The 244954-nt window shown below is 47.7% G+C and overlaps 1 protein-coding gene across 14 annotated transcripts; it reads left to right on the forward strand.

The window, feature by feature from the left end:
• Positions 1–14879: 14879 nt before the first annotated feature.
• On the forward strand, positions 14880–239289 carry ptprfa (protein tyrosine phosphatase receptor type Fa). 14 transcript variants are annotated; one of them, XM_064330628.1, is made up of 35 exons: positions 14880–15166; positions 95607–95779; positions 115243–115388; positions 117912–118053; positions 145693–145881; positions 148868–148885; positions 152054–152164; positions 163179–163448; positions 165828–166409; positions 166887–167020; positions 169006–169150; positions 171654–171959; positions 175662–175855; positions 186516–186542; positions 191131–191248; positions 191478–192059; positions 194490–194587; positions 196122–196378; positions 197968–198043; positions 200127–200348; positions 204924–205084; positions 209078–209190; positions 212362–212394; positions 214192–214289; positions 223665–223788; positions 224028–224203; positions 226619–226738; positions 227276–227430; positions 228422–228707; positions 230429–230607; positions 232444–232570; positions 232995–233120; positions 235222–235376; positions 236802–236937; positions 237417–239289. In XM_064330628.1, exons 2-35 carry the CDS (start codon positions 95617–95619, stop codon positions 237483–237485), a joined length of 5838 nt encoding a protein of 1945 aa, XP_064186698.1. In that variant the 5' UTR covers positions 14880–15166; positions 95607–95616; the 3' UTR covers positions 237486–239289. The 14 variants fall into 14 exon arrangements, with proteins under 14 accessions (XP_064186698.1, XP_064186696.1, XP_064186700.1 ...); XM_064330626.1 differs by lacking the exon at positions 14880–15166 and adding an exon at positions 15985–16159; XM_064330629.1 differs by lacking the exon at positions 14880–15166 and adding an exon at positions 75256–75574.
• Positions 239290–244954: the final 5665 nt, after the last annotated feature.

Here is a 244954-nt window from a genome sequence, read left to right on the forward strand (position 1 = left end):
AGAATTAAGCACATTCCGAACTGAACACAAACAGTGTGTTTGTTAATGATGGTAATAAAAAATAGAATTTTTGCTCCTAAAAGAGTGCAGCGAGCTAGATTTGAAAAAAAGTTTTATAATCCCCAACATATTATAAGTAATGTTGCATTTATAATACTTAACACTTTAAATAATATTACATTACATTACATTTATTTGGCAGACACTTTTATCCAAAACGACATACAAAAAGTGCATTTCATGGTCATGGACAACTACAAAACACAGGTTCAATAAGATACAATACTTATTTTTTACAGCTATTTCTAGCCAAGAACACAGTTTAGTTCTCACAGTGAACACTATTCTGACCTAACCTCTGCAAAGCTAACTAGGCAGAAGAATAAGCTACAGTATTAGGACAAATACAAATTACCAAAAAGTGCTGGGATGTGGGAACAAGTGTCATGAAAAGGGGGGGGGGGGTGGATTTAGAGTGAAATATACAGAGTGGTGGCAGTTAGTCCAGGTATAGTCTGAAGAGATGAGTCTTCAGGCCACGGCGGAAGATGGGTAGTGAGGGAGAGGGACTGGAAGTTTATTCCACCACTGGGGAGCTAGGGTGGAGAAGCTCTGTGATCCCTTTGGTCGGGTGGGAGGGGGTACAAGGCGCCCTGCTGCTGCAGAGCGGAGTGATCGAGCAGGCATATAGGGTCGAATCATGTCCTGCAAGTAGATGGGGGCTGTCCTGTTGGCTGCAGTGTAGGCAAGGGTCAGCGCTTCGAACCAGATCCTGGCAGCGACCGGTAGCCAGTGGAGTGATCGTAGCAGAGGAGTGATGTGGGAATATATTTATGGGAATATGTGACGTGACGTGGGAATATAAATAATATATTTATATTATAATGTAATATATATATTTTCTTTATGAAAGTTGACATAGATAAATATTTATAAAGCCCTTATGACCTTTTAATAAAGCTGTTATACATGCTACATGAAGGCTATAAGACAATATACTTTCTGCGCTTTGCTAAGTGGGACAATGTCTTTAAACATCCATAGAAAACAAATTTTAAGTAAACATTTAGATAGGGAATGACAAATCATAACATCAGGAAATTTCACAAAAGTTTTGGTAAATTAGTTTTTACTATGGATTTATGTGCTATTTGTGAGACATTGACAGATGTAGCTTGCCGTGTATTCAAAATGCTTCTATGACCAAAATTTGATTCCCCCTGGCAGTTTTCAAGACAAGCTCCAAAGGAAAATTAATTTGACTTCATGCCATGTTGCATATGTATGTAATATAATGCCCCATAATTCAAGATATTCCTGATATCCAGGATTTCAGTCCATCGTAGTAACATTTGAACTATTACTTTTCTCTGTGTCTTGAGTCAGAAACATTTTCACCATCTGCCAGTGAAACTTCCTTCAGAAATGCTCAGATGTGACTAACAGTACCCAGGTTTGTTTTCCTCTCTCAATGTATATGTCTTTGGTGGCAATGTCCTGTGGGAAACAGACCATCTGGATATGAAATTTCCCTTGTCATCACTTGCTACTCCTGGCCTATAGAGTTACCTTGATTGTGATTATTCTCTGTAGTATCTACATAGGTAGATGTTGTGTGTGTGTGTGTGTGTGTGTGTGGTGGGTGTGTGCGTGAGTGTACGTGTGCGTATTGGGAATAAACAAATTAGCATCAAGTGCTTCAGAATGTCATAAGTTTGAGTATGAAATGAAAACATAAAACTGACATTAGTCTCACAGTTCTCGTGGCTGTATAGTTACTGTATATTCTTGATCTGTTGACCGGCAGTCTTGTGTAATCACAGTGATCTCCAAACTTGTCAGTGGTGGGAGTGAGATGAAGATCAGCTACCAACAGGCACCAAAGTCTGGTATTAATTCCAGTGATTGAGTCCATATTTACATATTTTGTTGAAGTAGTTCTGGCACCACAAGTGAAAATTATAGTCTCTGCTTTGTTGCTTGGATTTGTTTCCCCAAGTTAGAAAATTCAACTGCATTCTGATACCTGAGAAATACAGTCATTTAACATCCAGCATTACTTCAGATTCACCTGAAAGGGAAAAAAAGCGTATGACAGGGGTATGACTCGACTGGCTTTTCTGACAGCTCTGACATCTTCTGACTGAGCACCCTGTGAACTGCATGGTAATTTCTGGAAAAAATGGGAGCCCACAGCAGCCCTGTTTCTTAGGTTCTTAGCAGATCTGCCATGCTCAGATATTCATTAAATAAACCAAATGCTTCTGATGAACTTCACAAACCTTATATGTTTAGGCTCAGTAATTTGTGAGGCAGAGACCTACGCACAAAAGTAAAATATATATTAGCATTTCTACTACACTTATTTAATTTTAAATTCATACATAAATAGTGGAGAATATTGGATTTTGTTTGCTAGAGGCAATAAATAAAAATGCAAATAGAATGTGAACTCCAAATTAACTCCAAAAACTTAATTTAACTTGTAGCTCTGATATGTTAACCTTGTACTGACCAGTTGTCCATTTTTCAGCAATTCTATTTTTTTAGGTCTCTGGAGTAGCTAAAACATTGACATTTGAATGATTCATTGATAACTCAGCAAGATGCCTAATGTGGAGTAAAATATTTTGTTAAATACTGGAAGACAGATGTTGTGTTCTCAAAATCTCAAGATCTGAACACATAAATCCATGATTTTACTTTCACAATGCCCCCAAGAAGCCCTGATCTGTATCTCCTGTTTATCCTTGTCTGCTTATTTCAGGAAATCTGCAGAGGAAACATAGTTTCTGGCTGCTTATTTGTCACTGTCAGGGGAATGTGAGCTGGACTTGGTAATGTATGCTCATTAATGACCTTGGAACAGGGTTTGGGACAAAAACACTTAATTCACAGCACTGCTGTCACTAGTCATTTCACATACCTGATAACCACAGTAATGGAACATCTGAGTAAATAATAACAATCATCCTTTTCACTCTTTTGGAAAACTCACAATGATTTACAAGTCTACAACAACATACCTTGGGCACATTAATCTTTATATGTGGATAGGCACTAGCCTTTGTACAGAAAGGTATCATGCATTTGTGCATGACTGGGGCCATACCAACACTTGCTTTTCCCCCTTTTGCCAAAAACTCAGTATGGGTTATAACTTGTTTTCTCAGTACCATTAGTGTGAATAGACCTGCAGTCTGGCATCACAGAGGCATGAACCATACTGTTTATTTGCAGTTAAACTGTGCTATTTGGAGAAAACAATATACCAATAAATTACAATGGATTACAAATAAGAGCAATGTTAAACTGTGCTAACTAGGTTTCCACACAAACACACTAAATGATGAGGAAATTACCTCCTGCCATTCTCAAGTGCACTGCACTTGATTTGCATACTGAAGCTACTCAGTAAGAGCTCCAGTTAGTCAATAGGTGGACAGTGTGTCTCCAAGTGGCTCGTTTTTATGCTTTAATGGTGTTCGGTGGATCGGAAGATCCTTCCCAAGGTTCTCCAGAGATATCTGTAAGATACCTAATCCGTGGCCATTAGTGCTTGGCCCACGAAAACACAGCTTTGCATTCAAGAAATTAAAAATTAACCAGCTATTATCCCTTTCTGGAGTCTCCCTAGGAACACAGGAAAAACAGATTCCCTAAGAGCTCTGCTATAGAGAAGAAATGACATTAGAAACCCAATCTACCAAAGAAATGCTGACTGAGGAGCTGGAATAAAATTTCTGGATGCGCCTAATTACTTAGTCCAGCTGAAAAATAACTGGTACCTATCAGACTACACAGATATGTGTATTCCTTTATTTTATATGCTTCAATATTGTATTGTCTGTGTGTGCCTATGCATATATAATGTATAGCTTTTCAGGATTTGTCACAGACTCTGACAGTGAAACACTGAGAGTTTCAATGCAGAGATTCTCTTTTTACTAGCATTGATTTTCTATGCAAACCAAGGCATGAAACTGAATCCTGACCTTGCCAGTACTGACTGTGGTTGAAATTCCTGTAGTATGGCACATACTGTAGGTGACCATGGTGATTCTACAAGTTGCTCGTGCCTGTGGTCTGCCTGCAATGGCAGTGTATGAATTGCAGTCTTCCAGCACAGCTAAAGTAATGGTCTGCAGAAAGGAAGGGGGCGCTAGTTGACTGAGAACATGCATTAAATTGACAGAGGGCTCAGTGTGATGGGAAGGGATGTTGATGAGAGCCAGTACAAATGTAACAGTTTTTGGATTTTGTTCATTTACTCTGAAAATATTTAGTCTCACACTATGAAATTTTACTTCAGACAGCTTTGACACGTCAGTAGTCATTGCCTGTTTCAGTTACGTTCATTACTTAATTGAGTCAGATACAACTTACACCGAAGTACAAGCGGTCCCATCTTACATTCATACAACCTATTTGGGATAACTGTAACAGAGGAGCGGAATAATTGTAACAGTAAATGAAAATGCCCTATAATGCAGTATGGAGTTTTGGGAGATAACTTCATGCCAAGACCCATTTCAGAATTTAAAAATGAATTGTGCTCAAACAGCTGAGACCAGACACAGCCTCAAGATAAAGCGTGGCGTGACCCTTTTTCATCAAGAATCTTACGAAGGCTGATCTAATGGATGAAAAGTTATGTTTTGCAACTGAAAGCAAGAAATATTATGTAACTTGTGAGCTGTGATCACAAACTATTTGGGTGTGATTTCTTGACTTCTTAATTTGCATCAATATTTTAATGAATCAGTCTTTGATATGGTGCGGATGGTGTTCACAGCTGTTGTGCAACAAGGAGCACAAACTGCATTTTTTTACGAGTATGTCTACTCCTTATTATAGTACATTATAGTGAGTTTTGAGCACATTGTTTTCAAAGAATTGCTACAAGTCTATTTTTATGGGTAGGAGTGTATTGTATAGGTGGGAGATGTTGTCTACATGGTGTAAGATACAAAATACTATGAGTTTTGTCAGTATGTCTGTGCAGACAGAAAAGTAGATATACATATAAGCCCCCTGTCCCTTCGGTGCTTCATAAATGCAACAGTGTGCATAAATGCTCTTATCATCAAAGAAAGCAGCACTTAGAAGTCAGAAAATGTAAGAATAGTGGGTGTTTTTCAACCAATTCTAAGAATCTGGCTGAAAGTGATTACACTGGCTGAAGTGCTGAAGCTTCAAAAGCTATTTTTTCTCCCATCCACCATTAAGTTGGACTGTTTCCTGACTGCAAATCCATGAAAGGATGTGATTGGGATCTATTAATCCCTCGACTCCAGTTTTGGGTTCACGTGTTACTGATAATTACTTCAATGAGCGAGTATGAGGAATGTCTTCCCTGCAAATGCATTATACTCATACATTGATTTCGCATTAGTTTTGAATTACAAACACCTTTTTAACATCCAGAGATCTTTACCTTAAGCGTGTGAGATGCATATAGTCGCTCCATTTTCTTTTTTTGACTGCCGTGCCAAAGATGCTGTATCACAGCATGTTTTCTTCGGCAGCCTTCTCATCAATGGATTTAAGCTTGGGTGTCGAGTCGTGTTAAAAGCTATTTACTCTCCTGCTAGGCAGCTCATTTCTTGACTCTGGAATGTGTTTTCGGGAGGAACTGTTGGCAGTTCACTGTCTAACAAGATAACTTGCCATCACCTGGAGAGGGAAACTTTAATTTGGCTAGGTTGTGCCTGTCTCGTTGCACAGGAGAAACTGCCTGCACCAGCTGTGGACGAGGTGGTCTTCTCCCATGCAGTGACTGTTCAGCTTACTGCTGTGGTGGGGGGAAAAGAAGCAGTTCCAGCAAATGCAGCTGTTGTTCCATTGCAGAAATGAGATGTTGTGCTTGTGATTCCCAGATTGGGAAGAAAAAAAAATCCAAGAAAATAGAATAATTTTTGATAACAAAATGAATTTGTGATAGTAGGTGTGTGGTCAGTTAAGTTCCTTCTCATGCAGGATTAATGTGGAGTTTTGTTTTGAGCCACAGCAGTGTGTGGTGCAGCAGAGCATCTCTGCTTTTGGTAGCCAGGTAGACATGGCCAAGAGGAAATGTGTGCGACCTGCCATCTTAATCCACCCAAAGCTGGTCGAACAGTGAGGGGCACCACAAAGCAGCTGCAATACTAGCACTGGCACTGCCTTTCTGCCTCCCAAACCAGGAAGCGGGAGGGCAAAAATTTCCCATTAGTCTCATCAAGCACAGGCTATGCAGGAGGTTCATTCGCTTTTAAACTCGCATTTTGGATAATTTTCAGAGGCAGTTGTCAGCAAACCGATTTTGATGTTTTATGTTAACATTTCAGACCCCATCTAAGCATTCCTACGTTTCCTCCTAAGGAGGGCGATAGATACTTGCTGAACACAGTGTTCAGAAATGCTTGTTTTCTATCAAATTCCAAACATTTTTAATCCCTGTGTGCAGGGGAATCATGACCTTTTGGAAGGTTTTATCTATCACCCTCCTCACATAATGGCTGCTTCAACCATTAGCAATCCTAACACCCCTCTCCCTGGCTGGGTGTATTCAGGCTCATTCTTTCAAATTGAATACGGCCATGACCTGAAGTGCTCTGTCAGTCTCATTAGAACACAAACCCTGGAACTCTGTTTGGTGATATTATGCTGTTTTCAGAAAAAAAAAAAAATCTTTTCAAGTTTTGTATTACTGTATGTGGGGATATACTTAAGTGCAGTCTTGAGGGCACAGCTGAGACACTGAATCTGAACTCAAATTGAATAAGTAATACTGCTCATAGTATGCAGAAAAAGAGTTATTTTTTCAAGATGGGTGAAGCTGTCCAGAAGACGATGGCCATAGAATTCATTATGCGTTGTTCTTACTCATGGAGTCCCTAAACACTGTGATTACAATTTAGCTCAACAAATGATTAAACTCCTCTACTCTCTTCTCGTGGACTTAAGTTTAGGTTAGTTAAGGATGTATCATTCGCATATGTGCTATTCTGCACTTCAGTGCTGCAATATATGCCAAATTGATGTTCGAATCATATTCGAACATTGTCGAATATGAATTCTAGAGTATATAACTTAAGGCAATATGAATACATAATTATAAAATCTATTCATTTTTTCTGTTTTCACATTCTTGAGTATGCTTTACATATTGTGTATAAAATATGTAAATATCTTCTACAACAAGTACTTCATTATATGTGCATCTGTTTAATATGTAACAACAATTAAATTGAAATTTAGTATGAGTTACTTGTCATGCAAACTTCTCAACATATAAAATACTAGAAAGACTTTTGGTACCCTCATATCCCTACCACTGACCCTCACATAGGCTGCTATATCTGTTGACCCATTAAAGTTATTGGATTTACTAGGCTTTAATATGTTCAACGTGTTTAAACTTTTTATAGTAATATCTCTAAAACCCATTTTCCTCTTCCACTCAGCTGCAAAATGAAGGGGTGGAGCTATTAATCACTAATCAATATGTTTACCTTCTGAGAAAAGCACAATTATTTTTTCAAATCAGCATATGGTAGATCTACTCATTTTTTTATTTAATGCAACTTTCATCCCTTCACTGTTTTGAAATATTCAGTCCTAACTGGCAGTCTGACAAACTGCAAGCTCAGGGTCTGTTTTCTTGCAAGCACTTTTTAATGTTGCTGGGAAACTGGGCTTTTGGTCCTTCACCCTTTTCCAATTTCGCTCACTCATTTAATTCCTGAAACACAACATTGCTTGGACTCAGGAGCACTGTAGGACATTTGGATTCATGTGTTTTTGACAACACAACATGCTAAAAACATACAATGTAGCAATGCTCTATCAAGCTATGGTATTTAAATCTTCACCCGACTCATTTCAAATCAATCTTCAAAATAAGAGTTACAGAAGGAGTATAAAAGGTTCATTTACGTTTAGCATTGTACTGTAGAGAAGAGTGGTACTTTTCATAGGGATGGGCAATTCTATTCTTGCATGGCCAAAATATGCTAAATATTTTGAAAAATATAAAATTTTAGCTGAACAAAAAGCATAAAAGATCCTGCAAATGATTGAGAATGACACTTCATACCTGACCCACAGAGATTCCACATCAATGTTATAATCACGTGCACACTGTATAGCTTTAAGCCACTTTGGCACAAACATAAAGATGTAGGACATATAGTATTAATTCAGGAGACCTACTAAATAGTTTTCTCTCAAAAAAAACAGAATGTGTGCTTCTTCAGATGGACTTTGCAGTCTGTCAATCCCTATTGGCGTTGATCATCTTTTTAAGATGGACAGGAAGAAAAAAAATACATTCTCTTCAGTAATTAGGACTGCAATGAAATTTCACACCCCTATGTCACAATTCCTGACTGCACTGCTGTGAAGGATTTCTACATAATAGGCCCACATAATTATACCAATTGTCCTCTACAGACCTCTGTTCCTCACAAAGAATTTCAGAAAATGACCTTGTGACAGAGCTCAGGGAAGAGGTTGTCAATCTGAAGGGGTTATCAATCTGTTGATAATTTTAAGATTTGTGGGAATATTACAATGTGTAATCAGCCTTTATTAAACAATATCATGTATGCAAAGGTTATTATGAGATGTTTAATAAAGGGACATGAAGAATTACGTTCTACAAAATACCATTTCTTACCCAAGGTTTAATCTCGAATAAATCATAAATGATTGCTTTGAAATCTACATTTAGAGGGAAGCACTGAATACCCCCTAAATTAATTTTTATCTGGTTGACAGAAAGCATCTCTTTGTAATTTAAATCTAAATAGGATGTTACACAATATTCTTTAAAGGAAATAATTAAGATGGTATAAAAATAAATAATCTTTAATCATTATATGATGAGTAAATCAAAGTATATTCTTTTTCATGAATATAACTACTATATGTTTTTTTCAGAAAACTTTGTCACATTCATTTATCTACAAAATAGTTGGTTTATTGCCCATGCTTTTTGTGATTTCTTAATCACTTATGCATTATTTATGCATTATGCCTACTTTCCAGGTAAACATTTAATGAGTCAAAGAGAGGGTAGTTTAGTTAAATAGAAATTAATACACCACATTTTTTACATAAAGAGGGATGATTCTATCTGTGCAATGCTTTCACATTGAGGAACTTATACTACATATCCTGCAGCCAGATGAAGGATTGGTATCCAGAATTTGACCCAACTCTTGATCCCAAATCTGAAAGCCATCTGAAAAATCTGTTAGAAAAGTATATGTGATGCAGTTTATCACTGTGCATTATGTTGTATTATTGTAAAATTACCCAAAATCTGTAAAAATTTCTTTGTCTTATATCTATTATTATACTTCCGAATGCAATGTGAATCTTTTCATTGCTGGAGAAAATTACACACTAAAAATAAGAACCATAAACTTCTCATGTTATGGAAAACTCAGTACACAACACTCTTATGGTATCAATGGGAACATAAATACTATTGTAGACAATACAATAATGTACATTGTATAGTATACACTATAAATACTGGTAATCAGAATGTGTAAGTCAAATGCAGTAATATAATGTAGAAAATTACATTTTTTATGTAGTTTCTGCTGTAGGAATTACTGACTACTTAACAACAAAATTCACAAGACAGTGAGAAACTAAACATACATTACAGCTTCTTGGCAGCTCTCCTGTCATCTATTTACTGTTTCAGAGCAATAGTTTACTGTGCAGTGCAATATAACAGATTAAATTTGACATGGAATGAAAGTTTTCAGAAGATTAAACCAAGGCATCAAGTTTGAAACTAGTGGCGGAGTCAGTATTAGTGAATTAAGTATATCATTTAATTCCAGCCTCAAACATAGCCTAGTGCTTTCAACGTAATGGGCTGGAATATCTGCATTCTAGCATGAGCTAGAGATAAGAAAGCCAGGTTCCCATGGTATCGTGAAAATTAGTCTATTGCCACAGTACTAGCTGCACACAAATCGGCAGCCATTTCAAACTCTCATTTAACTGTCAGTAAACTATAAGATGGAAAATGACCTTTGGCACTTCTTTCCATTTGAATAATTTCTGTCAGCTGTTTGGAAGACATCAGCAGAGACAGGAGCAGTGTATCGCGGTTTATAACCTTAATACTATTATTAATATTAATGTGAAGGGGAGGGGGGGGGCAATTAGGCTGTCTTTCCATAGACATTGTCAAGAGCGCATTTAAGAATATAATGGTTTTTTATGCGTGCTGTTTTCTGTAAGCATGCTCTCCAAAATAACGCATCCCAATCATTCACAGATAAACAAAAACAATTTGAACAAAATTTATCAATGAAGTTATGCTTCCCAAAAGTATCATAGTCAGCATAATGAGCATATAATTAGCATGCTGAAAATAAATTTGTTGTAGCTTGTCGCACTATGTACCGTATGCAAATCTTGTACAAAGGAAGTGAATTCTGTTTTTAGTCCTTTGGCTGAAAATAAAATATTTGCGTCAATGGAATACAATGTTTAGACCAAGACTATTCCAGCCTTTCAGTTGAATTGCATTCAATATTAATGTATTTGATATGACAAGCACCCAGCTCTCTTGTAAGCAATGTCTCCAAATAGTGGTGTGTCAACTTTTTCCATGTTAAAAAATTCAAGGCAATTTCAAAGGAATGAAATAAACAACCTGCCTCAGAAGTTTGCAGTTCTCTTCTTCTGGAAGTGATAGGGGCTGACATTAACATCACTATCCTGTGGAACTATTCAGGAGGGTGGTGGAGATGTCTTGTATCTCTATAGTTTAACAATGGGAAATATATATATATATATGTATATATAAATACTTTTTTTCAACAAAAAGGCTACTAGCTGCATACAACATTGCTGGCATCAGAATGATTGAATTTCAAAGCAATGCTACCCTTGTTATGTTATAGGTCAGTGGGAAAGATGGATGTATGATTACGTAATGAGCAGGTAAATTTCTGAAGAGGAAGATGAGGAAGGAGTGATAACCCAATTTTGGAGCTAATACGTGTGCCCATACCTAACTCTGTGTGTTCACAAGTGGTTAGAAGGTACAGTTAAAAGTTCATTTTTATGTAGACAAAGAGTTTGTGGTCATTGTAATTATTTCTGTGGGAAAATCTAAAAAGCACCAAAGCTCAGCTGATTCAGCAAAGGTTATTCCCCACTGATGCATGACACTGCAAGCCAGCTATTCCAATCTGTGGAAAATATAGGTCATAAGTCATTTTCCTCAAGAAGCTAAGTGGCTGCTGCCTGTAAGTGTAGTGTCAACATTATATTTATTAATTTATTATTTATTTTTCTTCTTCCTATTATTATTATTATTAGTAGTAGTAGTAATAGTAGTATTCAGAATGCATGTACAGTAATCTAAGAATAAAAATGGTGACTTAAAATATTTAATATAAACCGATTAAGGTAAAGGTAAACATTCAGTATGTATACATATGTAAGAAAAATTGTATTATTCTTGCAATTCTAATTTGATTAACGAAAATGACAACGTAAATATTTCTGTTCTCAGTTTTCTAAGTTCTTGGACTTAATAAATATGAACAAAACAATTTCAGTGTCCCAAAGTTTAGAAAATGGGCAAGTATGTAAATAATGCATTGAAGTTGCATTTAATGCAAAGCAATTTCATTGTAATAGAATATGCATATCTAAAGTAAATGTTGATAAAGGCATGACAATGATTTGGTATCAATCACATTCATGTAATATTTAAAATTGTACTTCTACAAACTTCATCTTATACACTTTTTCATTGTGTATGAGTTAAAATTTCATCATAAGAACTGGGATAGGGTGCGGTGGGTTAGGTTTTTTTTTTTTACTAATAGGAGTTGAGCAAATAAAAGATTTATGTTCAATAACAGCAGCACTCAGTGCTCATAATCATTCATGTCATTTTTTTCCAAAGGATCAAATTCCTGAGTCACTTATATTCGGATGAGGTCAACATTAAAAGGCTATCCATTGCACTGCCAGTCCAAGAATCATCCAGAATGTGGTCTCATTTGACCTTGGAAGATTTATCCCACTTGTCAAATTATGGATGATCTTGGATGAGCCCTCATCAACCCTGAGGGTGGCACAGGCAAAACATGGGAATTGCAGCAGTAGCTACTTAAACAATGCAGAATGCAACAGGATGGGATAAAAGATTTACCTGACTGACCAGGAATTCCCCTGAAGACACACAGCGTCCAGAATCAGCTGTAGCCAGCCATATTATTACCAAAATCAGTGCTTCTAATAATGCTCATTATGTACCTGTCGAGTACATAATAAACACTGTTTATTCAGTCATTTGGGACAGACACGTAAACAGATCATTTTAAATCTCATTACTTGATTTGACTGCAATACACGTATTCTAAATATAATTAAAAAATCACAACTAATTTGGTAAACTATCCTGATCTTTGCATATGGTATATTTGTTACCAAATGAGTCCTAATATAGCCCTGTCCTAATTATGTGCCATGATTTTGCCTAAGAACATTGTGTGTTACTACATATAACTGTTAACTTTGGCAGCAAACTGTTATCAGATTAGTAATGCACCCATTATATCTAAAGTATATATCACAAAATCAAATTTATATGAAACAGTTGTACCTTAAATCCTTTGTGTTTATACTTGGTGAAGGGCACATTCCTGTCTCCTGAACATAGTCATTGGCCAGAGCTAAACAGTCAATGCTTTACATAATTTCTCTTGTCAGAAGAAATTGATCGGCAACCATCTATCAGAGATGCAAAAAGAATGATTGTTACTGATGAAATAAAATGTTTAATTCTGGTCAGTAGTCTGACTTGTTTTGCTTGTGACAAATCATGATGCCAAGAGGGATGCAAGAAAGGATTGTATAGTAGTGGTGAAGGCTGCTGGGAACTCACTTGGGTGATCCTGTAGTCAGACTGAAAACCAGATTGGTAATTGGATAGCCGAGTGAGATTAACATACTTTCTCTATCTGTGTTGTAATTTTAATAATGCACAGTGAATCAGGACCTTAGTTCATCACCTAATCTGGAATACACTCTTTCTACACAGGGTCCCTGTCACCTCCCTGGTGCTCTTAATTTGCTTCACTCAGAGGGGTGAATGCCCCCTATTGGCTCATTAACACTATTGCTAGGAACAACCTGCCAGGAGTTTTCTTATCCAAGTATAATCAACTTCACTACCACCAGTCAGTTGGCACACAAGGGCTATGGGTTGTAAGCCTTCCAGCTGCCATTAAACATTCATGAAATATTAAATATCGCTCCCATTAACAAAACCTTTTCAATCCACAATTAAATTCACCATGAAGAAGGTATACAGATGAAAGAAAATATCTAAATTAAAACAAAATAAACACTGATTATATGAATTATACAGTCTCCAAATAGATGAAACAATCTCTTAACCTTTATGAGCTAACTTTGGGTGCACATAAAAAAAGTACAAGGGATGTACAGTGCCTCAAAATATATTCATATCCTTGACATGAACCTGGATAAAAATAAACAGACCATGAGCAGGTTTGAACAGTCAATAAGCAACATGCAATGAATAGGCAATACAGGTTCTTGCTCAAAGGGGAAAATTACTATATTTTATTTTGCACTAATACAGTTCCTCAGAGAAAAGGATTTCAATTTGCAAGGAACATTTTCCCCCAAAAAAAGATTCAAACCAATTATTCGCACCCCTGTTTTCAGCACTTCACAAGGGTAACAATACTGAGTTGTCTTCTATTGCATTTTATGAGTTTAGTGATTATATCCATCGTCATACACACAACCCTACGAGCCTCTTCAAAACACACTAAACATAAATCACATCAAAAACCTAATTTGGGCTAATTTTAAAGTTATGTTAGTTTGTCTAGCTACTTATTTTTTGACAAAAAAATAAATTTGAATTAATTAATTTTAGGATACGTGCGTACACACAGGGAAGTTTGTGGAATTTCCTCAGTTGTGGGGCTCAATATGTTCCTGTAATTATTTAATGATGCATTTGGCAGACACTAGCCAGCCACCAAGGGGAACAATATTTATTTGTATGTTTAAAGACAGAAAAGACAGGATCTTCTGCCAGCCAATTTTTGTTAGGCCTATAAAATCTTTATTTTTTAAGTTAAACGATCACAACGAAGATAACGTATACAAAACTTTAATGCAGTAGGCCTATTAAATCCTATAAAATGTAGGCGTAGGCTACTAAACCTATAGGCCTAGTTTCGTATTATCACATTTAGCGGAGGGGATGGTCAATGCTCCGGGAAATCCCACTGCTTTAGCCTATGTATCATTTGCAAGTTATTTGATTAGTAAATGGTAAATGGTAAATGGATTAGTAATCACGGTGTCTTGGCGTTGTAGGCCTATTAGACTGGAATATATAGGCTAATGAGGAATATATAAGCCTTGCTTATTCTGCCATTGTAGCCTAACGTGGCGTAATATGATTTGTTTTGATTGCCGTACAATATTATAGTAGGTTATAGTAAATCAGTAATGGACCTCGTGAAGGTCTACTGTCTAATTTCTTTGTAGTTTAATGGTTTTCTCTTGATCTCTAAGTGGCTCTTGTCCTGTGGTATCTTTATTCTGGGGGAATTTACTTATATCTGACGTTAGACTAGGCTACTTTTTTGTAACATTGATTTATTCCATTAAAGAGGAATATCGTTCTGGTGTTTATCTAACGTTGCAGGTATCACAGATTCGTGCAGGATCGAGTGCGTCCGAGCAAATCCGAAAACCTGCGTGGGCAACCCGTCTGTGTGTGTGTGTGTGTGTGTGTGTGTGTGAGAGAGAGAGTGCGTGAGTGAGTGAGAGAGAGAGAGAGAGACCAAAGAGCTTCGGCGTGACGCTGCGCGAGGGACAGCGGGCGAGCAAGTGAGTGGGAGAAACTCAGACACGCCGGTTCTAGGGGAAAATAAATATCATCAAAACAGAAACAGCTATCCATCCCGGGATTATACTTCAGATTCTTCGTGGTATACATTACGGACGGCTTTCAATTTATTTGGAATCGAAGGCGGTTCACTGATTTAAAAGAGGATTTATAGTTTCGTTTGTAAACTACCGGGAGAACGAAGTGGTTGCTGAATTGCTAAGAGAGAAATGCAAACGGCAGAGGAACGGAGAGACCGTGAGTTTTCTTTTAATCAGATTTCTTAAACCTTGGATATTTTGCATGAAATTGCACAAAGGCGGAGACTAGGGCTAAATCAGCGTCAGTATGTTGATTATATGCTAAAGATGTTTAAGAGATTCAAAATTGGGTAACTTATAGCTACGTGACTGAAGATCCAACGTGTTGTATTATGTGGCATATATTTCTAACCACCGATCAATTTTCTGTTCTAGACTAAGAAGTATTGTTTTCTTGCTGGCTTGATTTGTTTGGTGTGTACTTAACTGTGGATGCAACACAGTTTTTTCCCCACAGAAACAAAAGCTAGCAGAACTAACGTTAACGTTAGCTATCAATAGCAATGCCACTAGCACTAGCGCACAAACTCAAACAGCGCTCGCCTGTTGAACCTGTTTCGTCGTTGAGCAGGTTGTTTGAAATTAGAAAAATAAATACGCTGCACAAAAAACATTAACAACTGATTTCTTTGTTTTTCCTGGATTTGATACACTCGTGACGTGCATTGTCAAAGAACTAGCTATGCAGCTAAGTAATTTGTTTTGCAACATGCCGACGTTATTTAAAACGTGTTGTCCGCTAGCATCCGTTACATATCCAAAGTGCAGTAGTAGCCTAGCTGTAATCAACGAACTATAAGACTAACTCAGTTAACTTATTGAGTGATTTTGCGTTTATGTCATGATCTATTTGATTTTACCTTAGCATATGATTAGCTATTGCTTGCTGCCAATTTGTGCTGTGTGATAAACAGAAGTTACTGAGAATATGTCGTTGTCCAAGTGAAATAACGTTGTGTGTCACTGCATAGTCAAATAACAATGTCATTAGATGTAATGACATTATTAAGGCGTTTAACTAGCCGAAGGGTGTTAACGTTACGTGTAGGGTAGACGCAAGTTAGATGGTCATTGAAGAAGACTTCACGGTTTAGCTTGAGCCATCATCAGTTGCACAGATGCTTGCTACGTAGCAGATGTTTCCTAAAGGGTAGGTAACATTGTGTAACGTCAACTGGTTAATAAGCTGACGTGCCGAATGTATACATTTGAAAGTTAATTATTTTCGCAAGCTTATATAGACATTTTTTAATGCATGGCATTCAAAGCCGTTTTCTATTGAATTCGTAACGTTACATAATTTTGCCAAAGCCTGCAGGCAATGAGTATTTTGCTAGGCTAATCTAAAGCAACTATTGTGGTTAGTTGTAACTAATTTATACCAGTTGACGTTGATTGTCCGTGTTAGCTAGCTATCCTTGCCGTGCCAAGTCTGGACGCGAATAATAAACGACGACTAGTAAACGATTAACTTTGTTCAAATTGTTTGCTTTTTAAATACAGAAAGGCGTGGAACATATTTGGAATGAATACGAAGTCAGCATTCAATTCCATATTTTCACATGGCTAACCGTGCAATGTTAGAATAAAACTTGAAATGTTATAGAGCACGCATTTCCTGATAAGCACACCGCCAGCTTTCGAAAACATTGCAGTTGCGTTGGTTCATAGGTTTAAATGAACAGTTTTTCTGAATATTGTGTTTCTTCAGTATATTCCATAAATCACAACATGTAATACTAATGGACATGATTAAGCAACCTAATCATGTTTTCGTGTAGCTAACCCATTGATACTGCATGCATATTAGTATTGCTGGGTCTGTATCACTGGCTGGATATTTTACCCGTAGTCTATTTAAGTATTTTCAGACGGCTAGCTAAATCATTTTGCTTTTTTAGAAAAATGGGTTGACAATCCAAGTCTTACCTTTTGGTATTAAACAGGAAGCTCTCGGATATAACGTTAGTGTGTTAAATAAATCACTTTTCAATTTTTGTCACATTAATCAGTGGACGTGCCAGCCAGCAGTTTAAAATCGGCCTGCCGAGATTACGCAGTTTGTTCTGGGGTCTGGGTGTGAAGTAGGCTATCAAGGTTCTATGAACATATGATCGATTTCAAGTTTTATTTCCAAATACTTACCTAAAATACTGAATAATATAATAATTATTCAAACGAAGACGACAAATGAGAGATTTGTCCAAAGAGATGAGCTCCGAAGAAACTGATTGTAAACTAAGCGGTAAGCTATTTAGTGGAGATCATGCACGCCATACGTTTAAGTAGAATGATTGATTTAATTACTTTTTTAGTTTGTACTGTCATAGTGGATGCTACAGACGCAATGCTGGAGACTTCACTGAGAACAAACCCGACCAGGGTTAGTGTCGTTTCCCGATATACAGTTTCACACGGGGAATGCTTAGGAACAAATACAAGCAATTGTATCAGACAGCATGAACAACGGAAGCCGTTTAGCCCCTTTGTCCTAGGTTTTTTTTTGTGCAAAGTATAACATCACATTCTTTCTTTCTTGGTAAAATGGAAGTGACTGAATCGGGACTGTAACCGTGCGATTTGCCTGCCCACCCCGCGAGTAGGAACCGTTAAAATGTCTTGTCGAATTTTCTTTCCTTTTCTTTTCTGGGAGGTTTAATATAACCTCTTTGGAGTTTGTTGTCAATTTTAGTATCGAATTATACGTTTGTGACCAAAATTTTAAGAGCGTTTCCTCTGGCGTGGCTCACCCCATCAAGCTATTTTAAGCGACTCGCTTCTGGAGTGCAGGGGCGTTCACTGGCATTGGGTATAGTGCTTCGATCACTTGCGTCGACAGAAATAAAGAAAGACATTTTGTACATTAATATGACGAATATCAAACAATTTAACCTTAAAAGTGATAATCGTGGTAATGCAAGTGTAGTTCATTACGCTGGCCCTGATTCGTAGACCAGGGTTATAGCATATTTTTACTCTACATTTAACTAGCTGGCTTGGTCCAAAGTTGCAGTTCAATTTTATAATCACTGCGTTTCCGCAAATCTACTTTATTCTTAGATTTCAGTGTTGTGATTTTACCATCTGATTCATTGGGTAGAGAGCTTAAACTGCCACACAGTGCTTTCATCCAACATGTCTGTTCCTTCTGTCCCCCTTTCAAGCAATATGATATCAAGCTGTTTTTGTGTCTTTAGACCATGTGTCACATACAGAATATGAATATTTTTCATAATCTGCTGTTTGATGTGAATTTGTGGATCCTTCAAACGTGTTTGTGAACATATTCTGTGCAATGTTTTTCAGGGACATTTCAGAGACTTCACTGTTAGCAGAGTATTAACTGAAGCGATTTTCAAGGTTTCTGCCTTGGGTGGGTGTGCCTGTGGGAGTTCGCGTTTGGCGCTGTGCGCGTGTGTGTCTGTCTGTGCGTGTGCATGTGTGCACGTGTCCTCGTAGGCCAGAGACGGCTGTAGCCAGTGCATCTGTCTCTGCTTCTGCCCTTCGTAATATATTCCCGGTCCTCTTGGCGGCAGAGCCCTCTGTGGTAAACAAAAGATAAACATTGCTGCCACTAATTAGCACTGTTGCCGCACTCTGGTCCTCCCGTTACCACTGTTTCTGCTGAAGAGCCACTCGGCACTGGCCCCGCTCAGCTGCTCTGATGATGCTTGCTCATGCTTTCCGTGTTGATAAATTATGTGCAATTTCAGGCGTGAGTGGGAGTATAAACATATTTTAGAGGAGGGCTGGCTTATTTTGTGATTATTTATTGGTACACAGTGTTTTTTTTTTCTCCTTTTTTTTTAGTAACAGCCAGGGTATTATGATGGAACAGGTTGCTGCAGCATGACTGTCAGGTGGAAAAAAAATTGTAGAGTAGCAGCCTGCAGCCAGGAGAAGTAATTTGACTGCATATTGAAACCAGGTTTCTTAATGGGGAGGCTGCTGATGGAAATATGAAGTATTTACGCTGATGTTTCACAGGGTGTGGTCGTATAACTGAAAGTGGAAACAGAAGTCCAGCTTAGAAAGGTTCACTTTATAAGCTCTTTTAATGTGTGTCCTTTACAACTCCCTTGGCAAGACTGTTAAAGTGCACCGAAGTGTGCATTTAATTTTGCCGACATCATAATATCACTGCCCAACTATAATAATAAGTCATTATTGTAATGATGGTTCATTTGATGGAGGTCTTGAACAGGCTGTCCTTACAGAGAAAAGGAAGCTGGACTGAACCTTGATGGTAACTAAGGGTAATATAAAAAAAAATGTATATATGTTTTATGGCTTTTTCAGCTTTATTGGACAGGAAAGTGTAGAGAGACGGGATGAATGGGGAGTGAGAGAGAGGGAGAGACATGCAACAAAGGTCAGGTGGACGGATTTGACTCGCTGATGTCGCAGCTCGGTGTTAGCTCACATGGATAGTGGACAGTGCTCTACAGGCTACGCTACGAGACACCTAAGTAAGAGTAATATTGACTGTAATGCCCCCATCCCCCCATTTCAGAGCACCATAATGTTTGAGACATATTAATGTTATGTAAATTAAAGTAGTAATGTCTAGTACTTTTTCACATATCCTTTGCGAGCAATGACAGATTTAAGTCTGTGATCTATAGACATACCCAGGTGCTGCCACACTCATGCTCGACAGACAAAAATGTTTCTACTGCCTCTGATACTAGGTCAGGTACTGGAAAACTTAATGCCTCAAACAGAAAAGGTAATTGAAAGATGGAAGCACTAAGCAACAAGTCAGGAGTAGGTAAATGCCTGGTGCTACAAGGTGCTCTTGAAGAGTAAGCTGCCTAAACATGAAAACTTGAGTGAATTCACTTCCAATAAAAGTTTTTCACTTATTTCTGCTCTGCGCTAGAGTGCCTACAGTTTTCTAATGTTCAAAAAGGTAATTGAGCCTGAACGTTGACCATGACTCAAGTGTAATGAGGAAAGCCTAAGTCTACTGGTAGAATGACTGGGCTATGCAGATACTAGCTAGCATTTTAAAGTAGGAAAAGCCTGGTAGTTATGATAGCATTGTTGGGAAAAATAACTTTGCCTTAGTCACCCAAATTGTTGCCAATGGAGTGTGAGCTACTCTGGCTATTTGGCTAGATAACCAATTTGGGGGGCCATCTTTTTATATGCACTTTATTGTCAAGCCCTTGCTTGGTGGTGTGCTGATTTGTTTTATGAATAGTAAATGGACTGAATTTATATAGCGCCTTTATCCAAAGCGCTTTACAATTGATTCTTCTCATTCACCCATTCACACACACACTCACACACCAACGGTGAAAGGCTGCCACGCAAGGTACCAGTCAGCTCGTTGGGAGAAATTAGGGGTTAGGTGTCTTTCTCAGGGACACTTCGACACGCACAGGGTGGGGGATCGAATCAGCAACTAAGTCGCCCCTATGAGGCTTATGAGAAGTTGTGGAGCCTGTCTCAACTTGGACATAAATCTGTAAGTAGCCATCCTCTCATATATCAGATGAAAAACTGTAGCTCAGACTGTCTCTGGTGAAATGAGTGTATTGTGGCCCAAGCCCTATGAATTCCAAAACGCCTCCTCTGGCTCTTTAAGGAAACTTTGGCTGGAACACCTTTTCCATTACCGCATGAAAAAACTGTGCGTAATTTGGTTGTCACTGGGAGATTCTGTGCATTTTATCTGTCCGGGTGAGTGTTAAGCCAATTTGATAATTTATGGAATGCAGTGTTCCTAAGAGAAGGAGCTTATTGAAATGGTGTGTATAATAAAAGGCAGAGAAGCATGCAGAACAAATTATTTTGGGGTTTGGGTGAGAGGGGTTAGGAATTAAAGGTTATGACGGCACCTTGTCCTGGCTTGACCTCCTCCTTTGTTGTCAGATTGCTAGAGGGAGATGACATGCAAAATTGCTGACAAAGCCTGAAGAGGAGAGATCTGGCTATGTACCTGGCCAGCTAACAATAACATGTAACACCATATAAATCAGTGGTTTGAGAAGAAGGGAATTAAATCAGTCCATTGTCACTTTGCTGCTCCAGTAACTGACATTCAGCTGCCAAAAATGCTGTTAAAGCAGTTTTTCCATTGTGGGATCCCTCCAGAAGAATTCATTGCTGTTAAAACCCATTGTGTACTTCAAAACCAAAATGAAGTCTTGTTAGGCTAAATCTCAGCCGAATAAACCTTGCTGTAAAAAGTACTGTGTTTACCTTTTCAGTATTTATATTGTCCTTGAACATCTAATAGTCTAATAAGGAAAACATTTGCAAGCTGTAGTGCTTATAGCTTAGGCAAATGCTGTGATCTAACATTCAATTGAATAAACATAAGGTAAAAATTGTAAGGTAAAATGTCTGTCCAACAAAATGGCTCTGTGAAGTTGTTCATGACTTTGTTGAAGGTTTGTGGAAATTTTCGGGGATAGTATAGCGTTTATGGAAAGTCATGTCACTCTCATGCCACTGAACTCTGAGTTCCACATCTTCTGTCTAGGTACACATTCAACATATAAATCAAAATAGGGTTAAAGCACTGTAAATATTTATTAATTTAACCTACACCCGTTTAGACAACAAGAGGCGGAATTTCATTAGAAATGGAGGTATTTGCGTGGTGCTCTGAAAAACAATGGCCACATGCTATGTAGCCAATGTTCTGCCACTCAAACATTCATAATATGATGTAGCATTAGTTTAGCTGAGCAAAAGTACAAGGCTAATTAGTAGGGATGGGTGTTTGGAGGATTCGTGCTGGAGTAGCCTACCTGAGGAGAATTTTGATAGAGTATTCAAGTGCTCTTTCGCTCATTATCTTGTGATTATCGCTATTTTTGGCAGTCCCGTTTTCACCACTTTAACAATTTCCTCAGTTTTTACTGCTTTGGCAGTTTTTGATGGGAACTGTCAGCCTCAGCTTAGCCTGCAGTGTGATTTATAGCCTATAGGCTTGGCCTATAGCATGTTGCCCATGTTGCCAAATGCTGGGAGAAACCAGGTGCGACAAAGTAGATTCTAGAATGTGCTGGGATCAAGATTCCAGTCCTTGTCAGTTGTTGTAATGAAATGTTTGACAGCCCCTGTCAACAGGGTTGTTGCTGTGCTCTCCTTCTCCCGTTATGGTAACGTGTCAGTGACAGTCTGCTTCATCAAAGACTCATATCTGACAATGAACACCATGTTGTACCAAAACAAAACTTTAAAGAAATGAAAACGGACTACGGCAGTCCTCGTCTTTCGATTGAATCAAGGTTTGACTTTGTCACGCGGTGGCAACTTTATTTAAAATGCAGATAGTAACAATGTGCAAATCAGTTAGAAATTAGACTTAAAGATGTTGCTTGGTGGCTCACCCTGTTAAGCGCATGGATAGGCCCACGGTCTGAGATCTAACTGCGTTTGTGCCAGTGCCGACTGTGCCTGGCAGCCTTGCAGGTACACACATAATTGGGTGCGGCATCGCCTAGAGTTAGACGGGGTTCATTCAGCTGGCATCTGCGTCTTGTCGCCCTCTAATGACCCCCACTGGTCGATTGGGTGCCCATGGTCCACTACCCTGTTACTCAAATCACGGTCCTTGGGAGCCAAGAACTGATTTACCACCCTCCTTTTACCTGGAAGTCCGGTATGAAGACAGTCGGTCAGTGAAGACAGGATTTGAGGGACAGATTTGACTGTTCGTAGTCTACAACAGGACTACAACTCCATTCCGGGAGATCTACTGCCTTGTAGGTAGTGGCCTAATAATTTAGGTTGATATTAAATCCTGTTTCTACTAAATAGCAGCTAAACAAGATCTCTAGCTGCTGAATGAGGTGCTTTGTTCAGGTTGGAGTGAAAACCTACAGGACTGTAGATCTCCAGGAACAGGGTTGGGCAGCCCTGGTCTACTTCAAGTGTCTTCCTCATGCACGCATACTCCGCATGCTTTGGAGGAGTACGTATGTTTGTTACTCATACATTGGAGCAGAGATTGCTACATGACTGCAGCAGTATGACTGGGCATTTCACATTGTGGAGGAAATAGAAGGAAAAGCATTAAAAATTGGATAAGTAAAACTCAAAGCAGTGCTGCATTAATTAATTCATTTAAAAAATGGAAACAGCTTGTTTTCATATTGCAGCCGCCAGCCATGAACACATACACAGCAGGGGTGGAGAAGACCCTATCATACATGTCTGGAGAGCAAGTCACGGGTGCCTGGATAGCCAAGAGGGGTCACTCAGTATTCCATACAAGACAGTGGTCTTCACTCATGCAACCCAATCAGCGTTTTTACCAAGTCAGCTACTCTGCAGCCCTGTACATTTTCTTTTTAAGACACTCCTCAGAAATGAAAGCCCAGGCAAACGGCTGGAGCTTGTGATGTCATTTTCATCACATAGGGTACAGATTGGCCACATCTACACATGTTTAGCCTATATACTGGTATATCAGCAGATGTGGGCTACCAAAAATTGGGCTGAGCTAAAAATAAATAAATAAATAAATAAATTTTAAAAAACAATATTGCCTTCTGGTAGCCAGGAGGACTACTACATGGGTTTAATATTTGCATACCCCCTCTACATTGTATTCTACTCTGTGTGTTCATGGGCAATCTGTTTGAGGTATTAAAATGTCTATAATTGTTCTGTGTCATTACAACAATACTGAAAAAGTTGAATTTGAAGTTGGAATGTTTTTTGTTTGATTGAATTGGTTGCAGAGAAACAAAAGCAGGCAGGTGAATACCACCTGTACTCCCAAGAAAGGACCGGAACAGACACACTGTCGCTGTGCTGCCGTTGTAATGACCATCAGCTGATTGACCGCTCTACAGAACAGTCGAGGTGTTTGCTCATTTCAGCAGAAGAATAAAAATGGTGTATCAGGGATTTTGGATTGCACTCACTATTGTTGTCTGTTGTTCAGCCAGAGTCTAGCAGGCCTTGTGTTATCTCCCTGACCAAATCTTTCATCCACTGGTACTAATGGTACAGTGAAGATTATGGAAATGTCAGGGTCTGTGGGTTATACCTTTGTGCACAAATTAGTATTCTTACCACGGTTGACACTGACTTCACAAAAACAAAAAAAGAAGATGAGATACAATATTCAGTGCTTTTATTAGACATAATCTTAGCACTTTAAAAATTCAGGTTTTCAGGAACAATACTTATTAGCCTCTCATTAAAATAAAAGCCTACCTTGTTGCTTGTGTTAAAGTGCCTGATTATATTCATGCATTTCAAAGCTTCTTCAAAACTGTCTGCTTAAAAATTAATTGGCTAAACTATAAAAATAAAAAAAAACACATTTTCAGAAATGGGATATTTTGTGCAACCCTTTCTGTCCATTAATGTCATTTTGACATGTACTGGAACTGAACTTTGGAGGTCACGAATGTACCTGACTGTCGGTTCAAAATGTACATTTAGGCGTATTGATTGAAAATACCTCATGAGCTTCAAAGACACGTGAATCCCTTTGTAGAGATATTTCAACTTTATTTTTATTGGCTTTGTCCTGGAGGTTACTAGTATACGCCATAAAATGCTTTTAACCACCTACACTAGATGCTCTGATCAATGGTCCTGGTACTGGTTGAAATGACAGTTCTGTCCAGACTGCATTTCAGTGATAAGCATTGTCTAGACTTTCTGAAATCTGAACAGAATTGCAGCTTTATTTGTTTGCAGTTTTGACATCATCTCTAAATTGTATAAGGATGAGATGTATCTATGACTGAATCCCAGACAAAAGGAGCTTCTTCTGTGAGTGGCTGACTTGAACATTAAAGTCATTAAATCATACCAATCTACATTTTTATGACCACTGGCATCAGACTGCGCCCAGGCAGACTAGGTTGTTATGATTAAGTGGATTTAAAAACAAACAAGCCAATGGAGCTAGTTCCATGATAATAAACTCCAAAACAAAAATTACAGGAAATCAATTTTAATATGTGGCTAGCTTGAGATGTTCATGTCTCTGTCTAAACTTGGGTGATTAGAATTTTCTGGCTGATAAACTGAGAATGGAAAACCCACTTTATGCCTAAATTGATTTATTAAATGATTAAAAATATTTCAAGATAAGAACTCCAATAAGAAGGGGATGCACAACTAATGAATAGGTTTGGAGTTATATCCTCTTCTCAGTCAATATATGTGACTAAGCATATCCTGACTGACCGTATCACCTCACAGTTCCATTAAAAAGTATTTGTCCCCTTTCTGATTGCAGATTTGTCAGACTGAAGATTTGTCCTAATTGCAAAGATGCTGGGCCCTGGGCCATCAGGCTGTGCTTATTGTCTAACCGCAGCCTTAGCAATACTGCTTCAGGAGTTCAAATAATGGCTCTATAGAGGGCATACGGAAAATGCTGGGGGACTGATTTTGATTATGCATGGAAGCTTAATGGTGAAGAGTGAAATACAATAATAAATGCAACTGTCAGTAGAACACCATGAACACATGATTGAAAATTTAAAAGGCATCGGAAAACTATTTTGATTTTAGATTGAAATGAACAAAAAAAAGGACAGTGTCCATACAGTACAGTATGTTTTCAGAGAACTTTTTTTTTGTAAAAGACATTTTTGTGATCACTGATGTGTGTAACATTCAATTCTTCTGAAGAAATTTAAGTTAAAATGACAGTTTGTGTTGCAAAATTGCAATTATAAAATGTAGTTGTGCTGGACGAAAACGTCTGGTAGGAGGAGAAACCGACCTCGTCAAAATTTGGCTGAGCTGTAAGCAGTAAGCCGGTGTTCTGCAGGGGACAGGAGGAGCTGCGGCAGCCAAACTCCGCCCACGGTGGTGACAGATGGACAGAAGGGGAGGCCTCACAGTGTGTGTGGAGCCCGAAACGTGCTCTGTAAACTATTCCCCTGTGTCTTGCTCGCATAGTTTCCTTTCTTTTTCTTGATTTGGACAGTAACGTAGCATGAGGTCACTTTTTGTCTGAATGGAGCCTTGTTGTCCAGTAAGCCTGTTTAGATTTAAAAAAAAAAAAAAAAAAAAGAATTTGACCACAGTTTTTACGATTTGCCCACGCTACACTGTGGAATATTATGGGATATTATGTGTCGCTACACGCTCTGAGGAAACTGGGCTCACAACGCTCAAACTCAGCATCACTGGCATGCTGTGAGCACTGGGTGGCTTGTTCCATTGCCCTGCGACTGTTTAAACACAATCTGTCCTTTTACGGAGTAGCCAGAATGCTGTTGTCTCATTAATTCTGAACACAAACCAGAAACAGCGGACTCTCACAAACCACGCACAGTCAAGCATTAATCCACTCATAATCTGTACGAAATGTGCTGTATCCAGTACAGGTATCACTGCATTACAATTTATTACAAGGCTACAAGTATGTGATTCAGCGCTTTGACACAAAAATGAGGCGTTTAAGGACAACAAAGAATGTAGCCATTATTTTTTGGCTAAATGATGATCCACACTGATTGATGGGATTGAGCGTGACTTCAGAAATAGGAAGCGGCTTGACAGTCAATTTTGGCACTTCACGTATGAAATGGCTGCAACCTAATTGCATAAGCAGTTCTTCAGTGCCTAATTAATTCTGAGAAATGGAGATGCCAGTGGTATAATTACTATTTACTTAAAGATTTAGAAAAGGGAATACACAACTTGGAATTTAAACTGTGTTATGGCATGAGCCAATAAACCTTAATTAAGTAAGTAATTTACTATTATTTTTAAGAATTCGGAAAGCAAATGTAAGGTTTTAATGGCTTCTGCCGTCACTTGCAATTTAAAGTTCTGTAACTGTGATTGCACATATACTTGCACCTGTGTTACTGTTGTGCTGCTTTGAGGCTGACTATCTGTGCTGGGTTCTTCTTGGGTTCTTCTCTGGGTTGCTATGATGCCAGCTAATGTTGCCAGGTTGTCCCTGCTTACCATGAGTCTGAGCTGGTGCTCCAGACTTTAATTAAATTTGAAATGGGATATTAGACATAAAATGTTAGTGGTGTGCCCAATAAGGTATTTTTAGACTGATCCTCATGTCCAACATTATCATTGGCATCTGACAATATTTTGAAGGGATTTATTCCAAAAAGAAAGGTTCACTGGTAGGCCTCCATGTAATTTATAATACCTTATCAACTACAAGCAATCTGGGAATTTTTTACATGCATTATATGCAAGTTATTTACATGTTCTTTACATGAGAACCATCTGTGATCAAATCAGGTGCGGTATAATGTAGCTACTGTGCTCAGTGCATGACTGAGTAACAGAACTATATGTTCTGTTACTCTTTGTTCAGTTATTCAGTTTCAAACAGATGTAGTTTATTCTTGGTGCTTTAGTAATGGTCCAGAACACAATAATCCCACATATCTGACCCCTGCATATCCAGTGTGCAGAATTATCTAATGCTGTTTGGAGGTCCGTGCGTTCTCTCTGCTACAGAACAACTGGCTAAATGGCAGTGCCTGCACAATAATGATGAAGTGCACTTCATCCTAAGTAAACAGTAAGAATAATGAACTTAATTTTTAAAGTTCTTTTCATACATAGATTACCTAGACCCCCTTTATCTCCCATCTACTGCTGATTTACGCTTCAGACTGAACCGCATTTCCCAGACTCCTCTGGATTAGTCAGGTTGTGCTTTACCTTGAGAGAGAATTGGCGATCACAACATTGCTTGATGAAAAGAGTTTCTGATTGCAATTAGAACACAACAAAACAAATGATCCAATGAACTGAGCTTCGCCGTCCTGTGTCCTGCTAATGGGAGGCCATCCGCCATTTCCACAGCAACCAATCTCCCATTGTACAATGGCCCTGCTGAGCTCGCTGTAATGAATGTGTGCGTAGACCAGAGCACCTTGAACTGACCCCCCCCCCCCCCCCCCCCCCAAGTCCGCTGCGAGGTGGTGAGTCCGGCTGGCTGTAAAACCCTGCGATAGATTCTGGGAGACGAGGAGGGGAGGGGGCGCGTTCTCGCTGAAACCTGGCGTTATTAAAGGAGCGAGCCCCCTCTGCGGAGGCTCATCTATAATGAATATGGGAGTGGGGGGGCCAGAGATAAAAACGCGCCTCTGTGGGCCCGCTGTGCCCTCGGCCCGGCGATCCAGGTGTGGCGAGCCGGCGGCACCGCTGTCACGGGGAAGCTCGGGCTGGTCCCCCTCTGACGAAAGGCCCCGTGATTCATGGTTCCGGCTCGTGGCGTCGCCAGGGCTTGGGGGAGTAGCGAGCATTATCAGTGGTAAATGAGTCTGAAAATGCGTCGAGCCAAGTTGGCGTGCGGGCATTGATATATTGCTTGCGACGCCGCGAACAGTTAGCCGTGTTTCCTGCAGGGGTATAAGCATTTTCATGGCCACAGTTCAAGTTTATTTCACCGATAAATTTTAAAAGGCATGGAAGAAAACAGCAACTGAATTTATGACATCGTAGATCTTGTTCCGAATTGCCAACAGGAAGCATTGTTTTAATGCTTCATGGACAAGGATGAGCAATTTTTGTTCTTTTATCTCTTTTTGTCAAGAAGTGTATTATGGATCTTCTCCTTGAGCTAAAAAAGTACAAGCAGCGTTGCACAATGGGGGAAGACTGCAGACTTCAATCTTCATGTGACTAGCTGTCCTTCGAGGGTTGTGCAGCTTCTCCTGTTTCAGCATAAGCAATAAAAAATGTTTTATATTTTATAAATATTCACGTTCTTGATCATATGACATGTATATTTGTTCGAATGGCATAATTGGGGGAAAAAGTACCCACGCAATAGTGTCGTTAAAAGGGCACATGTACATACTTTGTGGTGGCCTTTGTTTTCATCCATTTTGTCTTCCGTTTGAATCAAGAGCTTTTAATCGATTTGCGCAATTGATTAAACTTGGTGCGGTGTATCAGAGAAGCGATTGTACAATGTAAAACTTCAAGAATGCCAACGTGGCGTGTTACTTTCTGAATTGAATCATTTGGTCGGTGCTCGGTCTTCCTCTACTATCCTGCTATTTCCTCAGTCCTTGTTATGGTGCCTGCAACTGCAATCCATTTCTCAGATCAATAGTCCACCACACTGTATGCTTTATAAGATTAGACCGTTTTTAAAGCTGCCCTTAGAGGGGCAATACCTCGCTATCTGGAGATTTGACTCTTTGTCTAAATGTTTAGTCTAAGGGGCTTCAGTTTCAGCCCCTGGTGTGTTGCCCTGTATGTATTGCCATGTCTTATCCACACCCTGCTTTGAAGCCTCATTTTCAGTTGACCATGTTTGCACCAGCCACATTCATTTATGTGCTTTATGTGTATTATAGGGATTGACGCTAACCCCTTGTAGCTCGTCTTAGCAAACCCAAGTGACGTGTTAAAACATTGTGATAAAAATGAGTGCTATATGGATTCCAGATAATTAGGCTGCCAGGGTTAGCTGAAATAAAATTGGCACATCGCCAGCCCTTGCTGGTTTTCTATCTTGTTGGATATTTAGCTATTTAGTTTGCAACATCTAGTATTTAAAATAACCAACAGTTCAGAATGAGAACATTTGAATATGTGCAGTAATCAATTGTTTTACCAGCTTACGTCGTAAAACTGCCACTATCAGTTCTGTAGGTGAGCTTGAAGTATAATCATGTTTTAAAAAAAGATAAATATTTATGAATTCAGATTATCGTTAATGATAAATGACTTGAAACGTCAGGCAAATAAATGTGCAATCACCATAACATTGGACCTTTTTCCATTTCAGTCGTTTATGTCGTAATCTTTCGTGAAGCTGTAAACTCTTAGAAAACCGAAGGCTATGTTGTTACAATTAAGTACTGTAATTTCTATGTGCTGTACTCAAACGTGTTTGTTTCTCGGGAAATAACAACATGAAGTCCTTGTTAAATAATAGCACTTTCCCTGTTCAAACGACAACTTGTGACCCCACTATTTGCATGGATTTATTCAATTATATCTAAAGGCTGAAATAAAGTTGCTTTGTATGCGGTGCTGCCCTGTAATTTTGTTTGAGTCCTTGAAATCCTTTGACTGTGAAATCATCCATTTTCATGTCACATGTGGTACCATTTGAAAATGAATTTACAAATTATTAATTTTAAAGGCTGCTTGGTGGACAGATCTTGAATGTGAATGTGAACATCGATTACCCTGTTTTTTTGCATCCTGTTCCTGCTTTGTAATGCAGCCTACCGTTGCTCCTGATTTACTGTTAACATGTTTTAACCACCCATAACTCACAGAAAGTCAGACTCCTGGTAGAGTTGAGGAAATGTAAACACAGATTGTAAAATACAGCATCAGTCAGTCACCTTGTCATGTGACTGGATCAAAACCTTTTGTGGAATATTTTTATTTTTTATTTAATGCATTACATATTTTAAAAGTACCTACTAAAGTAATGTTACATTTTAAAAATGCCTGTCTCTGTATACGTCCAGCAGGGTTCCCACTCATCCTGGAAAACCTTGAAAACCTGGAAATTTATCGACTAGTTTCCAAGGCATGGGAAACACCTGGAAAATTAGAAGATTTACAAAATGTCCTGGAAATATTTGTGAGGTCCTTGTAGGCTAAGCTATAAGTCAAGCTATTAAACAGTAGCCTATATTTAGAGCTTGCATATATTCCTGTATTTTCTCTCTCCCCCCCCCCCCCCCCCCCGGCTTTGGGCTACCATTGTCCATGTTTCATGTCTGTAAGTCTAAGTCATGGAAATTGTCCTTGAAAAGTCCTGGTAAATGATATCCTAAAATCAGTGGGAACCCCGTCCAGGTAAATGGAAAAAGGCTAGTATACACAGATATGGTGGTAATACAAAAGATGCTTTACCAAAACTGTATAATAAGGCTATATATTGGTAGGTTATATTATCACCGGTATAATTTGTCTTCATAGTGAAGAACTTTGAAAACTTTGGCTTAGCCTGCATGACACTTCTTTTCAGGCCACTAGCTTTAGTGCTGGACTGTGCAAAGCCAGGTTTCCTAAGGTTTCAGTCAGATCTTATGTATTGTCCTATCCTTATCCAGACCATTCCCCAGCTGGACTGTTTCCCTGCATAAGCACAAAGATTGAAATCTCAATTTTGGAATACATCTTCTGTTTAATTTTGATCGATTGTAAACTTTGATAAATAGGATTGGTCAGCAGTATAACAGCTCTTCTTGTCACTGGTATGAGAGCAACAGGAAACTCAAGCCCCGCAGGACAGGGTTTCCCAAGCCAGCTTCTACAGAGGGCGGTCCTGTTCCATTCTCCTGGTCCCGTCAAACATCTCAGATTTTGCTTTCTTTCAAACTAACCGAAACAAAAATGGCTAGCGTGATAAATGTCGTACTGCTGTAACAAGACTGCTACCGAAGCAACTTCAGTGACTCCTTCTGCTGAAAGTGCTGTTCCCATTGCCACCACCCCCGGTAGCTTAGACATAACTGGAATATGTACCAAAGAGGTGATTTAATAGCCAACGGAACAAAGGGTATTAAATTATTTTGTGTACTAAATTGGCATGCATTCTTCATGCTGGGGTAAAAGATTTTGCAGCTCTTTGTAATTGTATCGTCGGTTTTAGCGCAAATTTTTAAGGGAGATGGCGCTGGGCCTTGACAGAAGAGTTTGTCCAATCCCTCAGATGTTCGGCAGAGAGATACAGCAGTCGTGCCAATGACATGCCATTTTGAGGGGAAAAAAAATACAATTCGTATAGGGGTTTTTTGTGTACAGCATCACTACCCGGTTGCTGGGACTGGCCTTTTGATGAGTACAAAAGGCTCCCTCTCTAACGTGTGCCTTTGGGGATGACTCGCATTGTCGGATATTTAACGCCAATGAATCTGCTGCCTGGCGACAATGAATTTGTGCCACCCTCAGGGATTTTTGGGGGACCACGCGTGCCTGACTCAGACGAGGAGCTGCCATGTTGCGCCCGATCGTGCCGAACCGTTCTCGCATCGATCGCGATCAAAAGGACGGGCACGCGGAGACAGAGCTGCGCACGATGCAATTTGTCCTCAAGGGAGTTAATGGGAAAGCAATTATGTGAAGACTGCACAATTTATTTGAGGAAACAAAAGCTAGAAGAGAAATGGAGTGTTTTATGCAAATGGTTCGCATCTAGAACAAAAGACCATATGTAGGCAGGTATTTTTCTAATTTTTTTAGACTGAGTCAATAACGGAGCAGTGTTCTCATTAGGGTTTTGTAAATGGCAGGATTCTCATTATATGACTCCAGCCAGTTTCCTTAAAATGTTTTCTTGAACCAAACGCATAATCAGTGTGAGTTTGTATTCTTAATCGGTGATGTTCACATGTTCTGTCATTGTTCACTGGCCTTTGATTAGCTTCCTATAACTCAGGGCTGATTGTATTGTTTGTGTGCTATTAATGCACACTGTTTACTGTTAGGCTATGTCTTGACAGCAGCAAATGAATGTTTTGGTGCTGAAGGCATGCCTGTGCACATTTAACCTGTGCCTCATTTTGTTATTATTCATATTTTTTTTGCGAAACATTTTTTAGTTAGTCTGTTTATACTTTAGGGCACGAAGACGGCATAAACATTTCATGTTTCATTTGGGATGTATGTGGTTCATCTTTCATCTGTCATGCTTATGCTTTTATTTTATTTAGCAAAATGGTGGCTATACGGAATACATGCTTCATATGCAATGGATATTTTGATTTCCCATAAAGCTTAGCAATAATGGAGTGATGAGCAGCAGAGTCTGAAACTCGCACCCCACCACTCACTTAACGCGGGTAGATTATGTCATTGTCGGGTAAACGAGACCAATTTAGCAGGCACATTACCATGTAAAAATGCTGAAAAAATAGCTGACACATACATGGAAGTTTACGCAGTTAGAGCAATCACCAGCACACCATCAGAATACAAGACTACAACTCCCACAAGTCCCTGCGTTCATTAGGCTACTCTGATTGGACGTGTCTGCGGTCTGCTTTTGAAAAAGATGTGGCAACACATCACTGGGGTAAAATAAAACCTGTTGAAAGTCAAATGATAGGCTAATGTTGAAGAAGAACCAACCCAGGTTAATAAAAGAAAATGTATTAATAAGAAGTGGAAGCTTGATGATATTAATGGTTATTGTCTTGGCTGGTATTTGAGGCTTAAGAGTAAGTAATGTTCTGTGCTGTCTGCTGTCTAGGCCTATATGACCCCAAAGTCAAAACAACACTCCTGAGTGACACACGTTCTTTTTTTTTATATATGTAGCACTATACTGTAGCCCTGTCTTACAGAAAAAAGACAAAATATTTTAATTGGGGCCTGCTGTTGTTTGTTAATTTAATCGCGTTATGAAATCTATTTTGTATTAATGATTTAAGAAACGTTTTACAAAGCATGCTTGTGCGTTTCTGCGATTTTCATTTTCATATTGTGGGGGGAAAAAATGGTGCCTGGTGAATTTTTTCATCCACCGGGCATAGTGGCTGGTTCGACAAAGAGTGAGCTTCAGACCCTGGATGAAGCACGAATCTTGGCCAGCTGAGCCCTGCCTAACCCTGTGTGATGTAACCAGGCAATTGTGTGTCGACCTGTGGAGCTGGCCACCGCAGTTGGCACTGGAAAAGTTGTGATTCAGTCCCTAGCTGTGGGGCCCATTCACACACTAGACCAGTGCTTTAACACATTGAGCCTCCCAGCAGCCCTAATGGGTGTTTTTTTTATATTTTTTGTTGCATGTTTGTCCTTTCTTTGGTGTCCTGTAGTGCTCATTCCTAACAACAGGGTAGAGATTTTGAGTTTGTCTCTGGTTATGCCACATACACACAGACCTAGAATGCCCCTGATTGCACAAAGCACATTTGTCGTTGTGAAGTAGCCTAATTGCTTCACTAATTGCTGTTTGAACACCCTTCACAGAGCCATTCATTGTGTCAAAATGTGTTATGCTTACCTGTTTATCTCTGCCACTACTGGCCATTGTCAACTGTACTGTATATAGCCTACCTGGCAGAGAACTTATGGAAAAGTTGGTTTATAGAAAATTCTCTATAAATAACTGCTTTTAGAGTAACCACTTCTCTTTAAAAGATACATTTAATGTAACTTTTAGAATATTTGGTCAATTCTTTTCAGTACTTTAAAGTGTGTCTGTACCTCTGTGTGCGTGTGCATGTGTGCGTGCGTTTTGTTCCCCACTTTGGATTGGCCGATTGAAGGCCTACTGCATTGCTGCAGCAAACGTCCTATAGTTTAGAAGTGTGTGTCTGCTGTAACCCTCCAGCCAGTAAGCTGCTTAGTTACCAGGCTGAAGAGTTGTGCAACCACCACTGGCACCCTATGAACCAGATGAGTTGCTTTGTGTAAGTGGGGAATACCCTTTTGGAACCCTCCTTCCTTGGACAATGCTGTGGCCAATTATGCATCACCCCATGTTAACTCCCTGAAACATTTGCCAGCCATTTTGTATTCAAACCGCGGATTGTATCTTTGACCTGAAAACGAGAACCATGATTTGGATTTACTGCGCAGAAATCCATTATACAGAACATCAGACAAGATATAGCAAAACAAAATAAAATAAACATAAAAGGTACGTGGTCTGAAGAATTACACACTGTATTTAGGCCTAGGACACCCACGTGTTCCAGCAGTGAATATTTACCTTTATTTGTGAGAAAAAGAAAGGCATTTATAAATACTTTTTATGTAGTAATAATTTGTTTTGTAGCAAACTGATGTTTGACACATCTTTGTTTTTTTTTTGGTTTTTGTAGGCCTTTAAGTACCAGAAAATAGACTGTATTAGATTAGCTAGTTGTTTACACAATGTATGAAATAAATATGGTTGTTGTTAATGCTATTTCAAATTGCCTTCCCACTTTGCTAATTGGATAAAATTAATTGACTACCAATGTAGGGTCTATTTTTTTCAAACCTAAAATGTTTGGTTTCTTTTTCATTGATTTGCTTGTTGACTCACTGAAACACGGCTGCATGAATGAAACTGTGTTAAATTAACATAATTATTAAATGAACAAACAATGAATACTGATGTGACTCATACAATTTTCCCATTTATGGCAACATTCAGTTCTCCCTCCATTGAGTATTTTTTAATTTTAATGTTTTTTTATTTAGAAAAGTCTCCAGGCATTCAAAACTTGACCCTAAAAACATTTTAAAGTAATTAATGCTGTTTTGAAATAAACTGGGTAGGAGGAATGAAGGCAGAACAAGTGATGGATTTATCTACTTCGTAGTTTGTAACTGCATTTCTTTGGTGTGACTCACAAATTAACTTGCTAAGTGGTTCAACGAGGGCAGTTAATTTGTCCTCGGGGGTTACTATTGCTGTTGCACATCAGTTAGTCCCCTAGTGCGCCGCTTGCTGCAATATATTTAAGACCATTCAACTGTCATCATTTCCGTCATAAGTTACATGCGTCTGGGAGCTGACCAGCATGCCCTCAGAATTTTGCAATGGAATCCATTGTCCTTTCCCGCTGAACGTAGCGCTCGGAACACTAGGAGGGCTGGTTTGGATCGGACCACAATTCAGCGTGACATTTTCCTCCCATAATTCAAATGCAAACTGTTTATGCAGCCCCCCAAACCAATTATTTGCAACATCTGTTCAGCAGCTGACCCATGCAGATGTTTCTCTTTATTGCAAAATGGAAGCGTACGGCTCCCTGTGCCACACACCATCCCGCACCCAGTTTCTATACCGCCATCAAGTTGCTGCAGCATTAATAGCCCTTTACTTTTCAAGGGGCCATTTAAAGATCAAATTACCTCACTGTTAGGTCTTTATAATTTAGCAGCTTCTACCATCTAGCACTTAGGCTAGAGATTTCACAATTGTTCTGCTATCACCCAGTTGAATTGAGAAAGCGAGTGGGCGACAGTGTGTCATAATTTAATCCACTTTGTATCATCATTGGCTGAAAAGTGTTTAAGCTGTTATTTTTTTCTTTATTTATTTTTTTTTTTCAGTGCTGCACTGACCCTGGAGAATGGAAGATATTTAAGAAAATCAAAGCGCTTTGGTTGGTGTTGGGAGCTGGAGATACGAATTCAAGATATAGTGGATTAAATACAGAGTTGCAAATTAGGACACCTGGGATATATGCAGAGTCACCATTATGTTCTTTCACACTAGAGTAGTTTAAATGCATAGTTAACCCTGGAAATGATTCATTTGCTATAAATTTATTTCTTACAATTGACAAATGTCACACCCTGACAATGATATCGCTGCAGCCGATTTTTCAATATTTGATTAGTTAATCAAAAAAGCTTCAGATCTCATTTCCAAATGAATGGAGGTCTATTGACAAGGAAGATCCAGCCAATTTTATGCTTTAAAATATCTTATAAATACCAAAAAATAATATAAAAATGAATTGTTGCCATCCAGGGGCTCTATATGGAGTTAATACCATGTCCATAATAATATCTTGAATAATTTTATTTTTATTTTAACTTGCTGATAGTTCTTTTTTAGGATGAACTATCCCTTTAAATGAACTTAAATGAAAGTTGGAAAGAGAACCCCCCATATATTTTTTGGTACATTTACAAACCTGTTCTTTTAATCAGCTATTTTCAGCATTATATTGCTGACATTTAAAATGCTGCTGATATTAATGATGAAGCTTTGATGTTCTACATGAAATTTGAATGTAGTTTCAAGTAATCTGAGAGTGAAATGACAACATGCCCCAATTTAAAATAAATTAACTGTAGCTGGAAGGGCTACGATATTGTAGAGCACCGCTGTTAGCCTGTCAGTGCTTTGCTGTTAAATTCAGAACAGAGTTTCATTGTACTGTATGGAGGTGCTAATGGGAGTTTATGTTTAGAGAAACAGTAAGGGGTTCCATGAAATATGGTCAGATTTATGGTTGTAAAAAAAATCCGCTACAAATGTTTTCAGCATTGCTTTCAACACAGGACTGTTTTGAATACATTATTCATTTTAAGAACAAAATCATATTTCTTCAAATCCTTCGGTTCCCAGATCACAAGCAACTGTACTGTCGTGGCTGTTTTTCCATCTTGAAAATGAGATATACCCAAGATTTCCTCTGAGATAATCTCAGAACTGGACATTGAGAGAACTCTTACAATGACATACTGTTTATGGTTACAAATACTACTTTGTGTGCAGTTGTACTAGGTAATCAGTATGAAAGTTTGTCATGAAACTTTTATACGTTTACATAATGTTATGCTTATGTTTTACAACTTGATGACTCACTAAAATAAGTATGGTAAAAAAACTGTAGCAAATGTACAAGCGGTAGCTCTGTTAAACGGTACTTGGACTAGTCAGCGTTCAGTTTTGTGCCGAAAATGTCATCTCCGAACACGATATGCTTATCAGCACGTTTTGCATTTGAAAGTGGCCTTTGGAGCATTAATGTGGAGGCAGGGAGATGTAGTCCCAGAGTGAAATAGTTTAAGTTTTTCATCCCTTTGGCTCATACTTCACAGAAACGTTGGTTTAAAAAAAAAAAAAAAAAAAGTCACCAGGTACTTGCGCTCAGTCGATAATGCAAATTTTGCGCCGAAGGTCTCCCGGCTCGAGCGGTGAGAATAAGCTCCTGTGTCCCCAGGTCGCCTCGCTCGACTCGTGATTGGAGCTCCTGTCAGCTGCAATCACCCTGCTCACACACTGCGGAGCCACGGGGGTGAGCGCGGAAAAGCCTCCAATCGCCTGACCTTAGCCGCTCGTATTTCAGAGACGTTTGCAACGACGGTTCATGCTTCCCCCTTCAATTTATTAATTTACATGAGAGCTACGAGGATTATAAACCCTCATTGCCAAAAATGCCAGACTTTTCCTTATCTCCCTCTTTCACCTTGTGGATAAAGCTGAACAGTCGATTTGGAACAAGCGTTTAAGTTCTTTTTTTTGCAGTCCCCGGGGAAAAAAATAAATAAAAAAGGAAATGGAATTTGAGACTTTGGTCCACTAAATACGATAATTTGAGATTATTTGCATTAAACTGATTAAATGAGCTTTCTGAAGTGGAAATTCGGGAAAAGGGATATTTCATATTGGGGGAATTCCGTCTGTGGAACCAGTGAGCCCGGCTCATCATGGTGGAAGCGGTCCAAGCTGAGGGAGAGAGGGCTCATTTCAGAAGTCCCTCAGTCATGGCAAGAGTTAGGCCCACTTACGCTGTAAAGCAGGTGGAAGAAAAGGGGAGGAGGGATGCAGGATGCCGCTTTTTGCACACGGTAGATCGGTAATTCCTCCGATTGGTGTGCCATGGCCTTGGCCGGGGGTCTGTGGTAATAGTTCTGGAGGCAGAGATCTGGTGCAGGCTGACGTCTCCGTCATGTTGCCAAACTGCGGATGCTCACCCACCACACTCATGAGCATTCGGCAGTCACAGCTACAAAACCCTCCATATTTTGCTCGTTGTCTAATTGAATGCCGTTGTGCTGCTCAAGATTGTATGCACGTACGTAATTTGCGAGTGTTCATTAGTGTTGTTAGATGGTAGCTAAATTGTTCTGGTGCTGTGCAGCAAAATTTGACAAAGCAAGCAAAAACAATATTGATCTGTTTAATTGTACCTTTTAGTGTAGGTCTTCTTTGTTTCAGTGTATCATGCATGCAAATATTGTCTTATTGTCAGACCACACCAGCACACGTTTTGGTTTTCATTGCAAATCATTTTCCACACAATTATTTTTCTAATTGTATGAAATTGCACAAGGTAAAATGTTAATAAAATAGAAGTTGTTAGTACTGGAGACTAAACTTCTGAAAATTGCATCTTAAAATGCTTTGAGATTTTGAGTGAAGTATTGGTGGCTGGTGAAAAACGTGTCTAGACAATGAATTTCAGGAACATACAAACTGTTGAAGATGCATACAAGTTGTTCTGTCTATTCTAGACCAAAAGAGAGTGTTGCTTAATCATCTCGAATAACATAGCACGTTAGGCAAACGACAAAAGGAACTTGTTATTCTTTTATGGCGTACTGAGCTATTCAAATACAGTCAGGTGATTAATCACAACTGATTTATTGCTTCTATCATGACTAATATGAGAGAGATTAATTAATTAGCAAAGAATTACCATATGAATTCTTGATAGATCGACGTGACATTACAAATTTGCAGATCCGCTTTCAGCCTTTTATCTTAATTCTTCTTGCTTTGTTTATGAAGGAAAATATTCCAAAAAAATATTTTGAGTAAGAAAAGGCATTTTCAGCCTTGATATGGTTGTGTTCCTTGGTAGGTAGTTGATTGTTATTATTTAGGCCTATGGATTTTTAGTGATCTTTATATCTTTATATAGTTGAGTGCTGTTCTGACATATGGATATTAGCACCAGAGAATGCTTCCAAGTTATATTGGTGCTGCACTACTTAGGCTACAGTATGAGGCTGTGTGGTCTAGAGGTAGGCTACTTCCAAGCAAGGCCTCCATGATAAGCCCTTGCTATTTGGCCATGGAGATCAGTTTAGTGTTTGAGTTCAGTCCCTATGACTCACGTAGAAGTGGGTGGGGCCATCTTACCCAGCCCTTTGATTTGCAGTCGTCTAGGACTGGGCGATAGGCCGCAACAATATTTATCGAATGCAGTAACTGTCATCACCACCATGTGGTGTATTGCCTTTCTGTTCCTTTTGTTTTTCTTTAATTATACCTAATGCACTAGTGAACATCTAATCTTCTGAGGGCACGTGAAATGCTTCCGGGGGGAAAGAAATGTCACCTCTGTTATCTAATGGGTGTTTGTAACAGCAACAAGGTGGTACGATTATGTGATCATGTGATGCATTTTTGTCAATCACATGGAAGCTACAAGGCTTCGCTGCTGATTGGCTGACTTATCAAGACCGTACAGATTACTCGTGGTGACGTTTCTTCCCAAGGAAGCATTTCAGCCAGCCTCTGAAGATTGGATGTTTACTAGCGCCTCGCGTATAATTAAAGAGAAAAAGAAAAAAATGCACCACATGCTGGTGTCACTGCATTCTATAATTATCGTTACGGTATATTGCAAAGGTCTATGTGTCCAGTGAACAGCGCTCACACAGAGTCCGTGCCCTCCACATTCACCCAGGGGTACAGCTTCAAAAAAAAAATGGAGCTTCGCTCTCTGTTTCTCAGGGCATGCGTGTGATGGTACGACGGTACAGAGGAGAATGTCAGGGGGGGAGACGCGCGGTGACTTATGAGTCAGATGGAAAGATCAAGCCTGGCTCGTGGCTTTGGGCAGCTGAGCTCTGCGGAAGGGGCGAGCGCGCGGTCGTCGTTCACCCGAAGGAACGCGGCCGGAACTGCATCGGGATCTGTGAAATCACGTTCGGGCCCCCGGGGACTTTCCTGTCAGCTTCCATTTAGAAGCCAGTTATCTGCATTGCAGAGGGAAAAATATTTTTAAAAATGTATTATTGTGAAGTTTCTCAATAATTCAATTTTGAATTAGTATTATTATTTTTTACATCTCGTCTAATTTTACCTAAATGAATAATGTAGGCTAGTCTGTGTTCATCAACACTTCTCATTCCTTGCACAGATACTAATTGCTAACAAATGTTTGTCACTAATGAAGACTTTTAATGGCGCTGATTTGATGGATGCTGCTGCATAGGTTGTTTTTCCCATTTAGTTGCATTTCAGTTGTTCTGCTCAGGTTCCAGTGGTCATTCACTGATGGGACAGGTCATTTGTCCTTTCCGTAATGGGTGTTTGGGGGCTATTGGTGGAGAAACAGAAAGAATTTTACCGTTTAGGCTATTATTTTAATTGATAGAAATTATATTATTTCCTAAAAAATGAGTTTGAATATAGCCTACTTCTCTGGAGGAAACTGCATTTGTAGCTTTGGTTGATTCAGAAATCTTGTGTTCCCTTCTTTTGGATCCAAAGCATGGAACTCTTGTAGAATCATTGAGCATCGCTCGACACACACACTTTGCTGCTTTCCACACATGCACGCACGTAAGTATTTTACTAACATTTCTGATTACTTTAACTATAATGCAGTCATATCCAAGTCTATGAGAAAGCATAAGATGACAGATTCAGGCTAAAGTCATAATGCCTGAATGCCTCACCTGTGGTTTTGCATGAAGTAAGTTAAAGTTTACAAAATGAGTAAATGTTTGAACACGGTTTTGAAAGTGCTGTGGACAGTAATGAACACTGATTATGCGGCTCAGAAAATAAATTATGCAGTGTAAGTACAGATATATCCCCAGTGCAAGGCTTATTTATAACACCGTTCCCCTGGAGAGAATAAACAAGTCATTACATATATATTTTTAAATGTAAACGCATAATATGAATCATAATGTGTGTCAGAAACATGGCTGCTTCCAGCTTTGTTTTCCGAAGTCTGCACATTTACTTGTTAATCAATGTCATTTGCAATCCTCGGCAGAGTTTGAAATTCCAGTTTTAGGATGACTTCTACTAGTTAATGTTGGCCCTTGAATCTGGAGACAAGGCGCTGCAAGGTAGCCAACAGTACCAAGGTGTCCAAGTCATACAGCATCAGAAACCAGTTTAACTAAAAAACTGAAACTTTATTTAAAAAGCTTAAAAGAATGTGTCTAATGAACATTTGGCATTTACAGTAGCCTATGTTTAGTAAATTCTTATCATTTCAATGTTTATGCACACATGCCAAGTGGTTTAGCATAATTTGCATCATGAAATGCTCAGCTTTTGGCTCAGTTTACCAAAAGGGCTTTTGAACATGGCACATGGCATGTCACTACAATTCTGTTCTCCCTCTGGAATTTAGAATCTTGACAAAAGCCTTTTTAACAAAAAAAAAAAAAACAACACAACAAAGAAGCATGCAGTCTGTACACCTCTGCATTTATTTACAATGATGGCGAGTTAAAACTAAATTTTAGCAATGTTTCACTTACACTAATCAAGCCCTATTTCAAATCTGTGCTAATTGTGAATTTCTGCTGCCCACAAAAAGCTATTCTGGCGACATTCAGAATCACAGCACGGACCGAAATGTACATGCAGTTCACACAGGTTATTCCCAGTGCTTTCGCCTGCCAGTTGAAAATGGCTGCGCGTGATTGTTCGTGCCTTGCCAGTTCATAGCCCGTGCATTGTGTTCGGAACTTGCGGGGAAGTGTTCTTCCCCGTGGCTCGTAATGAGCTGTGCGGCTGAGGGCCGGCTCTTGAACTCAGCGGGTAGATGTCCTCAGGTACTCTTTGGCTCAAGCAGTGTGTACTACCTGAATGCCCTGGCACAGGGTGCGAACCTGACAGTTCAAAGAGTGCCACCCCGTAGGCACCCGCATCGCCAAAAGCGATGCAGTATTCATAAGTGTCGAATAACAAAAAGGGCACACAAGTGTTTAATGCGCATTCGCCCTCACAGGTTATGAGAGAGAACTACAAAGAGTGAAGAACTACAAATCACCTCACGCAACTGCATAATTTTCCCCCAAATAAATTGGTGTTCTAGAGTTAGTGGGATGCAGCAGCCTATATGTGGCAGTGGACAAAGCAGAACCTTGATGTTGGCGCTAGCCTACACGTAGCATCCCACCGCAGTAGCACAGCTTTTTTATTATTATTCTGCCTCCTTTGTTTGCAGCAGAAAATTACATCGGAGGCACATTCTGAAGGGTTTGCAACAAGTCTGGTTGCTCCACATCCAGGGTTTCTCTCCTTTTTTTTTTAATAAATGTGATGGATAAGACAAGATTGCTTTGTAGTTTAATTAAAGCTGTGATGTGTTGATCTCACGGGGGCTTCGTCCTGACCTATTTAGCTGTTGGCACAGCGGAGTGAGAAAGGGAGTTGCGGCTGGTGAGGCTTGAAAGTCCTTTTCGAATTTTTGTGGCGTTTACTGTTAATTTGAGGATTCGGAGGGGGAGCATCAGACCTTTAATTGAAAGCTCATTCAGCTCGGAAGCCGTACTCTCTCTCTCCGCCCCGACCAGATTCAGCGTTCCGCTGATTTAATTTGCATTCTAATAAACAACACTCCGCCAACACCGCTATATAAGGAAACAGCCCCCGACTTTCTCAGATGCCTGTTTTTAGTCCTTTCGTCGCTTTCAAAGCCGAGAAACATTTGCATACAAAACCACGGAACGTGGCTGCGGCCAAGTGCCAGAGATCATTCGGGCATTTTTTCAAAGCGCCGGCCCGAACCCTCGACGAGGAGCCCCAATTAAATTGTTAATGCACAAATCACTTTCGATGCAATTTGGACGGTTCTGGCCATGCCTTCGGAGTCTTCCTGTCACAGATAATTGTAAGACTGTATTAAATGGCTGCCAACCTGCCCCCGCACAACTTCGTATGCGCTTCCAGCGGACCCATGTCAAATAAATTTGATTGCTCGTTTCCTCGGGGGTTGAAGTCTTTTTGTCATTTTGTGCATGGAAACGTAAGCCGGCTAATCTTACGTGTAGGATGCCCCGGGTGTCTTGTTAATATTTAGCTACTGTCACTGTCAGTGAGGATAATATCTTGCCTTTGACCGGCATTAAATATAAATGAAAAAATCTGTAATAATCTAACCCCCCGAAAGCTGTTGAATCTGTGGGAGTGGATTTCAACACAGCAGCGTCTCTCACTTTCTACCTGCCGTGTCTGTTAACGCTGACCACGTACACTGCGAGATTCAAAGGCTATTTCTAGTTGCCGCATATTTCCCTCTTTCATGGTGCCACATAGCAGTATAGCCTAATTCATGATCTAATAGCTAAGACAAATGTCTCAAATCACCCTCTCCATTGTACTGACAAACTAGTATACGCAGACTGGGCATTTCTCGCAGGAAAAGATGCCCCCCTCATAAATGTTGGGGAGCTGCCGAATGGAAAGTCAGTCTCGATTTTCTGGATTGCCAGTAACGGTGTTTGATGGTGTTGCGGATGTATAGACGATGCACGATAATACGAAATGAGTTGGTTGGCTGTGGGTATTGTCTGTGTGCATAATGTGAATTGACTGTAACGGTCTTGCTCCCCGTGGAAAAGAAAGGAAGTGTAGGCCTGTTTGCATACGGTACCGAGTGATGAGATTTGGTCCAACGCCTTAAGAGAACAAATAACCTTATTTATTAGGAGACAGGACAAGTGGATATGGAAATCCATTTTGTTTTGTATAAGATACAAAAGCTTGCGAAGTACTGTCTGCTAAATATCAGGGACTGATTGTCCATTGTCAAATGGTCAAAATGAAATATTCCCCCAGAACAGCCTGAATTTTTCACGACAAGGTGCTGGAAACATTCCTTGAGTAACTTGGTCCGTGCTGACTCAATGTCATCACACAGTTCCTGCAGGTTATTTGGCAACACATCCATGCTGTGAGCCTCCTGTTCCACCACCTTTCCCAAAGGTGCTCTTTTGGATTGAGATCTTGGGACTGCAGGCGATTGGAGTAAACAGAAGTCACTGTCATGTTCATGGAACTAGCTTGAGACGATGTGTGGCTTGTGACATGGCGCATCATCCTGCGGGAAATACCCATTTGAAATTGGGTAGGCTGTGGCCATGAAGTGATGCGCTTGGTCAGCAGCAATACCTGGGTATGTTGTGGCATTCAAATGATGCTAATTCGGTATGAAAGGGACTCGTTTGTGCCAAGAAAAACACCCCTATTGTGTTCCCCACACCGTTACACCACCACCACCGGCCTGCACTGTTGACACAAGGCAGGATGGATCCATGCTGTTTACACCAAATTCTGAGTTGAACGCGTGCTTTGAAGGAAGACTGATTGTTTGGTTTGCAGTGCATACTGAATGTCTCGTATTGAATGGTTTGTTAGGAATACATGTACCATATATGCTACTTACAAAGATGTTTCCAGTCAGCATTTTTCTTGCAATTTGTATGCTCTTACAGTAAATTTTCAAAGCCAAAATCAGTTATTTGTCAGCAGAGATTTTAAAGAAAATATGAACTGAAGTATGGTGCTTACATAAGTAATCAAGCCCCACATAGTAATATTTTGTAGAGCCATCTTTTTTTTTGTTGTTGTAATAATAGCATTTAGTCTAATAATAGTCTTTTGGGGTTATGGCTCTGCCAGTTTTGCACAATTGTTTGTAAGTGATTTTTGTCCGTTCTTCATGGTAGATTTGCTCCAGGTTGTTCAGGTTGGTAGGATGACCCTTTCGGATCAAACCTTTTAAGTAAGGCCACGGATTTTGAATGGGACTGAGATGGGGAATTTGAAGGGGCCGCTTTAGAACACTTACCCTTTTGTTCTTGAGCCGCTCCACTGATGCTTTGGACTTTGTGTTTGGGATCATTGTACATTCTCCCATGTCTCCCATTCTCCCAGGTTCTCTTGCGGTATTAGGCCTATTTCTTGAGGCATGGGCAGTGTTAGGTTAGCACCACGTATAGCGCTTAGAATTTTGTCCAAAAAACTCTATCCAAGGTCTCGTCTGGCCGCAAAACCTTTTCCCTCATCTTTGCTGGGTCACTCTCATGCTTTCCTGCAAACTTCAGATGTGCTTTGAGACTGTTTGTTTTGAGCAATGTCCTCTTTCTCTTCACCCTCCCATACTGGCCAGCTTTATGAAGAACTCTTGATATTGTTCACTGAGGCATCTTTACTCCACTTTTGGCCACTGAACCATGATTGTTTGTCTCTTCGTAGCTTCCCTCTCTTCTCCCTCTTGTTTGGATGCTGAGTTTTAAAGGACGACAACTAAGCAGTAACTGGGTAGTGTGATGCAGCTTCTACTTCCTGATGATTGATCCAACAGTGCACACTGGGATATTCAAACACCTGTAGCCTATATTGTTTTGTGCTCTTCCTAATTTATGCATTTGTATTTCATTATCTAACTTCCAATAGAATACTCTGTAGTCTTCATTTTCACACCTTCCCTTAAGATTCGCAGCCTCACCAATGATTAAACAGTGGGATTTTCATCCAGAAAATGTGGCTGTTGCTTCAATGGTTCACAGGTAGAGGCGTATAATAGAGCAATTGACTTTGTTAAAGGGAGCATTTTCATCAGTGTAGCCTGGGGTTGTATACTTATGCAAACAGCACATTTCAGTTTTTAATTTTTTGTAAAAATATTTTCTAACATAAGTATCACCTTAAAATAATAATTTTTTGTTTCAATGTTTAAAAAAAAATAAAATACCACACACAACTAAGTTTTAATGCATCATTTGTAATTCCGTAATGTAAGAACTGCTCATGGGTCTGAATACTTTTGCTAGGCCTAATGCAACTCAAAATCAGAGTCTGGAGGTTTTTGGCTTTTATAAATCATTTATAGATGCTATTTAAAAATAAAATCCTTCCAAATATTAATTTGATCTGTCCTGAATGTTTGACACTGCCTTTAGCCAAGGTAACTTAGGTTAACCTCTGTAGTACATTGTGACATTGTATAGCCTGTGTGCCTGGGGAATATGGTTCCTTTTGCGCAGTGATTCTGAGTGAATTTAAAATTCCTATGCTAGCTAATTTGCACATGGATATGCGAAAGGAGGCCTTTATTTTGACAGCAGCCTTCCTGCACACCTTACAGTATTTATTCCTGATTCCGGTCTTAGTATGAGGTGTCACATTACCATTGCAAAGGCTCATTTTGAACTGGAGTCGCTCTGGTTTGTGTGGGGGCTTTTCCTAAGCTTCAGGTGTTGTGTCAGTTATTGTAGACTGCCCTATCAAGCAGGCAGCAAAGAAAGCAGTTAGTTTGAGGTCTTGAGACAGTGAAGGAAGGATTTTGATACAAGGACCAGGGACATACAAAAATAATGTTACACCTAAATTAACATGTCATCAGTTTATTATACTGGAGCTGGTTAGGAATTTCAAATTGGTGTGAATATTCTAATGGCTAACCTGAGAGCACAAATGACGCATTCTTTTCTCTTTTTAATGCCCTGTAAAAAAAGAAAGGAAAAAAACAAAACAATTTTCCCATTTTATCACTAGTGAAGTCACCCCACACAGTTTATGAGTGATCAACTTTTGCCATGGCAGATTTAGGGTAAAATATTTGTTGTTATGGTTGTTATGAGTGTCTGCCAAATGCCTGTAATGTAATGTAAATGTAATGTAAAATATTTAAAATGTTTTAAAAAAAAATTTTTTATTAGCAGAGCATTGATTCTAGATACATTCTTAGGCACATTTTTGAGCAGGACATCAGATCTGAGTATTTACTTTCAAATGTATGTTGTTTTTATTTTTCTAGTCTGGGAGCTAGATATGAGAGCGAGCCTTGGTTAGAAACTGTGCCTAAATTGATCAGCAGGAAACTCCATATAGGCTAGGCTATATAAATCCATGTAAAAATGTTCTTTTCTGATGGAAGTCTTTTCTTCGTATAGACAGAAATGTAACTCTTGGGTGCAAAATGAGGCCACCATGTTTTCATAATAATTTCCTGAACTCAAGTATATGGAAAATTTGCATGTGTAGTGTAGGCCAATCAATAGAAATTCAACCATCTGTTCTCTGTTGTGCTGAAGTGCCAAATTATCCCAATCAATAGCATTTTAACCCTGCCTCCCACACTCCACCTCAGCCCAGTACAGTGGGCTGAATCACAATTCAGCACGAGCGTGGCTGAGGACAATTGCCTGATTATGTGGTACCTACCGAATGTAAATCTATTTTTTTTTAAACGTTTTTTGAGCACATTGAATTAAAAAAAAGGTACTGTATAGTTCAGTGCTGGCTACTTCCTGTTTTGAATGTAGTTCATGTATTATTCAGTGTTTCCCGAAGTCGGAAAACCATAATGTTATACGGCAGGCTGGCAGACGGTGGTTAATATTATGCTTCAGATGGGTATTTGTCTGGGAAAGCAACATTTCCATTCCCTTGGTTTGCTTCTGTGAAGGAGAACATAATATTCCCCCTATTGCTGAATTGATGGCTCCTGCTTGTGAGAGAAACCCAATTTGCAGGTTTTTCTTATATTTTTTTCCCCGCTTTGTGTCTTGGAATGAGAAGTTGGCTGGGCTGCAATATGTGCATAATCCCTTTTTATGTCTCCAATTCTGTGCATTTTGACTACTGCCAGTGAAGGCTTTAGAGACACCAGGCAATCGCTTTAGGCCAAATGTAGCTTGGTTCAGACCTCTGTGGCCATGCAGGTGAAGTCAGTGATGCATTGCAGCTGAGCTCATTGGGCCGTATGCAAGAAGCAGCTCTTGCCATCCGTCTCTCCGTCCTTCTTGTTCCAGTCGGACCGTCCGCCCCCCGTCTCTGTCTTGGCCATCTCTGCTTCTCTTTCATTAACTTTTGACAGGGACAAAATTTAAAAAAATCTTGCTCACTCTGTCCTGTCACCAAAAAAGGGAAAGTGATGGTGGGCCTCTTTGTTGAATTCTTCAGACTTAAACTGCTCTCAGCTGAAGGTGCCCTTTTTAAGTTATTGTCACCGCTTAGTGTTTTGTGTTAACTGTATATATACATGCACTGAGTTTTGAAAAGGCACTCACAAACTCTGAACTCAAAAATGAACATTAAAGGAGTTAAAAATTAACTCATTTCACATTTGCCATTTGAGGACTGGAGGTCAGGTTGGAGCCACCTGCATAGTAAGGAGGATGAAGGTACTTCTTTGACTGAATGATAGCCAGAGCAGGCCAATTCTCTTTCTAAAGCTCATTAACTACCCCGACATGCATGTAGATCAGCTGATCAGTTGGAGAGACGTAAAGTGCAGTACAAGTAATGTGGAGCCTGTGATACTGTAGGAACACCAGCTTTGACTTGATAACATTAGGAAAGAATTTTCTTTGTATGTTCTTTGTAATTCGAAACTTTACGTTTCTGAAGGACTAATAGATGGAAGCATGTTGGGCTCTTGAGCTCTCCCCCCAACCCCCCCCACCCCCCCCCCCACTATTAGAGATTTTTTGTATTTTGTAAAAGGTCCTCACTGACAAGCACATCCTCCGCAGTTAAGATTTGAGCTCCTTGCCAGGCAAGTGAAGGGTGGCGTAACCTGCTGAAACCGGTTTGAATGACTCCTGACACGAGCCGGAGGGTATGGAGCATTCTCCCCCGGTCTCCGGACTTCCGTCAAGTCAGACCGCCGCTTCAAAAGCCTGGGTCAGCTTGCCCTGCAAGCCTCACCCTATCCTCTGTGAACCGTGTGCAGAAAGCTGTCATCGCGTCATCTTAGTCACGTCTTCGCAGTCCTTGGCGGTAACTGACAACTCGAGGCCATTTTTATCTGAGAGATGCAGCAGGCGCCCCAGATTTCCTCCCCCCCCCCCTTTTCTCATCTCTTCAGTGTTGCGAGCGCTTTGTGTCCCGTCTCCGCGCGCGTTTCCATCGGAAAACCGTGTGGAAATAACCGGAGTGAATTTCATCATGCGCCACGGCTCTTCCATGCCGCATCATTAGGGAATGTGTGGCCAAATTGATTTTCTCTGCTCGGCGCAAAAGGGCAGTGGCAACAAGCCGAAAATGCAATTATGCATTTTTTTTTTCTTCTTTTTTTTTTTTGTCCGCGCATTCCTTTGTGGATCTCGGGACACGCCGGTCCTTGCACCTGCACATCTTCCTCCTTCATTATAACCCCCAAATTCCACAGAAGCTCCTTCACGGGCATCCCATTCCTCCCTCGCACGTCTCCTGGAGCAAGGTGAATATTTAGGTCATGTGTGGAATTGATTTTGAAAAAGCGTGTGCTCAGAAACGATCAGTCTACTTTAAAGGCGTCAGCCGTCGATGAAGCATTAAACCGGCAAGGATCAGAAGATTAGAGAAAGTGATATCCAGATCAATAACTGCAGGGGAGGGAGGGGGGGGGACTCCTTTCTTTTTTGAGATTTGTCTTGAGGCATCTTCTGCCTCCTGGTTGCTGGCGTGCTCGCGTTTGCTTCAGCTCACCCTGAGACGTGACACAGCGTGTGGTGACGCCGCAGGGGGCCTGGGGGCGGGGTTTTTCTGGGCAGCATTCGGACCGGAGCCGGCACCCCCATCAGCCGAGGGAGCCCTGTACAGAGCCAGCCAGGTGCATCATGGGTCGCACCAACTCACGAGCACCAGGTGAAAAAAAAAAAAAAAAAAAACATCAAACGCAGGTTGAGCGGTGTAGGCGATTGCTCCTACTGCACCATGAGATTTCTTTTACTGCACCACGAGATTGCTCCTGCTGCACCACGCAAAATATCGAGCCCTTTGTCTTCGACCGCCCGGATGGGCCACGCCCCCAAAAGGCCGAACCCGAGGAGCCCGAGGAGCCGCGGGTAGGCCAGGTTCGGGCTCTCGCCCGGTCTGGAGCGCGCTCCCTCTCGGGCGCTCGAGCCGTCGGCGATCGACGTCATCCTGAAGGCCCCCTCTCCGCTTTGACCTCGCGGCCGGCCCGGGAAGATCCGCAGAAGCGCTCCCCCGTCTTTTCATTTCAGAAAGCGGATTTTTATTTTCAGCGGGAGCGTTCGTCGCGGCGAAGCCGGTAGCCCTGGGACGGACGGCACCTCTGCCGGGAGACGGCTCGGCTCTCAGAACTCGTTCCCCCGGGGGTTGGGAGCGATGATCGACTCGCCCGGGAGCCTTTCTTTAACGCGAACGAGGCGAGCCGCGGTCCCGGAGACCCGCTTATTAACGCGCGCGTGTCTGGGAGCCCAGCCGTAGGGTCCTGTCAGCGCTGAGCGGCGGCTCAGAAACCGGCTCACCCAGGCCCCGCTCGGCTATGCTCCGGCGGCGTGGTACATCGCACACGCAGCGCTGGAGAATCTGACAGATTTGTGTTGTAGTTGCACAATACAGTCAGCGCTGAAGAATGTGCTCGGGAGTGAGGTCATCTCATGTGTGAAGGCCAGTCCATTGTTCTCACTAGATTGCCTTCGACGCTGCCTGTCCCTGCAATATGGGGTACAGGCCGGGGGAATGAAAACAGACATGCACCCTCCCTTCACCGAGTATGATTAATAAGCAGTGCCCCGTGCATTTTTATAGGCAGCCATGGTGTGTGGTCTCCTGCCATTACCTGGTCAGTCGTGGCCGCACACGGCAGAGTAGGTCCAGGTGTTAAACAGCCTCAAATCCCCCTCTGCTCCAGGCGGTGTGCACTGCCAAGATGTCTGACACAATTTATTGCATATAGGCCACTGCAGCCAGGCTTCACAGCCCAGCGTGTGCAGATAGAGCAAATGTTACAGCTAATAATTCACAAAACCGCGATGGTGTTTAAGCACCTTCGAGAATTTAATGGACAGTTTTAACTTGTCATCTCCTTTAATGCGTTTAGCGAGGCATGGGCACGTGCGAAGGTGCTCGGGGAACTTTTTTTGGCTGAGAATATTAGCAGAACCCTCTCAGCCAAGTGTTCCTTCTTGGGGGAGGGCATTCTGCCTAGCTGCTGTGAAGGTGTGCTCGTGTTTGGGCTGAAGGATTTGGGGAACGGATTTCGTTGGAGTTCTGTCTTCCAGTTTCACTGTAGTGGCTAAGCTTTATTGTTCTCCCTTGGGAATCATTAACAGAAGAAAAACATGCCTGTGGCGACTTCAAAAGTCCGTTCCAACACTCAATCTTTTTTTGAAGGCTTTTAAAAAGGCTTTCTAAGCTGTCAAGGATAACAAAGGTGATCTTTTATTTATTTCTGTATTATTTATACTTTTTTTTCAAATACATTTTTTTCTTTACAAAGTTCTCTAACGTTGCTGATTCTTGCGTACAAGGTAGGCTGTTTTTGCTATGCTATTGCTATGCTGCCAACAAAATTCAGCCTGATCGATTTGTTTATTCATCAAGTGAGACACCTCAAACGCAGCCGAGATTAGCATAGGCTTACAGATTGCTTTCGTTTTTTTGGACTCTAGAGTCTGCTTCAACAAGAAGAATGTCCTGTTCCAGTGCAATGTACATGCACATGTAATAAATATGAAATGATGGCGAATCGTGGATGTGTATTCACAAGGATGTATGCGCAGTATGTTATGATGCAGTGGGACTTTCAGTTCTCATTTGTCTATTTCGTGGTGATGCTGCTCCATGGCATGTGACTATCCTTGAAAGTTATCTCGCTGTCGTCAGGCTGCAGTATTACTGCAGAGAGGCTGACGGAGAGTCACAGGCTTTTGGAGCGTAGCACGAGGCCCCCTGGAGCCCCCGAGCTGAACCCAGCGTGACCCCCCCCCAACACCCCCCTCCCCTTTCGAGGAGCACTCGGTCCCTCACCTCCAGAGCTGAAACTCAACCTTGACACTGGACACCCCTCTCCCCTAACCCCCCCCCCCCCCCACCTGAATGTCTGTGCCCCGGCTGACCGCGAGGTCGCCCCCCAGCAAGGGGAGACAGGAGAGGAGCGATGGCTTTCCCAGCCGTACCCTGAGCTAATGGAGTCGGGAGCGTGACCAATGGCGGTGCCTGTCGCATTCTCCGCCTGTCAACAGGTGGTCCGCCCCGGACGTTTCGGGATCTTTGACCTCAACTGCTTCCCTGCTCGGCCCACAACCGGTTTGTTTGGGGCTTGAGTTACAGGCACTCTTTTTTCCCCCCCAGCTGTTCCACAGCCAGCCTTTGAAATTGACACTTTCTTGTGAGTTTCCCACACCATTGTGTCTTTGCTTCTCAGCCCAGTGAAAGACACCAAAATAGTTGCAATTTTTGGTAGTAATATTTAATGTAGGCATTATGTTTAGCATTGAATGAGCAGAATTTTTTGTCTACGTCATGTGTTTTTTTTTTTTTGTAGAGCAAACCTTATTGTGGCTTTGAAATCTCCACAACTGAATTAAATAATCCTTTCATCCAAATGGCAATGTATTGGAAAAGGAAAGTAGTTACAGTTTTGAAGAATAGTTATATGACATTACAAAAAAAAAAAACCTGATAAAGTTAATGTCACTTATGAACAATTAAAACACAATAGGTATTGGAGTTTCATGACAAAAAAAAAAAATGAAATAGGCCTTTAAAATAGTTTGCTTTCTGTGCTGGAGGTGGCCCTATACTGGAATGCCTTTTACAGGCAGGAAAGAAAACACACTGAAAGCTAATTATAATTCAAATTGTAGTCTTTGATGTCTTATAAATCGTTTTTTTCTCCCTTTGATCCATCTCACTTGACAAAGGGGTGCGCAGTAGTTTACCAAGGGCAGCTCCTCTAGGTTAATTGGCAATCTGCATGTTTTAATTTGGTGAGCACGTAGCATTCACGGGCTACTCCGCCGAAGCAGACGCGAGGTGTAAACACCGGTCGCGCAAAAAGGAAAATATTTCTCCTGAGCGGTGAGCAAACGTTGACTTTGCAGTGAATTGCAGACTCGAGCCTCTCCCGTGAGGAATTGCTAAATCCGCGCGGTTGCGTCATTTTTTTACCACTCAAACCGGTCTGGCGGGTTTTGAACTGGCGGGTCAGGGAAAGGGACGTGGAGGGGAGGGGTGGTTTGGTGAGGGTGAGGGTGAGGGTGAGGGGGAGGGGAAGGGGTGCACTGGGAGGGCTTCCGATTTTGCGTGGGCCGCCTCCACGGCTCCTCGAGGCGAAGGTGCGCGAAGTGGACGCGGGGTGTGTTATTGGGGGGCTTGTCGGCTCGCTCGTTCGCTCGGGGGGGATCGGGAGAGAGCTCTGCGCAGATTTCCTGCCCCTCTCCCGCTTCACCCCACTTCGCCCCGCTGATCCCGCTGATCCCGCTGATCCCTGAAGCCGTCCGGCCCGTGCGCGGAGCTCCTCTTTGTTATCCCGTCCCTTCCCGTTTCCTCGGATGTCAGTGTTAGCGACGGCCGCATGGTAACACTGGGGAGCGCCGTTATTTGACGCGCCCTCGCCGGCCCGCAGTTAGCCAATCAGGCTCCGGGGAGGGGAAAGTTGGCTCTGAGTTCTCTGTGGACCCGGAGCCTCATCCCCGCTCCCACGGCCCCCGGCTCATGCACACTAGTCACTGGCATTGTTGTTCAACAGGGTGTTTAGCGAGGGCAACGGAGGTTTGGAGACGGGGGGTGGGGGTAATGGGGGGGGGGGGGTCCGACGAAGTTCCACCACCCTCTCCTGCCCCATGTGCCCTGCGATCTAGGAGCGAGCTGGGGAGCTAGTGGTCCTGTTCCGTCCGTTGGGTATCTCCCGCTACTTGGCTGATCGCCATGGCAGGGTTTTTTTTTTTTGGCTCCATTTACACAAGGGAGGACGATCTTATAGATTCCTGTAACTGTCTGGCCTGCCTGTGTTACTGTAGACGTCAACACACCAAAGCCGTCATAGCTTGTTAGGACATTAGGGTGCAACCGTAGACATTTCAAGGTTTGAAGCAACTCTCATACATATAAAAAATATTTTTATTTATTTATTTCTTTCTTTCTTTATTTATATTTTTTGCCAGATTTCTGTAAATCGCTTGCTCTGTTGCAGCTGCCCGGTATGTGGGACTGCATATTTGTCTAGTAATGCCATCGCTTACATCGCAGAACGGAAGTGCGTGTATTACCGAAACTACGTGTAATGGAAGTTGTAATCCACTCGCATTACAAGAGCAAAAGAGATAATTCTCTCTTCCGTCGGTCTGAAACGGCTTACGCGTATTTGCGCGGGGTATCGGTTTCGCCATCTTTTTTTTGGAACGCACATAATTCGATTTGCACGGAGACTAATTCCAAATCTCTCATAAATAAACGCGGTAAACTCGGAGTGTGTTTTTTTGCGCTTCCTGTTTGAGGGAGATCACAATCACCGTTTATCTGGACAAATCCTCACGGCCGCTGGATTATAACGAAGCCTGTAATGTCTGAAGAAGGAGGCTTTATCTGTTCTGCCTCCTGGCAAAATGGAATATAATCACTTTCCCCCCTCTCTGCACTGTGTATAATTGAGGGCACCCCCCCCCTGTAAGAGAATACCAAGACTGAAGTGCCTGGGTTAATTGTCAATGGGTTTGTTTCTGCGGTTGATACCGAAGTAGAGATTCCCGGCTTTGCTGATGGAGAGGGGAATGCAAAAGAGGGAGGTCCTGTTCTGCTCCAGGATAAGGGTGGGATTGCACAGCCATAGTAATGTTATCCAAGCAGCATTATAGCATATAGAGAGACCGACCCGGCAAGGGACTGGGATAGTGCAGCCTGGTAGAGGAGAATATTTTGACATTGTTAAAAATGCTCTCCGGAGGAGAGGTGCGAGTGAAAATAAAGAAGCACCTGCATGCCTTTCCGCCGTGAGGCAAGAGAAGATTTTCTAGTTGTCAGTTTTCTCCAAATTCGGAATGCCTAATTTATTTGTACGCCGCCGGGCCCCTCTGCCAGATTTGGGGAGAGAGCACGCAGACATGAGCTTTCCCCCGAAACGCGCGGCGTCGAGGTCCTGCTCCCGCAGATGTCGAATCGGAGGAGCGCGCTCGCTGCTCAGCTCGCACTGGCAACTTTTCCGGATTCCTCCCACGTTACTCCGGTGTCACGGAAACTTTGTGAGAATGCTACATTATGTGTGTGTGCAGGGCAGCTGATCTTTGACACTCTATGTTCTGTCCACCGACCTCCACATTCACATTCATGCCCTGGATAATTATGTGGGCGGTAGGGTTTAGCTGATCCAGTCACACTTTCCAGACCCAGATGCTGAAGAAGCTAAAGCACCCGCCATACCCGTGTCAGAGGCTGTTCCTGGAAAAAATATTTGAGTCCTCTGCTGCAAGCAGTTCAGAAATGTGGAAATGCCTTTTTCAGCAGAGCTCTACAGTGATCCCATTACAGGAGCATTTACTCCTGAAAATTGATGCGCGCCTGAATCATCCCCCCCCCCCCCCCACACACATCTGCTAATTGGGATGCATTAGTGCGCGCCTGAATTTTTCAACTTAGGAGCAACTCGTGCTCCTTGGAGACCAGAAACTTCACGGGCATCGTTCACAGGCTCCTTTCTCAAACGTAAACAACGCAGCAGCTTACACAAAAGCACGGGGTGGACGTCCGAGGCAGGTGGGATTGCGAAGCCTCCGGAAACTCATTTCGGGTATCTGCTTCGAATTTCCACCGGCCTCTTCTGCGGCTCACCCTTTTCAGCTGGAGAGAACGATCAGCTTTGCGGCGTTGCGAGATGCATGCCTTTATTATTGCATACTGGGAGCAGACCTGTGACATTTATTTTATAACGATTTGTCCTGCTGAACATTTATTGACTAAATTTGTGAAAATGTCAGTTGGTAAGTGCAGCCGCACAAACGTTTTGTTATTCCCCATATTCTCAGGCACTGGAAATCTTGTGACAAACATGTCTGGTCAGTTTAGTTCAGTTTAATGGCTTTAAGTCTGCAAGCCATTCCTTTGCCTGTTTCTTGTTCTTATTTTAACTTAATGCTTGGGTACACACACATGATAAATAGTTACAAATAGGTAGTGAAGTAAAGTAGAGCCATATTCTGAGCTTGTTTCTGTGAAGTTTTCGGTGTTTTATTTTGCTATGTATAACCCCACTGCCAGTGGTACTGACATTGTGGTTTTGGGAATTCAGTTCGAGTTTGATGGAAAACTAAACTTTGTCAACAACTTTTAGTCTTTTTGTGAGAACATTTAATTTAGCATGTTTATATGATTAGCTTATTAAGCTTTAGCCACAAACACGATTAGCTTGGTAGCAAATTACTGTCATACGGTTTTAGCTGGGCCGACTAAGCTGGTTTGTTTGCTAACTTGGGATGAGTTGAAGCCGTGGCTTCTGTTCAGCTAAACAGTCTGTCGTTGTGACAACATCCTCACATTTAAGAAAAGGGTACCTTGTTATCCTTCACATTATGACTGTTTGTGCAATCAGCTTAATACATATGGCATCATGAGAAGTTTGAGCATCGTGAGAAGATCGAGCTAAGAATAAGTGGGGGATTTTTTGACATCACTCCTCATACTCAGCCTTAAAATTGGGCTACTTTCAGGGTATGCTTTCAGTTTGATCAACGCTGATTGTGCCTCTGTGATTTTGAAGGTGTCTAACTTGGGCACATCCAAGTATAGCTGCCTTGGTGAAGAATTGATACATTAATTACAACACTCTCTGTGTAGCCAAATGGTAAGGTAACTACTTCTTACTCTAAGGACAGCGTGTCTATACATGTTGTCTTTTGCTAGCTAATGTAAAAAAGTGATACTATGAAGCTTTTTTTTTGGCAGGGACTGTTCTTGTGTCGGACATGAAGAAGTGCGGTCGTCACCAAAGCAGATAGGGATTATCGATGAGATGCTTTGGAAGTGCTTGCATTTCAGCACATGAAGCGAGTGCTTTGCTTCCAGTTCAGCCTGTGATCAGTGTCGTCGGAGAGCCTACCCAGGCCGTGAGGTTATCAAAGGAATCCGTGTTCTCAGGAAACGGGAGCACGCAACGTTGTCGTGTGTTGCTTGTGCTGCAGAAGCTTAAGGAATTCGAACACTTGCGTTCCAAGGTGCTGATTGAAGGCCTTGAGAGAAGAATAATGGCAAAGTGAAATCCAATTATACCCAGAATTAGTCACGTGTGAATATCGCAGTTTCTGGGGGGGGGGGGGGGGGTAAAAATCACACGCCACGTGTTTAATGTCTATTGAGTCAGTACTGTCGAGTGCTAAACGGAACACTTTGCGATCTGTTTGTGACTGATGCAAAGGAACTGGCGAGAATCATTCAGTGACACCGAAGGACGACCTACACATTGCCATGCCTTTCCTGTATGCTGTAGTCCACAGAATCATCAGACCTGTGTAAGACTGTGTAGGGCTTCTTCAGGGAAATACTTTCATTTATGAAACGATTCTCTAACTCCCCCTCTGTTGTGTGCCTAAAACAAAATTAGGCCAAGCAAAGGAACAGGCCTAGTCTAGACAATAAGACTGTAAACACAGACTTGTTTATAATTAGGATTTTAAAAATTAATAGAACTTTTTAATGTTATCCTCATTGTTTTTCCCAGAACGGTTGCTGCAATAGATGTGAGCACAAAAGAGACTTTCCAATATCACCCTGCTAGTGTAGCACAGAAATGTGACAGTGCAGTTAAAACGGAAATTGTATTAGTATGCCGTTTTTCTTGCTGCACAGCCCGTGTGGTGCTGTGCTGTGTGAGAATGTTTGAGGCTTTTATGCAGATGATAGATGTGAATGTTGTATAGAATGTTCAGAAATTTTAAGTACTGGTTTATTGCCTAATAACAAGTCCTACCTCCAAGTTGGCATTCTTAACCTGCTTGTGTAAGTTCTTGAGAGCTTCTGCATCTCGTGATTCTTCAGCCTCGCACTTTCAAATGCACATGGCTGAAAGCTAGCAGAGGGAATAGTTCTCAAGGTACAGCTCTTTATGGAATTCAAACTCCATCAAACCCCCCCCCCACAGTGCAACCAGTAGATATTTTCTCAGTACGCAGGAGTGTCGTAACACTTAATATTTTTGCTAATAAAACCATCATGGCAGGAGTCACTATGCGGATGTGAGTTGATCAAAGGGTTTCTTCGTAGGTAGATGTTCGGTGGGGAGGGGGGTGGGGTTTTGGCCCAGGTTCACAGAAGCCACTGAAGCAAATTTCCCTCACGGTTCATCTCCCATTTTCCTGTGCTGTCTGTCGGGATCAGCCGCACCGCTGGGCCCCGTGTAGCACACCGATCCGCCCGGGCTGGGGAGAATGAATGGACACAGCGCCTTGTCCGAAGCCCTCAGCGCAGCTTTAGATCACCGCTAAATCCGGAGCGAAGAACGAAGAAGCCATCAAAGTGATAGAACCGCTCCTGGGCATAAAGGCACAGCCTACGTACATGTAGCCTATGCGTCTAACTGGCAACTTGAATGTGACATGCAAACAAAAAAGAAAAAAAAAAAACCCCCGTAGAAACATAAACCGCTCGAATCCAGAAAAAAACTGTAGTCTTCAGGTAAAATGGCAGTTTGATAAATGTCACAACTGAAAGGGTGCATCTAGGCTGGTTTCAGTTTGCAAGGGAGTGCCACTCTTCTTCCAGTTGGTGAAAACTGTCAGGGATCCTAAAGTTGAAACCGCGTACGTACGGCATCCCAGCCCAGACTTCTTTTGAGACTTTCGAGTCGTGACGCGGGCACAGGAATTGAGGCGGCTCTTGAGATTGGCGGAGAATTAGTTTTGTACTGTACATGAATTTTAAAAACATGAATGTCAACAGTTGTGTACTGTATTGGATTTTGTCAGTATTTTATATCGCACAAACAATGCGGCCTCTCGAGAGGGGTCCCTGAGGCTCCGAAGCTAGGAACTGTTTTGTTATTTCGGTAGTCAGTGGTCTTAATTCACTGCAGTAACGGCGCGAATGCGTGTGCAATACAAACGTTCACCTTCCGTAACCCCACTCGATGACTTGTTCGTATTCTACAGCTGCCATCTATCAGTGGCACAACTGCTGTTGTTGTTGTTTTGAAAATGTTCCAGCACTGGCAGAGAACAAGGGATACATTTCTGGCATCACGTTATAATAACAATACGATTGCCTGACATGACATGCCATAAGTGAACTGAGGACTGGCAGCATACAGTAAGGGAGTGTGTGTGTGCATGTGTGCGGGTAGTCTGTTCACGCTTGGCTCTTGGAGATGGGCATGGGCTGATGGGTACGGGGAATCTGGACCCCCCCCCCACCTTCTGTGCTAGCTTTTTGCGACTACAACTTTCTCTCCTCGCTTTCTCATCCTGTTTTCCAGGTATCCGTCAAGCCCCGCGGTCAGCGCTTCTGCCGCGATTCTGAGTTTTCCCTCAGTCAGCTCGCTGTGACAAGATGCTGTCAATTACACGGGTTTGTCTCGGGTGTTTTCAGCGCTGCTGGTTATCTCTCAACCCGAGCGCAGCCTGAAAATATACCGACTGGTGTTTTCTGCGCTCTTCAGAAAGTAGCCCTGCATTTGAAAGGCCTGCGAGTGTAGAGCTAAAACGAACGGCGATCTGCATAACTTTGGTGTTCTGTAAGGAATAGCAATCGTCTGCCGCACAGCTGAAATCAATCCCTTTCAGGCTTCAGCGACTCCACTGGAAAGCCTCAGTGTGACAGTGTGAGAATTGTTGGGTCGAGTCTGTTTCAGGCTGTAAGCCACAATAATAAAAACCTAGCTTCTGTTACCCCGAGTTGAGTTTCCACAAGTTCGTCACAATGGTATTAAAACAAACCAGCAGTTTAACATTTTTTTTTTTTTTAAAGATGTTGACATCCACACATCCCCCCAAATCATGTGGTACCAATCAAGCTTACTAATTTCTTGATTACCCCTGCTTTCTAATTTGTTTACAGTAGACACAGGTGCATAAATTGCAATGTTTGGTTATACGCAAATTTGTGGCCTAATTTAAAACAACCCATAATGAGCCTCTACTGTATTGTGCTACATTTAAAGAAACGGTTAATGAAAGTAATAGCCATCCATAATTGTACTGCATTGTCTTTCATTTGTACATACGTGAAATTTTGTTGTTTTTGTACTGATGCACTGTTTTGTCTGCTTTGCTATACTGTTGATCATGACCATTGATCCAAAATTTTGGACTGATAATATATATCAGAATAAAATACCGGGGGGTTGTTTTGGACCATAATTCATTTGTAAAAAGCGGCAGTTGACGGCTTTATTTTCTTAAAAAAAGCTTGCTTCTTTTTATGTTGGATGTGCCAGACTTAAAATGTTTCGCAGTGATTTTATTGAGAATGTTTTAACCTTTCGTATCTTCTGTAGGTTTGACAATGCAGCAGAAAAATACGATGATGAAAATCGGCAGTCTTTTTTCGCCGGGCTAAATGGATATTGCCAGTGACATCAGCTGCTCATATTGAACTGCGCGCATGACTACACTCGCACAGATGTATGGTGTGTGTAAATGGACCCGAATGGTTGTACGCAGCTTGGCAGTGCCACATAGCGGGTGGACAAGCTTGATTTTCCAGTGCTGTAGTGTTGTTTTGTGTACACGGTCTGAGTGCAGTTGTGAAACGGCTGGAGCGAATAAGGGATTCATTATGTTTGGAGGGACATTTCTGAGAGTTTCCAGAATCCCTCTCTTTTCACATTTTAGTCTAAATTTCCTGATAGTTATAACAATTAGCTGATGATGGGGGAGCTGCAGAAAGGTCTCATAATTGAAACGTGATTCCCAGGATTTACGCCCATGCTCATTTCAAGGCCTAGCGAGACGAGTTCCGGATTTTAAATATTGTAATAATTGTAAATTACTGCACGTGATTGAATGCAAGTCAGCCATTTTGAGGATTTCCTTGGGCCAGAGAGGGGGATTTATGATTGCATTCAGATGGCACGGCTTTAGACATGTTTCTGGGATGGAAGGTGCTGCGTATGCTTAATGCTAGCTACATGCTTTCTTGTTATCGTTCAGTGTTATGTCGGTTAATAGGGAAATCGCATGACTGCCCCAATGACTACTTCGAAGATTATTTGCCCCATTCATAAAAATGTACTTTCATAAAAACATACAACCTACTTTCAGAAAAATGTACCTGAAGAACTTTCAGAAAACTATCCTTAAAGTTCCACGGACGCATTTATTATGATGGTCATGTTTAGGCTATAGAATTGAATTGAATTTGGTAATTGGTAGAGGGAATTAATCTACCAATAGCCCTACGCATTAATGCAGATGTTTAAATAGCTGCCACGCCACCCTGTAGTTCACCTACCACGGAGGATGCACAGCTGGACTTTCACGGTGGCTGACCACTAAGCTAAGGAGAGGACATTGCAGAGTCTGTCACGATGGCTGGTGACGGTATTGCTCCCCTGTCATTGAGACGACCTGAATGGGTTGCATTCTCATCGAGACTACCTGAATGGGTTGCATTCTTGTCGCTCTGAACCTGTGCAGTCCCTCATTGATTGCAGCAGATAGTTACAGTCGATCTTGCGCAATCTTGTCTTTCAGATTGCTGGTTAAGTGGCCACGTGACACCAGCCCATACAGGCTCTGTGTGAGGAGCACGCTTAAAGGGCTGGTTGCTAGGATTCTGCAGGGACACCGATATCACACTTTCCCAAAGTATTTTAAATTGGTCTGGGGGGGGGGAGGAAGAGGAGAAGAGCGACACGGGGACGAAAGCAGTGTCTGGAGCAGTTGCTCATGCAATCAGAGTCAGATGGCTGGAGTGGTGTTGATTAGCGTATTATTCCGCTGCTCCGCTGAATTATGATTCAGAGCAGCATAAATCAGCGGCGTGCGTCGGGCTAAAAGAAAAAAAAAAAACCAGAACAGAATTTTCAGAGAGAAAAACTTTTTTAACTGAATGCATTGTTCTTGAGATGTGCGTCATAGAGCAGTTTGGGATCTGTCTGTTAATTTAAAAAAAAAGAAAAGATAATTGACGCAGAATGTGAGGTGTTTAGATGAGACTAAATATGTGGGAATTGCTGGAAGTCAAATGCAGGATTCAATGATGAATACGAAAAATAATTACATTTTTGATGAAAAATAATGAAGCGCACTTAAATGGCTGCCAAATTTTCTGGCCTCTTTACCTACAGTACACTTAGTTAACAAATGGCGAAAGCACCAATATAAAGTCACTTCAATAGTGCAGTGCGCCACCACGTACCAGCATGTGGAATAGAGACCAGTCATGCACTACACCACCCGATTTCACTAATGAGCTTGTTTCCTAAACCAAGGAGGTAAAATAATTCGGGAAATCGGGTGGTGTGGTGCGTGGTTGGAGGAGATACCTGCAGGCCCTGCGGCCCGCGGGACCTAGAGTGGAGGAACGCTGCTCTACTCCTTGCGTGAGGGAGAGAGCTGACCCTCGCATCACGAGGCCAAGGAAAGTGTCTACGAACCTCCAGCTCTCTACGAAGCGTTCTCCCGCAGCCACTGCCCCCATTACTAATTCATCCGTTCCTGCTCGCCTTCCCATGTCCACCCCTGCCAGAGGACAGAGCTCTCCCTCCCCCCCTCGCCTCGCCTCGCCATACATGTTTAATATGGCTGGCCTGTAGCGCGTAGCCAGGAGCGGCCACCTCTGGGAGTTTGGTTAGCGCGCGGTCGAACCCTTTTTCCTGTCGGAAGGCGGAAGGGGCGGAAGTGGCTCAGATGACTCTCGCGCGGGTCCTGGGAAGCGCGCGTCTTTCTTCGCCCAGACAGGGGCCCCTCGTCGTCGAGCGAGGCGCCGCGGACGGAAGTGCAGATGAATAATTGCGAGGGAAAATCGGGGGGAGCTCTCTCATTTGCCGAAGGGGGGCGCGGGGGTAAGCGGGGCAGGAGCAGACGCGTCGCGCCGTCCCGCGACGGGCCCGCGGCCCCCGCCGGCGTTCTGGGCTTCGCTGCTCGCCCGCCCCCCCGCGTCTGCTCGGACCGCGTCCGTTGGCCGCGTCCGCTTCTGGCCTCTGAAGGCGTACGGCTGTGGATGGAGAAGGCCACAGGTGGCTTCCTTCAGACAGGGCCAGTACTTGTGGCCGGTAGTAAAAATGGCAGACCTTTGGACTTCTCAGTGATTATTGCCACAGTGCTCAGAAGAGTGATAGGGCACAATTAGAATGTGGAAATGTTAATGCATTCGGCTGGAGATAAGGTTAGCCAGTGCATTTTGCAGCCCAGCCGTATCTCCTCATGCACCTTAATTTCATTGGTGTAGTGTGTGTATATAAGGGCTGTAATGATTAACTTATTAATCAGAGCGCTTAATCACCTGGTGTTTGTAAAGAAAACTGTTTTTGAATGGTTGGTTTTTATGCACATTAAATCCACAACAGGCTCTTCACAGAGCACTCCTGGCTTCAAAGCATCTTTAAAATTAAATCCTAAACTTCTAGGGCCTCATTTATTAAGACCTTCACCTCGATTGGTCATGGTATTTCTTTTGCATCAGTCATTGGTTGCGTTATTAGTTTTGCATGTGCTAATAGGTTCTGTAAATCAGGCCCATGATATGGTGATGCAATCATTGGCAGCCTGTTTGAGCTACACAAATGGCAGCACAGTTGAGTTACATACCTTATATGTTGACTTTGTTTTAAGGTAGATGTGGAAGGCATACTGTTTGCTTCGTAAATGGATCTTCATTTCATTTAAGGGAAGCGCGACTTGCTTGAACTGTCATGTAGTGGTAGCTTCTGCTCATTGGCTGGCTACAGTAACTGAAACAATAACTTTTGTCACCCTTTCAAGATTCAATAAAAATGTTGTTTTCTGTGAAACAAAAACCAGAATTCCATATTGAATGTTGTTTTCAATGCTGAATTCAATATTGCTTTTCAAGTAATGATTGGCCTTTTTGCTTTTTGTGATTGAATGTCAGACTTTGTGTGAGTGTGTGTGGTGTCTGTGTGTGTGTGTGTGTGTGTGTATTATATAAGATTATATATAAAAAACTGAACAAAGGTCACGGTAAACAAAAAACAAACTAGGAAAAATGTAACATAATTTTAATGAAGATCCATTTTTATGTTTACCTTCTTTTGTGGGAGAGTGTGCTCTTGAACAGGCCGGTCACTCAGGCATTTAAACAGGAACAATAGGGGAGAAGGGAAGGACCACCCTTGTCGGTCAGCAAGTGTGCATGTGCACACGGCCAGGGTGAAGTCACTCCCTTTGTAAAGACACAGAACTAGGGTTCAGAAGATCCCGGTGTCTCCTCTGTTGGCTTTAGGAAAAACAGGGAGGGAGGGAAAGATGGAGGGAGAGGACGATAAATAGCAAAGCACACGAGAGGAGGGTGGGAGGATGGCGAGGCACAGCCGGGGAGAGAGAGAGAGAGACGGAGAGACAGAGCGAGAGAGAGAGAGAGAGAGAGAAAGCAGGAAATAAAGACTGGCCACTCTGCGGTGCTGGCAAAGCCGCTCAGTTCCGTTTCACGCGGGGGCTGGTCAGCAGCAGGCTGGAGCCGACGGCGTCCTCTCCACAGCGTGCTGCACGGGCCGCGGGCTCGGCGGCGGAGTGAGTCACGCTCGCGAAGCTGCGGCCAAGCATACTGCTCGCTGTCAAGGGCGGCGTTAGCACGTATCATTAGCTCGTCCTTGATTCCTCTTTTTTTCGCCGCTACAAACTGAGGCGCGTAGCGTCTTCTCGCCTACGAGATTTTTACTTGCGATAACGCGGCTCATTTTTTCAGGGAGAGGCTCAAATTTGCCTGAAGCCTTATAGATGTGTGCGTGTGTCTGTGTTTTTTTCCCTCCAGTTTGCATTTTATTGTATTGTATTGTATTTATAGACGCTCTTATGATCCGGAGCGGCTTGGAAGTGATATGAATTTTTATCGTTTCTTTTCCCCCCCGTTTTTTAATCTTGTTTTCTGTCGCCTAAGAAGAGCACGCGCGTCTCCTCTGACGCGCTGCGAGGCGCCTCTGCTCCCAGCAGCCGTTCCGTTGGAGGAGCACGCGGTATGCGCAGCTGATTTAGACGGACTGCGGGCATCTGCTCGGCCAGAGGAGTTGCTGTTGCGCGACAAGATGGGGGGAAAACCCTTCCAGCAAATACTCGCCCCCCCATGCCCCCCCCCCCCCATTCCAAACAAACACTTCCCCCGGGTGATGCCAAGGCCAGCTGCGTGCCACGGCCATGGTCCTTAAAGGGACACTTCCCTTCTTTTTTTTTTTTTTTGCGCATTATTTCAGTTTTAGTCAATGTTTTTGATTAGCCCAGACAGTTTTGAGAAGTTTCTGAGGACCTGCAGGGTTTGTAGTCTAAAGCAAGGGAATGCACTTCATGTTACTCCAAAGCAGCTTGTTCAATGATATTATGTTTCCAGAGGCTGGACAGATTGATTTTATCGTGTTAATTTATAGTGTATCATTGTAAACATGAATATTAGTTTTCATCTAGTTTTGACCTGGTCTTTTCAGCACGTTTAAAATGATCGGGTTCAAAGTTGTCTCGTGTTGAAAATCTGCTGGCATCTTTAAAACTTCTGTATTAGAGCAGTACTATTTATCATGAGCTTCACAGATTTTTAGCTAAATGAATGTATGCTAATTTATGTTCATGTTCATTTAGATTCAGTTGATTTCATTTGCTCAGGCTTCGTTACTTCCAATTTCGTCACATGGCGACAAATAATTGGTGTCGCTGAGCTGGTGTTGGGATCCTGCGTGAATAAATGCGTTTGTGAGCCAACACGTTTTCTGCAAAACAGAAATATGCAAAAGGTAACGCACTGAAAACTAGACTTTTTATTATTTATTTTTTTACTTTGCTTTTTTTACTAATGCCCAGAATTGCAGTTTATGATACGTTTGGCATTCTTGAGAATGTCCTGTGGCTTAAAGCCGTTGACCCTTTGTTAGTTCCTTTCAAAGCGCATCCTTGACAGCAGGAATTAGTTACTATAAAACAATGCCCAGCGCTCTCAGTCTGTGTGAGTGCCCTTGCTGCCCTTCCTCATTTGTGTTTTTTTTTTTTTTTGGTAAAGCGTGCGTTCGAGTAACCAGCGTCTCACGGCAGCACCGGCCGTCCCCCCCGAGACCACAGGTGTCAGACCCTGGTCCTGGGGGGGGGCGCGGTGTCGGCTGGTTCTTCGGCGCGTTTCATTTAAGTCAGCGATTGGCTAAAGAATCCGCACGCCTTGTTCTCACGGCCCTAAATTGGCGGCTGATTGAAAGGAACACACGAAAACCCGCGGACACATTGACCCCCTCGAGATTCCGTTTGACCGCCCCCGCAGTCGTCGGTCACCCGCGGAGACGGAAATACTGGGCTGAGGTACGCTCGCCTCATCGCCCCCCCGACCCCCCCGGTCAAACCCGGCCTTCGTAGCGCGTGGAGCCCAAAGAGCGGACGCCGTTCTCTAAGTGGCTCCCGTTGGTTCGTTTCCTGTTTTAATTGGGCTATCTAAATGCATCTCCAGTTTGTCGATACCCGCTGGGATTCCGGATAAAAGGTGATTCGTTCCCCGCATTCTCCGGCACGCTCGGCCGTACCTGGGAGAATATCAGACTCTCGCCCAGATGAGCGTAAGAGAGAATGCATGTCGCTGTTAATTTTTAAAGGGCTCAGGCGTCACGTTTGCCCCCTGCTTCTCTGATGCTGACAAACGCGGTGTCTGTCTCTCTGCAGCTTTCTCTCTCTCTCTCTCTCTCTCTCTCTCTCTCAGTGTCACAACACACACACACGCACGAGTACGAACGTGTATCAACGTCTCTCGCAAACATTCCAATTTTTAGTTAGTTCAGCCATTTTTCAATATGTTTTTGATTTTGCTAATGCGATATTATTAGTTATAGGCTATTTTTGAAAGAGATCGTTTCGGAGATCTTTTAAGATGTTTCAGCGGGTCTGACTCTGGGCAGAGGCAGTTTCACTCACGAATGCTCAGTGCTGGTGGGATTCAGGATCAGCTTGCGCTAAGCGAGCCTGGAATTGAATAGCCTCTCTCTCTCTCTCTCTCCCTCTCTCACTTCCTCACTCACTCCCTCGACAGGATTGCCTGAGTTTTGGGCTCGTGTCAGTGTGACTGCTGTAATTTTAACAGTCCTGGGCAATTTTCGGCCCCCTCTCCCCACGGTGTGCCAGTCTCCGCGCTCCCCGTGAGTCTGATGCTGCCGTAATTTCAGCCGCAGGCTCCTGTTTCGGTTGAGCCCGGGAGCGGCTGAGGGTTCTGCCCGGGTCAGCCGAACTCTCGGCGAAGGCGGGCCTTGTACGCAGCGTACAGTTCATTTGTAGATGGGGCCCTTTTTTTCCCGCTCCCGCGGACGGCGCGGCTGGCGTATCGAAAACGTGCGGGAGGAGACCGGGAGTCTCTGTGGATAAATATTAAATATTAACTCTGAATCATGGGGAGCAGAGAGGGGCTCACCTTGTGGAGTGTTTGCGTTACGCACCAGAGCCTTGCTCCGTGCAGATGATTTCTCTCAGAAAAGCTTAAGACCTTATAAGAACATGTTCTAAACGTGAATAGACCTGGTTCCTTTGAAATCGGTGGTCATATTTAATACATGCAATAGCGCAGTTGCGGAATAATTAACCTCTCCACCTATGCAGTATTAATATTATTGCTGTTGTTATTTCTGGTATGTTTAGGCCTATAATGAAATAAGATTATTTATTATTCATGATAATATTGTTGTTATTTCTGCTACAGTGATTATGACAATTATTATCATGACTGGTTGTTGCTATGGTTCTGTCTCTAATTGTCAGTGTTGAAGCCTGTGTGTGTAGCCTGTGTGTAGCCTGTGTGTAGCCTGTGTGTGTGTGTAGCGTGTGTGTGTGTAGCCTGTGTGTGTGTGTGTGTGTGTAGCGTGTGTGTGTGTAGCGTGTGTGTGTGTAGCGTGTGTGTGTGTGGTGTGTGTGTAGCCTGTGCGTGTAGCCTGTGTGTGTGTGTGTAGCGGCGCAGTAGCTGCGGCAGGGTGCGGTAACGCGGAGCGTGTACACGCGTGAGTTTGGCCGCTCCGATGACGGGCCTGCGCGTGTGTGGCGGCGGTCCGAGGCAGCAGATGGGGCCCAGCTGCGGCCGGCTCGGGCCCCTGGAGCGCGCGGCCCGGAGCACCTGCCGCCGCAGCGGGACGGCCTGCGCGGTGAGGCCGTCCCACCCTCCGCCGCCCCACCGCCGCGGAGCCGCGCGCGCAGGGCGCGTCGTTCGCGGGAAAAACCGCTCGGTTCCGTCCGAGCCGCACGCCGCCGCGCCGATTCACCCGGCGGCCTTTATTTCAGGCGCTGTTGAAAAAAGGGGTGCAAATGGCCGCCTCTTCCAGCCTTTGAGCCGTTCTGGCATCTTTTTTCTTTTTTTTTTTTTCTCTCCCCCCGTCAGGTGAAATCACGGTCGCGGTTCTCTTTGTTGGAAACCGTACATCTCCGTGAGCGACCCGAGCCGGTCGGCTTTTGAAATCGAACGCTCTGATATTCTGTCAGAATTGATCTTTTCAGTTGCAACGGCGACAGTGTAATGCCCTTCTCCTGATATCAAGGCAATTACCGCTGCTCTGTGTTCTATTTAAGTGTGAGAAAGCAGGGGGCAAAAGATAAAGCCTTTTGTCTACTGGGGGGGCCCCCCACTGCAAATTGAAGTTCCATTTCTGTGCAATTACAGAGTTTTGCTTTTTTTTTTTTAGATGGCTGCATGAGACACCGAAACCCTCGTATGGGAGCTCACAAATGCGCGCACACCTACACACACACACACACACACACACACACAAGCATGCGCACAAAAACAAAATCTGCAGGCAGCCTACCCGCATGCACTGTGTGACACTGCATAAGAACCTGGAAGAACTGCTCATCTATTAAAAAAACACAAAAGAGGATCGAAATAAATATTTCAAATCCCCTGTGACGGTCTTTAACAGCATTTTCTGTCTTTTAAAACAACATTTCATATTCTTAAGGATATGAAGGTAAAAAAAATAAATTGGTATGGTGTGCAGTCATCTATCCTTTTGAAGGTAGCAAATAGGAAAATGGAATCAGGGTCAAATTACATTTTTCAGTTAGTTATGGACCTCTTTGGGGCAAGACTCCTTTCCATTGTTATTTGTGATGCAAACTGGCGCATGTAGGCCAGAGATCTCAAACTCAACTCCTGGAGGACTGCTTGTGTCTGCCGGTTTTTGGCTGCTGTGTCTGCCGGTTTTTGATGTGCTCATGCACTCAAGTGCTTAATTTAAGTCATTGCCCGGCTAAAGAGTCTGCACACCTTGTGGACTGAGGTTCGAGACCCTTGTGTGAGTAATAGGTTGCGAGCATCAGCCTGGCAGAACGCTGGTGTTTTGCTTTTTGTTGTCACTCAGGACCCTAGCCTAATGTGATACGAAGCTCTGACCGCTTTTTCGCAAATCCGTAAGTATGCGCTCTATGGTACACGATGTAGGCTACTGTGAAAATGAACGTCTGCTGGGGGATGCTCAGAAGCTGAGACGTGCATGTGAAATGGACTGCAGTTAGCTTTAAATAATACGTCATCCTGCAGCTTGAGTCAGCGGCCTTGTGCCGTTAACGATAAATGTCACAGAATTCTCCGGAAGTGCTCGTGATGCCTTTTGAAACTGCGTCAGAGTGTAGCCGAGGGCACTTAATTATGGTTCTGCAACAAAAAAAAAGTTGTCAGAGTTACGCACGTCCCATGAGTCTAGGCTGTCAGGATCACCAGTAATGCGTCGGAGGTGCTCTTGGCTACAAAACGGTTTTGATCGATACCTTTATCTTTCTGGGAGGCCACCTGGTGTTCAGCATGCCATCAAACAAAGGTTGGGGGTGATTGGGTTTGATTCCAAAACCTTTCCTTTTGCTTCTACAAAGAAGCGCTCAGCTTTTGATTCTGTTAATGTTTGAGCCTCTCTTTCTCTGTCCTTGAGTCTGAATTCTTTTAGATGTACTGGAGCGAAATAATATCAGGACGAGATTCTCCTCTGACTCATTTAGTGCTTCACCTAACAAAAAAAACTTTTCATTACCTTCTAAAGCTGGAGAAATAGCTGTAAAAGTATGTCAGATAAACAACAGGAGGGGCATAAGCACATTTTATATCATGATAAGCACAGCTGTGTTTTCCCTGTTTTAAAATACAAGGTTAAGGAAAGGGGAACAGGGTGGATTATGGGTATCGTTCGACACATAAAGCTGTCTTAGTCGCTCAGCTCACTCGTAGTTCAGTTCTGACGGACTCTAAATTCCTCTTGGAGCGCTAAGCTGCCTTTTCAAATTGCAGTGCGGTTTTGGTTCATCTTTGGATACCGGCAAGTTAAATGTTAACTATTTATTACCCCCCCCAGACATTGACTGCTGACTGTTCTTAATCAGTCAAAATATAATGCATGTAAACAGTAAACATTGAGTAGCTGGGGAATTCGGTGCAGAACTCAGTTTTTTTTTTCTTTTTGGCGCATTTGCGGTCACACAAACGATGCAATTTACTGCAGGGTACATTGTACGAAGGCCGTTCGCAGCTTCCTAAAGTGTGATGTTATCCATTAAATTTAAATCCTGTAAATATCAGCTGCGTCCCAGTGAATAGCTGCTTTAAAAAGGCTTTTCCCCCTTTCGCTTCCAATTCTGAACGTTTAGCCTACTCGTATTCATCAGTAGCACTCACTGCCGTAACCTCCACTATCCACTCAGGAGCCCGCAGTCAAACTTGCGCTGTCCTCTGGAGCACGCGTTGCAATATTTCCTGAGGAACACACTTTACATGCGGCTGAAAAGGCGGACCGCGGGCACCCGATTGACCAGCTGGGGTCGCTAGTGAGCCCTGAGACACTGTCATCCCTGCTGACTAAAAGCGGCAGTCGTGCATTGCTCTGCAGGGGCTGGCGGCCACGGTCAACGCTACCGCAGTCCCCATTCAAAACCAGGCCATGGGGCTGTCCGTGCACTGTAACAGTGCCTTAGCAGGGTGAACCTCCCACCAGTCTGTGGATGGGTATTTTACTCAATTTTTTACTCATTTATTCAATTTTTTTCAGACACCATTTTGTTGACAATTGCTGGAGTTTACATCCCAGTGCTTTTCTCAAAAAGGAAATGTAATCTGTTAAAGACAGGTTTAGAAGTACATTCACAAAGGACCAAAACTATTTCCAGGGGAAGAATGAGCTAAAATTTGATAAGAGCTGAATTTCTAACTTAGTTTTGCTTTTTCATAAATAGCCTCCTGTATTGTCATGGAAATTAAGTGTTTCAGAATTCCTAATCCCTTGCTCCTCCTAAATTATTTTTTGTATACTGTTTGAATATTTCTTTTTCTGTTTTGAAGACATTTTCACATGACTGTTATCTCTTATTTAACTAGTTTGAATTAATTGGGTAGATCAAGCACTTCAGTAAAGTGTATAACTGAAAAGCATTAATATAAACATATGCATTTACCAGAGGGGTGCAGTGCATTGAATGTGGAAAAATGACAGATTTGTGTTTGAAAATTCATATTTTATTCATCGGAAACAAATGCATTAGGGTGACCATACTTTAACTTACAACAGGTGTGCAGTTACAGCAGGTGTAAGTGGTGGTTATGAACATAATATTATGCTATTTGCTTATTTATGGATGGTCTATGGAACAAGAAAATGTTAATCCCAGACATTAGGCATTTATAAATCCTGCTTGGACGGGTATTTCCAGTCCCAAAAAGAGGATGTGTCTGTGGATAAAGAGGAATGGTCATCCTGAAATACTTCTGCTGGAGCGATTTTTTATCCATTATTTGTGATGTTTGTTAACTGGCTCCATATGTTATTGGATTGTGCTCTTGGGCAGTTTACAGTGGAGTATTGCCATATATTCAGTTAGTGTCAGCTGTGTACATAGCCAGACCTTAACCTAGTCGCTGTCTTTAATTTGATACAGTTTCGCATTGTCACTGAAGGTGAATTACCGAATCTAATAAGAGTCCAGTAGCCTCCGATAAAATAAAGGTCAAAATAAATGTCACCCACTGACTTCATAGAAACCTCCGGAAAGGATGACCCTCCCTTCCACAGAAAGCTCCTCAGAGAACCTGGGAGGACAGTGTTCCCTACATGGCCACTCGGAAGAGAGCTCTTGGCTCCCGGTTCCTGAATTCTTAAAACCCATGGAAGCCTTCCTGAGCATCTGCATAAAATGATTAGCTTTGGACTTGGAAGGCTTGGACCGGAGGGAATAATAATTTTTGGGAGCCTTTCCCCATGCATAATTTTTTCCCCCCTCTTGCACAGAAGAGGTCCAGTAAATCTGAGCGTCCGCATATGTTTCGAAATAGCCCTTCGAGGCTAGTCCAGCGGTTACTTTTGGCTTCGCCGTGCGTTGCATTGCTTTGACAGTATGTGACAAGTATGCAGCTATAAATTTATAAAAACAGACGCCAAAATTCTCAGCGCTGGAAAGAACGGTTGCGATGCGCAAATATCTGTCTTCGCGTTATAGTCGTATAATGTTATGACAGAGCGGCCTCCTCCCATCGTAAACCCCGTGGCCTGATGCCGTTTTCCTATTGTTGGTCTTTACAATGCTTCGTCTTTCCAGTGCTTTTTTTTTTGCGCCACCGAAATAACATGACATGCACTTAAGAGACGTGCCAGACTGTTCCCGATACCAGGAGCTTAAATAGTGGTGAGTGACTAATCTTTGTTGAGGCGTCTAATCCTGTGGTTGGTGAATAAGAGAAAATATAAACAAATACATTTGGTGAGTGCACGCTATGTGTGCCATTGGTTTACATGTTTTTTTTTTTATTTTTAAAGTGCCTAGATGTACTGTTACATTGAAGTGGTTTTGACCAAACTTCAGTTGAACCAAATCTTAAGTAAAAAATAAAAAAATCTATCTCTGCGCTAAAAATGTTATTGGTTGTTGTTTTGTCGTACAGTTGGCTATATCCTTTAACTAAGGATATAGGCAACTGTAAGAGTTTAATCTCTGTTTGTTTTACCATTCAAAACAGGTTTTTTTTGAGCTGTACGTAGAATTTGATTGGTTTAACATTGTGAAAGGAGCATGCCGCGCCCAGCTACCCTGTTCATTCATAGTCTGGGGAACGATCTCGGGTGGAGTGAGTCTAGTCTCATTTTGGAGGGTATTGTAGTCCTTATTTTTTTTGCAGTTTTTTGTGAAAAGAACTAATCTTGTATTTTTCGTGTGTGTGTTTTTTTTTATTTTTAATTGCCCATGCTGTGTTTCGATTAACCATTTTTGGAGGCGGTCGCTGCTGCTATATATAGCCTAGGCCCTCGACCCTGCTTTTGCCTGAGCTCGGGTTGTATGGAGGAATCTTTGCTTTGTTGAGACTTGACGGTGGGCTCTGTTTAAAGTAGAACAGGGATTAACTGACAAAAGCTATTTTGGTTGGTTACTCTTCCTGAGAGTGTTTGCTTTCTTTTTCTCATTGTTTTCATACAGTAAAACTGATTCCTTGCCTAGGAATTATGTAAGCGGAATTAAATTTAGACTTTTTCGGTACATAAAAGCAGTCTGTTTTTTGCAGCCAAATTTAGTCTGCGGGCTGTGGTTTGCTCCGTCTGAGAGCTACGTTGAACCTTGTTGGCGAACACCTTATCCGGGGAAAACCCCCTCCTGAAAACCACACTGCTTTGGCACTGGGACACACCGTGGCACATGTAATACTCTGCTTTGGAAGGTTTTTTTCTTTAACCTGTGGAGAGCATTAGGAAATTGTTTTTTTTTTTTTTTTTTTTTTCTGTGATGAATAAAGCCTTGATTATTACTTGCGATCAATTCATAACGGGACAGTTTTGGGGGTAGAATATTCCTCAAGGGACCACTTAAGCAAGGGACCCTCATTTTGCCCTTTGTGCGCCAGATGACGATATTGCCTGGTGTAAGATGATCGAGGAGGGAGAGTGGGAGAGAGAGAGAGGCGTCGGACGGCAGACAATGCAGATCAAAAGACTCCATATGGGCCGAAGAAGAAAAGATACATCTGTTCTAATCGTCTTCTGATGCTCACATTTCATGTTTTCGGCGAGAAACAGATCTAACGAATACTACCCGACACATCTATGCATCGTTACAATGTTTTTAAACGTTACAAAACAATATGTGTCCACCTGGAGATGTCTCAACCTTTTTGAAATATTTCAGAATTCCTTGTTTCCATAGTGATATTTGACGAATACAAAATATCAATATAGAATGGATTACAAGTGTTCCTATGTTATTTTCCTTTGTTAAGAGTTGAATGAGCTATCGTGCAAATTTGTCATATTCAGGAAGTGTTTTTCCGAGCCCATGGTTTACCAAAATACGTTTTTATTACGGATGTGTTTAAGAAGCTGTTGACTGCACTGTAGCTTTTCATTTTTTCATATCTCCAAGCTTAACAGACTTATTATAGCGCACCTGATCCTGTCTGAGCCACATCCCATTCCCATTTGTGCGTAAAGTAAGCCTGGAAGAAATTTAAACTGGCTAGTGAAATCATTGCTAAACTGCATAATTATATTTGAGAATCTATAATCATGCATCTGTACTTGAGCTGTGTCACAGTTTGATATGTGGACATGAAATGCGGTAATGATTAAAGGCTTTTTGTCGTAAACAGCCTTTTCTCCTGTGTGATGATAAATAGTGAGAGGAACTGTAAGTAGTTTTTCATTCGTAGGAGCACTTCTTCAAACTGCTGCGGTGTGCAGGTATAACCTTGGCAACACAAGGTTGGCGCCTATTTAAAACTGCTGGAGAGAAGTTGGAAAAAAAACGTGTTGCTTTTAATGAAGAAAGTGCCGGCTCGCTGAGATATCCCAATCCTCTAGCCGGTATTAATTTTTCAACACCAATTAGGTCTGCCGAGCAGTCCGCTGGTATTCAAACAAGCGAGTGTTCCGTCTGGAACGCCCCCTTGTGTTCCTCAGCCCGCGACCGCGCTGTGAGGGGCGGAACTCTACCTGCGCAGGTAATCGCAAACAAGCCAGCACCTCAGACCCCGCCCCCCCCCCCACTCCTCCTCCAAATGAAACTCAACACCTGTGACATCACAGGCAGGCGCTGTCTCCACCCAAGCCAGCCCTGCTCAGTGTGTGTTCAGCCTTTCCTCGAGAGACTCGCTGACCCCCTCGTCACAGAGGTTTCATTCGTCGCAATCCGACCGACCGCGATCGGCCCCGGCTTCGTACGGACGGATTAAGCAGGCGAAGCACACTGCCTTCTTTCATTTGTCTCCTCCACCTGAAGCAGCCCAGCGCCGATTAGCCACGCCAGACAGCAGCACGTGCGCCGCGCTCCTGGGAATAGCTGCGAGGCTTTCGAACGGGGCGCTCGAAGGCGGCTACGCCTCGGATTCTTTACCGCTCTTTACGCTGCTGACAGACCGTTCGCGCCGATATGGGTAAGTCCGGGGGTTTCGCCCGTTCGTAAAGGAATAGCCGAATATCTGTGTTCGTTTCGCCGCTCGGAGAAGTTTTGAATCGGTCACGCTGAGCGGACGCGTGCGAGCAATCGGTTATGTCTTGTGGTGAAAGTGCGGCAGAAGCGCGCTCAAGTTGAAGTTGTTAGGGCTTATCTGACGGTTTAGAAAATGGATGTGGTTTATAAAAGGGAAGGAGATTAGGATGTGTTAGTGTGTTGCCTTTTGCTCATTGCTTTTAATGTCTTGTATTTTCGATTGTTAGGCCCGCAGCGGTTCCATTCTTGTAGCCTTATCTTCCTCCTTTGTCCTTTTATTCAATCTTGTTTAGCCAACACAATGGTTAATTGCTTGTTTGGGTCTAAGTCCTTTCGACTCTTTAACCTGCTCTTTGGCAAATTGCCCCCATCTGGTTAGGGACCCCCCCCCTTTCTTCCCCCCTCCCCCAACCCACATTTCGGTTGTTAACGCTTTGAATAAAGCGCACGGTTTCTCTCGGGCGTACCCTAGCCGCCGCCGCCGCCGCGAAAGGTGAGGCGTCCTGCGAAGCGAGACACCATTGTTTTTTTTGTTTTTTTTCTCAGTCGTTTTCTCTCCGCGTCTCTCTCTCCCGTTCCCTCCGACCGCAGGCGGAGTTAGCAAAGGTCAGGCGGTCCGCTCCCCCTCCCCTCGCCTCCCCTCGCCTCCTCTGCGCTGCCCGTTAGCAGCGAAAGGCTCGCATTCCGCAGTTCGGTCCGCGTTGTTTACCCTGCCTAAACAGGTGCCTTAAGTCTCGCTTAAAAGGTCAACGCAACAATTGGGCTGCGGTCAGGCTTCTTTTGGCGCTGAGGAAAGCGTAATTTTTCAGCGGAATATAAACAAAAAGTACTCGTCTTGTTGAAGGCTTGCTTTTTGCCCCTCTTTCATTTTCCCTGAGGGTGTGAGAATAGCAGGTTTTTTATTAAAATTCCTTAACTTTCAGTTCACCTGCACCTGTAACTAATGACTAACTGAATAAGATCCTAGGCAGCAGTCGTGATCAGAACAGCTAACGGAAAGCACATTCAGCAAGCATTGGGTGGACCCGAACCCCGCGGTTCGTACAGTAATCTTCCCCCAGTCGCTCCCTCGAAAAGCAGTCACTTCTCCCTGCCTCGGCCTGGAATTCACGCAGTCTCGTTTCGGAGCGATTCCACAGGCAGCTTGAGCGCTAATGGACGGGCGTGCGTTGGCGGTAAGAGAGAACGAGAGAGAGGCCGAGCGTCTGCCTCCTTCACAGAACCCCCTGCTTCACAGTGCCGTGCTGTGCATCTTCGCACAGGTGCCGAGGAAACAGTGGCCGGAGACCTGCCGGAGCCGGACCCCCCACAAACCCCCAACCCCCACCCCCCACGCACACAAAATTGCCTCTGCTCCAGCACAGTCCCATTGACCCCTGCATTCTTTGTTTATGACTTGAGATTGGGAGCTTTTTTATTATCCCTGCCTTTGTCACGTCTCCCAAATCCCCCTCCGCGGCAGCCGGCCCCGCTCGGCGGTTCAGGGGGGAGTTTGGGGGGGGGTTTCGCTGACTCGCCGCAGGTTAATTGCCCCTGAGATTCCTGGGTTAATGTAGCTAATCCCGCCTTTGTGTTAGTGTTCAGTCTGCGTTCAGGCACCGGCCTCATTGTGTTGTCGCCGGCGTTAATTATTACCGCGAAAACTTCTCGGCTTTGTTTGGACGGGGGGGTCTCCCCTACGCGGTCGGAGCTGGTGCCGCAGGTTCGCGAGCGGCGGGATTAAACCCGGGGGGGTCGCCGGCGGCGTCCTGTCGCGCTCGGCGGGGCATCAAAACCCAGCTGCGGAACTTCTCCGTCCTGCCACGTATTCGCCGCCCTTTTAGAAACGGTGTTTCGCTTGAATTCCTCTTCCACTTGATGGGAACGCGCAAAGCCTTTATCTGCTGGGAATTTCAAAGACCGGCTCAGAGAAGATCAGATTTTTGAGCAGTAGCGTCCTACCGCCTATCTGAAGGTATTTATTGAGCAGTAGCAGGACAGCAGCAGTGCGTGTCGTGGAATCCTTTATCTCTCAAGTTTAGCCTAGTTAGGTGGGTATGGGTTTTCTGATGTTTGCATAAGGTGTATCCACTAAGGGTAAGAAACAGGAGCTCGCCCATATGGATTATTTTCAGGGATTGTTATAGTACATATAAATAATTTTTAAATGGCCTTTTCAGTATCCTGAAAAAAAGAGCGAACTTGGATTTGTGGATAATATTCACAGTGTAACACTGAAAGCGTCCAATCGTTTGAGGAGAGTAGGCAACTCGGTTGATAAAGTAGGGCAGTTTTGTGGTTATAGAACGTGGCAGTGTTCCTACTTTTTGGCCTCTGAGTACATTTGGCTCGAAGCGTTGCTTCTGTTCTGTTGTCGTGACGCAAGACAAAGGAGGTCCGTTTCGCGGTATTTCGAGAGCTGATTTATCTTCCCGTGGATTTGCCCCCCCCCCCCTCCCTACTTCGGCCACCACGGGCACCGTGACACACACTCACACACACAGCTCCCAAAGTCACTTTGGAGTCGTGACGGGGGAAGTGTGACGGTCCCGGGCCCGGTGCAGCTCGGGCCTAGCTGTTAGCGCTCGGCCGCGGCGGCCGGGAGACCCAGTTACACGCCCGGGGCGACGCTGATGAGCTCTGGCACTCGCTGCAGAAGGCCCGGTACGGAGGAACGCGCGCGTTTCGACAGGAGTTAATGTCCTGTGGCGGCCATTCCGAGGGTCGAGCGCGAAGCGTCTCACGCGCCGCGACAGCGGACGAAGCCGTAGAGGAGGTAGCCGCGCGGCAAGGTAACGTTTGGTTATCGCATCTTTTTCGTGTTGAGCGTGCACGGCGTACAGATCCTACGCTCGTGCGACTCACGGCCCATTGGTGGAGGGATTTTTTTTTCCTTCTCCTATCTCTTAGAAGAAAGTGTATTTAGGTAGAGCTCTTGTAGTAAAAGTAGGCCTTTGATACCCTAACGGGGCTCCCACACTTTCCCGCGCGAGCGGCATCCTCGGGAGAGCGGCTTGCGTGACTCACAAGCCTCCCGACAGAAAGGCATGCTGGGAATGCGTCAGCGAGTCCCTCGCCGTGCCCCTACATGTCGCGCGCACGCACTTCTACGAGTTTTGGCGGCCCGTTCAGGGGCTCAGCTTTGCTGGAACCGCTGCGTTAAAGGACACCTTCCCCCACCTTGGGGCGCGTGCAGCGAACGCGTCAGAATTGAACCGTTCGGTTCGCTTGTGGGGTCAGGCATCATTGTCCCCGTCAACTCCATTAAAAAAAAATCCAAAATGATACGTACTTCAAAAAAAAGGAGCTATGTTGTGTGTTTGCTAATGTTGCTTTACAGGCGCTGACTTGTCAGACCACCTAAAGAGCGTGACAAAATTCAGTAGTAGAGAGATGCAAATGAATCTCCTTGTTTTTACCCGTAAACGCTGACTGACGATTGGTGCATGCAAATTGTTACATATGGAGATATGGAGGCTTTTTTGAGTCTGACTACAAAAGAAGACCTTTTTTGGTCGGCGCGACTTTACGTTCGACGCTTTCAGAACGGCACTGTGACAATCACACGCCGCCGTCACGCTGGGAGAATCTGCCCCTTGGTATTCGACGAACGAGAAAAGATAAAACGAGAACGCGAAGCGATTCGACCGATTCAGCCATCTTTTCACCCGCGCTTCGGTTCCGCTTCCATGTTCCTCCGCGCTCGATGCTCTCTGATCTCCGGCGTGCTGGACGGCGAGCGGGGGGCGCCTCGGAGGACACGGGCCCGAGGTTCGCGGCGGCTGCTCGACAGCGCTCGGAGCCGAGGAGGAGGTGGGGGGAGCCTCTCCGGCCTTGACGTCTTCCGCGTGCGTTCAGCCGTTCTTCAGCAGAGCTGAAATTATCCGGGGGGAGGGGAGGGAAACAAAATGGAGGACATTCTGCGCGCGTCTCAGGTGGAGGCCCTCCATCCAGGCGAATCGGATACGGTGAAGGTAACCTTCCGGAATACGGCGGTTCCCCGGTGCGGTTACTCCGCCTCGCGGGGGGATCCCGTCCCGGCGCGGCTTTGCCGGATCTCCTGTCGAATTTCACGCTGCGTAAGGAGCTTATGTTAATTGGGGCACTTGAAAGTGTCGGTGTTTCGCTCGGTTTTGGTGTTAATCGTCAAAGTGGCCACGTTTCATGCCCAGTAATGCGGAATCAAATCATTCTCACGTGCAGCGTAACCTTACGCGACTCCTCCGTGCTGAATTGTGCCGGCTTTGGCTAATTCGGTTTTGCAACACATTTATGGCGCTTCATGGTGGGAAAGCGAAACCTGAGATCGTCTTGAGACTGTAAAATCTTTGATTGTCGCCCTCCCTCTCAAGCTGGGTTTCTTACGGAAGTGTGTGCATGCAGCCTGGACAACAAGCGGTCATAATCTACCTCTTAATCTGTCTCTTTCACAAAATAAATGGTTAGACAGAAAAGAAATGAGCTGACCCAATTACTAAAACCCACAGTTTTTATTCAAATATATAGTCAGTTGTCAATTCCCGTTCAGTTTTGCGTTAATGTATGGGACTGTTTGCAAAAATGCAAAAAAAATAATAATAATAATTTTTTAAATAACTTTTTTTTGGCTCAGATGAACTGTGGGCTGCATTACTGCAGACATCTCTAAAGCACACTACCATAATGTGCTCAATCACTTTTTTCATTTCTCCATTTCTTGGCAGGCAGTAGAGGCAGTCCTGTTGCCATGACAATCTTGATCCACCAGGTTACACTGGCTCTGTGGTCAAATGGGCTTTGCTAGACTCGTGGAGAATAACATTTGAAAGTTAACTTTGGAGACTTAGCGACCGTGCCTGCTAATTAGCACAGCAGGCCTTACACATTTTAGTCAAGGACAGCACAGCGTCCCTTTTAATTAGGTTCTTTGTTAAGGTGAATTACCACTTTCCATACAACCTCCGCTATCGTTCTGCCCGGTTTGACCTTGCAGACGGCGGTCGGTTCGAGTCAGGCGGTACGGAGGGCCTCGATTGGTTGGTAGGTCGATCCCGGTTCTGCTCCAATCCGAAGCGGGCCTGCTCCAATCCGAAGCGGGCCTGTGTGCCCAGAGAACCCTAGTCCGGCGCGGCGTTCCGGAAGACGCGGCTGGCCTCGAACCCCGCGGTGAAGCGCGCTGCGCGTTCGGAGCGTTGCCTTTTTGGGAGCCCGGGGGGGGTCACTGGGAGATCGGGGCCCGAGCAGCGACACTCCGCCCGTGATGAAGAACCGGGCACAGGGGCCCCATTAGTTATCGTCATGCCCGCGCCGGCCTTTGTTCCCCTCAAAGTCACCCTCCACACACGCGGCGGTGTCCCCCCCCCCCCCCCCCCCAACCCCTCCACCAGCCCCCAGCCTCCCCGGACGCAGAGCCAGGCTTGTTTGGGAAGATGAATTGAGATAAATTTCATTTCATTAGTGCGCTTTTATTATTTATAGCTCTGCTGCTCGGGGGTTGGGGGTTGGGGGGGGAGGTTGGAGGGGGGTGGCCCAAATTGGCTGCTTCTTGAGGAGGGTTGGGGGTGGGGGGCAGGGCACCATGCGACAAAGACATTCCAGCCGCCGCTCTACTCCCAGCGGGGACTGGAGGTACGCGGGAACAATGGCCGGGCGCTAAAATTGGGTTCCAGCTGGGCGGCGGAGACCCCGGGGTTCACATCCCGGAGCGCGAGCGCGGTCCCCTCTGACCCCGCCCCGCCCCGCCCCGCCGCAAATAGCCCGCGCCGCCTCAACTCCCGTTTCGAGGCACCGAATGAATTGGGTGTTTACCGTGACTTTTTTTTCGGTCAACGTTTGCTACGGGACAGATTATTCTTAAGGAGCTGGCTAAGCACGAGGACAGAATTATGTTTACACCCTGTGATAAAAAAAGAAGCTTTTCAGCTTTCAGCTTTTTCCGATGGCGCTCGGCCTCCGCGGCGCATCATCCAAACCCGCCATCTCGACAGGAGCGTCGCTCAAACCTCGGATGAATGCGGCTCGGGGGCCCGCTGACGCGTTCTCCCCGTTTACTAATTTGATTGCTAATCCTCGGCATTTTGCGCGAGTCTTCCGCTCGTAAAAGACGCCGCTCTGTTTAGTAAACAGGGGTGATTCATACCCTTTGGCTGTTGTCGCTGTAACGACACCGGGGACCACTGACAGAAAACAACTCAATTTTAGGGCCCCCCGTAAAGGGGGGAGGCTACCCTTTTGATGAAGTCAGCCTTTTCACAGTCGCCACTGTGTGCTTTTGAGGGGGGCTGTGTGGGTTAAAGACCACCCACTCTTCTGCTGCTGCCGCTGCTAATAATAATAATAATTATAATTTAAAAAATAAATAATAATAATAATAATGTAGTTAATTATTAAAATATTGTAATTATTATAATTTTTGTATTCAGAGTGTACATTAAATGCTTACAGTTCAATTTTTGAATAAATATAGAATAACACACACGCATAACGTGTGCTGAATATACAGTAAGCTCTGTGTGCACATTTTAATACAGCAACTTTGAATAATGCCATTATCAGAGTGGCACAGTTGTGATTTCTGTAGATCGGTGGAATACATAAACTGTAATGCAGTGGAACAGGAGTACTGTTGGGTGGAATTCATTGTATAGCAGAACATGCATATCAGCATCCCTCCGAAATCACAGTCCACTGATTAACTCAGTTGACCAGCTATGCATCTGAAATTGGCACTTCTATACCTGTAACATGCTACCTTTATTTATTTTTTTCTCTCTATTTTCTCTGAAATATTTTGAGGAAGTGCTTGTCTGTGTCATACGCGGGTTGCGTGGTAAGGAAGAGATGGGCTAGCAGCAGCCATCTGTGGTAGAATGCCTATTCTGTGTGCCCGGGGATAACCGATATGGCAAGTTTACTCTCAGGGAAAGAGAGAAGAGGAGGCAGTTGGCTGGAGGTACCGCGCGTCTCAGTTTCACGAAATCCCTCTCTCACCTGGTCTCACAGCCGTGCGAGAACGTCCGGCTTCCGCCCAACGCCGCTGTAATAGCAGCGTTATTACGACAGGCAGTAGTCCGTTTCAGTTCGCTTGATTATGGACTAACAAAGACCACGTTCTGTGAGGATTTTTCAAAGAATTAGCTGAATTTCCATTCATTTCCTGAACAGGCAGAATCACAGTGAAATTGACCCCGATTGTGTTGGTCTGTCTTTTTTTTAAAGCATGTGGCTTTTCATGAAATTCATCCTGGTTTTTTTTTTTTTTGGAAGGAAGACAGCTGGCTCCCTTCTCAAATAAGCCTTTGAGGAACGCGTTACATATTCATGCGTTAGCGTCGTCGAAGCGGGGGGGGGGCGGCGGCGCTGTTCTAGACGGAGACGACAAAGCACTTGTCGTGTCAGACCGTCGACCGAATCCGGGCTCGGGAAGCAGATGGCGGCGCTGAACGGGATTTGCCGTTTTTTAATACTCGGCGTACGTCTACGAATGACGGCTGACCTATTTCTGTCTCGCGTCGGAATGCAGTTGTCGAGCTCCCCCCCCTTTCCAAAATCCCCCCCCACCTCCCACTGAACTTATCTGCCGCACAGCGGACTGTGGAGCCGTGCGAAGCTGCGCGACCTTCGCGGAAAAAAACGGGGTACCCGTACGGGATGGAGCGGCGGGGGAGGGGGGAGCCGCTCGTCAGCGAGGACGCTGGTCGCTTTTCGGGCCGCGGTCCCGAGGACCCTTTCGATCGCCTCGCTCCCGACCCAGCGCCCCCGCGCCGCTCTCGACAGGCAGACGCCGGTCTCCCCCGGTGACAGCGGGAACGATCGGGGGTTAGCGCCGCCGTCGTCGCGGCGCGGCCCTCCGTGTCCCGGGGCACATCATCGCCAGCGTTAGCCCGACGTCGGGGGCGTCGAGCTCGACGACAGCGGGGAGCGTACGCGAAGCGCGGTGGCCGAGATCCGGCCTCGTTTCGGTTTCCCGCCTAAATTTTTCGTTTAGACACCGGGCCTTAGCGCTCGAATCGGATTAAGACTTTTCGGGCAAATGTCCGTGCGATAATTCTGGATTTGTATGCTTCGACAGGCGCTCATTCCTGTCGTGAAATTCTGATGTCAGTCAACGCTGTCCGGTGGGGAGCGATGGAAAAAATAAACGGAGACGGTCTGACCAGTCAGACACAAGCCACACGGCCGTGTTATCACATACGCTAGATCGGATTTAGGAGGCTACACGCACGTGGTCCAAATCTAAATCGAAAATTCCCTTTCAAGGAAAAAAGATGAAATATGCATCAGATATGCGATGTCGGATTTGTGTCACTTGAAGCTGCCCGTCTAAACAACCTGCGCGTATTCTGACTGTTAATTTCCAGATTCACGGTGTGTCATCCTCCCCACGCTTGTCTTTGCCTTCCCGAGAAACTTCTTTTTGATGCTCTTAATCAAATATCAAATTGGTCTTGCACTTCCATCTGTTGCCAAGAGCTAAACATCTAACACATCAAAAATTCAGAATTCTTAAATTAGAACAAAAAACTTCTCCAGTCATTTTTGGACCACTGATTACACGTGTTTGAAACACGTACATGCACTCTCTGTGCGTACACACACACACACACACACATACACACACACACTGCTACTTAGGCTTTGCTGTTGGGCTGTTTTGCAGCCAGAACATTCCAGAATTTTTCTACATATATACTGATACAGCTCTTTAATGCCCACTGTGAGGAATACAGGTTTTCAAAATCATTTTATTACCACTGTTTAAAAAAAAAAAACTTGAAAAACTACTTTACACTTACAGGAAAAAAAGTCCCCATCACTTATGGTGATAATAGGCCCCCTTTGTTTTCTCTAACAAAGCAGAGAGACCACACGTTATTGTTACTGTAGAAGTGGAATCAATGGTGGCATTTGAACGGCTCGCCTCCCGGAGCACCCCTGGGTAATTAATTCGCATCCCGGCCAGCCGGAGTGGCGCACAACGCGAGAATTGTCCCGCGGTCTCCGTCGCTCTCCGGGCTCCGCCGGCGCCGGTTTCTAGACCCCGTGGCCTCGTGTCAAAATGGCCGCCCCCTCTGCCTCTCTGCCGGGCTGACCGAAGCCTTCCTGGCCGCGGCGCGCCTCCCTCGAGGCGCGCGCGCGGGGTCCCAGCGGACGCTGGGCCGGTGGTGGGACCCGCCCCGAGCCGGCCGGGGCTCCAGCGGGGGGGGACCCTTGGCGCCGTCTCCGCCTAAACTGGCTCTCGTGAATTTTTTAAGAAAAGCGGTCCCCTGAAGCTACCCGCTAAGTAACCGCCTGCTGTCAGCGCCTGGTTTTCCAGCGCAACAGTGTGTGACAGCGTGAGTGTGTGTGACAGCGCGACAGTGTGTGACAGTGCAACAGTGTGTGTCAGCGTGAGTGTGACAGCGTGAGCGCGGGCTCGTGCTCCAGTTCATGCATGAGGGGATTTGGGTATTATGGTTAGTTGGTGTGACACTGTGCGACAGTATGTGGGAAAAGGCATCTGGGTGTGACTGAGTGTGTGTGTGGGTGGGAGTTTGTGAGCGGGCGTGCGCGTGTGACTCTGTGTGTCGGCATGTTCGTGTGTCTGTATGTGTGTGCATGTTTGTGTGTGTATGCGTATGTAATGCGTGCGTGTGCGTGTGGTGCCTGTGTGTGTGTGTTTGTGTGGGTATGCGTATGTGTGTGTGTGTGTGTGTATGTATGTATCTCTGTGTATGTGTTTGTGTGCTTACGTTTGTTTGTGTGTGTGTGCATGTATGTGTATATGTGGGCATGCGTGTGTATGAGCAGGTGACTGTACAGTATGTTGATATACTTGCATATTTACTGTATGCTGGAGAGATCTTGTGTAATAGTGCAGTGTGACAGGGGGCGTGCGGGTGAGGGAGATGCACATGGGCATCTCTCATCGTGACTGCAGTGCTCCCCCCCCCCCACCCCTGCCGAGCGTCTTCGCCAGCGGACGGAGAGCGGGACAGGCGTTTAGTTGTCCCCGACCCCGGCCCGGTCGCTCCCCTTGTTTCCGCACGTCGGCCGACTCTGTCCTCCCGGCCCTTTAAATTCCGGGTCCGGGAGGATCTGCGTTCGCCTCCGTCTCCGCTGCTGCCTCACGTCGGCATGGGGAGTGTGTCCCGTGAGCAGGTGAGCCGAGTGAGTCACGCATGGGGAGGTGTGTGTGTGCATGTGTACGTGTCTGTGTGTGTGTGTCTGTGTGAGTGTGTGTTTTTGTGAGTGTGTGTTTGTGTGTGTATGTGTGTCTGTGAGTGTGAGTGTGTGTCTGTGAGTGTGAGTGTGTGTCTGTGAGTGTGAGTCTGTGTCTGTGTGTGCGTGTCTGTGAGTGTGTCTGTCTGAGTGTGAGTCACAGATAGGGAGGTGTGTGTGCGTATGTGTGTGTCTGAGTGTGTGTGTGTGTGCGTATGTGCGTGCTTGTGAGTGTGTGTGTGCGTATGTGCGTGTCTGTGTGTGTGTGTGTGTGTCTGTGAGTGTGAGTGTGTGTCTGTGAGTGTGAGTGTGTGTCTGTGAGTGTGAGTCTGTGTCTGTGTGTGCGTGTCTGTGAGTGTGTGTGCGTGTCTGTGAGTGTGTGCTCACACGCACGCATCAGCAAGGTACTGCTGTGGTTCTGTCATTGTGGGCAGCCTTTCAGCAGGAGGAGGGGGTGCTTTTTATATCCCCAAGTAACTATTTTGAGGTACTTATGTAAACTCACTGATTAGTCAGTTTTACAATCTTTGTGAAAATATGACGTGTGGATATTGACCCTGAGTAATCATAAAGTGTAAGGTCTAAGCACTGAAATTTGAAAAATGTAGGGCCCTTTGCTGTATGCTTTACTGTGGTGTCTCATAATGAGGTAATGCGTGTGTGCTTGCGGCCGCGTGCGCGTGCGTGTGTGTGTGTGTGTGTGTGTGTGTGTGTGTGTGTGTGTGTGTGTGTGCGTGCGCAGTGGTGTTCTGCCCCACGGGACCTGGTGAGTGACATGGTCAGTTGCGAGTCCCGCCTCATTGCTTTAAGTCGGCAGCCATCTTGTGATTTTTGGCAGCCAACTTCTCTCCTGGTGGGAGATGATCGTGACTGCTTGGTCATGGGGAAATTTTGAAGTGTCCAAGAAAGCACATTTTCTTTAGGAAGTTAATTATGGATGTGGTCATCTTTTGCCATTCTCCTGAGAGTGGACAAAGCCCCCTAACTGTGCTGTGATAGCCTCAACCTTGATAGAAATCGCACCTCTCTGTCTACCACTCTCTCCCCCACACCAGTCTTTCCTGAAGGACTGTCTGTTAAGACAGGATAATCTTTCATCACTTCCATGTTTGAGGTGAGGCTAGACACCCCCCCCCCCCCCCCCCATGCCCTCCCCTCCCGTCCCCAAATCCATACGGTATCGGTTGAAACAGGACAAGTCAGGACATTACACCTAAAACAAACAGGGGATTGATTGACAGGCCTCTAGCTGGGAGCACAATGGGTGTGAGACCGCGCTGTCTGTTTAACAAGTGTGTCATCGGCGGCTAGCTAGCATTACCCTCGCAGATCCGCTGGAGCGCCTCCCTCCTCCATTTGTCTAGATTAATGGAGCCTAGGATTTCAGCTGGTTCTCCTAATGCATACAAATGGGAGAAGTGCATTAGGCCTCACAGCTTTCCTTGACGCCTCAGAATTTTTAAAAAGATATTTTAATACTGCGATATCTACCGAAAGAAAAGAGTCAGACTTTTTTTTTTTTCTTTTTTTTTTTTTTGAAGGCAGGCGCTCCTCATTTGAGAGTCTGCGCTGTCTGCTGTTTTTCCCATTAGAGATGTTTAAAGATATTGCTGCATTAATATTCCCTGTTATGCGGCATGAAACTTCCTTTGTTCAGCAAGATGGTACAGAATCTTTCCGCCTCTTCATCTGTAAACCTGGGAGAACGATCCGTTATGTGGCTTTTGCATGCTTGTAACAGGACTAGGCCGAGATCAAGTATCTTCAATTTGTATTATAAAGTACGACGTTGTGTTTATTAGTGCCAGTTAAAGGACCTGTTTAAAGACCTTGAATTGTCAATAAAACAATTGAGGTAAAAAGAGTAGGCGGTTGGACACCATGTGAAACCAACCAAAAAAATGATATAGGCCTACTACGTGTGGATCTGAGGGGAATTTGTGAAACCTAATTTAATAAAGATAAATAGCCTAGTGATTGATACCTGGCTCAATTACTCCCCCCTTCTTTCTGAAATGTAATTAAATCTAAGCCATTTTGAAATGAATATGTACAAAACTGGATTGGAATGCATTATGTAATGAATCCAGTATATTTCTGTCAATGGCTTTATTGTAAGATCAAAGTACGTTCGCTCTCGCACTGTCTGAGAATATTAATAGACTTTAGGAGGATTGAAGCGCCCATTAATTTTTCACCGTCCTTTTGATTTCGAGCGTGTTCGTCTGTGCCTGCGTGTAACGAACTCCAGTCTGGCCCATTCCTCTGTGTGCTATTGGGTCCTGAGGAAAGGTCTTAGACCACGTGTTGGAGTTTCGAATGACAAAGGTTGTCCTCTTCCAGGGGACATGTAGAAGGCAGAACCGGTGCGCTTTGATTTTTGTTTACCGAAATGCTGAAGTACTCCATTTGCCCCCCCCCCCACCCCCGCGCCCCCCTCGTGTTTCTTTCATGAGACCTCTGGTCGCCTTACGGACTGACTTGGCTATTGTGTCGCTGTCAGAAGTTGGGAAAGACAACATCCCGGCCGTTTTTCTCAGGGAGATCAAAGAGGCAGCGGGCCGTTTCGCAAGCCTCCGTCCGCCCAGCACTGGGGCAGTGGTCTTCGCACAGGGAGCGTCTCCGGGTGGAGAGGAGGGCGTCCGCCCGCCGTCGGACCGCCGCGGGCCACCCTCCGAACGTGGTGCGGCGAGGGCTCTCGGCATTACGCGGTCATCCTCGCCCCCCCACCCCCGACCGCGCATTTATCCGCCCTTATTGCGCCCCCGGATTTATCGCCCCTCATATCGCGGTAGCGCCAGCTGGCCCGCAGTCTTCTCGCAACGTTGGCGCGACGTTAACGGCCTCGCCGCGCGGGACAGAGCGCGGGATATTAAACGCCCGCCCCCCCCCAGCGGGAGCCCCGCCGTAAATCGCCGCTCCGTCCGCCTCCTCCGCCTTCCAGATCGCCGCCGCCGATTCGGACCCTTCATTAAAAACATGTTTCTTTCCCATTGTCGCCGAGAGCTTTTCAGCCGTGAAATATTATTCGCTCCCCGTCCCCCCCCCACCCCCACCCCCACCCGCAAATTGAACATTCTAATGGAGCTGTCTGCGCTGAAGGATATCTGTCGTCCGCTGAGGACTTATCTTACATCTCAGAACCGGTATCAGAAAACGCTTCACACCCTGACTGAAATATATGTATATAAGATTTATGCTCATCGTTGACATCCTTGAATGCTTATATGCTGCTGCCAGTTCAGTACATACATGCAATATTATATGAAATATAAGCGAAAATAATAATCTATAAGAAAAAATAATGTATGTATATTCGATGTGAAGCAAAAATAATAATGTATTTTTTTGTTCAGAAAGGAAAGTATCGCTAGACGCACAGATCCGTGAGCACTAATTCTCGCGAGGCGATTATTGAACTTTTAGTTAGCGGCACGGGTAATTTAAAGTGGCCTTCAATTTTTTTAAATTTTTTCTAATAGACCGTTCTAATTGCATTGCAATGATAGCGGATGACACTTTGATTTACTTTATCAAGCCGGGATGGCGGAGAGGCTAATTCTCGGGTAATTACGGAGTCCAGCGTGACTTGTCATGAATCAGACCCTCGGTACTGATGGGTATTTTACTCGCTGTGGAATCCCGTGCATAGTGAACTGAACCGGATCAGGAATATCCAGAACCACTGCCTGTGAGAAGCGACCGTTTCCTCTGACTTCTCACTGGTTCTGTTGACCTCCGTTATCTTGATGTTGTAGCTTGTCATGCCTCCTAGTTTGACTTGGCATAGGCTAGGTCAGAGAGTAATGTTTACCGTGTGCACTGTTACAAAATGAGTATTGTACCTTATCGGACCTGTGTTCTGCAGTTGTTCCAATGACCTTTGGTATGCACTTATTGTACGTCGCTTTGAATAAAAGCGCCTGCCAAATAAATGTGTTGTAATTGAATGTGACTTCACCACGCACACCTTATTTACATTTAGATTCTGCGCAAAAATTTTTGCTGCATTTCTTTAAATTTGAAAGTCTGAAAATTTGGCTCTCACGATCGTTTTTCTTTTTTTGTTTCTATTTTATTGATCCTTTGCATGGTAACTACCACACGACCTTCTCCAAATTTACCCAGGCTTTTTGCTTTTGATTCCAGAAACGTTCTTCCTCGTCCTCGATGTCTGCAGCGATTATTAAAACATTTAGGACTTATTGTCAGCCGCCGGATGAATGGCGTTAAGAAAACATCGGTTGCCTTGCGAGCGGTGGTGAGGGCGCCGTGCGTTCCGTGCCCGAGATTGCGCAGGAGTCAGCCTGGGGCCCCGCGGTATGCAGGTTCAGAGATTAGCTCGCTAAATCGCCCCTCCAGTGAAACGTGATTATGGCGCCCCGCCGCTGGCTCTCTCCGCGACTTTGCCCTTTTTGTGTGTGGATTTCGGAGGAACGCTCCACGGTGCGCGCGAGAGGCCTTCCTTTCGCGGACTCGGTCGGAAGACGGAGTAACCCTTTTACCTCCTCGAGCGGTTTAATTGGATTGGGATCAGCGCGCAGTCTTTCTGAGGGAACTTTTACGTGGGGGGGCGGGGGGGTGGGGAGGAGACGGGGAGTGCTCCCTCCTTTGGAGCCGCTGAGCACCGTTGCCTTGCGCTGTTGCTGAAGCCGCCCTGTTTGTTGCCGCCTGCCTTGTCGGCGGGGCTATTGGTGTGCAGGGGCCGCTTTATGACCTCGGAGGCCTCGTATCTATGCAGACCCCGTGCATCCCCCCCCCACCCCCCCCCCCCACCCGCCCACCTGCCTTTCCCTCCACCGGCTCCGGTCGTTAGGGCCGGAGCGAACGGAGCGGTTTTAACGGCGGTATCGATCCCCCGTGGCGCCTCGCGCCGGGGCACATAAAAAGACCGAGATCAGAAACCCCCCCCAAACCCCCCCACACCCGCCCGCGCGGACCGCCGGTCACATACAGCCTCTGCAGCAGACAGTGAATTACCTGTTAATTAAGCCCCGCCGTGCTCCTATGCTCCTAGCTAGCTGTTAGCCCGCTCTCTCCTTTATATAAATAGAGAGAGGAAAGGCGCTCGCCCTCGCTCTCTCTCTCTTCGTCCCTCTTTCCCATGCCCCGTTCATCCTTATTAGCCTTAACGCACCATTACCTTCAGTGCCCACACGTGCTTTTCACAAGCAGGGAAGTTGTTTTGCACTTCTTTTATGGCCCTCGGAAAGCGTGTGCCAATTTGGGTGGGGGGTGTAGGAATGGGGGGATGGGGGGGGGGTCCTGTGAGCTCGCTATTTCACATCCCATATCATTTTTAAGCTCCTCCCAGGGGTCCGCTCGCAGCCCTCCTCGCTCATAATTAGCCACACGACGTCCGGGGGGCTTGAATCGATCGTTATTCCCCCCACCACCCCTCTCGTGGGCGTGCGATCTGGCGAGCCGCGCCCCGGCGGTCACGGCGTCCCGCTACCTCGCGGCCGGCGGGAGTTGGGGAGCTTTGCGTTCGATTCCCCCCGTCCTCGCCGCGGTTTTTACGAGCGCAAGCACAATGGCTCCCTGGCCGGACGTGAAGCGGCACGCGGTTAAAAAGGGGGGCGCGGATCGCCTGGCAACGGGATGCCAGGGAGGGGCGGGGTTAGCGCAGTCGCTGGGCATGCCTCTGCCCGCGTCCCGTACCCGTGTCCCGTTGGCACGACGCCCCGCTCGTCAACTATTCGACAAAGCCGCCCTCCGCCGTCCCGCCCTCCCCCACTCTGCAGCGGCGGCAAATTTTGTCACGACCAATTAAGAGGAGCCGGAGATGGCGGCTGAGTGAGATTGATTACGGGGGACCCGCCTCCACACGCGTCCGAAACGTACGTTTTTTTCCGGGCGGGTGAATCTTTGGGCAGTTCCCCCGTCGCCGGGGCTCGTCGCCGGGGGGAGTCGTAGGTCGATAAGGTTATAAACGAGCTCGGCGGCGGCGGTGGCGGCGGCCGGCCCAGCTGATATTTTGCTTATTCGCCTGTCGGTTTCGGCGGGCGGCGCTCTCTCCGAAATGACACCTGCGCCCCCGCGTCTCAAAGTGATTGATGCGTATGCGGGGGGGACGTGCTGCGCGGGCAGAGTCCACGGCTGGCGGGTGAGGAAGGGGCGGGGGCAGGGGCGGGAGAGGGGGGGTATTTTTGTTAACCAACCGCCGAGGATATGAATTCGCCGATCCTGACCCAGTCCGTGGTCGCCGGTCGCTGCTAACGGCGGCAACGTAGCACCAGACCGCGCTTAGCGGCGTGCTTGAAACGGACTTTCGGTGCGCACGGCGGGATTCTTCCCTTCCCGTTTTTTCGGGAACGGGATGCGGCGTCCGCCCCCTTTCCAGATGAATCCTCCTGCAGTGGGCCCCGCTCTGGTTCCGCTCTCGTTTGTATAGAGAGAGCTGAGGAGTTTTAAGAATAAACACAGTAAAATGTCCTGGTCTTAATTCAACTCTAACAGAATTTCTACGAGTCCCAGTAGGGACCGTACATACACTGGAGGAGCTAATTTAACACTGAACATTTTACTGTGAATAAACGCGCGTGGCTCCTGGGCTGCTCCTCGCCGGAGACGGAACGCGCCCGCTTCTCCGTGGCGCCCGCTTCGAAAAGACGTCTCCGCCCCAAAGCGTGCCGCGCGCTAGCCGTCCTCGAGCGCCCGCCCGGAGGCTCGCGCCAACGCACTCCACCAGAGAGCGCTAAAAGGGACAGACGAACCGTCCCCGGAGCCCCCCCCCCCCCCACGCCCCCCAAATCCAGTGTGACCAACGGCGCGGGCCGGTGCGGCCATGATTTCGATTGGCCCGCTGCTCTCCCTAGAGCTAAGCGTGGCAGTTTGACCTTGAATGGGAAAGCGCTTCTTTTGCCCACGCCCTTTAGGAGGGGACAGCGCTCTGAGAGTCAGCACTGAGTCACCGCAGGCCCGTGGCCGTGGAATAATTCATTTTTTATTGGCCGTGTAGCACTGCAGGTGCTTTTTTTTGGATTAGCTTCTCAATACTATAAATAAAATAAATAAATGGAATTTTCCATCCCTGGTAGCTAGGCTAAGTCATGGGAGTTCACCTGACCTTAACCTCTGTAGAGAAATGACCCCTGCCATCCAGATCAGGCACTCGTATTCCTTAGTTTAAATGGATTGGATGAATAAAAATTGCAGTCGGTGAAGTAATATTGGCGGGATTACGATACCAGTTGCACAAAGGAGCTCTGGGGGGCATTCATGTAGGCTACTCTGTAATCAGGGATGCATTTCCTTTTTTAATTGAAAATCAGAGGTATCTTTGTGTTGGTATTAACTGGTCACACGGTCAGTTAAGTGTTTGGCGATAATGATATTCATGCTGCGGTAGCGTTTATTTCTCTAAATGTGACCGTTTCACAATAATGGCATTATGTTAATCTCAGAGCCTCCATTATGAATGCCATGTTTGGACAAAAGGCTAGTGGGTATCACAGGAGATGGAAATATTACCCTTCGTAACCATCTACGGTCATGTCAACTTAACCTCAGCAAGAACGTCTAGTTTGAAGTGGTAATATGAAGTTGTGTTTTAACATTGTCTTTGGCAGGTTGTAATTTCCGGAGAAAATGCTTTTGTGCAGGCAGTTTGTTCAAATATTTTTCCTGCCATAGTCTTAGAGAATTCCTGCATTTGGCAAAGATCTCGAAACAGACTAGACTGAGTTGAGCTTTTTAGTACCACAGAAGCTAATTTGTGACTAGGTGATCAAACCCAGAGCTTCCTGTGCATTGACAATTTTGCTTAAGTTTATTTCTAAAAAAAATACGGACAGTGCAGAGCTTGCAAACGTATCATCCAGACCTGACAGACGGTGGCCTAGCAGTTAGGAGGTTAGCCGTTTAGGACACCCATCAATGTACAAGTGCGCATTTAGTCTTCTTTTATTGTATCATTATTGCGTGAGTCACAGACAGAACAGCCCATTATTTCCTTCAGATTTTTGTCTCTTGGCTCATTTTCCCTGTCAGGACAGATTAGTGGCGATTTTGACAAAAGCACTCTTGAAATTTTGAGATCTTTATCCCATCCGTTCTTCGTTTTTTTTTCCTTCTCTCTCTCTCTCTCGCTTCATCTTCGCTCTGTCTCAGAGATTGCGTGTCAGGAAAGATGTGTGTGTCTCATAGTTTCAAAGTTTTCTTTGTTCTCCGGTACCGAACTTGACACATGAGCAAGGGGTTAGTCACAAAGTTATACAACGAGTGGGGGCTTCGCGGGCGAGACAATAGCGGTATTGTGTTTGCTAGCTTCCTCTGTCGCAGCCAGACCGTAATGAAACGTTGCTACTCAATTTGGTGAGATAGCAGGCAATGGAATTGAGGCTCGCAGTTATATTTTCCTCTGCTCACGTTCAACTGGGAGCACTTCAGTAAAGCTCGCTGTCTGTTGAGAACAAAAATATTTTGGCATGACAGCTCGGTTTTTTTTTGTGTTTTTTTTTTTGAGACCGCTGAGTTTTACAGTGCAGAGAGACGCTCTAATTACTGTGCATCTGTTGCAGGGGACGGTCTCTCTGTAAGTGTGAGAGAGAGTTGGCTGCGTAAATTGTAACTTTCGAGCGATTTTGTTTCCTCAAAAACATTTTCTTTTTTTTTTTTTCTTTTTTTTTTCCCGGGGAAAAAGCTTTTTGATCTTTGCAATTTTCCGGCGTAATGAAGTAGAAGGGAAGCCGCTGGGACGGCCGTCGGAGTGCGGAATCGCTGCCGTGTCCAAGTTCCACGGAAGAACTTGTGTACGTGGAACGGGGGCCAGTGATTCCTGGTGCACGATTTCCTGTAAAAAAAAAAAAAAAAAGGCTTTAATAAAACTAAGAGAGCCAATCGGGAGCCGTTCCCTCGCACCGCGGGACTGAACCCGACGGGGTCTCCGGAGGCCGCCTGCGAGAAGCGGTCTTCCGGGGCCGTGTTCGCGCGTCCTCTGCGCCCCCCCTCGCCCTGCCTCCGGCCCGGCGCCCCCCCATTTCGCTTTCCCTCTAACACGGCTCCGTCACGCCGCTGCTACCGACGGCGGGGCGCTCGGTGGAAATGAAGTTGCGGTGAGTACGCCCAGGGTGCCCTTTACTGAAGATAGGACCGTAACTGGGTGAGCTTCATCACGACGCCGCGGCTGGCTGGACGGAGTTCCCCCAGCCGGGCGATGCTCTATTGCGAAACGACGGCAGGCGGCTGGCGCGCGCCGCCGTACGGCTATCGGGTAAAAACTACGGGCTAGCGAGTGGTCCTGTTGTTAATATACACCGCCGTCCGTCCGAATCAGGCTTGACTGAGCTGTCGGCCGTAGCTCAGCCACATTCAGTCAGAGCTCTTGGTGCCCCGGCTCCGTCGTCAGAAAAGTCCTCTTTCTGCAAGTAATTACACCGAGGCAGCTCTCAGTCAATGAGTAATCCTGGTTAAGATGTAGGAAAACGCGGCCTTGTCATCAGCTCTCAGCTCCACTGGGAATTCCGGTGTGCGTCGTAATGATATGACAATCTGGCGTGCGGCCCTCTGGGGGAAGCAATTACCTAATGGGGCCGTTAGTGAACTCCAGTCCTCCGGGAGGCCCCCGCTGGGTCTCGGGTTGACGGCGCTCGGGGACGAGGAAAGAGGTCCCTCAGGGCCCCTCTCGAGGCCCGTTAATTTTTTCTCCGTCATCCCGTCGCTGTCGAGAGCACGGAGTGGTTCCTCGCCGCTGCCTTCGTTTCTGCTTTTCTTTTGAGAACCTCCATTCCAGCGTCGAGGCCACCCTGTAGTTGAACATCGGCGAGTTCAGCTGTGTGCGCCAAACCCCCCCCCCCCCCCCCCCCCCTGTCCCGCAGGTGTCAGCCTATGATCGCCCGAGCACGGAGTCTTGGAGCGGGAGCGTCAGGACCGAGGGGAGCAGCGCCGACCCTGAACATGGCGACCCGCCGCGGGCCCGCGCCCCCCCTCCTCGCCGTCGGGACCGCCGTGCTGCTGCTCGGCTGCCTGGTGCTGCCCTCGCACGCGGACAGTGAGTACCGCGCCTTCACTTTACTTAAAAGCGCTTCGTTGCATTCCCAGGCACATAACATGGTTTCAGTGTCTCACAAAGGCGATAAATAAGAGGAAATAAAACGCGTTGCATAAATCACATCATCATTAAAAGAATTACAAAGTTTTTTTTTTTTTTTTTTTGTTCAATCTTGAGTCTAGAATTTGTCATCTTCCATTATCACCCAGCAACCATTTCCCTCTCTCACAGAACCTCTGTCCCCACGCAGCTCCGTAATTACCTACGATCACGCTGTCTGCAAAACGTCTACCTTTTAACACGGCATTGAGGACGTCTTATATTACCATACCCCTTCGGTGAATACTTAGATAGACGGCTGCATTAATATCTCTGCTCCTTTTAATCTCTAAATTATAATCCCAGTGCAATTCGCAGGTTTAATTTTGAGCCAGAGCCAGAAGCTCGCTTTTTTTTTCTCGGGGCAACGCGTAAATTGGGTGAAATTCTCCCATAACGGTTAATTCAGCAAAATCGTAAAGCTCAGTGTTTCTGCTTTTAATGGTTTATCAGAAGCGGCGTACTACCGAAAACCTTAAATTCTTAACGTTTAAAGCAGCCCAAGAAAAACCAAGGTATTACTGCTCTTTCCCCCCCCCCCCCTTACCCCCTGTGGAAATTCACAGCGTAAAGGAAATTTTATACCTGCTGTAATGAAGGAGTGGAGCTTTATTATGACTTTTTCCCTTCTTTGAAGCCCAACTAAAATAACTTTCTTTGGAAGCTGATTCAGTTCGGCAAACATTGCCAGCTCCTGTGGCTTTGTCCCATGAAACGCAATTAAGATTTTCACCCGCCCACACGGAAAGTCTTTTCCGCACTGGCTTCGCCTTCATTGCGCCGAGAGACTGAGAACTCTTTTCTGCTCTCTCCTTCCAGGGGTATTTTAAGCCCGTCCAGGTCATGCGAATCTGCATAAACGTGAAGGCGAGTTCAAGCGTCGCGTATCCTCTTCAAAAGCGCGTAGGTCGTCCGTCAGCAGGTTTCCCCGGCTGCACGTGAGCGAAGCGCGGTGGCGGTTTTTTGAGCGGAGCGAGGCGGTCGGCGGCGAGGGGGGGAGGGGGGCGGTCGAGTCGAGTCCCCGGCGCTGCTCGTGACAGGGAACGACTCGACCCCTCTCTGCGACCCGGCCGCTGTCCTGACAGGGTGACCGTAATTCCATTAGACGTGGCCTGGACTACTTAAACCTGATTATTTCATTTTTTTTTATGGTCAAAGGAGAAGACCCTGTCTGTTTTAACCTGCCCGGCCTCTCCTGTGGTTTCCCCGGCTGCCGTCGGAGTAAAGACGACCTTGCCGTGTTCATTTGGGACGTGGGGGATGGAGGATTCTCGGAGACTCCGACATCCGGCAGACTCTGGAATCCCGCGGTTTTAAAGGCACTGAAGCGAGGCTAATCCCACCTCCTTTGAAAGGCCCTTCTGTTTTGTCAAAGGAAGGCGGAAAAAAATTTCCGGGCTGCTTCGGTCAGCGGTTTTTTTTTTTGGTAGTCGCGCGGGCGAGACGCGCCTTATCGGACCCGTCCCAGAAACCCCCCCGCCTTGCGCTCCTCGGTCCGCTCGCGCTCAAAGAGAGCTGGCGCCGGCGCCGCCGTGCGTGGGATCCGCTTGTTCCCGGGCCTCCCACCCAACCCCCCCGTGCGGCACCGCACCTGGCCCCGCCATGCTGAGCGTGCGGCGGGACAGCTTAGAGAAACCGGGCCAGCCTGCAGCGTCCAAGTATCCACACCTGGCTGTGGAGGGGTGGGGGGGGTGTTTTGGGAAGGGGGGGTCAGGGGTGGGGGCGGGGGTGCCGAGGAACGTTAGCGTCTTGCCATGATCGCTCTGGCGCTGCGACGGCGGGCAAAAACCCGTTTTCAGAAGGCGCGCCGCGAGCCGCCGGTGTCTCGCTGCCGCCCCCGCTAACGCCGTCCCTAACGAACGGCGACGGCGGCGGCTTCCGTCGCTGCAGAGTGGTTTCCCTGCGGAACCGCGCCCCGTGCCCGACTCGACCTCCGCACGGGCGGCGCTTCCGCGGGATCGCGAACGTGAGTCCAGGCCCCAGGTGTTCGGCGAGGAAAAACGAATTAACGACAACAGGAAGCCGTTAACCGGGCTTTGAGTTAACACTGTCGGTCCGATGCGGTTTGCAGGTTTACGTCCAGCTGGCGGTGCTGTGCTAGCGCTAGCACTCGTCCGTTAGTGCTCCCCTCAGGGAACGGGCGTTCTCCATTTAAGACACGACGTACCGTGTACCAAACCGAGGGGATTTTAGCCTGGCTTTAATTCGGTGGGAAAGCCCGGCCCTGCTCGTGAGAGGGAGGGGCTTTGTGAGGAGGAGAGCCGCGCACGCTTCTGTCTGAGGAATTTCGGATTTGCGGCCAAGCTGTGATGCTCATCCTCAGGTGTCGGGGCTTGAGATGCAAACGCTCCGGGCGTGTATCGTCACACAGCGACGTACAAAAAAAAAACATCAGAGGATATGCATGCTGAGGACTTTATCCCTTATTCTACTTGAGGGTATTGAGGTTATAATCCTGTTGTTTGATGTTTAAATGTTTTTTTTTTAAATATAGTTCAAGTTAATGTGCTGCTATTGTATTGTTGAGTTGAGTCCTTCACTCAAGAATTTCACGCACCTTTCATACTTGTGTAAACAGTGAATGTGCCAATAAAAAACTTGAAACGTTAAATTTTTGTTATGCTTAGTCACTTAAAAAAAAAATAAACCTTGCCTCATCGGAATGATGAGCACGTTGTTTGAGAGTGACTTTTTTTTTTTTTTTAATTAAAGAATTTGATTCCGTCTAGAAAGCGGCTAAAATGGCTGCCCATAATGAGAGAGAAGCATCAGGGCAGGCTGTACAGCGTGCGGCCCACCAGGCCCGGTGAAAGGTGAAGGAAGCGTGGAGCAGTAGATCGTGTGCTGGTTTGAGACTAAAGAGCTCAGCTGGCTTCCTTGCAGCATAGGACGCAGCGGGGGCTCTCCTGACTGAATGCCTGGGTTTGAGTAGGAGAGAGCTGTTCCCTCACCAGGGGGTCGAATTCAGTAGCTAGGCAGGAGGCCGGAACTCAGCCAGGACCCCCGGTGGTCCAAGTGCACATTTGTTTTGGAACAACGATCTTGGTTCTTCTTCGTGAACGATCACCCAAGCCGAAAGGCTTGACAGACGCGCCTCTTGTTTTTAAGTAATTTTAAGAATATTATTTTCCGCCTTTATCTGCGGAATGCAGAGGAGTCACGTGCGGATACCAGCGCGTAATCACCAATTCCAGCGCCTCGATCCAGCAGCTGGGAAGCCGTGCGAACAGCCTGAGTCACGCGAGGCCCACGGCGGTAACGCTGCTGGTTTTTCCAGCGGCCTTACCGCCGTGTGAAAATGGGAGAGGGGAATGACGGGAGCTCTCTCTCCGCCACACGCGGGCCCCCGGGCCGCCTGTGTCATAATCCCCAGCAGGTGCTGACGTTAGCGTGAAGACGCGACCCCCCCCCCCGCGCACCCTGCTACCCAGCTCCCCGGGATGGACCGTGCCAAGTTTCGGAGTGCGAAACAGAGACCGCCCCTGGCTGTTAACGCACCGCGTCATGCTGCTTTTACACTCACGGGTGACAGCGGGAGGCAGGGGGCGATGGGGGAGGGGTCTGGCGGACAGAGCAAGAGAATAAATTTATTATTCTCGCTAGAGAACGTTGAGCAGTAGCACTGAGGTTTCTGTAGTGATTTAACTTGGCACAGCTCTTGTGGTGCATTAAGAATCTGCCTTTCAGGCTTGTTGTCCTGCTGGACCATAGAACATCTAGGCAATAGATGTTAGCCAATGCAAACTTAACCTTAATCTCCATTTCGCAGGGAAGATAATTCGTGAGGAAAAGCATCTTAGCCTAATAATCAACACGGAGGAAAAAAGCGTTCTCTTCGAATCCCAGTTAGGGCCGCAGGTACATATATATTCCTCTCTGTCTCCCTTTGACTTGGTTGAGGTTCCTGGCAGCAGAGTTACCGAGATGCAAGATAAGATGTGGCTCTCGTCCACGCCCACCTCATCCTCGGCGTTACTTTTGAGCGATGGCCACTTTTCATCGCTGATGTGTGAGGTTCACACCTGTCAGCTGCGGCGAAATCAGACACAATCTGCCGTCTGCAATCAGGAACGCCTTCCAAATTTAAATTTGTCTGTAGTTCCCCGCAGACCTGTGGTAGTATAAGAGATGCTGGACGGGCATTTATTTGTTTATATATTTGTTTATCCGTCCATCTGTGCGCCTACATTATTTTTGCTTCTTCCAGAACTTTCTTCCTGTTCTCCTGTAACGATGTTCCCCGACAGCTTGTGTAGGTACTGCCTAACTCTAGCCTTAACCCTTTAAGGTGTGGTATCACAAATATGTGATTAGAATGTTCTTAACTGAACGTTTCGATGCTGGTGTAACTGTCACTACTGACAATTGAAAAAGTTCTAGAAGAACACTGACTTAGAATTTTGAAAAAAAAATCAAAAAATCTTCTCTTCAAAGGCTTAAACTTCCTTTTTTTTTTATCTGTAGACTAAACAGCCAGTTCTTCCTCTGAGCGACAGCAAACCCAGAACGCCTCTTCACAAGTCGCTTTAGATCCTCAAAAGTGGGAAAAAAAAGGAGAGATATTAGAACAATGGTTTCGGTCATATTAGTCAGCCGCATAACAGCCTCGAAGACGGCGTTCAATTAAAAGGGAAAAGGGTATAAAGAAAGAACACGAACGAGAACATAAACCTGAATAAAATGGCTTTGTGTCCTTGACTAAGTGCATTTTATGGGATTCTGCGATGAAAACAGAGCCCGTTCACATTGTGTGATGTTGAATACTGCAGGGGGAGGAGGCGGCCATGACGCTTGGCTTCGGTTGCTATCGACTCGGGCGCTCGAGGACCCGCGCGGCGTTGGCGAAGGGGGCGGCGTCCACAAATTGATTAGGCTCCATCAGAGTCGAGTGCGGCTCGATGCCGTAAAAGAGCGGCGGGATTAAAATTGGATTGTCTTTAAGTGCCCATATGGTTTTCGGAGGCCGGGAATTGATTATTTTAATTAAACGCGAGCGTATCGCAGGTCGGAGACGCTTGGAAGCGATACCCGGCAGTCAGCAGCTGCGATCGGAGGATTATGGGCCACTGGGCGAGACTGGCGGCGGAAGGGGGGGGTGGGGTGGGGCGGGGGGGGTGGGGGGGGGGGTCGACCGGGCGAGTGAGGATAGGTTAACGACGTTAGATTAATCGCTCAATTCATACACGCGGACCAGCGGCGCTTCAGGGTTTTTTCGACGTGTCCTGCACCAGAATCAGACTTATGGAGGGACGGGAAGGGGGGGGGGGGAGGAGGGCGCGTGTCCTTCCTGGAGGGAGAGGAGAGATAAAAACGCGGTGACGTAAAATAATAAAAATAATAAAATGAGCGCGCTTGTTCCTTGATTTTTTTCCCCCCCGTACGCACGAATCATTTGCATCCCTCCTTTGCCTGTCGGAGCAGCCCGTCAGATGAGAAATTCTGGGGCGCGGATGCATTTGAATATCGTGACAGCGGCGTACGGTTTCGGTGCTTGCGTGTGTGACGCGTGCGCGTGCGCCAGAGCGTAATTCCATAATTACTACACCGCGGCTCCATCAGACGCTGATTATGGTGATTACTTTCCTTTCCCCCAAACAAACAGCGCAGCATGCCCCCAATGCTCCGGTAATAGGCATCCTAACTGCCAGGTCCAGGGCCGCCGCGGCAGATGCGAAATGCTAATTGCGGAAGGAGACGAATTTCGAATCCGAGTGCGGGCGAATTCGTATCGCGCGGCGACGGCGGCAACGCGGCGGCTGTACCGGCGCCCTGCTTCGACCGCGAGGGTCCGAACGTCGCCCGTCAGAGTACCGAGGCGCATGCGGAGTTGGGGCCCGTCCTTCGCTGCCGTCCTAAATTATTCCTCCCTCCCTCCCGCTCGGGCTGGCTCTGTTTTTATCCCACTTCCCCGTAAGCACAGGCGCACGGTGAGATTCAGCTACTCTCTGACAATTTATGCCCTCTGCACCCTGTCAGGCAGCGCGGAGAAGAACATTCCGGCGCTGGCAGGTGTACAGTCATAGACAGCCTGGTGTGTGCCGGGAAACCAAATGAACCACACAGACACGCGTGCGTGCGTGCGCACACACACACACAGGCACACACACACACACGCAATCAGGCACACACACACACCACACACACACACACACACAGGACACACACACTACACACACAGGCACACACACACACACACATACACACACAGGCACACACACACACAGTCAGGCACACACACACACACACAGGCACACACACACAGTCAGGCGCACACACACACACAGTCAAGCGCACACGTACGCACACACAAACAGACACACACACACACACACACACAGACAGGCCGACACACACCACACACAGTCAGAGCACCACAACAGCACCACACACACACACAGTCAGGCACACACAAACACACACACACACAGGCACACACATACGCACACATGCGCACGCACAGACACAGACAGACACACACATGCGCACGCACACAGACACAAACATACTCATACAGACACACACACACACACACACACACACACACATACGCACACACAGACAGACACGCACAGACACTCACACACACATGCGCACGCACACAGACACAAACAGATACGCATACAGGCACACACACACAAACACGCACACAATCACACACACACACACGGACACAAAATCCCTTTGCTCTTGTGTTTTCACACCAGTCCCCTAACTTTAGGTGCTGGAAGTGGAATGAGCTCCACAGGCCATGTATCAAGCTAGGTTTGTTTTTTTTAGAAAATGTGCTGTTTAATTATTCATGACGGCTATATTATCACAGGAAATGAAGACATTAAGGAACAGGTAAAAAAAGAAAAAGAAAGAAATATGTGGGCAGCACGATAAACAGAAGCGGAAACATAAACAGAACAAGGAAAACGATTTCCACGAGGTTCAAAGTGGCAAAGCTTTTACCTCGCGTGTAATACTATCAAAGAAAACAAGCAAATCCAATTTCCTATTATTAGACATCTGCCCCCTCCCCCCCCTCCCCCCCAACGTCGCCCATTTAAAGCTGTTCTTAATATTTTACATACACGTTTCATGTTGGCAGCGACTGTTTTAGAGTGGCGAAGCCGCAGGTGTTGACATATAAGAAAGGAAATTGTATTTTTTCCGCCACAGCCGAACGGGCCTTGTTTGGACAGATTTCAGTGTTATTTATGCGCTGTCCTCCGAGACTCGATTTCCTTTCACAGTTTAATTAACCCTTCGCGAATTGACACCGTATGCCCCATAGGCATTTTTAGCGAGCGATTTTTTTTTTTTTTTCTGGTTGGGCCATCCAAGAGCACGTAAAAGAAAAAGTGCTTCACGAGGACTGATCTGCGAAACAGTGACGGGAAATCTTTCGGTGTCAGTATTACAGTACCTACTAAATGTCTAACGAGCGTGCATTATGCATTCATGTATAATGCATTGTTGCTTGCGTTCGCTCACAGTTACCACATATCCTGTGAAATATTTTTTGCCTGACAGTCATTCATGCTCTGTAATTTTCACTTTTTTTTTTTTAACACCTCAAGACTTTTGATGACTGCACTGCTCAAGAATCTCTTTATCTTTCATGCTTTTAGGAGGAACTTACTTTGGTTATCATAGTTCCGTTGAGGGCGAAAACTATTAAATCTGGATGTCACGCAGAGTCGATTCTATCCTGTGCACACCGTGAGCTCAAAGGTTACCTAAAATGCTTGGAGAAAAACTGATGGGGGTCTGTCCTGAGACGCATGCTGTTTGAGGCTATTTATCTGGAAATCGTTAGCCTAAATACTGGAAATATGGAAATTAGGGAAGATGACGCTAGAATTGCATGAACATCATATGTTTATTTTATGTAAATAAATAAATCTTGCGGCAGACACTTCCACTACAACGTGCATTGATCAGAGTAACATTTTTAAGGAGGCTGTACACATGTTAACGCAAGGCTACAAGGCAATTGGTTGTGACAGGGAGCTAATGTTATGCTAGCTCTGAACAAAGATAATCGAGGAATGTTTGACAGCATAAAAATGCATCGTTATTTCATACGAGGAATCGTTAGTCAGTCATTTCGTCCTCCAGCCTCTCAATTTGAATAGACAGGACTTCGGCGAGAGTTTGGAACCAAAGTGTTTCCTCATTTTAATGATACATCTTGCATTTAAACTGAATAAGCTTCATGGACATTGGATATCCTGAACAGGCCGTCCTTTTCTGATACAGCTCACTGAATTATAAAAGAAAACACCAAAGGGACGCTCTTCAAAGGGACCCTTTTTCAGTTTTTTTTTTTTTTTTTTCCTGAAAAAGAAGACGAGATATTTTTAAAATGCCATACCGCTGATCGTCGAGCCTCATTGATGTGAATTCTGGCATCGCAGTCAGTTGCTGTGTTGAGTAATTTGAGCATGATGGGCCATGGGCTGAGTTTCACTTGTGGACCTATTCAATTTGAAGTTGTTTATCCATGGATTTTCTTGTCAGTGCGGATGCAGTGCGTTTTAACGATGATGTCATTTTGTGTTTTTCACAGACAGGGTTTAGAAAAGGGTGAAGGGTAAAATATGGAACCGCAACAGAGGGAACATATATCTGACCGTAGTCTGCATGTGCCCGAAGAGGACCTGACACATGTACACACTAATGTTGCCATACTGAGATCTGAGAGACACGCACACACACACATGGGCACACATACACACTGACACACACATGTGGACACACACATACAGGCACACATACACAACAACACGCACATGCAGACACACACGTGCCCACACGCACTTGGAGGCATAGACACACACACACACACACACACACACACGGTTGGACCACTGTCCTTTGGGGCTACTTTCTCTTTGCCCTACAAGTGCATGTGAGCAATGTGGGCTGCACTAAGGTGAGGGGGTGGGGGGTGGCGGCGACTCCTCGTGGCGCCTCGTTCCAGTTCCAAGCGATTTGAATCGCAAAGAAAGAGGCGTTCGTGCCAGGGCCTGGCGCTGTGCCAGCGGAACAGCGTAAAGGGGGCACCTTGTGGCACGGCCTCTCTCCGTGATCAGCGACGCGAGCGCTCTACCCTGCTCACCTGTCCCTGCCCGATGCAGTCAGACCGCTGATTAATTTTTCCTCAGCCGAGACTTTTTCGGTTTCCCGTAGCAAAAAAACGTGCTTTCATTCCGCCAGGCTGTCACGGCGACGCTGGAGAACGGAAAGCGGAGAGCTCTTCCGAGACGCGGTCTCGTTTCAGCGGGCGGGCGGGCTGGCGGGCGGGACGGACGAGCGCGCACGTCGGCCGCGCGCGCACGTCGGCCGCGCGCGCACGTCGGCCGCGCGTTTCCCTCGTCCGCCGCCGTCCCTCCGAGGACGTCCGGGCCGATCCGGAGTGATGTAACGAGAGCGGAGCGCCCCCGCAGTCGTGTTGCGCTCACAACGTTCAGGCGAGTTCGGGAACGGATAACGGACGGCTCCCCCCCCCTTTCCGCGACGCGCTCCTTCGCGTCTCGACAAGCCGGACTTGGCTGAGTTGTTGTTAGGAGCGGACCCGCCGCGAATCGCTGATGGGAGCGAGCGGTTTGCGGTGCTGTCGGTTCCACGCATCCGCTCGCCAGCCCAAAAACAGCGCGGTGTCCTGGCTCCTGCCCTCAGGGTACGTGACGGGTTCCGACTCTTCGGCGGCGTCAAAGCGCTAGGGGACTTCCCCGGGGCCTGGTCGAGAGGCCGCAGCATGTCCTCGCCGGGCACTGGAGGACAGCTGCTCCGCCTTCCCTCCTTTGTCCGTTTGTCCGTCCGTCTGAGCTCTAACCTTCCCAAAACCTGACTGTAAACCCGACTTGGGCCGCGATCGTCTAGCCCGCAGGGCGTCAAGGCCGGACGGGAAGAGATGCCCGCCACCTTGCTGGTTTTCTCCGCGTTCATCCTCCGAGCAGAGGGCCTGGGTCTCCGTTTCAGCTGAACCCAAGGTTGCAGGCAGGTTCCCCAGGTGACTGCCGGGCCGACCTTTTCAAAGCTCTTGATAGAAACATAGCCCAACGAACCACTGTCTCTCTGGCTCGCGGCCCAGCGTCTGTGCCAAGTCCCCATTGTGCGAGTCTTTTGACTCCTCCAGTGCTCTCAAACTCTCCCCCCCCCCCCAAACTCCCCCCCCACCGTCCTCGGAGGCGGTCGGGGCGCATTTCCGAAGAACAACGTTGCCATTGTGCCAGGCTGCTGTTCTCAGTGTCTTCAGTGTAACAACATCCTTATGAGGGCAAAACAAGGGACTGGAATGCGCCGCTTTTGGACTGAGTGGGCTTCCTCTCTAGCGTTAGCGCGGAGAGAGCGGGAAAATGTTCTTATCTCGTAGCAAGAATGCGACTGAACGACTGGGGGAAGCAGGGAAGAAGTGGAGAGAAAGAATAACGCGCTACTGTCGGGCTTCCCTTCGCCTCTCTTTGATGCGCGCCAACATTAACGCTGGAAACCGCAGCTTGTGATTCACGGTTCAGAAATCGCTGGCGGGGCGCGTTGCGGATGCAGAGGCCTTTGACGGGAGACGCGCGCGCTTAAGGTTGCGACAACGTTAAGCTCCGAGTCTTCCTTTTCACGTAGCGACGTTCACCTCGATTACCGGTGAGAGCTTTTCCAAACGAGCGTTTGCAGCTAGTACGGATTCCCACACAGCGAAGTAAACGAATATATGTATTCGTCTTAACTGAATACATATTTACCTCAGCCGTGTTTGGGAACGCCTCCCAAACGTGAAAACAAGGAGATAAACTTGCGTGTCGTTCCGCCGTTTTCCGCTGCTGCCGTGGGGACCATTACTTTAATGCACTTCACTGTAGGAGAGTAGGGGGGGGTGGGGGGGGTGGGGGAAAAAAAAAACCATAATTGCACTTGGAGCTTATCTCTCAAACTCTTCTTAAATGATTCAGAGGGCCCATCACTCCCGAGTGCTGAGGTGGACAGAGTGCGTGGCGGTAGACCGCGGAGCCGGGCCCGAGTCGGGTTTTTTCAGTTTCCGTCGTCTGATGGAGTGCGGGAGGCTGCGTTAAATCTCCGTCGGTGTATTTATGGGAGCCCGCGCCGCGCCGGCGTTTGAGTCTCACCTCGGGTCGGTGCTCGGCTGCATTAGTCTGGACGGAGCGCGCCTCCTCTTGACAGTGGGGAATGCGTCTCTGTCTCCTGCCCCCCCCCTTTGGCCCCCTTCCGCCGGCGGGGCGCCTCCGTCCCTTCACCCTCCCGCGCCTCGATTTCGGAGAGGGGGGCCCATCCGTCAGGCGCCCGCTGAACCCCTTGAAGTTTCGGACGTTCAGTCGTCGTGGGAACCACTCGTATTCCGCGCTCGTGAGCTTTCTGGGGTTGGTTTCACGGTTAGCGGTTTTATTAAAAGTTTGCGCGCCGTTAGACGCGACGACAATGAAGGCCTAAGCCGCTTCCGGAAAACCCCTCGTCGAACCTTTGAGACGCTCGCTGTTCGGGACGGCCCGGCCGCAGGCCTCTCCGGCGCTGTTCGAGAGAGATTACAACAGAAGCCTTAAGAAGGGAAGCCAAAAAAATATGCTTATCTCTGCCAGTTTTTCTCCAATCCTGTCAGAGCTTCTTCAGCCTTGTCAACAGGGCACAATACCCTCGGCCCAGTTTTTTCACGCAGTGGCGGTTAAGGGGAGAACGCTCAATCACCGCGGAACGAAGACTGGATGTCTCGAACCGTGAGCTGAAGGGCATTGTTCTGCGTTTATTCTGCTGTCATTGAAAGCGACAATTTGAAGGAATAAAAATGCGCTCCATTCAAATGCACTTTTTAAAAAAATTTTAGCAAGCATTCGCTAGCAGAGGTATAGCGTAAGTGGTTTTGGTGTGTGGAATTCATGTGTACGTCATAAAATAAAAGTTGCAGAAATTTTTGCGCGCAAGTTAAAAGTTTAGGAGGACATGATTTGTGAGAAGGGAGAAAATACACCACAAGAGCATTACTGCTTCAAGAGGATAATGTTGCTCTTGATTGTTTTGGTGAAGTATCATGGCTTAGTTGGGTCCTCTAGTAAAAAAAGACAATTTTCTCTATTTTTTAATCAAAAAACTAAATTTTTGACTTTTCACTGACCATAGATATGTAACATAACACCTACAGTTATGGACGGAGTGTAGCACATTGAGGTAAGAACTGGCTATTAAACGAAAGGTTCGCAGTCGATTCGGTAGGGCACTGGTTGTACTGAGCAAGGTACTTAAAGCAGAAATTGCTTCAGTATAATTCAGCTGTATAATGGATAGAGTAAATACTATGTAAAAAAGTTGTGTAAGTCGCTCTGGATAAGAGCGTCTGCTAAATACCTGTAATGTAATGTAATGTACAGTAGTTTTTACATTCCAACAGGTATTGAACAGGCATATCAAAATTACTCTCTTGAAAACCTAGCCTATTATTTATGCATATTGAGACTTCAGACATGTCAATTAAACGAGAAGATAGTAAATCACCCTGTTAAGTGCAACAGCAAATGGTGGCTCCTGTTTTCCTCCCTTTTGTTGAGTTGTTTAATTAGACGAACTTGACAAAATGCATTAATGGTTGATTGCCACAATTAGCGTATTTTGTCGGCAATTAAGACAGCGTTTCGTTAAATTAGGCAGACAAGCTAAAAAGGCTTTTGAGGTTATCTGAGAAAAAAAAAAAAAAAACTTGACGTTGTGTTTTCTAATGCCGTAAAGAACGCAGTAATAGAACGCTCCTCCAAAAAAAAAAAAAAAAACTTTTTCCAGTACAATCTAACAAATGAATAATAAGCTCTTAAGTGGAAATGATAAGTTGCTAATGTATTATTAAAGAGAGTGAACGGTTTGCACTCTGATGTGTTTATTGATCACTAAAACTCATCTCAGAGTGCCTCTCAATAGCATTCTGCAGACTTAAAATGGAATTCTGGAGGAGTCTCTGATCGCTGGCAGTCTTGGTACGGCTTCACCTCCACTCACTCAGCGAAGACTACTTTCCTTCTGAAATCCAGTGTGGTAATTTATGTGCACTCAATTTAAGATGAAGAGGCACATAGAGAGTAGCCTATACGAGTAGAGACAACGGATTTGATGAACATTGTCCTCAACATTGAAGGGTCAGTTGGTGTTTTTTTTTTTTTTTTTCGGTCGGACAAATTCAGCAATCGGCAAAAGTAACTTGCCTCACTGTGTTTGAGGTAGGGTAACAAATAACGCTTGATTTATTTATGAGACGCTGTACAGCGAAGGACAAATATCGATTGAATCCTGGAAAAAGAGACTGAGAATGAGACCGAGAGAGAGAGAGAGAGAGAGAGAGAAAAGGGAGCCCAGCGTTGGTTTCTTTTTATAGTCTCGTTTCACTCTGTTGGTCAGCTGCAGGCAGCACAACACATGTCACTGAGGGCTGCTGGCTCCAGATGTTAGGACAGGTGCACAGCTGTTTTTCATTTTCAGCGGCCGCCCCGAAAGCTCTTCGGCCCCCGGGCCCCGCGCAGACGCTTCCTAATCGGCTCGGGGAGAGAGCTCTCTCTCCAAGCGAGCGTGGCAGGCGTGCCCTTTGACCCCTTACCGTGTCCGTGGACATGCTTCGAGTGGGCCCCCGTGCTCGGGCGCGAGCCTCCGGGCCTGTCCCTCGCCTCTCGTTCCCCGGTTTATGGCGTGTAGCCGTGCTAGTTATTGCCGGCCGGTAACGGTTTAGCCGTCCTGCTGGTCGGGGGGGGGCTCCTAAAGACCTTCGGTCTTCCCTCCAGTGCCCCCACGTGACTGAACTACGAAGGTTCTTCAGGGCGTCCGCGCCTGCTCAGAAGGCACAGTAATGCGGACGCGCGAGCCCAGCTTACGAAGAAAAGGGAACAAGCACCAGCAGAGAAGAAGAACAAACCCTTCCAGCTTAAGCAGCGGGAAAAAACGGTGCTTGAGGAAAGCGAGCGACGTGATTTGTTGACCCCAGCCTGCGAGGGATTCGATTGCGGCGCAGTCCAATCCCCGAGCTTTTACGGCGGGGCGTAAATCGAAGCGTTAGCGGGAGCAGGGGGGGGGACCCCGTCGTTTCCGAGCGGGGGAAAAGCTGCCACTCAGAGACGGCCAGCCAGCGCTGGAGGACTCTGCTGCCGGGGGGGTGGGGGGTGGGGGGTGGGGGGGAATAAACAAGATGTTTCCTTGGCTCATTTATTTTTATAATCAGCCTGCAAAGTCAGCGGCTGGCCATCCCAAGGACTAGACCGTGTTATTTGGGAGGCTGCCCGAACCGGTGCCTGCCGACAGGCGCGGAGGAGAGGAGGGCGGCTTGGACGCGATTGCCCGCCTCGGCCGATGATCGCTTCCGTCCGCGTCACTCGCCTTGTCGAAAACGGCCCTCCGACCGCTGCTGACCATGACCCATGGTCTCAAGGGCAAGGGCAAAACTCCACACACACACACACACAAAAAAAATGCATTTGTCCCCTCTGCCATTACCCTCAGACTGAGGTATAAACGATCGAGTTTCGATGCATAGTCATACATAGGCTCTGGCGCTTCGGAGCTGAACAGTAATCAAGCGAAGCGATGCTCAGCAATGTGTGTCGATACCTGAGAATTCAGTCGAGTGGGCCGATCTCAAGTCATTTCGTGGTCATAAAACTGAACAGCTTCAGTTCATGATCGCTCATCTCTCCCCCAAAATCAACTTGGAAAAAACGTGTATCTAAATGAACTGGTAACACATGAATTCGTTTTTTATGTTGTTTAAAGCATATTCTCCAGAATCCCAATCAAGGAACAGAGATGCAATGATAATTCAACAGATATTGCCAGTTTTATCAGATTTTATTTTCCTATGCAGGCCTTCTGGATGTGAGCAATGTTTTATGTACAAGCTGTAATGTAGGCCTTATGATGGGTTTGCTGAGCAGCTATGTTCTGGGCTGACTTGAAAAAAAATAATTTGTCCTGAGGCCAAATTTAGATGCCGACCCCTCCTTTAGGATGTTCGTGAGGAGCTCCTCTGCTAGTCTCCTCTGCTTTGTAAATGTCTTCATTTCTCTGTGATCTTTGCCCTTTCGCTGCGGTGCCAGGCTCCCAGGGCCTGCCTGGTGCTGTGCTCTCGCCTTTATGCACATCCATGCTTAGTCCCTCTGGTCTCTTTCCTGAAGGAAAAAAAGCCTCCGTATGCTTATGAAGTTTAACAGAACTACTGTGTGACAGATGCTACAAAAAGGCGGACTCGCCAGGGTCAGAGTGATGCTAATTAGGTTGGAAGTCTTTGAGAGTCGCGCGAGTCCTCTGCCGGGGAAGACGACGTGCTGTGCCCTAGCGTTGGAGCGAAGCGTCCTTTTGTTCTAAGGGTTTCTCTTCAGACGTGAAATTGCGCCGTTTGTGCGAAATGGCCGTGCTTTGTGGCCCGCTTCGTCTGAAGGAAAAGAACAGGAGAAATTGCCTATCTTCCAGACCTGGGTCAAATACTTTTATGCTTTTCTACACTTTACTGATCTTGTCTGGTGTACTGGAACCAAGGAAATACTCCCAAAAAGCACAAACCCTGCCCTTCTGGTCATATTGGCAAGCTTAATTACACCAGGCAAGATCAATAGAGCACAGAAAAGTATTTGAATCCCAAAAAATATATGGATTTGACCCAGGTCTGATTTCTTCATGTCAGACCACAGCAGTGAAACCTTCTGAATGTGGGTGGCATTCAGATACATCAGTCAAGGCAGAAGCAAGCGGCCGTCTAAAGACTGATCCAGGAGGGCAAGGGTCAAATCCATTCAGCAGGCTCAAAGGGTCACAGGTGTTTGTGTGTGTCTATGTTGCGGAGGTGTGATGAGTTTTGGGGGTCTACACAGACTAAAAGACTGATAAGGCAGTGATAACACACACACACACACACTCTCCTGAAGCAAATGCACAGACGCACACACACACACACTCGCACACCATCTATGTGGGGTCCATAGAGTCTAAACATTTTTTTAAAACAAAGCAGACAAAAACATTTTTAAGATAATCATAATATTTACCCGAGGTGACACACAAATATATGAAATTAGCCAAGTGGGGACCACACACACACCCGACAGTGTCAGGTGCAGGTCGAGGTCATAAACTCAGACACAGAGCCAGGTTACCAGTGTCTGCAGCCTTCTCTGAATGGCCTCTCTCTAACAACAGCTGAGATACTGCGGTCCCGAGGGCAAGGGTAACGGAACTGGCTACGCTTGCATCTCTCTTACCCCGAGCCCCGCGCAAGTGATTTGATATCGGCTGTTGCGAGGTAGACAGGTGTGTGTTTTTTGTTTTTCAGGAAGGTGCTACATTATGTTAACTAGATATTGATTTTGCTCTCCTTTTGCCCGCGGAGCCTTTATTGCCGGATAAATAAGGGAGCGGAAGGCGGGCGGCGGCAGCAGCGTTTTGATTGGACGCTCTTTGGAGACCGTGAGCTGTTTTCAGCCTCCGCTGCAGAACGGTTTGCGCCTTCCTTTATTCAGCGGGGGGAGCCTGAGATTTCGAACCGTGACGTAGACGTCAGGTACTCGCACATTCCCGGTAATGTCGCATTAACAGTTACTCCGGCATGATGCTCGCGGCGCATTAGTCAACCGCTGAGTATCGCGGGTTCCGCTGGTTCTGTGTGAATTTATAGTGCTTCCATTAGCACGAGCTGTAGCTGAGACTATACCGTGAACAGAAGTGTTGCGCGACGGTAACAAATGGCTTATTTAGCAGCGTTTGTCACTGGGTGTTCTTCTCGGGAGTTGCGATTTGCTTGCTAAACATTTGGCATCACCCTGACCTTAAAGCCATTGATCTTAGAAGTAAAATCTGGCAAGATTAAGATACGCACAAATTGAAGTGGCAATGAGGCTCGTTAAAAAGCAAGGAGGAAAAAAAATTCAAAGATGTTTTTTTGCATTATTCTGCCATAATCAAAGAAAAGAAGATTGCAAAAAAAACTAAACAAACAACAACGCTGAGATGCACCTACTGACAGGTGTGCTAAAAATAATTTGCAATACTTTAACCCTTTAGAAAGCTTGTCAATCTCCAATATTCACAACAAAATTATTCTCTATGTGATTGCGTTTCGCTTGGCAGTATTAACTGTAACAGATCAGGGATATTCATGAACGATTTTTTAATTCTACTAGCATCTAGCTACTAGCAAGGTGAAATTATTTTGAATGCTTATTTGACCCGGGTCTGCTAGCTGACATGAGGGCTACACTTGCTCCTTGTCCTTCTGTCAGGGGCCTTGTGGCTCAGACAGGGAGAGAAGACTCAGGGCATGCCCTCGACGTTGGCTGGTGGGAGGAGGAGGATTCTGGGTGGTGTGACTGCTCTCTGGTAAAGCAACAAGCTCCTTTCAAATGCTAAGATTTACACGCTTGGCGATTTGCTTTATTCCATTTCGTATCAATAATGAATGTTAATGTAGAATGGTTAAAAAGAAACAGCTCACATAACGCAATCACCAAAACCAAGTCATTTTCCGATGGTTAACATCTTGTCATCAGCCCGCCCACAACTAGAAAATATTAGGCCAGTAAAAAATCCTTTTCCATGGCAGTGGGGAAAAATGCACATGCATTAGTGTTCCTCATTATTGTGTTCCACAACAATATTTTAAAATATTAAGCTTACTGTGGCTTGAATGCCGTCCCTCCAGTTCGCAAAAATGAGCACTAATGTCTTCCCATGCAGCTAATGTTCCTGCCAGCGCAATGTGGATGAAGTCATGTTGTTATAATTTGCATGCGAGTGCATTCTGAACGAATTAACTTATGTTTTTTCCGAATATTATTGATGCCGGTAATATAATAACTCTGTCTGGCTGGTCCCAAACCAAATTCCTTGTCTTGAAATGAAGCCAGAATATGCCTTTGTGTCGTGTTGAGGTAGCCAGGCCATACACAGTGCAATATCCCATATTTGAACTTGAGTATTTTATTGTTTTGTTTAACCCTGTTAGGTTCAGTGGTTTTTTCCCCAAATTTAAATGAATTATACTTTGTATTTATATTGTTATGTGCTGTTAAGTTAAACTGACACACATACTACGTAGCCTATGCTCTGTAAAGTGTGTAGCCGTGAGTGTGTAGTATATGCACTGTATTTCCGATGCATGTGATTATAAATTATTTAAGTGTGTGTTTTGTTGGGCCGGGTTTGTTCATTGTGCGACTGTGTGAGTCCCTTTGTGTAGGCCTCCCTTAATGGAATACCATATGCCGTGCGGTCAGTCTCTCAACCACACCAGGCAAATGACTACAAATATGGAGGAACCAGCTTAGTCAAGAGAGGCACAAGGGCGACACAGTTTTTATTTCCTTTTACGACACCGAGCGCGTAAGAGAGCCCGGTTAGCCGCGAGCACGGACGAGAACGGGCGAAACGAGCACGGTTTTTATTTTAAAAGGGCAGAAAAGAGGATCTGGGGAACCCGAGACAGCGAGGCTCACCGCTTCAACGCCTCTCCTTTCGGCGTTACCGTTTCGCATTTTATTAACCCCCCCCCCACCCCCCTCCCAATTAACACCGCCGACGCGAAGACAAGCCGCCGCCAAGGGGCTCGGAGAAACACGGTCCGATCTGCCCTCAAACGCACTCTCTCGCATTATGCATTTTGAGCTAATAATCCAAGGGGGAATGGATCGTGTCGTGTGCGCTTCACCCTCAAGTGCGTGACGGGGGGGAATGTTTCGCGTCCTGTAATAATTCCGCAAATCATTACCGAGGGATAAGGGTCAGCGATTGCCGCCGTGGAGTTTGCTCTGTCGGAGCTGCAAATTGCGTCGCTGATCCCTTCTCTGGGAGAGTGAAGACCAGCAGACTCAGGCTGTGCGCTTACTCGGCCTTAGATTATTAGGTGAGAGCAACAGGGATGGTTTGGGCTCACATTAATAATGCGGCAGAGCGGGATCGCGGCAGCAGTGAGATATCATTGTGAGTGTACGAAAAATAAAAAAATAAAAAGCTTCCCCTTTTTTTGGCACCGGGTCACGTGGTACCAACATGTTGAAACTCACAGTGCTACAGTGTAAATGATACAAGCTGGGGAAAAAAGAGACTGGGAAAATCCTGTGATATCTGACACGGCATTAAAAGTGCCCTCTCTCTCCCTCTTTGTCTCTCTTCCACTTTCTCTGTCTCTCTCTCTGTCTCTGTCATTGTGTCTCCCTTTCTTTTTCACATCGTTCTATTTAATACTGTAATTGTAATATTTGCAAGTTAAACAGATTGTGCTGTATTATCTGTACAGTTGTTATACTGTATTTGTCGGGTGCCCTCTCACTGTCCCTCAGGTTGTGACAGGCTGGTACACATTGTGCTTTCTCTCTCTCTAACTCTCTCACTTTCTCTCTCTCTCTCTCTCTCAGGCTTGCCGAGCTTCATCAAATCCCCGGATGACCAAATCGGGATTTCTGGGGGCGTGGCGTCTTTTGTGTGCCAGGCGGTCGGCGAGCCCAAGCCTCGGATCACGTGGATGAAGAAGGGGAAGAAAGTCAGCTCTCAGCGATTCGAGGTGCGTTCGGGCCCTCGGGATGCCCCCCCCCCCCAACCCAACCCACCCCCCCCGCCCCCACCCCTACTCCTGCCCCACCCCCCGCTACCCGGCCCGCTTCCCCGCGTCCCATGTCTGCCAGTAGAGAATCCTTCAGTTATTTAACACACGCCCAGCCCCCTCAGCAACAAAACCTTTCCTCACTTCCAACGACCCCAAAGCTGTCGACACTCTTCAGGACGCGACACACACACCGGCGTTCTATTAGCTTCAGCAGTGGAGGGAACACCGCCGCCGGTGGCTTCCAGTAGGATAATCTCAACACGGGACGCCTGTGCCTCAGCCCACACGCGTGCTTCACAGCGGATCGCTATTATCCGTCCGCGCCACGTGCCTGAAACCCGCCGTTACCGGGCGCAGCGACGCGCCGGCTTCTGAGCGCCGGACGAGGGGCGGCCTCCTCGAAAAGGTGATGATTGGCTTTGCCCGGCGTCTGCGTTAGCGGTGGAGGGAGCTGCCGCTATTTTTATCGGTGTCTGTGTTTGTTCAACCAAAAAATTATTTGTATTTGTATTCAGATTTTTTTTTTAAAACGGAAGTGTGTGATGCTAAAACCGGAAGTATGTGGAGTTTAACCCAAAGTTTATGCCAAAGAAAATGGGTTTTACCATTATAATCACTGGCACTGTTGGTGAACTTAAGTATTAAAGTCATGGTTTCACAATGGCATCAATAAAAGTTAATTTGCTTTTTTAAGCTGTGTTTAACAAGCAATGAACAATAGGGCATGTTATATAGGCATAACAGCCTTTTATAACACTGAGGTAAACAGTCAAATCAAGTTTCAAATGTTCAAATGCAAATGTTTTTATAAATCAGAACATCGTTATTCATCCTTACTCTGAACTGCAAAAAACTACAGAATGTAAGGCTAACATGTTTTGTTGTTTTTTGTTTGTTAATACTTTTTCTCCCTTCTTTGTTGAAGCCCCACTTTACCTGTTGCCTGTGATTTGCATGAGCTTGGGTAAATTAAATAAAACATCAAAAAGCTTCCCTGGGTGGAATACATCTGTAGCTATTATGCTGTTACTCAAATTTCCCCAAGTTGTATTTTGTGAAGATAAGCTCCTACACATGAGCTGGCAGCGGCGTCAGACGTATCCAGCATTACAGCATCGATTTCTGCACCAGTAACAACCCAATTTGATAAAGATAATGAAATCATGTATTGCAAAACTCTTTTCTTGAAATAAAGGATACGACCCAATCAATTTGAGTTGCAAAACCTGCTTTGAACCTCTTTTTAGAGTCTGAAATAAAAAGCTGAAAAAAACCTCAATGTTATATTTATAAATTATAGCAATTTTGTTATGTAGACTAAGGGAGACATATCACAAAAATACTGAGAAAAGCGCAAAAATGTGCACGTCAAAACTGAATATGGAAATGGAATGGAAAGTAGTTCAAGAAATACAAAGTACAATATTTTTCGGTAATTTCGGTCATAACAAATTTAGCACATTTCTCCCTCCCTTCTCCTTAGAGCCTACGCACCGTCATTCATATCAGTTCCACAGACAACACGCAGCTCTGGTAGTTTTCTGGGGCCGTACACACACAAATCGGTTACATTTCACACAGTTGTCGTGCAGCAGCGGTCATAATTATTCATCCCCACCCTAAAGGCTTCATCAGCATCATCAGACGATTGCAGTGAATGAATATCGTGTGATTGTGTGCAAAGGAAGTTTCGGGAGCGCCTTGTTGGGAAGCTTGTATCAAAGCACTGGTTATTCAGTAGCTGAACAGCATGTTGGAGTAGATGGCAGCACGTTCGCCCCTGAGTTGAAGGACTTGTTGTCTATTGTTGGGGGGTTCTGACGAAAAACAGCTTGAACTGGCTGTATTTCTTGACTGATTCGATTTTTTTCTCATTTTAATACCGCAGTTAGTGTAAGTCCAAATATTTAGGAAAGTCGTGGAAGGGGGAGGATATGGCATTTGCAGCGTTGGAGTAATTTTAATTATGAAGTCCCCAAAGCGCGATAGCATCACTCTGACCTATCTAGTGTTAGGAAACTCTCACTTGCTGTCTCTCTGCTGGTGTGTGTGTGTCTAATTGAGAAACTTGGTGCTGATTTCTGAGCAAATCACATCAAAGAGATGGGATAAAAGATCAGAATATTGGACAAATTCAGGCGTCACATTCTTCCCACAGTCTTAAGACATGCAGGTAGGCTAATTGGAGACTCTAATTTGCGTAAGTGTTTGAGTGTGTGTCCTGTGATAGATTAGCAGCCTGTCCAGGGTGTATTCCTGCCTCTGGCCCAGTGCATGCTGGGATAGGCTTCAGCACCCCGCATGACCTTGACCCAGAATAAGCGGGTGTAGATAATGGATGAATGGAGGGATTCGCTTAATGGCACTGCCACACACACTCCGCAGTGCTCCCCCCAAACCCCACTTCCCCCCACCGCTCCCTTTTTAATATGGAAATCGGAGCCTGCGTGTCCTAAGATCGGACGTCTCTTTTCGGGGCAGGTGATCGAGTTTGACGACGGGTCGGGGTCCGTGCTCCGGATACAGCCCCTCCGAACGCACCGGGACGAGGCCATCTACGAGTGCACCGCCACCAACAGCGCGGGGGAGATCAACACCAGCGCCAAACTCACCGTCCTGGAAGGTAAGCCCCCCTCTACCTGCCAACTTCCCTACGTCTCAAAGCGGTTCAGCTCCGGCATGGGGAGATATTCGATTGAACCCTTTTAAGGTCCGAGATCACAAAATACGTGGTTAGAACGTTCTGAACGGAACATTCTGATACTGATGTCACAATGGATACTGGTAACTGCAAACGGCGGAGTTCTAGAACCCTGACTTCGAATTTTGAACAAAAGAACACATTCCAAAAAAAACTTGGAGGGTTTAGCTGGGAGTCCATAGCAACCAGCTCGCTCGTTGCGTTGCCTGACAGATCTACTGGATTAGGTTTTCAGCGCATGCATCTGAAGGAATTGATTTTGCTCTCTGCGCTTAAGTGCGTCGGTCCCTGGGAACATGTTGTACAGTTGTTGCCCGCGGGATAATTACAGACGATGTCCAAGAGCAATTATTTCAGTCTGATACATTCGGCCTCAGCAGACACATTCTGGGCCCCGTTTGCCCAGGATCTCCCCGGCACGCATTATCATCGAATCGGGAGATGATATCGCCGGTACCGCTGCCGGCTCCCGTCCTCTAAATGGAGGCTGGCAGGCGGAATGAGCGGGCCTTTTTTCTAGCGCTTTCTTTGGGTTACCGGAGGTCTTGCTGAGCACGTGGTTCAGAGCAGGGGGAAAACAGCTGCTTAACGGGATTCTGCCTGACGCACGCGAATTGGACCAATCGGGGAATTTACAGTCAGTCTGAACGCGGATGGTCGTGCGGAGCCACCGCCCTCATCCTGTCCTGCCGAGACCAGACCCACCGGATGATCGCGGGTTCGGCATTACGCCTCTGCCGTAATCCGCCGTTAATCTCGCGTTCCCGACCCCACCGCGGCGCGGAAAAGTCACGAAAATTCCCTCCCCCCCCGGCCGCACGCCGACTCTCGCGGTTCTGTAGGGGCACTAATTAGCGAAAAGCCGCGGGGGGGGCCCAGACCGCGCCCGCGCCGCGGGACTCGCCGAACGAGGGGCCCGGACGACGGGGGCGGGGCGCGCGGCGGAAGACGGATGAGCGCTATTTTTAGCGGGAGCCGCCGTTCGTTCCCGCGCGGCGCGTCTAGCTCGCGTCAGCCGAGAGAGGCGGGAAAAAAAAAACACAAAAAAGGCACGAGCGAGGCTGAAAGATGATAATGGGCTCTCTCCGGCAGCTCCAGGTACCGCCGTCCCGTGGCCCGCTTGGCGGGGGGTCGGACGGCGCCCAGGGGTCGGCGTGCGTCGCGGCTACCCTTCCGTCCGCGTCAAGCCCGGCTACAGGTGCGAACGCACCTTTTTTTTTTTTTACGGAGAAATAACAGCCAGAAAGCGGGCCCACCTGACGATCTTCTCGTCTTCACGAGCAACGGTTGTTGACGGATTAGTCACGAAGTGCATTGTGGGATATATATTTCGAGATGATCTCTTGGGTAATGTGTGGGAATAAAGGAAATCTTGCAGGCGGTGGGCTGAGTTTCTACATCACGCGCTCAATTATTACAAAAAGGCTTATTCTATGGAAGCATGATTCATTCCTGATTTGTACAGTTTTGCATTTTCTCCTGCTCCTCTGAATAAATCTTTGAGAGATGCGGGTCCTGTGAATGCGTTCCAGCTGAAAACAGCATGTTTTGCAATCTGGCCAATGAAAGCCATTAGTCATCTGCATGGGGTTCCTGTACAGCTGCACAGCCCCTATCCCGATGAACTTTTTTTTCTAATTGTAGTCCCTGATGACACATTATTCTTAGCAAATATGTAATGTAGCCACGGGGGGTAACATCTCACAGGGGTGCTTTAGTGTAATCCAGTACCCCCCCCGCCACAAGCAGGACTCTGAGCCCCCCCCTTCCCCTGGGAGGAACCGGGAGGGGCCGGGACAGCCTCAGCCCCTCCAGCCGGAACCTTCCAGATGCCTCTGGGAAACGTCGCGGCGGAACACCTGGCCTGGCCCCGAGGGGCCGTAAATCAGACGCGCGCGGCGGCGGGTCGAACGCCTGCGGAGAGGAGCGCTCGGGGGTCGAAGGAGGAGAGCAACCGGCCCGTTCCTCTCCTTTGCCCCATGACCCGAGAGGGCGAGGGCGGGGGCGGTGGCGGAGTCTTTCCTCGCGCTCGGCGCGCGGTCCCCGAGCCTGGCGTAATGGCCGCCCTGTCGCGCGGCGGCTGCCTCCCCCCAGAGCGCGCCGTCGGAGGAAAAATCGGAGAAACGTTCGACGCGTACGGCGTCTGAGAGACCAGCCTCGGCGCCAGGCTGCAGAACCAGGGTCTTTCCGCTCCCTGTGAAAATGCAACGCTCGTGAATAAATGATGGCGCTGCGGTCCGCGGCTCGGAACTTCTGAGGGGGTACGAAACGCTTGCGGCGGGACGGGAACGGGGCGGCTGCAGCGTCGCCGCGGGAAACGCTCGCTGGGCGGTCTTTCCCGTAGGAGCGCAACCTCTTTCGGAGCCGGGATCGATTCCGGGATCGCGTTCAGGCTCATTTGACACGCCGCGCGTGCGCACATCGATTATCCTTAAGCAATCATTCGCTGTATCCGCCTCTGTACGCCTTGCTGGGGGCTGGTTAAAAAAAAATATGAATCGAACCTGGGAAAGTTCCTTTTCTGTGGGCACTCGGTGTCTAGGCATTGACACAGCGAGCAGCTATCGGACAGCGAACGGGATTTGGCTCCGCAGAGAGAGAGAGGAGGAGCGGGAGAGCGGGTCAGAGAGGTTTGCGAGCTCTCGGTGGAAGCGAGCAGGAGTCGGGCTCTTTTCATTACCGCGTGACAAACGGACTCGTTTTCCCGCGTATGCGCTCGGGCGTCGCAGTAAAAGGCCCGCCCAGCGCTGTTGTGGAGCTTTGGCGGCTCGCCCTGAACGGCCGTCGCAAATACTCGTCAGGATACAGCCGAGGGAAAGCGTTACTGAAAGAGTGACTGAAAACTGGGATTAGCGCCGGTGAGAAGTCTGAAGTCGTATTGTGGCCGAGTAATTTAGGTTTTTTTCTTCCTGAAGTCAAATACTTTTCCCTGCGTAAAAAGTGACAAGGACGCAGACAAGGAGACTCCGTATTTATTTATTTATTTTTTCTTTTGGTGCTTTTCGGTATTATTTTATGGCAGGAGATTAAAGACCTTTTTCATGATGTTTCTTGGAGCTGGTCCGCTGTTATCGCAGCCCCCGGAGTGCACCTGGTCCACTTACTCTCGCGTTTATTCCGTTTTCCCTAATCAAAAAAATGCAATTTGCGAAAGGTCAGCTTGCTTGTGAAATAAAGAAATAAATAAGTAGAGATGGTGATAAATTCTCCCGTTTTTGAGTATGGTGGGGAAGGAGACAAGCGGGCGCCTCCACGGGGGGGCGGGAGAGTCTCCCAGTGCCCGATGAGCCAAACTGGCTCTGAATCATTTCCGGAATTTTCCGCCCTTTCCAATTACTCTGCCTTAGCTTCCCAGGCGGCGGTGCCAGTCAACCTTGTGCTAAATGGCGAGTAAAGCACGACGCGGAAAACTGTAATTGATGGACGTTCCCTGCGCGAAAGTAAAAGGAAGCGTTTAGCGTGCGCTCGGTGTCAACAAACAGACAAATGAGTCACCGAGTCGGAAACGTGTTTGTGAGCTTCCATTACCTCCGCTAGTCTGGAACGTTTCTGCAGTCACCGAGCGGCGTTGCGCGTTGAACACAATGCCGGGTGATATCTCACTTACCTGAGGACGGTGATGCATTCGGATAAATGACACATAATTGTCAGGGCCAGACATAGTCAAGTCCTGGCAAGATAAATACATATTTGGGCCTGAATCATTCGGTGCAGTTGCCTTTATTCCCATAGAATCGATCTGCCTGTTGCTCATCTCGTTTAAATCTCAGGTAACGAGATCCAAATTCGTTTAGCGTACTCTGACTTTAGTGCCTCTTTCTCTCACCTTCCCTCCCTTTGAAATAGTATGTTTTTTTTCTCATGGGTGGTCACCTAATGTTGTTCAGTGGCTCCTTTCTGCCTGTCCGGCCTTTTAACCCAGGCCGCCTACTGTAATTCTGTCCCTTTTTCAAACTTTGTGAGTAGGTAGTAGAAATGAAGTATGTATGTTGATGTTTTTTGATATGATCACGTGGTAAATGGCTGCTAAGTTCACCCTAGAGTAATGGGTGAAACAGTGCAAATCTGAGGTTGTGTAAGAAAAATATGCAGTTTTTTTTGCAATTCTTGTGGTTGCTACCCCCTCAGTCCCTTCAAATCTGAAGGCTGTAGAATGTAAAAATATTAACTGTAGTAACTGCCGCCACTAAAGGTTAATTTTATTCAAATTGTCCGAAAAAAAGAGAAAAGGCTACGTATTAATAAGATCATAAATGATCATAATCATGTTTCCAACGCCTTTATAGTTAAGAAAATTCTCCCTGTGCATACATAGAATTCATTTTAAGGTAATTGCAAGCATAACAGGGCATAATTGTTACCCATTTATAACATCTCATGTCCATGTTAATGGATGCCTAGTCTTGCAAGGTTAATGCAGAAATATCAAATTAATCTCATTTATTCAACACCCCACCGCAGTCTTCATTTTGCAGTTTTAAAGGAGAAGGTACTCTTTGCGAACTTGTTGATTTCTAGATATTGTAAATATTCGTCATCCAGTACCACTGCACCCCCCCACCCCCCCCCTAGCTCCATCTCTTCTTCCTCCTCCTTTCCCTGCATCTGATGCGAGGGCTGCTTCTTGCTACAAGTGTAATTTCTCCCTCTATCTGTTGGCAGAGATTCAGCCCAGCACCGAATGAGGCGGAGTACAGGGGAAGCAGATTAGAAACTTTGGCAGTTACAAACGGCGTCTGGGTGGCTGGGGGGGTGACACTCCTAAGCACCCCGCAAATGAGCAGAAGCAATCTGCCCTGCCCGCTGGCCATCCGCCTGCGCGCCCCAAAGTTTTTTGCCCGAGGCGGGGAGCTGATGGGGGGGTGTGGGGAAGGGGGACTCGTTTATAGATTTACCCACAATCGCTCACGCGTACGCAATTAGCATGCAGCTGCACTGGCGAAGGGCTGTTAGCAGATGAAGCGCAGTCAGGTTCCCTTTGTATTCGACAAGAGATCTGGGGGGGGGGGGGCGCTCCGCGGCAGCAGTCACATGGGGTGTGGCGGTGGCGGTGACTGCGTCCCTTAGGGCGGCTTCGTTAGCATGCGGCAGGTGAGCGCTGCCATTCGCCGGCAGTAAAACCCCCCCCCCCTCCAGTGCGCTCGGTGAGATGGCGGGACGCAATTACCGCTGTCACCTTCACTCTGTTTTTCTTATCGCAATGGAAACGTTTTCCGTCTGGCCGTCGGGAGGAGGGAGGGATCGGGCGGTGGGCGGAGGGGGGAGGAGGGAGGGAGGGGGTGGGGAGGGAGCGGGGCCCGAGGACTCCCCCGCCTCGCCTCACCTCGGTAATGAACGATTACGGCGTTTTTTAAATATGAATGATGGGATTCATTTAGCCGCCCCCCCGTTCGCCCGCCGTGCGAGGAGAGATCTTTACGAACGTCGGCGAATCACCTGGAGAACGTCTCGGCCGCGGTGACGCTCGCACCTCGGGCGACCGGCGACCACGCCCGGCCAGACCACACAGCTCTCAAACCGTCAGCCGTGTTCTTCAGATCACGCTCCGTTTCACGGTCCTGTTCGTACGACCGGAACGCAGCTGGTAGACGCACCGATTCATTAATTAAAGCTCGACTTGCGTTCATTCAGCAAGCAAGTTGTGAACGTGTAAGAAACGGGTCAAACACTTTCAATTTCTAATTATTTACAGACGCAGACCTTGTAAACTCTTATTCGTTGTTTTGAATTAGTGGAAGGTTTCAAGATTACAGTTTGAACACAATCCAAGTTATGCATGCCCGTATACAACAGCCTCCAAAAATGATTGAAACCGTTGATAAAGACTGAGCAAAATAAGGGTGGATAAAAACCACATAAAGATAATGAACTCTATGCTCAAAAAATGAACTCTTTGCAAGGGAGGGTGCACTAAGTATTTAAAACGCAGGCGCCAATAATGTCTTTTTGGGAAATGAGCTTACCTGCTAAACCTGACCTGTCATTGAATACAAGTTTGTATTAAAGACAAGTTTGATAAATAATTAGTCAGTAACAAGTTTTTCCCGATTGTACCCTCCCTTGCAATGCTGTGTAGTGTATAGAGGGCAAGTCTGAGTACAGTGAGTGACAGGTTCTCTAACATTACATTACATTACATTGCAGGCATTTAGCAGACGCTCTTATCCAGTACACAACATTTTAAATAGCATTTACGTTGCATCCATTTATATAGTTGGGTATATACTGAAGCAATGTAGGTTAAGTACCTTGCTCAAGGGCACAACAACAGTGTCCTCACCAGGAATCTGTGACCTTTAGGTTACACGACCAGCTCCTTACCCATTATACTACACCGTCGCCCAACTCTTAAGAGAGTTAGCTAGCATCCGTTGTGCTAACGCGCAACGCCGGCCCAGCCCTGCCGCAGCACAGAGCCGCAGAGAGCTGCTGTGGGCAGCCGCTTTCACGAAATGGAGCCGAAGGAAAAGCACGGGAAGACAAAGAGAGACGCGGAGATCAGGGCGGTCTGAGGGGATAGATGGGGATGATTGCAGGGGCGTGCTGAGGCAGGCAGAGAGTGTTTATACCTTAAGCTGGCTTCCAAAGGAAGATTCGGGGGTGCTCATAACATTGAAAAAGTTCTGCCCGAACACGTTGCCACCCAGGACTACACAGGCGCAACACATGTAAACAGAACAGGAGAAAGAAAAAAAATAAAACCCTACTACGATGCAGGGAACGTTCCTAGTTGCCAGGGTTACCACGCTGATTCTTTGTGGAGAATTCACCACGTTAGGCTTTCGCAACGCTGTATCGTTGTCATTGCAGGCAAAAACAATGAACGTTTTCAGCGCTGGCATATCACAATAAAGAAAAATAAATAAATAAACTCTGCCAAGAGAGAAACGAATCTTGGAGCGTGACTTGCTGCGTTTAGCATAGCAAGTGTTCCTCTCGTGTTTAAGACTGCATCTCCACGGAACAATAGGCCGCATTTTCCACTACCGCTCCTTCTAATGGGATAAAATGGTGGCAGAAAGAATTGACATCAAACGCTACTAGGATTATTTAATTGCTTGATGAATTTTTTCCTTTGTGTGTGTTGTGTGCGTTGGTGGTATGCCCGCTGCTGGTGCGCCTTTCAAGAGATGATTCTGATGAACCCTGTGTGTTCTCATGTCACAAGAATAGGAACGTGAAGCATACGCAGTCTATCACAGTCAGCTGCAGTTTTCATTTGGAGCGTGAAAACAAGTCATGGTGTCTCACATTCAAGACAGGCAATCCTTTACAGTACTTCTTGGATTTTCAACAGGGGGGTTTGAGGACCCCTGGAGGGTTTTTAACAGTACTGTAGGAGGTGCTTGGCCAGGCTTGATATGCAATGGAAAATGTTTCAGAATACAAAACCTTTTTTAGCTTATGGCGGAGGGTCCCCTAGATGCCTTTGTGCCTGTTTGGAGTCCCTAGGTCAGAAAAAAGGTTGAAAACTCCTGTCTTACGTGTGGTTAAAAGAGCAAATTTATTCTACTGCGATTGGTGGACTGCTTTCATTTGGTGTCGTGGATTTGTGTGTTTGTTTGTTTTTTATCTCTTACCTCAGATCTGTTTATGTACAGTAATAGCCAGCTGGAGGAATTGTATTATGGGTAATTCGATTTCCAGGAATTACTTTGCATAAGGACAGATGGTGATCTGTGTGAAGAAGGCTGTATGAAGAATTTTCGTTCCTGCTTAAACGTTAACAACATTCAGTCAGATTAAAATGAATACAGAACTATTATTTTTTTAATCTTAAATTAATAAAAATTTTCTGGCCATTTTTTTCACAGCTGTATGGAAATGTCAAGAGCATATGGTAACTGCATTTGCCTACTTGGGTGCAAAACAGCAAAAAGATCGTTCTCATTCATTTTCTTCACCGAGGACAAACGGTGGCAACATATTTGTCTTTCAAAAATGGCAAAAATTCCTGTATTTCAAACGGTACATACTTCAAATGAGTGATTCCGTTGAAATTCCTAATGCTTTTTTGATGGGAATATGACTTAAGGTTTATGGTATATGTTGCACAGCATCAGGTCAGGCCTATAGGCTGGAAAAAAAAAACAGGCAGTAGTATGTTAACATACTAACATAGAGGACTGGACTAATGTTTCTAAATAACACATTTTTAATGATGGTGTAATTACAGTCTAAATGAGTGTTTATTTTAAGCAGAAAGGGCTGTTCATATCAACCGTTCATTTTGCTGATACCTCTGCCCGTCATTATACCTACGGGCTCAATTAAGTGCGAATCATTGGAATTGGAAACGCATTGTTCTGCTCACCCCATAGTCCTCGAAATGCGGACAATTACAGCAATAATCATATTAGTTTCTGATTAATTAAACACCGCAGTGGAACTGGCGTGCCAATTACCGTAATCGAATGCCGTTTTTTTAGAACGGGGAACGGTGGAGGGGAACAGTTTCCCTAGATCGGTATACAGCGTTATGTGGCAGCAAGGCATTTTTTCCCCCTCAAAATATCCTAATTAATTCCCCTGTCCCCAAAGGCCAGCCAGTTTTTAAAAAGATGCCTTTGCCTGCCTTCTTCTCGACAGAGGTGAGAATGGAGCTAAAATGTATTTTCCTCTGACGAAGAGGAAAATACGTTTTTCTCAAAGGAGTTTTTACGTGCTCGCGATCTACTAACATAGAGAGAAACATGTCGGAGAGTAGTAATGTTTACCCATTAATTTGCCTCTGGCATGATATAAATACTCTGTAGATTATTCCTGTCTGGAAAGAGATCCATAGGACCGTAATGTAGGCTAAGTGTAAGTAAATGCATTAATAAGTAAATGTGAAATAATGTATAAATGTGTTAGAGGCTAATATTATTTTATTCAGGAAAGTAGTTGGTGTGATGATGTGCTGAGTGGATTGTTTCACTGGGTTCTCTAAAAGTTGGCTGTGAAATAAATATACCGCTTACATTTTGGGCTCGGTGCATGACAACAAGAACTTGAAAGCTGACAGCAGTACTTGGTGTTTGGCGTAACTTTTCTGTGAGTTTCACACGTTGGGCTATACTTGGCAGCGGCAGCGCATCCACCTCCTATTGCGGCAGACGTGTCACCAGTCAGTCAAGGCTCCTGAGTAATGATCGCTTTTGACAGGTGGGCTCAGAGGAGGGAAATCAGAGGCCTGAACTGAGAAGTGCTCGTTATGAATGCATGGCGGGGATGTTTCCCTTTGAATGCCAGTTGGCTGGAGGAGCAGTGAGTCCCTCCCTGGTTCCTCTTGGCCCCGATTTCCCGCAGATGGGTGGGATTGCACCAGGTTCCTAATACCTGGGCTCAGTGAACCAGAAAAATAACATCTGTAAACTTTGACCCTCCCTTTACATCTGTGACGGGGGCGGGCGAAAACTCCAGCCAGCGAGGAGGAGGCGACCGAGCAGCGGCGTTCAGACTTGCAGGAGCATCCCGTGCGAGGGCCGGTCCTCTCAGGGGGAAAGAAGGGCTTAGATTTTAAGCCCCGCTGCTTCTCCTCCTCCCCCCGTCCCTAGAAAGGCGGGGGGGGCTGGCGCACGCGTCAGAGCGCGGGGGCGAGCTGGGTTTCGAACCCTCCCCCCCCCCCCGCGCGCTCGATAGAGCCAGCGCCGAAGGCTCGGTCTCGGCCGCGCCATCGACCTTTCGCTCCTTTCTAAACGTGTTGATTAAACAGGCAGCCTGTCTGGCCTTGGTATAAATTGAAATGACAGTATATATCACAGGGGGGGAGGCTGGGCATGACTCATCGGAAGCCAAGGCTCCTCGGCGGCACCGCGGGAAAGGGCCGGTCCAAACGCTGATCCTCGTCGGTTAGTAATGAACACCCACCGCAATCATAAGTATTTACGGGCTTCATCAGATAATCGTGCATAATTGGAGGCGTTACGCAAGATTATCCGATAAAACCCGTAAATACTTCTGATTGAGTTTTTGCCCATGAGAAAAATGAAAGGCTTGGCTGTGGTAAAACAGGAGGAATTCTCTTCCTGTTGGGGGATTTGCTCTGGAGATGTTTTTGTGCCTAAAGAATCTTTGGGCACTGCACCTTTTTCTGCAGGCAGCGTCGTTCCAATGCCGAGCACTTGATTGTTCTCGATTGCAGTGCTAAAAATTCTCAGGAATGGTGTCGTGTTAATGGAAGGACAAAAGACTGTTGTTTACCAGCAAAGAGGGAGGGATTTTGAAAAGGAGGCATTGATTTCAGAAAAGGGGCATGTTTTCTTATTTGGCTGAAGTCATGAGTAGGCCTTTTGAACAACCTCAGGCATTAACACCCATCCCATGGTCCCGTAACGGAATACACCTGTCAGGTTCAACCACGTTCCTGATTTTTCACTGCCTCAGAGGTGACTTATTTGCTTTAATCGCTCGAAACGTATCCCTCCAAAAGGAAGCACTGACAGTGATTCATTATGGTGGCAGAGAGCTATCTTGCGTAAATTCTTGACAAATTTGCGGCGCCAAATGTTTTAATTAATCTCCGCTAAGCCTCTTGAAGTCTGATCAGACCCTCTCTCTCTCTCGGTGCAGAAGTGGAGCGATCCTTTTCTCACATCGCCAGTATAATTGAATTCACGTGGCGCGTTCATTATATTCTGCGGCTCAGGGGAGCCGCACTCTTAGGTGCAAATTGTAGCGGCGGCTGAAGTCACAAAGAAACCTCACAAGCAGGCGTTCGGTACCAGCACATACTGCGTATGATCACGGGTCTCCAGGTAAAATGTCAAAATAAAAGTCATATTTTTTTTTTTTTCTACCTGCTCTCTCTAATCAAAGCTCGAGGGCCCGGAGCGCTCCGAGGTCAGGCGGCACCGCGGGAGCCGTGGTCAGGCGGTGAGCCGTTGGTTAAGCAGCGTGGAGACGGGGAAGGGCCCAGGAGAGGCCCTGGATCCGCGCGCGCCTCGTTCAGCACCTCTCCAGAGCGGGATTAGACCCAGAGATCAGGGCCAAACGCCCCCGGGCTCTCACAGAAGCTCCGCTCTGACTGCCTCGCTCTTTCTGTCCAAACCGAAATTACTCCGCGTCGGTCTCTCTCTCGTTTTCCCCCCCCATCGTTTTATGTGACACGCGTAGTTTGGCTTCGTGGTATGAACTTTAGACTTGGGAGTAACCAAGCCCACTGTCGTCCCTGTGACCCCTGCTAAGCCAAACCCTTGGTTTGCCAGGACTTTTGCTAACCCAGGCGTGTATCCAATAATGATTGCCAGTGATGGAGTTTCCCTCACCCCGATTTGCACTCCCATTACAACCGCCTAGGTGCCTCTGCAGCCCTCTCCTCCCTCTTCCAGTCTTCTTGCCTGTGGTCCCAGCGCGGTGGATGGTTTCCTCTTCTGGGGGGGGAGGGGGTGGGGGTCATCGCATATACAGTCAGTGTTCTCTGAATAATCCATGAGCGGCTTCTTTGCATTATGTTAGCACTGTAGATTAATGTCGGTTAGGAGAAAGGGAAATGACCATTAGGGCTCCGCTGGTCCTGAGCGCCAGCCGTTGTCGATATCGGCGTTATCTACGGCCCCTTCGTGCTAATCGATCTCGAGGGGGCTTCAGGAGGGACGTCTCACGGCTGTCGTGGAGCGACGCGGCCGTTTACGGACTCACGCGCGTGGGTTCATCACGGTCGATTGATCAGCTTCTAAACGTCTGTGACAAACAAACAAGCCCAACAATAATTAATTGGACAACTAACAGTGTAACGGTTAACTGTACACCTGTGAAATTTCGTCCATATGACCCTCTGGTGACTAGATGAGTCTTAGTGTGTGAACATTACAAACCTGTTTTGCATTCCTAACAGTTCAGTTCCTGTTCAGTTTTTTAGGCCAAAGTATTGAACATGCACAACGCTTTGCCATAATTGGTGGGCGATAAATTGATTGCAGTTATTGAATGTTTTTTGTCTCCAAGGGAGCTGCATCACCATCATATAATTGGTGTGACACACTCAGTAGATGGATGTGTAATTGTTTTTTGTCCACCGCCCAAACCTCGGAGAGCATATAACACATAGATGCGTGGTAGTTTGTGATCTTTACGTGCCCTGGTTGGTATGTTAGAAGGGAAAAAAAAAAAAAGACAAAAGAAAGTCGATCCCGTTGCTTGGGGGCGATGATTGTTGTTGTGCTTAAAAAGCATTTGATTATTGTTGATGCGGGTTAGCGCCCAGCCCTGCCGTTAAGGCTTCATGTTTTCCAAGGCCTGGTACGCCATTTCGTGTTTTGCGTTCAACAGAAAAAGGGGCTGTGGAGTCTCCGCTGGGCTTTGTTGCAGCTTTAAAAAAAGAGGGGGGAACTGACGGGCGGCACTGCGAGCACTGGAAGGAAGAGACTCTCACGAGGAATGTGCATTTGAAAGTGGTACCTGACCTGTTTCTGGAGATGTATTGGATTTTGAATTGAGTTGTATGTGCTTACGAAGGTCAAGTGTACAACAGAGGATGCACAAGAGTATTCATTATTTGAGTGCAGCTTTTTTTTATTTTTCTTTACTCTTGCTGCTCTTTTTTTTCCAGTTTCTGACAGCGCGGTGTCCTTTCCCCTTAAGGTTGGGTTGCACTCCCCCACCCCTCCCTCAATGGTGGCTCACACACAGATCCCTTGGGTTCTAATATTGACCTTTTTGAAAATAACAGTCGGCATGTCAATGTGTTTTTTTTCCCACAACCCTCTTTTCCCTGATCTCTTTACTTTCTACACTTTTTGAGCCTACAAAGCGGCCTTTCCTCATTACAAATACAGTATTTTGATTATTTTTCTGCGTGTATTTTAAACATGTCTGTGTTCACAAAAGGAGCGGACTTTATTAGAATGCACAGCGCGGTAGCAGGCTATATTTAGAGACCTAACTCACTAGATTTATACAGTACGTATCATTCTGTGCGATTCAGTTGACCCATATTGAATTCACATTCTCTCTTGGCACATGGTAATTTGTATATAAAGCAATACAAATGGAAATAACAATATTTTCATGAGAATGCAGCTCACATTGTATAAATATTGATAGCAGTGTGACAGAAGAAACATCCCGGGCAAGTTTAAGTGATATTTTCAAATCTACCAGGTTTTATACCATGCTTGTGGAGACTTCAAAAACAGCATTGCTTCGAACACAAATGCACTGGGGAGAATCCATTAAAGGATTGTGATGCTTTCCGGCCCTAAACCGTTGCAAATACCTGAAAAAAAATTATACATGATTCACAAAGCACTCGCAATAGGTTGAAAGCGCATGCAACTGCACTAACAAGGACATAGCGACACAGCACGCCATCTGGATCATACATGAATTGCGGCATCTGTATAAATTTCAGCACCGGAATGGCATTTATTTATGCAAACAGGGCTCAATACAGGGCATGTCCAATTCACAAGTGATGGTTGCAAATTACTACTCACAAACAAGACCATGTCAAAACCTAGCATATGGCTGGACCGGCCGACCAATGGTGTGACGTCATAACTCGGCCGACCAATGGTGTAACTTCATCACTCACTCAGTCAGTCACAGACATTCGCGTTTGTAGGGCTGGCCCCGCTGTTGTTGATTTTTTAAATGCGAGATCTGGCAGCACAGTATACACGTGCAATGTGTGAACTTGCCAATGTCCGTGGCAGCTGTCATAGCTGCTAGACAAAGACACCACTAACATGCGAGCAAAACTCTCATAGATTATTTGTCATTACAGGCATACTAGATTTGCTTGACGACAGAGATGACATTAAGCATGTCCCCTGTTGTTAAGTGTGCTATTTCATTCTACTGAGACAAATATTTAGACAACTCCAATAACCATGTTACTTTAATAAAAATCATTCATTCGATGGTCTGATTCTATAATTGAGACAGTAAGTTGTTCCTAGAAATTATTTAATACTAAACAGGCCCATTTGTTGATCGTTCAACCAATGTAGTCTGTGACTTTTTAAGTCATTGTTATTCCTGCATCATGATTTTTCTGCCAAATTAAAATGTATCCCATGCAAAATGACGGCCAAGTTTCCAATTAATGTTATTGAATCAGCGCTTGGGTGTGAGAATAATCGGCCATTTTTCTTAATCAGTGTATTTGGACACCAACTTGAGCACTATTGTTCTCAGACAACTGAGACTAGGCGCAGCCTCAAACGTGAACTACTGCAGCACATAGAATGAAACTTGGAACAACTCTTGCTTAAATAAGAGGCCTGTCTCGTGAAGGCTGATCCGATAGCCAAAACAGAATGTTTTTCAGCTAAAAATGTGACCCATCTTTGTACTTGTGAACTGCCTTTACTGTTCAGGTGTGGTTTCCCAGTTGCTGTAGCGAATTGGTCAGTAATGTGGCGCGGATAGCGGTCGCAGCTGTCGTGAAAAAAGCAGCCGTAGCTATGCGTTTTTTTTCTTGGTGGATCTACCCCATGGAGTTTTATGGCAAAGTGTTTCAGAACAGCTGTTGTTACCCACCGGAAAAAGTGTCCAAGAGACTTGGTTACTTCGCTGAAATGCAGTCCTCTGGTAGGAAACCTGCTCCTTGGTGGTCTGTGACACGCCTGGTATGGAGGTGAAAAGGAGGCCTCTGGGCCCCCTCCCCTCGCTGTTCGGCTGATGTGTGTCAGTTGGGGGTCACTGCCTCATGACCAGCTGAATCAGAGAGCCTGTGGGCCACGCGATGCTGTTCACGCACTTGTCGGGGAGGAGAGGGTGGGGCCCCGCCTCATCTGCGGCCGCCCCCACCCCCGGTGCCCGTCGAGGCCTCCCGCGCGAGCGCTGCGGTACGCCCACATCGCTAGCGTAGCGCCCGCGGCGGCGTTTACAGTCGGCTGCCCTGTCTCCACGGCAACCGCACAAACACACAGACCGGGGCCCGAGCGGCAGGGTGGCCGGAGCCGTTCAGTCAGCTGTTTCCATTCGCTTCACATAAAAGACGCGGCGATTGTTTCCGATTTCAGGGCGGCTTTGCGAGACGTGGGAAAGAAGGCGCTCGCGGAACAGCTGACGGCACATTTAGCATTGACTGCCATATTTGTCAGGATTTCTCGTTTAATTTTTCGCAGCGTTCGAGCTGCTGATTTTCAGCTGGACAAAAGGCTGCTGAAGGAAAGCCTTGAAATGAGAGTGGCTGTGGCAGCCATTTTTATTTATTTATTTTTGGCCTGGGACCATTTACTTGCATCTGCGCTCATTTTTCAGATGTTTTATGTACATAACTTAGATTCTGCCTATTGTGTTTGTTGCTTTCACAACGAAATGGGTGTTTTCTTACATCAGGGTTACATAAATGCGCTGTACAATCCCTTCAGAAATATTGTCCAGGAACAACAGAGATGTGTAGCATTTCATATAAATGAAATACTACACATCTCTGAAACTTTAGCACGTGCTATTGTTGTTACGCATAAAGGTCACTGCACTTAGAGAGGTTCACCAAAAAGCATGAGAGAGCCTACAGTCACTCAGGTAACATTTCACAAAAAACCTGAACCCCTCCATGCCCCGCCCCCGTAAGGTTATGTAAGTGTTAGTCTAACTTGTTATAGCGTAGGTCTGCTCTCATTCCTCTCAGTGTGAGTGGGCATGTGCGGTCGTTACCGACCCTCCCCCACTGAGATTGCGAGGGTTTGGTGTCCCTGTTGTGCGCCTGCGCAAGGTTAGCATTGATGTGCCACCAACCTCTCCAAAGAAAAAGAAAAAATCCCAAAGGCGTGTTCCGTACTCCAGTAACTCACCTAATGGATTGTTTTCTTTTGAACTGTCGTGTTTTTAAACACTCTCTCTCTCCCTCTCCTTGTTGTTTTTTCCACAATCCTGCTTAACCATGAGAAAAGCTCGCCTGTTTGTTTTGGTATCTCTGCCTTAGCTGCTGGTGTTTTGTCTCGCTCTCACCTGCCCCCTGCCTGCCCCCTCTCCTGCAGCCAGGAGACGTAAACGTCTAGCGCTTCGGGGTTTTGCTTCAAAAAAAACCTGAAGGGGAACACTGCATCTGTGGGTGTTGTTTTTTTTCACAGTTCAGGGCTAGGGTCGACCTGGACTCGTCCGCTCACTCTATCTTGGAAGAACGGGCGGCAGGACGTTCGCGGGATGCAGAGATTGACGCCTGTCAGCGAGATTGCTTTTCGAACGGAATCCCGTTACGATAACCTCCTGAACGACGCTCAAAAGAAAAAAAATCCGACCCGGCTGTCTTTGGGAAGCCTGCGCTCGTTCTTTGTCTGTTCAGGTCAACGCAGCCCAAAAGGTAAACAGCGCTAAAACAAACACGCAAGCCAGTCGGTCGGGTTATAGGTTCCGTTATTATAACCAAAGGCCGCCGTTCTCGGACGAGGGCCTTCGCACGCGCGACCGATTCGCTGTCGGTCGTCGGCGGGTTTCGTTTCGCCAACACCGTGTTTGCGTTCACGCCGGTTTTTAAAAATTTTTGCCGAGGGACCAGGCGCGCGGAAGCGGGCCATACCCAGAACGGATGAGAGCGGTAAAGCACTTCCGGCCGGGCCCCGGAGTGGACGCACCCGGTTCAGCGTCGTGATATTTTCGCGGGATGGGGGCCCCCTCGTCGCAGTCTGGGCCCCTCTTTTTTTTTTTTTTGTAATTACAGCCATCCGTCATCCAACCCCGCGGCACGTGCTCGGAGAACACCTAGGCTCCTTTTTCCTTGTCAGAACCGAATCCGCCCAGAATTACGGGGCTGATTTTCAGTTCTGTACACGTAACGAGTCCTCCGTTCCATGTCAGAGACCTGGACCTGTGTAGTAATTGAAGTGCCGGGCTGATCGATCGCGGGTAATATCCCCAGCTGGCCCCTCGCACAAGTTAATTCTGCAGTTTGCCGGAGTCGAACACAGCTGTGCCCACGCTCTAACTTACACACGTCGTTTGAATATTCCTGTTTTTAATTTGCCTAACGTAAAAAAGTGTGTTTTTCTTTTCTTTTTTTTTAACGGGCTTTAATGTTAAACCGTCATGTCGCAAGTCACTATTCCAATGCAGTTCCTTGGTATATCTTGTTAAAACAAAATGGCAGGCTGAACGTTTCTTTGTTTCGGTTTCGTTAGCGATGTCTTACATCTTGCTTTGTTTTCCCGTGGGTGAGAGACTAACCGTGGCGCGGTGATGAGGCGCTGGCAGGTGTGTGTGAGATCGGAGGGGGTAGGCGGGTCAGCGTCAGCAGGGCCCTGATTAGACCCGTATCGCCGCTGTCGCGGGTCCCGTCTCTCTGCTAATTAGAGCTGACGGGAAGGCCGGCACGCGCGGCTCCAACCCAACCTCTCCTCTCCACCTCTCTCCTGCCCCTCTGCTCTCCACCCCTCTCTCCCCCTCTCTCTCCCGCCCAACACGGCCACTCTACCCTCCACCTCCCCTCCCCCTGCTCGCGGCTCCACCGAAGGCGGTGCCGGCGCAGCCTGCCCGTCTCCGTCTGGTCACGCGCCCTGCGCGATGACTCGCCACGGACCTGTACTGCGCGTCGGAAACGGAGCGGGGAGAGGAGAGGCGTTTTCGATCGGGCCCGGCCGGATGCCCTGCCCTCCCCCTCTGGCCCGCCCGTCACCGCGCCCGCGGTAATGAACACATCTCTGTTCGCCGGGAGGCTGGAAATGTCGGCTACCGACAGCCTCTCCCTCCCCCGCCCCCTTCCCCGCACGGCGCGTGTGAAAGGTGGATTCTGGCACGGGTGCGGTCGGAGGGGCCCCGGCTCCTGGCAGGGCGGGCCCCCCGTTAAAATCGGCCCTCGTATTTCACGAGCCTGTCAGAGCCCCCGCTTTGCGTCGCGCTGCCCGTTCGGCATTAAAGGAGACGTCGCGCTGAACTGTCAGCGTCGCCCGAGCCGCGATGATAAACTGTGAGGCTCCGGGACACGCAGCGCGTCTTAAGGAGACGAGATCCAGACCCCTCCGAAAGGAAAATGACAGCAATTACCCGTCCTCCTCCTCCTCCTCCTCCAGCCGAAGGTCTGCGCGAGGAGGTGCCGGGTTCTGGAACACCGAGCACCGTGGCCCCCCGGGGGGGGAAAAAAAAGGGGGGAAATGGCGCGGCGAATCCTAATAACCTGTCGCGCGGGAAACCAGAGCGAGATAGAGAGAGGGAGGGAGGGAAGGAGGGAGAGAGAGAGAGAAAGAGAGAGAGAGACGGTGGAGGGGGAGGGGGAGGAGGGGTCTTCGCTTCAGAAGGAGGGCTGGAGGTTAAAAGTTTAAAAACGAACGCTCCAGAAACGCGTCCCGCGATTGCGGAGCGGCGACGCTCGCCCGGGGGGGGACGGCGCGCGACCAGCTGTTTTCGGAAATCCCTTTCTCCGGGGAGGAGGGCGCGGGAGGATTCGCGTCGACTTTTTGACTTTTTTGTTTTCGTTTATTGTTTTCGGAGGCGCGCTCGGTCGAAGCCCGCGCTGCGTGCGCCGCGAAGGCTTCCGGAACGGAGAGATCCCAGATTTTAAGCTATCTGCCATCTGCGCCGGCGTTTATCTGCGGCGACAGGCCTGAAACCGCCTCGCGCCCGCCAGCGCTTTTCCCGCGGACGCCGCGGATGCGCCGGCCCGATAAAGAAGCAATTAAGCCGCTGCTTTTTAATAGCAATCTCTTATTTAAGATCCCCCGCTGTTCTTGGAGTGTCCCTGTGACATTGGGGAAAATCATTCTTTATTTCTTCCCGTTTCTCCGTCGTTGTTGCAGAAACTTTTATTTTCGTAGGTCGTCTTAAGTTTGTTTTGTTTGTCTTTCACTCTTTTTGTATGCCCGCGCCTCTCTTCATTTTGTCCCCGATTGCCCTCTCTCTATCACCACCCTCCCCCCGCCCACCCCCCACCCGCCATCCACCCACCCGCGGATGGCGCCCTGCGAGCCGTGCCTTACTTTTGACCCTCGCGCTTCTGTACCGTAAACACGTTCATCTGATAAGCCGCTCGTATTACGGCAAATAAGCCTCCTCTTGCATGATTTACCATCCCGGGGGAACAATGGCTTTATTGTTTTATATAGAGCAGGTTGGCTCCGACGCTCCCTCTCGGTCGCGGTGGTTGAGCGCGTACGCTCTTGGCGCCTGGCACCGCCGCCGCCGCGTCCTCGGCAGGTCTCCGCCTTCAGCAGGCCAGGCCGCGCCCATCCGCGCCCCCCCCCCCCCCCACCATCGTCACCGCCGCAGCTGCCCGCCAGCACTTAGCTCTGCGGTTAGCGTGGCTGTTCGGTCGGTCCTGGAGCTCATGTTGCCAATAAGGGACCCTCCTGAGGAAGGGCATTCCTGTCTCTGTTCAGGTATAACAAAACACCTGTCCTCGTGCCGTATGCGGGGGAACACCCTTAGCACAGCGAAGGCCCCCCCACTGTCGTATCCCCCCCCCCCCCCCCCTCGTCCGCGCATTGCTAAGAGAGCTGCCTGGGCCGTTTGTACCGCCTCTTAAAGGGAACACGTGTAGCTGGCGAAGGCTTTCTCCTGCGTTATGTGTAAACACCGACAAACAGAGCGGCACAAGGGAGACGTCTTCAAAGGCCGGGGATTCAGACAGCAGTCGTTAAAGGCTTATTGGAAGCCTCCAAATTTACTCTGTTATATAAGCTTGAGTGTGCGTGTGTGCGTGTTTGTGTGTGTGTGTGTGTGTGTGTGTGTGTGTGATGCACCGGCATCTGTGAGCCTGTCTTTGTACGTGCGTGTGATTTTCTGTTTATGTGTGCATAGCTGTGTCTGTGTTTGTATGAAAGAGAGAGCGGGAGAGAGAAATTAGCAATGCTAATTGAGGATATCAAGTGAAGGTCACAAGTTTGCTCCGTGTCTGAGAGTGGTGGGGGGGGGGTTAGCTGCAAGCCATGACACTCCTGGGTTTTGATGTCACGCCTCTCCTCTCTGTGTCTAATTTCCGGGTGACATCCTCAGGCCTGTCGGTGGAGCTGTAGTAAAGGGGGACGGCGTGACCATCTGCGTCAGCGTTTGTTTTGGCTCCGTTTGGGGCGAAGAAGACAGCCGCGAAGCGCGTGGCTAATACTCTCACACGTGCTCTGACAATGCGGGCGTTCCGTTCGCAGGCGGCTCAGCGCGGAAAAAAAACGCGTCCTCTTCTTCCCTCACGGCCTCATCAATTACACCCCCCCCCCCCTCCCCGAAAGGGTCTCAGGGTCACCTGGCCGTGTTTCTCGAGGCGGGTAATCCGTCGCTTGGTCGCGCACGTCCGAGACGACGCGAAGACGACGCGCGGGTCCAAAGAATTTGCTGCGCCCGGCGGGGTCGATGGAGTCGTGACTGGAAACCAATGTCACGGACGTCGGGTTCTCGTAAGCCACCTCATTTGAATTCTCCTCCATTTGAACTGTGCATCTCCTTAATGGACATCAGACCCGAATTCTATAACCGTTACAGTTTCCACTCTCTTCCCGGCCATCTCATACCCCCACAGGCCTTTTCCCCCTCGCTGTTGGAATGAATCCGTGCGACTTTAAAAGCGGTGGTGGTGTTGATCACGGTATTTCATCCACGAGCCACCCGTGGGTTATTCATCCATTCCTTTCAGAGGCCAGATAAACTCTCATTCTCATTCTCCTTGAAGACCTGTCTCCCCCCTCCCCCCTACTCTGCCATTACCTGCAAAAGGTTAATTGTAGCTCTTTTTTAATTTGCAACAGAGGGAGATCTGCTGCTCCTATTTTACAAATTGGAAGGGTTTGAGGAGGAAGGTTGGGAGGTCTTTAATGGAGGATGACAGCTTTGATGCTTTCCACAAATTCTGTGAGGAGAGTCGGTACTCCCCCGCCACCACCGCCCCCCCCCCCCCCACCCCGCCCCAGGCGGCGGCTCGGGAAAACAACAGATGTGCCATTAATTAAAGCGTGGCGTCCTGAAGGCAAACATGGGGCGGAAGAGCCAATCGGAGACCTCGACACGCATGCTGAAACTGCCCTCTGGGGGGGGGGGGGGAGGGGTGTGTGCCCGCGACAGGCCTGCCCCCGAATGCCTCTTACGGCCAATGTAAACGTAATTAAGCGGGGAGCGCCAGGGCTCGGCCATATTTTCCGGGGGGGGGGGAGAACGGAACGCCGTCAGCTCAACAGCTGGTTCCAGCAGCCCGCCGCAGTCCGTTCCATAATGCGCTCTCGCTCATGATGACTCTCGCTTCATTAATCTGATATTTATCTGGTGTTGTTCAGATTAGCTGGCGGAGCGTGCAGACAAGGAGCGCTCCTCCAGCACTGATTCCCAAAAGTTACTTAGTCTTGTAGATTCCGCATAGATTGATTTCCAGCTGTTTTTAATTTAATTTAATTTAATTTAATTTAATTTAATTTAATTTATTTTTCTAGTCGTTCATAGGAGGTGAGGTTTTGGGGTTACATTTAGAAAAATAGTTAAATTATAAATGCTTAATAAATTAATAACAGTATCATGCATTAGAATACGACTGTGAATATTGTGATATTAAGGTGCAGGAAGCTTGGGTAGATTGAGAGTATACAAGGTTGATGTGTGCGCTGTTGAGAAGGATTGCAAATAATTACAAGTATTGATACTATTGAATTCCTCAGCAAAGAAACCTGGCTTCCTTCATATTTTACTATTTATATTACACTAATATTTATTCATGTTGGACGTCAGTAATGTAGTGCAAAGGAAAGTAGTGTAGTTATTCTTCATTAGTTATGTAATGTAGTTATGTAATTAAACTACATTTCTGAGTTTTGGGCTTTGTTCGCACTAGCAGTCTGAACACCTCTGGTTTAGCTGTTGGGAGATGAAACACTGCTGACAATAAACGCTTTGCTCTGTTCATCAGAATTCCCAAAAGTCATCCAATCTCTTCCAACCAGTCGTCATATCAGAAATATTCCCTTCTAGTGACGGATTCTGTGGGAAATATGTCTCTCTGTAACTGATGCTCAGCCACAGACTCCAGGCTTGCTTATCAGCGCCAGAATGAGCAGAAAGTTAGCCTTGTGAAGTTTTTCCGAGACTTTTCTCTCCCCTCAGGAGACTGGAGAGCAGAGGAAGTGCAATAATCTTTGGTGTAATGTGTCCTCCTCTTGATGCGAAGGCTTGACTCGCTGTCCATGTGGGAAAAAAAGCACCACAAAGGACTGCTGCATCCTTCCAACAAGCTGCAGATTCCGTTACGCTGGCACGTATTCTCCATCTCCGCTCAGCTGCATGCACGCTTTTAGCCTTCTCGGTACTTGAGATGGAGAGAAAAAGCGAGTGAGAGAGCGAGAGAGAGAGAGAAAGCACGCGCGAGAGAGAGAGATGCCCTCACTGTCGGCTCTGACACGCACACAGCGTCCAGGTCAGAGCAGAGCCGTTGGCTGGTCTGGGAGGTTGGGTAATTACACAGCGAGAGCTCTGAGGGGAGCACAGGCACGCAGACAGCTTGTCCGTCTTCACTCGTGGCGCGGGAAACGGAAAAGGGCTCCCGCCATTGGCTGTGCACTTCTCTCGGCCGCCAAGCCCAGCTGACACACGCATTCCTCACCCTGCTCCCCCCCCCCCACCTCCCACTCCCGTCTTACAAAATGGCGTCCCAGTCACGGCCAAACGTGATCCAAACACCGCATTCGGCACACGTTTCTCCTCCTTCTATCTTTCAGCCGTCAATCAGGCGCAGCATCAAAAGGCATACTTTGCGTGAGGTAGGCCAGCATTTTTAAAGAAATACAAAAAAAAAACAAAAAAAAAAATCACCACCTCAACGACATCAGCAGGAGGTGTCGGTAATAAATTTCACGTGTAGGCAGAGAGAGCGGCTCGTGTCAAGCTGTGAGAGAGGCTGCTCGGCAGAATTGCATAACACAGAACCCGTAATAAACCTCTTTACGACGCCCGTCGCCGACTGCAACCGGCAACATATGTGTCCTTGCAGAGTAGGGTTTTTAAAATTTAAAAATTTCGTTTATATGAGAATGTGGAATTTTGGGTGTGTTCTGTAAAGGAGAGGCAGCTTGGACACAGATTGACTTTGTCTCGCGTTCCATCGCACGCTGGGAAAACAAGATCGCCTGAGTCCCCCGAATGACAACGCGATGACAAAGAGCGGCAAACTTTGGCAGGCGGAGTGACGGGAGCGGAGAGACGGGACATGTCGGAACTCCCTAATTTTTTTTCTGACTGACAGCCTTTGTTGTATACGGATTAGGCTGGTGGGATGGGGTGGGGAGGGGGCGGTAATCCCCAGGTTCGGAAATTCCTCCGCGTAGCCGAGACAAGGTCGACTCCTTTCTTTTTTTTTCTTTTTTTTCGCCGGCGACACTGTAATTCCGCCCGACAAATAGTTTGAGGGTGAGATAATGCGCCAGCGTGCCATCACCGCGCGTTCACAAGCGCTCAACGCTCGTATCCAGTTTCAACCCAGAAAGAAGAAAAAAAAAAAAGTTGACGTATGTAGCCGACTTAAGTGCAATTACTCGGTCTGTTGTTAAGAATGCTACTAATGCAGTCTTTGGAGCTGTTGGCTATCAATTCATCGCCTGAAACCTCACGGAGGGTATAGGGTTTCAGGCCGGGCCGGTGTTTTTTTTTCTCTCTCTCACCCTCCTCTCTCCCCTTCACAAATAGGAATATGGACATGTTCTTTTTTAACCCGTCAGAATAAACAAAAGGCCTCTCTGAAGGACATTCTTTGGGAGGTTTGTCTGCATTTAAAAGCCTTGGGAAAGAATGACATTTTTGCTGCTCCGTTGCGTGTCAGCTATGCGGACCGTCAGTGCCTTTGATATGTGGGTCAGAAGAGTCTTTTTTTTGGTGCTTCCCAAAAGAAAGGTCTTTGGGTTCTTCCGCGCCCTTGAAATATTTAAGTGACAGTAAAGACTACAAGACCCGTGTAACCCAATGCATGTCTCATGACATTTACTCCATGAGTGAAAAGCCAGTGAAGCTTGCGGCATTTTCAATGTGTTGGAGAACACATGCGTTGAGGAACACAGGAATTGCATGACCTCAGTGGAGTCGCCGTGGGACCTCAGTGGAGTTGCCGTGGCTGTTACGCACTTGTTTGTGAGAAGGAATTGGTGAAATGTGACTGAATATGTCCTGTCATTGCCACAGACCTTTATTTGTCATTCCCTGTCCAAGCGTAGAGAGTGTCAGCCTGACAGGATATGGGGCGCGAAAAGGAAAGGTGAAGCACCTCGGTCCGTCGCCACCTGGTCCCTCCGGTAATGACATCACTGTTTCTGCGTGGAGGGAGCTGTTGGTGGACGGTGGGAACCGTTCGTCGAAATCATTTTACGGCGTTAACGTTTATCTCTGTGAAATTATCCTCGTTAAATGAGGAACTGGTATCGCTATCTACCTTTGGCTGTGTAACTCCAGGAACTGTGGCAGCATAAAACTGTTGGACTTTGCATCCAAATAACTATAGTCATATCTCAAGGTTTGGGAATGGTTATTGTAAATGACAAGCATGAGTGAGTTCCAGTGAACTCTGCACAACAAACCATTTTTTTATTGTGAAGTATCAGATTGAAGGAATAGCTTGTTGTGGATTTTTGTTGCATAATTTTGAATGATAGTAATCACAACCTTTGTCCTTTTTGTTTCAGCAAAACAGATCTGAGCTTATATAATGCACAGCATTGCATATCATTGTGTGATTAGTAAATGCGATTACTGTCAATTGTGGCATCTGTATGTTGCATTCTAATTTAGTGATTATCAGCTGCCTTTAAAAACTTTGATATTAGATGACATTAGAAATATAGTTGAGTTATACATTGGTCTATTTTAATGTAGTGAAGATACATTTTATATCAATCCCTTGCTTTCAGTGCAGGAATGCATGTAATGTATGTAAATGATTTTAGTGATGGAAAAAATTGGGTACTGCGATAGCTCTCTCTCTACACAGCCATGACAATTATGCATTCTAGCCCAGCTGTAAGAGCGTAGCCTCTGAGCTATACAGTTGTGTTTTAAATACCTCATCCAGTCCTGACACCGCATCGACACCGAAGCTGCGCGAGCTTAAAGAAGTCCCGGTAAAGCGCGTCTCAGCGTTCTCAGGCGTAACCGAGCCGATCTGAGCGAGCGGAGCCGTCGTGGCGCCGATGACGTCACGCTAGCAAGCCGCTCACGCCTCCTTCCTCCGGCTCCCGCGCGGCGGCAAACGGCGAGAAAACAGAACCCTCCGGCGAGCCGCTGGCGCTCCGAGGTCTCGAGCTGTTCCCCGTCCGCCGCGGCGAAAGGGGGGCGCGCCGACCGGCTCGCGTAATAATCCCCCCCCCCCCCCCGGGGGAGATTTCTCCGCCGCGTTCCCACCGGGTGCTGTTACAGCACTCCGGAATGCGCCGATGGGTGGAACAGCCGCGAGGAGAGGCTTTCTGGAGTCGCCCGCGTACGTTTGCGTTCCCCCCCCCCCGCCGTCTTAATCCCGCCCTCCCTGCGTTGCTGGCTTGTTCTGGGCCCTGTGTTGGAGGGCCGCCCGGTTCCTCACCGTGCCTTTGGCTTGAGCTCGCGTGTTCAGGGGGAACGCGTCGCCAGTGGTGACCGGGGGGATCCTTCTGCAGACGCACTTACTGTAAGAACCCAAAGACGAGTGTGTTGGGGGAAAAGCGTTGGGGGAAGCGTGCGCATGCGTGTTCGTTCAGTCACCTCTGTCTGTGTTGCCTTGTGTGGGGCCTGTGCATTTGTTTAGGCCTGTGTGTCTGAGCCCTCTGTTAAATGAATGCATTTAGCCTATGTGAAGAAACACCCAAAGTATTATGAAACTCCACTATTCAGATTTCAAAGATGCATGCTGGGAGAAATTCTCTAGCGTGCCGCAGTTTCTAATTGGTTTGCTCTCTGCTCTCTTTGAGTGGAAAGATGGATCTGTCACCACCGGCTTGTCTCTGGAACAGGGTGGCTGTTATTAAATTAACTCACATCATGCAATAAGGCTCCAGATGTGGGATGCGCTTTTTGGAATCGGAAATGCACCAGTTTGAATTGTGCCCCAGGTTTTGCGTGGGTTTAGCCAAGGCCAAATGCGGTTACACATCTGTTATCACCCATGCGCGGTGCCCGGGAACCAATGTGTCGTTTTGACCGCACCGCTGCATCTTTACAGGCTCGTGTTTTCAGACTCAAAGCACCAGAGAGCGAACGGCAGAGTTTCTGACAAATCGTGCGCATGCTAATATATACATGCCATTAGAATTATTCGCTTTTCAAATGGGGAAATCAAAATTGAAACTCTGTAGAAAATGCGTGCATGTGGGAAGAGAGCATTTTTCATTCTGACAGACACTGATATCTGATGCAGGGTATTAGTAATATCCTTCCCTTCGGAAGGATTATGTAAATGTTAATTTTTATTTATTTTTGTTTTCGCTAATAGGCTTCAACATTCCATCGGTGTCACTGTAATCATACGGCTTATATCTTGCTGCTTATTTTTTATTTTTTTGCCTGCCAGATATGAAATGGTAAGCTGCTGCTATGCTGTTCGGTTATTGTTATAAATTTTTTTGACTTCATCTGCGTAAGCGTGTACGCGTGTACGTGCGCACGTGAGCGTGTACCTGTCAGGCTGCGTCCGCCCCGTGTAAAGGGAGAGCTGCAATCCGCGGTGACCCGCGTTCTGTCAATCAAACGGACCGCGTGCCGCGAACAGGCCCGTCTGCGCGGACGTCCCCTCTCCCGCCGTGCGCGGTTGCTGTCAGATGTCATTTTCAGCACAGCGACCGCTCGGCGCGAGAGGAACCGCCGTGCGGAAGAGCTCCCCCCCCCCAACCCACCCCCCCGGCGCGCTTGTTGCCGACGGCAGCGCGGTCTGAACTGCCGTCGCCGCATCCTCTGGAATCGGGTTACCGCCCAACGCAGCCTGCGACTCGCATCAGTGTCAGATTGCTCCCTCTCATCGATTCCAGGCGGCTAGCTCCCCCAACCTCCCTCCCCACCCGCCCCTCAACCCAAGTGGCATCGCCCGGGCCGGCGCTCCGATTGCACCGGTTTGTCACCGTAAAACACCGCGCGCCCGTCGAGGCGCCGGGCGGCTTGATCCGCGCGGCTCGGCGGCCTCCACCCGGAACCCGGACGCCTTAACTCTCCTCTCGGGGGAGAAGGCTCGCGCCAGCCGCGCTTTCCGATGTTCGCACGTGCCCTTTCTGTCGAACCTTCCCTCCCTCCCTCCCGTTAAAGGGGGAACGCAGGCTCCCGAACGCGGAGTCGCGCTTCGTTCGTTTTCCAGCCGCCCGCGCCGACGAGCTCTGGCTGCGGAACTTCAGAGTTAGTTACTTCTGCGTGCAACGGGATAGCGAACGCGGGATTTCAGCTATCGATTCCACTTCGCCTCATGAATAATTTGTCAGGGCTCATGTTTGACCGCACTTAGCCCAGCAGACGATCCGGGTTGGAGAGAGAGAGAGAGAGAGAGAGAGAGAGGGGGGGGGGGGGATTTTATGCAGGGAAAGGGCCAGAGCAATGAAACTGCTCTCAGGGGTGCCCTACCATGCAGATGCACACCTTAGGCCAAAACACTGATTTCACTCATTTCTTGCCAGGATCTGCAAACCCATCGGCAGGATGACTTGAAACCCTCTACTGACCTCTATCGAATCCTCCTCCTTTTCCCCTGTCCCTCTGTGTTAACTCTATACCCCCCCCCACCTTCCTGTGTTACAGAGACCCAGATACCTCACGGGTTCCCCACCATAGACATGGGCCCCCAGCTGAAGGTGGTGGAGAAGACGCGCACGGCCACCATGCTGTGCGCGGCCAGCGGGAACCCCGACCCCGAGATCTCCTGGTTCAAGGACTTCCTGCCCGTGGACATCGGCGGCAGCAACGGCCGCATCAAGCAGCTTCGCTCAGGTACAGACTCCGCCCCCCGCCACCCCCTCCTTTCTGCGCACGCGTCCTCATAACAGGAGGTCAGGCTCCTGCCGAATCTTCAGAGTAAGACGGCTGTAGGATTACCGTTGTCACAGAAGATGCTGGGGGGGGGAGTGGAGTTGGAGATTTGCAATGGCGTCACGGCAACAGAGTCCGAAAACTCCGTTCGCCCTCTCGGAGTCCCTGCCGTTCGGACGCGCCTGTTTAATTCGGCTGTGTTCAGCTCCTGTGTAGTTACCCTCGCGGAGCTGTGTTAAGGGAACCTTCGACGCGACCCCCGCGTCTCCCCAGGAGCGAGCTTTGATCCCTTTTTTTTTTTTTTGCGTCCGTTTGACGCTAACGACGTCTGCGCGTCGAGTCGAGCGAGCCGGGCTCGTTAAGAGGACGCGGGAGGGCGGCGCTCGTCGAAGCGGAAAAGGAGAGAGAGAGAGAGCCCGCCGTCGTTCCGCCTGCGGCGCGCGGAGGCGGCTGGCTGCGCCTCCAACTGTGCTCCCTGTTTAGCCTCCCTGTTTAAATCCTGCTAATGATGAACAGGGAGGGTGCGGGGAAATGGGAACGCAAGAGCAGCGGCTTAAGGTCACTGAATCTTTTTATCGGAGGTGAAAAAATCCAAGTTCAGTAGAAGTGGAAGACCTCCCCTAGTATTTTGTTCCAGTCACCTGGATTTGCTAAATTCGCACAATTCTTCAGCCAGGAGGTAGAACTAATTAGTGAAATCTGCTAGCTGGCTGTGTTCATGGGTAGAAGAACCAAATGGCTGGACTTTTACTTTCTGATCCCTGGACTTTCCAAGACTTTTAGTGCTTTTAGTACATTTAAAACCCTTGTTTTTGCACTTGGCACTTGGTTACTCTCCAACAGGCATTAAGCTGAATAGTAGATGGCTGGACACGAAGGCTGAAGAGATACTCTCAGCACCAGGGGCCTCTCCTCTGGCTCCTCCTGGATAGGCTACTGAAAGCAAGTGAAAAGAGCATGAGAAGCTGTCTAGAAGATTCTTTTAGCTTTGAACTTTCTGGCCACCTGGTGCAAAATTTGGTCCTCAGGTTGGGTCAGATAGCCTATATAAAATCTTATCAAAATCTCCATGCTACGCTTTATTTTAATTGGTTTCTTCATAACAGGTGATCTCCATATTAAAGGTTTGAGCCTTGGCTGTGTCATTAGCCAAATATGGCTGGAGATCCACAGTGGCCGTGCACATCTGGTCTAGTCCTGCCTCAGGTAATATTAGTTCCTATCAAAGTCACAGCACACACCCACAGACTACCAGTCATCGTCTGTGAAAGATATACTTCCCACCAGATCAGCACTAGCTGCCTCCTGTAGTACTACACGCACTTTAGAGTGTAAAATAGTCACTGGTTTGTTGGCAAATGCGTCGTAGGAGTGAACCTGCTTGAGCTGCAGAGGTTCTCCCACTACAGTGTGGCAGAGTGGTGATTGCCTATTGTGGAGTAAGAAGAATTAGAAAAAAATACATTACATTTTTTATATTTGGCCTCTTCGTGAGCATTTAGATTTTAGACATTCACTGTATTGCATGATATAAACTAATGAATTAAATGCGTTTATCTTGGGATCACGACAGTCGCTACCGCGCGCTGTGTTCATACAGCGGGGGCCGCGCGGTAAAGTAAAGGCTGCAGTCTGCTTGGGGCCTAGCGGAGCAGTGCTGGCCTGAAAGCAGTGGATTAGCGGCTCTCGACGGAGTTCAATTTCCCCGGTCAGCCCGGCTCCTTCAGCCGCACTTAGCATTCATGCGGTCGCTCCGACCGCGCGAGTCCTTTGACTCAACGAGTGGCTGTTCGTAAACCCGGTCCTGACTCCGCCGTGTTTCTTAAAGAGCCGAGGGCCAATTTGCTTGCCTTCAAAGCGCGCTAAGTGTGCCCGGCTAATTCCGTAGGCCGCATTTCCTGTAAGGACCGGGGCCGCGGACACACTTGACGCAAGGCGGTGAGATTATATGCACGCCGGTCGAAGACGAAGTCCGCTCTCCCGCCCACGACTTGCGTCGCTACCGCCGAGGCGTGCCGTCCTGATGTTCTCCGAAGGACCGACTTCAACTACGTAACTCTGCTTCTCTCTCCAGGATAAGGGTGGTTTATGTGTAACAGAAGTTCAGAGCATTCTAACTAACTGAGCAAACCGGACGCCGAAGGACGACGGGAAAACCAGACGAAGATAAATAAATAAAAGTTTAGCTAACGCCGCGCTGAAAGTTTGGCGTGTTTCGGTCGTGCCGCATTGAAGGCTGTCCGCGGCGGCCCTCCCAGATCCAGGTTAGACCGCTAACTGATCCCGCGCGCGATGCGGGGAGGTCTCGTCTGCCAGTTTTCGGCGTAACTCAAAGCCGTGTTGTGAACAGCTGCGGCCGCCCTCTCCTCGAGACTCAAGCACTCGCAGCTTAAGGAGGTTCCCCCCCCCCCCTCTTCTCAACCCTTTCTCCTTCTCTCTCTTCTCCTTTTTTTCCCCTGAGTGGCAAGTGGTTGGTTTTATTATCTGGATCCTTTGTATCTGTGTAGTAGCCAACAAACTCCACTGTCCTCCTGCATATGACCAGATATGCTACGCTGTCCCTTTACTAACACATTTCTGTATTTTAGAGCCTGTGCAATAGGTGGCTGCCTAAACAAAAACAGTTCCGGGCCCTATTGAAATAATAATTGGAGAAAGAGAATAAGCCTAGTGTTTCATAAAACTGGGCTGGTAACTGAATAGACTTGGCTGTGCCTCCCCACTGTGTCAGTCCCTGGGTAGTGCCATGATAACAGATAGCTGTGCATCAGCCTCTATTTATCTTTACCATTGATTTTCCTTACCCCGTCTCGAAACTGATATTTAAAAAAGTGGAAATACACATTACCAGTTTCCTTCCTTCTCTTGTTTTTCTCTTTCTCTCCTTCTGTCCTCTTTGTACTAACGCTTCTCTCTAATCTTATTTGCATTCAAATTACCTCACCAGGTGGTACACCAATCAGAGGTAAGAATGCTGTAAAGCGCTCTGTCGACTCGCTCCATACCTTCCTCCTCCTCCTCCTCCCTCCGCCCACTGTTCCCATCTTCAGCTTTCTCTCAGCTCTAACACCTCCTCTGCTTCAGCTCACGCTCCCCTTTGTTGTTCTGTCTTGTTTACTTGCTTCAAACAAACAAACAAACAACTAGCCTAATAACGACGAACGGAAGTCGCCCCCTTGGACTGAGGGTCCCCAAGGGGGGGCGCTCCTTAAAGGGGCTGTTCGCCGGGACCCTGGGGTTCGATCAGGAGCATCAGCACGGTTTTCGGGAAGACTCGAACCGTGCATATTTGTCTCTTTCACGCATGGGCAGGGTTTGAAGGGGAACATTTTTATTCGCGGCCTGGCGCACACAAAAGCGATCCTATTCTTCGGAATAGTTCTGTGAAAAGCTGTCTTGAAAAGCCTGAAATGATTAATTTACATATGAGTTGGGTGGTGATTGACACTGCTGGAAATAGAAGCCTGTGTGGGTTTGTAAGGGGTGGCCAGATGTGACCTCCGTCTCGAAAGTGTCTGGATTTTACAGAGTGGAAAAAAAGGACGTAATGTATTCACAGTTAATTCATTCAGTTAAACAATGTTTGTGAGGGGAAGTGGAATATTCGGTTGCTGCTCTATCCTGTGTGCTCTAGGCGTAAGCCTGGTGAGAGTTGGGTAACTGGTTAATGAGCCCCTTTACAGTGACATGTTATCACAATCAAATGATGAACAGGGCTGGACTGAACATTACCCTTGGTCAGCAGGCATCGCAGTCACCACTCTGAGGAGAGCAAACTTGCTTGTTTAAGAGGCTCGCTTTTTAAACGGGCCGAATGTGCCTTGAAATATGTGCCAAACACACTTACGGGTTTAAGTAGGCCGACAACCCACCCGATTGATTGTCTGCACTTCCACAGAATTCAGAAAGAGCTTTGCGGGCAATTTAAGTGGAGAAGAAATACGGTGAAGTGCGGTATAAGCCTTGGAAAGGCCTGTGTGTTGTTATTCCAAAAGAACAGATGTATTTCAGAAACTTGCACCATTTTACAGTGGAGTTTTGACTGTAGCCTGGAGAGAGTGTAGATGTAGTAGGCCCTGCAGAGAGCAGTATGTTAGGAAAAGCCGGTATGTTGTTATTCCAAAAAGACACGGTTCTGTTTCAGAAATTAACGCCGTTTTACAGTGAAGTTTTGACTGTAGCCTGGAATAGAGTGTTGATGCAGTCGCCCCCCGCAGAGAGCAGTTGTGTTTGCGTGTTTATGCTCTTAGCCTCGGGGCGGCCATTTTGAGCCATACCGCACCGCACGACCAACGGTTCTCTGGTTCCCTTGACCTCAAGCAGAAAGGCCCGACCGTGCCGACCGCTCACCGCGCCAAACCCATCCTGGATGTCGCCATGCATCCATCCTCTTTATTTCTGTCAGTTTATTTTTTCTCGGTACCGAACATTTCCGTAACAAAACTCATCCCATGTCGCATTTTTCGGAACCCTTCCAAAAATTGTATGTATTCTGACATGTATTTACTTCAGTGTGTTTCACCGTCTGCGCACTGCATGATGTCTGATGTCTGTGACGCATCTCTGGTTAACAGCCATGCACAGGCTAGCCGCTGGAGCTAGTTCAGCAATGTCACTGTTTATGCCGTTTAAATTGAAGCTCCGCTCTGAATATGTACACAGTTTAAATCTTAGGCGCAGCTGTGCATGCATTGTAAAATAAATATGGAGTAAAGGTAATCGTGGCAGAGGGTCCAGGTAAGTATCTGTCACGCTTATGATGTGGCCATTGTGTTTCCAGATAGGTCATGCTGGACCATGTTATTGTGGAGCTCGTCACAGGGGTTTTATTTTAACATCAAGGATTATCAAAGGGCTTTTTTCCCCCCCACTGGAGCTCATTTGATTTTTTTTTTTTTTTTTTGAGACCAAACAGACTCCCAGCGCAAGTAATGATAGCAATCAGTGTTGAACAATCCCAGGATTGATTGCCAATTTGCAGCCTGTATTTTTAGTGGGGGTTGGAACTTGGGAGCTGAAATGTGCCAAGGTCTGAGCCAACCCTCCAAGGTCTGAGCCAACCCCCCAACCCCACCCCCACCACCCCCCACCCCACCCCACCCCACCATACCCCGCTCCTGCTGCCACAGGACTTGAGAGTACTGGGGCAGTCTTAGTGTGATCCCCATAACACCCCTGACTCTCCAAAAGTAGTTCAGCCACTCCATAATACATGTGACTACAAGGACAGGGATTGATGATTTAGTTTCTGAGCTGAGGAATTATCCCCAGCCCTTTTTAGGCTTGCTCCCCCCCCCCCCCCGTAGTGCCAGTGAGTTTGAAAGACCAACTGTTTTTATACCTTTTCGTCTTTTATCGCTCTTTTTTTTCCTCCGTCATGTGAGGAGCGAATTTGTTCACTGTTAATGGACTCCCCATTGAGCGAGGGGGTGGGGGGGGACTTCTTAATCTTCGTTCTCTGTGAAGACCCCCGCGTGCCTCTCTTTTTCCGCTTCCCTCCGACTCCGAACTGGAGGTCGATAGCGAACGCCGTGCTTGAGTCACAGCCCGCCGGCGCCGGGCTGAACTTGCGTGGCGACAGTCGTGAGGGTGACAAACAGCGCTATGGCAACACCCTCGCGGCAGCGTTTTTCACCTCCGACTGGTTCCATCGCCCGTCGGGTAGAATAGGTGAAAATGGCTCCCGCTGCTGCATACGATCTGGAACGCCCCCCTCCCCCCCTGTATGTTATTTTATCGATACAGTTGCGCGCAGTTGATTAATTGGCCACTGTGTAAACCATGGACGCGGTGTAGTGTTTCACTGACTCTTTTTTTTTCCTGACACTGAATAATGTGGACGTGTTAGCACACACATGCTGCTTCATCAGCTGTTTATATACCTCTCACTGTGCATTTCTACTGCCGCTGTTTCAGAAAGCACTCATTGGTTTTGTGCGCTAACAGACCACGTTTAAAGGCTTTTGCATGAGGAGTCCTCCATCTTGGTATCAGCAAAGGATGGAACATGCGTTTTTGTCTGCCTGGGTGGGAGAGGGTGGGTTTGGGGGCGGAGTCAGCCTGTGTCATTCGTGGGAGTGACGATACCTTCTCTGTCCTCTCCTCGCCTCCCCCCCCCCCACCCCCCTCCCAGGAGCACTGCAGATCGAGAGCAGCGAGGAGTCGGACCAGGGCAAGTACGAGTGCGTGGCCATGAACAGCGCCGGGACCCGCTACTCCGCCCCCGCCAACCTCTACGTGCGAGGTAAGACCCCTCCCCCACCGCGCCCAACTGCGGGACCCGCCCCCCACCACCTCTCGCCATCGTAATGCAGAGTTTTTGCCAGCCTCACCTCCAGTAACTTTCAGAGTGGAAGTGAGAGCCACTAACTGTAGGCTCAGAAACAAAGGTATGGATATTACCTGTGCCCTAGATGGGCACCAGAGGCACCAGGTATTATATGGAAGTAAAGGCGTGTGTTTTGATTGTCAATAGTTTAAAAACATATTTTGTCATTTAACTTCCTTGACGAGAAGCTTTTGAAAGTTTTGACGTCACCATATCATTCCACGCACCTCACCGGTCCTGACACTGGGGATCTGCGGAAGGTCAACCAAGATTTCTCTACGGGGCCTGGTTGATGCTGAGATTATTCGAGTGGAATGTAGATGGTAGTTTTCCTGTTTGTGTTTTTCCCCCCTCTTTGACAGGACGCAGGTTACGGGATCTCATCACTTGGAGGGGGTGGGGGGTGTACAAAATTTCGAACATGGGCACCCTTTTCAGGTTCTCAAAGGCAATTGCAACACCTTTACTAGAAAAGGTTTTTTTTTCTAACCACCCCATCATGTTTGGTCAGTGGCTGTGGAGAAATTGGTAAACATGGAATACCATTCTGCACCTCTTCCGGCTGATAACTAGGGCCCTACTAACGCCTCAGTGTAGGAATACCCCCCAAATAGCAGCAGATAAATTCTTTGGCTCGAGTATAATAGTTACGAGAAATTCCTGTAGCTGCTCTCAAGACTCTTAGTAGATAAGCACCTCCACCGTGTATTCAGCCGTATCTTTAAGCGGCCTCAGCCCCTGGCCTGTATTGATATATTAGTTCGCTCCTTACGAGCATTTATCCGAAAATGAAAGATGTTCTGGCTCATCGTGGATAATAACCGTGCTACATCAGTTCTGGCTCCATTTCATTTTCTTTTTGAGATAAGGTTCACCATTAAATCCCATGTTGTGTTCACCCCAAAGAAGGCTGAATGGGATAAGTCCATGGCGCTGTTTCAGAAGTCTTAAGAGTGAAATATTTATATGAGTAATACTGTGTGTGAAGTAGACCTGGGTCAGAAGATTTGAAATAATTTAACCATTTATACGGCAGTTTAGGCTTTTTAAAGAACTATCCAACTTCTTTCATGCAATTGCAGAGCATAACATTTTTTTTTTTGAGAATTCTGAAATAAATCTCAAACCGCCATTAAAATTTTGCTGGAATTTAAAGTTAGCATTTGTCATTTTTATTTGACAAGGTGTATTGCACTTATTGTACGTCGCTTTGGATAAAAGCGTCTGCCAAGTAAATGGAATGTAATATAATGTGTTGTCAGGTATGTGGTTATAATAGTTAATTTGTTGTAGATGCGGCAACAAGCTTTTCAGAATGACAACATCATTGCAGCAGATGTTTCTTTGCTGTATGACAAAAGCCATTTATATGCATCAGTGTATCTTGGATTCATTGGAGGAATGTATCCTCTATAGCAGGCAGAGCAGCAATAACAAGGGGGTTTGATGAACATCAAACCATCTGCAGCAATGAGAACGCGAAAAAGCCTTAGATGCCACAATGGTACATTTTCAATTCAACCCCATGAGCATACAGTATTGCCATGCTTTCTAATTTGTTTCTTTGTTTTTTTTTTTTTTGCGGAAATATAATAATACTCAATAAGTTCTACTCTCTCACTGGAGAAAATGAAAAAAATACTAAATGAGCCCTATTTTAATCTGGGTTGTAGTCGCGCCAATAAAATGCATTGTCGAGGAATATGGCACATGATATTATAAACAGGATTCAAAGTCAGATCCCAGCATTGAGGTGAGTCACTCGGTGAGTCAGTTTTTCCTCTAGAAAAATTGTTATTGCCGTGTCGCATCGTAGTTGCACACGTTATCATCTGCAGGTATTTTAGCGATAACACCTGCTCCTCGTGTCGTGTCAATTAAATAGCTATTAGTGTTATTGTCTGCCTAGTCAGAGCACATCATATAGCAACTAATCATCAGAAGCCTCTGCGGCAAGCATAGTCCAGTCCACGAGTTATTTTTATGGCCCTTTCCTGACCCCCACCTACAACCACTCCCACTCTTGTATAACTCTACCCGCATCCATCTTACCTTAATGGGGAATGAGTTTCTATCTTCCTTAGGGAGAAAAATGACAGTCCTAGCCAATGAACATTGTTGAGGTGTAGAGAGATTGGTTATGCTTGACTACCTGACTGCAAGGCTGTCAGGTGGAGGGGGTGAGCCCGTGGAATGAGCGAAGAGGGTCCACGGCTTCCATGAATCATACGAATCGTGCGCAAGCCGTTCTCCTGCAGGGCCGATAGGGAAAGTGTGTGTGCGGAGATCGCATTTATAAAAGGCTCGCAAAAAGAGAATTCAGCTGTCCCGCTACGCAGCCTCTACTGCAGTGATCTTCGCTCTCATCACGTGCGTTTGCAGTGTTGGAATAAACATGGAATTAAGATCTGTTATGCGATGCCGTGGCATTTAATGTGTGAACGCAGCAATGCTAGCACGTCACTTGATCGACTTTGTGTTTGCACGTGTTATATACCAGTGTGTGTTTTTTTTTTTTCCCTTTTTGCAACATGTTCTGAGGATAAATATGAATCAGACTCATGCATATACTGAGGTGCAGTTTTAAAGGGGAAGAATATTTATGCAAATTGCCTTTCAGAACTTGAAGAACCTGCTTTGCTAGAGGTCAAAGTGCAAAGGGTTCCATTTCATGTTTACAGTGTAAAAAAATGTGAAAATGCATGTTCCTTACCCTCCATCCTAACGTCCACAGTGATTGTTTTGTCGTCATTGTGGCAAACTCAGCTTTCCCCCTTCATTACATAGAGCGCAAGGTAATCGATCAACACATTCATTAACAGGCAAATCCAGCTACTGTAATCAGAGACAGACCCTCCACCCATTGGTCTCCACTAACGACTTGTGCTTTGCAGCTTTCAAAGGGAAGCGGATCTTTCCCGTCTTTGCGTCTGCTGTCTTCTTTTTAAGCCGTGGACTTTTGCGTGAACTAACACAACCTGTTTCTCTCTCCATGCAGCTGTAGCGCCGGGGGTGGTCTTACCACGTTTTCACGTTTGTCTGGGGCAGGGGTAGCGCGGGGGGGGGGCGGGGGGGATCGGCGGTTCACAAGCCTCTCTGCTTGCTTCACTTTATCTGTCCGTCTTTCCTTTCCTGTGCCTGTCTGTGCCTGTCTGTGCCTGTCTCGGCTCTCCTCTTGGCGTCGTTCGTCCCGTTGCTTGTGGCCGCTCTTTGACGGAAAGGCTCCACCAGTGCGGGGTGACGAGTTGCGTATACGCGCAGTATACGCAAGCTCCCGTTAGCCAGACGCTTATCCTGCGATGAAAAGAAGTTTTGACCGTTTTGACCGTTGTCCGCACTCGTTCATGCTCTGTCATAACGTACTGCAAGATTTTCCACGTCTGTGTTTCACATTGAGCGCTTTGCCATGCCAGTGTCATTTTGTGCGTGTGTCGGGTGTGAGTCGTGCGTGTATATGCATACAAGCTTGGGTGCGGTTTGTGTGTTTGTGGATACCTACCACTGAAAGAACAGCTGAACAGAATACATCTGTTGTTCACTGAATCTGTTAGATAGACTTTCTTTCTCATTTGTGCATTGAGTATGGGTATATATATACCCTTGGAATACATGGATAAAGAGTTTATATCTTAAAACCACCTGCTTGGTTCTGTCTTCAGACACAGGAGCTTTTCCTGCTGATAACCAGGTTGAAACAGTCATATGTGTAACTGGCACACCGTATGTGCTTGTTGTCTCAGATGCAATCCCGAAAACATCTGAGCTTTTTGGTGACTAAGTCACGTAGCAGCTGTGCGTGGTGGGACGTGGCACAACGTAATGACATGACTAATCCGGATTCAGTGGGCCTGTATGTATTCATATCTAGATATCCAGATTCTGTTCATTGGCTTTGCTAAAAAAAAATTTTTTTTAAGTCAATGGACAGAATTCATTCAGACGGTGCTTCTGGCCTGGTTGTGAGTGTCTGAATGTTCTTTTAATGTAAAAAAAAAAAAAGGTGTCTGCAAGCGGTGAGTGTCCAAGGCTGCCGTCCTTCAGTGGTGGTAGACCTCGTGTGAGATGGCCGCTCAAGTCAGCCAAAGAGAGTGCGTGTATGTGTGTGTGTGTGTGTGTTTGTTGATGTTCTGTGCCCTTGCTTCCGTCTTGTTTTAGTCACTCTCTCTTTTATGGATAAGCAGAAGATTGGCCTGTTTTACTCTCTCTGTGTTTCTCCTTGTCTTCCTCTTTTTTCTCTCCCGTTTTGTTTCTTCTTTTTTTTTGTTTAAATTTTTTGATTTCCCTTCCACCATCACCATCGCACCCCGCCATCCAAAAAACAATCCCAAAATCCACCTCTCAGATCAGCGGGAAGGTTGGTCCTTTTCACTTCTTCCCCCCCCCCTCCCCTCCCCTACGCCGCAGGCCCTGAGCGGACTGGAGCCGGCTCCTGACTGGGCCCCCAAGGGCCCGTCCCACCTTCTCTTGGGGCTCCGCCCCCTGAAAATACTCCCGACAGTGCATCCCAGACCCCGCCCCCACACTGCCCTGCCCTCCCGCCCCCATCCCAATCCCTGACTCCATCGCCGCCCCCTGCCCCTGCCGTGCTGGTTCCCCGCCCCCTCCCCCCTTTTCCCTTGTGAGAATGCTTGCATGGGTCGGCCGTCGTCACGGCGGCGCAGTCCGCAGTCCGTCCTGTCATCCGCCGCTCTGTCCTCACGCGACCGCCCCCCCCTCCCCGTCTCCGTGTCACGGGGCGTGTCTGTTCAACCCATCGCCCTTTTTTTCTTTCGGTCAGTCTGGACCCACTGCTCGAGCCCCGCTGCTCTCTCCACCGCAGGCCTTGCTTGCAGCCGCTTCCCCTCGCCGCGGAAACCCCCGCCGTCGGAGCTCTGGCCTCCGCCGCCACGCGCCTCGCTCGTGCCTGTTCTCGGAGCGGCCGACGCCCAGCTTCGACGGCCGCCTCGCCTTCTCGTCCGCTTCTTTTTTTTTGGGAAGTGCGAACGGCGCTGATTATTCACTGCTGTCAGCAGGAAGTTTGATGTTCAGGCGCTCTCTAACGACCCTCTTCAGTCAGAGTGGAATTAAGGCTCTGACGGAGGGGATTAAGAATGCAGATTGTCAATCTTGTTTTTTTTTTTTTTTTTTGAGGGTTACACAAGAATTGGCAAAGTATAGTTATAATAATATGGTTTTTTTTTTTTACTAAGTTGTTTTATTTAAGAACAACAGTATGGTCTCAGATTATGGCAGTGCCACGGTGCAGTCTTGCGTTATTCCAGGGCAGTGCGGCTAAGGTCAGGCTGCAGAGATAAGCACATTTTTCAAGCGTGAAGGGTTGACCCAGTTTACGTACAAAGTTCAAATTTAAATGATCGCATTTATTACCCCCCCCCCCCCCCCCACCCCCAGACTCAACTGCTGAGCCTATTTATTAAGCAGCGTTGTGTTATTCTAGTTAACAGCTAAAAGCTTTTTTAAGTTTTCGAGCATTTAATCTCGTTAAAGCAGCTCGGGTTGTTTATTTTGGAATCTAGCTTTTGTGGGCCCCAGATTTGGGTCCCAGAACAAAGGGTGCTGAGAGAGGACAGACAGAGAGTATTTTTATCATTTCTGCTCAAGCCCCTCAAGGATCATGCATGGTCTTTTTTTTTTTTTTTTTTCTTGCAGACCGTTTTATAAGCCGAAAAGGGTTGAGCTCACAAACTGCATCTCTGCGGGGGGAGGAAGTCGAAATCCTTTTTTTTTTTTTTTCTTTCTCCTCCTCCCCTCCCTCATCCTATATTTTTCTCCTTTAACGCCACTTCAGTTGTCCTCTGTGGCAAATCCCAAATCAGCTTTGAAATATGGAAATACTGAAATGAGGCGCTGGGCTTCCCGACAGTTTTGATTGCTGCTGAGTGTGACGTCCCAGAATCGGAAGCCATTAACAAAGCTTCCTTAAGCGTTCACCGAGGAGGCATTTTCTCGGCCGCGCGTTTTAACCTTAATCCATCGTTCACGTCCTCCCCTCGCCGCCGTTATCTCCGCTCCGCAAAAAACGACCGCTGATCCTTATCTAGCTCATTACCCATTTCCCGCCAGCCGGTTTCGGCGCCGTCCCTTAGCGTTTATGGCTTTTAACGCGCCCACGCTCGCCGAGGTGAGGTCGCGGCGGTGCCGTCCGTTCGCCGGGCCGCACCCAAAGGGCGAGCGTTTCTCCGCGGGCTCCAGCGTTTTTTTCGGCGCCTCCCTTCCGGAAGCCGGCCCGATCGTTTATTAACGGGTCCCGTTTGAAGGGTTCGCATTTTGAATAAGGAGACGCTGGAAGGCGAACGCGGCGATCGGTGGGAGCCAATCACGGAGCGGAGTGGAGCGGCGGCGTCCGCGTTCCCCGCCGTGAGAGACGGGCTCGGGCCGCGCACCCGTGCTCCTCGCTCGCTAACCGACGCGACCCGCCGAAAAGCTCCCGCACTCCTCCTCGCAGGGGGTGGTGGACCGAGCCGTTTATTTATTTTTTTCCGGAACGTGGGGGAACCCTCCTGCCCCCCCCCTCTGTTAAAGGGACAGCGCTTCGGCTTTGTCCGGGGGACGGTGTAGAGTGATGCCCCCTCGGGGAGGTAAGATGCCTTTCAGATGCCCCCCCCCACTCACCCCCCGCGCCCTGTGGTGAAACCGGAGAGCCGCGTGACATCCAGCCGGGGCGGGTATTACATCACCCCCTCCAGGTCACGGCAGAACAAGAAGCCGTTAAACCCGAAACCTCCGCCAGCGCGGTGTCGGTTACTGGCCGTCTGAGCGCCGGGCATGCAAACGGGTTTCAGAACGGCGGCGTTCATCAGCGTGCATGCTTTGCGTAGTTCTGACTCGTCGTTCTTGTTTTCGATCCGGCGAGAGCCCGCTGTCGGGACAGCGCATGGTTTTTTTGAAATCCGCGAGCTGCTTGCAAAAACCCGCCGTGCGCCACAGGGTCAGGGTCCCCCCCCCCCTCGGACGGGAGCCGAGGTTTTTTTAATATGGATGGGGGGAGAATAGGGGCTAAAACATCGCAGGCCTTTACAGCTGCGTCGCCGCTTCCCGCCTCCCTGGCTAAACGCGCCGCAGGGTCACCGGGAGCTCTCGGAGAGCCGCGTCAGACGGCCGCCGCCGCGAAACGGCTTTTCGGAGTTCGCGGAGAGGCGTTTTGAGTCTTTCGGGCGACGGGCGGGAGTTCTCCGGGGCGCGGCCTAGCCGAGCCTCAAAGGGCCGCCGTGATAGTGCCCGTGCGGCGTCTTCACACTCCCGAAACAACGCACCGCCGGCAGGCCTCGTAGCGGTCGGCGTTCACTGGCAGGGCCGCCATTTTGTTTCCGCGGTCCCATCCTGTTTCCAACCAGGTTTTGGGATAAAGCATATTAAAGTTTGTCAAACATTTCATTTTGGCTATTTTTAACATTTTTTTATTCGTATATTCACAGCGAGGCAGTTTTATGGATTGTTGTATTTGAAGGCCGTTTTAAAAAAATGTTTTTAATGAAAGCGGGCTCAGCTTTACTTTTTGTTCTCCATTTTCACAAGCTCTGTCCTGCAGGCATGCTTCCCTTGCAGATTGTGTGTTGATGTCAGCGGGCTGATGCTTGCCTCGCCCCTCAGCTTCTGCATGCCTTGCTTGAGAGCATCCATGTGCCACTGGGCCTGAAGAGCCCCCCCCTCCCCCTTCTTCCCCCCCTTTCTCAGGACCAGAATGCACCTCTCCTCCCTCTCTCTTTCCCCCGTGACCCGCCTCCTCTGGCCTGCAGCATGTCGACGAGCAGGGGATCAGTGTCTGCTTCACGCCAGCTTCTGTGCACTAACTCCGCCTTTGACACACTCAGAAACACCCGCGGTCGGCCCCCCCCCCTACAGATCGGTCACCGGGCCACGCCCACTCCTGACGAGTAGGGCGTGGCTTCTTTTTTTTTTTTGGGAGGCCCCCGTTTGCCGTCCAGCAGATCTTTCTCATCCTAACTCGAGAGGGCCATCATGTTGTGACCATTTTCCATGTCCATGGGTAACGTCATCTTGTTTATTTACGCAGTGACTAACTCAGTCTTTCTCTTACGCTACGTTAACAGCACGATAAAGCCCGCGAAGGCTCTCCTGTACAGAGACAGAGCGTTCACTCTAATCTCTTACTGCTTAACTGTGGCCCCCTAAGTTAAGGGACCCTATGGCCCGGAAACGGATTGAAAATCAAGGCAAACTACAAAGAGCAAAGTAGGCTCAGAATCTCAGGGTTTATGGGATCTACATCAAAGTCTCACACAAGCACACTTGCGCACGCGCACAAACACACACGCATCGCATGCACGCACGCACGCACACACTCTCTCTAAGCTGTAAATGTTTTCTAGACACAAGGTAAGTGAGCACAGCTGTAATGTTCAGGGCAGTAATGAAATAATCAAGAATTTACTAATTAACCGATTTGCTGTGACTTTTGCAAAACAGATCGCAGCCAGCAGCGTTTCCTGGAATACGTGGAGGGAAACCTTTCTGGCTGTGATGTGTTTTGCAAAAGTCCCAGCAAATCGGTTAATCACGAAAACACGTAACGGGATATGTAAATTCAGTCGAGCGCAGATTTCCTCCAAATTATGGAAATGTATTTTTTTTGTAGTATGTGCAACTGGGTCTTCAGATGAAGCACACGATGTATTCTTCCCGTTATTCCCCTGGTCCTTCGTTTCTGTCCCAGCTGGCTTAGCGCTAGCAGCATTGTTTCTGAGCAGAACAGACCTCCCCCGACACACGGGACACGTTGCATTCAAGTCACATAAACACTGAGATTTTTTTTGTTCAGATACAAAAAGGCCTAATTTGTCCCCGGCCTGTTTCAGATTTTACTTTCGAGATACGGTATCAGTTTGCCTGCTGACTAACCAGGCTGTCAGATAAATATGTATTTCTCGTCCTTTTTTCTCACGGTAAGGAAAATGACCGAGTAATTGACACTCCTGATGATGAAAGTAAAGTGTTTACAGTAATTCTCTGAATGTTTTCCTCGTATACTGAAGCACATACAGAAGTCTGCAGTGCGTTTGTCCAAACCGGTTTTGCGCTGGTTTTAAACAAGAATTAATGGTGGTGAGGGGTTATTTTTAGTCTCCCTCCCAGTCGGCATTGGACTGTCGCTCACGAGAGATTCTAAATGGCTGAATTTTCTTTGGGGGGGCTGGGGGTGAAGAAGTAAGAAAGTTGTCATAAAACCCAGGGGTCCATTAGGAGCTGCTCTGTTGAGAGCGGATAGATGCAAGTGCTGCAGACTCTGTCTGTCTGTCTGTCTGTATGTGTATGTCTGTGTGTGCGTGCGTGCGTGCGTGCGTGTCTGCGTGCGCACGTCTGTGTGTCATGCATGGTAGAAGACAAATGAGAGGAATGGAAAGGCCCGGTTTCTGCTGTTCTTAAAAAAAAAATTTTTTAAAAAGAGGTTGACTGTTGCTGTTGTGATGGTCCTCGCTTCACTTAAAGACTGAGACCAGGCACCATCCACACCATCAGTTTCTCCTTCGAACAGATGGCTGCTGATCGAAAAGCACTTATTTCCACGTGCGGCCAGCTCTCAAACTCCAGATTCACGCTTTGATCCTTTGCCACGGCGACAAACAAGAAGAGCACTTAACTGGGGAAATGGAAAGGCTGCGGTGCGTCTTCCAGTAAGTGGCGCCTTCAGGAGCGCTAGCCTGTTAGCTGCTTTATGGCCAAGTTTCAGTCTCGCCTGTATTTAAACTTATAAAATGAGCTCGTGCGAAACGGGAGGAAAAAAAAAAAAGAAAATCTTTCGCCGCGTTCTGGGTCATTTCCCCTAGACCCACGTCATTAGTCGCTCATACTTGCTTTGTGTGCTCGTCTTCATGAGGACGGCTAGTGAGGTCAGCTCATATGCATATCGAGGGTCGGGGGGTCCGGTCTGCCCGCCCGTGGACTCCCTCATAGACGGAGACTGAACATGTTACCCCAGTGCAACTGCAGAAGGTTAAGACTCGCGTATTTAAGTTAACTCTGTTAAGTGCAGGCCTTTTCAGAGTACCTCTGGGCAGGTCACTCAACCATTTCACAGTACAGGAACTTACATTGACTTCTCACCACAAGATGATAGGAGAGGATCATTTTTCTATACGTGAGCCTTAATAACATCTGTGGTCAAGTCCACGTTATTATTGGCCCTTAAATATGTTCTCCTTCTGTGCTCATGAGAGAATCCAGCAAAGTCTAATTCATATTATCATCATTAATAATAATAATAATAATAATAATAATACTTTTTATAAGATTCTTGTATTACAACCCAAAGCATAAAATACAACAAAACAAAGCTGTATAAACACATAAATAAGAAAACAAAGCCTTACAAATAGAGGAATTACAGGTGGTTATACAACAGACAAAAAACAACAATCGCCACACACAATTAAAAGCGGGATGAGCAAACAAGGCAGCAGCAACATTAAAGAATCGCTAGCCGTAGGTGTTAAAGGCTTCCGTGGAGCGCTGGGTTTTTAGGACTTTCTTAAATCCACCCAGGGTGGGCGCATTGCTTAGTTTGACAGGCAGAGCGGTCCACCGTTGTGGCACAGACAGGCAAATCCTACATAAAATGCTGCCTTGTTTGAAATCCTCGCACCGTCTTAGAACCCTATTCTCGTTCGGAGGTCTCTCTGCGCCCTCCCTCCCTCCCCGCTTTTCGCACTGAGCAAATTTTGAAGGCTATATCAACAGAGACCCAGGAAAGACTTCAACAAACATGCAGCCGGCTTTTAAGCCCCGGAGGAGCGGGCAATGGGGGAAAGCGTGAACCAGGATTTTGAGCCTCAGAACGAATTTGCGGTAAAAAAACCCAAACGAACAGACGAACGCCGGGCCTTTCCGCGAGTCTCGCCGGCGGCGGCGGCGGCGCCCCCGCGCTCCCACCGCTGCGTTTCTGACACGCGCCTCTCCCGGTCTGATTTGGCAGTCCGCCGGGTGCCGCCCCGCTTCTCCATCCCGCCCACCAACCACGAGGTGATGCCGGGGGGCAGCGTCAACCTCACCTGCGTGGCGGTGGGGGCGCCCATGCCCTACGTCAAGTGGATGACGGGCTTGCAGGAGCTGACCAAGGAGGACGAGATGCCCGTGGGCCGCAACGTGCTGGAGCTGACCAGCATCCGCGAGTCCGCCAACTACACCTGCGTGGCCATCTCCTCGCTGGGCATGATCGAGGCCACCGCCCAGATCTCCGTCAAAGGTGAGCTGTCCGTCGAGGGGGCGAGGGGGGCGGAGGAGACCGTTGCCGGGAGACGAGGTGATATAGGTTCTCTTAAAACCCGCAAATTAGAATTAGTTGCTGGTGTAAAGACCGAAAGCAGTCTTCCATATTGGCTTCGGTTGTGACAATTGCCGTGATCAATATGTGTGGACTTGTGCCTGGAAGGCAAGAATAGCAGGGAGTCCATTGAATTCGATCTCGACGCCCAGGGAATCTGCATTCCAAACAGAATCCACGAGCGTAATTCGTTCTTGATGAATGTCTTCTGAGAGGATGTGGGAATGGATCCCATGCAATTTGCTTTCAATGGTTATTTCACCATTATAAATACATGCGCTCATTTGACATTTATTCTGGTTTCCGGATTGATCGAAATGGATTACTGACTGCACTATAAATCCCCCGTTTCATTCAAAGTCTCTTGCCCCCCATGCCCCTGGGGGTATAGTTTCTCTGAGTAAGAAACGTATAATTCGAAGGTGTTTTCTCATCGTGTACTTCACAGTTGAAACCCGAGAAACCAGATAATCAACTGTTTTAATGAATCAATTAATTGCTGAGGAGCAAGAAAAATTAGCATATCTTCTGAAACAGGGTTGGCCTTCCCTGCATGGTTGGCTTCCCTGAACAGCTTCCTTCTTGGCTGCTTATAAATTGTTCTCTATATTTTGTTACCGAGTTGTCCTTAAATCTGTCCTCCTCAAGTGCATTAGCTACAGCAAATAGATATATTTTATTTTTTTGGGTTTTGGGCAAAAGAGCAGTATCTGGTACTTCAAGGCTTAAGAACATAAATCTTATCGTGTTATTATGAATTCTTTCACTACAACATTATCAGTCTGGCTGAGAAAATAAAAGCTCGCCCCATTTTCAACTTGTCTTGTGAAAAAATTTCTCCAGCCAGCACAACTCCTACATTATCTCTCTAAGAGATAACGCGTGCAGCTGCCCTTTTCACAAGCAGTTTGTCCCGCTTCTTGGAAGAAAGTAAACACGAAAACCACGTACACCCTTGGCCAAACGGGGACTCTCCGGGGATGACGGTGTGCAGCGGGGCTGCCCAACCCTGTTTCTGGAAACCTACCGTCCTGTAAGTTTTTCACTCCAACCCTAACAAAGCACGCCTCATTCAGCAGCTCGAGATCTCCTTGAGCTGCTAATTAGTTTGAATCAGGTGAGCCAAATCAGGGTTGCAATGAAAACCCACAGGATGGTGGATCTCCAGGAACAGGGTTTGGGGCAGCCCCTGGTACACGGAGTGCGCGTTCTGAAAATGAATGTTCGCGCCAAGGGTGATGCTAATCAGCGTGGCTTCGGTTCTTCCAGAATTGTCCGTCGATCGCGGCGATTCAGGGATCGAGATAACGTCGCGGAGAACGAAAGACGCGCGGTCCTTCTGGTTGTCCTGCGTGTCGAGGCGGAACAGATGTCCGGACCGCGCGGAGCAGCTGCCGCAGCCGTGCCCCGGCTTCCGCGCCCGAGCGCGTTCGGTTCCGGCCTGGCCCCTCTCTCCCTCTAAACGAGCCATTTGGATTCGCCTAAGCGCCACAAACAGACGATCGGGAAACAATTTGCTGTCATTTGTCGGTGGAATTCTATTACACTGCTGCCGGTTTCCATTTGGCTTCGCCAGTGCATGAATGGGGGGGGGGGGGGGAGAGAAAAAACCGCATCAAGCCCAGACACGCATTCCGTTCGCTGTGCAGAAAAAATGATGTCACTTCCCTGCGTTCACAGTTCAACAAATATATGTGAAGTGTTATTAAAACTCCCTCCCGTAAACGTGATGCCTCTTATCCCTCCTGTTGTTTAACTCCTCACAGGAATCCAGTTTGCAAAGGAACCAAAATGCTAAAAAAATGGAACTAGTACAAACAGTCGAACGTGAACGCTTTCGCATCTGTTCAGCTTTGACCGTTTGCTGTTTTGGAATTTGGAACATTTCTCTCTCGTTCACTATGACACCATTTCGCAACCTTTAAGGGTGTTTTATGTGTTTACGGGTGCAGTTTCTTTAAACTCAAAAGGGCGGTTTGCTAGTTCACTGCGTTTATTTGAAATTATTATGCATTTATGTACTTCAGGAGGCAGATTGGGTCACGGATATAGATATAAAACACGCCGGTTCGCAGTTCCCTTTGGCCGCTGTAGCCTGATTGAGGCATTGTTAGAAGCGTACGCGAGCCTTGTCCTTGAGTTGAGGCTCTGTGAGCCTGCCGCCATTGTCAGTTATTGCTGGCAGGGCAGACTTGCATTCACAAGTGTTGTCGGTCAGCTCCAGTGCCCTTTCGCGGTTGTCGAGACGGGTCGGCGGGAGGCCGGTCGTTAACTGGCGCCCTCCCGGTGTTTTTTCCGCAGCCTTGCCGAAGCCTCCCGCGTCTCTGATCGTCACGGAGACCAGCGCCACCAGCGTGACGCTGACCTGGGACTCGGGGAACCCGGAGCCCGTGTCGTACTACGTGATCCAGTACCGGGCCAAGGCCTCGGAGAACGGCTTCCAGGAGGTGGACGGCGTGGCCACCACGCGCTACAGCATCGGCGGCCTCAGCCCCTACTCGGAGTACGAGTTCCGCGTGATGGCGGTCAACAACATCGGGCGGGGCCCGCCCAGCGAGGCGGTGGACGCCCGCACGGCCGAGCAGGCGCCGTCCTCGCCGCCGCTGCACGTGCAGGCGCGCATGCTGAGCTCCAGCACCATGCTGGTGCAGTGGGAGCCGCCCGAGGAGCCCAACGGCCAGATCCGCGGCTACCGCGTCTACTACACCACCAGCCACCAGGCGGCGCTCAGCACCTGGCAGAAGCACAACACGGACGACAGCCGCCTCACCACCATCTCCGGCCTGGTCACCGACGTCACCTACAGCATCCGCGTGCTGGGCTTCACCTCCGTGGGGGACGGGCCCCCGTCCGACGTCCTGCAGGTCAAGACCCAGCAGGGAGGTGAGTCGGTCCTCCGACCCCAAGGGGGCGCTGCCGCGCCAGGTGCATTCACGTGGCTAACAAGAAGCCACCTACTCTGATAGGGACAGACTCCTGCACCATAGAACATAACACTGCAGTGTTTTTTGGGGACGTAGCCACAGATCACGAGATGCTGAAAACGGAGCCCGGGTAATACATCAGCTCCCAGGTTTGGCCTTCCGCTTATCGGGGGGCGAATCACAAACAAGCGCCGAGCGGATTGGCCGCGCCCGGCTTCCGAGAGATCGCAAGGCTATCGGGCGATTAATTTACAGCCGCTTATCAGCCCTCAGGCTTCGCAGCCTTTTATTTAAACGTTTTATTAGAGCTGCCCGAAGCAGCGCCCGGCGAGTTCGGGAGGCGGCCCCTCGACGCAGGCGAAGCGAGCGTGCGGTATCGGGGGGGTGCGGCGGAGGAGGCCAGGCGCCACCGCTGACTCGCGCTGTCATTTCGCAGTGCCGGCCCAGCCCTCCAGTTTCGAGGCGGAGGCGGAGCTGGACACACGGATAATGCTGACCTGGCTGTGGCCCGTCCAGGAGCCCATCACCAAGTACGAGCTCATGTACTGGGAGGCCGGCTCCGGGAACAAGGTAAGGCGCCCGCCCCCGGGAACCGCGCCCCGCTCCCAAACCCCTTTACCCCTTTACCCCTGGTGCCCGTGTTTGTTTAGCCGCGCCGCTGTGAATCAGTCTACATCGACTTCATCGACGGCCATCGTACCGTGCTGTAGCCTCACAGGAAAAAAAAAAAAAAAGACCACGGGCAAATCCGACGCGCTCACCACGAACTGCTACAGCGTGCGCTCGCGTCTGAGGGAGCGTGGGTGCACGCTTTAGCAGTTTGTCAGCGAGTCATATTCGCCCGCTGTCCGCGAGCCCGTGGAAAGCAAGGAAAGTAGACAGCCGTTAGGAAGTCAGTTACTGTAGCCGTTAGCCTCCGTGGCTGTTAACCTCTGCGCGGGGGATGGCTGTCGGAAGGCAGGGACTTCGTGCTAACGTGCTACAGATCCACACACACCCTCCTCCCCGGTGGCTGGGGTTCTGCGATGGCGGATATCGGCTCCGCCTGACGCGTCGCAGCCCTCGCTCGAATAATTAATTGGCATATCTGATTTCTCCGGCGGTTCAAAGAAAGGTTCTTCTCATCAATCTTCCGGCCGTAACCTTTCGCAGCGCGACGGGCGATGTGGCCACTGAGAGAGGGGAATTCTCGAAGATTGCTAATCGATACGTCATTATACACACTACAGTAGTTGTCCCGCGTATCTGCAGAACCAACATGTATTTCACTTTGGCATTTAAACTTGTCAAAAGGCGCACACTGTCTCTTTCCCCCTTCCCCCGCATGCCTCGAGAGTTAATTTATAGCGACCCGGTGGAGCTATTTCAACTTGATTCATGCATATTTTAAAAATGTATGAAAGGGACGCGTTCCAAAAATAATAATGTATGTTTTATCTGTTTTCCGTTGTATTAAAGTGCACTGGAATAGATGCCAGCCAGTTTAAGTCACTTTTTTTTTTAGTGCATCCCAGCATTTCTGGTTATGATTTTCTCAATCGTTCGCTCGCCATGGTTTCATTTGTTTAAAATTTGGCCCTTAACTTGTTGCTGAGGGTTGGGGGGTTGCTTATTTTTCTGTACCTTTGAAGTGATTCGTTCTCGTTTTCGAAACCGTCGCTTGTTTGTCGCTGACGCGGTGCGAAAGATGCGCAAACGAACGAAAGCGCTATCGAGCGCGGCGAGGCGGCGGCTCCGGTTGTCACCCTCGTTCGCCGGCGGTCCTTTTGCCAACGGGGTGTCCTCGCTGTGTGAGTTTGGAATACGTGCCGTCGCGGTAGAAAATACCAGCCCGGCATTCTCTGTGCTGTAAAAGCCTGAGTGCCACAGCTGGCCAGTCTGGACAACGCTAACTGTGTAGCTGATGACAGGAGCGCTTCTTATTTCACTCCCACTGCTTTTAAGTATTGCTATCATGCTTTATGTATTCATTCATTTATTTATTTATTTATTTGGCACCTTTCGAGCAGCACCTTACTGTAACAAAGAAAGCAGTAAAAACAGAACCAAACATAAAAAGTTAAGGCAATATACAGATAGTAAAAGCAATTTCAATATACAGACAGCGGCGGAGGGAAACAGAAAGGGGAATAAATGAATAGACATTAAAGCGAATGTAAAAATGTGTCTTCAGAGCGTAAATTAAGACATTAAGAGCTAATCTATAAAAATGCGCCTTCGGTTTGGTCTTAAAAAATGACACTGACTCAGCTCTTCCACTGTCCGGGGGGAGATTGTTTCTGTGCCGCTGTTAATTCTCTTGTTATAGCATGTTGTTGTCATTTTATTAATTTTTTTTTACTGTTGAACCTATTGAATACTGTTTCTATTGCTCAGTAAGCCGCTGTCCACAGTAGCATCTGCAAAAGGAATGTAAGCTTCTGCCAAACGAAGGTGATATTGATATAAGACGATATAAGACGTCTTTGGCGGAATATCGCGTGGGTGTCCGCCCTACTGTCGCTGTCACCGCGAGCCTCGCTGAGGGGAGGGGTTGGGCGTCTGTTCTCCCGCAGTTCCACGTGACCTTCGACCCCGCCGGCTCCTACGCCATGGAAGGCCTGAAGCCGGACACCCTCTACATGTTCTCCCTGGCGGCCCGCTCCGAAGTAGGCCTAGGGGTCTACACTCAACCCATAGAGGCCAGGACCGCACAGTCCAGTAAGTCAACCCTCCCATCCGAACGCCCACGCCTTCTACCCCTCCTACCCCCCTGGGCCCTCTATCGAATTTGGCTTTCCGGGCCTCTGAAACCTTTCCGCGCCGCGGTTGGTTCTCCTGAGCTCCTGGGACGGCTTTGTTCACTGACAAATGGGTGGCGAGGTACGTTCACTGTGGGTAAATGCGCTGTGGTTCTGTGATCGGAATGAAACGAGGTGTTCTCGAAAAACAAGCGTTTCATGATCCGAGACGCTTGTGGTTTTTATATCGGAGCAGCAAAGCGCGTTTGGTACGCCCGGTCTTAGCTGTTCGTCTGCTGGAGAGCAGGAGAGCAGCCGCACCGCCAAGAAGGTAGAAGAAGGATGCGCCAACCATGTTCTTTGGAAGCTGTGGAATGGATGTTCCCTTTAAGGCAGCCATGTTATCATCTACTGTAAACGTCCAACACAGAGGGAGCGAGAGAGGGGACAGCATGCGCTGAAGTTCTCCGATGTCTTTCTTGAGCTTTCTGAACGCTCAGCACGCTTGGACGTATACGGATATCTCCAGGCACACGTTGGCAGGTTGTGGCACTGTGTTCTCTGCATCCGTGGAACGAGGGGACGAGGCGTACGAATTTGTTTGAGTGCGCGTTTAGCCAAGACGTTTCTGTCCGTCCCCAAGTCGTAACTGCGCAGGTGATCAGACGGAACGATGAGAGTAACTCACAGCAATGCACTCTTTCAGGCAAGAGTTGACCGGTTACCAAACGGAGTCTCTCTTGACTTCCCTTTTTTTACCTCTAGTAATGTGAAGTTAGCGGTTTTCGACAGAGCTGCCTCTGCCTAGCGGAGCTGAACTTATTGAAATGTGTATGACGGTTTTCCAGAAGGGATCTGAGCATATTCTAAGTCGTTTGTTTTACTTGTCAACCGTGAAAACGTCAGCGCACCCAGGGTTCAGATCCCACAGGAAGCGGGGCTGGGAACCAAGGCCCGAAAACGTGCCTCTGATTCCGGCTCCTCATCTCCGTGCCTTCTGACAGCGATTCAGCGTCCCTGGAGTCGTGCTGGCGTGTCACGTGGAGGAGCATCTCTCTCTCTCTCTCCCTCTCTCTCTCTCTCTCTCTCTCTCTCTCTCTCCCTCTCTCTCTCTCTCTCTCTCACTCTGCTTTCTGTCTCTGTCTCTCTCCCTCTATCTGTTTCTCTCTCTCGTGCACTCTGTCTCTGTCTCTAGCGTTCTCTCTCTGTGTCGCTGTCTCTCTTGATCTCTGTCACACGCTTTCTGTTTCTCTCTGTCTCAGTCGCTCTCTGCCTCTGTCTCTCTTTCACTTTCTCCCACTGATGCTCTCTCTGACTCCCACCTTCCTTTCACACTCTCTTTCTCTCCCCTCCCCCCATTTTCTCTCCCACCAACTCTTCTCACACACACACACACACACACACACACTCTCTCCCCCCCCCCCCCCCCCACTGACAACTCATGTGACACACCAGCAGGAGTCTCGCTCCACCTCGTTCTCTCTCTTTGAACCCACACATCATGTGAAATCTGTTTCTGTCCAAACGTGTGAAATTAATTAATTTAGGGTAGCTGGCACCGCCATGCTGCTCCGGTCACTAAAAACGCAAGTTGGCATGTGAAGGATATGCTTCCTCTTCCAGTCCTCTCCCTCCTCCCATTTGTTTGTTTTGTTTTTTTTTCCCCAGAGTTTCGGAGCCCTGTATTACTGTACTGCCTTGCGTTGTAAATGCTGTTTTGCACCTGCATGTACACATACCACTGTCTTTTGATGGCCCCCATTTGTTTTTTTTTTTAAGTCTTCGCCATTGTTTTTACCATCAAGTCTTTTGTTTGACTTCTGGACTGTGGAGAATTGGCAACATAATTTTTTCAAAATAAGAGTCTCAATGTGAGCCTCCAGGACTCACACAGCACTGAGAGCTGTAGATGAATATTGGAGGGGGGGCGGGGGCTGAAACCCCTGAAACCCATCTTGTGCTTTGGGGTCACGCCCACACCCTCCACACGTTGACGTTACAGTCAGCCATATTTAACCCTTACTAGCCCCGGCTTACCAGCTACAGGGGGCATCCAGCTGCAAGTTCTCAGCTCTCAGTGTGTGATAAACCATCGGGACTTCAAGGGCCTGATTTGCTAAGATCGTGTGCAAAACCTTTTTGGTGCACTAAAAGCCAGTAACATAGCCAATGATTGGTCATGGTGTTTGTTTTGCACCAATCGTCAATTGTGTTATTAGCTTTGTGTGTACTGAAAGGCTCTTCACGTGCTTAGTTTTAGTAAATCAGGCCCTAAGTGTAATGCAAGCAGTCGAGCAATGTTTGCAGAACTATTTGGTCGTCATGACGATCATGTCAGTGAAATGAGAATGTTTCCCGAAGCGCCTGCAAAGAAGCCGGTGCGTAAATGAGCCATTTCTCCCGGTCCAGAAAGAGACGCCCCCCCCCCCCCCACCCCCCCTCCTCCTGCTTGATCCACCCCCTCCCTCGGTTGTGTTCCGCAGCCCCCTCCGCCCCCCCTCAGGAGGTGCGCCTGGTCAGTCTCAGCTCCACCAGCGTCAAGGTGAGTTGGGTGCCGCCCCCCGCGGCCAGCCGGCACGGGGCCATCGTGCGCTACACCGTGGCCTACCAGGCGGCCGGTGGGGAGGACGCGGAGCGCCGCGAGGTGACGGGCGTGGGGCCCGACGCCACCAGCCACGTGCTGGAGGGCCTGGAGAAGTGGACCGAGTACCGGGTGTGGGTGAGGGCCCACACGGACGTGGGGCCCGGCCCCGAGAGCCCCGCCGCGCTCGTCCGAACCAGCGAGGACGGTACGTGTCCCCCGGACGCTCCGCCCGTCCCCCGTCCCCCCACGCTAACTTCGCTGTCCGCTGTTCCTCTCGATGGCCTGCCTGCCTGCCTGCCTGCCCGTCTGTCTGTCTACTTGCCTGTTTGCCTGCCTGCCTGTCTGTTTGCCTGCCTGTCTGTTTGTCTGTCTATCTGTCTTGTCTGTCTGTCCCAGTTCACTGTCTCTAGCTGGCCAGGCTGCAGGAGGCTACCTAAGCGCTGTATGAATGGGTAATGTATAAACGGTTAACTACTTACATCAGACAAAGGGAACATTCACAGGACAGGAAATTGTGTTTTTGATTTTTTTTTTAAAACCCACTTTGCCATTCAATGCAAGATGAATGAAATGAAAGTCCTGGGGGTTTTTTTTTTTGGCTTTTTTTCACCCGTTATTTTGTTTTTAAAAATGCGAACGGTCGAACTGGAACCCAGAGACAAACCTGCTCTTTTCCCGCTCGTCACGGTCGAAGCGTTCCCATAAGCGGGCGGGGCTGTCCGGATGCCTGGAGGCCGATGTGGCCTATCGCACGGCCCTTTCCCCGATAGAGCGCGCAATAGGTCGCCGCATCAACGCTAAGCTCCTTCACTCCACGGTAGCGGTGGCGGTGGCTTCCGCGATAGGCCGGCCGTCGCCGCGGCTGACAGACCAATCTGAGGACAGCCGGCTCTGGTTCCGCCGTCTTCTCCGGGTTTTGGGGCGGGGGAGGGGGGGTGACCTTCCAGCATGGACCGGATTGACCCAGCACTGCCAGTGCCCCCCCCCCTCCCCCCCCCCTTAAGAAACAGCAAAGGCTTTGTTTTAGCTAACGGGATTTTCCACACCCTGCCGAACGCGGAGCCTCTTCTGCGCGCTCGCGCGGCTAGCCGAGCCCGTGCTAGCCGCCCGCTTTTCCGCCACTCCAGCTGCCTTCTCCGTGACACTCTCGCCATTTTTAATCCTTTATTTTTCTTTTATCTTCTTTCCGCCGTCTGTACCCGCCGGCTTTTTTTAAACCCCGTCCGCCGACGCCGCGCCTCTCTCTCTGACCGAGGCTGCGGTGCCCCTCGGGGTCCAGATTTGCTAAATCGGGAGGCGTGTCTCATCGGGCCTCTAAGGCTGGGCTCCGTAATTAATTTGTCTTAACGCACTGAAACGGGTCCGATTCCGCCACTCTGTAATTAAAGAAATCCAGCGTCTCTCTGGAGCGGGGTCCGTCCTCGATTCCCCCGGAAAAATAAATAAATAAAAAAACGTCTCCGCCGAGCTCCGCCATAATCTGTCGTGCCTGGGAGCACAGGCTAGCCCACGGCTCGGCTCGTCTCCCTCCTAAACGAAACCTTATTGGTTGGACTGAGAACGAGCTTAACCCCCCCCCCCCCCCCTTCCCCCCCTCCACCCCTCAAACGAGTGAGCCGATATGTTCCCCCGCTCTCTCTCCCGGCTCATCGAATCACCATCGAGCCGCTCTCCGTCTGCTCCGTCCTGACCACCAGACCGGGCGTGGCGAGATTTTTCCCTCGCGCCGGTGCTTCGTGGGAAAAAAAGGGCATTAGCAGCTTTGCTGAAGTGGCCAGAGCGACCGCGTGCTAAAGTAGCTTTAGAAACCGACGAAAACCTGCTGTGGCTTAAGCGGAAAGAAAGCAGGACCTGGCAGTTCATTTTTTTTGTCCCCCTGTGGGGAACACAAGTCTCTGGTGTTAAGCTCTAGAACCGCGTAGTCCGCTGTGCCGTGAACTGCACCACGTTCGGTGACAAACAAAATAAACAATATTTTTGAAAAATGTTTTCCCCCGCAACATGTTTCTGTCATCCAAGACTCGTTATGTCGGAAAAATTAAAAATACGTAGAACTTTTCTGCCAGGAGGATAAACAAGAACAGGTAGAATCGCTCTACCCAAGCCAAAGGCTGTGTACACCATTACCGACTCCATTTTCACTAAAAAATATCGCACACCTATAAGTCTGAATCATTTACCCGGAGGAGATTTTTGCTTATGTAATTTATTTGGGACAGAGTGACTGAAGGAAAAATACTAGCGAAACGAGTTTTAACGAGTGAAGGATTTGCTCTCTTACTGTGCTGCGCATGTCACGCACAGTGTCTCTTGCACACGTCCTAGGACTTTTACATCGGTCAGATCAACTGATTTCATTTGATCTTTTCATTTTATGCAGTGTGGCAAACGATTCCTTCAGAAAAAGGTTGCGTTTCGACAGTGACAGACTGACAGGTAAAATAAAATAAGTGCGATTCAGGCGCTGAAAGCATTCACACCTAGTCAAAGGCTCAAAGCCTGCATGGAATTACGGTAAGTTTAACTAAAAAAGAAAAAAAAAAACCTGAACACATGTTTTCAACAGCATTAACTGATCAAGAGATTGGTTGGTTTAAAAAACACCCATGATGCACTGGGGCCCCCAGGACAGATTTGCAGAATGTCTGGACTGCCCAACTGTTCTCACGCCGGGCCTCATAATAACACAGGGGCGAGGAGGGCCGTCGCGCTGATCGTTTACGGGGTTGCCGCCGCCGCCACCGCCGACCGGCTCTCCGTCGCCGTTCCCTCCGAGCCCACAGGCCGCGGCTTCTCGTCCGCACGTCCGCGTACCGCCTCACGCTATCGCCGCGCTCCCAAGGTCGAGGCCGAACGCGGAACGGAAGTAAACGCCCGTGAGACGTCACTGATAAAACAGAGCCGCTCCCGCGTGTTCCGGTCCACGCCGGACCTTCCTGCTTTCGCAAATTCACGGTTCGCTGATCTGTCTCGCCCTTTATTATTCTTGCTTTAGCGAGGCCACAAAACAGAAAGGATTGCGTTGAATAATGCTGATAATATGCAGATCTGTCGCACGCAACGTGGGAGATAAATCACATTTGTTTACTTCAGGCACAAACTATTCGTTTTTGTCCCCTGTAGGGGACACAAGTCTCTGGTCTAAATCTCAGGACCCATATATTCTGCTGTGCTGAAACCTTCACTACAAGGGATATTCAATAACAATAAAATAAATTATATTTTTGGAAATATTTTCTCTGCAGCGTGTTTTTGCCAACCAAGAGAGTTGTGTTACACATAAATGAAAAACAATTTAAATACTGAAACTTTCTGTCTGGGAGGATTTAGGAACAAAACATTTCTGCTTAGCTAGGAGTAAACATTGTTAGTCACTCTCTGGCTGTTTTTTGAAAGATACTCTTGCACAATAAGCTCACCTATTTTCCCTTGTCTGAGGGTAATCCCGCTATCATACCTGGCATTAGCCTGCTTTCTGTTGGATTGGGACGATTTACTATAGAAAAGCCTCCAGTTCACCTTAGGTGTAAGTTCCCTAAGGCTAAGGCATACCAGTGTTAACACAGCTGCTCACTGCTATGTGTGTCTCTACCTGAAACTTTATACTAACTTTTCCAGAAATTTCTATCAAGTCCTTTTGTGCTGAGTGTGCTTTGCTTTAATTATGTCCGAGCGGTACATTGTTTTTCGGTTGGATGCCTCAGGTGCTGCTACGGATCTGAAGATTCGGAGAACAGGCGGGAGAGCTGGCGCTTAGCAACCACCCCGCCCCCTCCCCACCACCCCCCCCAACCCGCCCCTCTCCCGGGAGGAGTCCAAACGCTGTCGGCATCTGTTTGTTTTTTAACGTTCCCCCCTTCTTGCTTGTCCCCCCTCCTCGCTTCCCCCCCCCCCCCACCGCGCGCAGTGCCGGGCGCGCCCCCGAGGAAGGTGGAGGCGGAGCCCGTGAACTCCACCGCCGTGCGGGTGACGTGGAAGGCGCCCCTCTCGGCGAAGCAGCACGGCCAGATCCGGGGCTACCAGGTCATCTACTCGCGGCTGGAGGACGGGGAGCCCCGCGGCCAGCCCAGCATCATGGACGTGGCGCTGCCCGAGGCCCAGGTACTGCCCTTTCCCCCCCCCAAAAAAAAAAAACGCCCTCCGGCGGCGAGTCAGCCGCCTCGCCTTTCTCACCCCGTCCGGTCAGCCGAGGAGCCGTCGGCGGAAACAAATTTTAATTGGCTTCTTGGCCGAGGCGCTCCAGCCGTTCCCTTTGAATGGCGTGTCTGTTGTCTTCCGCTCTGCGCCGCTGTACTGCCAGGACTTAGCAGATTAGCGCTCCCCCTCCACACCATGGCGTGAAAAGTTCAGCCATTCTGGGCCAGTGTGTGAAATAAGGTCGCCTTCCATATTTCAAAATGCTCTTTGTTAACAAAATCCTTTCCGTTTGGCTGGAGACAGACAGGCGCGGTTGTCAGTAAGGACAGTAAATAATAAAAAGTTGAAACGCAGACCAAGTCATAAGACGGATCGCACATGGGTATATGATATTACCACTGCTGTCTTATTAAGTTTCGGGTACCCCTTTGTGATTTAATATTAAAACAAGCGCACTGCTTTGTTATTCTCCATTGTTTTCCCTCGCTTCCTCCTCAACTCCATATCGCCTGAAGAAGTGAGGTTATTCTGCGAGAGACGGAACAGAGTTTTAAATCCTGAACCCCGAGGTTCATAAATTCACGGAGATACAAGCCACCCTTTTGTCGAAGACCGCGTCCGATGTCAGGCCTCCGATTGTTATGCGGGAATTAGCTTGCGTAAACACGGCGTTCGCTCTCGCGCGTTCTCCCGTCCGACAAGCGTTTCCAATTTGCCTGAGCGAGCGTAGCCCCGCCGCCGAGTTGACTGGGAAGAGTTTTGACAGGAGGCGCTGTGAGGAAGTGTAATCGTAAAAAAAAAAAAAGAAAACTAAAATAAAACGCACGCTTGATTTAACAGGCCGGGTCCGGTAACCTGCGGGGGTGTGGCTCGTTAACAGCTGTCCTGCCCAAATGGAGCCATTTCCTGTCAATTAAGGAAATAAACAGTTGCTAAATGTTTGTTTATTTCTTATTTTATTGGTTTATTTCTATGCTATGCTGATACTGAGAAGAAAAGTGAACTGGACAACACCGAAGTCCGTAGAATAATGAAAATGGTACCAGCTGCTTACATACAACACCTTATTAAAGTGGCTTGGCCTTTATCTCTTTGGAATACAGTCTGTAATACTCAGTATTAATAAGATTTGCTCTGAGAGATATAACCTGTTGTGTTTATGGCTTACAGTGATCGCATACAGCAACATGGCACAAATCAAACATGGCAAATAACTCAAACAGAAGAGGAAGAAAAAGCTTGCAGTGGATGGGGATGGGGATCTAATGCGTGTTCTTTGCCTGTGGTCCGGACAAGGCATTAAAATATTGCGAGACCTAGGAGAAACAGGAGAGCGTTTGCCCTTGAACTTCATATCAATCACTGCAATGCAATTTTTTTTTCAAGTCAACATCCGCATCTTTTCCTCTGACGCAATCCTGCTTCGGTTCTCTCTCCCGAGGTGATTTCAAGGTCGCTCTCTCGAGCGGCCGAGTCTGATTCGCTCCCCTCCCGCCTCCGCCCGGGCCACTCGTTAAATTAACGGCGTAACGACGCCTCGTAACGGCTCTTCGGTTTCCCCCATTTCCCGCGAAGCGAAAGGCTCCTCCCCCCGCTTTTACAGCGAAGGTGGCCTGCGGGCTCTTTTCTGACTCATCTCAGCCCGTGCACTGCATTGGTAGAGGTACACGCATCCCTGAGCTACGCTAGCTGCTGCTGCTGTTGCTCTGCGGTCCCCCTCCTGAAATGTCGCCACTCAGTCGCACTATCGCGTGGCCTCGCCTCTGATGAGTTTTTACGTTCTTTTCGGGGCGTTACCGGCGGGGCCCGATCACGCGAGCGGATTTATCGCCCGTCGGCCCGGGACCCCGGCCCGGGCTCGAAGCCTCGTTCGCAGCAGGCCCCCGAGATGGACCTGTCAGACGTTGTTTACTACGGGCTCTGCGGCGTCGTTTTCACGAGAGGGCTCGCGCTCGCGTCTCCGTTCTACGACCTGACCAGGCGAAGCGTGAGCCAGTTCACGTTTTTAGCGCCGCTCACCATCGCTATCGAGCTGCTAGGTGGATTGGAGCAGCTTTTTTTTTTCGTTTTCGGTTTCCTCAAACTATTCATACGGCTGGTAGTTTGCAGCTGGTGTCAGAGTAGAAAATGTCACTCTGATGAAAATCAATTTGGGATGAGACCTGTCTGCTGGGGCATCAGCAGTGAATGTGTGGCCGCGAGCTGCTGTGATTAATTGATTTCGGCCTTGGCCCCTGGCCCGAATCATTTTGAAGAGGCCATTTTGGCGAGCTAGCTTCTTTTAAAAAAACTTTTTTTTTTATGCGACTGCTGCCCTGCTTCGCCCCCGTGTTTCTGTGTCCCGCGTCCTCGCGCCGCCGCCGCCGAAATCCGGCCTGTTGTCCCGCGAGTCTTCCGGCCTAATTCTGTCGTGACTGGTCCGCGTTTTTTGCCGTCACGCGAGTTTTCAAAAATTTAAGCAGAGGCGAGCGGAATCTGAATGAACCCGCTGAGAAATATCAGCGGAGTGTCTAGGCCGGAGTCCCAGGGGTGAGGTTTTTTTTGTTTTTTTTTCGGTGCAGACTGCTTTGTTTGCCCACGTCATGGAGTCGTCTGGGCCCAGAGCTGTCTGCTGTTAATAACATCCCCTCTTTTTAGCACAAAGCGGTAATGGAGGGAAAAAATGATATCAAATTACCGTCCGCAGAGCTTGCTGACGTGCAGGCATGTAAACCCTTAATTGCTTGCAAACTACTTGCCTCCACTTTATGTTGTGGTCCTTTTTATGCTTGGAATTCGTTCAGGACATAAATCCCCCCGTTTTTGTTGCCTCAAGTGGATTCCTGGCTTTTGAGAATTCTCCTTTATCGGGCTTATTTTCACACCTTTGTACACCCAAGAACGTGATTGAACCCCCGCACCGATTGGCTGCGGTGGTCTGAACTCTGTCCAATCGGATAAGAAACCCACTTAAGTAAACACCTCTCCCTTTTTCGGGTCACGGAAAGCGAGGGAGCCTGCTTATGCAATGTTAGCCTGAGTGCTCTGGATGTGCATATGTTACTGTGTGCATATGCGCTCTTATGGGCCTGCAAACTAGCATTGCCGTGTGTATTGAAATCCTTACCTGGAACTACCTATTTTCCCCTCCACCTCACTGTGTAATGGAGTGGTGTACTTCCAGTCACATCTGCTTAGGTGAAATACAGTGGAACCTCTGAGATGCAAACACATTATAAATGGAGGTGGTTTGGAACGGATATTTTTCCATGTTTAAAAGCAGTGTGAAAATTCACCAAGAATTTGAATCCTTTATTTTTTGTGCAATCAAATGCTTCACTTTGCTGTAGCCTTAAATTTGAATAAACAATTTAATTTTTTTCTTATAAATCGTAGTTTAAATGAATGACCTAATACAGTGGAAATCCATGTCAGCTTTCCAAACCCCTGAAGACAGCAAGGTCATTGAAAATGGCTAAATTACTGATTTTTATTTTATGTTCCTGTGCTCTTTTGTGTGAAACAATGTATTTGCCATATTGTATTTTTTTTTGCAAGTATGACTGGAAATTTTATGGGAAGTTCCTTTTTTCCATCAGTGAAAATTTGGAGCTGGAAAAGTACATTCTTGATGGGCTTTAGTTGTCTGGTTTTAGATTTGGGTTATTCTTTTCTATTCATTGCAAAATTCATAAAATTCACCGTACTACACGTAACAACCTTGACAATAATTTAGCGTGCAATTTATTGTAACAATCCACTTCATAAGCATTGTGCTGCCAAAACGTTCTGACAGTTCAACTGTATTGCAGAAGATTTAATCGCGTATAATTGAGGAAAGGCAGCAAACGCTCAAGTATTCTCATTTTTGCTGTTGAAGAGCAAGGCCTAACGCTGCATATTAAAGGCAACTGCAGCCTTCTGTAATCTTATTGCCAAAAACCAAGCAGCGTGGTTAAATTATTCCTAAAATAGGCCTTCGGAAAACACTGGGAAAAAGTTACAGCATACTGCACAAGATTATGCGGTTATGCAGTCAATTTTCTAGCATACCACGTAACACGACTTATGTGGTTAATTTTAGCTGAGCACGTTTGATTGCCTCGTTGTAATTTGGGGGTTTCAAACTGAAGTCTCGGAGGGTCCCCTCTGGTTTCTCGCTGCGTTTCAGCACTTGAGCTGTGAACACGAGTTATTGATTGGCTGTTATTACAAAGGAGTCCTCACACCTTGTTTCCAAGACCTAAACTGCTGATTGAAAGGAAAGCACACGAGCCTGCAGGCACTGCAGCCCTCCAGGATTGGATTTTAGATCACTATTATAGTTATAATTCATAGATATCAGTCAGTGATCATGGTGGTAATGGTGTTAAATTGGCCCGGCTGTGGTCCGATGGTCCTAACTTGAGTCTTTTCGCTTCCTGGCCCTTGATGTTGCGCAACTGGACACCCGTCGATTATTTTAGGGATCCTATTGGACGAGCTTGAGCGCGCAGTGCCGCCATGCTTGCAAGTAGGGCGCACGAACGCGTGGCCCGCAGCCACTGCACAGTGATCTGACGTGTCAGTTGTTAATGGCGATCGTCGGCCGTTTTCAAAGCTGTACAGCCTTAAGACCGAGACCCTGGCTATGAAACTGCGACGTCAAATCTGTTTTGCTGTACGGTTCTGAATGTCGTACAATCTGACATGAGCAAAATGGAATCTTTCCATGATGGGCGTCTCTGAAGAATCCGCTTCATCATTCGGCCAAACAAAATCTCCAGCAGAGAGCTCTGTAGAAGAATTGGCTGTCCTTGTCAGAGGGTTGTCCTTGAAATCAAACGCCGGCGATTCAGATGGCTAGGTCGCGTGCAGTACTCAGAACAGACCAGCTTTGCGTCCTGAAAATTGCGTTAACATGTTGCCCTGTGATAGATTGGCGGCCTGCCCATTCCTGCCTCTCACCCAATGCATGCTGGGATAGGCTCTAGCACCACTCGCGACCCTGACCAGGATAAGCAGGTATAGATATTGGATGGATGGATGGATGGCCTCCATCTGGTGAAAGGAAACCTGGATGGCCCAAAACCACCTGGCGTAGTATGGTCTTCCCCGAGCTCAAGGAGGAGCCTAACCTCACCTGGGGGGAGACACAGTACGCAGCACAAGATAGGGCCAAGTGGAAAGTGATTGTTGCGGCCTTATGTCCCACAGGGGATGGAGAGGGATGAGAGTCAGCCATTTTGGCTCTCTTTGTCACAGTTAGGGAGTCCAACACGGCAGTCTTCTGACAAACATTCTGCAATTTCACACAGATGGGCGTGTGCGTTCTTTACAGAAAATCACAGGCAGACGTCGCTTTTGATGCGCCAACTTTGATGTTCCCTTATGGGCTGGTTTGGATCGTGTGTAAAGCTGAGAGAAAAAAAAATCTACTGATTACCAACAGAGGTTTGATACCTATTTTCGTCTCCTCTTTATTTGTCTGGTGTGTGGTTTTTTTTGTCCTCAAATACAACTTTATAACCTTTTGTGGAAGGTGGGAAATACAGTGGAACCTCCTCAGATATAAACCCTTTGGGAATGGGGTATGGGGGGGGTCTTCGTAATTTTGAAAAAGAAGTCAAAGTCTTGACCGTAGATGACAATGGGAAGTTTTTGTTTTTTTTGCCAATTGAGAACGGACAACGTTTTTCATGGGTTTCTTCCATTCCATACGGGGTTGCAAACAGTGATAAGTTCTAATTAGTTAAGTATATATGGTATCACCCAATACAGTGATTTTAATTAGATTCGTGGAAGCTTTACTGATTACACTGCTTTATTTTAAATCCTATATCTATATAGCACTAAGCAGATCTCTAGATCAGTTTGTCACATCATCTTTCTGAATGATGTTGCATAATAGGACCAAAAATAACATCTGTAGTTGACAACTGTTAACAAAAAACTCTATCATCAAGCACTCTCAAAAACAAAAAAACATTCCAAGTGTTAGAAAGCTGAAATGTCATAAGGAACGTATTCATGTGAGAGAAACTGACCTAAGAAAAGCGCTAAGTTTGATACACTAGTCTAGGCTTTGAGTTTAAAACAGCAGAGGGACCGTTCGAGCCGTATGGTGAAAGACACAGCGTCAGTTAGGGAACACTGAAAGTGAGACTGCTGTCTGTCGACGAGCAGGCGGCTTCTGACTACTCAGTTCAACTTAAACTGCTTCAAGCAAAGTGACTTGATAAATGCATCCATCGATGTGTTATGCAATGCATTGGAAAGTGTGCATTATTTTACACGAGTAGCTTACTGCTGTTCCATATAAGGATTCATAACCATGTTTCGGCTGACCAGACCATCATTAACTCTGAGTTTCTGCTTTCCTAACTTCACCCTGAGTGATCTCTCACTTCAGGAGTTTCACTGGCGGAGAGAGAGAAGGCAGTATGGTATTCCCAGAATACCCTGCTGAGGAGAGAGGGCAGTATGGTATTCCCAGAATCCCCTGCTGAGGACAGAGGGCAGTATGGATTCCCTGCATCTGCTACTGAGGAGAGAGGGCAGTATGGTATTCCCAGAATACCCTGCTGAGGAGAGAGGACAATATGGTATTCCCAGAATTCCCTGCTGAGCACGGGGGGCAGTATGTTATTCCCAGAATCCCCTGCTGAGGAGAGAGGGCAGTATGGTATTCCCAGAATCCCCTGCTGAGGAGAGAGGGCAGTATGGTATTCCCAGAATACCCTGCTGAGCATAGAGGGCAGTATGTTATTCCCAGAATTCCCTTCTGAGCACAGAGGGCAGTATGGTATTCCCAGAATCCCCTGCTAAGGAGAGAGGGCAGTATGTTATTCCCAGAATCCCCTGCTGAGGAGAGAGGGCAGTATGTTATTCCCAGAATCCCCTGCTGAGGAGAGAGGACAGTATGGTATTCCCAGAATCCCCTGCTGAGGAGAGAGGGCAGTATGGTATTCCCAGAATCCCCTGCTGAGGAGAGAGGGCAGTATGGTATTCCCAGAATACCCTGCTGAGGAGAGAGGTTAGTATGGCATTCCCAGCATGCATTTTGGGAAGGAGCTGTGACTGCAGAGGGCCCCCCCCCCCCGTTTCTCACCCCATCACGGCTGCTTTTAAACTCCACACTCGGCTGCACCAGTGGCTTTGCGACCTTGGCCACCTCAGAAACCGAGGCTGACAGAACACAGAGTCGTTTTCCTCCTGCCAGCAACAGCTGCTCTCTTTCAGTCCGCCTCTCAAGATTTTTAACCAGGATACATTTTTTATTTTTAAGTCCCTGAGTTTACTTTTGTTCGCGTTTTGCTAAAGCAGCTGGCATCTTGGCACCAAAGGCAGAGTTTTTGTGATATCCTCAAGAGAGAAAAAATATTCCGAAACGAGAAAGGATTACTGCTGAGATGAGACGTTGGGCACGCCAAAACAGAGCCTTAAGAACTTGGTTGGTGTCCCACGTCCAGATCTAATGTTGCAGACAAACGCAGCAATTAAACGCACGGCGAACCCGTTCGTCATTCGGCTAAAGGGGAGCAGGAGCGGCTAGCGTTTTAAAGCCTCCGTTATTAATGATTTTTCTTTTATTTTCTTTTCTGTTTTGTTCCCAGCCCAGGGTGCAGTGCCGCGGTTTTGATGATTAAGAACCTGACTTAGGCGGTCACTGGCGGGCTGCTTTTGTTTGTTTGGCTTGCGATGGCGCCTCCTTCGTGACGAAGAAGCTTTTGAAGGAGCACGAGGAGAGAGAGAGAGCGGCCGCGGCGTCTTTTTATCCGCCGTCCGTCAGCGTCGGGGTCGGGCCCGGACCGGAATGCGGATGCCGCGCCTCGCCCGAATCGATCCTGCGGCAGCCCCGCGCCCCGCGTTCGCGAGATGTTGCGTCATAGAGGCGAAGCGCAAAATCGAATATCCATCGGCCTTTTATTTATAAGACAGACGGTCCTTCCTGTGCGAGGCGGGGGGTCCGACGGGGGGGGGCAGAGGCCGCTTTTTCGAAAGAGGGAGGTGGGTTCTAGCAGAGGGAATGGGGCGAACGGTGCCTTGGAGAGGAGGAGGCGGGGGGGGGGGGGAGTGTAATCCCCAGGCTCGTTGCTGAATAAGCAGAAGGGTAGCCGCTGAAGGTGAAATTTCATCTGGAGTCACTGGCAGACACGTAGCGGCAGTTCTGAGCGAAAGCTAAATCACCCGTCTCACCTCTCTCTGGCTTTGTCTCATGCTCTCTCGCTCTCATTCACTCACTCAGTCCTGCTCTCTCTCTCTCTGTCACTCAGTCCTGCTCTCTCTCTCTCTCTCTCTGTCACTCAGTCCTGCTCTCCCGCTCTCATTCACTCACTCAGTCCTGCTCTCTCTCTCCTGTCTGTCACTCAGTCCTGCTCTCTCTCTCTCTCTCTCTGTCACTCAGTCCTGCTCTCTCTCTCTCCCCCTCTCTCTGTCACTTAGTCCTGCTCTCTCTCTCTCTCTCTCTCTCTCTCTCTCTCTCTGTCACTCAGTCCTGCTCTCTCTCTCTCTATCACTCAGTCCTGCTCTCCTCATCACTCCACTCTCTCTCCTTTCAGTCCTGCTCTCTCTCTCTCTCTCTCTCTCTCTCTCTCTGTCTTTCAGTGGCTGAGTGGCTGCCTTTGCCTGGAACTGTAAGCTCTCTCTCTCTCTCTCAGACACACACACACACTCTCTCTCTTTCTCACACACTCTCTCTTTCTCAGATACACACACACACTCTCTTTCTCACACACACTCTCTCTCTCTCTCTCAGATACACACACACTCTCTCTTTTTCTCACACACTCTCTCTCTCTCAGACCCTCTCTCTCACTCTCACTCCCTCTCTCTCACACATACTCTACCAGGGGAAATGTAGGGGATATGTGCTCTGGTAAATGAAATATGAAATGAAAAGCCATAAACAGAGTATTGGCAACAGCAATGAACAGGAGCAGTGAGTGCATTCCAAAGATGAAAAAAATGAAAGTGAGATCACACGTTTGTCCCGTTTACCCTCTCATCAGTCACAGACCCCCCCCCCCCCCCACCATCCCCCTTGGTTCATTTGGGCGTTGATGTATGAGCGCACACGCACATACATACACACACACACACACACACCAGCATGCACTGCAAACAACACACAGCACCATACATGCACACAAACAGCACACACACAACACACATCACACAACCACAAGCCACACAACACACGCACACGGCAATACACTCCACACATACATCACAACAAACACGCATAACATCAACACGCACACACACATACACACAAACGCACACACACACACACACACACACACACACGCACACACACGAGGCCCGCTCTCCATCCCCTCCTTTCTCCTCAGCGCACCGCTACACTCGCGCGCGGTGTGATTCGCTGTCTAACCGCGCCCACGCAGATCGGCGCGGGAGGGCCCGTCATCCCTCAGCGCGAGGACACGCCGCAGGTGCCGTCGCACGTCTCCCCCTGAGGAGAGGAGCGCGGCGCTGAGGAGCAGCGGGGAGGTGCTGCTCCTCCGCCCCCCGCCGCGCTCCTAGACGCTCGCGCGCGGCCCCACCCGCGTAGCCGCGTACTGCGGCGCGCTCCTCTGGCCGCCGAAATTGGTGATTTTGTTGCGCGTTCGTTTTGCTGAGAGGCAGACCGCCTGCAGCTCCGCACGCGAGCTTCTGTCCCCGAGGTCTACGCGCCGGGCTGAGGCGCGACAGAGCCGAGCGTTCGGGCGCCCCGGCGGTAGCGACGGACGTCCCGGCCGACGGGTAACGACGTCACGCGCTTCCCGCCACCGGGAGGTCCCACGCCGAAAACGAGCCGACACGCCCGCGTGAACCAGCCGGCCAATAAACGAGCGTCGAAACGAAAGTCCGAAGGTTTCTCCGCAGGGGGGACAGTAAGTCTCCCGCCAGAAAGTTATCACATTGCAGTAGACCTGGGCTGAGTTGTAAACGGCGGTGGAGACTGGGTGACACTTTAGATGTGCACGTTTTTTTATTTTGCTCACGTGGCTGTCAGGGAAAGCAGTCAAGGTTTCTGTTCAGCACAACCATGGTGGAATAACAAGGCAGTGCGCTACAGCGACTAAGATTCGCCTTCAATAGGCACGTGTTCTTGGGGCCGTTTCAGACGGTGCAGTACTTTGCGATTCGCCCGATGACACGCTTTTGTTTCAAAAGAAAACATATTAATCTGTTTTGTCTCTAGAATGTGGATGCGCATTACAGGTGAGGTCTTCATGCATAACATGCTGTGTTTTTTTATTTTCTGCATCCCTTCATCTAACTGTTCAGTTCCCTCCAGGTGAACAGGTGAGGATTCGGTTCACTGTGACACCGGGCGTTCGTGACATCATCCACTGAACCTTATTGAAGCAAGATTACCGCTCGCTCACAGTGCCTGCGTTACCCTGCCCAACCAGCAGGCGGCACTGTGTCGAACGGCCATAAAAACTCCACCCACCTCCGCAAATTTTTATAATTTCCCTCTAAAAAGCTAATTTTTTCCTAACAAAATAACTTAATTTCCCCTGAGAATGCATGCTGAGATGCAAGTCCCTTCTTACAGCTGTTCCTCTGTAGAAGAAGAAAAAAAAAGTCAGACTTTTTTTTTTGCCTTGTGTCATGTTGACTCCTCTTTCTCCCTCGATCTGTCTCTCTTTGTCAGTGGAAAGCTGAAGAGTCAACGGACTATGTGAGTAGCTGACGTGTGTGCTGGCTTGTGTGGCGTTTGGGTTTTCTCTCCCCCCCCTAGCGGGACTGGATCATTGGGAAGCTGGGAAAAAAAACCCGCCCCCCCCCCCGCCCTCTGTCTGGCTGTCTCTGTCTGTGCTTTCTGTCTGGCGCTCTCTGTCTCTCATAACCCCACGCAGGGAGCAAAGGGAACCTTTTCTGTCTGTCATCTAAATGAAAGTCCTTCTGATGCTTAAATGGGCTCGGAACAAGCAGCTTGCGCGGCAGCATGAAACGCCGTTTCCTCTCCCTTGCCTCTGTCAACAGTAGGAGGTCCCCCCCCCCCCCCCACTCCACCACCTCACCTCCTCTTTGCTAAATCCCCCCCCCCCCCTTCACACACACGCTGTAGTAGTAGCGCATCCCGCCTAATTGGTATGGTCACGCGGTTGCGCAGTAATCAGTTTCTTGCCCTTCAGATCCACGGGCGGCTCAGATGTTCTTTAAAGGCGTCGGGCCCCTCTTCCTCCTCTCTGAAGATCCATTGCGCGACGCTCTTTGATCTTCGAGCCCCCCCCGCTCTCCTTTCCTATATGTTCTTGCATCTCCGGCGGTCGACCCTTCTAAACCCGTCGCCGCTCCGAAAGGCCATTATCCTCTCCACCCTCGTTACGAACTCACTCTCTCAATCCGCCACTTCACGCTAAGCTACTGCGCGACGGCCACTCGAGCGCGTACCCCACCATCCACCATCCCAGCTAACGTTTTTCTCCGCTGTTCAACGTCCGAACTCCCGCACGCCACACAGTTTTGAAGCGTAGAAATCCCGTTTTTTTCCCAGCTGTTATTATTGTTACCAGCTCGCATTTTTCCTTTATACAACCTGCTTGGCTCCTGGCGAAGTGTGTTGAGAGCTATGGGGGCGTGGGGGGGGCGGGGTGGGGGTTTGGTGCGGGCGGGTGGGCCGAACGATCTGGGCCGCTAAACGGCTCTCCCTCAGACACCTTACGCGTCTGCTTCCAAAAACACAGAGACCCAACGCTAGCCAGAACGCTAGCGCAGCCAGACCCGACGGTGCGTTCGTTTGAAGCCGGCGAGGAGGGGGCCAGGGACGCCGCGCGCCCGCGGCCCGAACGCGTCGGCCGGACACGCGTCCCCGCGGCCCTCTCCTCGCCGGCCCCGGCCCCCCCGCCGTTCGGCCTCGCGTGAGAACGGGCGGCCCTTCGAGCTCGCAGGCGTCTTGGCTGTAAATCCGCTTTTTGTTTTGATTTTGAAGCTGGGGGGGGGGTGGGGTGAAAAAAAGGTTAAATTGTGGTTTGCGCGCGTGGGATTTTTTTTTTCCAGGCCCGGCCCCGCCCGATTTCTGGCTGCCTGCTTGCCTGCCTGTTCCTGCAGGTGCCTCTGAGGCCTGTTGGCGTGCAGAACTTGCCAAACCCTGATCCCGTCAGCCAGCCTCTGTTAGGCAGGTCTAATTGAGTTAGATCCCCTCCGCTCTCGCTGTTCTCCACAGTTGCTTTTACTGAAGAAGCGTTGCTTTTTTTCTACTGGACGCTTCTTCGGTTCTTTTTTTTTTTTTTTTACCGAAGAAGCGGATTTACGCCTGACCCCCGCGACCTCCAGAGTTCACGCCTCATCTGTTTTCATAACGCTGTTCCGTTTAGCATAACGTCTGCCCGTGAATGCACGTGCTCCTTTCAGAGGACGCCGGGGAATGTTTGATGCATGAAAGAGTGTTTCTGTGTGCTCATTTGTCTTTGGATGCAGTTGCACGTGTGTTTGTGTGTGAATTGACCGGTCAGTATTGCCCATGGTGGTCTGTAAGCGTCCTGTACCGGCGCTGTCCTCTTCACTGGGTTTAGGAGTGGCCAGTGACCTTAGGGAGGCTAAATGTTACTCCATCGCCAGTGCTCACAGTTGTAGAAAGTCCCTCTTTACCTACCCTATGCCACCCAAAGGGAAATAAATACCTTTTTTTTGAAGAAAAGGTTTCCAGACAATTTCACGGCGTCTCTGAAAGACAGTCGAAGCTGACTGACAGAAGCACCTGTTCTTCCTCCCTCGACAGGTAGCAACGAGCCCCAGAAAATCAAGGGAGGCTCCACTGCCGCAGATAGGCACAAGATGAAGGCGTTTGCCTTGTATTGTAGCTATTTGCGGAAGTTCAGCTCCCGGTTCCCAATGCCTCGCCCTCCTGTAAACAGACTCCTAAAACTACAGGGAGTCTCGTAAATGCTTACCTGAGTTCCTATCAGCTGGCAGTTTCACTGCCTAATGGCCGAGCGAATTAGAATTTCCCTCTGCCTGTTAATGAAGCACGCTTAACTCCATACAAACCGCTAATGGCTCTGGGCTGCAGTCAAATATGAACGCAGTCGAAATATGAAACGCCGCTGCGCTTCGGATAGCCGGCTGTTATTCGGCTGTGCCGTCGAACGGCTGCGACAGAGGGATGCACTTCGAAACGTACCCGTCTGAAGCTATGGCGTCGGGGTGGGAAAAAACGAAAGACCTGCTTCGACTGTGCAGAGACGTCCGAGATTAATCCCCCTCTCTTTCCCGCAAATATTAAAGCATAAGATGAGAGACCCAATGGAATTTTAAAAAATGAAAGATCACCAAAAAAAAAAAAATTCCCAAAGCTGTAGCTAAAAATGAATTCCGTATAATTAAATATAATAAGGCGAGAATAAATGTAATAACTTTACAGATTATTCAGACTTCTCTCATCTGGAATACTCCCTCTGCTCACTGGAATGAACCATGTGTGTGTTCTTTTTATGGGGGGGGAGGCATTTCTATAATTATAAAGCTAAATTTTAATTAGCAACGGAAAGCCTTTTTAATAATGCAAGAATTATATGTACGTTTCCCGACGATATAATTAAAAAGCCGTTTTGTTTCTAGAAACTTCTGCTCAAGCGAAGTCGTATCTCCCTTTTAATTTTGGCGGTACCAGTTGGTCCCTGTACATAAAGTCTGGAGAACCATTTGTTGCCAAAGGCAGTAATTTGATGTTGGAGATGAACCACAGTGGGTGTTCTGTGCTGGAAACCCCCTCCAGCGTAGGCCCCCCGCTGTGTTTGAAGCTCACCCAGACTCATTTTTATTGGTCCGTCATGTACAAGTCATCAATGCAGAGGGAGGATCCTCTGGATACTCAAAGAATTCCTCTCCCTATCTCTTTCACGGTCTTCCGCCATTAAGTGTCATTTCACTTACAAATTATGAATCCTCAGAGCCCCTTCCAGCAAATTAGTTTTAAAGGATGAATGGTGAACTGGGGCGCTGGTGAAGGGTGTGTGTGTGGATGCTTTTTGTGTGTGTGTTTCTGCGTTGGCACCTGGAGTGTTCTGAAATGCCCTTTTCCTGAATGTTTGTGTGTCTCTGTTTTGTGTGTGTGTGTGTGTGTGTGTGTGTGGTATCGATGTGTTTCTGCTTTTAAAGCCTGCCGTCAAACCAAATAAAAACAGTGGAAGCGTGGTATTTTTACATATTTCGCTGTTGTAATGATGCGGATGATCTTTCCTGCCCAACGAGGTGATGTAATTACAGAAACACCGGCGACTCAAAATACCACGAGTGCTGAGATCGGGTTGTGTTACTGCTGTGATTAAGACATGATGTTGTTTTTGTTTGGGTTCTTTCTTTAATTTAATTAAATGTTGGTTCGCTTGCTTGTTCAAGACTGGGTACCATATAAGTCAGTGTTTTTACAACTTAAATGTGGTCAGATATTAAACTAGTGTTTCAGACAATATGCTGGAAATTTGAAATCAATAACAATAACGATAATAATAATCATAATAATGATAATTGCATTTTTATTGTTATTATTATTATTATTACTATTAACAACAGCAGAAACTATAATTTGTCCTTGAGTTAGTGTTGTGCTTGTCATCCAATAAATGGAAAGTACAGATGTAGTGGAGACAGAATATATGCAACCAATTAGTTTGGAGAGTGATGGTCAGATTGTGAGCCAACATCACTATTCAAAGCTAGCCGCTTGGAGGTCTTAAAGACGCGTGACTCTCTATCATGTGGCCAGCGTTACATTTAATGTGGTCCGGCTCAAAACAAACCGTTGAAAGCCGACTGATAATTACGATGGAACTTTCTGGTTCTTTGAGCTGCTGGCTCCCAGAAGACCAGGATGGCTGTGGGTGGCATTCCAACAGAGCATCTGTCACCAGATTCGGCTCTCCCAAAGGTCTGACAACACTTCCGAGCAAGAGTGTTATTATAAATATTCAAACGAGTTTGAAGAACACTGACATTAATGGTATGGGTTGTGTTTTTATGAACCGCTGTGTGCTACATGTGTGCCAGCAAGCTAAGACTGGAAACTCTCCTCAGACTTTTCTGCTCTAGAGCCATGAATTTCCTCCTTGCAAGAGCATCCAATTGGCTCGTACCAACTGGGAAAAGAAGGAAGATAAAAGCACCGGCCTTGATGTCTGTGGAGAATTTCAGCTATGGCCCTGTGTGTGGTGTGTGCACGAACGGCTAATCCACGAGGGCGTGGAGAGTCTTAAGTGGGGGCGCGAGGTGCTTGTGGGGTTTTCAGAAGCGTCCCCTCACTTGACCCGCTAGATTTGTTTTCCCAGGAGGCGATAATAGCTGGACTTCTCGCTGAGACCACGTACTCGGTCACAGTGGCGGCCTACACCACCAAGGGAGACGGGGCTCGCAGCAAAGCCAAGGTCGTCATGACAACGGGAGCAGGTACAACGTTACTGATAACGCGCGACGTCGGAGATACCCAACACTGTTTCATGAATAACTGAAAAAGTTAAATGGGATGGCAATAAGTTAACATGGGATGTGTAGTGATAGAGCAAAGAGAGCTACAAAAAATAGTTAGATTCTCTGTTGCTGCAGTGACTGTTTACACCCACCCACTCTCTCTCTCTTCTCTTTGTCACCTCTTTCATTCTGTTGTTTTGTGGATCAGTCCCTGGAAAGCCCACTATGATGATAAGCACCACGGTCGGAAACACGGCCTTGATCCAGTGGCAACCACCCAAGGAGATGGTGGGCGAGCTGATTGGCTACCAGTTGCAGTACAAGCGGGTGGAGGAGGAAGCCTACATCGTCAAGGACTTCAAGAAGACGGATTATCACTTCACTGCCACCGGCTTGCACAAGGGCGCCACCTACGTCTTCAGGCTTTGCGCCAAGAACCGGGCGGGCAACGGGGAGGAGTACGTGAAGGAAATCACCACAATCGACGACGCCCCCAGCGGCTATCCCCAAAACCTGCAGGTGGTGGGCCTCACCACCTCCACCACCACGGTGGCCTGGGAGCCCCCCCTGCTCTCCGAGCGAAACGGCAAGATCGTTCGCTACGCGGTGGTGTTCCGCGACATCAACAGCCAGCAGAACGGCACCAACAGCACCACCGACACCCAGATCACCATACACGGCCTGCAGCCGGACACCACCTACGATATCCGCGTGCGCGCCTTTACCAGCAAGGGGGCCGGCCCCATCAGCCCCAGCATACAGAGCAGGACCATGTCTACCTCCATGCCTGGTGAGTATTACAGCTTTATGCTAACACGCCCTAGCATATTATAGAGCAGGACCATGTCTGCCTCCATGTCTGGTGAGTATTACAGCTTTATACTAATGCAAACTAGCACAGTATAGCACAGGCCCACATCTACTTTCATGTCTGGTGAGTATTACAGCTTTATGCTAACACACACTAGCAGAATATGGAGCAGGACCATGTCTACCTCCATGTCTGGTGAGTGTGACAGCTTTATGATAACACACACTAGCGCAGTATAGAGCTGGACCATGTCTACCTCCATGCCTGGTGAGTATTACAGCTTTATGCTAACACAAACTATCACAGTATAGAGCAGGGCCATGTCTACCTCCATATCTGGTGAGTGTTACAGCTTTGCTAGCACGATAAAGAGTAGGATTGTCCAAACCACCATTCTAGCTCTACAGCGTTATGCTAGCATACACTGGCACAGTATAGAGCATTACTTTGTCTGCCTCCATGCCCTATGAGCGCTGCAGCTTTACTGTAGCATACACTAGCACCGTATAGAGCAGGGCCATGTCCACCTCCATCGCCTGTGAATGCTACAGTGTTACGCTAACATACACTAGCACAGTATAGAGCAGGTCTGTCCATCCATGCCTGTGACGCTGCAGCTTTACTGTAGCATACACTAGCACAGTATAGAGCAGGTCCATGTCCACCTCCATGGCCTGTGAATGCTACAGTGTTACGCTAACATACACTAGCACAGTATAGAGCAGGGCCATGTCCACCTCCATGGCCTGTGAATGCTACAGTGTTACGCTAACATACACTAGCACAGTATAGAGCAGGGCCATGTCCACCTCCATGGCCTGTGAATGCTACAGTGTTACGCTAACATACACTAGCACAGTATAGAGCAGGCCATGTCACCTCCATGGCTGTGAATGCTACAGTGTTACGACTAACATACACTAGCACAGTATAGAGCTGGGACCATGTCACCTCCATGCCTGTGAATGCTACAGTTTAGCTAACATACACTACACAGTATAGAGCAGGGCGCATCTTCAGTACCTCTCACATGAGCCTTGTCAAACCCATCTAGTTCTACCGCTACACATACACTGGCACAGTATAGAGCAATTTGCCATGTCCATCTCCATGACCTGTGAGCTCAGTGTTACGCTACATACACTAGCACCGTATAGAGCAGGGCCATGTCCACCTCCATCGCCTGTGAATGCTACAGTGTTACGCTAACATACACTAGCACAGTATAGAGCAGGCCCATGTCGACCTCCATCGCTTGTGAATGCTACAGTGTTACGCTAACATGCACTAGCACAGTATAGAGCAGGGCCATGTCCACCTCCATGGCCTGTGAATGCTACAGTGTTACGCTAACATGCACTAGCACAGTATAGAGCAGGGCCATGTCCACCTCCATCGCCTGTGAATGCTACAGTGTTACGCTAACATACACTAGCACAGTATAGAGCAGGGCCATGTCCACCTCCGTGGCCTGTGAATTCTACAGTGTTACGCTAACGTACACTAGCGTGCCACAGAGCAAGACTCGCAGATGCTCAGACTCGGCTGCATAGTTTTAGCACAAAGTGGCGAGCGCGAGCCGTGACATCAGCGCGGGGCGGCTCCGACGCGGGGAGCAGGTGGACGTGGAAGCGGCGCCAGGGAGAGCAGATGGGAGCGGAGACGGGAACAGATGCACGGCTCGTGGGAGCTGGTGGTGTCAGGGCCGGGGAGACGGGACCGGTGTCGGGCTCTCTCTCAGACCACACAAATGTTGAGGATCACACGCATGCTCTCCGTGTCGTGTTCAGTGAAGCGTTACTGCTCCATCTATTAGGCTACAAATACAGCTGATTGATGTCAAAAAATTAGCTTATCCCATTCCCTTTGTGTATTTATAGTTACGTGTTCCTTGATATGTTGTTTTTGTCCGCTTGAATTAACAGCATGTTCCTTTTTTGTGTGTGAATAATGGATCTGTGAGAATTTACGCGATACATGAATGTCGAAATTTCTACTAAGTGCCAATTCATAAAACTTAATGCTCCTGGCGCAGATACGGGAAGATTGTATTTTAATTGTTGCCAATTTGCAGCATTAGTAAACACAATATAATATGTCTGATGGATAACAGTGCCTGTTACACTAGTAATAATGGTAATATGTATTAATGTTTTTATTTAAGCCCTAGAAGGCAGAGATGGCAGAATCACTTGAAAATCTAGTGGAGATAATTAGACATTTTCAGCCGAGAACCACCGGTATCTGCTGAGAAATACAAAGTCTCCCAAATCCTCCCTCTCCAGAGTAATCATTACTTGTGTCCTGAACGTCTCCGGTTTGGTCCAGCTGTCACCTCGCTGCAAATACTGACAACTGTCAGCAGTAGCCCATATCCAGAGGCAATTATACTTGCTTTTCCTCCTGCAGAGTTTACCAAAAACTTTGGCGTGAAAGCCGTGATGAAAACCTCGGTCCTCCTCACTTGGGAAGTACCGGAGACGTTTAAATCTCAAGTGCCTTTCAAGGTAAGAACCCTGTCACAATTTCCTCCTCACTGCTGAAGATTTGAAATTCCAAATGCAATCAGAACCTGCAAAGAAAAATAGGGAGGGGAAATACGTTCAGTGTGTTTTGACATTTTTCAGTCTTGTTTTAGGTTTTATTAATGGGGGGGGGGGGTTGAGGAGGGGAAGTGGGGGAAGAATGGCCTATATATTTTATTTGCCACCGTTGAATTTTGACACATAATTATGAGTGTTTTATTGCATTAACAAGCTCATTTTCTCATCACAAAGGTTGTTTCTAAGTGTGTAATTGCAGTCAGTGTACCCAAGCTTGATTCCCATAAATGCTAATCATAATATGCTTTTGTGGTTAGTCCAGCTTTACTGCCACTGTCAACTTGATGGGCCATCTCCTTACATTTAGCTACAGATGTGGTATGTAAAGTTCTGGTCTTCAAGAGACCACCACAATGCATTGAGATGTAGGCTGTAAAAATGAAATGTGTGACAAAAATAAAAAATTGGAACAATTTAAAGATTTATTAAAGGGTTATATATTGTAAGTGCCAGAATTGGGACAAAATATATCCTTTCCTGCAGGATTTATACATTGTAAGGGGGCCTTTCTACAGGAATAGTGGAATGTGGAATTGTAATATGTCTTGAAATACGTTTCATCTTTGTCACTCAGAACTTAGGGAAAGATATTAATTCACTTAAATCTACACCAATTCCAGTTTACTGTATTTAAATTATTTTTATTCAGTCAGTCAATGAATGCTTGCACCATCGTTTTTGTCACTGGTGTTACTTGTACCCAGCAAAAGATTAAACGCTCTTCAGAATTTGCACAGATTGAACTGAGTCTAGGTGTAGGTTAATACAGTAGAATCCACTTATTTGCATAATGGATTATTGCGTAATTCAGGTATTTGCATAGACTTGACAAATCCTGAACCATTCTCCATTTATTCCATTGTAAAGAGATCACATATTTAAACAAACCATTAGCGCATATTTTGGATTTGGATTTTCATGGAATTATGTACAATTACATTGCGTAATGATTTACAAATATACATTGAAAGTTGGCAGATGGCATGCATAAACAAACAGTTGCACTATAAAGACACAAAAATGCCAAAATTTACTAGGGCAGGCGGTTTCTGTTGAAAATCTCATCGATAGCACACGCCTGAGTAAGACAAGCAGTCGTCAGCACTCTACTCTAGTTAATTTAGCGTGTCTGAGGTTGTACATGAACTGGAAAACAGTCAGAACTTTAAAAACTAGAAATGCAGTATCAACGAGAAATTGTACCAAAAAATTAATGGATCATTTCTAATCATTTTACAGGTTTTTACTTTTTTTTTGTCCAGTTGTACAGTTTTTTTTTTTTTGTCCAATATCCAGGTCTGAACCATACAGAGCGTTCAGAGACCTGTTTGTAAAAAAAATAAATAAAAAATAAAAATAAAAAAAGCGGCATCGCGCCCAAAAAAACAGAGCGTGGCTTACGTTCCCGTGTCCCGTGTCCCGTCCCCCCCCCCCGCAGATCCTGTACAACCAGCAGAGCGTGGAGGTCCAGGGGAACATGAAGCGCAAGCTGATCACCAAGCTGGAGCCGGACACCGAGTACTCCTTCATGCTGATGAGCCGCGGCAACGTCGCCGGGGCCCTGCAGCAGCAGGTCTCCATCCGCACCGCCCCCGACCTGCTCAGCGCCCAGCCCCGCCTCCACAGCCAGGGCCAGGAGGAGGGCGGCCGGCTCACCATCAGCCTGCCCCAGGCGCAGAACAAAGCCGCCGTCAGGTGAGCGAGCGTCCACCTCACGCCTGTGGCGTCGGGGGCAGAAGGAAGGGTGCGGTCGTCTCTTTGCTTCTCAGAAATAGCGTAGCATACTGTGGATATGAAAATCTGGCCCTCGAATCCAAATCCAGCCCTGGTTTTCTTTTTCCCCCTGATACTTAACTGAACAGTTAGTGCTATTGATTGGCCAGACTGTGGTCACACCCGACTCCCTGGTTAAGGGAGCGTGGAAAACCAGCAGGTCTCTGCCCTCGAGGACTGTGATTTGAGTAACGGGGGTACAGACAATGAGACAGTGCCGTAAGCTGTTGAGACCTGCTTTGTGTTCAGTTTATGGAACAACTGAGATTGAAAACCACTGTCTTGGAGCACTGTGTCATTCTTCATTACACAATATATTGTCACCTCTTTTATATGCCTCATTCCAGAAAAGCACAGGCCTTTTTTTTTTTTCTTCAATTGAATGTGGGATTGGGGGGCAGGGGGTAGCGGTGGCGGGGTGGGCCTGGTAGGGGGTGGGCCTGGAGTGATGCAGCTGTAGCTGTGGTCCTCAGACAGTACTGGGACAGACAGACGGCATTAGAAGCAACAGCAGCTTCCTGCCATACTGTAAAAACTATAAAGTTCACCGTCTGCTTGTCCAGCTGTTTCCTTTAGTTTCCCCTCGGTGTTTTCAGCCATGCCTTGCTAATTCTTAACTCCTGGCAAATCCATTACCATTAGAAATCTTATTTAATTAGCGCACAGTCTGACATTCTAGAAGGCCTCTGCCACGTCTTACTATTGAGCTTGCAGTGGGCAGTCTCTTGGGAAACCACTGCCTTTGCTCTGTTGTAATTGGTTCTCATGATGAGACTAGCCAATTTCTGGAGTCGGCTTTAAAAAAAATGATAATAGCTGCTTATAAAGGTATGGAGGCATATACTTAAGCCACAATTTCTTATTGCATGCCTTTACAAACGAAGATGGACTTGAAAAGAATGGAACAAAATTGCATTTCAAGTGTTTATCTCACGGTGGAGCAGTTACACGTCCCGGCAAGGCGAGCCAGGAGGAATTTGCTAAAAATCAAAAACTAATTTTCGCAAGGCAATCAGTGTCCTCATGTCCCCACCAAATGTATTCCTTGTTATCAGAATTGGAACCCGAGAATACACAAGGGTGCAGGTTCTGGCACGAGAGTTAGAGCTGAAACATGTGTAGGGATTAGCGCAAGGATTGCTTTAGCGTTGATTTGTAGGAAAAATACTCGGGGATGATGAAGCGTTTGCGTGCCCACGTTTAAGAAACACAGGACGTGATCACCTGTTTCTCAAGCTTTCACTGCGGCAAAGTGTCGGTTCGAGGTGAGTCCGGAGTGATTTCTCCACCTGAGCTCAAAACCTCAGTTCTCGCAGCCAGAAAAAACTATCTCCCCTCTTGTACCGACCAATCTTTTTGACGAAGGTCCAAACGGTCACCCCAAAAGGCTCACGAACCAAGCTAATTACTGGCCGTCAACTACGAGGGTAGATTATTCCGGGCTAATTACGAGCTGGGGGAGGTGCCCCGGCCTCGAAGCGGTCGCTCAAGCTCGTTATTTCTCTCCGCAGGTGGTACTACATTGTGGTGGTGCCAGTCACGCAGGCCCGTCGGTGGGAGAGCCCCGATGAGATGGACCTGGACGACGTGAGTGAACCGCCGTGTGCCGAAGCACAGCCTGTGTGGTGCATGCTGGTTCTTGTGGTCCTCTTGGGTTAATACTCATTGCTTACACGCCCATATATAGTTGTGTTTATATGTTTTTGTATATATGTTTATATACATGGCCAAAAGTATGTGGACACCTGACATCCGACATCTCATCCAAAGTTATGGGCATTAGTATGGAGTTGGTCCACCCCTTTGCTGCTATAACAACCTCCACTCCATGCTCCAACATCTTTATACTAGATGTTGGAGCATTACTGCAGAGATTTCCTTCCATTCAGCCAGAAGAGCATTAATGAGGTCAGGCACTGATTGGGCGATTAGGCCTGGCTCGCAGTTGACTTTCCAATTGATCTCAAAGGTGTTGGATGGGGTGGAGGTCAGGGCTCTGTGCAGGCCAGTCAAGTTCTTCCACGCTGTTCTCGACAAAACCATTTCTATATGGGCCTTGCTGTGTGCCCAGGGACTTTGCCATGCTGAAACAGGAAAGTGCCTTTCATAAACTGTGGGGGAAGCACAGAATCGTCTAGAATGTGATTGTATGGTGTAGCATTAAGATTTGCCTTCACTGGAACTAAGAGGCCTAGCCCACACCATAAAAAGCAGCCCCAGACCAAGGGGTGTCCTGCTACTTTTGGTCACATAGTGTATATATGTATGAGGCATCACTCATTTTTCCTCTGCCAAGGTGCATAAAAGCATTGGCTATTCTACCAAATCATATTACACCTTAAGATAATAAGCACTGCAGGTGAGTGTAGAGAATAGAGAGAATTTTCAGCAGTTCTTTTTTGGTAGCAGCTTTTGCTCCTGTCGTGAGTGCGTCAAGTTACTTTGAGTACCCCTTGAAAACTCTGAACAATTTAGTTTTGTGTTTTTGTATTGTTTTTAATATTGAGCTCAGTTTTTTTTTCTTTCTCGTGACTTTGCTGTCTTTCACCATGCCATAATCTGCAAAAAAAATAAAAAATATCCCATTAATTTGAAGCTTGACAAATATCAGACGCCTCACACATTGTAAAATGAGTCTGTCCAGATCTGAACCTTTCCTCGATGATAAGGTTTTGCTTTTTTTGTTTTGTTTTTTTTCCCCCCCGGCTCTGACATCAGCATAGCTGAATGTCAAGGAGACGCTGTTTGAAATTTAAATGCGGAGTCCATGACTGAAGTAAAGGGGGGGGGGGGGATTTTCAGATGGAAAATAATGGCCAGTCCCGACGAGTCGACCGACCGCCGAGGCGCTTTACGCCTTCAGGATGAATTAATAATGCCTGGGCTTCAGAAACACCTGGGGCTCTGTAATGAAGCCTGACCAGCGTGCTCCCGGAGGTTCGGGAGAGGGGTCAGGGAAAGGAAGCTGACTGGGCTGCAGTGTGGACTCGCTCCTCGTTTCCGCGCGGGTTACTCTGGCTGCTGGCTGTTGAAGACTCTGCCCGCTGCGCCGGTCGACTGGAGGCTTAAATCTTAGCGATGGGCTCAATCGCGGGCTCAATTCTCGGAGCCTCGTTTATAGTTTGCAGCCTAACTGAGTGATCGCCATTCGGAGGTAAACAAGGCAAAGCAGATCGGGATTTCCAATGTCACCACTTACATTTAAAACATCGTCGTCATTTCAATTGAAATCTACTAGAACTGTCTGTACAGTGATTTGAATCCACAAGGATAGTGTATATCGCTGTTTGTTATTCTACACGTTCATGCATGTGTTTTAGCGTCCTTGGGGCCTGATTCACTTAGACCTTTAGCATGTGTGTGTGCTAAAAAGCTTTTATCACACGCAGGACCAATAACATATCCTATGATTGTGGTATTTGTTTTGCACCAATCATTGGTCATGTTATTGGTTTTATGTGTGCTAAAATGATTTGCAAACGCTAAAGGTCTTAGTAAATCAGGCCCTTGTTGTCCAGTTACTGCGCAGTGCTACGAGTGTGGCCCCCCAGTGCCATTTGTGAAGTGTTTGGTGCTGAGTGTGTGGCCCTTTGGGCCGCCTGTGGCCCCTGGCACAGCACGCGAGGTCTCAGCAGCGGCGTGTTAACGGTCCGTCTCCCCCCGTCGGCAGCTCCTGGAAGCCAGCGAGAACCCCGGCCTCAGGAGGAGGAGGCGTCGCCGGCGGCAGGCCGAGTCCCCGCTGAAGCCCTACATCGCCGCCAAGCTGGAGACGTTGCCGGGCACCTTCACCCTGGGCGACGAGAAGAAGTACAACGGCTTCTACAACAAGCCGCTGACCAGCCAGCAGGAGTACCGCTGCTTCGTCATGGCGGCCCTCAAGGACCAAGATTCCGTGAGTACCGCGGCTGAAAAGGGGGGCGTAGCCGTCCGCGGTCTCCATCCGAGCAGGAACATCACGCGGTCGCACCCTGACCCTAACCCAGGGGTGTCAAACGCCAAATCCTGGCAGGCCGCAGTTTCCGCAGGTATTCGGTACGTTTCTGCTCGAGTGATTAATTTAAGTCACTTATTGGCTAATGTGTCCACACTCCTTGTTCCAGGCACTGTGGCTCACTATGACTGGAGTTTGACACCCCCAACCCTAACCTTTCATGAAACAAAAACTTTGCCTCTCACACTCTCACAGTTTAATAAATGAAAATGTGTCTTCGTTTTATTTCGGTGCGCCCTGAGAATTGTTAGGTCTGCCCACACATCTTTTAAGCCCCCATTTTCCCTCAACCCCCCCCTCCCCAGACGCGTGACTAAGCTCCCCCGAGCGCGAGGGGGGGGTGGGGGGGGGGGGTTCCGTCTCTCGGGCGGGACAGGTGGCGGGGGCGCTCAGCCAGCCCTGTGACACCCCGAAAATTAATGGAATTTAATCTGCGCCACGAAAACAGAGCTCAAAGAAGGGGGGCGACCGACTGAACCGCAACCTAATAATCTCATATTTCAGAGCCCCGCTCCTCGTATCCCGGCAGAGAGCGGGCCGCGGGAAGGAATACTGGGGGGGGGGGGGCGCGGTGTGTCAGAACTGGGGGAGAAAAAAAAAAGGAAAAGTGGCTTTGCGCTGATCCAGAGACTGGTAAACAAGAAGAGGAAGTGTGAAATTGGATGATAGATGCTGGCTGTATAAACAGTGTGATCATTTAAAGCAGGAGAGGGGGGGGGGGGGGGGGCGGAGAGAGAGAGAGCGGGAGCGAGGGAGGGTGGGGGGGGGTCATCTCGCAGAGCGGGCGGAGGCCTCCAGCTACCTTCCTGTTTCCCGCAGATAAAGTGGGCGCATTACCATTTCGGGGACCGGGGCGGCGCGGAAGCTGGAGTCTCGCCTGCCGAGGTCCTCGCAGGGCCGGGGAGCGAACTGCAGCTACGGAAACGCTTTGTTTATAAGCTGTGTTTTTCTTTCTTTTTTCTTTTTTGTCTGCATTTGTTTGTTTGTTTATTTCTTTCCCTCCCGGTTATCGGGCCTTTTCAAGGAGGCGTTCAAAAGTAAAGGGCATCGGCGAAAGGCGACGAGCGGTCGCTCGTCTCCGGAGCGTAGCGGTCGCGAGGTGCTCTCCACCGCTACCGTCCGTGTTCCTCAGCAGGGGGGTGGGCAAAATTTCGGCCCTGGACGGCCGGCGTGTGTGTGTGGGTTTTTGTGTCCACCTGTTATGTTGGCTAAATGAGCCAATTGGCTGTATACACCAAAACTGGTTCTCTCTGAGATTAGATTAGTAAAACGTTTGAAATGAGGGACACAAGAGCAGTCTGCAGCTGTCATTCACGCGCTTATCAAGAAACGTAGCTAAAATGCCAGATGACATTACTGTCGGGGCTGATTATGTCATTAAGGCCAGAAGTCGGCACGGAAACCGGAAACGGATTCAGCCCTCGTTGCCCCTCTCTGTTCTAGAGCGTCTTTGCTTCGGCCCTTGGCTGGGATTTTGGATGTATTCTTGCGTTTGAGGCAGCTACAAGAATTTAACGTGATGAATTTTAGCTGGCAGGAGCTGATAGAAGTTTAGCTTCGTCCACTCACCTCACCAGGGTGGCAGTTTTAAAGGAACTAGCTCAAGTCCAAGGTGAATTTACGTGCCGCTGTACAGTTTTGTGCAGTTGGTCTCTTAGTTCTGTAAGAGCGTAATGTTAAAACAGTCCAATAATTTTCATATTAAACAGTAGCAGAAATATGCGCTTCTCCACATAGAACACGGTCAGGCCGTCTCTTTAATCCCTCGCAGACACCCGAGCTCGTTCTCACGCTTTTCTTGTTTCGGGTTCCCCCTTCGCTTCAGAATTTCTGATTGCGTAATGAGCCCCTGATGCTTGGGTTTAATTTTCCATCACAGCTCATCCGTGGCACGTTAGTTATCTCAATTACATCTCTGCATAAATTCTCCATTGCTGACCGATCTCATTGAGTCGCCCCCTCCCCCCCCTTCCACCCCCACCCCTCCACCCCGCCTCCCCTCGGTCTCCCCGTTTCTGCCGTTGCCGTATCTCTCTCTCCAATCGCGGCCGAACGAATGCGCTCGCACGCCCTTTTGAATGCGCCGTCGCCCCATTGTCAGTCTTCAGTGAAAGGAAACGCATTAGGCGCCGGGCAAGATTCGTTTCCATCAGATAGCACCATTCAAATCGATCATCTCGCTCCTCCCCACCCCCACCCACCCGTCCCTCCCTCCCCAGCAGATTTCTAAAGGTGCTTTTTTTTTGTTTTCCCATGGTGCCGCGCTGTCATAGAGGCGTGACCGCCGCCGTTTCTCAGGATAGGGACGAGATTTTCGCCCGCCGCTGAGGGAGAGGGGCCGGGGGCCGGGGGCCGCGGCGGAACAGAGGAGGGGCCCCCCTGTAAAACCCCCCGTCGGCGTCAGTGGCCCGGGGCGGGCCCACCCCTCTCCGTTCTCGGCGGTGTATGTTCTACACGCCGCCCGGCTGTCCTCTCCTGAGGTGCGACCGGTCGGGTTAGCCACCCGCCAGAGTCGTTTATGGGAGGCCCGGTGGAAGCACTGCGAGCACGGCGTTGGCTCGTTCCCCTCGAAAACGCGCTCCGTATTCCCGCACTTCCTAACAGAACCCCCTGTCAGGGGGCTTCCAAATTATAATCGACAGAGTAGCCTCAAGCGAATTTATAGCCCATTATTTGTTCGATTTTGACTCATTGCTTTATGAGAGCACGGTGAGCTCTGTGGCAGCGCTCTTGCATTGTCTCGTGAACCAAGGGTAAAGAAATCTCCAATTATGCCGGAGCGATCTTAACCTTTTTCCAATGCGATTTTAATGGATTTTTTTCAGAGCTTTGCCTAATTGATTAAACAATCAAACCGCGCTGATTAAGGCGTTCCTTCTGGAGCCGCGGAGCTGGGGTCCCTGGCGTTAGCAGAGCGGAGCCTGGTTCACCGGGTAAACACGTTAGCCGCAGTTAAGGGGCAGAGAGATGTTGCGGCACGCAGCTGAAATTTCTCGGTCCCCAGAGGGCTTTCTCTTTTCTCGATCCCGCTGTCGCCCGCGAGTTCTCGGAGGTCGCCTCCAGCGCCGCGCCGTTTCCCAGGCTCCCAGCTCCCGAGCTCCGCCCACTCCGCAGATGAGAACACTTTTTGCGCTTTTCGTGAGGTTTCGCGAAACCGCTGCCTAATTGCAGCCTCTTCCAGCGTGCCCGGACGCGCGTTCGTGCACCGAGCGCCATATAGACATATGGCTCCAATTTCAGTCATTCTTTCAAATGAATATTTTCAGTTTGGAAGCGTGCACTGCTGTGTAGTATGGTCTATGGTCTGGTATTCTGTGTAGTCCTGCTGATGACTGATGGGGTGGATTAAAGACATGGGGGGGGGGGGGTTGTTGGGTTCCTGGTATATGATGATTGGTGGTGGGAAGAGGGAGGGGCGTGGGTATATGGTGCCTGCGTGCCCTCACAGGTGGCTGGCGACTGCCTGTGTCTGAGCGTGTGCGCTGAGTGACGTCACAGGCCAGATTCTCCTCCTCTCTGCGCATGGCTTGCGGACAAAAGAACTCGGCAAGCGCAGGAGTGAAGTCGACGGGCTGATAGCGCTCGTCGTCACACGTTTCTGTGGCGGTAGAGGCTCCAGAGGAGAGGCCGGTTTCCGTCCACTGTTTACCAGGGCCTCAGAAACCCCCTCTGCCTTTCTAACTGTATTATTATTATTAATAATAATAATAATAATAATAATAATGTGTTACATTCATATAGCGCTTTTCTCACACTTTTCAGTGATAAGCGGGAAACTCGCTTCAACCGCCACCACTTGTGTAGCACCCACCCCGGTTGATGCACGGCAGCCATTTTGTGCCAGAAAGCTCACCGGACTCTGTCCGCTCTCCCGACTGTCGGCCGAGACGCGTGGCTAAAACGGTTAGCCGGCTGCGCCTGGGGGGTGCAGGATTTGTTCCCGGTCCACTTTGGAGACGTGGAAGCCTGCCCGTCCCGCACCGTGTCTTCTGGTGCTGCGGACGAAAGGCCTCATCCCACGTTTGATAACCCGAAGAGGAAATCCAGTTGACGTTCCAAATCCAAATGGCTGTCCCTTTTTGTCTGGAGTAGAAATAAACCATTTATTTATTTATTGGCGCATTTGGGGGGAATCAATCAAAATCTAATTTTCTGTCTAATGTCTGTACTGTATAGGTTTTGGAGTTCAGGCGGAGGCTCACCTTAAAAACCCTCCGCTGTTTGGGAGCAGAATGCGGGAGACTAGATCAGCTGCTTTTTCCACGGTCGTCACATCGATCTCTCCGCTCTGCGCTCCCGCCCGCCCCCTCAGTCAGCGATTGCAACGTTCTCCCCGTCAACGCTATCCAGCCCGCGAATTTCCAGCCCGTTCTGTTGGAGTACACTCTACAGTTCTGATATCCCACCCCCCCCCCCCGCCCTCCCTGTCCTCATTTCCTGTTCGCTGACGGCCCCTCCCCCTTTCCTCCCTTGCAGAAGATGTTCGCGGCCAGCCCCTTCTCCGACCCCATCAAGGTGGAACTGCCCAGCGGCATGGCCAGGCACTCGGAGGACCCCGAGATGCTGTGGGTGATGGGGCCCGTGCTGGCGGTCGTCCTCATCATCATCATCGTCATCGCCATCCTGCTCTTCAAGAGGTGAGGCCGAACGACAACCACCGCACCACCCCCCACCCCCCATCCACTCCCCCGCAGTGGCGTTTGCGTACCGAGCCAATCTACCAGCCCCTCGAAACACGGAGCGCACTACGAATCCAAAGCGAGCCTGAGGACACTCTATTTTACCAGCCCTCTCGAAACGACGGCGAAAGCACGGCCTACCCTGCGACTGTTCGTCTGAGAGCTCGGTGTCCGAACCGTCCCTCGGTGTTCTGCGCTGTTCGTTCGGCACAAGAGAGGATCTACCCCCCGCGGGCGCTGAGTACTCCCGTCACGTAGCCTCCGAATGGGCCAATAAGCACCGGGGAGCTCGCCCTGCGGTTCTGCCCCGCGGGCGTCCAGAGTCTCAGCTCCTGGGACAGAGGCGCCGTCTCTTCCTCCACCGATCGGTTCAGGCGAGCGCCCCCCGCCGCCAGCCGTCATTCACATCCTCCGGTCCGCACAATCTGGCACCTGGCGAGGTGGCCGTCATCGTCGCCGGTTAGCAATTACGCCGTCTCTTACGCCGGGCGAGGCCTCTTCGGGCCGGCCGTCTTAAACCGCCGACCGCCGTGCGGCGCGCCCGTAATAGCGCCGTGGATCGACGGCCGCCGCTGAGCCGCTCCCGACGATCGATCGGTCGCGCCGCCGCGACGCCCCTGCCTCCGTGCCGCTCCACCGTAGGCAAAAAAGGGAACTGAGCAAAGCGGCGGTTTCCTCTCCCTCTCCCGCCAGGCCGGTCGAATCCGGAAGGTCGAAGCGAAACCGCGCTTTCGACCGCGACCCTAGCGCCGCGATCGCGCCGTTTCGGTTTCAGTACTAGAACAGCGGTAGCGCGTTTCTTACAAAGAGCTACTGTTTGGGCTCGCGTTTAAAATTTCAGCACCGCGCTGAGGCCCCCCTTTCGTATTGGATTAAGAGCAGCTATCGGTGGCTGTGGAACCCTCCGTAGGAGAGGAGGATAATTTAGTCTGGGAATTGCATAGTGAAAGGACGGAGCAGACAGAAACTTAGGAATTACACTATTTAAAGTGCTATTTCCAAAGCAAATTACTTTAGCCAGGGTGTTTTGGATCCAAAGTTGCAGCGTGCATAATAACCAGACCCCAGCGGTAATTGAAGTGTAACGGTTTAAGAGAGAGAGAGAGAGAGGCGTGTTTACTTCTGGCTCTGAAAGTTGCGTTACCGTCGCCCCCTGCTGGGCCTGAGCTCCTGTACTCAGGCGAGACGCGCGTGACAGTTCGCCGAGGAGAACGTCCCCTCAGCCCGGCGAGCGACTGGCCGGCCCGCGTTCCAATTAAAATGAAATAAGACACATCTCCGCGCGCCTTCCCAGCATGCACTGCGGAGTGTGTTCCGGGGCCGCAGTAAAATTGGCCCCGAGACCCAGGTGTTCTTCTTCAGAGCGCTTCGCTTCCTAATGGGGGACGGCCTGCTGGCCTGATCTTGCCCACAACCCCCCCCCCCCCCCGCCCCCCATCCTCTTTTTGGCTCAGAGTAGGAAGACCCTGGCTAAGAGTAACATTTATTAACCCTTTTTAGGTGTAAGATCACAGATACGCGATTAGAATGTTCTGAACTGAACATTCTAATGGTGATGTAACAGTCACTGCTGGTAATTGAAAGCAATTGAATTCTAGAACACTGACTTTGAATTTTGAAAAAAAAAATGCAAGGGGTTAATGGTTTATCCTCTTTAAATCACTCCTGGTTTTACTTGCTTAATGGACTTGAATGGGAAAATGTAGCACGACCTCACACTTCCAACTGAAGATCTGCAGATGATCTTCTGGTCCTTCTGGTACTTGGATTTAGAGATCCAGTCATAGCCATCCACAATTATTATTACTGGTATTTTATCATTTTTTTCATAAACTTCCCAACATAAATCACTGGCAAAAAGTAATCAGCGAGGCTGTACAAACATTTCCTACCAGCCTTTTTTTTTTTCTTTGCAGTGCCGTTTTTTTTATGCTAATGATGTATTGGCTGTGGTTATCAGTGGTGAATGAGGCATGGGTGGATAGCCCATTTTCTAAATGTGCTTTGTCAGCAAAAAAAGATTTAAAAAAAAAAAAGGGGGGGGGGTAATACAAAAGTGGCGTGGGGGAAGAGCAGCAGGCGGGTCCACGTGAATGAAAATACGAACCCAAGTGAAAGAGGACAGTAAAAATGAAGAAGAGAAAGCTTGTTAAAGATTATCAGACGGCCGGGGGAGATTAGATCCGGGCCCGTTTGGGGGAAAAGCTCATTTTCTAAATGTCAGCTTCGGCATCCGAACCAAACCCCAGGCCGGGGGTAAGTGAAGCGCCCGTGAGTCAGGTGCTGTTTCTCCCTCCGCGCGCTAGCGGGGATGCTAGGTGGCATCTGCAACGCTGACAGACCGTAATTTAATTCCCTCCTCTTTCTCCCTCCCTCCCTCTCTCTTTCTCTCTCTCTCTTTTTTTTTCGCTGCTTTCTGTGGCCACAGTAAACAAGAAAGGTGGGTACTGTTTGTCTGCGGTGTGCGGCTACTTCCATTTCACCCGCTGCAGTCTCGTCCGCGTCGGCGGGCTCTCTCTCTCTCTCTCTCTCTCTCTCTAGGGTTTCACCTGGTGTGATGTGGTGTGGCTTCTCTGAGGCGTGTGTGAATTTGCATGAAAACCTTTTCTGCTCCCGGTGTTTTGTTCTTCACATTAGCATCTTTTCTAAAAGCGTCTGACTCCCAGGCACCGGAGAGGCGCGATTACCCCCGAAACACTCCCAGTTTTTTCGCCGTTTAAAGATCCCTGGCTGGCTGGCTCGCTTATCAGCCTCTTTCTTAGGAAGGCAACGCTAATCTTCTCTCGGTGCACTTAGTCGCGCCCACATCTGAATATCTCCCTTTGAAAGTAAATGCCAAGCTGGCAGTCGAGTTTATAATGTCAGAACTGACATTTCCCACAGTGGAGCACTCTCTGTAGCACAGGTGAAATGAACAAAGAGCTTTGTTCTCTAGTTCCATCCCAACCCCCCCACAACCACCATATATAATGGCGAATGCGGGCCAAATACCTCTATTTATGCCCAAGTATTTTTGTATTTTTTTTCAAGTAAAGCATGGCCAAATTATTCTTGTCTTTTCAGTGGAGCGTTGAGCCAACGCTCGGCCGACTCTTCGCTCCGGAGCCCAAGGCTAATAGACACGGTTCAGCCGAGCGGACAGAACGGCTCTTTCACAGAGACGTGCGGGCCAGACTGCCCGGCATGCCTCACGGAGAACGCACGCACAGCCGTTTCCTCCGCAGACAGAGGCCTGCCTCCTCCTCATCGTCAAGCACCCGTTCCGAAGGGCTACCGTTATGCCGATCTTGCCAAAACGGAGCACGGCAAGACGTGAAACTCCGCTAGTGAAAGGGGAGGGGTGGGGGGGTGGGGGGGTTCGGGGATGGTGGCTCCAAGCCTCGCCCGTCGCTGGTTTCCTTGTCGCCGCGCCAACGCGCAGCGGGAAGCTCCTCCCACCTGCTGCATCCGCTAATTGCGGCACCTGCTTGTTTTCCTTTGGCAATCAGGCTGGGGAAATTCACTGCTTAACGAGTGCGACCCGAAGCGGAGCTTCGCCGAGCCGACTCAGCCTTGGGGGGGGTTGAAGTGTCCTCTTTATCGGCTAGCCGGTTCACCTGGGAACGGGCGATATCGCTTAAATGGCGGTGAACTTCAGGACCGCCGAAACGTTTTGAGTAATCGCTCGCCCTTCCCAGAGCGCGGGGCTCTCTCTCTCCAGAGGAGGACACTGAGCCTAATGGCTGTTTTAAATTAAGTTTTCTAATTGATTTTTAAGTACGTCGGACTCCGCGTTTGACTGGCTCTCCTTTAAGCGGGCAGCCGCGACGGCTCTTTGTCTCCTCGAAGCGGCGAACCGGATCCTCGGTGCGTGCCAGATGCTGCAGGAAGAGCCTCGCGGGAGCGGGCTGCGATTAGCGAGCTAACGGACGCTCGCGTCGACGCTGACGCTCCCGCTCTCACCCTCCGCAGGAAACGGGCCTCGCCCTCGGCCAAGGACGAGCACTCCGGCGGCGTGAAGGACTCCCTGCTGGCCCACTCCTCCGACCCCGTGGAGATGAGGAGGCTCAACTACCAGACCCCAGGTACCGCCTCAGCCCACGCGGCGCCTGTCCCCGCACACCCAGTCTAGAGCGGTCGAACCCGCTCGCGTCTGTCGCCACATCATGTGACCTCAACCCCCGGAAATGATACGCTTAGCGAGTCTTTCGCCAATAGAAAGTCAGGTCTGGCGTAGGCTGTAGGGGTCTGTCTCTGGAGCTATATCCAAGTCCCTGTCATGTGGGTGCAGGTTCGATCCCCCTCCATGAGCTGTGGTCTCTATCTGTTGCCCTCTCTGCTTTCTACCTGTCTGAATAAAGCAAAAAATGCTAAAGTAGGGTGTACTGTCTGTTCTCCTTTTAAGGAAAAAAATATAATATACATAACGTGTGTATATATATATATATATATAACATATTATAAACAAATATTTTCTGCCCTCATTAAAATCTTTCTGCGCATATCAGTTGATCTAAGTAGCTGGTCTTCCATTTGTATTTGTTAGCATTGCACTGAATAATATGAATAAAGCAAAAACAAAAAACAAAAAAAAAAAAACAGCAGAAGCCGGGCAGACTTTCCACTGTCCTTTAAAAACGAATAAGAGAAAGAAAGTCAAGCATGGACAGTGCGATGCTCAGAAGCCCCCCGTGTGTCAGGTGAAGCCTACGAAACAGCTCCTGTTCTCGCTTCCAGCACGTTTAAAAAATGAGTTCAGATCTGAAAGGGAATAATTTGTGCAGAAGTGGTGAGAAAAAGTTATTAGACTGGAGTGTCTCTTCAAACCCCCCCCCCTCCCCCCCCACACTCCTCTTGTGCCTCACTCTCATACTGAACAGCGCATTAGTGATGCATTTGTTTTTGCAGATGTGCTCGTTTATCAGTTTTTTGTTCGTTTTTGTTTCGTTTTTTTTTTACTGCTGTTTTTTTTTTTACCACAGTTATATTTGTCAAGCTTTTTTCTGTATGGTGTCTTCTGCATTAACCCCTACAGTCATAAAATATATGAATCTTTTTTTTTTTAAAGATAAGCATTTGAATGCGTGTGTGAGGCCTACGTTTCTTTACATTACATTATTACATTATAGGCATTTAGCAGACGCTCTTATCCAGAGCGACTTACACAACTTTTTACAAAGCATTTTTTACATTGTATCCATTTATACAGCTGGATATATGCTGAAGCAATGCAGGTTAAGTACCTTGCTCAAGGGTACAACGGCAGTGTCCTTACCCGGGAATCGAACCTGCGACCTTTCGGTTACAAGTCTAGTTCCTTACCCACTGTGCTACACTCCGTCCTACACTCCGTTTCTGCCTGGGGAAGCCATTTAGCATCACACACACCTGCAGTGAGGAGCCATGCAGACTCAGAAACCCCTTTGGGGGGGAAAAAAATATTTTAAAAATCCATGTTCCTTTCCAAAAGCCAGTCTGAGGTCAGGCTTGCGGTCGAGGGCGGAGACGGCGCTGGCGATTGGACGAGCCCCCGTGCCCGGGCTCCGCGATTGGCCGGCTCTGGGTTACGGCGGCGTCCCGGGCATTCCCCGCTCCGGGCAAATTACGCCGTCAAACGAAAGGAGAGTTCCCAGAACTCTCTGCAGCGGCGGCGGCCTGTCATCACCCTCAGGCCTCTGCCCTGAGACGGAGGGGGTGGGCGGGGGTGGTGTCTGGCACCACTCCCTGGCCCCGAAGGACGCGCCAGCTCCAGAACCCTCCGTGCCAGTCGTGTCGGGCCCTGGCGCCGGTTCGCGGCCGAGCGAACGGCAGCCCGCTTGGCGCCGGTGCTGCACAGGTGCGCGTAGCGGCCCGACTCCATTGTTCCCCCTGCTCCCTGCCCCTGCCCCGTCCCGTATTGCGTCACCCCAGCTCGGGAGAGACCGGTGAACTCTGGCCCGGCGCCGAACTCGCCGCGGAGAGAACCGTGGCGGCCGGGGGGGGGACCGGGCTGGCGCACGCGTGGCGTACAAATCGCCCGCGGCCGCCTTCGCCCCGGGCGACGGTAAACGTGTCCAAATTTAGTTCCGTCGAGTGGCACGCGCTGCGCCCGAATCGAGCTGAAATTCAGATTTCGCCTACGCATGGCCGCCGGCCCTCCGACGCGAGGGGAAATGAGATTCGCGAGCGGTGCAGTCCCACCGGACCCTCGAACAAAGCAGGGGGGTGTTTTTCTCACGGCTCTGAAAATGTTTCACGCGGTCGAAACGTTCGCGAGCGGTGCGGCGATCGGGAAGAAGCCGGGCGTCCTCCGGTTGGCCGCGGTCCGAACCGCGCCCCGTGCTGACGTCACCGCAGGGCCGCGTACGGAGAGCCGGGGCCTCCTCCCCCCGAGGGGCTCGCACGAGGGGCAGAAGCGCCCGTCTCCAGAGGTTTTTCCCCCGAAGCGCGGGTCAGGAGCAGGACGGCTGGGGAACCGTCCCCCCTGGTCCCAGCTCTCCTTTTCAGATGGAAATGAGGCATTAGTCCCGCAGCTTTTTGATTTCAAGGTGACAGAGGGAGGGAGAAGTTTTGAAAAGAAAAATGTGAAGTCGCAGCTCTCCCATTCTGCTCTTTGCCCAGGAACCTCAGCAATCTGAAGTAATTGGAGATACTCATTCTGCAGTATCTGCGCTCCATCCCTTTGAACTCAGATGGAGGAATTAAGTTGGCTCACCGGAGAGGGTATCTCATTCTCTCTCTCTCTCCCTCCCTCTCTTTCTCTCTCTCTCTCTGTCTCTATCTCTCTCTCTCGCTCTCTTTCTTTCTTTCTCTCTCTCTCCTCCCCCCTCCCCTCCCCTCCCCGCCCTCAGAGCTCTCGCTGGTGGAGTTTTGGAAATGGTGTTGTCGGTAATCTTTTTGCTGGAGCGCTGGGCAGCTTCGTGCCTGTTTTCTTCAGCCTCGCTCCCGTTACAGCAATCTTCGCGCGTAATGATATGAGACACATGAACACCGCCCGAGCGCTGCTTACACTGGTAATTTATGTTTTTTATGAGCTTCGCAGATTGGAATTACTTGGATTCTGTCTCTCGGTTGAAGGAGACGTTACCCGGGGTGACCTGGTGTATATGACTAGCCTATCATCACGGCCCTGTTAACTGCCAATTTATCCTCCGCTGCCCTCCCTCCACACATTCATCTCTCCCTCCAGTCCGGTCCTTCGCTCCGCTCCCTCTACGCCAGCTGCTCCTGAACCCTTTGGTAGACATTTTACAACCTGCCCCCTCTCTCCTTCACAGGTCCCAGTGCTACCAGTTGCCCGAACACTCCAAGTTAGTTATTTCCGTTCCTCCTTTTCTATATCGGCCATACGCCACGCCCAGCCCACCCCCCACCTCGCCGCATAGTTCTTTACCTGTATGGCTTCTTCATCGCCCCCTTCTTCATCCTCCCGCCCCTCCTCATCGCTCCTCCTCCTCAGTGTGGTCATGAAGGGCATTTCCAACACCGGGCTTGTCGCACCACGCCTGCAGTCTACCGGCGGGGGTGGAGATACTTAAATACCCGTCTACTCTTTTCCTTTTTCCGCAGGCTGGCTCCCAGAACTGTCTCCACCGACAAATATGAGTCTGAAGGAGAGAGAGAGAGAGAGATAAAGATTTTTTTTTTTTGGTCTGGGGGGAGCCGAGCGTTTTAAAAATAGTCGAACTTGGCGGGTTGGCGGCGATGGAGACGGCGCAGAAAAGGTCTTTTCTGTGGGAAACCGATGCGACACCTGTCCTTTATGCAAATTGGATACTTTCTGATGTAGCAGAGGCCCCCTTGGTGACAGGTCTTAGTTGCAGGAACGCATGGACTCATACACAGAGGAAGGTGGCTTCCCTTTGAAGCTCGTCAGATCCGGTACTGTGGCGTTCACAAAGAGGGAAAGCGTCCGTGTGAGACAGAGCTGCTCTTTGCGAATCTGTGTGTACGCTCGGTGATGGTCGATCAAGTTTGGCTTCAGTCAAGAGGCTCGGCTTTCAAATTGGACGCGCCGCCGGTGTGCGCTGCGTGTATGTGTGCGCTTGTGCGTCTCATCGAGTGCTATGCTGAGCGATAATCCATTGTGTTGCCGTAAAGAGTCGGAGCCTGTTGGAAGAGGATACGTTTTACCGATTTCTCAGTCCCCTCAGCTTCCTCGCCATTGACAAGTGGGACGTCCGTAGCGCATTCTGAGTTCCAGCTAAGGACGGCAGCTCGCTGCATTCAGAGGTGACCGGGGGATTTGTGTCAGGGATTTGTGTTGGTAGATTAGCTGTAAACCATTAAATACACCATGAATGTAAATCTACTGAAGGACATGCCAAGTTTGTGAGTTATTTGTTTCGTGTCATGCGAAGTGAGGACCTCGAGCTGCAAGTGGCAGGCTTGTCCATCGCTTTAGCCTCTTGGGGTGATTCACATTGTGTCTCTGCATATTCTAGTAAGGGGCAGTTGTGGTAACCAGTCTGAGAGAGTGACAGTTGGCCTGTTATCGTTTTTTTGGGGGGGGAAAGTTGACTTGCGTCCCCCACCCTGCTTGTGTAGCGCTGTAGACTTCAGGTGGCCTGTCTACATCCGCCCACCAGTGATTGTGCTCATTTTGCTCAGACACATCGCCAGAGGGGCTCACTTCACCACGGCATGATGTCACCAACCCGCGCCAGTCTCTCTCTCTCTCACTCCCTCTCTCTGTAGCTCTCTCTCTCACGCTCTATGTAGGTCTCTCTCACTCTCTATAGCCCTCTCTTCACTCACTCCCTCTCTATAGCTTTCACACCCTCTTTTTCCCTCTCTCCCCCTTTCTCTGTATCTCTCTCTATCTGTGTAGCTGTCTCACTATAGCTCTCTCACACCCTCTTTCTCCTTCTCTCTTCCCCTCTCTCTGTAGCTGTTTCTCTGTAGCTCTCTCTCTCTCTCCCTCTCCCTCCTCATTGTTGAGGTCTGCGCTTAGCTGTGCATCGTCTCATCGGCGGCCCTCACACCCGACTCTGGCCCTCACCCCCCCCCCCCACATCTCAGGTCAGAGGTCACGCGCCTGTGCGGAGGAAAATAAGGCGTGGTCCTGTGCTCACCTAACCCCCCGCGTCTCTCTCTCTGTCTGCCAGGCATGAGGGAGCACCCGCCCGTCTCCGTCAGCGACCTGGCCCACCACATCGAGGGCCTCAAGGCCAACGACAGCCTCCGATTCTCGCAGGAGTACGAGGTACGGAACCACCTTGGGAATAACATGGCTGGCCTCTCAATGTATAACTCCCCCCACCCAGGTCTCTATTTCTGCAGTGTATGTAAAATTTATTTTTCCTGCCGTCCTCTTATTAATGATCTATTCAATGATTTATAAAATTGTATTTTTAATGAAATATCCATCAGTTATGTTTTTTTTGCTCTGATCTGATTTTTTTACTTTGACTGTTCACATTCATGTTTCTAAGTGACCTATATCTGACCTAAGTGTGAACAGACATCACATTAACAACACAAAACCAAAATATTTGTGAGACAGTCCATCGTGGAAATGAAATAGCAGCACAAGCATTGGAGAACAATGCTGATCCAGGGTGTGCGTGTGTGTATATATATATATATAGATAGATGGATAGATAGATAGATGGTTACAAATTAAAGGAAAAACCTGAATAAAAATGCTGAGCAGGCCCAGTTGACCTTGATTCTGGATCAAGATGGTAAGAGTAAAAGATCTAAGTGACTTTGAAAGAGGGCTCATTATTGGGGCACAGATGGCTGGAGCTTCAGTCTCAAAGACTGCTCAACTGGCTGGTGTTGGTGTTAAAAGAACTAAAGTGACATCTGCATTTAGATCTATGCTCTCCCCACCACCACCATAAAAACTTCAAATGAGGGAATATCCTTTGGAAGAATGGTGTTCCATCCCTCCAGTGGTGTTCCAGGGACTTGTAGAATCTATGCCAAGGCTCATTGAAGCTGTTCTGGCGGTTCGTGGTGGCCCAACACCTTACTAAGACACTTTATGTTGGTTTGCCCTTTGATATATATAATCCATTGTCATATTTATATCCAGTAAAACTGTATATGAAAAAAAACCAGCCAGCCACATTCCTTGCAGGGAATGTTTTTTTGGTGATAAGTGAGATACTGAGGCAGATTGTTGTATGAAGAGATAGGCTTGGTGCATATCTAATCTTAGTTCATTTTATCACTGAACGTAGTGCTATTTCAGCTGATGAAGTATTTTGATAAAAATGCACGGTGTCACGTTCAAATGTGCAATAAAACATCAACCACCTGCTGGAAACCCGATCGTTGCCCAATTTTCGCTTTTAACAGTAATGGCACTTTAGGTCTTCGCAAATTAGCGATTGTGGCGCTACATTTAGCATGTGAGCGGTTTGACGAGAAGCCGAAGTGGCGGAAAGCTGGCGGCGGTGGCTGCGCGACGCTTTCACGAAGTCACGTGACCCAGATTAGCCCCACAGGCCTCCTCACCTGCGGTCACTTGTTCACACGCAAAAAAAAAAAAAAAAAGGCAGCCAGGCGGTTTATTCTAGCCGCGGCGGGGCTGAAAACTCAGCTGGACAGTCTCTGGAAGTCTCCATTCTCTTCCATTATAACCGCTCCCCAGAGATGACACGTCTGGGTTTTTTAAAATTTTAAACGCAGCAGGTTATGATAGAAAGCACTCATGCAGAGCTGGAGAGAGAGAGAGAGAAAAAAACAGGTGGAGAGGGAAAAAGAGAGAGCTGTACACCGCCCTTCCCTCCCTGACACTCTCTGTCAGAGGCAGAAAACGAAACTGCCTCAAAAACTGGCTTCCTTGCGGGAAGATGGATTCCAAATTATTTCCAGTCCTGCTGCATGAAGGCAAAGTAGTTTTTTTGTTTTTTTTTCAAATTTTGAGAGCCAGAGATTCTAATGGTCTCCCTAGTTTTTTCTTCGATTTGTTTACTTGTATTTATTTTCTATCCAGTCACTGCAGGGAGAATTGCTTTTGTTTTATGTAGTACTGCAGTCATAATATGTGTGTGTTTGTTTTATTTATTTATTTATTTAGTCAGTCAGACTATGCACACAGACTGAAATTTTCCAAAGGGCTTAACTAGGCAGTGCGGTAACTGGGAAAGTCAAGCACTAACCTGAAAGCGTCACACTGCGCGTTTCCTTTCTGTTCAGCTAATCTGCTCATTATTTATGTGATTAACAATGAGATCAGAGTGGTACAGCTCAACATTTTGTGTGGCACCCTTGTTTGGGCCTTAATCAAGGAAGGTTTCAAGTTGGTAAGAGGTTACCGCTCAAAATTTGTATGAATCATATTTTTCTCCAGAAGAATAATGCTCCTCTGCACCCCCCCCCCCCACCCATCCCCCCTCCCTCACTCTGAAACCCAAAGGGGGATTATTGTTGTTGATGTCCTACAAAGAAAGAGCATTTGCATTTAAAGTGGCAAATTTCAGTGGGGATAAAGGGGGAATGTAAAATAGCTTGCTGTTTGTATTACAGGAAAGAAGAAGGAAGATTAATTAGAGCACATTATAGGAACTTTAGAACCACGCCGTCCACTTCTGCCGTGCTTTTAAAATTTTCAGTTTGTACAATGTAGTTAAACTGGACATCCCTGCTCCTTATGGCTCTTTTGATGCTGAAGATATCCCTGTGCTCTTGTAATTATTTGTTATATAACGTTCTCTTCTGATACGGTCCGTTCTGTTGGTGCTACGCAAGCACACAGATGTGTGGATGTGTCTACGCATATATGTATGAGTGTGTATATGTGCACAGACTTGCAAGTACAGGGAAGTGTCATTCCCCGTGAAGTGTATTTATTTTACAACAGTGAGTTCCTGTAGACGTTTGTGGGAAATGATTCAGGGTGATAGCAGCACGGTTTCTCAGGAGAAGTCAGGGTGTTTGGTAGCTTGGACGGAGAATAGAAGGCTGGGGTCTGGGTTGCCTCACGTCCTCACGTGATTGGTGCAGGCCAGGGTTCCATAATTCAGTAAAAGGACAGGCGCAGTCCGTTGGGCTTCCCCGCTGAGCTGTGGGTGCTGTCCTCTGTGGCGGGGGAGAGAGAGAGAGAGAGAGAGAGAGTGAGTGAGTAAGAGTGATTGAGTAAGAGTGAGTGAGTGAGTGAGTGGACGCTTTCTATGTGCTGCAATAAAAAAGTACATATTGTGTGTATCTGTATTTAAGTATACATGTATATGCATATGCATCTCCCAGTTGAATTTGAGTTGCCTGCCTGTAAAACTTTTTGAACCTCCCCACGGCCCTGCCTGACCATCTCCCAGCCCCTCATTTCCCCTGGCTGGCAGTGCTTGAAATTGAAAGTGCATGCTGGTCCTATTAAGTGCGCACGGGGGGCCACAGATGTGACGAATGTGTCGCTCTGCGGCGGAAGGTGCCGGAGACCTGTCTGCAGCCGTCTCGCGTCGCGCGATCTCCGCTCGAATTTCCGATTCGGCGCCCGCCGAGCTCATCTGGTATCGGGACGCGCCGCACTCTGCCCCTCCTTCAGCTTACCCGTCGCCCAGTCAGTCCCGGAGGATGCCGCTCACCCGGGGCGAGCCCGGTCCCGAAGCGCGTCTCTCTCTCTCTCTCTCTTTCTCACACGCCCACTGGCGTAGCGTTAAAAAGAAAGGGCCCGGATGACAGAAGCTGTCGCGTTTCCGCCGAGGGCGGCTGGAACCGGCGGGAGCCCAGATCCCGCTCGTCCGCCCGCGCCCCGCTCGACGTCAGGAAGCCGAATCGCCCGTCTCACCGCGCCCGCCGTGAGCAACACCCCTCCCCGCTCTCTACCGCCAGACTCTCAAACCGCGCGCCTTCCTCCCGCTGCCTCTGCGGGGGGAAAGCCAACAGGTTCCTACAAAAGCCTTTTAAGTGCCTGTAATTTGTCAGAGGTAATTGCCGTGCGGTAAGGAAGGTGACAAAGTCCTTGGCGTGCGTGCAGCCTCCGCCTGTCCGCATATCCTGTCTGGCTCGCTTTCTCAGCCTTACAGGATGTGGCAAGTTAAGAGAGGTAGTTGCGCTGGGGTTTTTTTTTTTTGTTTTTTCTTCTTTGCGGCCGGGTTCGGCACCTGCTCCTGAACAGCCCTCCTCCTCCGTACAGGGATCTCGATGCCTTTCGTTAAGAGCATGTATACAACACACGGGGGCCACGTGCTCGGAGAGGGCTAATCGCACGGAGCTGACAAATTCGGGAACTGAGGGTACAGGAAGCCGTTAGCCCGAGCAGCCGTGTCGGTAATGAATGCTTCCAGACCGGGACGGTCTTAATCGGCCTTTCCCGAGAACGGAATCGCCTCCTAATGAAGACGTAGATCTGTCTCCCCCTGGCGCCGCGGGATTCTGTCGAAGAACGGAGCTGTTAAAAAAAAAAAACGAGGAAAAAAAAAGGCAGACCTTTCCTGGACGTTCGCGAGCGGAATTGGCCGAAGCGCGCTGTCACCCGAGCTTCTCCCAACGCCTCCTTCGCCAAACCAGCAGCCGGACTGCTTTCTGAGAATTTTTTTTTCCGTCTGCGTATTGATTTGGCTTCACGCGCGCGGCTTCGGCCTAAAATAGCGGCTCCTGGCTGCTTCGTGAGGCAGGCTCTATTCTGGGCGACGAGCCGCCGCGAACAATGCCTCCCAGACGCTCACCTGTACAGCCTGTCAGCCCTCATTGATCTGGGCGTTCGTCCCAGGGCGCTGCCGCCGCTGTGCGTTCGGGCTGGCAGGCCGTAATCATGCTAGGGAGGGGGGTGGGGGGGGGGGTGGAGGTGGAGGATTGGAGCCAGACCAGCATTGGTAGGACTCATCAGCAACCTGGCAGAGGGAGGGTGGGGAGTGGGGGGTGGGGAGTGAAAAGAAATAGCACTGACAGCTACGGTTGAAAATACGCGCATTGGAATTCCATTAGGAGGCACCTTATCCGAAGACAGCCGGAATCATTTCCTCTGACTTTCGGAATGAGAAGGGAATATCCCTTCGATCTCGGCGGCCGGTCTGCCAGCTCCTGTCGAAAGCGCAGGTGGTTTAGAAACGGAGCGTGTCGCTAGCCAATTAACAGCGTCGGAATCAAGCGAAACGTCGATTCCGGAATTTCTGAAAGTTCCGTTTGTCCGTCGCGCAGCGCCAGTGGAGACGTATGCGGAACCAGCTCTGGGAGACGACGGCGCTCTCCGCTGTAGCGGCCCTCGTGTCGTTGTTTAGGGTGACTCCGCGTCTCTGGGGAACGGGTTTGACGCACCGCGGGCGTGATTCCCGGTGACGAGAAGGGGGGAAGTAATTCTCGTGTCCCGCAGGCACATTAGCAGTAATGCGCAATATTTGTCAAACTGGGACTGCAGAAGCTTTACTTAACAGCCTGTTAAATGGGATGCAGGCTCTGCCCATCTCTCCATTATCGCTATTATCGGCGCGAGGCACGGAACTTTCCAGAACGTCGGTGTGAGCAGTGGCGGGAAACGCGGCAGGGTTTTAAATCATTCATTGTCTGCGTCTTGTTTTACTAGGTCTCGGCACCCTTTGCGAACGCCGAGGTTAGTCCAACCTTTCAATCGCCAATCCTTTCTGTGCATTAAGAAAGGAATCCCAGCGTAGGCATTAATACTTGCTGCATATATTCCATACAAACAATCCTTACAAATCCGTACAGCTGCATTACTTTTAGAGTAAAAGAAAGTCTAATGGTATGGAATGCAAGTATGTTTAGCTTTTTCTACCTTTCATTGTACTGTAACATAATGTCAGCATGCTGTTTTTGCAGTTCCGAAAATCCATTACAGAATTTTTTTTTTTTTTTTTTAGAGAAATATAACAATAAAATGTAATGTACTGTGCACCCCCAAGTGTCTTGATATGCAACCTTCCGGAACTTTCAGATTGATTTCTTCGTTATAATCACAAAATGCCCAAGTTTACTGCGGGCCAAAACAGGCGTTGGGTAGGCAGTAGATTTTGTAACGGTGCTTTGGCCGCAGTACGTGGGGCATTTAAAGCCGAAGGCACCCCAGAAGGTGAATGCAGACCTGAATAATGGTCAGTGATAAACTTGAGGATCCCGCCTCCATCAAAATTACGCGAGAAAAAGTTTTCTGCCTACTGTCCTGGATCAGGAAAGAACTCCTGTGTTGCATCCAAGTCCGAGAGCGTCTCGATGCTTTCCCTGTTTAGCTTTGCGCCGAAAAAGGTGTTTGCCGGTAAATTTAATGGAGGGCAAGAAGCAGCAATGACTTTAATCATTCACAAAGAACATAGCTCACTTGATCATGTATTTCAACAAAAGCTAGAGCATTTATCAAGAAAGCACGGCAAAACTGCTCGAACTTAGAATCTGTCGGATGCAAAGTATTGACAGAAATTTGACAGAAAAAAACATGGTTCTCACCTATAGCAAGGGGGGGGGGCCTGTTCGGGTTTCGACCAGCTTCACCTCCTTACCGGGGGAAAAATGGCCCGCCTTGTGCGAATGAAGGGGGTGGAGGGCGGGTGGGGGGACGGGGGGTTCATAGCACTTTGTTGAAGGATGGCTGACAGGGAAATAAGCTTCATTTTCTTTACCTTTTCCGCTCAGTTCCTGTCAAGACTCTGTCACCGTTCATAAAAAAAAAAAAGACTGCTCAGCGGTGTCAGGCCTCTCTGAGCGGCTCCCCTCCCCACACCTTTATAAATAAAGATTATCCCGCGGAGAAAAGAGCGCTCGAGTCGTAAGTAGCGTTTGAATTGCACGCCCGCCGTCTTACGCGCTAGCATGCATGGGACCGGTGCCAATCACCAGGCTAATTGCCGAGAAGCACTTTGTCCCCAGCCGCGAGCTGCAATCAGGGATTTATTTTCCACGGTGTCAGAAATGGCGGCGCTTACTCACTGCATCCATGTCGGGTAGGGCTAGCCATTCAGAGCGTGTTCAGAAACCCTTTGATCGATGCATCTGTTTTTTTTTTCTTCCTCGTTTGATAACCTTGGATTTGGCCCTTGGCTTCATTGACTTTCAGTAGATGCCCTGGCCTACGGTGACTTACAGTGCATGAAATAATTTTGATTAAAAAATAAAAAATAAATAAATATATATATATATGCAGAAGCACAATCTTTAACTGGCAAACACCCCTTTATGGGATTATTTTCATTGTGTGGTTGCTAGAGAAAAGATTAGAGAAAAGGTCATCTCTGCTAACCCAAAACACTGGCTCAGTGACTTTTAAAAAAGATTTAGGTTGACCCAAAGTGTATTTTGTTGTAACCTTGGCCCCCTGAATGAATTATGTGAATCCTGTCTCTCGCTCTCTGTGGCTGGGACTTGAGAGAGGCTGAGCGGGAAGGAGATCTCCATGGAAACTGTGGCCAACAGGTACCTGAAGATGGCAGCTCGGAGGCCTTTGTCACGGGTTTTCTCTCTAGAGGCCCTGGGACAGATTTACGGAAAGATTGTGACTGCTTTCTGAATGCAGGGGTAGTCGCTGCTGAATCTACTTCGGATTTACTAAACAGTTGCAATGGGTCAAAATCACTCTTCCGATCTGATTTACAAGGGTTGTGCCGCTCTGAGACTTCTCTTTCGATAAGTAATAAATATGTTGATGAATATGTGTATGTGTGTGTGTATAATCAGGAATGTATATGCTAAAACAGGGTGGAGATTTTGTAAATTGAGTATTTTATAGAATTTACTAAAGTGTGCCTTAATTGTGGCCCTCCTCTTTGAAGTTTAAGAACTCCTATAAGCAGGTGGTAATTTACTTATTGCTGATATGGCCCAGCTCATGTACTGTAAAAGTAAAAGGTTGGTTAATGAGGAGTTCTTTCTCTCCCAAGCATGGCAGCAGCCATCAGAGCCAAGGAGACACAGAGGACAAAAGCAAGAGAAAATCCAAGAATTTTTCCCTCTTTTGGTTAACTGAACAGAAAATAGCGCAGCGATACAGCCTAGGTTGCACAGCCAAACAATAATCTTACTCCTGGGAGATATAAAAGTGGAAATTAGGCATGCACCCAGAAATCAAATTCCCTGTCAGTGTGATGTTGCTATGGTGAGGCTGCTCTCAACATTTCTTTGCATCTGGATCTTGTCAGAGTGGCCTACTGTTGAATGCATTTTGCATCCAGTTTTATTACTGTACTGTCTGCGGTACTCAACGTTTTGTCCTGACAATCTACACATACATTTTTCTACAAATCACGTGTTGTTGTTATTATTATTATTATTATTGCTATTATTATTATCATCATTATAAAGTATATTTGTTTTACTGTAAAGATGCAGGACTTCAGTTGACCAATCTGTTGTCAGGCAACAGTCAGTATAAAAACGCAGCTCTGTATTTAATCAGTTGCCGTTTTGTGTGTATGCGTTCGCAGGGCACAGGCTGGATTGTGAATGCAGTTTTACCTTCGGGTGTTTAGTGAGGAGTTCTGCCACATCACTTCCTTCCGCCCCCACAGCTCGTTTTGCAGGGATTGTTCCGTCAGTGTTAATGTGTTTTTTTTTCTGGTAGATCGCTGCCTGTGCCTTTCGCCAGCATTACGCTGTGGGAAAGTTTCTCATTTGGCCACTGCCTATCAACAATGCCGTCTTTTCTTTGAAGCATCTACAGTTCATTTTGGTTTTGCTTAACAAATTTACTTTTGTTTGTGTAAGTGCTCCAAATTTTTCTCCTTTCTGTTGGTATTGTATTCCTTTGCTGTAACAAGCCATTGTGACGCTGTACCATGTTAGCCATTTCCTCTATTTTCTGATTTAAGATTTCTTTCTCATTGCCTCACTACTTGTGTCTGGTTGCTTCTTCTTGTTGTCTTGGGACCTCGTAATCTGGACATGTACGCATACTGTTGTACTGTTTTGCATCCTTTTTTGGGGGGCATGTCCAACCACAAAACTGAGGAGGTGCTTCATAATTTGGACGAGTTCTAGTTAATTGGCGGTTAATGTGTCGGTGTGCGTGATCGCAGCAGACCCTCAGTTTAGCGAGCGTTTTTTTGCCCGTGACTATTTCCTTGGGAAATCTGGCTCTCTATATCTCACGGTCTCTATATCCGGACAGATACTCCTGGCGAGATATCCGTTGTCGGAGCGATTTTCGCAGAGCAGGAAGACCTTGCACGAAGTTGCCCTCGGCAATTCCCAACCACCGAAAGGAAGCCTACAAAACCGAGCGTGTGGCTCGGTCCGTAGGGCGGCGGAATCTCGAGCCGTACGCGAGTGCCCCCCGCTCCGGAACCTTCTGAGCCGCAATCCCTCTCCTGTCTGTTACCCTCTCTGCGTTCTACCTGTCTGAATAGAGCGACGGATGCAAAAGGAGGGCGGTCCGTCTGTTCTCCCTTTAAGGAAAGAAAAACAAAGGTTTTTTTATGCTCGTTAAAATGTTCCTGTGCATATCTAAATAGCCGGACTTCCGTTTTTATTTGTTAGCGCTGCATTGATGGTGACCTTCAGTCAGCATTGATGAAGGTGTTTGTGAAGTGATGCTGGCAGAGGGTTCTGCTGTACGCCATTGTAAACGATCTAGACCTGCTCCCTGTGCTCTGAGTCAGAGGTTTTTTTGATATCTGACTTGCGGCTGCCCAACACTGTCCACGGTGTCGATGAGTCTCCTCAGTTCTGTTTTTGTGTCTCCCCGCAGTCCATTGACCCCGGCCAACAGTTCACCTGGGAGAACTCCAACCTGGAGGTCAACAAGCCAAAGAACCGCTACGCCAACGTCATCGCCTACGACCACTCCAGAGTCATCCTTGCGTCAGTAGACGGTGAGCAACCCCCCACCCCCCCCTCCCCTATGACTGGGTCAGAAGGGTGACGTCAGCACCTACGCGGTATTGGTAGACTCAACGCTTTCCCGGCATACACGCTAGGGAAGTTAGCCTGGTCAGCGCGCCAGTCAATTTTTAAACTGCCGCAGCTCAGACGTGAACACGCCCCGACACTCGTCCCATCCCCCAACCCCACTATCCACTGACGTTCCCTGTCGGCATCCCCCCCCCCGCAGGCGTGCCGGGAAGCGACTACATCAACGCCAACTACATCGACGGCTACCACAAGCAGAACGCCTACATCGCCACGCAGGGCCCCCTGCCGGAGACGCTGAGCGACTTCTGGCGCATGGTCTGGGAGCAGCGCACCAACACCGTCGTCATGATGACCCGGCTGGAGGAGAAGTCGCGGGTAAGTGCCGGCCGTCAAACGTCCGGGGGGGGGGGGGGGCGGCGCTAACATCCCGCATTTGTTGTTTCGCTCGCCACTGAGGTCAACTTCATTTTGAGTCGGATGGTTCGGGAAAATAATTTAAACCCGGTTCGTTAATTATATCGGCGTAACTGGTTCGCGTTGGTTCTGTCTGCGGGAATCAGTCTCTCGGCGTCGGGGAGGACGGTTTCTGTGCCGACGTTAAATGTCGTTTTGTGACCGTGGAGGCGCGACCGTTGGGCACGGGAAACACGCTTAGGCCGGAAAAGGCTATCTACAAACGCCGTGCTCTGAGATCTTCGCGATAAGCGTAAGGTCAGGCTGGAGATAGGGGAGGCGCAGAACAAATGTGTCAGCGGGTGGGGAGGAGGACCCCGTTTACACTAAATAAATATCTTTATTGACGCAGCATCGGCTGGCAGGCAGCGGCAGGACTGCGCGCCCACGCAGACGCGAGTCGTGAGGTGGATAATGAGGCCTCTTTAGAGAGGGGGGGAGGTGATGGGGGGGGTGGAGAAGGTTCTGGAGTCCGAGTGCAGCCCCGGCCTGTTTGTCCGTTAGCCCGGGCCATCCCACCTCTGACATCATTAATAACCGCGGGGGAGGCATCTGGCTGGAGCAGCGCGTGTCAATTAGGAGGTAGATTGATATTTATTCCCGGCAAGACGGCGCAGTGCGTTTCCCTCCACGGCATTAGCCAGGGTAAAGAAGCCTGACCCCCCCCCCCCGTACCGCGGCCGTCTGTGCTCCGCATCCGTGAGGTGCTGATCTGCTGGGATTCTCCGGGTTTTGACACTCTCATTATTGCGGTCCTGTTAGGTCGGTGCACAGTTCCACCCCCCCGTTCTTTTAAGTGCTGGAACGAAGCCTTGAACTTGCGCACAACCCCGCTCCCCTCTCCTCTCTGCAGACAGGGGAAAGACACGGGGGGGCGCCAATCGGGGCTCAGTGACCTCTGACCCCCTGCTGGCCCACTCGGTGGAGTGGACCGGCCCGGGCAAGCCGCCCGTCCCCATCCCTGCGCCCACATTTCCGCCTCCGTGACCCCACCCTCTGTCAGTGACTAAGCGACAGAAGACACGTTTCCACGGAGAGTAAACAGGAAACGCCACAGCAGCCGCTGCGAGAGAGGGGCAGCACGTTGGCCACCCTTTGGCGATGCCACCTGTCCAGTATGTTCCGCCACGTGACTTAAGACCTTGACTAACAGCGTCGGTCGCGCCCGCAAAATCAACAGCCTTCGCCGATAACGGGAAACAGTTCAGACCGTGGTGCTTTTCCATTTTTCGTTTGACTCAATTGTTGCACTGCCTGTCCTCTCTCGTCTCTGCTATTGCGAATGGCGCGCCATTACCTTACTGCACTAAAATATGTCTGCGCGATGACAACGCCGTCCTAGGAGTCAAGAATAAGCATTTGTAGTTTTCCGGACATTTTGCACTTTGAAAATGGCAATACGCGGTACAAAATGACAGGTGTTTTCTCAGATTGGTGTCCCCCGGCAAACGGAGAGAAATGGCCTGGGTTTAGTGCCGATTTTTCCGCCTGCTTTGCCCTTCTGTTACCGGGGCTGATGGGAGTCTTTGTGCCGTGGATTTATGGGTCCATAATTCCGCCGATCCAGCACTCGCGCGCGGCGTGCCGCTTTGGGTCCTTAGGCTCCGCCCCCCCCCACCCCCCACCCTCATCCCTTTTCCCTTTCGCTGCCACCCAGAACCAATCAGACGCGAGAGGATAAAGAGGAAGCTGAGGGGCGTGCAGACGTGGCCCATGGCCTCGGGGGGGGCGGAGCCTCCGTAGCGCGATGCGCCCATCTGCCGGGATGCCGCCCTACGTCCCCCCCCCCGGGCGTGGCCCCGGCTCCAGCAAGCTGCCCGCTCTTCCCCCAGCCCCTCCGGGCTAGGGAGGGGGTGCAGTGGTGCGTGAGCCGCTCAAGCTGTCCACCACCTGTCCCACCCCTAGTTAAAGACACCCCCCCCTACCCCGAGCGCTCGGATAACGCGGAGCGGTAACTAGCGGCGACAGAAGCGCGTCCGCCTGCTGTCCCTCGCTTCGCTGTGATGTGAGCGGGTACTTTTGAGGCAGCGTGGTATGCTGGGAAAGGAACTGGGCACGTAACCTGAAAGTCACAGGTTCAGTTCCCAAGTAGGACACTGCTGTTGTGCTAAACCTGAATTGCCTCTGTATGTATCCAGCTACATCAATAGATACTGAAAGTTATTCTGGATCAGAGCGTCTGCTAAATCCCCATGATGGTGGCGGTGGTCGTGATGGTGATGATGATGATGATGAACCTGCCTTTTACACCACGTTATTGATGTGAGACCGAACGGTTGGGCACTCTATGTTTCATCAGCGGTCGTGCTGTCCGTAACACGTTCACGTTCATTGCAGGTAAAGTGCGACCAGTACTGGCCCAGCCGGGGAACGGAGACCTACGGCATGATCCAGGTGACCATGCTGGACACGGTCGAACTGGCGACCTACAGCGTGCGCACCTTCGCCCTCTACAAGGTACGTTCCCGCCACCGCCAGCCCGCGCTTCGGGTACGCGCTTCCCGTTTCTGCCCGTGGGCCGGATCCCAGAATTACACAGTGTCTGAGCAGCGGCTCAGAGGGGTACAGATTCCCACCGTGCAGGAGAGCGATGGGAAATCCCCGATGCTCACCGTTCGTCTGCCTCCTGCCTCTTGCCTGCCTCATTTTCACCTCCAGTCCAATCCGCGCTGTTCTACCATTTGTGACCAATGTTGCGCGTACAAGATCCTGCCAATTTAACCTTCAGGCTTGGACTGACTCTTTGAAGTGTAGGTTTTTTTAGAATGTTTCTGCAAAATTCTAGGTCAGTGTTCTAGAACTCCATTGCTTTCAACCGGTAGCTATTGTTACAATAATAAGAATGTTCAGTGAAGAACGTTGTAATTGCATATGTGTGATGTTAGACCTTTAAAGCGTTGATAGCTAAACGGGCGGAGGGGAAACTGAACGCCCTGCCGGGTGGATGTAAGTGGGAAGGTGGGGGTCTGAGCGTGCCCTCTCTCGCTGCGACAGAACGGCTCCAGCGAGAAGAGGGAGGTGAGGCAGTTCCAGTTCATGGCCTGGCCCGACCACGGAGTGCCTGAGTACCCCACGCCCATCCTGGCCTTCCTGCGCAGGGTCAAGGCCTGCAACCCGCCCGACGCCGGGCCCATGGTGGTGCACTGCAGGTAGGCCCCGCCCCGCCCCGCCCCTTTCGCCCTCCGCATGCAGATCAGGTGTGTAGTTACCCTCGCCATTCACTGTGAGCTGTTCCGTCGTAACGTGAGTGTGTCTGTGTGTATCGTTAATGCTATGGGAGTCTTTATAAGTGCTTGCAGAGCATTGTTACCCTTGAGTAACCAAGTGTGTATTTGTGTGTGTGTGTGTGTTTGTGTGTGTGTATGCACATGTGCGTATGTGCTTATGCATGTGTGCGTGTGTGTGTGTGTATCTGTGTGTGCGTGTGTATGTGTGTGTGCGTGTGTACGTACACGTGTGTGTGTGTGTGTATCTGTGCGTGTGCATGTATACGTACGTGTGTGTGTGTGTGTGTATCTGTGCGTGTGCATGTATACGTACATGTGTGTGTGCGTGTGTACGTGTGTGTGTGCATGTGTACGTACGTGTGTGTGTGCGTGTGTACGTACGTGTGTGTGTGTGTGTGCGTGTGCGTGTGCGTGTGTACGTATGTGTGTGTGTGTGTGTGTGTATGTGTGTGTGTGTGTGTTTGTGTGTGTGTATGCACATGTGCATATGTGCTTATGCATGTGTGCGTGTGTGTGTGTGTGTGCATGTATACGTACGTGTGTGTATCTGTGTGTGCGTGTGTGTGCGCGTGTGTACGTACACGTGTGTGTGTGTGTGTGTATCTGTGTGTGTGCATGTATACGTACGTGTGTGTGTGTGTGTGTGTGCATGTATACGTACGTGTGTGTGTGTGTGTGTGTGTGTGTGTGTACGTACGTGTGTGTGTGTGTGTGTGAGTGTGTTCGTACGTGTGTGTGTGTGTGTATCTGTGTGTGCGTGTGTGTGTGTGTGTGCGTGTGTACGTACACGTGTGTGTGTGTGTGTGTGTATATGTGTGTGTGCATGTATACGTACGTGTGTGTGTGTGTGTGTATCTGTGTGTGTGCATGTATACATACGTGTGTGTGTGTGTGTGTCTGTGTGTGTGCTCAGTGCGGGCGTGGGCCGGACGGGCTGCTTCATCGTCATCGAGGCCATGCTGGAGCGCATGAAGCACGAGCAGTCCGTGGACATCTACGGTCACGTGACCTGCATGCGCTCCCAGCGCAACTACATGGTGCAGACGGAGGACCAGTACATCTTCATCCACGAGGCGCTGCTGGAGGCCGCCACCTGCGGCAACACCGAGGTCCCCGCCCGCAACCTCTACGCCCACATCCAGAAGCTCACCCAGGTCCCGCCCGGGGAGACCGTCACCTCCATGGAGCTGGAGTTCAAGGTAACAGCTGCTCCGCCGGGAAGCCAGACGAGGTTCTCCCCGGCTTCACCGCGCCCTTTCCCAGGGAGGTCTCTTGTTTGCCCCTGGTTGTCTTGTTAGCGGCACTGCTATCTGGGGGTAATTAATAATCGAGGTAATTATCCAGGTGATTCGTACCCCTGTAGGAACAACTCTCGGGGCAAGGTATATAGGCTTAGCCTTAGCCTTAATCTCTAGCCGCTAAACTTTAACCTTCCTGACTCCGTTTACTGTTTGTTTACTTATTGATTCCCAATGATTCTCCTGGACTTCCTCTGCCCTGAAATGGATTGAGTTTGCTTTTATCGCGAACAGACCAAATGTTCGAGGTGAAACGATGCCAGAAGCCGAGACACGCTCGCAGACAGGACGTCCGGAACGAAACGGCCACAGCTGCGCCAGGTCCTAATTTGCGCAAAAAACCTCGCGCAGAAGACGTGTGTAAAAACCGGCTCTCACATGGAAGCGGTTCATATGTAACCGCTCCTCCCCGTTCTCTCATGAAACGGTCGAGCGCTCCCGCGTCAACGCCCGCCGAGCTTTTGCGGGCTCGTCGAAAGGAACGGGCGGAGAGGGGGGGAGAAAGGAGAGAGCCAATCGGGCGCGGCGTGGGAGCAGCTCTGCCCTGTGAAAGGGGGTGTGGCCGCTCCACACCGCGGGCGCTCCCGCTGCTCTACGCCGCTCCGGGAAAAAAAAAAAGCCTCCCGCCATCTTCCCGGGGTCCGCGCAGCAGCCCCAGATTACACGGATCAGACTCGATCGGCGAGCGGGGTGATTGCGAATCCGAGGCGGGTATAACGAGGTTCTGGACGCCGGGCCTCCCGCGAACGTGTTTCGCCAGCGGTTCTGGGATTGACGCTCGCCTGACGTGCGGCAGAACGCACGCGTTAGGGCGGCACGCTCGGCAGGGCCCGTCTACCCAAACGCAGAGGGAGGCGAGTTGTTCGTTTATCTTTTTGGCGCCATTGTGCGTTTCCTTTCTGAATACGGCTACCCCGAAAAGTGTTAAATGCGTTTAACTGTGCATTTTCACGTCACTGTCAGCGTCTTTTTCTCTTATTGTGTAGTACGCAAAATTTGCACGTGAAAAAGGGGTTTCGTTTCTGAACAAGGGACTCGAGGGATTTTCATTTGTCAGGCCCGTGATAGTTCTGGGCATCCCAGAGCCCCCAAACAGGATCTTAACTCTTAACTTGTCTCTTGCAACATTACCAGAAGATGAGTTGCAGCTTCCAGCTCCTTAATGTGCTCTCAGCATAAAAGCGTTTTTAACCCTGTTGTCCTCCGGTCAAAAATGACCCTATCCTGCCTTTAACAGCAGTGCATATGACCAGAATTTGCTTATTTCAGCATGAAAATTGATTACTTTTCCTGTGAAAACCTACCCTTAGAAAAAGTTAAACATTGGCCTTTTAATTACATTTTTATTAAAGTGGTACACCATCAGAGTACAAAGTCTTATGGGTATTTTCTAACCCTGCGGTTATGAAATCAGAAGTCATAATCAAAGTTAAATGGCACACGTTTTACTGCAAAGAAATCTATTATGATGTGTGTTTTGTTGTAAATACAAGTGGTGTAGACTGAAGAAAAGCAGGCACTCTGGTCTGCGGCAACACAAGGGTTAAGTTGCCCAACGCTCACTGTGTCTCTGCGTTTCTCTCCTCCCTGCCCAACGATCCCACCCAAAACCCTCCCGACAGAGACTGGCGAATTCCAAAGCGCATACCTCAAGATTCATCAGTGCCAACCTGCCCTGCAACAAGTTCAAGAACCGGCTGGTGAACATCATGCCCTTCGAGTCCACCCGCGTGTGCCTGCAGCCCATCCGGGGCGTGGAGGGCTCCGACTACATCAACGCCAGCTTCATCGACGGATACAGGTGCGCTCGGCAGAGTGGGGGGGTTAGGGGGGGGGGGCGGAGCTTTTCACGCTCGCCAAACCACCTTTTCGATCCAGAGTAATCGGATTAGCGGCCGCCGCGGAGTCGCTATCGGCGGGGAGGGGTGGGGGGGGGCGGCCTGGACCCCTCTCCGCTCGTTTCGTCTGGGAAATGAACGACGCCCGTTTTTTTTTTTCCTGGTTTCTGTTTTTCCTGCTTCGGCTTTGTTATGACAAACTTAATTAGAATAATTTGAGCGAAGTGATTGGCCGTCATTACGGCTGCCGGCCTGCGAGCGCTCCCTCCGCCCCCGGCTTCAACCGAGCGTGGGAGCGTTAATCATTCCCTCGGGTTCGCCGGTCCGGCTCGGCGCTTTACCTGTCCGACGGGCTTTCTCATCCCCGACGCCGCTCGTTTCCGAGTTATCGCTCATTTCAATGCCGAAGAGAGAGTAGGAGGCAGAAGAGCGGTGTTTTTTCCTCCTTAATGTAATAACGCTTGATGTAATAATGCCCGAATGAGATGTGTCACTCTTTCTAACCGGAACCTGCAGGAACAACCGCAGAGGCTCATCCCAATTACTGCCCCCTAAAACCTCAATGAACACCACCCCTGGGACACCCTGTCCTTTATTAAATATCTAAATCCCGTCATTACGGTAATCCCCTAAGTGGATATTTTAATGAAATTTTGCTTGAATTTGGTTTCCCCATTTTGTGGCGCTACATGATTTTTTTGTGCTCCGCTTTAATTCCGGTTGGCTGGCTGGGCCCCTAAGCAAATTAAAGTGGTTGACTGGCCTTGTAATCGCTATAGGGTAATTAAGGTGCTTTTTTTTTTTAAAGGGCACGCTTTAGATATTTGAGTTTCGGGGGAACCTTGCTAATGTTCATACGCTACTAAATACTCATTCAGCCATCAGATGACACCCGTACCGGAGCACGGTGCATTTTAGGCCGAGCGGAGCGTCGTGTTTTAAAAGGCCCGTCAGGTTCAAACCGCGAGGGAACGTCTCTTGACCGGTCTGTTCCAGGACCCTTCCGTTAGGTTTTATTCCACTTTATTCCGTGGCGCGTGCTCCTAAAAACCCGTCCCTCGGCGGTTCCGGCACGTCGCTCGCGTTAAAAGCCCGAAAACGCCCGGTCGTAGCTTTTCCGTCAGAAAGCCCCGGGCGGGGTCGTCCCCCCGAGGAAGGGATCGAACCCGAAGGCCGGCGGGGCGCCCAGGCGTCCGCGCGGAGGCCCGGTGTCTCCGCTTTTCGGTTTCCAGCAAAGAAAGTGAGGAGGGGAAAGTTGGACTTCTCGCTCTCAGACTTCCTCTCCCCCGCTCTCAGACTTCCTCTCCCCTGCTCTCAGACTTCCTTCCCCTCGTCCTCCTCCCGCTCCTCTGCGGTTCTCTTTGTGATGTGCGGTAACGGGCCTGAGGGCTGCTTTAATCTCCCAGTTGCACATTATTGCCTCCCCTGCAGCACCTTCATTAGTTGTTTACCTGCAGCTGTGCGCAAGGGGAGGAAGGAGGAAGGGGGGGTGGGGGCGGACCCAGCGAGCCCAATGCCGCCTTTTACAAAAGAGCTGCACTGCCCTCTGGTGGTGGCTGAGGGCAACCGCGGCTCACGGCGCCGCCGCACCCTCAGTGAAATTACAGGGAGGGGAAATGTATTCTCTGCCGGTACCTCGCTGAGTTGCATCATCAGAGCGAGCGCAGCGCTAACGGTTACCCCGCGTCAGGCTCTGTCACGGGTCTCAGCACGCGTTACGGTAGGCCCCCCCGGGAGCCCCACGCGGGGCCCGAAAGCCGGCGGGTTCTCACCGTGCTCTTCCCCCCTTGCCTCCGCAGGCAGCAGAAGGCCTACGTCGCCACGCAGGGGCCGCTGGCGGAGACCACCGAGGACTTCTGGCGTGGGCTGTGGGAGCACAACTCCACCATCGTGGTGATGCTGACCAAGCTGCGGGAGATGGGCAGGGTGAGCGCCGCCGTCGCCGCCGGCAACGGCGCGGAGACCGAGAGCACTGAGTTGACCGCGGCGCCAGACGAACCGCCGTCCACACTGAGCGCGCTCAGCCAGGCCTGCGTCCTTGGGCAGGCGAGCGCGCTCAGTGAGGAGGGCGGTTCGTCTGGCGCCCGCGGTCAACGACCTTAAAAATCCCGTCTCTTATCACTGTGACTGTTGCTATGGAAACGTAGTTCGCGCTCACTTTTTCACTCACAGCCCGTGGGTAAATGATGTACCTGGGTGGGCTGAACGCCCCGTTTCTCCCCCCGTTTATGCATGCTTACCTCACTGTCGACTGTCAGAGTAGGAGGCGTTTGATTGGCCGCGCTCGGTTTAAGACAAACCCAGGTCTGCGTCCGATCGTGACCGCGTGCCGTTGCGATCTTCTTCACAGGAGAAGTGCCATCAGTATTGGCCCGCCGAGCGCTCGGCCCGGTACCAGTACTTTGTGGTGGACCCCATGGCTGAGTACAACATGCCCCAGTACATCCTGAGGGAGTTCAAGGTCACTGACGCCCGGGTAGGTCACCTCCAGCCCCGCCCTTTTCTCCATGGGAACGGTCCAGTCCGTTCTGCCACTCTGTGTGTTCTAACCATTTTATAGGCAAATGTGTAAGGTTGCTGGTGATACCATGAGCTGAAAATACAGAGAAGTACACCGCACTTTTAATGAACGAGCGTGTCTTGGGTTAGCGCGCACAAGAATTGTGTAGTTATGGAAGGAGTCCTGCGGTTATAACGTCTTCAAAAGTTGTTTGAACGTTCAAGTGGTATATTTGTGTAAACTCAAATACTTCAGAATGTGTCAGATCTGTAGGGCACATTGAGTGCACGGTAACATCGCTGGAATCTTCCGGAACAGAAGCTCAAGAGATCAAGCACCCCCCCAGGGATGTAACAAATTTTTTCGCTCTAAAAATAGATCACGGTACTCAGAAGGCTGGAAGTGTCAGAGTCACCCTTCACATGTTAGTGTCACACCATATGGAGAACAACCTACAGACACGCACTCGGTCGGGAAGAATCATTCCTATGTGCGCGCGTGTGTGTGTGTGTGTGCGTACGTGTGTGTGTGCATGCATGTATGTGTGTGCATTGGCTTTGTGTGTGTGTGTGTGAGAGAGAGAGAAAGGGAGAGACAGTGGCAGAGAGAAAGATAGAAAAGAGAGAGGGAGATCGAGAGACGGAGAGAGGGAGAGAGAGACCATATTAGAGAATGTTCCAGAGATTGTCTGTGCAGTGCTGCCAACAGCCCAAGGTCCACAACCTTCAGTCTCCCTCGACCTTGCATCTCTCTTGTACCGACAGCAGCACTAATAGGCAAACGCATGTTCACACCTTCACAAAAACCGGATCGTGCTGGAAATTTTTTACTCTGTACCGAATGTCAAAATATGTGCCCTAATTAGTGATAGTGACTAATCATTCTGTGACAAATGTCTTATCGAACAATGTAAAGATGTTCTGAAGTTAATAATATAATATGGCTGAAGACAGATTGTACTGTGACATTCTTGCATTCACTGCAGAGGTCTTCCTGTTGTCTTGGCCTGGCTTTCTGCGCCTGTCAGATGTCTGCAAGTTGCTGCCATTTTGTCTGGTATTTAGAAAAACAGCACAATGGCATTTCAATTCTCCTTTGTCCCCAGTATAGGGGATTTATTTTCTTTTCTAAGCGCTGAGAGTTATACCATGGCAGGCCACTGCGGGATACTGTGAAAACAGTAGGCTCCAGAGGACATAACAAAATTTATTTTGCTGGTGAACTAAGCAGCCAAAATATACTGAGCGCCGACAGAAACTGTATTTATGTATTCTTATAGGAAAGTGTATATTTTTCAAACTCAGTACGTGTGCAGTATTCGGCACCAGTTTTTGGGTCTAAATTGGATAAAGTGGATTTGACAGCAGCGCAAAGATGACATCATATCATTAGACGGGGAGCTGATTGGACACCGGTAATGAGGTCATTTTGCCAGGTCAAATGCCAACATGCCCTATTTATCAAGAGATCAGCACTTTCGCGTCAACGTGAAGGTTTTTTTTCCTCTATGGGCGGGGCGATTGTATTCAGATTACATGCGCATCGAGCGCAACTGTTACTGATTTTAATGACAGACAAGGATATTCCATTATCCATCTGTGGGGAACGAAATGGATGGAAATGTTTTGGCGTGCTTGTGTTTGTATTTTCCATTTGGTTCACAAGAGCGGAAGCGGAGGCTACTGAAAAAAGGGAGAGAGAGGTCACTGACTGCAGCACTGCCACCGCAGATTTTACAGAATTTACCATTGTTAGATACGTGGTTGTTAGGAAGCTAGGATACTATCTCTTGTTTCTGCTTAATTTCCTATTGCATGATATTGCACAAAGGCATCATTGCTATAATATTGGTACAGAAAAGATAATCTAGTTTGTCTAAGATGCCAATCTTTGGTTGAATTCACCTTTAACATGTTGTGTAGCGTATCACAGAACACAAGACTAATGTGTATTTGGAGGTAAATCACTTTATGAAGAGGACAGAGTGGGATTTATCGCCTCTGATGTTATACCTGAGGCAAATGAGAAAAGGCATGTAACTGAGATCTCATGACCTGCTTTCTCATTGGTCCTGCAGGACGGCCAATCCAGGACCATTCGCCAGTTCCAGTTCACTGACTGGCCCGAGCAAGGAGTGCCAAAAACGGGCGAGGGATTCATCGATTTCATTGGGCAAGTGCACAAAACCAAGGAGCAGTTCGGACAGGATGGACCAATCACAGTGCACTGCAGGTAAGAGGCACAGGTGTAATGTACAGCACATACCAGTGCTGTTCCTTCATGGACTTAAGCAGTCAGCTGGCACAAACTGTGCTGCTCATTCTTTCACTTCACGAACAGTTGGCTTGATAGTGTACAGAAGTACCTCAAATACTCGAGCCGTATGGGGCTATGGGGAATGGGGCTACTTCAGAAATTTGAAAGCGACATCAAAGCACACACATTTTAATTATACCGTGATCATTTATTGAAACGGTTACTTGCTTTACTCTTGTCTTACTTTAAGGAAGTTCACATTTTGTTGCTGTAAGTTAAGCAATAATTAAACAAGCCGTAAGCTGGATCTCACAAGAACGTTCGTTTTTTAAATTCAGTGCGGCCTGTCCAAAAAACGCAGTATAAAAAAACAGCATTAGAATAACCCGTCTACAGTTGACAACAACTGGCAGAAAATGCTCCCTGTCTTGTGTAAAATCGAAACATTGCAAACTGCAGCTTGAAGCCAACGCGAGGGAACATTGAAAGGGAGTAGCGGTCCGCGGACACACAGCCTGAAACTGACTACCCAGCTGAACGTAAATCGATTTTGAGTAACACGCATTTTAGTGTGTTTCTCAACACGTTGACGGATGTTTTTTGTACCGGAACAAGAGAACATACCGTTGTTTTGATTGCACCGTGCCTCTCTCTCGGAGACTTGCACCCGACTCGCTGACTTTAGGTGGATCCGTGATGGAGAAGTGCGTTTTTGTGTTTTTTTTTTTTTTTTTTTTTTATCCTTGGGAAGCGCGACTCGTTTCTGCTTGATGTTCACTTTTTTGCCTCACTGATAAGTAACTGTGAGAATCTGCGTATTGTGTAATAAGGAGCTTAAAAATTGCTGACGCTGCTTCTGGGTTCGTAGTTTGCTCGGTTGGTCGGTCAGGCGGTTTAGCCTGAGTTTCACTTCTCTGAGCTTCTGCTGTTATTGAAATCATCAGACCACCTTTCGACTCCAAACATGCATTGATTGTTATTCGTACCGGCTAAATGTAGCGTTGCAACACAAATCGTGGGGATAAAGGTAATCGAGAACAGTGGGCTGAAAATGAAGAAATCATTTTTGGGGAGGTTGATCCAAGCTCATTACCTGCATGAGGTGCGTTTGGGATCATTATCATCGTAATTTTCTGAATTTTTTTTCCTCGTCTTCCACTTGGTTAATGCCCGTATCAGCACTGACATTGAACTGTGTGTGTACGCGTGTGCGTGTGTGCGCGTGCGTGCGTGTGTGTGTGTGTGTGTGTTAGGGCTGAGCGATATATCACAACGGTAATTATCGAATTCAGTAGCTCTCGTTGCCACCGTGTGTCTGTGTGTGTGTCTGTGTGTCTGTGTGTGTGTGTGTGTGTATGTATGTCCCACACAATATGTAACAAGCGTGCCTCCCTCCTGCAGCGCTGGTGTGGGCAGGACTGGCGTCTTCATCACCCTCAGCATCGTCCTCGAGCGCATGCGGTACGAGGGCGTGGTGGATCTCTTCCAGACGGTCAAGACGCTGCGCACCCAGCGGCCGGCCATGGTGCAGACGGAGGTAAGGCCCGCGGGGAAGGGGCACCGCAGCCGTGAGGAAAGGTGGAAAGGCCCGGGAGAGCAAAAGAAAGGGGCGAGTTAAACCATGGAGAGTCTTAAACAACAGGTTGGCGTCTATCCATGGACAAGATTTTAGCAACAGGGGTCCATCAGTGGAAGATAGAAAGTTTCGGTGTACCTGCTGGAAGGAGAAGAAAGGGGGTGTTCATCATGGAGAGAAAAGAAAGGGGCGGATCCAAAAGGGAGAGAGAAAGAAAGGGGTGTGTCTATAATGATGGAGAGAGAAACAAACGTGTGTGTCTATCATGAAGAGAGATGGAGAGGGGTGGGCACTCCATTGACAGAGAAAGAAAGGGGCATGTCTGTCATGGAGAAACATTTCTGCACATGTCTGTTCATTTCTCCGCTACCGTCTTTCCCGGATGGAAAGACTGCTGTCTTCGGGATCTGAGCGTTTTCTCCGTGTCCTCTCCTCCTCAGGACCAGTATCAGCTGTGCTACAGAGCGGCCCTGGAGTACCTCGGGAGCTTCGATCACTATGCAACGTAACCACTCCCGGGGCAGCTGGGAACCCTTCTCTCTCTCTCTCTCTCTCCCGCTCAGCCAAAAACCCACCCACCCACCCACCCACCCACCCGATTCTGTGCTGGGAGCCGGCGGAGGAGGCGGGGCGCGGGGCGCGAGCAGAGATTCGGCTGGCCCAACCTCCCACCAAAAGCGGTCCGCCGGGACCGGCACAATGAAATCGCTTCTAAACCCTCCCCAGAAAAGAACAGCCTCGAACAGCAATTCTGGTTGCCGCTCTGCAACCTTCAACATCCCTCCCTCGTCATAGCAACGCAACCGGTAGCACATAATATTTGGGCTTTTTTATTATAATCATTATCATCAACGTTATTATTATTATTACCATTGTTATTATTATTATAGCCATTGTTGAAATGATATCATTTCGATTTTTTTTACAATGATTTACACTGGTTATATTCTTTTCTAAGTCTTAAAGGCCTAGTGGGCCTGTGTTTCCATTACCAGTACTATTTTTTAATTTTATTTTTTCTTTTTAAAACTTTTTGTAGGTTATTTTAGCACAAAGGACATGTATTTTTAGCATGTCCGTATATACTAATACTGGAGAGCCACTATTCTCTGAGCTGCTGTTGATTTTATTTTTTACCATGATTATATTATTCAAATCTTCTTCTTTTCTTGTGTATAATTGGTCTTTTCCAGTGGAACGGGGGACACACTTTTATAAGCCTTTTCACTTCCTGGTACTTTATAGAAAGATTAATTATATAAAAAAAAGATTTAAAAAGCATATCCCAGAGTTAGTGGATCATATTAACCCATTAAGTAAAAAAAACTGAATTAACCAATGAAAAAAAAAATCAGCCATGTACAGATTCTAGCTTTGCTCTCGATAGCTGTTAACTGTGATTTCAGAAGGGACACCCGTTGCTTAAAGACCTTTTCACGTGGCGCAAGACAGGGATTTGGGGACGGGGGCGTGTCCTGCGACTGCTGGCGACGCCCCCCTCATTTACGCCACCTGTCCTGCTCAAGACTGAGTTGGGAAAAATGACGGAGACCACAAAGTAGAAGGAGAAGCTTGTTCCTTCCCCCAAAAGTGGAAAACCAAGAGGCCATACTCCACTCCAGTCATATGTACGATGACATACTGCAGCAAGCAAGAGAACCCTCTTCCTTGGACTGGCTTGCTATTATCTTTATTTTAAATGTAATATGCATATATATACATATGTATGTATATACATATGTACATATATATACATATATATGTATATGTATATATATATATATACACACACACACATACATATGCATATGTTCTTGCTATCCTGAAACAGCATTAACTATCATTAATTATTCCACCTGCAAATATTCCTGGATTTTTTTTTTTTTTTTTTTTTTTTTTTTTTGACAAACCAACGATGGGATCACGACGAGGACTTTGTCCTTGAACCAGTAACGGTACGATGCTATTACTCCTGTGTCACCACACGGCTCTCACTGAAGCACAGACGGACGGTCTCCTCTGAGCGCTCGGCGAAGCGGCACAAGATGGACGGTGGAGGATTTCTACACTTCAATCGGCGCTTTCCTTCTCTGGAATGGGTAGAGTCGCGGAAGCAAGGCGAGCTTGGACCCGAGGAGCCGGAGGTGTCGGCGACGCGTTCGTTTTTACCTTGTGTACGCATAGTGCTGTAGGGGTTCAATCTGTTGTATACACAGTCTGTTTTCTATTTGTTAATAAAAAAAAAGGAGAAGAAAAAAAAAACGTTGCAAAGACCTTCATGTTAATAAAGTTGAATAATTGGGTTTTGTACAACTCAATTGTCATGTTTCTGTCCCCGCGGGGAGCTCGGTGCGCGCACCTGCGTGAGCGCATGCTTAATGACTTGTGAGGTCAGGATGACAGACGGGCGAAGGCTCCGCCCCTCCGTCCAGCTGCATGGCTATTCGAGGCCCCTCCTCAGGTAAGGGCTGGGGGCCAGGCCTGAGCCCTGGTGGAGCTTGGGTCAGCCGAGCCCCTTTATGACGCCGCGCTGCTATATTTAGCCGCTTAGCAGAACGCTGTATTCAGTGTCACAATGCTTCTGTGTGTTATGAGTCATAACTTATGACCTTCCGTTTGCAAAGGCCGTTAATGTACCTTAAGTGGCGCTGTAGCCGCCCGTCACCTGCAGCCGTCTGGTCGATTTCCCTGCTTTCTGCACTGCGCTACGCTTTGCCACCTGAGGCGGGATCAAAGTGAGGTGCCGTGCTGGAAGACCCCTCGAACGTGCGGTCGAACCCCTCCGCGCTTGGGAGACTTCAGATCGAAGCTAGATTGCTGTCGAATTTGACTTGTGGAAAAAAATGTGATTGTCGCCAGACGACTCCCTTGGAACGCCGCGTTGCGGGTTCCAGCTGTTCGGCTTAGCTAGCTTCACCAAACGGGAGACCTTTCATAGCGAAGGATCGAACGGCTGCTTTCAGACAGGACGTGTTACGCGCGTGTTGGTCGAGCCCTCACGCAGACTGATGGCCTTGCATCAGAATGCATGTAACTCTGGGACCTGTTCAGACATCTACTGACTGATGCTGTGAGTGCAAATGTTCCCACGGCGATAATGCGCCCAATCAGAATCGTCCGCTTCCAGCATGCGGTTTATAAAGACGACCTCAGAACCGAGCGGCACAGTCCCTTTTGCTGACGGCGTAGGCAGCAGGCACCGCAGGGTGAACCGAGGACTAAATGCCATATAGATTTTAGGTCCGGAAACCAGAGCTTTTGATGTATTCTCCAAGCAGCGCTCATTGCATTGGAGAAGAGTTGTTTGCAGGAACTATAGGTCAAATATTGCGGTCAGTTCCCTCCTCCTCAGTGCCCTTCAGTCAACACAGTGTAGTAGACTGAGTAAATCTGGGGGTTGGGAGTCTCTGTTAAGCTTTTCTCTGACAGGATGAAGCCTGTGGACAGAACACATGCCCCTTCTCCTGCACTCTTGTGTCACGTATTGACGTCTGAGGCCTTCATGTAGTCAGCCCTAGCGGCTGCGCACGTCTCCCCCGTTAATTTAAGATTGCAAAGCGAAGTGATCACTGTAATTTTACAGGCATTTTCAGTGGAGCGTTATGTCCCAATTACTGATCTTGAACGTCTAATAGTCGGTAGGGCACTCAACTTGACGTGGAGGTATTTATATCTGCCGGATAATCGGATGGTCTTTGCCTTTGTCCCCATTAGCACATCCATGCAAGATCATGTATTGTTTTTTTGTTTTTTTTTTACTGGTAATATTTTTAATTTCCTTTAATGGGTCACTTGAAATGCAAATCAGGAATTGTTACATTTTGCTTGTTGTCAAAACAGCTGGAAAACTTCCCTGTGTAAACCTATATGCAGCACTAAACAACAGTATCTGTCTTTCATTAATATTCAGCAGCCTTGGCTCACACCCCATTGTTCGTGTTCAATGAATTATTCCTCAGTTGCGAAATTAAGACGTTATTTTATAAATAAAACTGTGGCAATGATTATCAGTGTGGATAATTAATATGCATGTACTTGCATGCTTCCCAACTCACACAGACATCTAAATGATTGTGGGGTGAATTCCAATGTCAAACTTCTCACATCTCATTGCTAGCACTTTGAGGACATTTGTTTTGTTATGATTATGGTTGCTGGGTGTTCGTCAAAACGGAAGGTGATTTCCATTTTTAATGTGTTTATTCCCCTCTCCGTCGCCTGTTCTCCGTGGATAGGGGGACGGGAATCTGATCCACTGGCTGGCTGCGTGCCCAAATGTAATCGGATTGAGGGGAATCAATGCGCTCTGCTCACTTCAATCGGATTCAGATCTGATGCAATTACAGCTCGGTGCGGGCGGGGCTCGCCCCCGGCGGATTGGAAAATCAAAGCCGCTGCTTTCTCAGTCGATTAAAATGTGCACAGCATTAATAAACGGTAAGATACGCGGCGGTAATCTGCTATAAAGGTCGCGGAAGGCCGCAGAGGAACAGAAAGTACGAACGCGCAGCAGTCGCCAGCCCTCTGGAGTTGTAAATATTCCGCGGCGCATTTTGTAACGGGGTTCTGGTACTCGCCTTGTTTCTCCATTACAGCGTATGCATTTGCACATTTCCCATTTAAATAATGGCCAGGCGTGGTTATGATGTTTGACATGTATCCAGTTGCCCCACCTCAAGCTTAGAAGTAATGGAATGGAAGCTAGCGTAATGATTCAGTGGGAGAACTGCATTCTTACATGTCCAAAACGAGACTTCCTTGTATGCGCAGTAAAATGTCCAGTATTAATTCAACTCTAACAGTGTTAATTCAACTCTTTCACAGATAACATTTGGTCCTGCTCTGGAATGTGGGACTATCTGTTAAGAGCTTAATTAACACTGTTAGAGTTAAATTAACACTGGACATCTTCCTGTGTGATGGTGCTGGGGCTTTTGGTGTTGCCAGTTTGAAGGGTGAAAGAATAATGCCTGACTCGTTCAGGAGAGCCCCTATGATTGCAGTTTTACATGGGGGTTAAGAGTTAGTCGGAAAGCTAGCCGAAAGGAATATAGATGGGATTAGTGTGTAAGTGATGAGCAGAAAAGAGATGCAGCACTCGGATTGGTGAAGGGTCAGCAAGATGCTTTTGGACAAATAATTAGCACGGTGAGAACATTACTCTAAATCCTTATCTCCTGCTCTCTTTCATCTGTATTCTTTCCAAGGCTTTCATCTGTGCTGACTTGCCAGTGGATTCATTTTTCATGCAACAATTATCTTTCCGTGCCTGTCCTTTGGGAAATCTTCAAAGTCACCACTGGATGGCAGAAATGTACAGGTCTGGTCCTTGGGCTCTGGAAACTGCAAGTTTCAGACTGAACTATTGACCGGTCACCGAGAATCCAATTAACAGTTCAACACAATTTCAGTTTTGATAGTCAGATTAAAATGATGACTATTTTGTACATCGGGATTTCTGTGTTTTATCTGCCTCAGTGTACACATTCGGTGTAATTCACATCTGGATTGGATATGAGCCAGCACTGTAGGGTTGTTTTAAATATGTCATCCCCTTTCTAATTAGGCCAGTGTCTCTTAAGAATGTGATTAGCCTGGAGAGTGATACTTCTACACCATTAATTAATCCCTATTAAGCCTCTTTACTTAGAGAACTGGATTCCAGCAGCCACAGATACTTTTCAAATTGTTAATACAGTTCACAGCTATAATTTCTCATGATTTAAGTTGTCATTTTCATTAAAATGGATCCCTTGGTATTAGACCCACTGAAATTTACAGAGCTGTTCAGGAGGGCTTGCGTTTCTATTCTATTTCTAAATATCAAAACAATCCTTCATTGCACACAAACATTGTCTGGGTCAATTGAAAACATACAATAAAACTAAAATAATATATATTTTTAAAACCCCAAGAAGTAATTCCTTTAAAGATGGGAGAACTGCAATGGACTTTACATTTATCATTCAAAAATGTGGCTTAAAGAATCATGTTCACTCTGTGGTTCTAGCAAGCGAGAGGTCGTCATCTCAGAGCCCATCAACTTTATTATCTCATGTTGTCATCTCATTACTGGTGTCTTCTGTAAAATTTACCTCATAATAATTCTCTTAGTTTTCTTGAAGCATGTTCATCTCCAGATCTGATGAACACGATTTATACTTCTGCATTTTTCTTTATATGCCCAATTTCATGAAAAAAAATTAACCGAATCCTGTGATTTGATTAGGTCTGTTCGTCTGAGTTAGGATAAATGCTTATTGGAAATAAAGGTCAGTTTGCATTATAAAGCTGTAAAAATAACAAGCTTATTCCGAATAGTTTTCTGAAGGTGATGACTCTGATATGTAAATAATAATGCTCATCGTACAACTATAATATAGAGCATTAACCTATTCACAATAAAAATAGTTTGCTGAGTGTGTTTTCTTTGGAAATTATTCTGGATATTAATTAGACTCACATTTGAATTTCACAAATACCTGAGTATACAGCAAGAGTACTGCTGTTAACTTCCATAATTTAAACGTACAGTTTTAATTAAAGGTGGTGCAGTGGGTTCGGTGGTCTTGATCTCTGTTGCAAATGTGTAGTAGAATAAAATCTACTTTAGCAATCTAGCAATGCATGTTTAACACTAATGAAAAACACATCAAGGCACTATGGCCCCCCTATATGTTTGCTTGGCTGCTGGTGAAAACAGGCTGTTTGCCATGTGCTTTGACAATGGTGAGATAGCATCCAGTTTTTGTGAACATATCTACTTGAAAAACCATTTATGACTTTTTTTTGAGTATTTATTGTCAGCATATTTAAGTTGTTATTGTTGCAGTGGAATTCTGTAGCTTTTGGAATATTGTATACATGTTTTTGTGCACTTGTAACCTAACTATCAGTTGTATGGTTTTGTCTTGTCTGAGTAATTCCAGTATTTTAAGATCAGACGTGAAATTTTTCAAAGCCAGCTGCTATGTGATTCCTCTATTGCTTTGGAAGTGTGTCTGTGGGGACCCAATGTGCAAGCTGGTTCACATTCCAGCTGAACTTAGTGGGTCAGATTTCATTGAGCTCTTTAATATCTTTGTAGTTGTCTGTCAGATATCTGTGTATTTGTGCTACAAATAGTATTTCTTATTTACCCTGGTACAATTCAGAGAGTAGTCATTTGGTAGATCTTTTAGCCAAAGTAACTTACAAAAAGTCCATTTTTAGATGGAAAGCAAACACCCCCGGATTCAGAGACAGTTATATCAAATAGGTGCCACTGTCGATGAAAGGTACATGTCTCGAGACCTGCAAAATGAAGAGAGAGAAAGGTAAGTGTTTTTTTTTTTTTTTTTTTTAAACATAAACTGTGAGGTGTTTTGTCAGAAAATGTGTGGGGTTTTAGATATTTTCAGAAAACAGCCAGTGGATCTGCCTTCCTGGACAGAGAAGAGGCTACAAGGACAGAGCTGTGGCTACAAGGTGAAGTTGCTGGGAGTTGAGGGAGATGGGACAGTCAGGGGATGCTGAACTGAGAGGTGTGGTCAGAGTGTATGATGTAATCATTTTCTGAAGGTAAGGTGGGGCAGTACAGTCAGCAGCTTGGTATGCCAATGTGAGTGGTTTCCGTTAAATGCGGGCTGCTACTGGAATACGGCTGCTGGAGGTTGTTGCGACAAGATGGCACCCCCCTCCTGCAAATGCAGTGGACAGGGATAGAAAGTTACTCCATGTTGTATGATGTGCTGGGTTTTGAATAAGTGGATACACTAGAAAATGTGAAATTACTAGGCCTGGCTAATCGCAGTTGGCTTTCCAGTTCATCCCAAAGGTGTTGGATGGGGTTGAGATCAGGGCTGTGTGCAGGCCAGTGAAGTTTTTCAACACCAATCTCCACAAAACCCTTTCTATATGGACCCCCCATGGGCATTGACATGCTGAAAAGGAAAGGACAAACTGTTGGGGAAGCACAAACTCTAGAATGTGATTGTAT

The sequence above is a fragment of the Anguilla rostrata genome, chromosome 4 (assembly GCF_018555375.3).
Source record: "Anguilla rostrata isolate EN2019 chromosome 4, ASM1855537v3, whole genome shotgun sequence".
NCBI classification, from domain to species: Eukaryota; Metazoa; Chordata; class Actinopteri; order Anguilliformes; family Anguillidae; genus Anguilla; species Anguilla rostrata.

Bases quoted from the DNA above. Each gene is read 5' to 3' on its own strand.
- ptprfa (XM_064330626.1), top strand. The intron at 167,021-169,005 runs GTAAGGCGCCCG...GTTCTCCCGCAG, and splicing joins AGGCCGGCTCCGGGAACAAG to TTCCACGTGACCTTCGACCC. The intron at 205,085-209,077 runs GTGAGGCCGAAC...CACCCTCCGCAG, and splicing joins GCCATCCTGCTCTTCAAGAG to GAAACGGGCCTCGCCCTCGG.